This window comes from Gopherus flavomarginatus, chromosome 8 (assembly GCF_025201925.1).
Source record: "Gopherus flavomarginatus isolate rGopFla2 chromosome 8, rGopFla2.mat.asm, whole genome shotgun sequence".
NCBI classification, from domain to species: domain Eukaryota; kingdom Metazoa; phylum Chordata; order Testudines; family Testudinidae; genus Gopherus; species Gopherus flavomarginatus.
This window is the reverse complement of record NC_066624.1, coordinates 27,872,974-28,161,331: the sequence shown is the minus strand read 5'-3', so window position 1 is coordinate 28,161,331 and position 288,358 is coordinate 27,872,974. Positions and strand designations below refer to the sequence as shown.

Here is a 288,358-nt window from a genome sequence, read left to right as displayed (position 1 = left end):
CGAGAACTGAAAAGGTAGCCCGGCTGGGGTTTGGGAGGAGGATAGGAGGGAAGAAAAAAGCCACTAAAAAAATTTCAGAATAATGACAGCCTTTTGGTTGGGCTGTCCACTGGGGTGGAATGGGCGGGTGCACGAAGCCTCCCCCCTTGCGTTCTTAGTCGTCTGGTGGGTGAGGAGGCTAAGGAACATGGTGAGGGCAGTTATACAGGGGCTGCAGCGGCACTCTGTGATCCTGCTGCCGTTCCTGAAGCTCCACCAGATGCTGGATCATGTCCGTTTGATCACGCAGCAGCCCCAGAGTTGCATCCCGACACCTCAGATCTTCCTGCCGCCTCCTCTCATCTCGAGCGTCTCTCCTCTCCTCACGTTTGTCTCTCCTATCCTCACATTGGTCCCGCCTGTCCTGACGGTCACTGGCATCTTTCCTGTACTTTGATACCACATCCTTCCAAGCATTCAGATGAGCTCTTTCATTGCGAGTCACTTCCATGATTTCTGAGAACATTTCGTCTTGCATCTTTTTTTTCTTCTGCCTTATCTGAGATAGCCTTTGGGATGGAGGAGGGAGACTTGAAAAATTTGCAGCTGCAGGAGGGAGGGAAAAAAGGGAGAGAAGTATTTTAAAAGATACATTTTACAGAACAATGGTTATACTCTTTCACGGAGAACAACACTATTCATCTTACATAGCACATGTGATCTCACTACAAGGTCACATTTTGCATCTTAATATTGAGTGCCTGCGGCTTTAGTGTTAGAGATCACAGACGCAGATCCGGGCATCAGAATTCAGCTTGCATGCGGCCATGGTAAGCCATTGTCTTTCGGCTTCTGAAGCCATTGTCTTTCGGCTTCTCCAGCGCCCTCCTTTCCCAAACAGCAAGCAAAGCCCGTTGAGTGCTGCTTCTTTCCTGTTAATGTGCAGCACCAGAACCTCCCCCATCCAATTCTCTGGGATGATCGCTTTACCTCTCCCCCCACTGCGTGGCTGGTATCATGGAAAATTGCTGCTAGCCACCCTCCCCCCCACCGCATGGCTGGTAGCAGGGAAGATCCCAGCTAGCCAAACGCGAAAAAGCTCAGCGCCAATCACCCCCCCCCCCACTGCTTGGCTAAATGCAGGGAAGGATTTCTTTTAAGCCACAGGCAAACAGCCCAACCATCTCTGTCCCCTTAATTAAATTCCTGAATTTCAACCAGGTTACCATGAACAATCTCCCTCTCCTGAGGATAACACAACGAGATAAAGAACGGATGTTGCTTGACCATACGCAGCTAGGCTTTGTCATGCAATGATATCAGATTACTTGCTACATGCATGGCATGGTCAAGTGTCCTACCATGGAGGACGGAATAAGGCTGCCCTGCCCAGAAACCTTCTGCAAAGGCTTTTGGAGTACCTCCAGGAGAGCTTCATGGAGATCTCCCTGGAGGATTTCAGCTCCATCCTCAGACATGTTAACAGACTTTTCCAGTAACTTTACTCGCCGCAAATGCATCCCAAGTCCTCAGGGCAAATTAATCATTAAAAAACTCTTGCTTTTAAACCATGTTTTATATTTACAGAGGTCCCTTCCGTGGCTTCATTGTGTGGGATAGTGGCTTGGGAGGGTTGGGAAGGTAATTCTGTCAGGCTGAGAAAAAGGTTGTACCTGTTGGGGAGAATGGAGTGCTATGTGCTCTCTGCAAGCTCATCCTCCTCTTCTTCCTCCTCATCTTCCTCGTCCACAGAATCCTCAGCCATGGCTGAGATTACCACCCCCACCTCGGAATCCACGGACTGGGGTGGGATACTGGTGGCGGACCCCCCCTAGAATTGCATGCAGCTCAGTGTAGAAGCAGCATGTTTTCGGCCCTGCCCAGGATCTTCCGTTTGCTTCTTTTGTTTTCTAGTAGGCTTGTCTGAGCTCCTTAACTTTCACACGGCACTGTACTGAGTCCCTGGTGTGGCCTCTCTAAATCATGGCCTTGGACATTTTTTCAAATGTTTTTTCATTTCGTCTTTTGGAACGGAGTTCTGTTAGCATGGAATCCTCTCCCCATACAGCGATCAGATCCAGTACCTCCCATGCAGTCCATGCTGGAGCTCTTTTTTGATTCTCAGGAGACTGCATTGTTACCTGTGCTGATGAGCTCTGCGTGGTCACCTGTGCTGGTGAGCTTTCCACGCTGGCCAAACAGGAAATTAAATTCAAAAGTTCGTGGGGCTTTTCCTGTCTATCTGGCCAGTGCATCCGAGTTCAGATGGCTTTCCAGAGCGGTCACAATGGTGCACTGTGGGATACCGCCCGGAGCCAATACCTTCAAATTGCGGCCACACTAACCCTAATCCGACATGGCAATACTGATTTCAGCGCTACTCCCCTCATCGGAGATGTCAAAGTTGTAAAGCAGCCTGAGGGCAGAGGTGTTAAGTTTTTTTAACAAGGGTCTTTGTTAAGAGGAGGCTTCAAGCTGTGAGCCAGCAGACAGCCAGCAAAAAGACACACTTACAAGTAAAGAAAACAAACGTAAGACTAATCCGCCTTGCCTGGCTATTACTTGCAATTTTGAAACATGAAAGACTGATTCAGAAAGATTGAGAAAGCCTGGGTGTACATCTGGTCCCTCTTAGCCCCAAGAGCGAACAACGAACAAAACAAAAACCACAAACAAAGACTTCCCTCCACCAAGATTTGAAAGTATCTTATCCCCCTATTGGTCCTCCAGTCAGGTGTCAGCCAGGTTCACTGAGCTTCTTAACCCTTTACAGGTAAAAGAGACATTAACCCTTAACTATCTGTTTATGACAGGAGAGGAGTACAGAAATCAGTTTTAAGAGCCCTTTATATCGATATAAAGGGCTTCATTGTGTGGATGAGTGCAGGCTTAAATCGGTTTAACGCTGCTAAATTCGGTATAAATGTGTAGTGTAGACCAGGCCTAAGTATTAGAAGGTAGCTCGGTTCCTATGCACCTTCTAGAACTCACTGTCCTTCTGAAAGTGTCAACTAATCTAAACTGTGCCAGTGGATTCTGTGTCAGGGGGACATATCCACTAAGAACTGGACTGAGACCACCAACTCATTTGAAAAAGGCCTCTAACCTTTGTTGAGTGATCACTTTCAGGCACTCCTGACAGGGCCGGCTCCAGGCACCAGCCGACCAAGCACATGCTTGGGGCAACACCTTGAGGCAGAGCGGTGCTTGGGTTTTTGTTTTTGTTTTGGATTCGTTGGGGCAGCGCTGGAGGGTTGTTGTTTTTTGTTTCAGTGGCATGGCGCTCGGGGGCAAGGCTTTGGGTGGCATGGCGCTTGGCGGGGCGGGGGCTGGCGCGGTGCTCTGAGGGGGGCAGGGATTCGGGCAGCGCGGTGCTGGGGAGGCATGGGGGTTTTGGCGGTGAGGCGCTGGGGAGGGGGTTCAGCGGTATGGCGCTCGCGGGGGGCGTACGGCAGAGCAGCACTCTTCTTTTTGGCTTGGGGCGGCAAAAAAGTTAGAGCCGGCCCTGACTCCTGTCCTGGCCTAGGTAGAGGTAGAGGTAGAGGACTCCATATCTCCTCAATAACCCTCGAGTTATCTTGTCCTCCCAATGGGCTTCAGTGTTAATAAAAATCATAGAAAACATTTCATACACAAAATAGGGGAAGAGCGGTATCGGTGGAACTCAGGGTCTGATGTTTCCTTAAGGGAGACTTTATACCACTCTGTTGCCGAATACAATAAAAACAATGCCCTGATATCTCAGACGTGTAGAGGATTGTCATCATGGAAGAAACAGGTCCAGTCTCTCTAGACACTAACATTTTACAAGGGGTAAATGAGGTAAAATGAATACAGATTATGATCCTGACCTGAGAAAAATACCAGCGAAACATTCCAGCTGCCAATATGTTATGTCAGGTAAGACAAAACCTACTGAATTTAAATTAAAAGCCTATGTTAGCAATTACTGATTCATTTGCAAAACGATGATATGGAGTAGGAAAACTTCAGCAAAGTGATAATAATTTCTATCAGCTGAGGCTCTGGCCCTAAACTTTGTGTTTTAAATTTGAGCAGGGAATAACGGAAGTAATATTTTAAGTATGTCTGACGCTATCTTTTTAAAGGGAAGAAGAAAGATTTCTAGTCCCTTATCCTGCCATGATCCTTCAAGTTTTCTGCTTAGCACATAAACCATTTATCAAATTCATGTGGACCTAAATTTTTTAGAATTGTGTTCAGTTGTTTAAATTTCAGGCTTGAGTATCTGAAAGGCCTTTTTTTTTCACTAAATGTATTGCTCAGTGGCAAATACATAAAGCTGATACATTTCAAAACTGATGCTTCTGACTTGAAGTTTAGCAGAGTCATCAGTCATGTCATACATGCCAAGTCTGGCGGAATTTGGCATAGCTGTTTAAATTTTAACAAGGGATAAATTAAATGAACCTTTACCTAAGATGTGCTGCTGAGGACAGAATGCCTAGGGTTAGGATACAGATGCTAATGTATCAAGAACTGTTAAGCTCTCAGCTCCACATTAAAATACCAGTGTCACATAGGATCAGTCCCTACAAATCTGCCAAGAATGGTACAATTTGGATCAAACAATAACATTTTAGTTGGGCTGCACAGATACTGTTTGATTCTGATGTACTTTCCTGGATGAAAAACAAAAGCAGGATCTAGAGATTTTTGTGTTTTGGAAATTAAATACTCAGAACTATTGGCTGTCAAGCTTGAAAATATATTAGATCTGCATCGCTCTACAATTGTCTTAACTTTCTTGGAACTGAGCCCAGCTGCTAGCAGGAGGTAAATAGGACCAAAATTGACAACACTGTGCATTATGGGGCAAAGTGTTGAAAGATGAGTTTTAGATGTAAATAGCTAATGGATTTCTCAGAACTGCCATATTTGATTTGAAGCGTAGAACATATTTGAAGCAGATTCACCAAACTTGCTCTCTAAAAATTCAAAAAGATGTTTTGTTCATTTCAGTTTTTCAGGAACCGGGTGCAGTGTTTGTTGCAAATATGCTTTTAATGTACAGAATTATAATATCTTGAGATTGGTGGGATTCAGTTCAGCTCTTTACATTTCATTGGTGACAACTCATGCCAACTCCTCAATGTTACACAAGTTTAAGTCTCTATTACATTTTCAAAGTACATTCACGTTAGTTTCTCAGCTTTTGCTCTGGAATCCAATATCTATTATGTCAGTCTTAAGAAGTCAATACAAACAAGAAGTCAATATAAAGAAACTGTTGTGGTTCTGGCTAGCTATAAAGATGTTTGGGGTTGGGCTTTTTGGTTTGTTTTTGCTTATTTATTTACAAGCTTGTTTGGATAGTATGCTTCTGTTCCATTTCCCCACCTATCCTTTTCAAAACTATACCCTGGCCTCCTATGCTATTCCTTTACTTATTAGGATTAAGGAGTCCAGAGGCATAATGATGGTTTCAGCCAAGAATCTGAAGTTTGTGAATGTGCAGCTCATATTGTAGTGACTATATGGCAGATTCACAATACAACTGGCTTTAAAATGCTCATTTGGGTATTTATGATGAAGCACAATACAAGCCAAAGTAACATCACCTCATCTAATACAAATTAAAGCCCCTGTTCCACAATGCACTTAAAACACAATCCTAACTTCAACCATGTGAGTAGACCCCGTTTAAGTGAATGGGAATTTTCACATCCTTGAAAAGTTAAATATGTGTTTCAATACCTTGCTAAATCAAGGCCTAACCATATAAACAATGACTGAAATAACATTATTCCTGTGTCTCTATTTTATTATTTAAGCAGATGCACTCCGTCTCTATCTCCCCTTTCTCGGCTATCACAATGGTATTTTTCTATAGGCTATGGATCTGCCTCTATATGCTGGAAGCACAGCAGAGTTTGCCAGCCCTTTCCACCTCCAGTGCAATCCGATTATCTCTTCAGAGGATTTGAGCATAGTTTTGTGTGAGTCCTGATCTGATTTTTTATTTTTGCAATGAAATCATGCAAAAATTGCTTTCTCACTCAGTGTTAACATCAAACCAGGAGAAAGCTGATGGTTTTCAATGAATTTCACTTTGGGATTTGTAGTTTGTGTCTTAAATTCAAATTAAACTTGGGGTGGGTGGTGGTGGTGGTAACATATATGTATTCAATCTAAATACAATAGTCACAAGGCCCCCTTTGAAAAAACACCACTGAATTTCACTCAGCTGAGAGGTCAGTTTTCAAATTCTTTCTCATTCTGTCATAGTAAACTTATCACTGTGTGGTAATAAGCAAGCGGGTCTGAGTTTCTACCTAGTTTTCTTAAACTATATAAATTCATCCTCATTTCCTTAGGAAGGAAGAGAGGAATTTGTATATTATATATACAATATACTGCATTGTGCCAACCTGAAACTGTTTGTGCGCATACAGGATTGATAGGGTCTCATGATTATGATCCGCAACTGAAAAAACATATATGTAATTCATCAAGGCTTCGAATTAAGCAAGGTACTTAAGCACATGCCTTGTTTTAAGCATGTGAGCTATCCTGTTGAAGGCAACAGAACGGTTCATGTACACAATTAAGTATGTTGCTAAATCAGAACCTAAATGTATGACTTATGATTACCCACAGACTGTGTGTCTTTGATGTTCTACTGAAAGAGCACCCGCATGGGGCTTAGGACTGGCAGCAAATATTAGTTAGTTCAGGTAAGTTACAATAGCATTAGTCTATTGAGTTAAAGAAAATAATGCTAAACGGAACCCTCCACCTGTTTACAGGTATACACTGGTCATTCTTCTCTGCCACATGTATATAAAAGAGCTATTTAAAGTTTCAAGAATGTCATATCTGAGCTCTGATTCCATCAATTCTCTTTGGTTCTAGGTTTCCCTTCAGTGGTTGGAACGTAAATTATGGAAACTGAAGGAGAAAGTTGTAAATTTTCAGGCTCTGTCAACTTCAAAATCTCCAGCTGATGGATCCCTGATTTGATACCAATCTGGTTGTCAGTCACTCTTGCAAAATAGTAACACACTAGATTATTAAATGTGTTGGTGCAATTTTACAGGATAGAATGTTTTAAAAGTACAAGTGTGCAAAGGGCTCGTTCAACATTTGGATCCATTCACATTGCAAAGCATCTGCTAAAAGACAGTGGTCATCCACCAAAACTTTCCAGCTTTGCCTTTGATAGCCGAATTACTGCAATATTTACACTATTCTCTGGATATTCCCTACTAAACTATGCCTATTTGGTAATATAGGGCTGTTGGCAAATTTTTAAGGTGACTTCCTCATTCTCTCAGTTCAGTCACTGTTTCTGCTTACTGTCGGTGAGAGCTGAGTACGCTCAGCATTACTGAAAGTCAGGCTGCATTTGTTAGGGCACTGAAAGGTAAATTTGTGGCAAGTGAATAACATTAAGCACCAAAGTTTGAAAAATTTGGGCAAAGGATTAACATTAATTAATTTAACTTAAAATAAATTACAGTAATTGAAAAGCAGTAAACAAAACGTAGTGTAGTGCCAGCCTAAACTGAGTCTCATTTTAATTGATTCAGAAAGTCTGAGTTCATCTGAAGACTACTAACAGCCATTTAGTTTAGACTTCTCTTGTTTTCCCAGGTGAGCTTATTAACTTATTGTTTTCTCACACATTTACTTTTAGTTAACTTAAAGTTTCTATTACCCAGTAACCAGCTTTTGAAAGCAGTAGCCTCCTCTGTGAGTACACAGAGAATATTTTCTTCATTTCAGTTTATTCAAATAATTTAGTTCAATTACTAGTTCATTTAAAATTAAAAAAACAATTGGGAGTTCAAGAAGCAGAAAAATTGTTTTCCTCTTCCAGTTTATCAATTAAACCTAGGTGATAGGATGAGAACTACTAGTTCTAAATTCTTGAAGGCCATGGTGACCAGAACCAATCAGATAATACTTATTTGTTTAATAAATTATTTTAAAATGAAAAACATGTTTTGATGATTTTTTTTAATCATCATCAAGTAAAATGTTAAACTATATAATTGTTAAAATAAATATGTATAATATAAAGTATCCTCCTGGTTAGCAAGAAGTAGTGCCAAATTTAGCATAAAGGCTCTATTTAGTTGCAACTCAACATGTTTTCAATACCTACCAACCAATGAGAATCAACCTTTCTTTAGGAAAATAACTAAAAAAGTGCAAGTGCAAAACTAAAATCAATTATTTAAATCAAGGTTTACTGCTTGCTGATTTAAATGTTGATTAAAATCGGTGGTTTAAGTCAACCTATGCTGACAAAAATGCATTGAAGAGATTCAAGGAGCAAGGTAGGATAAGTGCATTTGAGAGAGAGTGGGAGGTTGCAGGGGGACAATAACATGGCAGAAAGCATGGCATATATAGATTGTTATAGCTGCTGAATGTTGAATAGATTGCACAGTGGAAAGGGGAAAGGTAGGAAAGCCTAAAAAAAGACTAGAATAGCCCACACAAGACAGAATTGAAATGGTGGGATGGAGAAGAAGGAACAGATACAAATGGTATATAGAGAGAAGCGACTTGATTTGGTGGGAGCCTAGGTATGACAAAAGAAGGAAAAAGTTATCAAGATTAACTGTGAGGGTGCATCAGGACTGCAAGTGATTGGTAGGAGAGCACTGTTGTCAACAGCGGTGAAAAGGAGAGAAGATGAGAAGCACAGCTTTTGACATTTCGTCTGAGAAGATATCAGAGAGACTTGAAGTGAGGTGGGCCTGAAGTGAAGGAGAGCAGGAGAGCTAGTTTTGAGAGTCTTCAGTGAAGAGGTGGCATCAGACAACAAGAATGGAGAAGGAGAGAGTAGTGGGAGAAAAGGACTGAGCCTGAGGAACTCCAACAGAGAAGGGAAGAAAGAAGAGGCCATCGTGAAGGGAAAGCCAAGTTGAAAGGCTGGTAACAGAGTTTGGGCTGGAGGAAGAATTTCCCTTGCTTCTCTCCTATAAGTAAATGAGTTGCCCACTCTCCCTTCTCAAAATAGAAATGTGAATTTCAAGAGTATTTTATTAACAATGATGAAGGGGAATCCTCTCTGGCAGTGACAGCAAATAATAAAAAGGTGCACTCAATAGAGGCATCCAGCATCTCTAGTTATGGAAGATACAGTAGTAACTTGGCTTGAAAATATCAAGTAATGAAAATGCCTGTCCTTAATAAGCATTTAGTTTAATTGTCCCCATTATTGACTTTATCAGCAGCAGAAAGAAGAAAGGACTGATCTGTCAAGCAGAGTGGGAATGTCAGGGCGGTAAGAAATGCTGACTGCTGTGCTGCACTGAATGCCTAATGAAATTGCCTGCAAGCACTATTGGGAAGTTCTGCATTTAATCTACAAGGACACTGTCTAGAAATCCTGCAGCCGCCAATATATAGTTATATAGATCCTACATAAACTAATCTGTCTGCAAAGTGGATTAAATAAACCCTGAACATTGACTGGAAAGCTTCTTGAGATACCTCAGGACCATTGCTGTGAGATGGTTGAAAATGAGATATCAATAAACTATCAGAGTTAATTGTTTTGTGTGTAATTTAAAAAAAACTTTATGGGGTCATAATTTTAAGCACAAAATTTTGCCTTTACAAATGACATTGAGCAGTAACCCATTTCTATGTACTGTGGCTCTTATGATTCAAAAACTGCACATTTGGGTATGATATGAAATGATGTAAAAGAAAAAAAAATTAAAAATCACCTGTAAACAAGTGCAAACAACAACAGAACCAAATGTAAACTCATCTCCCATATAGAATATACAAGTAAAAGCTGTTTTTTATAGTGTGGGTGTGTTAGTTTTTGCTGGTCCAGCCAGAACCCATAGTAAGATTAAAGTTTTACACAGGAGTTGTTCTCGAAAACTTTACTCACTGCTAATATTTAAAATTAAAGAATAATAAAAGGGCGGGGGTTTTTGTTTATTTTAAAAATAGCCTGATCAGGTTTTCTCTGCCTGCTCTTACTCAGGCAAAACTCTGCACTGACTTCAATTATCTGTAGATTGTGTTGAGCTCAGTAGGGAGTTTTGGCTCAGTAAAGACTGAAGGTTTGGGTCCATGGAATCCAAAGGCTGTTCTGATCAGAAAAATGACTGTTTGAAAATGGCATCTTCTTGCTAATCAGTTCTGCCTGTGCACTGTGAATCATATATTCTTGCTTTAATGACAAGAATAAGGTTTTTCTGTTATTTACTCATGCAAGACCTTGAGCGCCAACATGACTCTGGGAGAGAGCATTGATGCGTCAGTGGCAGAATTTTAACTAAATAGCAGTTGCAGAACCTTTATTACTGGTGATGGTATCTGAGCCAGAGAGAACACAGAGTCACTTTCATTCAGGTCCCTGGTTGCATTTGCAGGGCTTGCACTTAGAAAAATATATATTTTTATTTATAAGCTAAGAAAATGTAATACAGAGACAGTAAGACAGGACATACAAGGAACTTTGCCTTTTTTTATTTTTTTAACAGATGGCCATTTTTACAGCACTATTTTTCAGAGAATAATCTGACTTAAAGAAGAAAATATTTGGAAAAAATGTGCTACTATTTCACACACAGTTTAAATTTATTAACACTGCAAAACTCTTCTTTTCTACTTAGGTTCTTATTCTAAACCCATCACCATGGGATCTGAACACCTGAATTTCTGACAGAAGATTTGGCATTTTTAAACAAAGGAGTCATGTTGTCACATTGACTTCTGTGGAGAGCAGATATACGTTCCCAAAGCTGTATGCTGCCCTTTCACAGATGGCAAACTTTTTTTCAAAAAACTCACCACTCCTTAGAAGTTATAGAGTTCTCTTTTAGTTGCTTCCTGGAAAGTGGTTACTGGCAGCGGGGAGGAGAATGACAGAGCTTAGCCTCAGCAGTCAATAGATGGATCTGCAGGAAATTCATATAAGATTCCTGTGGCTCCCACTCATTTGCCTCCGCTCAACTGCCTGGCTCACCCTCCATTTCTTCGGCTAGCTGCACTGATCTCATGTACCTGCTCCCCTATAACCTACATGATAGAAACATCAGAGGGGAATCTGGGAATTAACACCTGTATGGATTTTTGAGGGGAGTTTTCCAAGGACAGCGCCAGTTCCCCCAGACTCATGAAGCCTTATACACACAGAGGAGGGATGTCTGAGCTGGAAAAATCTGGAAGCATGCCATATTGGTTCCACTTTCCACTTCCATAAAAGCATGGCAGTCTCACTTCTTGTTCCTATCTGGGCCTCATAACAAGAGTCTCCTATACCTTTTGGGACACTCCAGCAAGATGTCATTCTTGTAATTTGCATCCAATGATTACATTATCTGCTGGTGCTGTTACTCTGTTCCAGTGAGCCTACTCCCTGATATTGCACCCCAAAGGAACTAGCCTGTGGTTATTTTGGGAACACTTACAGGTTAATGAGGGGAAAGGGCATTTAACACCTGCCTATCTCTAGTTTTCATAATCCCATAGGGATACTACCTGCAAGAGTTTCAGTGTAGCAGCCGTGTTAGTCTGTATCTGCAAAAATTTGTTAGTATCTAAGGTGCCACAAGTACTCCTGTTTTTTATCTGCAAGAGATTTCTCAGGCAATTATTTGTTTATGTTTGCAACAGGGTTTCGGCATTCTGTTTCCTTCTTTCACCCAACCACAAAGAAAGGTGCATGTCAAGAAGGAGTTAGGATAAGAACTGTTACAATCTTCCCATTTGGGTCTTTACCTTTTTTCCTATCATGTTAAACTGTGTCCTTGTCTTGTGCCTCAGCAGCAACAGTAACAGTGATTGCAATGCAGCACATTCCTTTGGCAAACAGATCTACAGTCTCCTCTTATGCTTATCATGCCCTTTTGAGGCTGATGTTTAGCTCTTAGGAAACCTCTAACAATTTGACCCTCCCTTCCTCCACCAGATGCTGATAGCATCAGCTTGATTATGCTCCTTGCCCCCAAGTAATCAAAGTGTGAGGCCCAAGGTTATGCCCAAACCCCATTCCCTATGTGCAATGATTCGTACTATCTTTCCCTCCAGTGGGCTGGGCCAGTCAGAAAGCTTAAAATGCTCTCTGTTTGACATACCTCTGATTTATTGGATTTGTAAAGGTGACCTTAAATATTTTAATGGTAATAATTCTTTCAAGGGTTTGAATCAGTAAATGTGCTATGTTCATATTTTGGCCTTATATACTGTAGGCAATTTAATCCGTATAAGTAGTTTCAGTGATATTAACACTGTAGGCAAACTGGTACTAAAGTTTAAATGTCAGAGATAGTTTTCCTATTAGATCTAGTGCAAACAGAGCATTTTTTCTTAGAGTACTGAGGCATAAAATACCAGAGACAATAAAGACAGAGTGCCAATGAATCTGAAATAAACAAGAGGTGAAATTTATAGCATTTTCAAACATGTTCCCTATCCAAGGACTATTGCAGCTGCACAAAACTATAAAATTAAAGATAAGAGAAAAACCTTGCAGCGCTATACAATAAATAAACTGTTATCTCTAGGGTGACCAGATAGCAAGGGTGAAAAATCAGGACAGAGGTGGGGGGTAATAGGTTCCTATATAAGAAAAAGCTCAAATATCAGGACTGTCGCTATAAAATCAAGACATCTGGTCACCCTATAATCTATTGGATTTCTGTGACTTCCCAGAGATTTACTATTTCACCTAGGATTTATTACACTATTGTGCATATTCTGGATATCATTTTATATTTCCTCCATTACCCTAGTCATTATCCAATAGAGGGTCCAAGTTATAATCACTGCCACAGAAATCCTTCCCAGTGCAATAGCCCTCACCTCTTGAAAGAGGTAAAGTTGGAGGATGCTTATATGAGCATGTTAATACTTATCCAAACTCTTTGTATAGATCACAGTAATCTGTGTTCTTGCAACGGGTGGGAGTCTCCAAGGGGCCAGAGATAGGGACTCTGCAATCCTTTATACTGGAGTTTTTTTTCTAACTGAACAAAGTATGTCTTATCTAAACCAAGGCTGGGTTTGGCGCTGTGGGCATTGGAACCTGTGCTGTAAGACATCTGCTAGAAACAGCTCTTCTGAGAGAGAGTGATTTTCATGATGCAATACACTCCAGGCCATTTAGTGCAGGTTTGCAGTGGCCCACAAAGCCTACTGCAGAGCCTGAACAGTAGTAGGGTGAGTTTCAACTCAGTGACAGGAATAGCCCCATAATGCTTAACCTTGAAACCTGCCAGTGTGTGACAGCAGCCATCAAAATGTGCGACAAAATGTGGGACAACCATGTTAGATGCAACGTCACTCCATAAACCACAGACTATAATATTTTTAATCTCTTTGTTAAGATGTCTTCCCCCTTTTAAGCCCAATTAGGCCAGTTGGAGGTGGGGATAGGTTGGGTGGTCCTGCACAATCTGCATGGGAGCTGCAGGAAAATGGTCCCTGCACCAGCTTCTTTTGTGTCACCTTGGGGTTGTTCCTGCCCAGGCTCTTCCAGTTCAGATAATGAAGCTCCCATCCCATGCTATTCATCCAACTAATGTCTCCAGCAAAGTAGCAGTGCCTCATTTGTATGATGATCACACTTAGGGCTTGTCTACATCAGAAAGTTGCAGCGCTGGTGAGGGAGTTACAGCGCTGCAACTTAGGAGGTGTACACATCTGCAGGGCACCACCAGCGCTGCAACTCCCTGTTTGCAGCGCTGGCCGTACTCTCGTTTTGTCTCGGGTGTAGAGGATCCAGCGCTGGTGATCCAGCGCTGGTAATCAAATATAGTCACTTACCAGCGCTTTTCTTGACCTCCGTGGAATAAGCAGGTATCCCAGCATACCTGAGGAAGCCTCTGGTAATCAAGCTGGTCTCCTTCCCCGGCTTGCTCTCGCGTTCCCCGAACCCCGAGCAAGCAGGTCTCCTTCCCTGAGGTTTGCTGGGTGGTTCCGGGAAGGCGAGAGCAAACCGGGGAAGGAGACCAGCTTCGCCGCGGTTTGCTCTCGCGTTCCGCGAACCACCCTGCAAACCGCAGGGAAGGAGACCACCTTGCTCGGGGGTTCGGCGAACGCGAGAGCAAACCGGGGAAGGAGACCAGCTTCGCCGCGGTTTGCTCTCGCGTTCCCCGAACAAGCAGGTCTCCTTCCCTGCGGTTTGCAGGGTGGTTCGGGGAACGCGAGAGCAAACCGCGGCGAAGCTGGTCTCCTTCCCCGGTTTGCTCTCGCGTTCGCCGAACCCCCGAGCAAGCAGGTCTCCTTCCCTGCGGTTTGCAGGGTGGTTCGCGGAACGCGAGAGCAAACCGCGGCGAAGCTGGTCTCCTTCCCCGGTTTGCTCTCGCCTTCCCCAAAACCCCTTGAAGCCGCCCAACAGCGCTGCAGTGTGGCCACATCTAACACCACTTGCAGCGCTGGTTGCTGTAAGTGTGGCCACTCTGCAGCGCTGGCCCTATACAGCTGTACTAATACAGCTGTAACAACCAGCGCTGCAAAATTTTAGATGTAGACATGGCCTTACTTCACCCCATGTCGCCTCAGGCAGATTTTTGTCTTCTCCCACACCTGTCCTTAATTACCCTGGCTACCTTAGCTCAGTGCAGAGGACCTACACATAACTGGTCCTGGACTCAGCAACTTGTTTTCTATGAACCAATACAATCAATCAGTCACAATTTCCCAAACTAATAATACAAGTTCTTGATCTCATGCTTGGTAGTGAAGATGCTGCTTAATGAAGTTTGGGTGCTTAGTGCAAATGCTGCTTCGTAATCAGCCTGTATTGTATGCTGCATATTATGCTCCTTTCTTCAACACTTTGCCAATCACTATTATGCCACTCAACACAATTGTTAATCCCATTTTTACGAAGTGTGCTGAAGCTTGCAAGCTATTTGATTCAGAAAATATATGGGTAATGGCGTAGTAGAGTAAATGGGTTGAGGGGATTGCCTCTAAGGGCTTGAATATTGACAATCTGCAAATCATTTCTTTACATGACAAAAGTGAAGAGAGTGCATGAAATCAAGGTAGGAATAACCACAAAGACTTCATATGTAGGAGATAATGACAACAGGAAAAAAGAAAGAAAATGCAAAATAGGAATACAAATGTATGAATAGTGTTTCTTTCCCTTTGGATTTTGTTCCATCTATCCTACAAATCATGTTTTCCTTCTGAGGCTCTAACAAAACTTGCAGTTATGTCATCATCATTATTACTGAGAATTACCTTACTTATATGCAGCACCTTACATCAAAAAGTGCTTAAAATGTTGTGAACCAGTTTGCACCTAGCTACTCCACGGCTGTTCAAAGGGGAGCAAAGGATGAAAGCCCTTACAATGTGTGCCCCCATGCAGCAGCAAGCTATAATCATCTGGGGCATGAGACATCCCAAAGGGAGATGAGAAAGACAGGTAGAAGATGGAACCATGGTCCCAATCTCTCACTGGGGTGGTGTGGCTTCACAGGCACTGCCTTGTGTTGGGAAAGCTATAAGCCACGAAAGATAGCACAGTCCTCAGATGCACATGTGTTGCACAATGAGTTGAGTGTCCTTGTACATTTGAACAGGGAGGCAAACTCTGATCCTGAGAGATATAGAGGAATCTCTTCAGTTATGTTATACCATTTAAAGCTACCCGGAGAATTTAGGTAGCCAAAAGGCAATTATTTAAAATGGAGTTGAGCACAGATTCTAGGGAATGCTTAATCACATAAATGGACATGGGATTTATGGCCTGATCCTGCTAACATTTCAGTGGAAGTTTTGCCTGAGAAAGAACTGCAGAATCAGGGTCTTAATCTTTGTTAATAACTTCCTTCTTCGTGGATCAATTCAATCATGATTAATAATGACAGTACAGTTTGAATATGGCACTTGTAATATAACTTCTGCTACATAAGAGGCAGCAGCAAAAAATATTGTTTCTCCATGGGTCCCACCTAACTTCAGGGAATAATTTTTTAAATGAAGGAGTATTTTAAAAAAAAAGAAAAATAGATACTTTAGAATATGGTTACACTTTGCAATTATGCGGAGACATTTTTTGATAATTGTAATGACCACAGGTTCATTTACACATTGAAGGTTAACTTCATGATTGAGACTTCATAGTAATACACTGGATTCTAAAATTATTAAGTATTAAGTATGATATTACTTTAATAAATAAATTATTCAGTCATATAGTTAAACTTCTACTTATACGTATTAGTGATAATGAATGATCAAAAACATAATCACAGTATATTACATTGTATTAACAGTGTTATTCATCATTTTAGTATAGTTCAACCTAAAACAGAGAACATTCTTCACAAGATTATATCATTTTAAGACAGGGCACAATTTGAACTTTAGTTGTTTGTCAATGTCTTTCAAAGCTGACACACTATGAAAGCAAAGTACTATATGAACATACAAGTGTTTTTCCAAGTGCCAGAGTAATTGGTGTTATAGAAGAGTCACCACAGAGCACTGGGAAGCGGTAGGGGAACAAAAATCACACTATTTCAGAGAAAACAACAAGGAGTCCTTGTGGCACCTTAGAGACTAACAAATTTATTTGGGCATAAAGTTTCATGGGCTAGAACCCACTTCATCAGATGCATGGAGTGAAAAATACAGGAGCTGGTATAAATACACGAAAAGATGTGAGTTGTCTTACTAAGTATGAGGTCAATCTAATGAGACAATTCAATCAACAGAATACCAAGAGAGGGAAAAAAACTTTTGAAGTGATAATGAGAGTGGCCCATTTCAAACAGTTGACAAGAAGGTGTGAATAACAGTAGGGGGAAATTAGTACTGGAGAAATTAGGTTTAGGTTTTGTAATGACCCAACCACTCCCAGTCTTTATTCAGGCCCAATCTGATGGTGTTCAGTTTGCAAATTAATTCCAGTTCGGCAGTTTCACATTGGAGTCTGTTTTTGAAGTTTTTTTGTTGAAGAATTGCCACTGTTAGATCTGTTATTGAGTGACCAGGGAAATTGAAGTGTTCTCCTATGATTTCTGATGTCAGATTTGTGTCCATTTATTCTTTTGTGTAGAGACCTTCCGGTTTAGCCAATGTACATGGCAGAGGGGCATTGCTAGCACATGATGGCATATATCACATTGGTAGATGTGAAGGTGAATGAGCCTCTGATGATGTGGCTGATATGATTATGTCCTCTGATAGTGTCTCTTTAATAGATATGTGGACAGAGTTGGCACCGGGGTTTGTTGCAGCATTTGGTTCCTGGGTTGGTGTTTTTGTTGTGTGGTATGAGTATTTGCTTCAGGTTGAGCGGCTGTGTGTAAGCAAGGACAGGCCAGTTCCCCAAGGTCTGTGAGAGTGAGGGATCATCTTTCAGGATAGGTTGTAGATCCTTGATGATGCACTGGAGAGGTTTTAGTTGGTGGCTGTAGGTGACAGCTAGTGGCATTCTGTTACCTTCTTTGTTGGGCCTGTCTTGTAGTAGGTGACTTCTGGGTACCCTTCTGGCTCTGTCAATCTGTTTCTTCATTTCACCAAGTGGGTATTGTAGTTTTAAGAATGCTTGATAGAGATCCTGTAGGCGTTTGTCTCTGTCTGAGGGATCGGAGCAAATGCAGTTGTATCTTAGAGCTTGGCTGTAGACAATGGATCATGTGATGTGGTCTGGATGAAAGCTGGAGGCATGTAGGTAAGTATAGCGGTCAGTAGGTTTCCGGTATTGGGTGGTGTTTATGTGACCATCACTTATTAGCACTGTAGTGTCTAGGAAGTGGACCTCTTGTGTGGACTGATCCAGGCTGAGTTTGATGGTGGGGTGGAAATTGTTGAAATCTTGATGGAATTCCTCAAAGGCCTCCTTCCCATGGGTCCAGATAATGAAGATGTCATCAATGTAACACAAGTAGAATAGGGGGGTAAGGGGATGAGAGCTGAGGAAGCGTTCTTCTTAGTCAGCCATAAAAATGTTGGCATACTGTGCGGCCATGCGGGTACCTATAGAAGTCCCACTGACTTGAAGGTATAAATTGTCTCCAAATCTGAAATAGCTGTAAGTGAGAACAAAGTCACAAAGTTCAGCCAACAGGTTTGTCATGATGGTACCAAGGATGCTATTCCTGAGGGCTTGTACAGTAACTCCCCACTTAAAGTCATCCCGGTTAACGTTGTTTCGTTGTTATGTTGCTGATCAATTAGGGAACATGCTCATTTAGAGTTGTGTAATGGTCCCTTCTAACATCATTTGGCAGCTGCCTGCTTTGTCTACTGCTTGCAGGAAGAGCAGCCCATTGCAGCTAGCTGGTGGGGGCTTGGAACCAGGGTGAACCGGCAGCCCCCATATCAGCTCCCCCTAAGTTCCCTGTGCAGCAGCTGCCTGCAGTTGAGCTGTGTCCCTCCCCCAACTGCCATGTGCTGCTCCTGCCCTCTGCCTTGGAGCTGCTCCCCGAGACTCCTGCTTGCTGTGCAGGAGGGAGGGAAGGAAGAGGGGAGCTAATGTCAGGGTGTCCCCCTCCCTCCTGCTCCTGCACCCCTCTTACCCCATCTTCCATAGAGCAGGGGGGACACACGACAGGACTCAGGACGGAGGAAGCTTGCAGCAGCTGGGGTCTCAGCAAGCTGATCTAATTAACAAGGCAGTGTACTTAAAGGAGAAGGCGCATATCTCCCTCCATTCCTGCTGCCTTGTAAAGTGAGAGAGTTAACCCTTGAGGGCTCAGCCAATTGCTAATTCATCATTTAGCAGTAAGGGAAATATCCCACCCTCTGACTCCTCCACCTCAACCAAGCTTCACAATCATCATCACTGTGTACCAGTATTAAATTGTTTGTTTAAAATGTATACTCTGTCTGTGTGTGTGTGTGTGTGTGTGTGTGTGTGTGTGTGTGTGTGTGTGTGTATATATATATATATACATATAGTCTTTTGTCTGGTGAAAAAAATTTCCCTGGAACCTAACCCCCTTATTTACATCAATTCTTATGGGGAAATTGGATTCACTTAACATCGTTTTGCTTAAAGTCACATTTTTCAGGAACATAACTACAACGTTAAGTGAGATGTTACTGTAGTCCATCTTTGTGTGAAATGTTTGTATAGAGAGCTTCTACACCCATGGTGACCAGGATGGTGTTTTCTGGAAGATCACCAAAAGATTGTAGTTTCCTCAGGAAGTCAGTGGTATCTTGAAGATAGCTGGGAGTGCTGGTAGCGTAGGTCCTGAGGAGAGAGTCTACATAGCCAGATAATCCTGCTGTCAGGGTGCCAATGCCTGAGATGACCTCACACTTGGTAAGGCAACCTACATCTTTTCATGTATTTATACCTGTTCCTGTATTTTCCACTCCATGCATCTGATGAAGTGGGTTCAACCCATGAAAGTTTATGTCCAAATAAATTTGTTAGTCTCTAAGGTACCACAAGGACTCCTCATTGTTTTTGCTGATACAGACTAACACGGCCACCACTCTGAAACCTGTCAACTATTTCAGAGGTTGGCTATGTTTCCTGGACCACACTTCCTGAACAGACATCCAAGCACTGATGATCATTAATCAATAAGAGTATACATCACAAAACACACAACAGTAATACTCATAATTTGATCTAATAGGCAGTGTCTATTCAGGGAATGTAGGGTTAAGCAAGTATGGAATCTGCACTATCTCCTCGATATAAGTCAGAGAGCTCTTCCATGAAACCTTTTATGTTCCAAAAATACTTACAGCTGAAGACCACCTGAACCAGCATTTCCTGTAGATACTCCTGGCTGCAGACATGAATCTCATCCACACTCAATCATTCTTTTGTCACTGAGCATGTGAGTGGGCCCTTTGAAGTCAACAGGAAAATGTTAGTGCTTAAAAGTTAGGCATGTGCTTAAGCACCTTGTTAAACTGCAGCCTAGTTTTTCACAAAAATATTCAAATTACCAGTCAATAATTAATGAAAATCAGAAAAAAATAATCAACCAGGCTGTTGTAAGACTTTTTTAACTAGCCAAATTCTGCCCTGTTTCTGTACACATCAGAAGAGTTTACCCATTTAATTAATTTTATATGGGAGTGACACTCTGAAGAACCCATTTAAATTGCATCCCTGCACACGACTTGTAGTTTATAGCAATTTTTAGTGGTAGCATTCTTTAGTGAGGATCACTTGAATACTGGCAGAGTTTGTAGACATAAAACCACCCCCCACACATAGAGAAACTGTAAATAAGATAGCTTTGGGCTTATTTATTGATAGACGATAATATCATATTTAAAACACATACAAAATGGCTTGTGATAATTGCTATTACATATATAGATGATAAACCAATAAATTAAAGTAACAGTGCATGATGAATTCTGATTGACTTTAGGCAATATAAAATAATTGGAGTCTTTATTGCTCATTCCATTTTTATGCAGTACATCCATGCGACAGGGATGGAAAGGTAAATTCATCTTTATGCATCATCATCAAGCAGGGTAAACATGGTCAAACTTAATTGCAATATAATAGATTGTTAAGTGTCTTCCCCATAGAGGTGTGATAGCTCTCATGCAAGTAATTACAACCAAGATGACTATCGCACAAGATATTCTTTAAAGGCTTGAAGTAACTCTTGCATGTATTAAAGAATAAATCTGATTGCAAAAGCTATGCCAGTGAGACAGCTTTCCACAATACCAGCTGCAGTGGAACTGTGTTCAAGAGATGAAGACAAATTATGATGCAGTTTTAATGAAACTTAGCTTGATTCAGTTGGTACTCAGGCAAAACTCCCATTTCACTTTAAAAAAAGGAGGGCGGGGGAATTTTGCCTTTGCAGTCAGTGAAAGCTTTGCCTGAGTAAGAAATACCTGGTCAGGAGCCATCATTCCATTTTTCAAATTGACTTTAGTGCCCCTGTCCTGCATATAAAGCTGTGATTCTTACAGAGAATAATGAAGTTATATTTCCCCATGTAATTCAATAAAAAAAAGGATCTTAGTAAAACAGTAAATTGTTGTTGAATAAAGGACTTCTGAAATTTTGTTTATAAATTATGTAACAAAGTCAAGATGAGCTGTACCCTGACATCTGGTGTTGAACTGTGGTGAGCTGTGGAAAAGAACTTCAGGGGCTGATCTTGTTTTCATAGGCACACCTACCCGACCTAGCATGAGCCCAAATGGTCATTTTGATTGCTGTGGGATCCCCAGTTTCTCTGTCATTGGGGCAGGAAGAATAAAGTGTTGTTACCCTGATTATGTGAATCAAGGACAATGAAAGTGTTTTATGACAAAGGTACTCGCTATCAGCAAGGGACATGGGTTCCACAACCAGTGAACTGAGAGAGGCCAGGGACAGGTATTTGTACCTGATGGTATGGGCCCCTCTTGAGGGCCTGAAATACCAATTGCACCTTCTCCTCCTCTCTCTACTATGGAATATCAGAGCTTTTTTTAATTCTATTAGGAGTCTAGTTACAGGCTGCTGAGCTGAATTCACTTTGGGCCAATGGTGCACCAGCACTGAGGCTCCCCTACTACAAGCTGAAATCACTGAAGAGCTAAAATTACTGAGAACTGAAATCACTGAGTGCTGGGCAGGGGGGGCTGAAGATATGTTGCTGAGCAGCTGGCATAGCAGTTTGCAGGATAACTAGAGTGGCTCGCAGGACAGCTGGCAGAACAGAGCAGTTTGTGGGATGATTAGAGTGGCTTGCAGGACAGCTGGCAGAGCAGAGTGGCTGGCGGAGTGGAGCAGTTCACGGAACAACCGGAGTGGCTCACGGGATGGCTGGAGGAGCGGACCGGCTGGTGGAGTGGCTTGCAGTGAACGCTGCAGCAGAACCCCATGGAGAGGTGGGGCAGTTGGCCTCAGATCACATAAGGTGCCCCTTAACATCACTGCGCTGCTCCCCCTCCCTCCCCGGGTGTAAAATTCTGCAGTTAAACTTTTGAACTCTGGGGCTGCACTGACCAGGGACAGAGAATTTTGGGTTGTTGGACTTTGGTGTGAATTTTGGGTTGCTGGATTCGAGACTTTTGGGGTGTTGGACTTTTGGGACTTTGGGTGATTTTTTTGGGTTGCTGGACTTAAGATCTGAGGGGAAAAGGATACTGTCAAACTTACTTGGGGGTGGAGGGTCTTTTGCTCATGGTCTGTGTTATGAATCCTGTTTGTTGTGTTTCCCCAACATAATGCCACATTGTTTCCCTTCTTTATTAAAAGGATTTTGCTCCACTCAGACTCTGTGCTTGCTTGCAAGAGGGGAATATTGCCTCTTAGAGGTGCCCGGGGGGGTTGTATGTAATTGTCCCAGGTCACTGGGTGGCGGCTTGAGCCGGTTTTGCATTGTGTTATTGAAATGGAAACCCTAGATACTGAACTCGGCCATTGTTGCTGCCAACTCAGACGGGCAGAAGGGTTACTATTATAACACGTTAAAGAGAAATGTAAAAAATACTTTATATATCTATATGTACACTTTGTAATGATGAGGAGTGAGGGGGACAAAAAAAATCCTGACAATGGTATTGGTCCATGGAAATGGTAGAAGTATCAATAATAATGCAGAAAAGGCCAAAATCTTCAATAAATATTTCTGTTCTGTATTTGAGGAAAAAGGAGATGAGATAGTCTCATCATATGTGATGATAACACTCTTTCCATTCCACTACTGTCTCTGGAGGATGTTAAATGGCAGCTACTAAAATCAGACATTTTTTAAATTAGCAGGTACAGAGACCTTGCATCTAAGAGACTTAAAAGAGCTGGCTGACCATTAACATTGATTTTTCAATAAATGTTGGAGAACTAGGAAAGTTCCAGAAGACTGGAAGAATGCTAATGTTATGTCAATTTTTTTTTAAAAAAGGTAAGCCAGATGACCCAGGTAATTATTGGCATTTCAGCCTGACATTGATCCTGGGCAAGATAATGGAGTGGCTGATACAGGTCTTGATTAATAAAGAATTAAAGCAGAGCAATGTAATTAATGCACATCAACACAGGTTTATGGAAAATAGATCTAGTCAAACTAACCTGATTTTTTTATGAGCTTACAAGTTTGATTAATAAAGATAATAGTGTTGATATATACTTAGTTTTTTGTAAGGCTTAGTACAGCACAACATTCTGATTAAAAAACTAGAGTGATATAAAATTAACATGGCACACACTACATGGATTACAACTAACTGGCAGGTCTCAAAATGAAATTGTAAATGGAGAATCATCAACTAGCAGTTATGTTTCCAATGGGGTCCTGCAAGGATTGGTTCTTGGCCTTACACTATTAAACATTTTTATCAATGACCTGGGAGAAAACAAAATCATCACTAATAAAGTTTGCAGATGACACAAAAATAAAGGGGGAGTGGTAAATAATGACGAGGCTAGATCACTGATACACATTGATCTGCATTGCTTGGTAAGCTGGGTGCAAGCAAACAATATGTGTTTTAATGTGGCTAAATGTAAATGTCATACATCTAGGAACAAAGAATGTAGGCCATACTTACAGAATGGGAGACTCCATCCTGGGAAGTGGTGACTCTGAAAAAAATTTGGTGCCAGGGTGAATAATCAGCTGAACACAAGCTCCCGGGGTGATGCTATGGCCAAAGGAGCTAATGTGATCATGGGATGCATAAACAAGGGAATTTCAAGTAGGAGTACAGAGATTATTTTACCTCTGCAGATGGCTCTGGTGCAACTGGAGCTGGAATACCCTGGCTGTTTATGGTGCCCACCATTCAAGAAGGATGTTGATAAATTGGAGAAGGTACAGAGAAGAGCCACTAGAATGATTAAAGGATTAGGAAACATATCTTATATCACAGACTCAAAGAGCTCAATCTATTTAGCTTAATGGGTGACTTGATTACAGTCTAAAAGAATCTATATGAGGAATACATATTTAATAACAAGCTCTTCAATCTAGCAGAGAAAGGTATAACGTGACCAGTGACTGGGAGTTGAAGCTAGACAAATTCAGACTGGAAATAAGGCAAAAAATTTTAAGGATGAGAGTAATTAACCATTGGAACAATTTACCACGGGTCATGTTGGATTCTCCGCCACTGGCAATTTTAAAATCAAGATTGGATGCTTTTCTAAAAGATATCAGCTAAGGATTATTTTGGGGAAGTTTTATGACCTGTGTTGGACAGGCGTTCAGACTATACAATGGTCCATTCTGGCCGTAGAATCTATAAATATCATACAATATTTTCAACTTCAGGTGCTCTTTTTATATTGTTTTGTTATTAGTAGCATCATAAGTGACACTGAATACTTGTATCTGATGGATCTATTCCACCATTACCTCTAGATACATAACTTCAGTTTTTATGTCTAAGTTTATACTTGCAGTAGCCAGACTCACGGCACCCTTCAGTGAAAATGTACTTTTGAAGACAACATACGGGAATTTTTTTCATGAGGACTTTGCTTACTAAAAGAATGTAATGTAACAAACTATGCTTTAATGTTAGCCACACAAAGTAGCACTTAAGGATGGTGGTAACAAATCTGTTTGTGGGAAATTATTGACAATCTGGATAAGAAATGACATTTTATTGAATAATGTATTATCCTTATGTCTGTGTGTAATTTGGATTTAAGTTTTGCAGTGTGCATAATAAAAAATTCAGACCAAACAATAGCTTTTAGTCCTAAGAAGGCTAAGTTAGTTATCAGAGTGGTAGCCATGTTACTCTGTATCAGCAAAAACAACGAGAAGTCCTTGTGGCACCTTAGAGACTAACAAATTAAAATTACTTATGTTTGCTTTTTAACTCCTAGTGTTTTTTAAGTCTACTTTTTAATGGATGTCAGTTCAGGACTCTGACACTGGTATGAATTGGTCAGATGTTTGCATTAGATAACACATCTTTAATGACTGTATAAACCAGGAAGCATAGTTCAATAATTATGCATTAACTATGTCTGCTGGGTGACCCATTGGCTGCAAGTCACTTCACTGCTCTGTTTCTTAGTTTTCACGGCTGTGAAATGGGGATGATGATACTGATTTCCTTTATAAAGTGCTTTGAGATCTACTGATGAAAAGCTCTGTGTCAGAACTAGGTATTGTTATCAACCATAATCATGATGTTAGATTCTCTGTAACTTGAAGTTTTTAATTCATGCTGTGAGGACTTCACTAACTCAGTCAGAGCTTAGGGTTTATTACAGGAGTGGGTGGGCGAGGTTCTATGGCCTGCAATGTGCAGGAGGTCAGACTGGATGACCATAATTGTCCTTAAAGGCTACGAGTCAATAATCCTGAATTACCCGCACACCCTAAACTCCTATTGAGTTCAATGTGCTCCTCATTATATATATTTCCTGACAACTATATTCATTATGAATATCCTAGTTTAACTAAACCATTAACTAGAACAGACTTCACACAGTAATGTAAACTTGCTTCGCATAAGGGTCCTTCTCTTACTAATAGGACTGTTCTGCCAGATAATGGGATACTAGGCTTGGAACATGTGGAGTCTACAGCAGCAAACAACATTAATTATTGACACTATTATACTAATGCTGTATTAGAGATCAAAATGGGTTTACAATGAAAATGATACTCTTGTCCACTCCAGAGCATCCATGAGATCATTTGCCACAACCATGGACAATGGGGCAAGAAGAACATAGATGGACAGGAACCATTGTAAATCTCAATTTTACATTGCCACAAGTGTAGATGGAGGGTGAGAAGCCAGTGGAGCCAGAAGGGAAAGTAATGGAGCTTTCTGCCTCTAATTCTCTATTCATTTATTTATATGCCCTATTTTCTTGCACCATCTAAAACTGATCTTGTTTAAGCATAAAAAGAAGTTAGAGCCCTCCAAGAACAACAAACAAAGACTTCATTCTGCATCTCACTGCTCCATTTTCACTCCTTGATAATGCCTTTTGCAAATGGCATCCCATTTTAAATGCATAAATCTTTCTAATCCCTATGAATGTACAATGATCCCCCCACTGGAAAGGAAATGAAGTAGATCTGAATGGTCCATATGTTGAAGTAGTGTATTCTTATCATTTAAATTATACACTTTCCATCAAATATCTATAAAAGTAGACTTATGACACCCATCTAATGATCTCTTGGCCAGAGGCACAAACATCATTTTAATTTATTTTGGAGGAAAGGTGCTTTCCCTGCAGGGTTTGAATAATCTTACTATGAATTAAACAGACGTCCATTAAAAGAGAGACTTTACTAAATATGACACGTAAACATAGGAAAAGTGGATGAAGAAGGGAAAATTTCAGAAACTATGGTTTTCTAGTTCATCATACAACATGCCACAATTTTAACCAAGGTCTTTTTTTTTTTGATGGAGTTATAATAAAACAGAAGGACACAATAGTAACTTCTTCTACACTTCTCTCATGTCTTAGCTACAATGGAATGAAACCTCTGTAACAGTTCATGGTTTCCCCCTCCTTTGGAACAGTGTGATGGCCTGCAGGGATGCTAACATGTAGACTATTCATCTCTATCCTACAGTAGCAGATGGGATAGCTTTCTCCCAGTCCTGTTGCTGCCTTTTCACAGGCCTCTTAACTACCTCTAAAGCTGAGAAACCCCTGACCACTGTACAAAGATATTAGAGCAAAAGCAATAGGACCAGACAACTTTTCTATTGACTTCTGCCAATGTTATCAGTCAACACAGACAGTAACCAAAGGAGGTGAAAGGGAATGGAATGTTTCCTTTCAGAGAATCTGGACAGGAGAAGGATGACCCGCCAAGCTGCATTACATTGCAGATTAGAGTAAACAAATGAAAGTCAGTGGGTGGTGGGTAGCTTTGGTGCACCAGGGTTCAGGATAGAACTAATACACTTACAGGAAGACATCTTTCAGTGGACATTGCTAAGGCCCTGTCTTCACTGGCAAGTTTCTGTGCAGTAAAGCAGCTTTCTGCACTGCAACTCCCGAGGTGTACACACTGCCAAGTCACTCAGTGCATAGAAAGTGTGCAGTTGCAGCGCTGTAAAAAAACCACCCCAACAAGAGGCGTAAAGCTTTCTGCACCTGGGTTACAGTGCTGCAGTGCCAGTGTAGACACCATGGTGATTACAGCGCTGCGATTGGCTTTCCTATTCTCGCCTCTCTGATCATCGGTTTCAACTCTACTACCCTGCCTTCAGGTGACCAACCATCAGCCCCACCCTGTAAATTCCTTTGGAAATTTGAAAGTCCGCTTCCTTGAAAGTCCTGCTCAGTGATGTGTGCAGCAGTCTCAGTGCATCTTTCCAGGTGGCCATGCCTGTTCCATGCACCAGGCAATCCCCCACTTGGAGCAATGCCAAGCTGCTGGACTTCATTGGCATTTGGAGAGAGGAGGCTGTCCAGTCCTAGCTATGCTCCAGCCATAGGAACTATGCTAACTTTGCCAGCGTAGACATACCCTAAGTGAGAGTAGGATGGCCAGTTAAGTTAAGAATCAACATATAGGGTACTGTTTCTCAGCCAGTAGGTTGTGACCCCCAAGGGTGTAATAAAAACAATCAAGGCCTTGAAAAATTTATTTCATTCTACTGCAATGAAAATCTCACTCCTCAGCTCACCACACAATTGTCCTCTTCATGATCAAGTATTCTCTATCAACAAGACTGTACACAACTGCTCAAAACACACACACCACACTTACACTCACATAAATACACTCTATATCACTTATCATTGGACTATTTTAACTCTTATTTTTATAGTAAATTTATGAGGATCTTGACATTTTTTATACTTTGAATATGAAGTTGCGGACTTGAAAGGTTGAAAAACACTGCTCTAGGGCATTCTTGGTAGTGACATTCCAAAGGGCAAAGTGTTTCTTACAAATCCCAAACCCTGCATCTCCTAAAACTCCCTATGCAGGAAAATCACAAAACAGGCAATATTTCAAGAGCCATCAACTGGTCCAGTGATGCTAATGTTTCCTTCTGTGTTGCTATGGGAGACGGGGGAGGGGAAGAGAGGAGGAATTATGACAGGTCCCCAGAAGACAATGGTGCAGGGACTTTCATTTAAGAGGACTCGTCTTTGTTTTCGGGGTATTTTTCTGGGGAGTTCTCCCAAAGAAGATAGTGTAGGAAAGGTCTTTCAGTCCTCTCCCATTGACTGCTAGAACTACCCAGGGGAAAAGATAGAGGGGCTGGGAGGAAAGGGAAGGAAGAACAAACACTCCTACTCAGGGTTTATACAGTGAGCATAGCCTTTAGAGCAGTGGTTCCCAAACTTGTTCCGCCGCTTGTGCAGGGAAAGCCCCTGGTGGGCAGGGCTGGTTTGTTTACCTGTCGCGTCCGCAGGTTCAGCCGATCGCGGCTCCCACTGGCCATGGTTCGCTGCTCCAGGTCAATGGGAGCTGCTGGAAGCGGCGCGGGCTGAGGGACATACTGGCAGCCGCTTCCAGCAGCACCCATTGGCCTGGAGCAGTGAACCGCGGCCAGTGGGAGCCACGATCGGCCGAACCTGCGTACGTGGCAGGTAAATAAACCGGCCTGACCCGCCAGGGGCTTTCACTGCACAAGCAGCGGAACAAGTTTGGGAACCACTGCTTTAGCGACACATCAGAACCTTTGGATATTTATCTCAACGAAGCCTAGACTCCTGGCTTTTTCATGATCACCCATATCTGACACTCTCTCTGGCTTTTTTGGCAATCTATTGTGCAGCTGAACCCAGCCACAGCAAGGCCAGCATGTTTATGCTGTGCCCAAGCTTTCCTGACAGATAATTAGACTGTAACTTGGATCACAGAGAATTTTAAGAGCCAAATGAAAAGTTCCTTATTTGCAAATGCTCACAGCTGTGAATCCCAGGGCTGATTTGTTAAGGAAGATTTATTGTATTTTTAAGGACAGCAATTTGCCACGCTTGTACAAGGGACACTGTGTAAGTGTCTGCGCCTCATTCTACCTGGCTGTATTGATGTATCAAAGTGGTAAAATCTAGAAATATTTCTAATATATTTATTGTAATTATTTTGGTAAAAACTGATGACACAGATGGTTGAGAGTGGCTTCTACAAATGCTGCAATCAATGCTCACCAGCCGCATTAGTTAGTACTTCCAATATCCATCCAATAGTAATGACACTTGGAATGCAGTATGAACTCTCAGGGCTGAAACAGTCTACACAAATGCCTTTAGCTGCAGAGGATTTCCACAGGAGAATAACAGAATGTGCTTATGCTGAAGACTAATAAAACTTGTACATTCAATCTTCATTTGTGTTTGCATGCAAATGTGCTTCAGTTTTTTGTTTGGAAAAGATTGGTGTAGTAATTTGGAAAGTGCTGGATCTACGACTATTCAGACATTATTGATAGTTCTTAAGTGCTGCTGCTTTTCAAACCATCATGACTCACAGATGCTGGGTGAATAGCACATGCAAGCCAGGCATGTGATTTTTCTCTGTATGTGAGAGAGAGAAGGATGTGGTATACACAAGGTGCAGACATTATTTCTCATTATATGGTTTAAGTGGATTAATTTATTAGGGAACAAATCCTGTGTCCTCCCCCACCATACTCAGCCAGATCAACCCTATGGGCTGGCTATGCTTGGCTGCCTTGGGCAGCTACAATTAAACTGGAGCAGCCCTGAGGGTGTTCTCTGTTGCGCCAGTGGCTAAAGCAGCACCAGGATCAGGGCACCATAAAGATGGCATAAAGACACCTTTACCCCATTGCCCACATCCCCGGGTCCTACACCAAGTACAGTTTAGCTGAACTAAACCCAAAATATTTCTTCTTTGCTTCTGCTATAGCCTTCGGTAGACCTGCACTCTAACTCAATGGAAACATGTGGCCATTCTAGAGCTCCATTGCTCTGTTCCTGTGCCCAACTCTTGTCATGTCCCAGAATTAAGCCAAAAACTGCTTTGAGCATAAGAAGCAGTGAAGACAGATAAGTCTTTTAGGGTCAAGCACTGTGTGTAAGGCCAAGAACCGGCAGCCATGTTTCATCCCACCCCACTGAATGGTAGGTTGTTCTCCAAAATTCCTAAAATCAGTTTGAATCCAGGAATCACTGATGGGGAAAAAAATCACTGTAGATTGTAATGCTTAGTTGATTATAGTTTGGTTGCCCTGACTTCAAAGAGGTTACAATCTGAAGGGCTCAAAAAATAAGACCACTGTTTAAATATCTTTAGTTTTATTAGCCACCTAGATGCTCTGTCTCTGAAGTCCTCTATCCCACTCCATCTTCCATCTGTCAATGGCAGTGTCTCTGTTGAGTTCAGCGTGAGCTGGATTGGGCCCTTTGTGACGATTATGATTCCAGCTGCTTATTCAAGGAAGAGAGAACTTGAATGACTGAAGGAGATCCTTAATGAGACTGAAATTAGTAGTTGTATATTTTAACAGTTTGAATAGTGCTCCTAAGATTGAGTGATATGATAAAAAGCCTGAAGAGTGAAGGAATCAAGAACTCTCAAACTACAGACTGTTTGGCAAGCTCTAGCAGTTACTAGGGAATTTGGGCGGGTCCTACACATCTTTATCTTTTTCAGCATTTTGATGAGCCACAAAAACTCAAATATTCTTTCCTCTCTGACTACACAACCCTATTTGTCACCTAACACCCTACGCTGGAACCCATACAGATATCATTGAACAATTACAACCCACACCCAGTAGGGACCACATCCTGAAAGAATTCTTTCCTGAACCCCCTCTTCTGGCCTTCAAATAACCCCCCAACCTCACCAAGTTCATCATCAGAAGCAAGTTTCCCACAGACCAGGACCAACCAACTCAAAGCAACAACAGACCCAACCATAACAACAGATGCAAAACCTGCAGACATATCTCTATTGCTACAATGATCAATACCCCCCACCACAACACACCTTTCAAGATCCACGGGGCCTACCATGCCTCTCACAACATGTGGTGCACCTCCTGCAGTGCACCAAATGCCCCCATAACAACTATGTGGGTGAAACCAGACAACCACCACACTCTTGAGTGAACTCGCACTATCACCCATGAGTGAACACTTTTCACAAAATGATCACTTCATATCCGAAACTTCTCTGTGATCTTGTACCTTCAAAAGACAAGTCTGGAAGCATAAATTCAGAACTTTGCTAGGCACTAAAATCATGGTCTTAATAAAGACACTAGATCTTTACAACCTACTAATGCCCCCCCACCCATTTTTGTCCTATGACTACAGAGGTGTTAACAGGCCATTTCACCTTGAATGGTCCCTTAGATGTGTGTTATCTACTTATGCTAAACAATCTGTTTCATCTTGTATTTAGCTGTGATACTCTGAGTACCTGTCCCAGACCTGAAAAAAGGCTCCGTGTAGCTCAAAAACTTGTCTCTTTCACCAACAGCGAAAGTCTGGAAAAGGGCCTTTTGGAATTCACGTGAATGACGACTATTAGTGATTTATAACATCAGTGTTTAAAAAGGAAAAAGTTTGTCAATAATGTCTACGGTCAGTAGCAATTAACTGTATCCTTTCAGCCTCTGTAGTCCAATTATTCTGCTGCACAGGAGTAGGGTTCTGTTTCAGATTCAAAGCATTATTATTAATGATAGTTTGAGGTAAATCTCATCAAATTTTATACTGCAAATGGGGACACACAGCCAGTTAAAATAACAGAGCTTGTGTCAGCAAAATTCTCAGTAACAACAGGAAAATTTCCTCTCCCAGAAGCAGAATATCCTGAGCCTTTTTGAACATCCTGAACACGTCTTAGACTCTTTTAATTAATATAAGTGAGGTTTCTGTCTGCCAATGCCAATTCCAGTTTTTATGGCTAGCTTTGTACGCGTTAGAAAGACTAAGTTCATTTTTTCAAAAGCCTTCTTTCTAGCACCTGCAAAATTTGCATCTTCATTCTTGCACTTGCAAAATGGATACAAGTGCAAACTTGGGTATGTGCTGCTCTGACCTGTTAAACTGCAGGTGCAAAAATTCAGACACATATTTTGAAGGGGCAAATTGCACCAACAAAAGGAAGGTCACACTTTTGAAAGTCCTGCCCTAAGTGTATCTGCTTTTTTCATCCTCCCCTCTTATAAAGCCCACTTTCTGCTTCAACAGTGCCTGACTCCCAGGTCAGGTTGAGTAGATGAGCCGTGCAGAAGCACTCAGAGAAGAGGGTTTTTATTGCTGCCACCCCAATTCAGACACACCAGGGATTCTGAAACTGGGGGTCAGGACCCTTCAGGGGTCATGAGGTTAGTGCATGGGGGAGTCATGAGGTTATTGCAGCCTCCACCCCAAACTCCACTTCGCCTCCAGCATTTATAATGGTGTTAAATATATAAAAAAGTGTTTTTAATTTATACGGTGGGGTTGCACTCAGAGACTTGCAATGTGAAAGGGGTCACCAGTACAAAAGTTTGAGAACCACTGAGACTCACAGTACAGGAATATTCAGGAAAACAGGAGGCACTTCTACTCGCTGCCATCAGGTGTATGGGCTTTCAGCTATAGAGAAAAATTGTGAGTTGTTGTCACGAGGGAGCATGAAGCAGTAGATAATGTATGTAGCAACTTCTGTCATGTGCTCCCAGGACAGACCAAGTCAAAACAGAGAGAGGCTTCGTTTACATTACCATTTTATGTTGGTATAACTACATCACACAGTGTGTGGAAAATCCACACTCCCCTGAACAAACATAGTTATACCAACCTAGACCTCCCTTCCCCCCCTTGGTGTCAACAGCATTATGTGGATGGGAAGGCTTCTCCCATTGACATAGCTACCGCCTCTTGGGGAGGTGGAGTACCTTCACAGACAAGAGAAGCTCTTCCGTTGGCATAGGTAACATCTTCACTAACCACTACAGTGGCACCACTGCAGCGCTGTACGTCTAAACAAAGCCTAAGACAAGGTGCATCTTTTCCTCAAAGAAACAACCATGACTTCTTAATCAGTTCGCCCTCCTCCTAGAATAATCCTGCAGAAGTTATCCTGTAGCTCTGATAATCTAATCTCATGACCGCTGACTGTATATGAATTCAGTACTTTTCAGTGATTAAACCAGAGCCAAAGTTTTCTGACTGGATAGGGCCCTGCTTAGGGTTACAAATTGCTTTCCCTCTCAGTTTTGGTCCTCAGGTATCATTCAGAACACCAGCTAAGAAGAATGTAAATAATCTGATCAAAACCTGATAACAAAAGTGGATCTGAATTAGTATATAAGGCACCAGGCGTTGTTTGGGGCTCAGGATGGCAAATTGACAAAAAGACAACCAGTACAACCTGTATAACAGATATTTGAGATTAGAGGTGATATTTACTGTCAGGCCTGTTCTGTGCTAAGGAAAAATATAACAATATACACAGCTCTTAAAATACGAAAATCTGAAGAGGCCAGCTTTCACCATACTGAATGTGCTGGCATGAAAAATGAAAGGGCAAGTGAATGTGAAACCCAAATGTTTAAGGTGTGTTTAAGGGACTAGAAAGGCTTAAGAAATAAATATCTGCTTTACTTTGAACCACTGACCTTCAGGGTAAGAGCTAATCAACCAAAGTCTTAACAAACAAACAGATTCAAACTAAAGTCCTGCTAATGTAGGCAGCCAGTGGGAGGATTTGAATGGCAGGATGATAATAGCAGACTGCTAATAGCAGACTGCTGAGGAGAGTCAGCTCAAAGGACAGCCTGGAGAAGGTGGCAAAAATTAAAAAGTGGAATGAGAGAAAAAAACAAAAGGGCCTGATTCTTATTTACACTAAGGCCCCTTTGTACTGTTCTGACAGGTCTTAAACTGACAATAAATACATTCTTGCTCAATTTAAGGCCACATTACACTGCCTCCAGCAGTAGAAAGAGGCCTTAGTGTAAATGGGAGTTGGACCCAAAATGTACACAAGCAAATAACATTTAAAATAAAATAAAAAAATGTAGCTGAATCTATCGAATACCCTACAGTGGGAGATGATGACAGGCAGCAAGCTAGACACTGTAGTAAGTTAGGCATCAGAAATCTTCCGGTGTTGGGCTGAAATCCCATGATGAAAGCACAAAGGAAAATGAGACAAAGAGCCTGTTTCTGAACTCAGATTGACATCAGTCAGGGATAGAGCCATGGGAGTCAATGGAGTGGCCTAAAGATTTACCAAAGGGCTTCAGTATGTAAAATTAAATGTGCAAATAATCTGGGGCAGAATTGTGTCTTTGTAACCTGCTGAGCAGTTGGGGTCTTTTTGCTTGGTTTTGGTCCAGGGGAGGTTTCCCCTTGTACAGATGGCATGTGCGTGTTTAAGAGGCATCTACCATTTTCATGATGAGAACTTTCAGCTTATAATTTCTGCATATGAGAACAGCTGGGATGTGAGCCATGGCACCAGCAGCTCTGCTCAACATGGCTGAACTCAGCACACAAGCCCAGACCCAAACACCTGCAAATCTTTGGGAAGTTTGGATCCGGATTCAGATCCAGATTGTGTGCCTTGGCTCAGCTCTAATTTCCACGGGGTACCAATGGTTTGCAGAACCAGTTCAGTTTCTCTCTGCCAACATAATTCATTGATAGTTATGAGTGTTCCTCTGAAATGTTTGATAGGTTGTGAAGGAGGAAGCCACTGATGTGCTGACCCAATAACTTGTAAAACTATATTATTCTGCATAACAAAGGAGTTTAATCCCTGCTTTAAATGCAAAACTCAACTCATCCTCAACTCTTGGAAACGTTGATCACAACTCCAAATATACAACAATATCTTAATATTTTGCATTATGCAATCAGCTACTCTGTCTTGTTCTCACAGGAAGGTAGTGAAGCACTGGAAAGGGTTATCTAGGGAGGTGGTAGAATCTCTATCCTTAGAGGTTTTTAAGGTCAGGCTTGACAAAGCCCTGGCTGGGATGATTTAGTTGGGGTTGGTCCTGCTTTGAGCAGGGGGTTGGACAAGGTGACCTTCTGAGGTCTCTTCCAACCCTAATCTTCTATGATTCTATAATTATATGACTACCAACATCATATTTATATTCAGATCATGAACATGAGCTATGCACCTTCCAATACTGTCTCTTGAACTAGTATGAATTGCAACCCTCCTTATGTAAACAATGGCACCTATAGGCCTATTTCGACATATGTACATTTACAAAGTACTTACAACCAAGAAGGCCTCATCTGCTATATTGACTGATTGACTGATGGATTAAAATGTAATATACAGATTTCAAAAGACTGAAGCCAGATCTATTTTTTGAAAAAGGTATGTTCACAATTTCAGCAATTCCAGAAACAAATAAAATGAGCCCTTAATGATTGTGGTCTATTATAAATAACCTGCATGAAAGTAGCTTTTAATATCCGTTGAACTTTTTTTTCTCAAATCAGCTTTAGACCTTCAAGAGGTTTCAAAAGAAGCTTAAAACAATAAACCAGTTTGATTAAATTTTGCTGGGTGTTTGATATAAAACATCAGACATTAAAGGATACAAAACCAGCAACAAGTGCAAATAATTTAAATCAAATTACAGACCCCCTTGAAAATAATGAAATTAAAACCTTTTCTTCATATTGGTATTCATCTGCTCTTCATTGCTGTTTGCAGCAGCCATTTGTTTTTATCTTCTTCACTTTGAAGAACAAACTTTCTCCAAGATAAAAGCTTTTGATTTTAATCAGTAACTGAAATGTCATTCTATCAGGATGCAGATTCTAAAGGCCAATCAGGAAGGAAAACGTCATTGGTCTAAACCAGCATGACAATCATGTAAATATATGGCCTTTGATTATAAAGTTCTGTGATACAACATCAGATATCAGACCACTTTATGCTCCATGATAATGATTCTCACTAACATCCCTCATGTCTTCTAATGCTCCAAGCAAAGAGATGTACTAGAGTTATTGCACACAAGCTCTTACAGCTTCACCTCCACAAATTTGATATTTAGAATCTTTGCGGATGAACCAACTAAATGGATACTTGGTTTCTAATCCAGTGAGCTGTTCAAGAACAGGTTTTCCCCCTAATCAGCCAATTTGGCTGTGATTCATGAAAGCCTCCTTAATAGGATGTAAGCAAGTGCACAGGTGCTGTCTTGAATAGAGATGGACTTCATTTAAGATCATGCTTAGCTGTTTTTCTTTCTTGAATCAGGGCCAGAATCGGGGGTAACTCCAGTACAGTTAAACTGGTGCGAAATCAGAATGTGCCTACTCTATGTAAACATTTAGTATTATTTGTGTATTATTCTATATTATTGATGTAGTTCAGTTGGTGTGCATGTTGCTATACCCTGAAAAATAAGAAGAAATGGTCTCTGTGCAGAAAAGTTCCCACCCACTATTACTTATCTGTTCCCTCCCACTCTGCTATTCTCTCTCTCTCTCTCTCGCTCACTTCATCGCTGTTCTCCTGCTCACTTTACATCACCTCTGTGCTTTTATTTTACTTGTACGGTGCCACAGGACCAACACCCCACATCTGCTGTGTCTCCTTTGAAATCACTGAGCACTTTGGGAAGCACTACTTTATAGTGGGTGGAGTTCCATGAGCTTTAGATGGGAAGGCCTGGTTGGCAACTACTCAAATGCACCTTTAAATAATGGGCCCGCCAAAGCCAGAAAATTGCAGAGCACTGAGAAAATTGTTGAGTAGAATGCAAACTGTGGAATCCACCATTTCATTGCACCTGCAATTTTCTGATGGAAATGCTTATTACTGACAGCCTTTGAGTGAGGGGATGCTTTTAAGAGTGCGAGCTAAACCTGAGACCACCTGTTCTGTTAAACAGCATGTTTCACAAAGAAAAGGTGTATCCAAATCCTTTACCATTAGTGTTCAAAAAGTTAACTCCTAAACTAGGATCAGAAAAAGTCAGCAGCTCTGCTCCGATTGGGATGAGAAGCCCAGCAGTTAGGTGGAAAGAAATATCCCTATTTGGGACAATATGAGAGTTAACTGTTGTGCAAGTTATTCTGATTTTCTTCACACGACACATAAACAAACCAACATTGCACCCCTGATTGCAGGCAATTCTTCATTTCAAACAATGCAGCAGAGTTTAAAAATATCAGGATGGGTTGACTGCCTATTTTAATAAAACCTTTAAAAGATTTTTTCCTGTGCGCTGCTGTTGCTGCTTCTTCATTAAAAGAAGAGGAAAACCGCTTGAGATTGTCCAATGCCTAGCATTCATGAGGAATCTGCATAAACAAATCATTTGCTGGACAAAAAACCAAACTGTCTCTACTCACCATTCCTTAAGTTTGGTGAAATATCCAATCAGTCTCAGTGAGGGGGAGGAGTTCAGGAAGAAGAATTAAAAAAAACAAAACAAAACACACCATACACATTCCTATAATGAAGGGTCTAAAAATGCCCTACTCATTGATGCAAAATTACCGTTATTGTTTATCCTCCTTCTACTTGATACAGCTTTATACAAAACGCACCACGAAAAATACAACCGAACAACCAACACATTAGTTAAGAGACCTTCCATTTTACTTTGACAGTTCACGATAATGGAATTTAATTGTGGAAAAAGCTGAATAATTTTAGCTGAATGTCATTTGGTTCATTCAAACTGGGAATCAGGGACATTTTTAACAAAGGTTTTCAAACTTCTTTTGAAATCAGGAAGCTGCTGTGCACAGATAAGGGGAGAGGTTTGAGGATTCTCTATCAGAAATTTCAAGGTTTTTTCCATCTGCTTTTTCACATTAACTGGTAATTATCCAGAAAGGCACATAATAGTGCAGAAATGACAGAAGCTGACAAAGGTTTTCCTAAGATATGTAAATTGTCAGTGATAGGCAAGGTGCAACAGAAAGGCTTTCTACAGCACAATTATTTATGCCAGTTTCATTTGCTTTTAGGTAGCAATGATGGCATGCTACGCGGCAGCTTCTTATCATGTGCACTGCACATTAGCTTCAGTACCAGGCACTAAGAAAATATGGCAAAAAATGTAGCTTTAAGGTTGGTGGCCTCCTCTGACTTGGGTTTTTTTATTTCTGAGACCTCTCATTTATTTTTAAGAATTCGCAAATTAATTTCTCATACTGCAATAAATAAAAAAATAACTTTATATTGAAAACTCTGTCATATATTTATTACATTTTGCATATGAATATACATTCCTGATAGATGGATTATTTTAGGTATGATGTTTTAAAGGAGCACTCAGCTGTTTGTGCATGATCTTCATTAGCCATTTTCACTGACTGCATATTTTCTGCAAATAGGAGGGTCCCTGAGAGATGCTAGGATGACAAACTATCTACTCCAGTTGAAGAGCAAAGCCACCATTGTAAAATTCTCATCTGCTCTTCTGTATTCTGTTTGTTAAACACATGATGGAACACTTGGGATGAGCTGCTATTTTATCTCCTCTTAAAAATTTAACACACTTAAGGCCAGATTCTGATACCCTTTCCTCATGTTTAGAAGCACCTTTCTCCACAAATATTCTCATTGGTACTCTTTGGTGCAATATAATCAGAATCTAAGCCTCAGTAAGTATGCTAACAATATAAGGCGATGTATAGCTCTCGAGCGGTACTTTGTACATGGGTTATGTAATGCCTCATCTGCCTGTATCAAGCTGAGTAGAGGGGGAGAGCATGAAGGCTGGACAAATACTTCATCCTACCCCCTGCCACCTGCTTTTAAAATGAAGTTTTGAGTTTGTTGGGTTCTCTTGAAATTTATTTATTTATCTGAGTAAAACACAGCAGACAGGCAACATCCTTTCCCTGGTGACCTACAACTAAGCCCTTGCTTTAGGTGGAAAACATACAAATCACATAGCCATTGGGCAATGGTGTGCATGGAGAAATATTCCTTCCTGATCCCTGCAGCAATCAGCTCATACCCAGAAGCATGAGATTCAATTGCCTTTTACTGAGCATTCATTTACAAATATTATTAGAGTTCATAATGTGTGTGACAGATGAGGAGCTATTATGTATTTATCTATGAATACCAGTGTATAATCATAGAATCGGAAGGGACCTTGAGAGATAATATAGTCCAATCCCCTGCATGCATGGCACGACTAAATATTTTCTAGATCAGGGATCGGCAACCTTTGGCACGTGGCCCGTCAGGGTAAGCACCCTGGTGGGCTAGGCCAGTTTGTTTACCTGCGGTGCTTACCCTGGTGGGCCGCATGCCAAAGGTTGCCAATCCCTGATCGAGGCCATCCTTGACAGGTGTTTGTCTAACCTGCTCTTAAAAAATGATATGAATATTGTAAGTGTTCTGGTCAGCGAGGTAAATTTACCATAAAATTATGGTGGTTTATTAATATTTCCCGTATGACTGTATTGATCTAACTTAGCAGGGGGCTGTGGGAAGAGTTAACAGGAAAGCAACACAATAGGATGCCCAGCACACAGTTGAGAGACACTAGGGCTAGCTGTTAGCTTAAAGGATCCTGCCTCCCTTCACTAAAATGGGGAGGCTGGGGATCAAAAGAACACTAAAGAGTTAAAAAGCCTTCTAAGGAGAAGACGAGGGGCACTAGCTGGAGAAGATGTCTAGGGAGACAGGCTAACAGACTCAGAGAGAGGCTCTGAGTAAGAGTCTAAAAGGAGCTACTACTATCAGCGTTCCCATGGAAAATGGCTAAACATCCAGTAAGCTAGACATGTACACGGTCTGTTTTATTGTTTTAAGATCTGTTTTCCTATTAAATGCTTCTGTTCTAAATAAATAATACACTGCTTTGAAGGAGGCTGTCGGGTCACTGATGATCACTGTCAGTGCCTGAGAGAGAATAGAACTGAAGGGATATAAGTCAGACTTGCTGAGATAAATTGGTACGCAGGGCAGTGTAACCTAAGGCCTGGTCTAACAGTAAGAGAATCATGTGATTCCACCCGAGAAACAACTAACTGTTAGAGGAGAGATCAAAGGTGCAGTTCACCTGGTAACTGTGTCATACACTCTAGCCCTGTCTAAAAAAGCAGGATGTCCCTATGCTTGTATCACCTTTTGATTATTAAGTTCCACCTTCCTCTTCTCAAGTTTTACATTCCTTTTCTCTTTCGCTTGCTGCTAAGCTGAGCATCATAGCCCACTAATAAAGTCCTGAGCCATTTATCTTCCTTCTGGTGCTTTCTATGCCACCTCCTATACTTCCTCTGAATTCTCACCCTCGCCCCTTGCAATCCTGGTACAGACTGTGAACATTCTAATTTTCATGACTATGGTTCTTGTGTGGCTAAAACCTTAGGCGACCAGGATGAGGTTAAAGTAAGTGACTGTATATACATCCCTGCAGGCATATCATATCCTGAGCTACAGAGAATTCCCCTCACTCCCGTTGCCTGTTAAAACTAATGACGCTATGCAGCCACATCAAAACCACACACATACTTGTCTATTTTTCTAGCAAAGAGCAATTTCTATCATAAAATAAGTATCTAACCAATTAACAGAGTGAAGTGTGGACACTCACCTACGAAGCAGCAAGACCCAGATATAAGCACAAACTTTCTGCAAAATTCCCTGCAAGCATTCACAGTTGAACATATCAATCTTACAGTAGCAAATCTCCTTCTCAGCACATACTCCTGAGATCTAATTGCTTCAATAGTGACCTGAAGAGACCAACTTTAGGGCTCAAAAAATACATTGTTTTCCATGTCCATTCAGCCCTTCACCTCTAATCAAAAAGGTTAGCCAGATCTTCAGTTAGAGGCAGTTACGATAGTGTTTTCTGTGATATACACAACTATACAGTAAAAAAGGATGAGACCACAAATATGTGTCCAAAAAGCCCCCAAATAGCTATGCGATGATGGCAACTTTTGGTCACTATTGGCATAGGCTGGCTTCAAAAATGCTAAAGTTCTGGAAATACTAAACAAATCAAATTGACCGCATATCAGCGGAAGCAATCTGAGGAGCAAATGGCAGGACTGAACTTGAATGAACCTCTGAATTCCTCGCAGCAAACCCCTACAACAAATACTGGGTTTTTGCGGGAAGAATTGATGTTAAACCTCAGACTAATTTTCTTTTAGTAACCACGTGGTATTTACTTAACTTCTTATATCCTTCTGCATTCAGAGAGATATGTAGCTTGGCATATTATGAACTAACCACTAAAATGTTACCTAATATCCTCAAACTGGTCAACAAGGGCAACTAGACACATGTGCCTTGTTTTGCAAACTAACTGGACCTATTGGCCAGGGACTTTCTCGGTAAAATCTGCCAACCAGAAGACTTCACTGGAACTGTCAAGAAATCCATCATCACTTACCTCTCTCAGCAAAGGCACAAAAGAGTCTAATAGCTCAGCAGTCCCTGGAAAGTCTCTAAAATAACACAGTGCCTTCCCAAGATAGAATTTCAAGGCCAGATTCTCAGCTGATATAAAGTGGCAGAGCTCCTTTGAAGTCAATGGAAATATGCTGGTTTACACCAGCTGAGGATCTGGGTCCACACATGTTATTCTTTAACTAGGCTCCAGGAGCAACAACTAGAGCTGCATAATTACCCTCCCAGCCACAAAATTCAAGGACTGCACATTATGTTTTCAGTAAAAAAGTACGAGCTGATTAAAAATCTTGTTATCATTCTGGAGCCTTTTGAGGCAGTTACTTGGCAGGTCAGTCCAGGAAGAGTGCTCTGGAGCCAGACTCTAACCCATATGCAGTATTTATTCTCTCCCTTTGACTTAGCTGCCACCACCTCTTGGCTGAATAGCACTGGCTATCTTTAAACGCTGTTTGTGATTAACCCTTCCACTGCTGGCAGTGGCAGGCTATTGTAGTACAATGGCTCAAGGAAAAAGGCCAGAGTCATCTTTTTTCAAAGACCTGTTAAAATTCAGGCGATTGCTTAAAACGAAAAAATCCTCGCCATCCTGTGTGAGGGAAATGCGAGATTATCAATGTAACCTGCCAGAAACTAAATAAATAGGTAAATCAGAGAAGGAAGATCAAGAAGATAAAGCAATAATATAATACTTTGTACTTCTCAAGTGCTGTCTATCACTGGAGCTCTAGGCATTTTACAACCAATGAAATCGACCTCGCCACATCACTGTGATGTAGGGAACTTTGACAGGCCACATTTTACATGTGGGGAATTGGCACACAGAGAAGTTACATGACTTGCCCAATGTCAAGCAGCAACTGAGATAGGAATCAAACCCTTGTCTCTCAGCTCCCACTCTGCTCTATAGGCTTTGCATTCTTTGTGAAAGTCCAGTAAGCAGGAAAACAAAAAACGGATGCAGCTGAATGTCAAAGCCCTCTATATTTGCCTTTCACCTACATTCTCTGACTGTTCCGCTTAAAATATCCAAGTGGCACTTATCTTCAGGAGTAAGACAGTAGCAAAAGCACTCAGAGAAAATTATTTCAGCCCATAATAAAGTGAAAGTGCAGAAAAGCCAACTTTGCCCATAACTCTGCCCAAAATGTCAGCTAACCACCGCTTTTAAGACTGCTATTTTTACACAGAGAGCAGCACTTTGGGGGAGCAAGTCTTCTGGCATAATGAAATTCCTCAGCATGACCTCAATGGACACGTGAGTTCAGTTGGACTTGAAGCATCCCTGTTCTGAAATTGGTGCTCTGTGGCTGAGGTTTGCTCAATATGGAAGTCACTGAGAGTCTTTCCACTGACTTCAATGGCTTTGGGACTTGGGTCAGGAACTCACAGTGTATATCACTTCATGTTGTTTTAGGCCCTATCCTGTGTTCGGTCCAAAGGACTTGATGTCCAAAAAAGGGATTTTAAATTTCTTTTGAATGTCTCTTTTTTAAAATAAAACATCAATCACAAAAACAACAAAATATTAATTGTTTAATGGTGTTACAATATTATCACCTGGCACTGAAAACAAGCAGCTAACACATTATACACAATTTAAATTTGCAATGAAATGCAAACATATGCAGATATTTAATTTTGTTGCAAATATCCCCACCCACCCCCATCTGAAATTGTGCAACTGTACAAAATACTGGAACGTTTTTGATGCATTCTGTTTCTATTGTAACCAGGAGGTTGCTGGAACAGAACTATCCCCAGTTCTTCAAACTATTCTATTCCAACCAAATGCGAACGTCAAAAATCAACCTAAAAAATGCTGAAGCAACAAACACATTAGCATTATAGTGAAGATCTGTTTTCTAAATCCTGACCTTGCAATATCCTACAGCAAGTCATCATTTCTTTGTGCACATTCTGGTTTTTGTTGCTGCTGCTGTTCTGTGGCTCTAAACGTTTCATTCAGTTCCAGTGAAACACTGCAGCTGACATTTTGTCATGTAATGGACCCTACTATTTTACAGGGATAAAAACCAGTGAATCAGCGCTGAGGCATCTTCAGCATAATTGGAGGAGGGATTGATTTGACAACTTTTTTAATTTTAGAAAGAAATTATACAGAAGTGGTAAATTAATCTTTTATGACTTAGTAGGCAGAACTGTAAGAAGTTTAAAACATCAAACTCCTAAAAAAGTTTCTGTCCTATAAACCCAGACTATCAAAGTGACTGGGAAATGTAAGTGTTACAGCTTTTGCTAGAAACTCAGTAGGTAAAAGCACTTTTAGAGAGAGAACATTTTCTCTATATATATGGAGAGAAATGAAGTCATAAGAGCTAATATTGCACTTGTATTCTATCTGCTGTAAACCCTGGGCTATAATTGAACACACACACACACACACACATACATGCAGGCAGAACATCAAATGACTGATCACATACAAGTGAAATTCCTTTGCAGAATAGTGTGTGCGTAGTTTAGCATCTAATCAGCATTAGATTTGCTTCTTACCTGCAGCGTGGCAAATGACGTCAAAGACATCTCTGCATCTCTTCTGTTCTGTGCAGTCAAACAAGTTGTCAGCAAGGGAAAAGGAAAAAGAATTTTCAATTACATGGCCCCTTTAGATCTGGCACAATAATATATCAGGCATTTTCCCTGAGTGTTTAGGAAATAAATGTGCAGAATTTTTGTTGACAAAATTGGCAGCTCTGTACTTAAAACACTCATAGCTACCAAAATGTCTGTTTTGTCTCCTAACGGGCTGGATTTTATTTGAATTTGCTTAATGCTCTCAGTTGCTATTTATGTGAAATGTGCTTCGTTTCCCTTCCCCCTCCCCAGCTGATATTTAACATTTTAAATTTATTTTGCAGTCATCTGCCTTTTTGGCCTACATACTTTTTGTAGTCAGACGTTTGTGTAAGATCAGAGACTCTGAAATCTATGCTTGTTTTAATAATGCTACATATATCACATATGGAGAAACATTGAAACAGTAAAGCCCTAAACAGACTAACCTCTAAAATTAATAGAGGAAGTAGTGAGATTACAAATGCACTAACATGAAATTACAATAAATTGGCTAGCAGTTTAGTCCTGCTTTAACTAAGTGAATGAGCACTTTGCCTTCAGTGGCAACAGGATAAAACAGCAATAATTTTACATTCATAGATTTCAACATGCTTTACAAATGGGAGTAAGTATCATTATCCCCATTTTATAGATGGGGAAAGTGATGCACAGAGGGGTTAAGTGACTTTTATCAGGTCACATGGTGAGTCAGTGGCAGAGTCAGGAATGGAATCCAGCCTTGTGCTCTTTCCACAGAAGCCTGCTCACACCTGTATCCAGCCCTCAGCTGAATCATTGACCAGAAATTTCAGTGAGCACATGCTGCACCACTCACTGGCAACAAGAAATCAAGATTTAATGCACTCTCCACTGCTGTGAATCACCAGCCAGCTGTTTCACCCTGCAGTGTTGAAGAGGCAGCCTCAACTGATTATAATTCGTTTGTGTTTTGTACTGGGGTTTCCTGCCATTGCAGATCTTCTGCATTGGACTGAGGGTGACATATTCTTTCCAGCCTGTTCAGATGTATAATTTAAGTGCAGGTCCCACTGGCACCAAAGTAAACATATTTACATCCTGACAATACAGCCACGTGCAAGAAGGGAGCGTCCACCGATGCAAAGGAAGGAAAAATAGCACTGCTAAAATGTGCTTTAACTATGGAAGACATAAGGATATCTTTTGTGATACTGTGAGAAGCTTTACTGTAAAATATTACCTAGCTGGATGTCAGCACAGAGGCAGTAAAACTAGACAGCCGTTTATTTATTATTATTTACATTAGAGTATCAACTAAAGATTCCAACAAGATTGGGCTCTGAGCATGCTAGTCACTATGCAAAGATATACATAGTAAGAGCCCATGCCAAAGAGAACTTGCAATATAAATAGAAAAGATGGACAGAGAGTTGGAGGGGAAACTATTATACCCTTTATCGAAGTGTTGCCAGCTTCCATGTCAAACCAAGGGAAATTATTTGTAATATGTTCTATGCATGATAAAATAACCCATGCTGGCAGCACTTTAATGAATAAAATAAGTGTTTTAGGCTCTTGCCAGCACTCAGGTTTTAAATCTGTTTGGCAGGGCTTTGCTTATTAAGGCTCCCCACAGCTAGGTGGCAGTGGGCAGAGGTTCAGGTAATCTAGCCCAGTGATTCTCAACCAGGGGTACATGTAACTCTTGAGGTACATCAGCTCATCTAGATATTTGCCTAGTTTTACAACAGGCTACATAAAAAGCACTAGTGAAGTCAGTACAAACTAACATTTCATAGAGTCAATGACTTGTTTATGCTGTTCTATATACTGTAACAGCGGTTCTCAAACTGTGGGTGAGTTCATTTTAACAGGGTTGCCAGGGCCAGTGTTGGTGCCCAGGGCAGAAATCTGAAGTTCGAGCCCTGCTGTGTGGGGCTAAAGCCCAAGCCCAAGTTTTTAAGTGAGGTGAAACTTGGGCTACACTAAACAAATCGGACTCCTGTAAGGGGTACAGTAGTCTGGAAAAGTTAAGAGCCACTGATCTAGCCTGGCCTCCGTTAGAGTTTGGAGCTAGGCCTCTTGGGGGTAGTCAGGGTTAATAAGTGATTTTGAATCTACAAGAGGAGAGATGTGCTGGTTGACACTTAAGGGGTTCATCCAGAAAGTCTCACGAAACTTGGAGGCAATGCTGATTATTTTTGTAGCCTCCTTGTTGAAACCTCACCTGACTCTGTGGAGTCCTTACTCCTGTCTGCACCACAGCAGAACACCAGACAGCCTCAGAGACATTTCTCCTTTCTGTCGATACCTGACCATCTCCCTGCATCTTCCTGGTTGCTCCCACTATATTTGTCATGCAGAAGGTCCTGACTAGTGTGGAGTTGTCAGCCACCTCTAAAGAACCATTCCTCTTCTCAGGACCCTGCAAGGAGACCTCCATGGGGCTGGTGGTCCAAGACTAGGAAAGGAGATGGGGAAGGGCCTCCAGGCCTGTGTTCAGGAATTCATATTCTCTCACCCTAAGCAGGGCAAACAAGACTTTTGCATGCCCCCTCCCAAGTGAAAACCCCTTTTAAAGGGAGATTCTAGGAGCATGGCTGGCCAAAAAGGGCCTTGCAGCATACTCCATAAGGTAGCATCAGGGCTCTCAAAAGAAATAAGGCAAGATCACATTACCAAAACAGTCAACTCTCTTTAATGCAGCCAGAGCCCTCACCTAGCTACACTTGCCTTCCCTAGAGCTGGCAATAGGCAGCACTTCCCACCAAAACTCCAGCTAATGGGGGAAAGGAAGCCTATGACAGTGGGTATAAAGGATGGCTTCAATTAGAAATGAGGAGGGCCTAACCTTTTGAACTGGAGAGACACTGTATGAGATGAATAGCAGCAAGAATAAACCAAACTAAAAAGAGTATGAAAATTAGAATTGAGGTAAGAAATTAGATGCTGGGCATGTCAGCAAAGCTGTTTTTGGAGGCTGCTGAGTTTTTAATCAGGCATCCAGACCGTCTCTACACCATATTTCTAGAGTTACTTTTACATTGTATCTGTCATATAGCTGCTTTGTCCAATTTAGGATGAAATATTTCCAGAAACCTTCTGTTTTCTTGAGTTTATTTAGTAAAGTTGTGTTTAACTTGCTGCAAAAATCTATGTCTTTCCAGCCTGAAGAGAATGTTTTAGGCAATCCACTCCTGACTGGTTTAAAGACATAAGTGACTGTCTGCAGTGTGTGCGTCTGTGTTTGGGGGTTACTTGCTGTGTGCTGAGCTTGTGTTTGTCAGTCTGTTTGGTTGTTGTGGTGGTTTGTTTGTTTGAAGGATCGTGTGCTGTAGCTGGCAGTTAGAGGCTGAGCTGCCAAGGAAGGTTTGAAAGCTAGAAGCCTCTAGTAATTGGCTGAGCCTTAACCAGTGAGCGGGGCATTCACTCAGGCCAGGGCTTTATAAAGCTGCGCACAAGTGACCAGGAGCTGCTAATGGGGAGTTTGCAAGGGGAGTAGGAAGGGAGTGGGGGTCCCTTGTCGGTCTCATCTGTGACCTATTGGTCCCCTGAACCTATAAACCAAGCCACATCCAAAACCTTTCTGTTTAAAGCAGAGCAGAGCGGACAGGGAGCTGCAGACAGGAATTTGAGAGAGTTTGACAGAGGGAGGCTTACGATGGTTAGGAGGACCCGCAACACCTGTGGCAGCACTGCTTCTGTCTCCTCCACCTGTGCCTGTAGCCAGACAGAGCACCAAAGCATGGATGCTTTTACTCAGATTCTGGTGTGGGTTTGCAAAGACTGTAACTTGCAATTTCCACTTACTGATATCCAGGCAGGGGGTGGCATCCAATGTGAAAGGTGCCTACTGGTGGAATCTCTCAGGCAGCAGGTGGAAGAGCTACAGGAGGAGGTGGCTAGGATGAGGAACATCCGTATCCATGAGCAATTCCTGGACAGTATCCATGTGGAGACAGCTGACGTAGCTGTCCCAGTTCACAGGACTACTGACACATCAGTGGAGGAGGAGATGGCTCAGGGTGGACACTGGCAGCTGGTTACTTCTGGCAGCAGGCAGTGCTCCACCCCTGCTGCGAACCCTCCTGCTGTGGTAATAGATAACCATTATGCTCTTCTTGATACAGGAGAGAAGGAATCACCCTCAACAGTTGAGGAGGGGAAGCCTCGTACCCCTAAGGCTGGGAGGTCTGCTACCACCACTGATAATAAGAAACGTAGGGTAGTGGTGGTTGGAGACTCTCTGCTGAGGGGGACGGAGACACTCATCTGTCGCCCTGACCGTTCATCCAGGGAGGTATGCTGCCTGCCAGGGGCCCATATCCGAGGTGTTACAGAGGCATTGTCGAGGATTATCCAGCCTTCTGACTACTACCCCATGCTACTCATCCATGTGGGCACAAATGATACTGTGAGGTGTGACACTGAGCAGATCAAGAGTGACTACAGGGCTCTGGGAGTACGGGTTAAGGAGTTTGGAGCGCAGGCGGTATTCTCTTCGATTCTTCCTGTCGAAGGTAGGGGCCCGGGCAGAGACAGATGCATCGTGGAGGTGAATGCCTGGCTGCGAAGATGGTGTCGCCAGGAGGGCTTTGGCTTCCTCGACCATGGGATGCTATTCAAGGAAGGACTGCTAGGCAGAGATGACCTTCACTTTTCAAGGAGGGGAAAGGCCTTATTTGTGCACAGACTGGCTAACCTAGTAAGGAGAGCTTTAAACTAGGTTCGACGGGGACAGGTGAGCAAACTCCACAGGTAAGTGGGGAACAAGACCTGGGAGATGGGTCGGAAACAGGAGGAAGCATGGGCTATAATGGCAGAGAGAAAGGAGGGTCAGGGCAAAGCTGGGAGGCAAGATCAAACTAGTATCTTAGATGCCTATATACAAATGCAAGAAGTATGGGTAATAAGCAAGAAGAACTAGAAGTGCTAATAAATAAATACAACTATGACATTGTTGGCATTACTGAAACTTGGTGGGATAATACACATGACTGGAATGTTGGTGTGGATGGGTATAGTTTGCTCAGGAAGGATAGACAGGGGAAAAAGGGAGGAGGTGTTGCCTTATATATTAAAAATGTACATACTTGGACTGTGGTGGAGATGGACATAGGAGATGGAAGTGTTGAGAGTCTCTGGGTTAGGCTAAAAGGGGTAAAAAACACGGGTGATGTCGTGCTGGGAGTCTACTACAGGCCACCTAATCAGGTGGAAGAGGTGGATGAGGCTTTTTTCAAACAATTAACAAAATCATCCAAAGCCCAAGATTTGGTGGTGATGGGGGACTTCAACTATCCAGATATATGTTGGGAAAATAACACCGCTGGGCACAGACTATCCAATAAGTTCCTGGACTGCATTGCAGACAACTTTTTATTTCAGAAAGTTGAAAAAGCTACTGGGGGGAAGCTGTTCTAGACTTGATTTTAACAAATAGGGAGGAACTCACTGAGAATTTGAAAGTAGAAGGAAGCTTGGGTGAAAGTGATCATGAAATCATAGAGTTTGCAATTCTAAGGAAGGGTAGAAGGGAGTACAGCAAAATAGAGACAATGGATTTCAGGAAGGCGGATTTTGGTAAGCTCAGAGAGCTGATAGGTAAGGTCCCATGGGAATCAAGACTGAGGGGAAAAACAACTGAGGAGAGTTGGCAGTTTTTCAAAGGGACGCTATTAAGGGCCCAAAAGCAAGCTATTCCAATGGTTAGGAAAGATAGAAAATGTGGCAAAAGACCACCTTGGCTTAACCATGAGATCTTGTGTGACCTACAAAATAAAAAGGCGTCATATAAAAAATGGAAACTAGATCAGATTACAGAGGATGAATATAGGCAAATAACACAGGAATGCAGAGGCAAGATTAGAAAGGCAAAGGCACAAAATGAGCTCAAACTAGCTATGGGAATAAAGGGAAACAAGATGACTTTTTATCAATACATTAGAAGCAAGAGGAAGACCAAGGATAGGGTAGACCCACTGCTCAGTGAGGAGGGGGAAACCGTAACGGGAGATTTGGAAATGGCAGAGATGCTTAATGACTTCTTTGTTTTGGTCTTCACTGAGAAGTCTGAAGGAATGTCCAATATAGTGAATGCTTACGGGAAGAGGGTAGGTTTAGAAGATAAAATTAAAAAAGATCAAGTAAAAAATCACTTAGAAAAGTTAGATGCCTGCAAGTCACCAGGGCCTGATGAAATGCATCCTAGAATATTCAAGGAGTTAATAGAGGAGGTATCTGAGCCTCTAGCTATTATCTTTGGGAAATCATGGGAGATGGGGGAGATTCCAGAAGACTGGAAAAGGGCAAATATAGTGCCCATCTATAAAAAGGGAAATAAATACAACCCAGGAAACTACAGACCAGTCAGTTTAACTTCTGTGCCAGGGAAGATAATGGAGCAAGTAATTAAAGAAATCATCTGCAAACACTTGGAAGGTGGTAAGGTGATAGGGAATAGCCAGCATGGATTTGTAAAGAACAAATCTTGTCAAACTAATCTGATAGCATTCTTTGATAGGATAACAAGCCTTGTGGATAAGGGAGAAGCGGTGGATGTGATATACCTAGACTTTAGTAAGGCATTTGATATGGTCTCGCATGATATTCTTATAGATAAACTAGGAAAGTACAATGTAGATGGGGCTACTATAAGGTGGGTGCATAACTGGCTGGATAACCGTACTCAGAGAGTAGTTATTAATGGCTCCCAATCCTGCTGGAAAGGTATAACAAGTGGGGTTCTGCAGGGGTCTGTTTTGGGACCGGCTCTGTTCAATATCTTCATCAACGATTTAGATGTTGGCATAGAAAGTACGCTTATTAAGTTTGCGGACGATACCAAACTGGGAGGGATTGCAACTGCTTTGGAGGACAGGGTCAAAATTCAAAATGATCTGGACAAATTGGAGAAATGGTCTGAGGTAAACAGGATGAAGTTCAATAAAGATAAATGCAAAGTGCTCCACTTAGGAAGGAACTATCATTTTCACACATACAGAATGGGAAGAGACTGTCTAGGAAGGAGTATGGCAGAAAGAGATCTAGGGGTCATAGTGGACCACAAGCTAAATATGAGTCAACAGTGTGATACTGTTGCAAAAAAAGCAAACATGATTCTGGGATGCATTAACAGGTGTGTTGTAAACAAGACACGAGAAGTCATTCTTCCGCTTTACTCTGCGCTGGTTAGGACTCAACTGGAGTATTGTGTCCAGTTCTGGGCACCGCATTTCAAGAAAGATGTGGAGAAATTGGAGAGGGTCCAGAGAAGAGCAACGAGAATGATTAAAGGTCTTGAGAACATGACCTATGAAGGAAGGCTGAAGGAATTGGGTTTGTTTAGTTTGGAAAAGAGAAGACTGAGAGGGGACATGATAGCAGTTTTCAGCTATCTAAAAGGGTGTCATCAGGAGGAGGGAGAAAACTTGTTCACCTTAGCCTCCAATGATAGAACAAGAAGCAATGGGCTTAAACTGCAGCAAGGGAGATTTAGGTTGGACATTAGGAAAAAGTTCCTAACTGTCAGGGTAGTTAAACACTGGAATAGATTACCTAGGGAAGTTGTGGAATCTCCATCTCTGGAGATATTTAAGAGTAGGTTAGACAAATGTCTATTAGGGATGGTCTAGACAGTATTTGGTCCTGCCATGAGGGCAGGGGACTGGACTCGATGACCTCTCGAGGTCCCTTCCAGTCCTAGAGTCTATGAGTCTATGAGCCTTCTCCTCATATGGTCATATTTTATAGCAGCAAGGCCAGCAAGATTTTTTCTAACATTGAAAATTAGTTATAGATGACAAAAAGATTTTGAAATACACAGAATATATGTAATGAAATGAATGGTTTTTTTCCTTTGGTAACAGTTAAAGCTGAGCAACCCCCTGAAAAATGTTGAGACTGTTCCCTGGAATAAAACCTTGAATTAACTTTAGCTGGGTTTGTATTCACTTCCCAGGGACATTCTGATCCAGGTGTTTACTGACAGGAACATTCCTGGGCAGAGCTGGATTAAGACATAGGCACTATTTAGGTCCTTGCCCTGGGCCCTGGCTTCTGGAGTCATGTGGTCACATCAGTGATTTAAGATTTCATATTTCTAAAAAGTTTCTAGCTCTCAATTGTGACGAAAAGCTTGAAAATGTGACTTGAGTGTAACTGATGGAGGAATATCTGCCTGAATCTGCAGACAGCCTAAAACAGTAGCTCTAAGAGGTGTGAATTGCCTCAATAAATGTCAATGAAGTGTTAACGCCTAGACCCACTGCTCTTGGGAACCTCACCAACCCCTTCCCCACAGCAGAAGACTGTGTATATGGCAGGAAGAGAAAAGTCTAGTTGTCTTGATCCACCCATTCACTCCAGCGAGCAGACATACCCTGGCTGCTGAGGTCAGTACTGGGGACTCTCTGCTACCAAATAAGGAGCAGAGAGGACCTCTTCCTAATGCTGCAGCTGCTGTCTCTGTTTCTGTGGTAAGTCTTCTGCCACACCACATATGGGATGAGGCCATGAGGCGAGGCAGGTCAGGTACCATGTAATGATGTGCCTAGAAGACTGAATGTTAAGTGACTATTAGAGAATGTTCACCAGCAGTAAAATTTACCTATCACTGGGGTTAGCCACACTAGAAACCAGATTCTAGAATGTTACTCATTCCCTTAAGGAACAGAAAAAAATAGCTTGTGATCCATGTACATAGTCATAACTAAACAACACATCTTGAATCTGACTGTTAAATAATTGCAACAAACTGTTTGAGAACCATCTACAGATGGAGAATTATTCACCAAAATCATTTAGCAAATAATTGTGAATAATGAGTGCATCCAAGAAAATTGTAAGCTGAAAAGGAGGTGAGGTAAAATTCTTCGGATAAATTATTCACTTCAAATTATTCATTCAGCTCTAGTAATAATGAACTAAAATATAGGCTTCAAGAAGAATATAACTGGGCGTGAGAGATTTTAGGTGACAGTTTGAGAGAAGTGTAAGAAAAACGGTAGCAGAGGTAAAAGTGCCACAGAGGCACTGGAGAATTTGTCTCTGTTTATAACATGTGCCCAGAAGCTGGACAGACTTCCCCTTTTTAGTTCAATAAGTATTCAGAGATTCATAGACTTTAAGGTCAGAAGGGACCATTATGATCATCTAGTCCAGAGGTGGGCAAAATATGGATGTGGCCCGCGGGACCGTCCTGCCCGGCCCTTGAGCTTTCCGCAGAGGAGGCTAGCCTCTGCTGTTCTCCCTCCCCTGCAGCCACACCGCCACGCAGGCAATGCTCTGGGCGGCAGGGTTATGTGCTCCTGTGGAGCAGTGCAGCAATATGTCTAGCTTCGGCTGGGTGGCACGGCTACCAGATATGCTGCTCTGAGCGGCATGGAAGGGAGCCGGGGCTGGGGCTGGGGGGTTGGATAAGGGGCAGAAGGTCCTGGGGGGCAGTCAGGGGACAGGGAGCAGGGGGCAGTTGGATGAGGCAGAGGTTATGGGGGGCGGTCAGGGGACGGGGAAGCTTGTCAGGGGGTGGAGGGATGGATAGGGGTCAGGGGATAGGGAACGGGGTTTTTGATAGGGGTGGGGTCCTGGGGAGCTTGTCAAGGGGTGCGGGTGTGGATAGGGGTCAGAGCAATCAGGGGACAGGGAGCAGGGGGTGGGATAGAGGGTAGGGTCCTGGGGGTGGTTAGGGGCAGGGAATCCCAGGAGGGGACAGTTAGGGGACAAGGAGCGGGGGTGTTCTGGGGACAAGGAGCAGGGGAAGACCAGAACTGCACACAATATTCCAGATGAGGTCTCACCAGTGCCTTGTATAATGGTACTAACACCTCCTTATCTCCTCTGGAAATACCTCTGTTAGACACTGCAGCATTTTTCTCTAGCAGTTGGCTGCCACCCTAATCTCTATTGCATCAACAAAAATTACCTAAAAGTCCAATAGATGTCCTTTAGTTCATAAGTCCTCCTTCAACATGGGAGCGCTTTTATTAACTCTTTATGTCCCACATTCTGTAACTATTCAGAGGCCATGCAGCTTACAGTACTCAGATAAAGTTGCCTTTGTAGCTCCATAACTAAAGTTGTGTTTTGTTTTCCATGTAGCGCAGTGAATAAACTAGCACAGGCAGATGGCTCTATTAAAGGTCAGCAGAACTGGACATGAAGTTTACATCCCTAAATTCATGCAGTTGCTGCTGTCATGGATGGATATCACACAGCAATAGAGTCCTAACTACTTGGATTTGAATAGCAGAAAATCCTGTAAGATGTTCTTTTTTAAATTTTCTTATCCTGAGAGATTTTAACATTCTAGATTAATGTTCCTTTAAAATCTTCAAGCCAGATCTCAGTTCTGTATAAACTGGTGCAATTCCATTGACTGCAATGGAGCTACACTGAAGATTCAGCCCTTTTTATTATTATTAATTGATAACATCCCCAGCCTTTTGAGATGTCATTGATCCTTTCCCAAAGTCAGGCTATGACACTGGTTCTTCATCTATTATATATTTAAAGTTTGACTAAAGATATGGCTTCCTCACTCAGGAAATAACAATGGCCTTCTCTCCATCTCATCAGAGAAATAAATATTCAAAGCTTGTTCACCTACAGAATCTCTTCAATGCCTTAAGTTAATCATGTCCCACAAAGGCTAAATAAAAAACTATCTACAAGATGACCAAGGATCCAATGAGTTGGTAGAACAGAGTGATCGCTTCATGACCACTAGGCCATGCCTTGGCCATAAGTCAACCTGATGGTAAAGATCACCATGGTTCACCAACAGACTATGTCATATGAAGCATATAGCGAGACGACAAGAACACTGTTGATGCACAACTTGCACTGAATCAATATACCAACAACACATAGATGTCTTGCAGGTCTATGCTTCTGGAGTAACAGAAGAAACGACAATCTGCTTCTCTGCCTTCACATCCAACTAATCAACCCAGATTTAACAATGCTCTTGCATATTTTAACTCTCTGTTAAGTGAAATAACATTGACTCCATCCTTGATACCACAGATTTTATTATAACCATCCTATTTTGTTCAGCAATTTTAACAGGAAGCTTATCATTTATTCCTATTGAAACAAGATTGCCGATGTGCCATTTCAGCAAAAAGACATTCAGACTGTAGGACAACATTGTAAGAGAGGGTTTTCAAAAGGGCCAAATTCTTGACCATGAGAAACAGTGGGAGTTTTGCCATTGACTGCAATGGGCCCCAAGACTGCATCCATACTTAGACATAAAAATAACAGTGGCTTGATTTTTATAGGTATGGAGCACCCACAGATCTTTCAGAGGCCAGCAGCACCTGTGAGGGCTCAATAGCTCTGAAAATCAGGTAATTTTATTTAGGTCCTTAAATATGTATTTAGGCCTAACTTTAGGTTCTCAGCTCTGAAAAGTTAGACTATAATATACAGTAGAGGGGAAACATAATTCATATACAAAATTTTGTGCAGCATCTTAATTGTTACCATTGTATATACTCCCAGGCTAGATCCATAATGTTATAAGGATGTTTTACTTTATGCATCACTTTTCTTTATAATAACCCAGGCATTTTGAAGACTAAAATGGTAGATCCACCTGTCTATTAGAAGTCTGTACACAGTTTGTAAGACTGCTGAAACTGACAAAGCATGTAACAAATGAAGAAACTCAGTAAGTGTATATTGTATAAACACCTCTATCATCTTAAACAAAAGAAAAGTAAAATTACTTCTTAGTAGGATAACACTCATCCAGATTTTCTATGTATATTTTAGATGTTCTAGATGCTAAAAGAGGATAAGTGCTGAGTCAAAACATCATGAGTAATTAACGTTAATTAAAACAGATACTGTTTTTAAAACCATGTCCCTGTATCCAGACTCTGATAGATAGTAAAATGTCCTATTCTATTTCCCTCATGCTCTCTCTCTAGGTTACACTGGTCAGAGATTCAGAAATTCAGAACTGTTTGTAAATTACCTGGAATTGCAATGTGGGCTTCAAAATCTCAACAAACAGGATTGCAGGGAATCTTATGATCTAGCAGGTTGTATATTTTATGATATGCCTGAGTACTGCACTAAAAAGCTTTGGGGGATCCCTACCTCCTACAGGAAAAATCACTCACTGGGAAACTGAAAATCTTAAAGGTGGTGGACACTTGTGGAAAGAGTTCCAAATCTGTCTGGTTAAAGAGCTTTGGTACGCAAAGAGGAGAAGAGAGCCAAGTAGGTAAAATGTTCTCAAGTGGCACTGTTTCAGTGAGGTAATCGAAATCTTTCAGATTCTGTGTTAATTGACCTCTACAAATTGCTCCCCCGCAAAAGCCAGGACTAGCAAACTTGAAGCTCTGAATATAAAGAAATGTTTATATTATATTATATTTGTATGTTTCATCCAGATTATTTTGGTTTTTCCTGCAGCCTCTTGCTACACTTTTAGATTGCAGTCATATTAATTTACACTAAACTTGTCTTTAATTAAATGAACTTTCCTTGTTTGTAGCTGGAAAGTACTTATGCATGATCAAAACTCCATTCTAATAATGTTCAGACTCACCACTACTTAATTAACATCACTGTTCAAAATGAAGAATCAAACAGGAGAGTGCAAAGAAATTTAGAGACGAAAGCTCCCCCTGGTGGCAGAACATCTGTGTGCCAGAAACAGCCTTTGTAATGCATGTTATCAGCCATCAATTATAGGTGTAGCCCAAACGACACATACAATTTATACCCTGTGAGTTTTACATGTTATATGAGACACACTCCGAACAGAAATGATATCAAGTATTTTGCACAATTTATGGCAAAAGCAATTATAATTAACATTATATTAAATATTAAGTGAAGATCATAAAATGTTGATTGGTACTGATTAGTTGTATAATCCATAATTAGAAATCACTGCATCCTTCACCAGGTACTGTAGTGCTTTGTTTATGATTTCTGTACTAAATTAAATGAATGATTCAGGTTTTGCTTCTGCATTTAATTTAAGCCACAACTAGATTCAGAAAAGCAGGGCACAAGTCATACAGCTTCTGTGAATGTAAATGCCAACAATCTTACAATAGCTTCTCCATGGGCTAAATTGTGACTTGGACTGTGCTCCCATGTGAGAGAATAAGAGGGAGTAAGAGCTTCTCTTATATAGCTACACAAGCTACCAAAACCTTGGGACTAGGACATAGGAATAAGTGGGGCTACTTGCCTATTTACTCAATCTCCAGAACCAGTGGCTGGCAAAGAGTGAGGAGTGGGTAGGGAATGGGTGGAGAGCCTTGGCTACAGTGCTCTCTCTGGTCACAGTAACTAAGCCAGTGTATGTTGTGTACTGAGTACCAATTTACTGTAGGTATAAACTCAAAGTAAATGCCTACCCACGAGAGCTTTCGATTAATTGCCGTTACCTCACCTGATTAACTCAAAAAAATTAATCGCACTGTTAAACAATAATAGAACACCATTTATTTGAATATTTTGGACGTTTTCTACATTTTCATATATACTGACTTCAATTACAACACAGAATACAAAGTGTATATTAATTTCTGATTACAAATATTTGTACTGTAAAAATGATAAACAAAAGAAATAATAGTTTTCAATTCACCTCATACAAGTACTGTAGTACAATATTTTTGTCGTAAAAGTGCAACTTACAAACATAGGGGTTTTTGTTACATAACTGCACACAAAAACAAAACAATGTAAAACTTAAGCGCCTACAAGTCCACTCAGTCCTATTTCTTCCTCAACCAATTGCTAATACAAACAAGTTAGTTTAAATTTACAGGCAATAATGCTGGTCGCTTCTTATTTACAATGTCACCAGGCATTCACAAGGCACTTTTCTCACCTGCACTGCAAGGTATTTATGTGCCAGGTATGCTAAACATTTGTATGCCCATTCAAGCTTCAGCCACCATTCCAGAGGACATGCTTCCATGTTGATGACTCTTGTTAAAAAAGTAATGCATTAATTAAATTTGTGACTGAACTTCTTGGGGGAAAATTATACATTCCCTGCTCTGTTTTACCCACATGCTGCCATATATTTCATGTTATAACAGCCTTGGATGATGACCCAGCACATATTTATTTTAAGAACACTTTCACTGCAGATTTGACAAAAAGCAAATCATGTACCAATGTGAGATTTCTAAAGATAGCTACAGCACTCAACCCAGGGTTTAAGAATCTGAAGTGCCTTCCAAAATCTGAGAGGGATGAGGTGTGGAGCATGCTTTCAGAAGTCTTTAAAGAGCAACACTCCTATATAGAAACTACAGAACTCAAACCATCAAAAAAGAAAATCAGCCTTCTGCTGGCGGCATCTGACTCAGATGATGAAAAAGAACATGCATCGGTCCGCACTTCTTTGAATCGTTATCAAGCAGAACCCATCATCAACATGGACGCATGTCCTCTGGAATGATGGTTGAAGCATGAAGGGACATATGAAACTTTAGCGCATCTGGCACGGAAATATCTTGTGACGCCAGCTACAATATTGTCATGAGAACACATGTTTTCAGTTTCACGTGACATTGTGAAGAAGAAGTGGGCAGCATTATCTCCTGCAAATGTAAAAGAGCTTGTTTTTCTGAGCGATTGACTGAACAAGAAGTAGGACTGAATGGACTTGTAGGCTGTACGTTTTACATTGTTTTATTTCTGAATGTCATTTTTTTGTATATAATTCTACATTTGTAAGTTCAACTTTCATGATAAAGAGATTGCTCTACAATTCTTGTACTGGGTTAATTGAAAAATACTATTTATTTTGTTTATTACAGTGCAAATACTTATAAACAAAAATAAATATAAGCACTGTACACTTTGTATTTTGTGTTGTAAGTGAAATCAATATATTTGAAAATGTAGAAAACATCCAACATATTTAAATAAATGGTGTTCTATTATTGTTTAACAGTGCAATTAATGGCAATTCATTTTTTTAATCTCTTGACAGCCCTGCTACCCACACATCACACACACACACACTCCAGTTCCAGGGGCAAGAAGGAAGCAGGGGAAGAATTGTGACTCAGGTATATCTCCAATTGTGTCCCACTGCTTCTCTTGGGGTGGCGCAGTTTATGCATCATGCTTTGCTAAGGGCTGTCTTTAAAGTCACAATCTAACCCCATAATGATAATTTGCTAATTATCGGATAACTGGCCCTGATGCCTTTGCAGCAATAACTCTTCCTTAAGCAGATATTTGACTTCCAATAGGATGGAATGTAGAAAACCTGACAGGAATGTCATAATTTAAAAAGGGGAGGGAATGTTTTTTAGTTAAAAAGTCAGTAATGTGCAGTTTGTGCCTTTACTGTTTTTCTGTGAATGTCCCTGGATGTGGTCCTTGTGATTTGCATTGGATGTAGACCCTGGAGTTTCATAGTATGCAGATTCCTGAGCTCTGTTAGGCAGTTGAGAGTTTGCACTGTGTTCTAATTGACAAGCCCGTGAGAGGAGATTGTGAGGAGCCAGGGAAGGTTAAGGGATATGTCTAAGTGGAAGCTAAAGATCAAATGGCACTGTTTGAAAACTGTGAGGATAACCCCAGAGGCCTGGCCAACATTTCCCCTGGTAATGAAAAAGGTTCTAATGTCCAAGTCTGTGTGTAAGCTATTGTTCAGCATATAATGGCTGCGCCATTTGCTTCCACATGCACTGAACTACTTACTTTGAGATACCTGTAAAATGAAAGTTTCTATATAAAACCCAAATCTATTCTGTTCTGACAATCAGGAGCAAGCCAGCTGTGCCCAGTTGAACTCTGCCACTTTCCTTGATAGTTCTCTAAGGTCAGGAATCCCAGAGGGAACTTTGCAAGGTCTGTTTAGAGCCTGCTGGCAAACAGTCACAGAGAAAGGAAAAATACACAGTAACAATTTTTTCTTTTCTGAGGGCATGCTTAGGAGTGATCATACAGAAGAAAGTCCTGTCAGTCTTTCTGCAATTAGAATTCACTGTTGTCTTTTGTACTTACCAGTAGGTTGTACCTAACAGCTCAGAAGAGTTGTTGTTGCAGGTGCTAGACCGGATGCTTAGTTAGTGTTAATTTGGTGTAAGCATGGAAATCTGCTTGTTTACATCAGCTGAGGATCTGGCCTCAAATGCACAATATGTAGTGTTACATATAACCCTGGAAGGTAATATATTTAGTGGTCAAACTGGGGGGAAAGTACTAATGGCATGCTCCAGTTTTAACTTCCCCTTGCAAATGGCAGAGTGAGACAGAACCAGGTTGCTTGTAATAACCCATCAGGTCTCTCTTGCTCGCTCTTTCATGCAGCTTTTACATTTTTGTGTTCAAGTGAGCTCATCTTGATGTCTACATTTAGGGCAAGGTTGTGGCTTTCAAGACCTGCAGACAGAGTACAATCTTTTGGGGGCTGCTTACTGACCAGATTGCTCTCTTCCCCCATCCCTAGTGCATGGTCCTTGCAGGATTGCAAGAGGAGTCTACGTTCCAGAGTGGTAGCCTCGTTAGTCCTTATCAGCAAAAAGAACGAGAAGTGGTTGTGGCACCTTAGAGACTAACAAATTTCTTTGGGCATAAGCTTTCATGGGCTAGAACCCACTTCATCAGATGCATGGAGTGGAAAATACAGGAGCAGGTATAAATACATGAAAGGATGGGGGTTGTCTTACAAAGTGTGAGGTCAGTCTAACGAGACAAATCAATTAACAGCAGGGTACCAAAGAGGGAAAATAAATGTATGTTTAGTTTATGGTCTCTGTCCTCTCCTTAGCCCTCCCACTCCCTTTGTGTGGCTTATTCCATGGGAGGGTAGGAGAGGCAAGTGGTATCTGTTCTCCCCAGCACAGAGACTGCCATCAATGATGTCCTTGTGCAGCCATGCAAAGTGGCAAGCTTCTTGCTTGTCCCTGTGCAGCTGATCAAGGGTGTCTTATGATTTCATTCTGAAGTAACACACAGTTCCAATGGCTGTCCAACAGACTGAAATGAGAGACATGCATTTATCTCACTGAAATGTTTAAGCAATTATTCCACTATAAGCCCAGGGAATAGCACAAATACTGTAAATACTTCTAATAACGGTAAAAACACACCCAGGCAGATTTTTAAAGACATACACACACTGTAAATATTGAGGAAAGGCTGTCATTAAGAGCAAGGCATTCTGAGCATCACCCTTTTTTGTCATTTCCAGCTCCAATGCTTCCATAGGAAATCAGGTTGCCTGAACATGGGCTGCCTATGTAGAAAACTAAAGTACATCCCCCTTCGGCAGCCAACACTCCCAGTGCGTGACTACAGGATTGCATTGTGAGGGTGTCATAAACAGATAGCTAAGGGTTAATGTCTCTTACACCTGGAAAGGAGTAACCTGAAACACCTGACCAGAGGACCAACCAGGAAACAAGACTTTTTCAAATCTGGGTGGAGGGAAGTTTGTGTCTGAGTTCTTTGTTCTTGTCTTCTGCCTGTACTCTCTCAGCTATGAGAGGACTTTTTTCTGCCTCCTGCTTTTCTAATCTTCTGTTTCCCAGTTGTAAGTACAAAAGATAAAATAGTGATTTATAGGGTTTTTATTTTGTATTTACATGTGTGTACTTGCTGGAATGTGTTAAATTGTATTCTTTTGAATAAGGCTGTTTATTCATATTTCTTTTAAGCAATTGACCCTGTATTTGTCACCTTAATACAGAGAGACCATTTTTATGTATTTTTCTTTCTTTTTACATAAAGCTTTCTTTTTAAGACCTGTTGGAGTTTTTCTTTAGTGGGGAACTCCAGGGAATTGAGTCTGTACTCACCAGGGAATTGGTGGGAGGAAGAAGTCAGGGGGAAAATCTGTGTGTGTTAGATTTACTAGCCTGACTTTGCATACCCTCTGGGTGAGGGAGGGAGAGGAGAGATTAGCTCTCTCTCGGTACCTATTTCCAGGACTGGAAATAGGGAGGGTGGAATCCCTCTGTTTAGATTCACGGAGCTTGCTTCTGTATATCTCTCCAGGAACCCAGGGAGGGAACACCTGGAGGGAGGAAGGGAAATGGTTTATTCCCCTTTGTTGTGAGACTCAAGGAATTTGGGTCTTGAGGTCCCCAGGGAAGGTTGTTGGGGGGACCAGAGTGCCCCAAAACACTCTAATTTTTTGGGTGGTGGCAGCTTTACCAGGTCCAAGCTGGTAACTAAGCTTGGAGGTTTTCATGCTAACACCCATATTTTGGACGCTAAGGTCCAAATCTGGGATTATGTTATGACAGAGGGGCATTGTAACTCAGATACAATTGGCCACCTCAGTCAATCCATCCCTGCCCCATCCAGAGGAGGGAACAGAGTACCAGTGAGAGGACTGCTCACAAAGAAACAGAGCAAGGAATACTCTACTGTCAGCAGGCAGCGCTTGTCAGCCCACTCTAGCTCTGAGCTGAAAGCCAGGAAGAAGAGAAACACATTGGCAGAGAGGCCCCAAACAGAGTGGCAGGGGGAGAGAAAGGTGAGAAAGCAACCCCATTATTCCTCAAGGGCGGGCTGTTAAGTATGTACTTAACTTTAATCACATGCTTAAGTCCTACTGAAACTTAATTTGTTACATTTACACCCACTTTCTGTCCCCTTTCCATTGCCAGAGCATCAGGAAGGGCCTTAGTATAAAGAATCAAGCCCTCTGGCTTTATGCAGTCCAAGAACATTTCTTTATTTGCCTGGGGCATATATTATACTGTCAAACTCAGAGGCCTCGGGCCACAGTTAGAACCTGATAGAAGTGGCTACAATTCCACTCAGTGAGCTGCAGTGGCACATTAAAGTTAACAAATGAGGATAGTCCATCATCTGCTGTGAAACTGGAGAACATGCTGGTAACCATATTATTGTTGTCAATGACAGAGAAGCATCCACACTCCAAAATGGCTGCTGTGAATGGGTTTCTACAACCACTTTAAAACACTGAATATTTATAAATAGCTTATTTAAAGGGTTGTTTAGTCTTAAATTGGCACTTTTAAGTAAAAGAGACTTTCAGAAAATGAATCTGAAGCTATTTCTCCATCTATCTTTTCCATTTTAAGTCACTAAAAGTGAATGAAAAGTGCTTCATGCCCTAAAATCCTGAAACTTCTTGTGTCAACTGAAGCCAGCACTTCTAGTCTTGTCTTCAACCCTAGCTGTGGGCATCTCCTGCCTTTGAAATGTTTGTGGCATGGGCTGAGGGCCCCTACAGAGCAAAACCAGTGGCTTTAAATATACCCATGTTCTTGAATCTTACTTACAAAAAAAGCCACTGGCTTCCGTGCTCTGAGAATGGCTACAGCCTGAGTCATGGATACTTCACAAGCAGGGGACCAGAGACTTAAAATGAATCTGAAATTGAAAATGTCCATTGGCTGTGTGCCTTGTGCAGCAGTGGTGATGGATTTGGGTGAGCTGAGGTAAGACCTGTAGACTGAGAAAACTGCTTTTATGGGGAATGAATTAAGTCCCCTCATGGTAACTCTGAGGAGAGGGTGAGAATTTTGGTCCTCTGTTGCCATGTATTTCACCAGCATAAAGTCTGGTAACTCTGGCTTTGGGCCAGTGAAGGGAATTACACTCTGACAAACTCCTGGACAGTGGCAGAGATGATCAATATCTTCATTGTTCTTAGCCTTTCTGAGATAGCTATCTGAGGGGCTATGCCATATATTTTCTTTGACACAGACAGAACTAGGCTTCCTGTCCATTTATCTATCTCATCAGACTACCCAACTGCCAAATGATCCTGCTGAGAAATTAGTAGGAAAAGAAAAAAAGAATGGAAATAGTTATATAATGTCTCCCTTGGAAAAGTAAGTTCCCACCGCATGAAGTGTTCAGAGACAGTTGCAATCTACATATTACATAATTGCTCTAGGATCTGTGCTTCAAAACTCCATAATCCCACTGCACCTAAAAGTACCAAAAGCTAATGAATGGATTTTGTTAGAGGAATTTTTAAACTCCACTGGCCTGCAGTGTTGCCTTTCTATTTTCTCATGCTTTCTTCTCTCTCAAACCTAGCTATTTTTTGATCTCAGAATCATCTGAGCTAAGGCTTTCCCCTCTCCTTCAAATTAAACCTCTGAAAAAGCTTCTTACAAATTCTTAGTGTGTCACTTATTGAACATAAAACCCAGGCTCTGGTTTTCACATCAGAGTTAGACAATAATACCTTAAGACCATTATCTACATGAGTGACTGATACAGGTACTGGTGATCCTAACTCCCAACTGGACAGGATATTCAAAGATGTTATTTGAGCTCTCCAGTGTGTTTGTCCACTCAGATCACCTGTACTGCAGATGATACTGTATTGAATACTGCAAAGCCCGTGGCTGGGTTGCCAGAATATGTGGCAGGACTATTAGAAATGCGTGGGAAGTTAAGTTACTGTAGCTTGCAGTACTCTTCAGATATAAAATAGGGAGATGGTTTGAGGAGGGTGTTCAGTATCTCACATCACAATGCGAAGGGTGAGATGAATGCTGGGGGGCTCAAATCATCCTCACGAGTAAAGGGCAATGCTGCTTGCCCTTCCTTCCCTGCGAGGCCCAGAAGGCATTCAGTGGGGAGAGCAGTGTTAATCTGTTTAGGGTCCATAAGAGTGAAGGACTCAGCCTGGAATTACTGAATCACTGCCGCTCCTTAGTGTCCTGGCCATATCCCATCCAATCAGCACTGGAACAGTAGCCACTGGAGTTAGCAGATAGTGACCCACATCAAGTGACAGGGTTATTAACCTTTGTAACCCTGACCAATGCCAGGTGACTTTGGCTAACAAAGAGCCAATGAAGTCTCTTTCTAGTAATCCTGTTACACAGGAGCCATACTGTGTCCTTGTTGCAAGCACTGCCTATTTTTAAGTACTCTGAGTACCTGGAGCCTGCACAGACCCCAAGAGAGGGAACAATGGGAAGTTTGGCTGATTTGTGCTACCTCAAAATCCCCCCAGTATATTTTCCACCATTGGGAACCCTACCAGAAGCTGCGATAAACCAGTGAATCAAGCCCAATGTCTGCCTGAGGTGAGATGTAGCTTTTAAACTGAGAAAGGATAGCATGAAGACTGCAGGATTGAGACTCCTGGTATTAATTTTATAGATTAATGTTGTCATAAACAGATAGCTAAGGGTTAATGTCTCTTTCACCTGTAAAGGGGTAACACCAGTAACCTGAAACACCTGACCAGAGGACCAATCAGGAAACAAGACTTTTTCAAATCTGGGTGGAGGGAAGTTTTGAGTGTGAGTTCTTTGTCCTTTGTTTTGTGTCTGTGCCCTCTCGGCTCTGAGAGTGATTTTTCTATCTCCTGGCTTTCTAATCTTCTGTTTCCAAGTTGTAAGTACAAGGGTAGTAAGGCAATAAGTTTATATTGTTTTTTTTTTGTATTTACATGTGTGTAGTTGCTGGAATGTTTAAATTGTATTCTTTTTGGATAAGACTGGTTATTCATTTTTTTCTTTTAAGCAAATGACCCTGTATTTGTCGCCTTAATACAGAGAGACCATTTCTATGTCCTTTTCTTTCTTTTTATATAAAGCTTTCTTTTTAAGACCTGTTGGAGTTTTTCTTTAGTGGGGATTCCAGGGAATTGAGTCTGCATCTCACCAGGGAATTGGTGGGAGGAAGAAATCAGGGGAAAATCTCTTTGTGTTAGATTTACTAGCCTGACTTTGCATACCCTCTGGGTGAGGAGGGGGGAAGAGAGATTAGCCCTCTCAGTACTTGTGTTTTCCAGGACTGGAAACAGGGAGGGTGGAGTCCCTCTGTTTAGATTCACGGAGCTTGCTTCTGTATATCTCTCCAGGAACCCAGGGAGGGAACACCTGGAGGGGTGGAGGGGGAAGGGAAATGGTTTATTCCCCTTTGTTGTGAGACTCAAGGAATCTGAGTCTTGGGGTCCCCCAGGGAAGGTTTTGGGGAGACCACAGTGAGCTAGGCACTGTATAAATCCCTGGCTGGTGGCAGCGTTATCAGGTCCAAGCTGGTAACTAAGCTTGGAGGTTTTCATGCTAACACCCATATTTTGGACGTTAAGGTCCAGATCTGGGAAAAAATATTATGACAAATGTATTGCTAATGAAAGTGAGAGATTAGAACTGTTCATTTACTTTTGTCTCTAGGTTTCCTTAACACTTTCTTTGTCATCATCATTTTTTTCTGTAAAAGCTTGAAGCAAATCACTTTGGTGTGAAAGCAAGAGAGTCACATTAGGGAAATTGCTACGAATCGGAAGCATTTACATCAATGCTCTTCAGAAGGTATCTTCTGTCAGGCCATATGGCACAAGAAAAAAGCTCTGAAGCTGAACAAGACTTAAGCCTCCTCCTCGAGAAAACTTTTAAAAGCAAACAAAGTCTACTGTGAGCTGTATCCATTTTAATAGCCAATATATTTATACTTATGTATTTATTTCAGGACATGTTGCAAGAATTGTGCAATATATTTGATTCATTATTGATAGGATTTCAGAAAAAATTATTTGATTCACTAGGTATTGACCTTGATTCTGAAAATGATGTACTTGATTTAATAGCTTATCGAGATTAAGAAATTATCTGATATATTTTAGGCAGTGCGTTTATCCACCTTTATAAGTAATAGGTCTAATTCAGTGGCTGATTTGTCTGATTCGTTAAATTTTCCTATCTTTTATTTGGTGGGAATAAATTCAATTGATGTCTTTATTTCAGTATGAACTGAATCTTATTCACTGTGCATGGCAGTCACTTTAGCGTGTAACGGATAAGATTTCACCAGTAATAAATGTTTCAGAACTTAGAGCATTAATTTCATTGTGTAACATTTCTACAGCATTTCCGATCAGTTCGACGGATGGCTTCTCATACAGAATAATTTTTACACAGAAGAAATTGAAGATTTTTTTTTTAAAAATCAGAAATAGAAAAAACAATTGCACTCTGTGCCTTTAAAAAAATATTTCTGAGGACAGGTAATACATTTTATCTGGGGAATACCCCATCCTATGGAAGGTTCATTAAATCAATGTTTGTTGCATTTGTAATTAAAGCCATGCAGAGAAATATTGGAAGCTGAAAAGAGAAAATGTCATTAACCCTGTTTCTCACACAATTGGCTTTTATTTTATTTTATTTTCATGTCCCCTCCCGCATCTTTTATGCAGCCATCTTTAGTCTAATCAAGGTCAGATAAGATTTTTTTTCTTTTTGCCAATCCCTAAAGCTCAGACAGCTTCCATCAACTCTCCCATAATCAAATGTTTAGTACCAACCTTATGGGTTCATTAGGATGCATTCTTTACTGCTCTGATAATAATTGCTACTACATCATCAGTGCATCGACTGTAAAAACATTTTTTCATATTGTTTTTCCTTTAAAACAGCAAATGTCCATATTCACATCATTCAAACCACGGTTTTCCTTTGGCTTCACTCTATTGTTCATGTTACGATAATGTCAATATTTCTAGCCCCATAAGATACGAGCATCATGTATATTCATTACAGCTCCCAAATTTTGCAGCATCTTGAATATATCTCAAAGGGAAGTAATTCTTTGGACAGGAGCAGAGAATATTTTTGGGGAAAGAGATCGGGAGAAGAAGAGAAGATCCACAGATCATCAACTGCTGATTTAGGAATGGGCATGGACAGGCAATGAGAATTCTGGATTGAGAATTGACAGTAAGACTGTGGCTCAGGAGAAAAAGTGAGAAATAAACTATGGAACAAATAATTTCTCTAAACACTATTTTTCATCAACTCAGATTTTTTTTAATAGAAGGAAAAAAAGTCTGCTTCTCAAATGGCAAGCACTTGAAAGACTAAAAATAGATCACTGGAATAAATAAATTTACCCAGAAGACAGGATTGATGCTCCGCAGGCACCAGGGATTAAATAAATTCACTACGTTCAACGTAGTATTCTAGGTAAGAGTTCTTTGTGCTGTAGCAGGTACTGCTTATTGATTATAAGATTGAGGTGCTGTGCATTCTTGTAAAATGTACTCTAGACAATGTGTCTTAATCTGGGAATAATATACAGCCTGGTGCGGGATGCATGGTGCTAGTTTATATTGACTTTTTTATAGTAGTTTTGTTTGTGCCTTAATTTTCTGAACTGTGTCTGTCCCCTTGTCCACCTGCTACATGGCTGCTTCCCATTGCCTCATCAGCACTTCACGAGGCAGCATTTCCTCTCTGTGACTGACAAGATGTACTTCAAAAGATGTTGATTCAGCAGGACAAGGGGCAGGTTGCCAAATGGGATCAAGTGGGATGCGAGCCATGTAAATCTTAACTAGTTGACTTAGCCTCAATAGACAGATAATACCTCTATTTTCCTTTGAGTTTGATAATGGGAGGGCTGAAGGATTGGCATCGTTCTATCAAAACCATACATATGCGTTCCTGCTGATGTAATAATTAAAGAGATACTGGTTTCTTACTAAATTCTGTTCTATGTGGGTTCTTACATTCCCCTTATCACTGTAGTATATGAACACCAGCATATTAAGGCCTGGGACTACACCCCTGTCACATGTGTTTTGTTCTTTCTCCCATTCTGTCTCCAGGGTAAAATTGTGTCAGAGCATCAGAGCATTTAAAGCCAAAAGGAACCACTAGATCAACACGTTTGACCTCCTTTATATGACAAGTCACCGACGCCACCCAGCACCCGCACATGAAACTTGACAACCAAAAGGAGACCGAAGTATTCCAGCCCACAGGAGATTAGACTATTCCTTTCCACAAGCAGAGATTAGGAGGGGCTGAGGTGCACCCATGCCCTAGGCCCCCGCCATGGCAGCGAAATGATTGAATGAGGTACACCCAGATAATTCTGGCCACTGACCTGCACCGACATGCTGCAGAGCAAGGGGAAAAAATCCCCAAGGGGTGCACAGTGTAGGGTTTTGTTTTGGTAGGTGTTCTCTCTTTTTAAATGTGAATACAGCTCTGTGCTTGTATTAAAGAAGGCTACAATGAAGAAGTGTGCCTTGCATGTAGAGCAGAAGGTGGTGAGGTTTGTGACAGCTTTTCATTCCTGTGGGAGTTGGCTCCACAGTCTTGGGCTGACCCAAGGGGGCTCTGGCACCTGCACAGACAAGCTTTGCCCTTGTGATAATAAGTTCCAATGTGCCTGGTGTGGAGTTGTTGACTATGGGCCTCATTCCCCAGCTTTGGGTGATCCTTTAGATATCCTGGTCCCAGGCTTTGGAGTGTCTTGATGACAAGGACCAAGATCTTGCACGTGACACAGTGTTCTATGGGAAATCAACGGTGAACAGGTCTGATGCACTTGTGGTAGCTGTGTTGCTGAGAAGCACTGCGGTGTTCTGTGTTAGATGGAGTTTCTTGTGGGTTGATGGCTTCATGCCCAGATGTATTGCATCACGGTAGTCCAGCCAGGAGGTGATGAAGGCATAAATACCAGGCCAAGTCATTGTCCTCCAGGATGTGGGGAAGTCTCCTAGCCAACCAGAGATGGTAGCAAGAATTACTTGCCCATGTTGCTCCGTGTGAACTCAGCATCAACGAGGCAGCCAGGAGCACTCCTAAATAGACTGGACTATGCTTCCTTAGTTTCCACTATTATTAGAGGGCATAAGACAACTTCTGATATGCGATTATTAAGAAGTGCAGTACCAACAAATATGCTTCTACATCTTCAACATCCATCTGCAAACTCTTGCAGTTGCCTTTTAATTGCAAACTAGACACACAAGGCACACCTGACTTGGTTCTCATGCTCACTACAAGGTCTGCTGTCACAAGTCACGACATCAGGTGCTGCAGCCTGCATGCCCAGCAGTGCATAATTTGTACAAGTCTTGCAGACTTCTCACTCCACAGTTTATTGAACACTTTTCTTCCTTGCTAGAATAGATTTTATGCAGACTACAACATACAGATACTGACAGAGCCACATTGCTGATGACATTGTCATGTATGGTCACAGTTATGGGGGTAGCGACACCTCTGTCCCCTTTCTGGTCTCACGGAGTGCACGTCCCCTCAGATTGTAAGCCTTTTGCCCTTATCTGTCTTAGGACAGAATCTCTCCAGTCTTCCAGGACCTGAGCATGCTACTTCTTGTCCTGCAGGTCTGAGTGGGATTTAGGCACCTGTGTTTCCTCCCTTCAGGAACCTGTGACCAGTGAGCTTGAGCAAGATCCTCTTTAAAACAAATGACTTTTATTTAAAAGTTTCATTTAGCAGATTTTAAAACAGCAACCAGCCTGACTGCATATATAGTCTCATCTAATCCTATGTTTCACCACCAGCTAAGCAAGACAGGCTTTCCATGTAAGTTATAGGAATAGACCTGAACCGACTTTAATTGTCTTTAACAACAAAATCCTTCTATGTATCTTTGGGTCTCTTGGGCTGGTTTTCCCAATTCAAACTGCTTAACGGAATGGGCTAAAGCTAGTAAGCAGCTGGATCTGGGATTATCTCTCCGTGATTCTTAAATGTCAGCTGTTATACAGCTCTTATAAAGGGCCTCCCCTTGATTTCAACCTTGGATCTGCTATCCAGGCAGACCCCTAGACTAGAGGGAAGTGCACATCCCCTATACAAGGTGCAAAAACAGTATTAGTAGTTATTAAACAGAACCCATCCCCCCCTCCAATTGTCACATGTACCAATAGACATTTCCACTTCACTTTATGCCGGCTGAAAGCATACTCAGCCACCAGCCTGCAACGGTGAACCATGTAGCTAGATCACTGTCTTGACTGGTTTCACATAACTGAGATATGGCTCTATATGCCAAGCAGCAACAAGTGTGGTGGATCACAGCAAATCATGATAGGGATGGAGACACCATTAATGTCAATGTTGTGGTGTGGGAAAAATCCAGAGTTTTTAAGAAATCTAACATTGTGGATTTTGCTTGCACATGCAGGCACTTGCCATGATGGCCACTAGGCTTCCATCACCTTAGGTGTGGGGAAAAAGGGGCCAGGGTCTTTTCTGTTAAGGTATTCCTGGGTTAGATTAGAGAACCCAGACTGGGCACATGAGTTTCCTCTGTAGCCCCTGCACAGACAAAGCCCAGTTATTCAGCAATCTCTGGCACATTTGCTACCTACTTCACATACCACTGTAACATAGCAGATATTGCTATGTGTAACCCACACACCTTCGGGGTGTGGTGCTCTGTCCCATCTAGTGGCACCGAGACCACTTAGAGAGAGATTTATGAGTCTGCTCTACAGCCTTAACTAACAGCCAGCTGGCTTTTAGCTCATGTGGTAGAGGCTCATGCACTGAGGTCCCAGGCAGGGGCAGCTCTATGTTTTTGGCCGCCTCAAGCACGGCAGTCAGGATGCCTTCGGTGGCATGCCTGTGGGCGGTCCGCTGGTCACGCGGATTTGGCAGTGTTTCTGCGGGTGATCTGCTGGTCCCTTGCCTTCGGTGTACCCACCACCAAATTACCACCAAAGCTGCGGGACTGGCGGACCTCCCGCAGGCATGCTGCTGAAGACTGACTGACTGCCGCCCTCACAGTAACAGGCAGGCAGCCCCCCGCAGCTTGCCACCCCAGGCACGCGCTTGCTGCGCTGGTGCCTGGAGCCACCCCTGGTCCCAGGTTCAATCCTACCGACCAGGGTCTGTCAGTGATACAAAAACACTCACCACAGATGCATGTACCATGGGCTTCCCAACCCAAACTAGTGGATCTCCATTGGGTAACTATCTAAGGTTAGTGCCAGTTTGCACATGAGCCAACCATCACTCTCCCACATTCAACAGTATTTTCATCCTTTTGGTTTGCTGCTGCAGTGTTGGGCTCAGCTCTCCAGAGGAGTCTCCTTCCTCATTCTGAAGCTCTAGCCTCTGTTGCTCACTTCAAGTCAGAACAACAACTTGGTCCCATTAGTCTTTACTCCTGATTTAATGTGATGCTTTATTCTCTGACTTCATCCAGAAGCTATACATAGAGCCAGTTACTACAGAGGTTGTGAGGAGGAGGATCAAGCCTTGCAACACATATTATATTAGCTGCTGGTCTCCTGATCTAGGTCCCTGCAGGCACTGCTGACACACACTCAATCAGCTCTCCTGGGCTACCTGAGGAACTTGGAGACTACTTTTTAGAGACGCCAACAGACATTTATCGGTACAATTTTATCATCCATCCATGCCTTCATTTTAAGAAACTGATATGGAGGAAATCGCTGAGATGAGCTGTTATGGGCCTTTGACTCCTGGGTGGCCTCCAAAATCTCCCACAAGATAATGCGTCAAGGAATTGGGGCAGCACTATGAGATAGGTACCCAGAACACAGTGCAAATATAATGGTGCATTACAGTGTTATATGTGAACATTGGAGGGATCTGCACCTGAAACAGAATGACTAGTGTAGATGCAATGCACCTTTGGCACTTGCAATGGGGCAATCCTTTTCTCTAGGAGGGTGGTGAAGTGCTGGAACGGGTTACCTAGGGAGGCTGTGGAATCTCCTTCTTATTGGTTTTTAAGGTCAGGATTGAGGAAGCCCTGGCTGGGATGATTTAGTCGGGGATTGGTCCTGCTTTGAGTAGGGGGTTGGACTAGTTGACCTCCTGAGGTCCCTTCCAACCCAGATATTCTATGATTCTATGAATTCTGCCACTTCAGACATCAATGGTTCAGTTGTCTAGTGTGGACACAGGCCAATGTAGGAAGGAGCTCTGTCTAGTGGTGTGCATGGCAATAACCTTACCTTGGCTATCCAGAGCAGGACCAGAAATATATTTGAACTATATCGCATGCATTCAGCTCTAATACACTGTATGCATGAAAGATGCCACAGACTTCAAGATAGAAGTCCACTGGTGGTCTCTTCAGGAGTGTTCTAATGATTTTTGGGCACCTCACTGGCCATTTCAGTACACTAATACTAGCCCTTTCCTTACACTGATTGACCTTTCATTTCCCCCAAAACAAGCCTCTTAATCGGAACGCTTACAACCTCTCAGATGTAACCTTGCCTCCTGACTATGATCAATAAGGCCTGTATTTGAACACTTAGGACTCATTAATATTTCCTGCAGACTGTTGAGTGACTAGCAAATAAAGCAGGAAATATCCCAGATGTTAGAAAGAAAAAATGGAATTATTCATTGCTTACTAATGTCAAATGCTAATGTGAGAAAAGCATCCTTGAAGAGAACCTTGACTAAAATTCATTAGAGTGATATGAAATCACCAGTTTAATTATGCATTTTTGAAAATGTATTTATTAGGCCTGATTCTGATCCAATTATACCAGTTTTATACAGTCCATTGATTTCACTGGAATTGCACTGGTGCATATCAGATCAGAATCAAATCCATAATCTTGTCACTACACTACTTAAGCTTTTCATCAACCACCTTCAAACCCAACAGATAAAGGAGATTGAGGCACCTATAATTTCCAAACTATGTCGCTGAGCCCATGAGGTTCTCTGAAAATTCCTCTTCAGAAGAAACGATTCCTCAGAAGGACAATTTTGTCCAGACAACTTATCTTGCGCTTAGGCAACACAAGAGCTGAGAAATAAACTAATCTTTTCTGTAGCTCAAAAGAATGACATATTTGGTCAACATATAAGCCAGCCATTAATGATGTATTTTAACATAGGATTTAATGCATTATTTTATTGTGATACTCTAGTGTATATAGCATCTATTGCTGTGGCTTCATGATTCACAATGCCTGCAATACAAAAAGTTTTAAAACTCCAGCTATTGTGACATGAGTCTAAGTCATGTTTTTTCTAAAAGAATGATTGAGTTTTAAACCATTGTTGTTCTAGACTGATCCAGAATGAGTAGGTCTCCAAGGGACGGTTTCTCCCCAAGGCATGAATGCGTGATTAAACTAAATGTATTCCATAAATGCCTTGATGACATTAAACTAAATTTTTTAAAGAACAGATGGAGAAAGTTAATAAATATTTCATTCTATATTATAAAATTCACTTCTCTATTCACAACTTCAGGGATCCTTCATTTCATAGATATCAATAAGTCTGATGGATTTCTTGCTGCATTCTCCTACTTCTGCCCTGGTGTCTCTTATGGGCTCATCATTTCTGCATGCTTGGATGGTTTTATGGGATCAGCAAAAGGCAAGTGACTGTAAATCTTGACCTCTTCTGCTCCCAGATTACATACTTTTATTCTTTGTGGCCATAAGTGTTCAGCTTCACATTGAATAGATAATTAAATGACAAAAATTATCCAAAGAGAGACAATTTATAGTGAGAAATTATCACCTGAAGAACCGGATGGGGCACAAGCATAACTCGAATGGATATAATTAAAAAAACCTTTAAAATTGACAAACAAAACATTTAAATATCTGTGTATTTCTAAATGTCATGAAATATCTATTTGCTGGAGTAGTATAAGAGACATTGTTTATATCCATCCTTATTCAAACAAAGCTCCCATTAATGGGGATCAATGAGAGTTTTACTTAAGCGAGAACTACAAACCAAGTCTGTTGTTCATTATTTTTTACATTGGAATTACAAATGATCATTCTATACATACCATGGATTTTGTAAATGAGTAATTAGAACTTGCTCGTGTGACTTTCATAATATTTTAGGAAGAATAATAATAAATAATTTATACCTCCAACAATTTTCACTGCATTCTGCAATAGATTTACACGACATTATTAATTAACTACATATTGTCAATAGCTTGGCATATAGCTTAAAGATATATGTTTAGTACAAATAATGGCATTCATTGATTCAGCACATCATTTTGTAAGTTTGATTCAAAAGTTATACAAATTGTTAAAACAAGCAAGGGTCTAGCAAAAATGACTTCAAAGCATTGAGATCAAACCCAAAACTCATAGTGACAGCATGAAATCTTGTCATTACTCCAATATTTTTACAAGTCCTCATGTATAGTACAAATAGAAACTAGTTTGCCTTTTGGATCTCAATTGTCTTGTATACAGTGCATTCAAATTAGCATGTTTTACTGTAACTAACCGGCAAATCTTATGCTCTTGAGTAAATCCAGACACATAAATCTTTTATCTGCTTATTTGGGACCATTTCTTATTCTGTGTTCATACAGTGCCTAGCACAATGGGAGCCTGTTCTCAGTTGGTCTCAAGGCACTACTGAAACAAACAAACACTAATAGTAATATTGTTGTGCTCATTCCCATTTCTTTAAATTCTGTCTACTTCTCCGTCCTGGGACTGTGAACTCTTCACAACGACAATATTTCTTGAGTGTTTGGAAAACACCACGCACACAGTGGGTAATACTGTAAATAACTGATAAATGATAGTAATCATATGTTTTATTATGCATGTAACTGGTGGACGGCTGTTCACATATTTAAAGTTAGGCATGTGCATTTATATATGCAGATCTGAGACCTTAAAGGTGCCAAAAAATTCTTGTACCTCCTTACAAATCATTTTCCTGTTGTATTTAAAAGTCATGTAATAGTTGTCCTTTAATGTCAGTGAGAACTTGCTCGCTCAAAAAATCATCCTAATTGGTTTTCAGAAATAGACATCACAGCCAGATTTGATTACATTTAACAAGAAATGAGGGTGCTAGAAATTTCAACATACTATCCCTATCCCTCTGAATATTTATAAATATTGAAGTCCACAACCAGGTTTTAGATATGCCCAGTCTATCATAAAATGAAGAGTATTACATTGATTTTGAAGTGAGAATTGAACCAGAGCTGCAAAATTTGGGTCTGAATCTGAACATTTATGTTTTTACAGATCTACATGTTTGTATCTGGACCTTTGGTCTTTCCCATGATAAGGCCGGGAAAGCTACTTGGATATTTTGGCCCTGGGGTTTTTTGGTTCAGAATCAGCTCTATTTGAAATGACTGGGTTTATATTTCCAGTGTTCCTTAGCATCATTTAACATTGATTAAGCATCTAAGCTACAAAATTTGTCTAGTCCCCCAAACAATTATGTCCTCATTTTCAGGTGATTTCAAAGATCTTCTCAGAGGTTTTTCAGTCACATAGCTTGTTTACTCCACGGCCGGCAGAATGCTTCGGCCTACGAGATAAAAGAGAAGTCCAGAAAGTAAAACCAAGGGAATCCCAGCTGCAGCAAACATAAATGACCATCCATAATACACATTTACAGGGACATCGTCCATGCATTTTTCACTTCTTTCCAGAAGTATGTATTTCTGGAGATCAGCTGCAAACTCCTTCCACATCACAAAGAGAAATATGAGCAGGAAAAATAAGCCTCCTGAAAAGACACAGAGTTTGATTATTTTCAAAGTATGATCAGCATATGAAATCATTAATAAAATTAACAAAATATTGTCTATGAATCTGTACTGGCGATAGGTCAGTGTTTGTTTTTAAAGCTGCTTGTCATTCACTGAACAGAGAATATGAAAAACTGGCATTTGAGCTTTTCAAATCATGCAGCAAGCTTCGTAAAGAGTTTCTTTTCTTTAAAACAGTGCAGAATTTTATATAAGATTATTTATAATTATAACATCCGATTACATTTTATAATAAATATAAATTCCCAAAAAAATTTTTACACTGAATCAATGGAATATTTACATAAAACCACACTCACCATTCAGTTTTGGTCATTCAAGCCACACTTTTTGGCTTCCTTATATTAGAGTCTAGTGCTGGATATTATTTAGAAAATTACCCCTTGGATGGCACTGTGTGGGGTCTCAGCCTACTCTCACAGGATGAAATTCGCCTCTGTGCAGTGCGTCTTTACAAGTGATGCTTAATATGGTCTTCCCATTTTGGTTCACTCATTGACATTGCAAGGTTCCCATTGATTTCAGTGGGAACAGAATCTAAAGCCATGTTAATTTTGAAAAATGGATAAATTTTTCAATATTTGATCCAAATTTGGAAAAATGTGTAACATTTCCATTTTCATCAGAGCCTTTTTTGCCTGGCAAGAGTAGAAGAAACATGAGCCAAGATGAAAACAAAAACTTCTTTTTATCTTCTCGAAAAGAACAAATCAGACATTCCAGACAGAATTGGCTCTGCTTTCCACAAAAAATGCAAAAATTTGGGGATATGAATGTGCTGATGGTGAGAATAATCTTGCTTAACATTGCTCTATAATTACTTCCGTGGTCAGACAGAGAAAACAGAATCCATGATGAATAGACCAAGTGCAGTGGCTGCTGCGAGCTCTGGTGAACTGCCTTTTTTCATCTTGTATGATGTTTTCTTAAGCATTGGAACAAAGTATCAAAAAAAACCCACATGACACTGGGCCTAGAAGATAATATTTCACTATGAAATACAATTTAAGAATGTAGAAAAGTCAAGTAAAGCCCTCTACATAATCTCAGGTAGATTGTTTAATAATAATAATAAATAAGTAATTTACACCACAGCTAGAAATGTCTATGAAGGTAGGAATTCTTGGGAGATGGTACAGTTTTAGGAGAGTATCACCTGTATTCTCAAGCAATACATTGATAAGACTCCCCCCCAGCCACATGCCAGAAATGAACTGAGATTACAGTCAGATCTGAATATTGGGTAAAGGTAGTATTCAGCTTCAGTGCCACATCAGGAGAAGATTTTGAAATTGTGCTCCTATTTGTTGCCACAAAAATCTTGCAAGGTGTTTTTAAAATACTTTGGCTCAAAATGTCAGATGAGACCTAGTGATCTCATTAGCTTTCCACATTCATAAATGGAGAAAACACCACCAGGTCAGGTGTTTCATGAGATTCCAGCTGCATCTGAAACAGAACTGGAGAATAGTTGCCTACCAGATCTGGATCCAACCCAGAATGGGTTCACATCCAGGTATCCTAATCAGAAACTTCCTTCCCCAAATTCAAAAGATGGAGACTTAAGATTCCAAAATATGGCCCATGTAGGTGGATTATTTGAAAAAGAGGAGACCCTTCCCCTATCACAAAACTCTAGTTTAGCCCAGGGCCGTGTCATGCTCCAAAATATCATGGAAACATATTATTTATTATGTTACAATTAGTGCAGTGGTCCCCATTAGACAGTCAACATTATCACACAGAGTTTTGTAAAATACCACAGATTTGAAATAACCTACATCACCTCAAATACTGTTGTATTCTAACAGTAGGTAAGAGATGTCTTTTCAATGGTAAAGCCAATGATAGTTAGCATTTCATAAAGAAATGTAATGAGTCAGATTATGCTTCAGTGCTTTCCTGCATCAAAGCCTAACAGAAGGTCTATATGAAGATATATAGGATTCAAAATAATCTTCAGCTAAGTCACACTGTGTTATATACAAAATGTGTGTGTATGTATGAATGAATGCTAAGTTGTTAGATTTATCTTACTTTTTTTAAAATTGCAGAGCATCTCTCCACTACCTTAGAATTATAACCTATGAACATACTGGGGGAGTGCTATATTTTTCTAACGTTTTAGACTTATAAGGAAAGGCCCTATGCCTACTGGGACTGGCTGTCAAGGAGTTAAATGCTATCTGTTCTAATACCCATATGTTCATTAGAATTTTTGGTAGCACTTTAAATTAAGCATCGCAAATAAGTAATTTACATGGAATATGACAGTTATATGCTTAAAATACCAATTATCTTGCTATAAGGAAATTGCTGTATGTATAAATTAATAGTCACACTTTCTTCACAAAATACAATATATTGATAAGAATGTAATTAAGTCTTTATTGTTAATGTAATTTAAAATTAAATTAATTGAATAGTAACTGAACCTCAGTAAGCATCCTTCTTAAAATCAATTCATATCTTATTAAAATACAATATCTACCTTAATAGCCCTAAATAAAAAAATATATTCCTGTGGGGTGTGGGACAGTGATATGCTAACATCCATATTTAGAGCTAGTTTGTATCTACTCTCTTTTAATATATATATACATATTCTGAAGAAAATTTCATACCTTCACTATAAAGATGAAAGAAAATAACTATCATTGGATGATGACTGGATAACCAACAAAGGAAAGCATGAGAGGCCAGTGAAGAGGAATGACATCCAACATTCAGGTTCCCAGAGTGCTGAATAGGAAAATGTCTTCCTAGTCCTCACTAGAAAAAGCACTAGCTCTTCACACTTCAGGATTCGTTATTAAACAAAGTATTGGAGATGATGGCACCAGAGTAACAATGGAATCTAAATTAAGAACAATTTCATATTCTTGGAACATGACAAAAAAAGAGAGTCAAATTAAGCAATTTCTCTGTCAGAATAACTAGAAATGAGGTGGAGAAGAGTCCCTAGGATTTACACAGTCACAGTAATGAGAAGACAACATGAAGAGGACAAATGGAACAGGGAAACAGAAGAGGAAGTGCAGAGAACTGAAGCTGGAGTTAACAGCCCTGCCTCAGGATGCATCCGAAGGAACAGAAAGGTCACTGGGACATTGAAGTCCTAAGATTTTAACTGCAGAAATCAAAAGGGGATGAATAAAAATTGATCAGACCCTTAGACCCTTGACATTTACGCAAGTGCCTGTAAAACGCTATTTGCCACTTGCATAATAAAGATGAAACGAGAAGCCTGGCTATGTACTGGAGTGAGCAAAAGAGCCATTTGGGGGTCAAGTTAAGGATTGGGGATTGTTTTGCTGCAGTTAGGATTTTCGTTAATACAGTATTTAGAATGTGGGGACAAGATGGCAGAATGCAGTGGTAAGAGATTACTAAACCAGACAAGCTTTCTGCTTACACATGCAGCAGTGTTGCCTCTGCTGCTGTGTGTTGGATTCTGGTAAGTATAAGCGACAGGCATGTCAAATGAGACAGTCCATATACTCCTCTTAATAGCTCTGTGGTTTCTGCTGGCTAGAAAATTAGCAGAGTGATCTCTTTCTTTTTCTCCCTCTGCCTTTATTCATTAGGCTGGTATGGAAAAAATTAACTGTGAAACTCAGTCGCAGCGCTGATGAGGTCAATGGCATCTTCTGGGGAGTGGCTAATTGCAAGAAAATTGAACTTGTGGCATTAAATCTTTCTCCTTCATACCCTGATGACACCAGCTGGGGGCTAACTGCAAGACAACTAACCCCTGACTCTGTGTCTTCCCACTCTAAAGGAATGGTAGCACTTTGTGAGTAAATTGAAGTCTAAATCTGTCTCTTTCTTTTTCTTGTTTTATATGCTTGTGACACCTTTCTAGCAGCTAACTGTAGGGACAGATGAAAGAACTCAATCTCTAACTCTTATTCCTTGGAAACTAAAGAGTTTTCATACCATCTGCTAGTTATAGGAAAACTGAACTTTAACTATCAGTGTCTCATTCACCTTCTAGACTACTAGTTTCTTAAAGAATGTTATGGTAAGAAAATGGACTGCTGACTTTCACCTGTCTTACACAGTACATGCATTATATACAAAATACCTGGTGATTGCTGAATGTGGAGCTCTCGTTTTGGAAAAAAGGAATTAGAATATAAACTACAAAGAATTCCAGCCATAAGATTGGCATAGAGTTCGTCTTTGATTTTGCAATAAGCTAGTATTACAGAACAGATTAATACAAACACACACACAAAACCTCAGACATCCTGCTCACAGTAGAATTACCTTATAACATTGGAATGATTCCTCTCAATTGCAGAGTTGTTATTAGAAATGTTCCACTTTTAAAATAGTCAGCTCGTTTGTGTAAAAATGTAACAGGCTGGAATCACACAACAATATTTGGAACCCTGTATAGTAACATTCTGTTCTGAATGGCTGAGCAAAAAATATAAACGTATTGGATTATTGTGTATTTGTGTGTTTTGTTATGGAGGAGTTGGTACCAACCCCTATATTTAGGTTGCCTAACACTTTCCATTATCAAGTATTCTTGACCTTTTCTTTGAGAAGGTCTCACAGCTCTATTGCCTGCAACAGGTTTTTGCTATTCCCCCAACAATCCCTTCCCTGCCTCTCCTCAACTCAGCACATGGGTAACAGGTCAAGTGTTCTCTTAACCCTACCATTTTGGAGCCTGATCCAAAGGCCACTAGAGTCAATGGAAAGCCTCCCATTGACTTCAGTGGCTTTGTATCAGACCCATACGTTCTTACCATTAAACTTGCTTGCTAAATTATCCATGAGAACTGAAAGAGAATGGGGCACAAATACAGTCAACGTGAATTTATTTCAAAATACAAACTATGTTTTCACAAAATATTTTGCAGTATTCACTCAGCCCTAGTGGTGACACAGTAATTATAATTAAGTACATAATTGTCTGACTACTGAAACAAGTGAAAACTAGCCATTGTTTAGTGTCTTTCTTCCCATAGGATGCCTTTAAGCTATTGACAGCATGTCAGATTCTAGAAAGAAAGATCAGCAAAGAGTCCTTTGGCACCTTATAGACTAACAGACATATTGGAGCATGAGCTTCCGTGGGTGAATACCCACTTCGTCAGATGCATGAGAAAGAAAGATGATATCCTGGTTAGCTGCTTGTGTGGTTGAGTCATTTTTGGAAGCAGGTTGGCAAGGTCAACTGTTAAACTAGGGGTGGGGGGAAGATCTACAAATGAAACTAACAATAAATGTCAAACAGTTTCTGGTTCTATCTTCTGAGTTATCTTTCAGAATAAATCAAGCAAAATGAGCTGGTTCTTCTGAAAGCACTCTCAAGAATACCACCCACAGAGCACAAGATTTGTTATGGTAGCTGGCAGGCTATCAGACTCATCCTCTGAAAGTACAGTGAATAATGAGAGCCATTTCTTGGAAAGCAAACCCAAGGAATCCAATGAGATGATAAAAACTTCACCGTGAAACACTGAATTTCTCCTGCAGGGTAGAGAGACACAATCTGCTGGTGCCAATGGAATCATTTAGAGATGGGGCTTCATCTTCAGAGCCAGTACTGCCCTCAAGGAAAACAACCAACCTTTAGGTTCTCTTTCCTACAGTGTGCGTTTTAAAGTATAGCTTTCAGTTCTATAGGTGATACTGATGGTATAGATTGCATTTTTAATTACCAGTAGTTGTTAGGGGTATCTAGAGTGTGAGACAGTCACCCCTTATGGTCCTGTCAATCTAAATAAATAATAAATGAACATGGTAAAATGTCTGCTTTCCAAGAGAAATTTAGAAACATCTGATTTTTAAAAAAAAAGTGCTTTGCAGTATATTTACATCTATGTTAGATTAGGAGTCTTCCAGGAAAGAATCTCACATTGCTTTACGAGCATTAACTAAGCCTCCTAACATACCTCTGAGGTAGGGAAGTCTTATCAGAGTAAACTGAAGCACACAGAGGTTAAGGATTAAATAATGACTTTCCTTAGAACACAGTGAATCAGTGGCAGAGGCAGGAGTAGAACTGAGGAGTCCTGATTTCTAATCTCAAAATCTAATCACTAGACTACACTCCTCTCTATAAATTACAAATGTTTCCACACTTCTGAGAAGACAGAGCATTTTGTGAAGAAGGTTAATTAAAATTGAGCTTCAGGTCACTAGCAGAAGGCAATGCCAGCTTCCTGTTGTACCATCAGACCAAATCCTGCCATCCAAACGATAGAGAGTCAAGAACCGAGATATTTTCAGAACAGGTTATATTTTATGGAAACAAAGAAAATAACTACTAAGCAATGCGTTCCAAATATTTTAGAGACTTCATTTCAGTACTAATCCAGACATTTGGATGTTTATCAAAAATCATCTGATGAATCTCTTGCTGGAAATGTCACAAGAATGATCACTTTTACAAAGTTGTCCCTTCTTTCAGTTCTCGTTTGCATAAAAAATATAGTGATAAATCGCTTAACAAGAAATCTGCTTACCTAGGCCAGCTCCCAAGGAACTGGTTTAGTCTAATGATAGGTAATAATAACGACTGCTGCTTAAATCAAGACAACAATAGCACAAATTTTATTTAATAGAAATATCTTTGGTTATGTGGTGCACAATCAGGTTTTTTAAGAACTTTGAAATTCTATGCCCTGGTTTTTAATGAGAAAGTTGTCAGCTAAAGATTAAAATAAAACACCAACAGTGAAATGTAGTGAGTTGGTTTTATTCTTCTTTTTTAAGTACAGAATTTTACTTCCTTTAAAATCTTTTCAACTTTTTTTGAAATAGTGGCCTATTTCACAGAGTATTTCCCAAAGACTTCAAATGGTTACTTGCACCCTTCAAATTATGCATGTGCTTAAGTGTTTTAATGAATTAGGGTCTTAAAAAAATTAAGACAATTCCATTGGTTTTCCCTGATCCCACAAAGAGTGTCATATATATAAAGAAAAGTTAACCAAACTTTTGTCTGGTTACAAGGTTTATGATTTTTGGTCAAAGGTTTAAAACAATGATTTGTTTTAGTTAAACAAATTCACCAATCCCAAGAAATCTCCCCAAAATAATCCCACCAATCCCCAAAAGAGAAAGAGAAAAAATGTCTTGTAATTCTAGGTGCTAATAACACTACAGTGGAGTGATTAATAAGGTTACAATGAAGGGTGAATAAATGAATGTTTCTAGTTCATTTTCCTGACTTGATGCTGCTTTATATGATTTTCAGATTTTATTTAAATGCGTCCCTCAAGTTTTATTTCACTGTAGATTTTTATTAATAGTGTATAAATGTTTATTTCTGTCCACTGTTGAGGGCAATATACAACAGTGGTCCAAATTAGGAGATTGCATTGCAGGACTGGAGCCTAGCTAATTACTATGCAAAAATACAATGGCCATAGATTCCACCTAAGCTCAGAGGTCTTTCTCAGTGGATTGCATGACAAAATCAGAGCCTTACACAAGAAGAAAAAAAGTGCATTTCTGAAAAGTAAAGTCTTTTATGGAAAAGCAGTATCTTTCTAAAGCTTCATTGAACAAAATTCATCTTTTAGAGTGGAGGGGAAATACAGTTTCTCCAAAGTCAGTGCTTAAATTTTCATACATAATTTACTAGAGCTCATATCTTTCTACTGTCATTCCTCATGATTAGAGTTCCTACCCTTTTCATACACACACGCACACACACACACATATATCACACACAAAGAGAAACTTGATTTCAGCATTCCAGACTCTAGTATATCCAATTACCATGACTTGGCAGCTTACCAGATGTGATGAGGAATCCACCTCCTACTTTATAGAATCTATCATTGAAAAAGGGCACACCACACACTAACAGGAATCCTCCCGCCAGACTGGCAGCGACAGCTAGTATGATGAATGCAGTCCAGAAACCCCTGTACACTGTACAATGGGAAAGAATAAAGTTATAGGAAAGGAAAGGAAACCCACATAATCAGATCAGTTTTCAGAAGTCTGTGTGAAACTGATGCGTATAAGTCCAGTTTCAGCAACCATAAAAATAATAACCTTGTTGTAATGAATATCAGGATTATGAACAATTTTTAAATATTTTATTAGACTTATTGAGTTGTTCTTGTTGAGAAGAGTTGTATCAGGCATGTTACTAACTCCCTAGTGTCCTCAGATATAAAGCGTATGGCCAGCACTTGTAAAGGTTTAGCTTATTTGTCATGTACTTCATACCATAAATAATGGGCCTAGGATGAATAGCAGAACTCCAATGGGTGTGTCAGGAAGGCCTGGCACAAAAGGGTTTTGATTGCCAGGGTAAAATGTGGCACAAGCTTTTTGGGAGAGCAACAAGCTTGGGGTAGGAAAGAAAGAAATGGAAACTAAACTCAAAGACATAGAATCATCTCCTCTTTTCTCTCCCCATCCCCTCCCTTTACATAGCAATAATTAAAGATGCCAGGTTCATGATCCTGGAGAACTGAGTCATATTTACCCACAGAGCAGGTGAAACACAGAAAGCAGCAGTGCAAACTTTTCAGCGCTCTAGTTTGCCTTTCCTCTTGAGCCAGAAGGATCACAACTAGTGGAGGGGATTCAGATTCTTTGACCCATTGAGTCTTGAATTTCTGCTATAACTTCAAGCAACAGTGCAAGTTAGTGCCAACCGTAGTGTTTTTGTGCAGTGGGCACTTTTCCACTAAGAACAGGCCTGATCACCAACTTATTTCACCGAACACCATCTGATGGGAATAACTTCCAGTGAATACCACAATGCCAGGCTAGATTCAAACAGGTGAAATGGCTCCATAGCCCACCGCCAATCTCTTCAGCCATCCACCCCGCTCATGCTATCATCTTCCACTTTGTGCACTGTGTCTATGGAGCAGCAATTATGACCATTTGACTTAAGCAGGAGAAAATGGGCAATTCTGTCACGATTCACGCATGAAAGAAAAATGATATACAGCAGACACATTTTACTCATTTTAAACCAGTCTGACAAGGAATCCATTTAGTAAAAGAATCTTGAACCTTTAAAGAAATCCCATGATTCACGTATATACCTTAACAACACATCACCCCAAATTCTGCCCTGAGTTACATCCTATTCATTAAGATATGGCCCATAGTCAGTCATTCTTTCCTTGGGCATCCTCCCCTCTATGATATTTTACATATAAACACTTTCTTACTTGAAAGAAAGAAAGCAATACTGTACTCTTAACTACCATTTCCTGTCTGCAGATCTCAAATATTTTAGAGTGAATTAAGTTAGCTTCCCAACACCCTTTTGTGTACATAAGCATTATTACATCCTGATGTTATAGGTGAGGAATAGCGTTGTAAACCTGGATGTGAGTGGTTATATAATTAAGACTAATTCTACAGACAGGGACACAGTAAGGACTGAATGCAAGAACTACACAGGGCTAGCTAACAATCTATGCAGAGAACATCCCCATACCACCACTCTAGTGTTATCACTATGTCTCCTACATAACAACATGATATAACAGGCCCTGGGGTGAGTAACACGTTCCTTTCAGATAGACTGAGGGACAGGGTTACAGGGGAAGATAGTTCTTTGTATAAATTTTTGCTCACACATGGCACTTTAAGTAACTTAACAGCCTTTCAGAAGTCAGTCTCAGAAAAGATTCCTAAGAGGCAGCTGAAGGGTTTGTTTCATAGCAAGGACTGACAGACAGGAACAGATGGCTTGAGGGCCCTTTATTTAGCTCAGAAAAGTTAGTCTGTTTATTAGTAAAATCATTCAGAAACTGATAACTCTGACTGTCTCTTGTAAGAAAAAAAAGAAAAAAAAACACTACTGCTTAACTAACTCTCGATGGTGTTTTTATAGAGTCTACAATGGAGCCTGAAATGTGCTACTCACTTTACTGACAACGGACACATCATATCCATTTTATACTGCCATGTGCTCCCTAGGGCAGAAATCATACACAGCACAGAAAAAAAACAGACAAATTTTTTTAATGAATTCCCCATAAAAAAACGCTATTGCTAAAGGCTAAGGAAAAGGTCAAGATGTTTGTTTGTACAGTACACCTGCCCCAGCTCCCAGGAGGTAAAGCAGAGGGATGTGTACTATTTAAAGAAATCAATTAATTTTAAAAAGACTAGTGGATTAATTATGTCCTATGCCACCAATTAAATTCAAATTCCAAACAGCAGCTAATTCATTGCCGAAATCCAAAAATATATGAGGATGGAAATCCACAGAAAACACTGGGGGAGAATCAATTTGAATGTGTTGATTTAACTGATTTTCTCTATTTTAGTAACTGACTCATTTTGCTTTGCCATTGTAGGTCTTTTAAGAATAGTGTTCAGTGCTTTTTCTTTTAATAAAACCAACCCAACAACACTACAGTTCATTCAGTGTTAAGTCAGACATTATGGGAATCACTCAGTGCTAGACTGGCACACACCAGCACTCAGCCATGCAGGGGAATACGGGTTAATATAACTCTCATTACTCCTTGCTCAGATCATAAATCCAGTTGCACTGGGGAGAGCAGGAGCTACTTGCCCAATGCTCCTTCCTGGGAGGAAGAGGGCAAGGAGGGGTTAGGAGAGCAGAGAGAAGCATGAATACTTTGGTTCCACCACACTTACTTGCTGGCTGGAGTAAGCTGATGAACAAAGCAGGGAAAGGAGGCGTCACAGTTCAGGGCAACTGCACCTATATCCCTCTCCATAGTCCATCAAGGGTACCCACTGTTAGGCTTCCAGCTTCCCCCAGCTGTCAACTCTCTTGGACAGAGCCCCATGTCTCTCTCTCTTCTAACTGGGGGTTTTCCAGGCTGCACAGTTCCTTGCCTGCACTGTGATACTCCCAACATGTCAGACTGCCTAACTAATCCAGCTTCTGTGCTTTGCTCTCTCTCTTCAGAGCTATGAACAGCCTAATTTCTAAGCAAACACATTTATTCTTAAGGTAAAAGCATTACAGAGAAAACATGTTAAAAACAATAAAAATGAATCTTACACTTCTGCCAATCAGCTTAACAAGAGATCACCCCCCATCTCCACAAGGGATCTGGTAGGAGTCACAAAGGGGTTTTCTGTGGTTACAAATTCATAGCAACCTTAGCTCAGAACAAGCACACTTATACATAGATTAATCTTGCCTTTATATAGCTTGGACCTTGGATCTTCATGAACAGGTAAGATGGAGCTTTCAAAAGCTGCTTTTTTGCATAACTGGAGGTGGGGAATTTGCATTCACCTCCCCCTTGAGATTCCCCAGGCAAACCACTTGACCCTTTGTCCAACAGTCCTTTCTTGACTGGCCCATTGTTCAGTATAGTCCTTTGAAGTTCATAACACTTCCCAGGGCTCACACCCTACGTCTCTCCTAGATAGTCAGATATAATCCTGTACTCACAATAACAAATAACCTTTGCATTTAATATGATGGATTCTAGATATACCTAAACTTAATTCAACATGATTTTTCAAGAATATTGCAGGAAATTGCCCCATCTGCCATAAAGGGGGAGAAAACTGCTCTGCATAAAGAGATGATGGGCAGCAAGTGGGGAACAGGCTCTGTCACAATTCAGTTCCCAGGTCTGCTCCTGTACAGTGCAGCTGCCGCTGCCCCTCACTCAGGGTGGATCATAAGGTCATGATCTAGCCCTAAGTCTATATTCAGAGCCTTCATTCTAAGGAGACCAGTGTGACCCAGGTCTATAACAGGTTCCTGTTGGTGAGCAGTTTGCTTCTGGGGTCTCAACAAAACAACAAATTGCTCTTTTGTTGACAGCATTCAGTTGCACCTCTGTCATCATGAGTTTCTAATAAAGCACAACAGACAGTTTCCAGTGACCTTCCAAGTGTGAGTTCCTAGTGTGCTTCCTACCATGATGTAAAAGCAGCAAAGAATCCTGTGGCACCTTATAGACTAACAGAGGTTTTGGAGCATGAGCTTTCGTGGGTGAATACCCACTTCCTCAGATGCATGTCTGCCATGCATCTGAGGAAGTGGGTATTCACCCACGAAAGCTCATGCTCCAAAACCTCTGTTAGTCTATAAGGTGCCACAGGATTCTTTGCTGCTTTTACAGATCCAGACTAACACGGCTACCCTCTGATACTTGCTACCATGATGTGTTAGTTTATCCCTGGTAGAGTTGAGGGATTAATAGCAAGGGAGGTAAGAGTTGAGGGATTAATAGCAAGGGAGGTAAGATCCTATGAAAACACCCTTCACAAAGGAGCGGTAGATCATGATTTTGTCATGTAGTCCAAGTAAGGCTGTTGCATTAGTGGGTGTGTATCCAAGATGCCACAGTTGTACTGGAGAGAAGTAATTTACTAGATACATTAGAAGGGTGTAGGATAGCTGTGCTGGCTGGCATGCATTGAGGGGCTGGAGTCCTGGCACCATTTACTCCCTGCATACCCTCCATATGATTGCTCTGAGAGGGAAGCATCTGGAGCACAGCCCCCTTTGCTTCCTTAAATTGTGGGGCTGCAGCTGTGGCCAGGACTTATATAGCCTCTGAAAAGGGGAGTGTGCCCCCCCTTTCTTTTGTGCCCCCATGCAAGTTTGGTAGAAAACAAGGTCAAGGCCACCGAGGTAATTACAGTACAGATCCACACATCTGAGTACTCTATTGGATCCCTGTGAAAAGAAGAAGTGAACACAGCTGGTTAAGTACCAACCTGCGGTTGCATCATAGGAAGGATGTGGGAAAGGTCCAAGAGCAATGGGCATAGGAAACAGGTAGCCATGCATGCAATACTTGGGATGTGCTTGGCTAGCTGAAAAAGAAATGGAGAATAAATAGTATTTCACTTTTATTATATGCCAAATAACAACCTTTATACTCAGATAAAATGTCCAATCCTGCAAAACCTGCCAAACACTCATTGGCATTAAAGGGGATACGAGTAAAGTATAAGTTGAACATGTTCTAAATGCAAAATGAGATAGATAGGATGCAATAGGATTTGAGAACATTACACAGCCAGTTTTAATTCCCTCAAAAAATTAACTTGAGCCAGACAAAATCATAGGAATATGGATTTGTTCAAATTAGAATAATTCTCTCCATGTCTAGTTTTTTTTCCATTCTGTCTAGAAGTGATTAAAATGTTTGGATACTAGAGCTAGCTACCATATAGCATCTCCAATTTGTGGGAAAGGAAAGCACAATTACAATGGTAGTGTCCCATCAATATTAATACCACTGAGGCTTATCGTGATTAATGGTGATAGAATTAATGTTAAATGAATTAATTAATGATTAGTCACTTATTTTTAAATGTTCCCCAGCTCAGAGGAACAGTTATAATAGGTGGACATTAGTTCATACTAAATTAATTATGGAATACTTATTGAATTATTACATCCACAATAGCAGCAAACTAATTTGCCATGATCAATCCTATTACAATAAATACCTAAAGAAATAATACAGATTTGCTAGTTATCTAATAAAAGTGTTATCAAAAGGATTCCAAGTGATGATTTATTTCATCATTTTACTTCATGTAACATTATATTATATCATGGATTCCTATGTAATGCAATTGGGTAGTAAATCTTCTCAGGACATTTTTTTGACAGAAACACTTTCTGTAAGAAAACTTTCAATCAGCTCTAGCAAATACTAATTTTATAATGGAGACAACCATATCCTAAAATACACAGTAATTTGCAAAGAGTAGGAATCACCTGAAATGTTGATCATCATGTAGTAAATTAACCGTCGTTTCCTGACAGAGCTGCACTGTTAACTTTATGTTCATATGGTAAATTTGCTATGACTTGATCGCATTTTGTGGTGACCCCACTACATGTAGTTTAGAGAGAGACTTAACCACTTTAGGAAACATCAGGCACAAATGAACACTGAATAACTCAACTATCTGAGAGTTGGTTGTCTGTTTTGTTGACTCTTCTCAGCCTTTGAATGCCCAAAAGTTTCATTTTCTCTGATGTTATTCCATAAAGTTCCATACCCCACCCTAATGCAGTACTCCTGAAAGTGATACTGCTGACTCAGAAACAGTGATAGGCAGATCTTGGTGACATTCAGTCCTTAATTTGTAAAGAAAGAGGTTCCAGGACTGAAAATGGCTTCCAGCACACAGCATGACCTCTCACACACTGTACATAGCAGGTCGCACCTTGCACAACTGACAGAAGAAGTGCTAGGGCTGTGCCCGGCAAGAAAAAAGGCCATCCAGGAGTCAAACCCTCATAACTGCTCATCTCAGCCATTTCCTGGGGCTGAGCTCCAGCACAAATTAAGGTCTGGTGACATCGCTGCCTGAGGACTTGCCCTCCTAGGAGAGATGGCACAGAAAATGGTGGCTGTGTGAATGACAGTTAACTGTATGACTGGGAGACCTTTCGAAGCCTAGGTTTATACAGTCCTTCAAAGCTTTACAAAAACTGAGTGAATTCTTTTTAGTGTTTATCTACGGTTTTGGTAGACTGCGACACTGAAGCCCTCTAATTATCTACAGAGCAGATATAACTGGGGCATCAGCAGTACAAGTACTGCCACACCAGTGAACCCAACCACCTCTAGGAAGAAAAGACAGCTCAGTCTTCATGTTCCATTCAGTGTTTAGCTTGTCTACTGTCAACAAAGGGTGTTAGTTAGTGTCAACTGTGTTGGCAGTTATTTTATACGTGAACACCTGTCTTACTGAGAGCACCAAATTCACTGCACATGGACCACCTAACAGCTATCAGATGAGCTGGATTCCAGCTGGCAAATCTGAGGTTTGCAAGATTAGACTTCTTCATTCTGCTTAAAGTTGTTTTCCAACTAATTAGCATACTTTCAATTCCAAGAAAGATGGATTTTGCTATAATCTGTGTTTACTTATAGTGGGTGCGCTGATTCTCATAGTTTCCATGAAAAAAGGGAAATAGACAATGCTGTAAAATAAGTGTCTTGATTGCATTTACACACAAATTTATATGGGTCTGAGCCTACCTGGTGCTTAGCATCTCCTGCATTGGCTGGAGTGTCCCACAAATTGTAGTCAATGAGAACTGAGGGCACTGGACACCTCATAGGATAAAGACATTAATAGAAAAGTAAAGATAAAAGGGCAGAAAGCCACAGGGTTCTAGTCTAGCAAGCCCCTCTGGTGACTACATGAATAGGGGTATGAGCAATACGGGTATGAGTGGGAGCTCTGTTCCTGTTGGAGAAGATTTTATTTAAAAAGGGAGAAAATGGGTGAGTTTCTATGCTCCTAGAAGACTGTAAAAGACCATCTGAGACCAAAAATTTCAGAGTTAAATGGAGCACAGATAAAGTGTCCTGATCAGGGGGAATTTGGGGATAGCTTTGGGTTTTGTCCTATTTTAAAATGGCCACGCAGATCCTGTGGAAAATAAATTAAAAGTAAAGACAGCTTGCTTCTCAGTTGGGAGAGACCTGCCTCACTGACTTGCAGTCCAGATTGTATTTTTATAGCTCAATTATAATCTGGTAGAATTAGAGCTTTATAATAAAAGGGCTGACACAGCCCTAATCACAGCAACATGGACAGTATAGTAAACTATCACTGAATCAGATCCAGACCCTTAAAATATTTCTAAACAAAGCTAGAAAATGTATCAGTAACACTCACTGAACCAGAAGTTCCATATGGTCTCCTCATAATCCTCGCCATAGAACCAGCATCTCCAAAAGAAACCTTCGTGGTGAAAAGTGAGGATCTCTTTTCTGACCTCTCTCAAAACCACATCCTGCAAGAGAATGAAGCACAAGCCTATGAAACTGTATTAACTACAAATAATATGGAATTCATCTTGACTATTAGCTTAGTTACAAGACTGGCAAGTCACTTTTTGAGGGAGGGAGTTAGGGTGACCAGACAGCAAATGTGAAAAATTGGGACGGAGGGTGGAGGGTAATAGACGCCTATATAAGAAAAAGACCCAAAAATCAGGACTGTCCCTATAAAATAGGGACATCTGTTCACCCTAGAGGGAATGGTTTGGGATGGAGGGGGTTACATTGTCAAAATTACAAACGAGATTAACATTTTAGCATGTTGAATTAGAATCCATTAATACAGACCTCCTTGGATATACAGAGCGCCATTGACTTCAGGCCTTTATCTGCGGCTTTCCTAACTTTCTGGTAAGTAAAACATTTCTTCAGATCATGAGAAAGAAGGATATTCTTTGTCCTGTGCAGATCCCATCTTGCAGTCTTTATGCATCAAAATTACTACCATCTCTAAACCGCTCATTAACTCCTTCTACTGGATGATCGAAAAAGGCCTCCCCCTCTCTCTGGTCAAATCAGTGGGAGCTGTGCTTAGTTTATCTCAGACAGAAGTTACTCTTTGTCTATATCAGTCTCCTCATGAGTTCAGCTATGACTGCTGACACACACTTATCTTGATTAATTTGCATCAATTTCTCATTTATTGTAACTCGCATGAAAGTTCTGCAAAAATGATACACAAGTCATGTCAGGAGGGCTGTACTGTCTAAGCTGTGAGTTAACTTGTTAGGAAAATAATTACAGCTGTAATTAGAAATGCTTGTCTTTATCCAGTACAGTTTGGTGGAGCATCAACATTACTGCTATAAAGCTTGATCCTATGAAGGGCAGAACACCTCCTGGAAAATATTGCGTTAAATGGGATTTGAGGCACTCAGCATCTCTCAAGTTTAGCCCCCCCTTATTTCAAAGGAGAGAAAGGTACTTGGGGTCCAGCAGAGAGACATCACAAAAGCTTTCCAAGCCCTGGAGTCCTTACATATCAAATACCAATACGTAGGTCCTATTGGGTTGACCAGAGACACACTCCCTTGGCTCATCTGGAAGAGCTGCTTCTTTCAGGATCAGGTATGAGCCTTGACTGCAATGATGTGCAAGAGGGTGACTCTACTGACTTGTTAAATCAACGCTAGTTTTGATGACTGGTTGATAGCTAAGATACAATCAAGACGCTCAATGGACATAAGTAGAGCCTGCCAGTTTAAAAAGGGATAGAGGGTGTGTTTATGGGGGCGAATAGCATGGAGCATAGAGTAGGGAGCAATAATTAAAGTATAAAACCATTGATTAAAATAAAAAATGATAACCTCAGAAACAATAATGAATGCTGCTTCGACAGGCACGTTCGGGATCCCTCGGCCAGTTTCCTATGCCAAACAAACAGTGGGCCTAATCACATATCTTGAATGTTTGGGATGTCTATTTTATTTAAGACAGTGCAACACTTCTAGCCCGGAATCTTTTTCACATTAGTGATAACAGAGTCATTTTAAAATATTCTTAAACCTCTCATGTTGATGTTTCATTTCTAAGCGAAACAAAATGGAGCTGGACTTTTATGCCTGAGAAACTTTTGCTCTCTGCCCTCTTCAGCTTTATTATGCTGTTTTATACAATGATGACTTCTTTTGGGATGTCTGCTTTCTATATGAAGAGTCATTTGGAAATATGGCTGATGCAGCCAAAAACCTACACTTTATTAGGAAACCCTGGAACTGAAGACACTTATTGTTGACACCATAAAGTTTTCCAATTGTGAATCATTCAACAGAAAAACCAAACATAATTGGTTTGTACATTAAAGAAATTCTGCCTAACAGAGGGATATTTCTGAAAAATGTTAATAATACTACACACATTGATCAGCATGAAAATTTAAGAAGAATTTAAAAAATCAGAGAGCTGATCCAGCTGTTATTTCATAGCATTTATTGAACAGTTTCACCATAAGCAAATTCAGCTAAAATCAGGGTTTCTAAAGAGCCATATTAGAAGTTAGCAATAAAATATAATTTTATTATATGAAGCTCGGTATAATACAGTTTCTCTTTAGTGGCTAATGCTAGTATCAGCAAACAAATGTATTACATTTTCACATTTCAACTTTCTGCTCCATAGCTATCAGAATACAGAAGCGTTTCCTGTAATGGCTTCCTATGCATAATTTGCTTGAAGTCTTTAACAATTATACACTTTATTGAGATGCAGATTGTGACTTTATAGATAAGGCTGAGTTGAGTTTTTATACATCGAATGTGTATACAATAAGCACATATTACCATTGGCTTAAAACAACCAGCACCAACACTTAGAGCATTCATGTTGGTTTTAAAACATTTCTATAGCAAGTTACATCTCTACCCCATTATAATGCCACCCTATATAACACAAATTTGGATATAATGCCGTAAAGCAGCACTCCGGGGGTGCAGGGCTGCACATTCTGGCAGATCAAATCAAGTTCGATACAACACGGTTTCACCTATAATGTGGTAAGATTTTTTGGCTCCTGAGGACGGCATTATATTGAGGTAGAGGTGTATTTTAAAAGTGTATTTTTTAACTTGCAGAATATCACAAGATTTCTAGTTTTTACCTCTGGAGTGTGAAGAGTTTTATTTTCAGGTTCAAAGATTCCACAGGTCTCTGTTGCTAGGAGCCAATAATCTGTCCCAAAAGCTATGAGAAACAGTAGAACACCAATGCCACCAAGAATTCCTGCTATAAAGGCTGGTATTCCAGCCTTCATGGTGGAACAACAATAGGTAGTAAGCTTGAAACTCAGAAAAGAAGGAAAGTACTGATGTCCAACCTTTGAAAGGGAGACAGAGAGGAGGGGTATGCAGAGAGGCTGCTATTTTTGGACATAGATTAACATCATTTCATGACTGGTTTGAGTTTCATGACTGATTTGAGTTGCAGTGGCAAAAGGACTAATAAAAGCAAATGAGCTGGCACAACTAAACAGCTGTTGTATTAAAGGAACATTATAGCTATCTATAGAGCTAAGGTATGAAGATTTCCAAACAAACATATGGGAGTTCATTTTACAAAAGCAATGCGGAGCGCTTATCATGAAAAACAGTTATTGGACTGGTGTCAAGCAGCTTCTATGGATTGATTACGTAAAATTGTCCAAGTAATACCTACTGCGTGAACAGGTTATTTTTATATTTCCTCTGTGTCTGTGTGGCAGAGAGGCTGTGAACTGCACAGTCAAAGCTGAAAGTTTCATAGCCACTTCTAAAGCACATCTTTAGCTGCACTGCCACAACTGTGGTATGAAGGTGGCACGTCCACCATCCCCGAACTATTCCTTTCTTCCTTCTGCTCTCACCTTCCCATTAAAATAAAACACAAGTCTTGGTTTCAAATGAAAAAAAGCAGAGATTCAAGAAGCAATATTTAAAATTTGGCTAATATCTCTTTTAAAGTCTCTGTGTTTAAGAGGCGATGCTGCTTGTACAGTACTACCTCTTGTTGCAAGCATAGTTAATCATGCCATGTTAAGTCAAATCATAAATAGACATTTAAATCAGGTGCAAATGGACAGCTAGTAACACTGAGCCATCCCTTTAGGTGATCTTGAAAAGACATTCTCTTCTCTACTTTCCTCGCATAAAGGAGTACAACTATGGTGTTAATTTGTCCCACCAACATCTAACTGGACCAGAAGGGAAATGTCCCCTCAGAAATGGGGAAATCCTTAATGAATAGAGAGTTCATTCTCATTTGGATGCTAATGTCTTTTGTCTTCTTCTGAAGCATCTGTTATAGATTACTGCCAGGGACAGGATGCCAGACTAGGAGAATATTTCAGGATGGCAATTTCAGTATTCCTGTGACGTGCCAACAGTGCTGGTACAGGTACAGAAATTCATGTTACTGAGAAAAATGCAAGCTATCATATCTTTCGAGTATATCAACACTAGTTCACAGTCTTCTGCCTGATGCTCAGTAGTAGAACAAACTCCCATCTTCATACAGAAGAAAGCAATTTCTTTATACTTAAAATAATTTGTGCTGTCAGATTAATTTGTGAATCTGTTTATTTAGTCATTAAAATTAAGTGCTAAAGGAGAACCTGAACTCACAGTAAGAATCTGGGGATTTCTTAGGCCTGGTCTACACTACGCGTTTATACCGATTTTAGCAGCGTTAAACCGATTTAACGCTGCACCCATCCACACAACGAGGCCCTTTATATCGATATAAAGGGCTCTTTAAATGGGTTTCTGTATTCCTCCCCGACGAGAGGAGTAGCGCTGAAATCGGTATTACCATATCGGATTAGGGTTAGTGTGGCCGCAAATCGACGGTATTGGCCTCCGGGCGGTATCCCACAGTGCACCACTGTGACCGCTCTGGAAAGCAATCTGAACTCAGATGCACTGACCAGGTAGACAGGAAAGGCCCCGCGAACTTTTGAATTTCATTTCCTGTTTGCCCAGAGTGGAGCTCTGATCAGCATGGGTGGCGATGCAGTCCCAAATCCAAAAAGAGCTCCAGCATGGATCGTAAGGGAGATACTGGATCTGATCGCTGTATGGGGAGACAAATCTGTTCTATCAGAGCTTACAGAAGATGAAATGTCAAAGCATTTGAAAAAAAATCTCCAGGCTATGATGCAGATTCCACAGCACAGTGCTGTGTGACAAGCGTAACGGAAAGCCAAAGAATCAAATGGACACTCATGGAGGAAGGGAGGGAAGACTGAGGACTCCAGCTATCCCACAATCCCCGCAGTCTCCAAAAAGCATTTTCATTCTTGGCTGAGCTCCCAATGCCTGTAGGGTCAAACACGTTGTCCGGGATGGTTCAGGGTATATCTCGTCAATTTACTCCTCCTCCCCTCCCCATGAAAGAAGAGGGGAAAAAAATCGTTTTTGACTTTTTTCAATGTCACCCTATGTCTACTGCATGCTGCTGGTAGACATGGTGCTGGGGCAATGAACAGCAGCATCCTCTCCCTTCTCTTCCCCAGTGGCAGACGGTACAGTGTAGTAGGACTGGTAACCGTCCTTGTCATCAGCCCGTGAGTGCTCCTGGCTGGCCTCAGGTGAGGTCAGCCGGGAGCGCCTGGGTAAAGGTAGGAATGACTTCCAGTCATTCCCAGTAGATGGTACAAAATGGCTGGTAACCATCCTCATCATAGCAACTGGGGGCTGAACTCCATCAGCCCCCCCCTTTCATGTCTAAAGAAAAGATTCTGTACTGCCTGGATTATCATAGCAGTGGGATGCTGCGCTCCTCTCCCCTCCACCGTTTAATGTCCTGCCTGGACTATCATAGCAGCTGGAAGTTGCCTCCCCCTCATTTTATCTCACTAAAAAGTCAGTGTTGCTTATTTCTGAATTCTTTATTACTTCATCACACAAATGGGGGGACCCTGCAATGGTAGCCCAGAAAGGTTGGGGGAGAAGGGAAGCAAGGGTGTAGTTGTTGCACGGACACCCCCTAGAATGGCATGCAGCTCATCATTTCTGTGGGATCTGACACGGAGCGGCTGTGCTCTCTGGTTCTCTGATACACTGGTTCTCTAGTACACTTGCCCCAGATTCTAGGCAGGACTGACTCTATTTTTAGATACAACATAAAGGAGGGAATGACCTGGGGGGTCATTCCCATTTTTGTCTTTGCGCCCCCGGCCAACCTCAGCGAAGGCCAGCCAGGAGCACCCATGACAGCAGCAGAAGCAGACGGTACAGAGCGACTGATAACCGTCATCTCATCGCCAATTTACAATGGCACAGCAGACGGTACAGAACGACTGGTAATCGTCTCTGCTACCTTGCAAAGGCAAATGAATGCTGCTGTGTAGTGCTGCAGTATCGCCTCCGTCAGCGGCATCCAGTACACATATGGTGACAGCGACAAAAGGCAAAATAGGCTCCATGGTTGCCATGCTATGGCGTCTGCCAGGGCAATCCAGGGAAAAAGGAAGTGAAATGATTGTCTGCCGTTGCTTTCATGGAGGAAGGAATGAGTGATGACATTTACCCAGAATCACCCGCAACACTGTTTTTGCACCATCATGCATTGGGATCTCAACCCAGAATTCCAATGGGCGGGGGCGACTGCGGGAACTATGGGATAGCTAAGGGATAGCTACCCACAGTACAACACTCCAGAAATTGACGCTAGCCTCGGTACATGGACGCACATCACTGAATTATTGTGCTTTGTGTGGCCACAGGCATTCGACTTTATACAATCTGTTTTACAAAACCACTTTATGTAAAATCAGAATAATCCTGTAGTGCAGATGTACCCTTAGTAAATACGTTCTTTTTTACTAGATTTAGCCATCCAATGAGGTATATGGGCAAGTGAGGCCATCTATTCTCTCTTGTTTTAGGAACATGGTAACTTTGAAATGACAATGATAGGTTGTGTCATCTGCATGGTTATTCCTTAAATATTTCATGCAGGAGTAGCTCTTATATCCCATATTGGATATCAGGTTCCCGGATGTAAAATGTCAAGAGCGGTGTCTCATTATAATTATTTATGTCCACATGTGCACTAGGCCCATTATAGAAACCAAAAGCAAGATAGGACCTTGCTCAGAAGAGCCCATGTTCTAGCTAAAGACATGGCAGGCTACAAACATAATAGGAAAGTAGGGCAGGGTTACAGGAATGAGATAATACAGACATTAGAATAGCCATGTACTCCACATCCCCATCATTAATTCTCCCCAGGCTAGTCTGTGGAAGCAATGCTACAGAAATAAGATTTTAGGAAGAGTATGAAAGAGACAAACAGGTATTGGAAGAATGTTTCACAGCAGGGGGTGGGGGGAGGGCTGGAAAGGGCATGGAGATGTGCAAGAAGGACACAGGAGTGGTGTTGAGGCTGGCATTGTTGGCGGAGCAGAATGGGTAGGTTAGCAATGTGGCCTGAGCTATAGGCTGGAGCTGACTGATGGTTGTGAACATTAGTTTTATATCTTGTCAAGTCTCTAAAATGGTTGAACATCTTTTGATAGTGGTATGATGATGTGAGAGTCGCTAACATAAGAGACAGCAAGATGTGATCAGCAAGTGCAGAGAAGCAGCATTAGATGTCCCCAAATGCATGACAATATTTTGCAACTAGATAAAGCCTTAAGTCATCCCTTCTACCACACAGTTCTGGACATTGGGGGTGAGAGGAAGATGAGCCTAAGTTACATACAGAAAGTCTGGAAAAGTTGCTTCAGGAGAAGTGAGACATGTCTCAGACCATTGCACTGGGTGGCTGTCCCCTGCTTTTTCACAGCACCACCCTCTCAATATGCCAGTCAAAGGGGAAAAGAGTCAGGGACCCACCACCCTACATGATCCCTCCTAAACCAACAGAATTGACATTGCAGTTTGCTGCAGAAGTTAAAATCAGCTATGTGCCTTGCATGCCCTATGAGGTCACATGAACCACTGCCATTAGGGGAATCAGTAGTAGCATGGCAGAGAGTTAGCTGTTCTGACAGTGCTGGAGAGGAGGATTCTGGAACGGCACAAAAAATATTCCCACATGATCTGTTTTTTTACACCCATTTTGCTCAGTGATTCTGTTTGCACATTTGGTGGCCCTGTTTTCAAAAGCCATATCTGTTCAGTGTAATTTCTCTCCCTCAGCACATTCATCCATGGATAGCAATGCTTGTGGGCCACTTACATCATATTCACTAAAGATTATTAGTCTCATATAGTCCTAGAATCAGTCAGGTGAGACACCAACAGGATTGGGACCCACACACCAGGCACTCTCAATCCCAGCAAATGCATAATATCAGAGCTTTTTGGACCCACCCTAAATAGCTTTTCCACAGAGTTTAAACTAAGGCTTTTGTTCTGCCTTGAGATGCATTTAGGACATTCCCATTCATTTCAACAAGAACTACATGCATGTATCTGAATACAGGGCTGGATTCAGCTTATGAGAAAAAGCTATCTTCAGCCTAGTTTTAGATCTCTGATCAAACCAAGCAAAATTCCTACAGCTAAATTCTCAACTGAGAGCTCAGTAAGGCTCTGGGCAGCCAAAGCATGAGTCTGCTTTGAAGAAGAAAGAATGTAGAGAAATGAGTGGAGTGGAATAGAGCTGATATCTTCCTTTCTTTTCAGACCCAAAATGAACCTATCCCAACTACCAGCAAACCAACTCCCTGCTGCTCACCTGCTCCTTATAAAGGGCTGGGAGGGATCATTTAATTCATAACAGCTGGCCCGCGCTGCTACTCTTGCAATTCTGCACCTAAGCAACACAGCTGTAGCCTTTCCTTTACTATAAACCCTGTTCCTGCCAATTCCTAGTCATCCATCATACACATGCACACTTTTACATAGTTGTGAATCTCAGTAATAGATACTCATCTTAGAATCACCTGATTAGTTTGTACGCAACAATTATTGCAACTAGATTACCTCTTTAGATTGAATAGAAAATGGTTAATTAAATACAAAATGGCAAGTATCCATCAATTAATCCTCAATAATGTAATTTAAATCAGTTTCCATTTAACTAACATGTAATACTGGTTAAACCTGTCTTAAATGACAAGGAAAATCAGTTCCCCTCTGTACTGGTGACTTATATCTTAAAGTTGAACATAACTGGAGTTGGAAACCTTGGGGATGTTTTAAAATGCTCAGTTAAGACAGGGGTTTGCATTGCAGATGTGAGATCCTTTTGACAGAAATTCACTGGATCTTATTAAATAATTATCTAAGATCCTTAAGTTAAAGCACAATATCGGCATTTGTTCCTTTTTTTAAAAAAGGTGTTAATGCATTTTTTCCATAGTGCTCTGTATGCTTTCTAATCAGCTGCATGTGGCTTTGAATTTTTTATATTAATGCTAATATATAGTTGCAATCTTCTTTCTTCTATTTGGAAAGTTTCCTGATTGAAACTCAATCTCTTTGGCAGGAAAACTGTGTGTATTTGAGGCAAAGTATTGTAAGCACCCAGTCCTTGCTCTAGCTAGACTGTTAATGCATACAGCAAAATATTTTCCAAATTCTTAACGACAGAATATGAATTATGTTTAGAATGTCAGAATGTCTCTCAATTTAATTAGCTTCCCTTTCTCCTCAGTATGCACCATACATGCACTCTTCAGCATTAGAATCTGGAAAAAATCCTGAACCTGACAGACAACAAAACTGTGTGCTAGGCCTCAGACCCTCATTTACACCTAGCATTCATCTTAATAGAAAAGATAGTCTTGTGTTTTCAAAATATGACCCATCATTCATGCTTAGGACTTTAATTTAATTGTTTTCATTTATCCATGGGATAATTAGAAATACTGTATTAGAACAGGGGCACATCAAGCATTCATATACATAAAGGGTAGGATTTTCAAATGTGCAAAAGTGAGGAGACTGATATAGACAAAGAGTAACTTCTGTCTGAGATAAACTAAGCACAGCTCCCACTGATTTGACCAGAGAGAGGGGGAGGCCTTTTTCGATCATCCAATAGAAGGAGTTAATGAGCGGTTTAGAGATGGTAGTAATTTTGATGCATAAAGACTGCAAGATGGGTTCTGCACAGGATAAAAAATATCCTTCTTTCTCAGTGATCTGAAGAAATGTTTCACTTATCAGAAAGTTAGGAAAGCTGCAGATAAAGGCCTGAAGTCAATGGCATTCTGTATATCCAAGGAGGTCTGTATTAATGGAGTCCAATTCAACATGCTAAAATGTTACTCTTGTTTGTAATTTTGTGATTAACTTCTGTTCCTAACTCACTTAGGCATATCTGAAACCCCCATCTCTCTATCTATATAAATTTACTCATAATTAGCTACGATAATTTTGGTGTTTGAATTCATTTTCCTCCCTTATATTAAAGCAGGGATCAGCAACCTTTGGCATGCAGCCCATCAGGGAAATCCCCTGATGGGCTGAGATGGTTTTGTTTACCTGCAGCCTTCACAGGTTCAGCCAATCGCAGTTCCCCCAGCTGCGGTTCGCTATTCCAGGACAATGGGGGCTGCAGGAAGCTGCGTGCCAAAGGTTGCCAATCCTGTATTAAAGGGATTGTCTCCTTATTGGTAAGTGCTCTGCAGAGCTGATAGAAGAAGTTAAAGTTGTAATGAGGGCTGTCAAGCAATTTAAAAAATGAACCACAATTAACCGCACTGTTAAACAATAATAGAACACCCTTTATTTAAACATTTTGGATGTTTTCTACATTTTCAAATATATTGATTTCACTTACAACACAGAATATAAAGTGTACAGTGCTCACTTTATATTTATTTTTCAATGCAAATATTTGCACTGTAATAAACAAAAGAAATACTGTTCTTCAATTGACCTAATACAAGCATTGTAGTGTAATCTCTACATTTGTATGTTCAACTTTCATGATAAAAGTATTATGTACAAAAAAACTACATTCAAAAATAAAACAATGTAAAACGTAGAGCCTACAAGTCCACTCAGTCCTACTTCTTGTTCAGCCAATCGCTCAGACAAATAAGTTTGTTTACATTTGTAGGAGATAATGCTGCCTGCTTCTTGTTCACAATGTCATAATGAAAGTGAGAACAGGTGTTCTCATGACACTGTTGTAGCCGGCGTCGCAAGTTATTTACATGCCAGATGCACTAAAGATTCATATGTCCCTTCATGCTTCAACCACCATCCCAGGAGACTTGAGTCCATGCTGATGATGGGTTCTGACTGACAACACTCTAAAGCAGTGCGGACCAATGCATGTTCATTTTCAGCGTCTGAGTCAGATGCCACCAGCAGAAGGTTGATTTTCTTTTTTGGTGGTTTGGGTTCTGTAGTTTCCGCATCAAAGTGTTGCTCTTTTAAGACTTCTGAAAGTATGCTCCACACCTCATTCCTCTCAGATTTTGGAAGGCACTTCAGATTCTCAAATCTTAGGTTGAGTGCTGTAGCTATCTTTAAAAATCTCACATTGGTACCTTCTTTGCATTTGTCAAATCTGCAGTGAAAGTGTTCTTAAAATGAACAACAGGTGCTGGGTCATCATCCAAGACTGCAATAACATGAAATGCAGGAAGAATGTGGGTAAAACAGAGCCGTAGACATATAATTCTTCCCCAAGGAGTTCAATCACAAATTTAATTAACACGTTATTTTTTCAATGAGCAGCATCAGCATGGAAGCATGTCCTCTGGAATGGTGGCCAAAGTATGAAGGGACATAAGAATGTTTAAAATATCTGGCATGTAAATACCTTGCAATGCTGGCTACAAAAGTCCCATGCGAATGCCTGTTCTCACTTTCTGGTGGCATTGTAAATAAGAAGTGGGCAGCATTATCTCCCACAAGTGTAAACAAACTTGTTTGTCTTAGCAATTGGCTGAAGAAGAAATAGGACTGAGTGGACTTGTAGGCTCTAAAGTTTTACATTGTTTTGTTTTTGAATGCAGTTATGTAACAAAAAAAAATCTACATTCATAAATTGAACTTTCTCAATAAAGAGATTGCATTACCGTACTTGTATGAGGTGAATTGAAAAATATTATTTCTTTTGTTTATCATTTTTACAGTGCAAATATTTGTAATCTAATATAATATTATAAAGTGAGCAGTGTACACTTTGTATTCTGGTTTGTAATTGAAATCAATATATTTGAAAATGTAGAAAAACATCAAAAATATTTAATAAATTTCAATTGGTATTCTATTGTTTAACAATGCGATTAAAACTGCGATTCATCTCGATAAATTTTTGTAGTTATTCATGTGAGTTAACTGCGATTAATTGACCACCCTAGTTGTAATATTATGCATCCTTGTAATAATCATGCTGTCTCCAACGAACAAGAGGCCAATAAAAAAAAAGAAGCCACTTTTCAGAGACATCTTTATGAATTATGAAATTTGTGCCCAATTCCTAGACGCATTAGTGTGAAAAAGATGTATAGCCATACTTTTAAAAGCAACCACTGCCATTGTGTGCTTCTGTGTTTTGAGTGTCACATAAGGTGTCTTGTCCACCTAAGAAGGGAGGCACCCAATATCAGTGGCCACTTTTGAATATTTTGACCTTAACATTTAGAAGACTGCTCTACACTTTCTGTGTAAGCCAAAGAGAAATAACTCTATGAACTGCTTAGGGAATCAAACTGTTACAATTTATTTCAACAAAACCATGCAATATTCAATGATACAGTGAATCAATGTTTTAAACACTTTTTAAAGGACTAAAATTCTGCAAAGAATTAATTAGCCATGCACTGAAGCCCAAGCATTTAACAGTTTTCCAGTCAATTGTGGGATTTCAAGACCACCAACACTGGATACGGGCAAAGATTACCAAGTGTATTCTAGGCTGGAATTTATATTGGTCATCAGGCTAGGGCCACTGAGCAACTGGAAAATACTTCATGGAAGCTTTGGCTGAGCTATTATAGTTTGGTTAAAGAAGCTTAAAAAATATTCCATACTTTCTGGAAGGTTAAATTTGGGGCCGAGTGAATCACTGGGAAAATATGCACTGTATAAAATATTGTCTTTTCTGCAGATCACACAAAATGTTAATATGACAGAGATCTATTTTACAACCCCACTCCTGCAAAAGTTTCTAGTCCTCGTGGTTGTGGGAAAAGCTTCAAAATGTGACCCCAGTGCACTCTATAGGCTCAAAAGTAGAAGGCAAACAGAACATCAAATCTATTATTTTTACATATTCTAATGATTTTAAAGCCAGTCTCGTTATTTTTGGTGCATCTGACTCATAATTTTTCAACATTTGGGGCTGGCAAATACTGGAGAAATAATAAGGTTCATTTGCTCCTTTAAAGACACAATACCAGCAGCTGGCCACATTAACTGGCATTAACAATTACTTTAATTCAAAACACAGCATTGGGTTAGTTTAGATTAAAATAAAACAAGTTTATTAACAGAAGGACATAGGATAAGTGATGCCAAGTAAAGGAAATAAAGGCAGAGATCATCAAAAGCAAATAAAAATGAAAACACACATCTAAAATTCTAAAACTTAATCTAGCAAGGTGCAGTCTTAGTTAAGATGGTTTTTCTCACCATTTATTCTTTTTCCAGCATGCCTGACCATCTCTCTGTCAGTACCTTCCACAGAACTACAAGGTACTGGTTTTCCTTGTCTTCTCAGGAGAAAGACAAAGATGGAGTCTCTCTCTGGACCTTATATTCCCAAAGAATTGTCTTTGTTCTCAAAAGTCAGGAAGGCCCCTGGGGGGTTCCATCGCCTGTCTCTCTCTGGGGTGCAGGAGCCATATTAATTCTCTGTCTCTCGAGTACAGATGCAAGACACCTCCAATGGTTTTTTGATAGCTTTGTTTACAGCTAATATGTAAATTAAGGTAAATCCACATCCCTCTGTCTGTTTATCACCTTTACCTAGGATATTCTTAAATAGATAAGTAATTCATTACTTCTCATATAAGGTTAACACATGCATTTTACATTATATTAATGACAAGCATGCTATTAGTTTTCAAATGATACCTTACAAGGCATATTTTCTACAGACATCATTACAGTAGTGTGTAGGTGTGAATACAGGAGTGCTTAGATTCACACCCTCAAACATCTGGTACTTGCTACTTTTGGAAGACAAGCTATTGGGCTAAACAGACTATTAGTCTCAATCAGTGTGGCCATTCTGATGTTCTTAACCAACCCAAAACAAAGTATTTTATTTACATATTCCTGATGGCAAATTAAATTTTGGGAGCAAAATTGATTGTCTTCTATGGAAAATTCAAATTTTGTAAAAATTGAATTTTCTGTCAGGAAATCATTCCGACAGAAAATTCCTGACTAGTTCTATTAACTACATATTACAGTTTTGCAAAGAAATCCAAAACTGGTGAAAAATCACCCCATTTGATAGGCTTTTTGTCCAATAATACTACCACAGATAATTTATTTGACAAGACATGGAAATCATAATTTAAAAGAAAACAATCATTCTTTATTTTTTTATCCAGTACCCAAAAATGTGCTAAGTACCTCACAAGACATAAAGATGATACGGTCACCACTACAGATACCAATCAATCAGCCAAAGGGTTCCAAAAGTTTCCATTCTTCGGTTCCAACATTTTTTGGCTCAAACACCGAATTCTCTGCTTTTCTGCTCTCCAGATAAAGAACTGGAAAATGTCCACCTTGGTAAATCTTTATATAATTATACATACAATGTAAAATGTAAACAGTAATTTAAACAATGCAAAAATTAAACTATTGGTAAATAATAAGGCAGAACTCACTACTTATTAAAATTCAATCACTAATGAATCAAAACAGAGATACCAGTTGTAAATGAACATGCCTCTTTCAAAATGTTAGCTTTCTGATTCTTCTCATCTCACGTACACATATACATGATTATTAATGTCAATAAACAAAGCAGTGTAGTTGTACCCATGTCAGTCCCAGGATATTAGAGAGACAAGGTGGGCAAGGGACTATCTTTTACTGAACCAACTTCTGTTGGTGAGAGAGACAAGCTTTGGAGGCACACAGAGATCTTCTTCAGGTCATCAAAACAGAATTCAAGGTGGAACAGTTTGTTTAGCATAAGTAGTTAGCACATATAAGGGACCATTCAAGGTAGAGTGGACCGTTAACACTCCATACAACAATCTGTAACCCACTAACCCCCTCTTTTTCTCCTGTGACTGCATACTCCAGCTATATAGACACACATCATATATATAAAATAAAATATAATGCAGATCCTAATTAAATTAAAGCTAAACTGTCAGATTCTTATTTGCATTAAGACCATTTTATACAGATTGGGTAGTGTAAAAAAGGGGCCTTAAAAAGGAAGTAAATTAAGTCTATTTATGTCTGCTTTCAAGCCTTTTTCACTGCCAGATCACTGTGAAAGGGCCTTAGTGTAATGAGAAACAGGCCCCAAATCTTTGAAAAATAATTATAATCAGTAAGGTGTGATTAACTAAAAAATGAATTATGCATCTGGTTTAGCGGTACAGTTTTTCCCAGTGGAATATTACTGTATGTAGAGGATAAAGACTGTGAAAGTCCAATTGTGCCATGTAGAAGAGGACTGAGGTCTTTGGTACATTCTTTATATTTTTTTCACAAAGGATCTATTTATTTACTTGTGTTTTGTTAAACTCCCCATACCTTCTATTATGCAGATTAATAGGCAGAGAAGGAAAAGGATTGATGTTAGTGATGGGTGAATCTAATACATTTGGAGATTTGGTTTGATTTGGCAAAGCAAAACTCAAAGGTTTGGATGCATATCTGGAGTATCTAAGAATTGCCCAAAATATTGAGGTTTCCCACTTCCTCTATATTCACACCCTGCCCCTTAAACTTTCCCCTTAACCTCTGCCTGTGCTATGAGGAGGATATCCCCCTTCCTTCCTTGACTGAAGCACTTTTTAGCAGAGCCTCTGAGGACTTTTCTCTTCCAAAAATATTTTAAGAGCCTCCTCACTCAGGCTTTCTTTATTCCTAGGCCCCAAGAGCAGCAGCAGGAGGGAAATCTTCTGAGGAAGGCTTTGCCGCCTTTTCTCCAGCAGAAACAGTGCTAGCCTAGTTCCATCTATGTAAGTGATTGTGTGCTGGTATTCTCCTGTTACTGATGCGGGATTTGGAGCTTCCCAGGTGCTATGAATCATTCCCGGGAAACCTGAGACTGTTACCATGAGGTTACCAGGACCAAAAAGGAAGAGGTGGGAGACTTCTCTCAGGGGAATAGTCCAGGTTTGCTTCATGGCATGGACAAACACTTGGATTAGTTCTCATTTCACCTTGAGCAGGTTTTTGAGTCTGTTCTCAGCAGATGTGCAGTGGCTGTGGGCAAGAGAACCTCAGTCCAGCAAACTTCTTTCGCTCTCTATTGCTCCTTTGTGTATATTTCTCTGCAACAAATTTTGTATTAAAAATTATCAGAAGCAAATATCACCAGGTTTTTCTGCAGGAAATATTACATTTGATACAGTAAAGTCCCCCCCCTTGCCCCAAATACATTAGAAAAACAGTAAGAATAACTCATTTCAACACTGCTGTGTTAGATTCCCCTTAATAGTTTTATGTTTGTGAGACATGCCAGTCCAGTAAGACATAGCACCTGACCTTCAGGACACAGCTAGTTTTCAAACGTTCCAGGACTGATTTCCTTATTCCTGAACCAGTCATTACCGATGAGTGAGAAGTGCAATCACATATCGCACCACTAATAGTGATTCCACTGCCTCGCTTGCCAGCTTGTCCCACTGCCTAATGAAACTCTCCCTATAGTTATAAAGTTTTTCTTAACATTTAATCTAAATCTTCCCTGCTGCTCATTGTGTCCCCACTGACTCCAGAGAATAATTGATCCTTATTCTTTTTTTAAATATCCATTTTTGTACTTGCACTTACAGCATTTTTCCCTCTGCCTTTTTCAGACTAAACATGCTAATTTCTCTTAAGCTTCCCTCTGACTTTTATCCTTCACTGCTGCTGCTCTCCTCTGAATTCTCTGCTGTTTCTTTATGTCTCTTTAAAAATGGGGTGTCCAGCAACGAAATCAATGTTCTAACAGAGATCTAACTGACATAGAGCAGGTTGCTTCCCCTATATGTAATATACTTATTATTACAGCCCACTGTACACATAGTCTTATTTACAACAGCATCACATTGCTGACTCCTTTCTAAACTAAGGTGAACAGATTTTCTTCTACACAGCCAGGGAACAGAGGCCAGAAGCATGTACTCTTACATTTCTGCATGTGACCCTTTTCCGGTTTCTTCTTCATTAACCAGTTCAGTGCTGCCAGGCTGTAGAGGGGAGCTGAAGGTCATAGACTTTGATCGGTTGCATTTCATACCTGGTACTTTTTCTGCATCCCCTACTGTGAGAGGAGGAAAATACAGACTCTGCTGAGAATTTTTTCCATTTGTCAGTCAATGGTAATGAAGAAATATTTAAAGCTAGTTTAAATTATTACCTGTACACTGGGCTGAACTATCCAGTTACAATGATTATCTTTTAGCTACAAAAACAATTAGCAGGCAAGCAGCACTGTTTTGATAGAAGGAAAAATACAACCTTAAAGCTGCTTTGAATTTTGAAATATGTTATTTAACCAGGAATCAAATACTGTAATTCTTTTGTCAGTCCCCACTGGTAACCACTGAATACTTAGTCAGAGTGTTGTAAGACCCGTCATTCATGCCAATGAGCAATTTTTAATAACATTTTAAAGAAACAGATGTTCTCTACAAATCTTATGGCAGAAGAACCTCCAAAACAAGCCATGTTAATATAGGCATTTAGATGTACAACTAATGGACTGGATGGATTACATTCTCTTCCAGGTCTGTCAGCAATTGCATGACAGAGTTTCTCAAATATTGCCACCTACTGTGCATATACTTGACTCAATGACAGAGATGGGAACAGAACCTAGGAATTCTAGCTCCCACCTCTCTGCTCTGATCACTAGACCACATCCACGTTTTTTCTGGGGAACAACAACGATGCTTGGGTAACTAAAATAAACTACAAGTTAAAATGCCTACAGGATATAATGAGTGCACATTTTGATGAATACATTATGGACTCGCAAATGTCACACAACTGACTGCATTCCTTTCAGCCTCAATTGCAACATTCCAGAACACAGTGCTAATATGTCTGGTTACACCATATCATCAGCTTGTTTTAGTAAACTAAGTTGCTTCAAAATTTTAAATGAAGGGGGAGAAAAACAGTAGGATAAAGCCAGGTGCCTCTGGTCTTTCTATGTTTGCGTTCTAAACTAGCTCATCAAGACATGGACTGTCTTAGTATTAGTAACTTGTAAAGAGCACATTGTTGGCACTTAGCAAAATTAAACAACAATACATGAAAGCACTTAAGCAGCTACTTAACTTTAAGTTTATATTTAAGTCCCACTGATTTCAATAGGACTTGTGCTTAAAATCAAGCACAAATATGAGTGCTTTGCTGAATAGGTAGGGTGATCAGATGTCCCGATTTTATAGGGACAGTCCCAATATTTGGGGCTTTGTCTTATATAGGTGCCTATTACCCTCCATGCCTTGTCCCGATTTTTCACACTTGCTGTCTGGTCACCCTATAAATAGGGATGGTTTCCTGATTCAAGACCATAACTAATAAGGATTTTTTTTAAAAAAAAATTCTTATGAAGGGAGAAGGTTGCTGTAATGACACAGTTAGCTGTGCCATTGCCAGGAAGTGTTAACTCGAGTTTTTGTGTTAGTAAAAGTGTTCCCAAAGGAGCTGTAATTTAGTTATCATATTAGGCTCTTTTTTCAGGGTAATGGATCAATTAACTTGGGTGACACTGATAAGGCTATCTTTGAAACTGGGCATTTCCTGTACTCATTATAAATGCATTATTAACATTGTACAGAAGGCAGATTAGGTCATAGAGGTGACACAATAAGTCACAGAGGTAGGGGAATAGGACTGTTTTTAAAATATTTCATAGAACCAAATTTCATAGCATTCCAGGTGGAGAGGACCACACAGAAAACATGCTGAAAGTAAATCTACATGCAGACAAGTCCAAGTTCATAAGAATGACAGGTTTCTTACCTGAATATTTTCTTTCTTTCTATTAGCAGTGTCTCTCTCAGTTCATTACTAATGGGTTAATTTCTCTACCTATGGAATTTGGAGGTGATCTAATGTTGCTGGAGAGTCCATGACTAAGTTCTGGCCACTAAAAGAGTCTTTCCACAGCTGTAGGAACACTGCAGCAACCAATTATTAGCCCTAAGATAAATTGATATAAGGTATGAAACTAACCTTAAAGACAATATAAGTCTAAGTCTCCCGTTAGAGAAAAATGTCAGTGTCTGTACTGGTCTTTATAGGCTACCGGTGTGGATTGAATTTGGAGAGAAGCTGCTAACAAAGAAAATTATCAGATAAGAAATTTCTCATTCTGTTGCACAGTTTCTCTCCTCATTCATCACTAATGGGGAATAGTGAGCACTGAGTCACAGTGGGGCGGTGGGGAAAGGATAAGCAGAGATAAATTATTATAACAAAATAGTAGGCAGGAATATAAGTTTTCCCCCATATAAAGCAAGAGTTTTATAAACTAAAGAATTATGTGGGAACCAACCCAGTAGCACCTTCTTACCAACGGATGCCGCTGCAGAGAAACAGAAACTTGCTTTGCAAATCTTCCTTAGATGAGGCTCATACACATTCCCCATAGTGACTCTACAGACTGCTGTGAATAATTTCCCAGGTGCCTAACATGCCAACTGGTGTAGGATTTTTACATCGTGCCTGCAGCAACATTGAGGCTCTAAAGCTTTGGCATTTTGGATTGAATGAAATGAATAGAGTACAACTGGGGTATGTATGATATATCTTCAGAGCTCTAGGAATTCCCATTTATGGCACAACCTTCCAAGGGTTAGAACCATATTATGAGAGAACTATTTCCCAGGAATTGTGGAAAGAGGATCTGATCTTGAACAACAGAAAGGTTTCTGAAGCTATAAGAATAACTTTTTCCTCATGACAAAGACAGAGTGCTTCTTGTAATGAGACAGGAACTAATTCCAAAAGTTGCCTTTTTGGAGGTAACGGTGATGAGAAAGGCCAGCCACAGACTTGTCTAATCTGTCACTCTGATTAAACCTGGCATTTGATACCCAAATAGAGAATCCAATGTGCCTGTCTACAAAATGTCACTGTGGCTAGTACTCACATTTATAAGGTGCATAGACGTAGGACTCCAACCAAGCCTCCTGGAGAAACTCTAATGTGAATGAGATCATCAGAACTTTGGGATTATTATTACAATTATATTGCAATATCACCTAGAGGCCCCATTGGGCTGGGTACTGCATAAACAAAATGCAATCTGTGCCCCCAAACAGCTTTCTGTGTCCCTTCACACCAGAAATGTAAGTTTGAGCAGATCCATGAATGAAATATCCTGATTTGAGTTTTGTTTGGGTACCAAACTATATCAGAGGTTAATAGAGAATTCATACTGAACTACAGATCTCTTCCGAGGTCCAGGTTGTTAACTGTAGGTGTTCCCAGTTTGAGTGAAGGAGTCCCTGCTTCAGGAAGTCTGGTATTTTCTGCAGGTACAATGTGAGGACTGTGGCTATCTAGCAAGTCCAAAATGTCTTCTAGGCTAGTGGAGGACAAGAAGGACTTAAACTCTCTCCTTTCCATTTTTCTGCATCTTTTATGAGAACTGTCCTTTTATGAAAGTTTCCTCCCTGTCTTTAGACTCTTCCTGAAAGCTCAGAAGCTCCTCATTGGGCTTTTCAATGTTGGAGTTGGAGCTCTTCAGAGAAGGCTGGGGACCTGACAAGCCAGTCTAGCTCTGAGCCCCATGCCCTGGCAGTGTGAGAGTTGGCTGGCTGGGAACTGGCAGGGCATAATTCACCTTCTGAAGATCCCATATTTGCTTCCTTGTGTAGGGAACACCACTTAGAATTAAGCCAGCTGTTTGCAGGACAACTCTTCCATGCCTGAGTTGGAGCAGAGAACTCAGACAGGAAGGTGCTGCAGCAGTAAATTCAGTTGGCTGAAGCCATCATGCTGCTCTTTACCTGATCCATGAGGGGAGGAAGAGGAGGAGGAAGAAGATTATTAGTCAGACCTGCACAAAAACAATTACAAATTGAGGTTTTAAAACAAAATGTTTGGGAGAAACTGAGCCAGCAATTGGTTCTATCATCAGAGGCAGAAAACCTGGTGGCCTGGGCTTCAGGGCAGAGCTTAGTCCTGGAGCCTCCAACGATAGCCCTGGGCTGTCTCTGACATCCACAGATCCATAGATGAGGGTATTGACCCATCAGTAATGAATGAGGGGGAAAGCCGTGTAACAGAATACAAGCATACTAGCGAGGTAATAGTCTACCATTCTTTGGTTATGAAAAGGACATTTAGTACACAATGCTGATGAGGATAAAAAGGCAAGAAAATTGAATAAAATGATAATAATGGGTGACTTCAGCGGCCCTCATATCACTGGTTAAATGTCACAGAAGGACACATCTTCTGTTTTACTTAGCATGTTCATTCATTGACATTTAAGTGCCTAGGTACTGATCTGAGAATCCCTGCACAAGGACTGGGAGTCTCATTTTGATGCCCACATTCAAAACTTGGGTTCCCAGTAACTTTCCAAATCCAAGTCTTCATGTTATTCTCCTACAGATTCGCAAAAGAGGCTTTTGTTCACCTACTGTTCTTCACTCGGGCCAGGGCACATTCTCACTCCTTGCCTCTAGACTTCTGTTTCACAATGGAGGGGACAATACAAACAGCAGTAGGTACAACCTGAACACTTAGCTGTGAGTGAATACATGGTGTCCCACCCTTTCATATCCGCCCTAGCTGTGGACATCAGAAGCAGTGTTGCCCCATCTTTATTCTCAAACCCTTCTCCTGTAACTCTGAGACAGTGGAAAGCTAGATATCTAGTGTCGGTGTACTTTAGCGGTAGTGCACATGTTAAGGGTGCATATTTTATTTTCCAATCTCTACACAGTAGGACTATTTTACTATACATATTTACTAAATATTTTTACAATATTTACAGCCCCAAATTCTGTTTGTGTATGCTACAGACTATGACCAAAAAAGTGGACATGTTCCTAATTTACCTGTGAAAAACCCAGATTGGCATATACAAATTGGATAGGTGATTGACTGACAGCCTCATTTCTATGCACTAATAACTGACTGTGTTTGTGTAAAATAGCTGCCCACCCACTTTATTAACTGAAATCAGTTCCTCAGAGGAAAGAGAGTGTGCAAAAATGAAAATTTTGCCGCCAGTGCTCCAGTGAATCCCAACAACCCAACTAATGAATAACTGATGTAACACAATGTATTTTTCTTGAATATATCATAGGGGAAAACATCAGCATGGTCACTCTATGATTTCCCACTTACCAGTTAAGGACCGCTGCAGTTTAGGCTTCGTGTCAGGTCCATGATGTGCAGAATAGGAGTCATCCTTCTGTGATTATGAAAGAAAGTAGGTTAAGACTTTTATGGAGATAGCCTGTAAGTCTATAAATGACTCTCATATTTCATACTCAAGCCATTCATGATCCCCATGCACTCTGTTTCCATTTGTTTTAATTTTGCCAAGAGAATACAAGAAAAACAAAAAGAAATGTTTCTAAAAATAGATTAAATACCCAGCATAGATTTCTGGGAGGAAAAGTTTACCGACACTTATTTGTTTCATGTTGATGAAAGCGGTCTGAACTCTCAGGGAGTGATTTAGCAGATACGATTTGAAAGCAGCAGATCTGGAGCGATGAGGACCCAGCCAAGTGACTGAGCAGAAACTTGGCAAGGCCACATACATTTATTCCCTGGCTTTATGCCAAGTAGCCAGTGGAAAGCTTGCTAGGTAGCAAGCTCATGCTAATGAGTGCTCTCTCCTTTTGCTTCAGCACTAATCTGCACTGCTCAGGAATTTCTATTACCACAGTGCAGCTAGAATTCTTTGGTATTGTTTTAACAGGAAATAAGTCCTTTACAGAGCCATGATTTGTCTTGTAGGTCCAGAAACCCATGCTGCCAAATCACTTCTGGCCACCTCCCAGACTAATGTTCTGTTTTGTTTTCTTTCTTTTTTCCCTTTAACCAGGGGACCTGATGCCCTCAATCCATTGTTTGCAGTTTTGTTGACTATTTTAGTAACAATGGCTTCCAGGGTTGAACAGCAGTGGCCTAGCTCCCTGGAAAGCCATCCCCAAGGGCATCCAAGGACTCTCAGAGCGTATTCCATGCAGTCCCTGTGACACAATTACTAAAGGAAATATGTAATTTATGGCCACGGCTTACAGGCAGCTCCAAATGAGCCATTTAAAGGGGAGAGGGGACTATATGTGTGTAGTGTGTTGGCAAAAGAACAGAGGGAAGAACTAGTACAAATTTCCAGGGCTACAGGGGCAAGTGTTTTCTGGGTACTGAATAATAATTAGGTGTACTAAGGCTCTGAAACCACAACACCTATGAGATTTTGGGTTGGATCATATCCCAGATGTACAGTACAAAGAAACCCAAAACATGCACAGTAATATATAGCATGCATTGTGATAAATATCTACAGCAAATGGTAATAGGAAACCTTATCCCTGAATGGTAGCCCTCTTCAATGATTCTTTCCCCTGAGAGGGGCGGGGGGGGGGAAACTAAGACCTGAAATTGAACTCTTTTGAGCCCTCGTCCAGACTACCCCGCCGTATCGGCGGGTTAAAATCGATTGCTCGGGGATCGATATATCGCTTCTAATCTAGACGCGATATATCGATCCCCGAGGGCACTTATATCGATTCCGGAACTCCATCAACCCCAACGGAGTTCAGGAATCGACACGGAGAGCTGCAGACATCGATCCCGCACCGTCTGGACGGGTGAGTAATTCGATCTTAGATATTCGACTTCAGCTACGTTATTCACGTAGCTGAAGTTGCGTATCTAAGATCGATTTTCCCCCCCTAGTCTGGACGAGCCCTAAGAAGAAGGATGGTCTTGGGGTTAAGCCTCTGAACTAGCCCTCAGGAAATCTGGGTTAAATTCTTAGCTCTGCCACAGATGTCCTATGTAACCTCGGGTAAATCAGTTAATCTCTCTGTGCCTCAGTTCCTCACCTGTGAAAATGGGGTAGTTACATTTCCTTTCTTCATCTGACTGGCCTATTTAGACTGTAAGCTCTCCAGGGAAGGGACTCTTATGTATATGTCTATAATATAAGTAGAGGACCAGCTCAATGGGGCCTGGCTCATTAGCTGTTACTGTAGAACTACTTGAATTAAAAAGCAGAGCTGGTAAAAACTTTTTGCATGAAAAGTGTTTTGCAGGGGGAAAAAATGACCTTTTCAAAAAATATGTCAATATTACTGACATTTTACATGAAAATTTCCATGATATTTTAAATCAAAATGTTTCTGGAGAAATTTTTAATGAAATCTATACAGACATTTTCGTTTACTGAAATCCACATTTTGTTATTGAAAACTGGGATTTTGGTCAATGAAAATTTTTGAAAATTATTTCAAATACTATTGTCATAAAAATATTACAAAAAAACCAGAAAATGGAATTTTGAACCCCGTGAAATAGACATCTTAGCAAATTTTCATTATATCAGTCACCTGTTTTTATCCAGTTCTAATGAGTAATAACTTTTAAATGCATCTGCCTTTTATTTTTTCCTGAAAAAGGTGCTAAGTGGTTGAAGAATCAGGCCTCTAAGTTGTTAAAAGCATTGAGATAGGATTCAAAGTTAATTATCCCCAGTTGGATTCCTCTGCTACATAAGGCACCATTTTTCTACTAGTCTATAAATGGAAGACGACATGCAAATTCCACCAGCACTGGATGTGTTAGCGTGATCCCTTGTACCTTGCTCCTGCTTCCTTCTTAATTCTTCAGATTCTTGCTATCAGTCAGAGGGTATACACAAAGCAAGTTTGTTTCAGCTTTCGTTTATTTCAGGTTTGGTCGGTGAGTATAATTGTAATAGTTCCATCTTGTGGTAAAATGCAGAATAGAATACTGCCTGGAACAAGAGTACATACTTTTCTCTGGTATAATGGTCTATATCTGTCTCAGATAAAATCCTGAGGGTCAAATTCTTCCCTGGAATCCACATAAAGCAGAGTATGTGCCCCTTATTTACACTTTAGTGCTCAAAAGTTCCTAGTTAGAGTTCTGTGGGGTCTTCAGTAATGAATCCTTTCTGCAGGAATATGGACTGTGTGTATCAACTTGGCATAAAACTCTATGCCTAAATGACGTAATATGAAAATATTTGGCTTTTTAAATCTATTTTATCAATAAATTTTTAATTTAATCCAACAAAAAAATCTGCATTTGTATGCAATCAACTGCTATAATTTGTCACTCCATATCATTCCGAGTTATACACTGAGACTCTTTTAGAACACGTATGAGACATATTCCTAGAATTTTCAGACATTAATCAGATTTCTTTCATTTCTGTTTGCTGTAAAAATGACATCAGAAAACTACCAAGAAAAGGTCCTGATTGTGCAAACACCTAGATAAGTAGTCCCGCTGACTGCAAAGGATTTCTCTAGTGTGTGAAGTTACTCAAATGTGTGTTTCTAGGATCAGGGTCTAAGTATTTACATTTGTAGCACCAAAACATGGTGACATGACAGTCACTTTAAGCATAAAATTAACATTTTGTTAACTTTAACTTTGTTAAATACCAGTTCACTTTCAGACAGTTTCATATTACAATTAACATAATGTAAAGATACATGTTGCAGTGCTACAGGCTACACTGAAGTGTGCTAACTATGTTCCCTGTCCAGTAATAAACTGTACCCACATAAATCCCATTGCAGGATCAGTGCCTCCATTGACTGTGTGGAGTACCTATTTCCTTCACAAGTTTGCAAAGTGAGCATGAATACAGCACAAGCTATTTTGCTGACTCTACCCATCGCTTACTCACCAGATACAACACAAATGGTCTGGCTTTTGCTCCCTGTTCTAAAGGACATAAGAGTTCAGTCACCTTAAAGGCCCAACAGAATTATTTAAGGACAGAATCTTCCCATGTTTAATATCATGTGCACTGCAATATCTAACAGGCACAATAGAGGATGTCTATGATGGTGTGAAAGGGTTAATCCCTGAATGTCCTTACTTAAAAAATGCAATCTTGCTCACAACATTAGCATTAGTTTAATGTAGCTCTTTTTAAATTTAATTATACCAAATGTTCTACAAGAACATGCCATGTTGTCTTCTATCTATTTTGAATTATAAGTATCAATCAGCATGTAAATGATCAAATTAAATCTTTTCAGTTGTTTGCGTCTACAGCTGAAACACCTTTCTGTGAATGAAGGACTGGAAGTAGAGGCATTTGTTACGTTACTTGATATCTTGATTGGCTCTTCAGTGACTGGATTTTCAACAAAGAAATCTGAGGGGAATAAAGCTCATGGTGGCTTAGAGCTTCCTATGTTGTACGGGAAATCACTAGCTAAATAAACATTAATCATTTAAATACTATACTTTTCTCCTCTCTTATGTAATTTTATTCTTATACACATTAAGAGCCACAGTTTGCCCTTGGACATTTTACAGCAATTCTGCAAAGCATTTAAGCATGTGCTTAAGTCTCACTGAGCACACAGTAAAGTGGTTTATTCAGAAAATATGGACTGCTGAATTGGGGATTTGAAAGCTAAATATTTTGGGCCTGATCTTGCTCACTTGCTTGAAGTCAATATAAGTAATGGATGCCATCAAGTAGTCACAGGTGTTTGAATCATGCACAGTAATTAATAGTCAAAGTGAAATAGTTTGTCAGTTTCTTTGTTAATTCAGAACATGATGGGTCATTAAGTTATGCCAACAGTAAATCTGGCCCGAAAGTGGGCCTCTTAGAAATTAGGTGTATTATAATGTCAGAGGGGTAGCTGTGTTAGTCTGGATCTTTGCTGCTTTTATAGGTATACTATAGTTCTTTTGATTTGCTCTTGTTTCTTGAAGACTTCTCAAAACTGTAACTAGTTTAAAAAATAATGTCAAAGTTGTGATATAAAAGCCTTACAAAAATAGCTCTGTCTTTCTGGAAAAGTTGTAAAAAAATATATATATATTTACAATATATCTGGATTGATGACAACTTTGAACACTGAAGTGCTGCCTCAAGTTTCTGCCTGTTATGAAATTCTGCCAGAACTCCTCCCCGCATGAAACACAGGCCCTTATAACAGAAAAGCCAAGTGTCAATTCATTAAAACTGCTAAGTAAATAACTGCCCTAACACTGATAGAATATCTGATAACTGTGAGCTGAACTGTGTTGTATGAAGGACTACTGCTCATTTATTTGCCAGGGATCTGAATTTTTCAGGTAACCCTAAGAGTTTCGTATTCTCTAATATTCAGATGAAGGTTAATAGACAATTTTATTCAAAGGTACCAGAATCTCTTTTCTTTAAAATAACAACTGTCTGGAGTTTGGTGATAACATGTATATGCATTAGTATGAGACTCCTCACCACTGAATAGACAAGAGAGTGAAAAGGAATCATGCATCATGCCTCTTTACAATTAAAAGATTTCCCAGCCCTCCATACCTCCTTTCTAGAGTGACCAGAGTCACTTCTGTTCATATGGATTCGAAGGCTCCTGTGTCTGAGAATCAGGATCTCCTTTGCCTGCTCTGCTGTCCCACTCTCTCCAGGAAGCGTATGCCTGTTATATGCTGGCACCTGTTCACATAAATCATAAATTATACAGATCCAGCTCCCACTGAAGTCAATCGGAGTTTTTCTATTTAATGGGTTTTGGATTAGCCCTATATGCAGCATCACAAAAATAAATTTCCCAGGTGTCAAGTTTTATGGGCAAATTCTGCTCTCACTTCCCCTGGTGTAGACCTGGAGTATTTCCATTGGCTACACTGGACATACTCCAGCTTCAGACTGGTAGCAATAACCAGACCTTGATTCTTTTGCGCCCACTTTTTAAAGAGTTTCCCCAAAAGTCTTATCTTGTTGCCTCTCTCAGCACAGCAGCAAGACAAAAGGTGGTAGCTCTGTGCCAAGATGCCCATATTAGCCACATTCCTAATGATTTGGCATTTCATGCCTAAGCCAAGAAAGCAAAGGTTTTAGTTGCATCTAAGAGATAAGACTCCACATACCACCATATAAACAGTGCTTAGTATAGTATAGTATAGTATAGTATAGTATAGTATAGTATAGTATAGTATAGTATAGTATAGTATAGTATAGTATGTTGCAACTGTTCTGCAAACAACAGGATTTCCTATACACCCAATGGTAAATGTTTCATGGCAAAACTGTTGAATGGCTTTAAAACATTTTTTCCTTTAATTATTACTATAGGGTCACACATCTGCTGCTGCTATTGGCCAAGCTCTTTGCACTCATCAGGGGCTCCCTGCATCACTCCAGTTCCCTCTCCCCCAACAACAATGTGTATCATCCTCCCATCCCCTTCTCTTTCAGGGACTCCCTGAATCTCGCCACCTTCTCCCTCCATTGCCGTCTTCCCTAACCAGGGGTTCTGTGTGGCCCCCTATTTTCCCCTCCCCCTATGCTAGGAGCTCTGTGTGCTCGTCCATTGCCCCCTTTGCCATATGCCAAGGGCTATGTGTCCCCCATGCCCTCCTTCCCCCATACCACAGTCTCCTGACAGAGTTCTGCATGCACACGCAATCTCTCTTCCCCCCACAACCATTCTCTCTCTCTCTTTCAGGGTGTCAACATTTTACAATTGTATGGGGAGGATGGACAGAGCTAAAGTTACCACGTTACATACAGACAGAGGAATGCCAACAAGTTGAGTGTCAGTCTTCACTTTGCTTAGCCAACTATTTGCTCTACATAGAGGGAGATGTCCAGGAGCACATCTAAATAATCCCAATATCTGTGCATGCTGCTCAGAATTAGACTAATATTATTTTACAATTCATGTAACTTCTATACTGTAGCTTGAGTGGAAAAACCTTACTGTTCTCCTTATTTTGTATAGGTTCCTTGCCAATATTTTCTGTATATTATCCAGCACATCTGGATTCAGAGAGTCCGATTCTTTGGCGATTACGGCAGATCTGTGGCTGTCTCTGCAAAGAAAACACCTGGGTTCTTCATCAATGCATAGTGCGTGAGATCAATTGCAAAGGCACTTAATGAAGCTGAAGTTACAATAAGCAGCTTGTTTGCTGAGTAGATAGACTAATACAAGGAGATTGGATTGTGAACAGCAAGAACCACGGAAGAACAGAAATGTCAGGGGGAGATGGGATTAGAGTCTTGTTACTTTAATTTTTTACATAATTGCCCAATCTTGCCATTATTTTCTCCATAATTTTTGAATGATTTTTAAGTTTGCCACCAAATGCGTGTAAGTGTTGACTGTTCAGGTATAGCCTCAACACAACTTGCTGGGAGTTACACACATACTGCTGCCAGGAGCAGAGACTGACAGCTTAGCTCCTCTGGCACTGCAGTGGGGTTTTTCACCAAAAGCATTTTCTTTTATTTTCTTTACATCTGTCTGGGCTACACCAGCTCTTCTCATGGAGCAGCCAGCAAGGAGGGGCGAAGGGGTCAGGGAACTCTGCCAGGTTTCCAAGTAACTGTTCCATCCAGGGGGGCTGGGCTGGGCTGTGCGGGTGCAGACTCCCAACCCCACAGATCCTGAGAATCCACTGGGAAGGGAAGGTTAATCCTCGTCCAATGGATGCAGAGGCATCTGCATGGAAACATGGTCAACCTGGTCCCCTTATCCTCTGCCCACTAGCTGCACTGCTTAGTCTCTGTGCAGCTGCTGCAGCTGCAAAAGGTTGAGATGCAGGCAATGCTGCTTTAAGATTTGATCAGAGGTGAAAGTAAGTGAGTACGGGCTGGTATGGAGGACCAGTAAGAAAAGGAGACTGCCTGAGGGAGGGAGAGCCTGCCCCCTGCATAAGAATAGTTAAAACTCAGATGAGCAGTTCAGCCCTTGGGGGTTAGGAGCGATTTCTGGCACCCTTGTTAATTTCACTCACAGTAGCTCGGGGGAGTGGGGAAGGTGTGTTTGACCATGACAGGGGCAGTCCTTGTCTGCGCCCGGAATGAGGGGATCTTGTCTCCAATACTAATATACACAACAAATACAACCATTTGGCTGCACAGCTTAAATCCAGAGCTAATAAAAGCCGGTGGAAGGGGAAAACTCACTGTCACACTGGTTTCTCATCTCCTCCCTCCCCCTCTTCCAGCCAGGCTGCAGACAAGGCTCTGCATTCCCCTGCCCCCCCCCCTGCAGGGGTTCTCCTCTAGGCTCTAGCTTGCAGTAGGGACACTGGCTGAGATGCCTGCTGCTGCTGCCTGCATAAGAAAGGTTTAAACTCAGCTGTTCCCTGCGCAGTTCAGCCCCCAGGGTTAGAAGCCATTTCTGGCATCCTTGTTAATTTCACTCCCAGTTGTTGGTGGGGAGGGGAGGAAGGTGCAGGGACAGTTCTTTTCTGCTCCCGAGATGAGGGGATCTCCTATACACAAAAAACACAATCAAAATCAGGAACCATTTCCAAGTTCAAATCTATCCCATTCCCTCCTCAGCAGAGGATCATGGGTGTGATGTCCATAGTGCTTGCCAATCCTCTTTGAAATGTTACTGAACCACACAGGGAACAGCTGAGTTTAAACTGTTCTTATGCAGGAGGCAGCCTTCTCCCTCCCTTAGCCAGTCTCCCTGCTGCAAGCTAGAGGGAAGCCCCTGCAGCTGCTGCTCAGTGCCAGGCAGGGAGAAGCATGGAGCCTAGTGTCCGCAGCCTGGCTGGAGGAGGAGAGAAGACACGGAGAAAAATATGACAGTGAGTTTTCACTTTTTCAAGCTTATTCCAATAGTAAAGTTTTATTACAGACAGTACTGGTAGTAGTAATAAGGCCTTAGGAACCCTAATCCTAGGTGGGAAGCCCTACCCATAGGAACCCTAACCCTAGCTCAAAGTGCCCTATCCTTAGGAACCCTAACCCTAGCTCCAAGTGCCCTACCCATAGGAGCCCTAACCCTAGCTCCAAGTGCCCTACCCATAGGAGCCCTAACCCTAGCTCCAAGTGCTCTACCCATAGGAACTCTAACCCTAGGACGGCGTGCCCTACCCATAGGAACTCTAACCCTAGGGCAGGAAGCTCTATCCATGGGAACCCTAACCCTAGCTCCAAGTGCCCTACCCACAGGAACCCTAACCCTAGCTCCAAGTGCCCTACCCACAGGAACCCTAACTCTAGCTCCAAGTGCCCTACCGTTAGGCAGGGCTGGCTTTAGGCCTATTCCACCAATTCTGCCGAATCGGGCCCCGTGCCTAAGAGGGCCCCGCGCCCAATGAGAATCCCTTCCCTGGCTAGAGATGCCTTTTTAATTTTTACTCACCTGGCGGCGCTTTGGGTCTTCAGCAGCACTTCAGTGGCGGGTCCTTCGCTTACTCTGGGTTTTCGGCGACACTTCGGCAGCGGGTCCTTCAGTGCCGCTGAAGACTTGGAGCGAGTGAAGGACCCACCGCTGAAGTGCCTCCAAAGACTCAGAGCACCGCCCGGTGAATACAAGCCCCAGGTGTTTTTTTACACGTGTTTTTTTTTTAAGTCATCCCTGACAGGGCCCCTTCGAAACTGTTTGAATTGGGCCCTGCACTTCCTAAAGCTGGCCCTGGTAATAGTAGCTTTATTTTCTCTATCTATGTCATGCAATAGGAGGGATCCATGAAGTATGTAGGAGAGGTGGGTCGCTTGCGATTGGACCATATGGGTAAGAAATGTAAATTACTTTCACCTCTACCCAAACCCCAGGGCTCTCAGCCACCTCTGCCGCTGGTAGCTCTGGGGATGATTTAAAGGGCCCAGCTCCTAGCTTCAGCTGAATCTCTGAGCTCTTTAAATCCTGATTTAAAAGCCCTGGGATTTAAAGGCCCCATTTCTTCTGATAGAGGCCACGCCTCTTCCGGTTGAGGCCCCTCCCCCTCTGCAGGACTCTGGAGTACCAGCAAGTCCTTAAGTTACTTTCACCCCTGAATTTGATATGTGTGAGGGTTCCTTGCCCACATCCCATTCCATTCAATTAAGATTTTAAAGGGGTCTGGTATAAAGTTATTATACAACCATTACGTGCCAGGGGATTGGCTAGCACTCTAATCTTTTAAGGGCCCAGTCACACAGCTTGGACAAACCAAACATGGATTGACTGAACCTGGTTCAAATGGTTAAACAAGAAAACATCAACAAAATTCAACAATTTTAAAAAATATTTCTTTTAGTCATTTATATTTTACCTAATGCCACAAACATGCTAATGTCTGCGTTACAAGCAGGGACACAGTGAGCCTGCAGTCAGGATTCCCAAGCAGGGAATCAACCTCCCATCAGCTTTTCTGAAGTACTTTGTGTCATTACACCAGGCTAGGAAAACACTTACAGCAAAGATGAATGGGACGGCTCATGAATAAACTGCCCTGCTTCTACTAACTCAATGGCATGTTTTCTCTCTAGCTTTTCGTAGAGCAGCACAATACTTGATTTTGGCTGGTCATACTCCCGGAGTAAGAACTTCTGAAGATACTTGCTGTTGAAATATTCCAGTCTGTTCAGGAACAAAAGACAAACAAACACTGCTGTACTGATATTGTAATGCTCATGACTTGAAGAAAACAAAAATAAAACACTGCTGTGCTGAACCGGTAATGCTCTTTCTTTGAACAAAATTGCACTGTCTCATTCTTTCCTCCCCAGGACCCAGAACTGGTTCTGGCAGATTGGCTGTTGTTCCTTTAGATGTCTGCTTTTCAGCAAGTTTAGACGTTGTTCCTTTAGACGTCTTGCTTTGTGGGTGTGCAAAGAAAACAGGGTTGTGTTCTATATTAATTCTATAATGTGGCACATGAAGCAAGTTAGAGCTTCTCAGAATGCAATTTGTAATGCAATAAAATGCCTCCAAAGGGCCAAAATGACCACGAACTCCATTACCTTTGCTTATTACATTAGATCAAACAGAAGCGACTGGGATCAAACCAGCAACTTTCAGAATCCCATTTCAAAGCAGATCCCAGCTCAGTGGTTGAAGGAGATTTAGTTCACTTCACATACCAGTACAGATACTCAAGTTTGGCCATTGTTTGGCCCCATGTGTCTCTCTCTAGCCAGCAATTTAACTAGGGGTTTGTCTACATCACAAAGTTGCAGCGCTGGTGAGGGGGTTACAGCGCTGCAACTTAGGAGGTGTACACATCTGCAGGGCACCACCAGCGCTGCAACTCCCTGTTTGCAGCGCTGGCCGTACTCCCGTTTTGTCTCGGGTGTAGAGGATCCAGCGCTGGTGATCCAGCGCTGGTAATCAAGTGTAGACACTTACCAGCGCTTTTCTTGACCTCCGTGGAATAAGCAGGTATCCCAGCATACCTGAGGAAGCCTCTGGTAATCAAGCTGGTCTCCTTCCCCGGTTTGCTCTCGCGTTCCCCGAACCCCGAGCAAGCAGGTCTCCTTCTCTGCGGTTTGCAGGGTGGTTCGGGGAACGCGAGAGCAAACCGCGGGCAAGCTGGTCTCCTTCCATGGTTTGCTCTCGCGTTCCCCGAACCCCCCTTGAAGCCGCCCAACAGCGCTGCAGTGTGGCCACATCTAACACCACTTGCAGCGCTGGTTGCTGTAAGTGTGGCCACTCTGCAGCACTGGCCCTATACAGCTGTACTAATACAGCTGTAACAACCAGCGCTGCAAAATTGTAGATGTAGACATACCCTAGGTGCTACACTCAGAAGGATCCAGTCCTCAGTTGCTTAGTAGACAGTGTTTTCAACACCATCTAGTGGTCATTCCAAAAACAGTCATTCTTCAGAAAAGAAGTATCTGTCAGATTACACATACAAGAATCCTTACCATGAAATCAGGTGTGCATGTTTGTAGAGCAAATAGTAAAAGATGGTAGATTATTATCAGTGTACTTTAAGGGTCTTTTTCTTTACAAAAACAAAATTGACATGAAAATACAATCTACCTCATATCTAATGAAAATTTGGCGTTTTGTTATGAAAATCTCAGTGGATGGTCCATTTTTTTTCAGTACCTCAATGTAACACAACAGTCTTCAATCACTGTTTCAACCAGCATTGATCTTATGTTATTTACAAGAAAAACAAGGAAAACTACATTTTCAGATTCATAGCCCTTCACTGATCTAAACACAGGGATGACACAGCAGAAGCACGGGCAGGATAGAGGAGAGCTGGACAAGTGAAAGGAAGGAGGAGTAAATATAATTAAACCTTAAGTGTAAAGAACAGCTGTAGGTTCAAACAAATGTACAGATTCCTAATACGAAGTGATAAAAGATAAGCGATAACAAATAACAAACAGTGCTAAAAATTAGGGCTGTCGATTAATGGCAGTTAACTCACATGATTAACTCAAAACAATAAATCACGATCCATTGCATTGTTAAACAACAGAATATCAATTGAAATTTATTCAATATTTTTGGATGTTTTTCTATATTTTCAAATATATTGATTTCTATTACAACACAGAGTACAAAGTATACAGTGCTCACTTTATATTATTATTTTTATTGCAAATATTTGCACTGTAAAATGATAAACAAAAAATAGTATTTTTCAATTCAACTAATACAAGTACTGTTGTGAAAGTGCAATTTACAAATGTAGAATTTTTTTTGTTACATAACTGCACTCAAAAACAAAACAATGTAAACTTTAGAGCCTACAAGTCCACTCAGTCCTATATCTTGTTCAGCCAATTCCTAAAACAAACAATTTGTTTACATTTATGGGAGATACTGCTGCCTGCTTCTTATTTACAATGTCACCTGAAAGTGAGAATAAGTATTTGCATGGCACTTTTTTAGCCAGTGTTGCAAGGTATTTACGTGCCAGATATACTAAACATTTGTATGCCCCTTCATGCTTCGGCCACCATTCCAGAAGACATGCTTCCATGCTGATGATGCTTGTTAAAAAAATAATGCATTAAATAAATTTGTGACTGAACTCCTTGAGGGGAGAACTGTATGTCTCCAGTTCTATTTTATCTGCATTCTGCCATATATGTCATGCTATAGCAGTGTCAGATGATGACCCAGTACATGTTTGTTTTAAGAACACTTTCACAGCAGATTTGACAAAACACAAAGAAGGTACCCTAGGTTTAAGAATCTGAAGTGCCTTCAAAAATCTGAGAGAGATGAGGTGTGGAGGAAACTTCAGAAATCTTAAAAGAGTAACACTCTGAAGCAGAAATTACAGAACCTGAACCACCAAAAAAGAAAATCAACTTTCTTCTGGTGGCATCTCACTCAGATGATGAAAATGAACATGTGTCAGTCCATTCTTTTTTGGATCGCTATCTTGCAGAACACATCATCAGCAAGGATGCGTGTCCTCTGGAATGGTGGTTGAAGCATGAAGGGTCATCTGAATCTTTAGCGCATCTGGCACTTAAATACCTTTAGACGCCGCTTACAACAGTGCCATGCACATGCCTGTTCTCAATTTCAGGTGACACTGTAAATGAGAAGCGGGCAGCATTATCTCCTGCAAACTGTAACCAAACTCATTTATCTGAGCAATTGGCTGAAGTAGGACTGAGTGGTCTTGTAGGAGCTAAAGTTTTTTTATTTTTGAATGCAGTTTTTTTTGTACATAATTCTACATTTGTAAGTTCAACTTTCATGATTAAGAGATTGCACTACAGTACCTGTACTGGATGAATTGAAAAATACTATTTCTTTTGTTTTTTACAGTACAAATATTTGTAATAAAAAATAAATATAAAGTGAGCATTGTACACTCTGTATCCTGTGTTGTAACTGAAATCAATATATTTGAAAATGTAGAAAATAATCCAAAAATGTTTAAATAAATTGTATTCTATTATTAACAAGGCAATTAATCATGCAATTAATCGAGATTTATTTTTTTAAAAGTGCGATTAATCAAGATTAATTTTTTAATCGCTTAACAGCCCTACTAATAATACCACTGTATTTGTACCTACTCATTAAAATACATATATTTACATTTTATCACCTCACTAGCGGTGATAAAACAGTATAGTAGTGACTCTGCTATGGTTAATTCTTTCATATTGCACTTGGGTACGTCAAATACTGGATCACCAAAAGTGGATAGGGCATCCCATCTTTTCTGTCTTTATCTTCAGTTTTTATTTTTAAAGGAAATGCGTGTTCCATTAAAACCAAAACTAAAACTCTTTAAAGGATGAAAAATAAGCTACAGTCTGTGTCCCCCCATTCCCAGTAATCCATAAAATAGCAAAAAAAGTGGCCAGGAAATACTCATATATACAAAGCTAAAATAAAGCAGAAAAAAAATAATACGAATAGCCAAACCAAGAGATACTGAACACACTGGAAAGACATCAATATTCTAAGGTTTAGCTATTTCTAGGGAGATAAACCCTGGTTCAGGAAGGTCTTTTAGTCTTTACTTTTGGTGCACACTAGTCCCTCTTTGTTATTTGGACCATTAAAACCAAAGTAAATGAGCAATATGATTTTTTGTGACTTGTCCCACCAGGATATGAAAGAGCCCAAATGGTGACGGCCCTTTGGTAGTGTCCATGCTATATCAAACCAGCACACCCTATCAGGAAGGCCTGGTTCCCTGAAAAGGAAGGTCTATAGCTCCTGCCATGCAAACTGTTACACATGTGCTTAATGTTACACATGTGAGTAACCCCTTCAATGTATGTGTGTGTTTGCAGGACCAGAGCTCTAACCAGCACAACACAGGAATGTGCCAACAGACCAATCCTTGAAGCAACCAGTGTTATGTAGGGTGTTGACATGACACCTTGGACCTTCATTTACAACATCTCCATGTTTTTGTTTTGACTGAGGGGAAAGGTTTTGGGAAGAGAAGAAAGGAGTCCTCTGTCAGTGAAGTACCACCATAAATGACATCCAAATGGGGGGAAGACAGAAAGAGGAACATGGACAGTCTGTTCTGATTTGGTGCCCAGACAACCTGGTCTCACCTTTTGAGCTTAAGGAAAGAAAAGAAAAGCTGTCCCTCTTTGTTTGTGGTTGTCATCTGCTTTATGACACACAGATGAATGAAGCTCAGCTATCCCCAGTGGAACCCTATGGAAACAGAAACCAGACTCTTTTTTTCAAACATGTACACAGTAGTATTTCTGGCAAATCCTTACTTGTCTTTCCAGTAATATTGTCCCCAGTGTCCAGATATATCTTCTATGCCAGCGAGCAAATGATCCAAGAACTAAACAGAAGAGAGGATTATGCAATACACCTGTGTATTATTGCATATATGATGAACTCTGTTGGATAACATCAAAAGCCAGCAGACAAAATGCAGGACATTTTCAGGTAGGTGCAGTAAACAAGAACAGGATCTGTCTGCATAATTCCCCATTCAATCATCCATGCTTATTCCTTGGTTCTAAAATGCAATGAGGCTTCTTTCTTTCAGGGGTATAATCATGGAGGGACATGGATTTGTTTTTTATGAAACATGCAGGTTGGCCAATGCCTTGCATGCCCTGCATAATGTGACTTGACAAAAACTGGAAGCTCATACTGAATGTTTGGAGAGCAATGTGTTTCATGAGAAAGATATATTTGGTGGATAGCTGCTGATTACATAGGGCTGGAGCTTCTCCTGGAATAATAAATACCCCCATGCTACTAAATAAAATCATCTTAAACACAAGCAGCTTATTTCCATGTTAAAAATTCTGAACAGGGAAATTTTCAACCTTAAAAAGTCTCTTGAATTTCTCAAATTGCCTCCCCAGATGTTGTTACCAGAACAACCAGCAGCAGATTCTGCTATGCCACTGTTCATTATCCCCATCATACAATTATTCCTGTGCAGCTTCAACCAGCTCTAATTAGAGAAATCTCCTTTTGCACACAGAGATATACTAAGCTTTCAGCAAGTAGGTGTTAATCATGTGACAGTGCTCACTAAACCAGCCTCCTCCATTCTTTGACTTCCCCTGAGGCTACACACAGCAATCTAACATGGCTTCAGATGTGCTAGACTGCACCTAACTGGGCCTTCTCAGGGCAGGTCTGCACTACGGGGCTAAGTAGAGCTAAGTTATGCAATTCCAGCTACATGACTAACATAGCTCAATGGTGAATAAACCTGCAGCCTGTGAGCCGCATGCGGCCCATTGGGGTAATCCAATTGCGGACCATGAGACATTTTGCTGATGTTGACCACCCGCAGGTACCGCCCCCCCACAGCTCCCAGTGGCTGCGGTTCTCTGTTCCCAGCCAATGAGAGCTGCGGGAAGCGGCAGCCCATAAGTCCCTGGGGACCGCGGCTTACCACTGCTCCCATTGACCAGGAATGGCGAATCACAGCCACTGGGAGCTGCAGGGGGCCGTGCCTGCGGACAGTCAACATTAGCAAAATGTCTTGCGGCCTGCAATTAGATTACCCTGATGGGCTGCATGCAGCCTGCAGGTTGTCCACCACTGACATAGCTGGAGAAACTCTCCCGTTGATTTACCTTATATTTTCTCGTTCAGGTGGAGTACCAGAGTTGACGGGAGAGCGATCGGCAGTCAATTCAGCAGGTCTTCACTAGACCTGCTAAATCAACCACCGGTGGATCAATCGCCATGCTTCAATCCCCTGGTAATTCTAGACATACCCTGTCACATTAAACTAACTCGAGTGAGCTAACACAACTGAAAAGCACATTTTTTTTGCCCATCAAACCAGAACCTTTAAAAGGTGGTTTGAGAGGGGGAGTCCATGACATTTGATGCCACAGAAGTTTTCCTTCTCATTTCTCTCCTATTACATTTAGATAGGTCTTCATTTTTCCTTTAGCTAGTGGTAATAAATGCTACTGAGACAATACTTGGTCTCCCAGGCTGAGTTTAGTTTGAGCCCCCACCCCTGGCTTTTTGGATAAGTAAGTGAAAGAGGTGAATCATATACCCAGGGCCGGCTCCAGGCCCCAGCGCGCCAAGCGCGTGCTTGGGGCGGCATGCCACGGGGGGCGCTCCGCCAGTTGCCGGGAGGGCGGCCGGCAGCTCCGGTGGGCCTCCCGCAGGCGTGCCTGCGGAGGGTCCACTGGTCCCACGGCTCCGGTGGAGCATCCGCAGGCACACCTGCGAGAGGTCCACCGGAGCCGCGGGACCACCGGACCCTCCGCAGGCACACCTGCGGGAGGTCCACTGGAGCCGCGGGACCAGCGAGCGGCAGAGCGCTCCCCGCGGCATGCCGCCGTGCGTGGGGCGGCAAAATGGCTAGAGCCAGCCCTGCATATACCCTTTAAATCTTAAGGGATGTCTACAAATACTACATCTCTGTCCCGTCTTTACACTTTCTGCCTTCAAATCAGCAAAGATCAGAAGCCAGAATCACTGACAGGAAGGTATTAATTATTAATTATTATTATTTGTACAGCACCAGCAGGATAGTGCTGACAGGCAACTGATTCCCAGTGTAGGGTGGCTACCAGACATTCTGTACATTGGCTGGAAAGGTGTTGGGAGGGGAGGAGCGGCCAGACTGTCAAGAGGGAGAGGCAGTTCTTACTCAAAGTGTGCTGACCTGTAAGGAGTTAGAACTAGGGGGAGCTGGCAGCTAGGAAACAGCAAGAAATAGGGATTGGTGGGGCAGGAAAAGTGGAGCTAGGGGAGAACATGCTACAGAATGAAGGATGAACAACCCGCAGGGGAAGCCCTAAGTGAAAAAGGTGAACAATGGGAAGATGCCGGGGCAGCCAGGCCAAGCCAGCAAGGCAGGAGTAGGGAGCTCTCCGTTTGTGACTGCATCACCATCGCTGATGGGGTGAAGTTCACACTAAGCCACTGTCACAGAGAGTCACTGATCCACCAAGGCAGCAGATCAGCACATCTATTCATATTTATGGATATCCATTTTCATTCTTGCCTAGGCAAAAGTTTAGATGTCTAAGGACTGCAGAATTAGGCCCACTCGTTGTAACACTAACACTGCAAATATTTAGTTTTAAAAAATCCTAAATTGTGTCTTTCTGTCAAAATGGTAAAAAGGGATCCCAGACGGAGCATTACAATTATCCTCTCTGAAGAAATCAATTAAAGGAAGAAAGCTTCCTCTGGGTTCCTGAGTGCCTGCTTTCTAGCTACCTGTATTGTTACCATGTCTACTTAATTAGTACATAGCTGTTTTCAGCTCACATTACCCAATAAACACATCTTAAGAGATGATTTACCATTCATGCTCTCACAAAAGAAGGAAGTGGTTCCTGTTTGCTATAGGAAAAGCCTCTTCAGCCTATTGAACTGTTCCATTAACCTTAGACAAAGCCCCATAATACATACTAATTGGGAGAATGCCAAGCCTGTTTCCTACAAGTGCTTTCAGAGCAAACACCTGTGTTTTCATTTTATTTGCTGTTGTTGTCAAAAAGAGAAAAGAATTATTCCTTAGCAATTAGTGCTCAGGTAAAAATGATTTGCCTTCAAAAAATTCTATTCATAACTAATACTTCACCTTTGACAAAACGCTTCAAGGACACTGCCTAGTAAAAAATCCCACTGCTACGATACTAACACTTTGGCTGACCAGAGAAAAAACAAAGCCTCTCCAGTTTGTTTCATGGGCAAGTTTGGATTTTCTGTACTTTCACTAGCTGTTTTCCTTGCATACCAGATCCCCTATTTATTTGATTTGTATTTGTAATACCATCAGTATTGGCAGTGAGATTCAGAAACAAGGGTATTACCTGAAATTACTACTAACTCAAGTTTTTAAACTGACTAGATTCTAAATGATGTTTAAACATCCTATTTGCTGGGATATGTAAGACACACTGCGCTAGATTCTGGCCCACACTGCAATCTCTCTGGCTGCTGCAGTGGTACAAAGGTATGCTAAACTATGCTAAACGGGCAGCTGAGGAGTCCCCTGGCAAGCTGGAATCCTCTGTCTGCGTAGCTGGTGTAGCCAGCTCTACATCACCCCTACCTGGTCCCTTAGCATAAGGGCATATCAGAGGTGGAAGGGAACTTGTCCAAGCAATGCTGCATTCCAGCAATCCCCAGCTGGCATAACAACCCCATGGGAACTTAGACCAGCCCTAAGACTGGGCCAAGTGTAAAGCCACCATAGTCTCTCCACAATTCCCTACAGCTGTTCTGGGCTGCAATTTGTCATAGCTGAGGATGTAGCCCATTTTGTCCTAGAGGAATAGATAAAGGAACTGGCCTGGGAGTGTAAACATATGGGGTCTACTGAGGACTCTGTCACTGATCTGCTGCATGACTATGGGCTAGTCACTTAGCCTCACTGTGCCTGCTTCTCTCTTGTATAGCTGTCTAAAGGTGACCTCAGGTAGTGAATGTTTGTAATTGCAGTGCTTTCACCTCTCCCCTTCTAGAAACTGTTAATATTACACCAAATCAGCTCTACCAATGCTGAAACACACTAAATTAAGTTTTCTAATTACATGAAGGCTTATAGAAATGGCTGATTGTAGAATATTAGGGTTGGAAGGGCATCTAGTCTAACCCCCTGCTCAAAGCAGGACCAATGCCCAACTATTTTGTTTTGCCCCAGATCCCTAAATGGTCTCCTCAAGGATTGACCTCACAACCTTGGGTTTAGCAGGCCAATGCTCCAACCACTGAGCTATCCCTTCCCTCACCCTAATATTTAACCTCAAGTAGGAAGTGAGCCAAGTCCACCAAATTAAATTAGTTTAGAACTCTGTACCACTGTGTTAGGGAAACAATGTATGTTTGATTTTTTGAGTGTGATAATCCCTTGCAATTTGAAGCCACAAATTAACATCCAATTAAATTTACCACTTCCTTGGGGCCCAGTCTTGCTCTGGGGCTCACATGACAACTCTTTGCAGGCTACTTGTGCATACAAGCAGGGTAGCAAATAGTGTGGTAGCTGTTCTGAATAAACCAGGTGAAGGGATTTCTCAGCCACTGCCCACTCTATGTTTGCAAAGCCTGCAACGTGGGCATTTCCAATGTATATGTTTGTGTGTGTTCTATCTGTGCTTATGTGGGCTAAAGCCAACTTACATAGACATGGAAAACTACTACACAGCAGCCCTTCTTTGTGTCAGGAGCATCTTCATCCCAACTATAGGATCAATTGCTCTTACTTCTGTAGCATGAATCAAATTAGAGTGTTTTCAGTGACTTCAGTGGGCTTTGGAGCAGGCTGCTGCTGAGGGACCGAAGCTGAGAGATGTAATTGCCATCAGGGCCAGCTCCAGGCCACAGTGCACCAAGCGTGTGCTTGGGGTGGCATGCAGCGGGGGGCGCTCTGCCGGTTTCCGGGAGGGTGGCAGGCGGCTCCGGTGGACCTCCCGCAGGCGTGCCTGTGGAGGGTCCGCTGGTCCCGCGGCTCCGGTGGAGCATCCGCAGGCATGCGGAGCCACGGGAGCCGGCAAGCTGCAGAGGGCCCCCCGCGGCATGCCGCCGTGCTTGGGGCAGCGAAATTGCTAGAGCCGGCCCTGATTGCCATGTATATGAATATATCCAAATACATGACCACTGGACTTGCTATCGTGTCCCAGCCAGCCCCTGCAACTCAGAGCTCTGCCCACGTTTGGGGCTGTGTTTTCCTTTGGTGTCAGCTCTTTTCTTTTGGAGGGTGTCCTTCTAGCATTTGGTGATTATTAGTGGCCAGCCAGAACCCCCACAGAAACACAAAAACAGAACTACAGCTAAACCTATATGCTAACTTCTTACCACTAGGTCCAGAGCTGGGGCTAGTGCCTGGTACACAGGGCACCAATGCTGGATCATTCCCCCAACTAGGAAAGCCCATCCCCCCCGTTGCCTCCTTGATCCTTCCAGATAGGCAGAAAGGACAGGGTTAGGTTAGACTATAAACTCTTTGGGGCAGATACAGCACCTAGCACAATGGCATCCTGATCAGGTGCTTGTGTGCTACTGCAATAAGAATAGCAGAGCTTACTACCTTCGTATGACCCTGAGCCTGAAAAGGAATCTGCATTCAGAAATCCCCACTGAACTGATAGGACTCTGCAAGGACTCAAGGGTCTTCACAGGCAAATTGCTTGGCAGGATCAGGCCTATTAGCAAAGCAAATTGAAATGCTGTAATCACAACCACCCTTTGGCTAGGCACAAATTGCTGAGCCACTTACCCGGATGTGAATCTGTTCCCCCACTGTGGGCGCACTTTCTCTTTTCTTCTTCACATCTAATAAGTCAACGAGAGGACGGATGGTCATTCCCTGCACATAATGACAGACACACAAATAAGGGTCTCTTAACAACACAGCAACTTTTCAAAGGACCAGCATGTTTTCTAGTTAAATATCTTTTAGCCTGTGCTGAAAATTTGCTGTTGAACAGCATCACCAACGTCAACAGAAAATTAGCATAGCAAACCACTTCCTGCTGCTAAATCCTGACTTGTTTCCAGTGAGAAGAGTTCTTTGGGCCAGTCTCTCTCCTCAGCGTTTTTGCTCTTTTCAATATGTGAAGCCATTGTCTGTGAAAAACTCTGTACCTGTTTGCAACCGAAAAACTTTATTTACCAACAGACAAGCTATGTTAATGATCCCAGTCCTCTCACACATTCATAGATTTTAAGGCTAAAGGGACTTGCATTACCTCTTGTATTATACAGAGTAATAATTTCTATCCCAGTAATTTCTGCCTCAAGTCTACGAAAATTGCACAATTGATTGATTTTTTCAGTTTGGTGGCCAAGAAGAAGAAAAAATCTAGGGGCGGAGAACATTTGGAGTATAATTGAAACTGAATTTTTTATTTTTTTCTCACCTAAGGATTTTTTTTAAAAAACATCTCAGGATAAAAAATATTGTTCACTCCAAAAATATTTTTGTTCATTCTACTGTGTTACATTTTCAGGTGGGTTTTTTTCCCCCTTTGCAAAAAAAATAAAACAAATCTTGTTAAATTTAGAAAGAAAATGTCATTTCCAAATGAAAAGTCAAAGCATGATATTTCAAAAATGTCAAAACAGCTCATTATGATTTAAAAAAAAACAACACGTTTTTTCATTTTTCTTTCAGCCAAAACTATTTGCCAAATTCAACCTGAATCCATTAAACAGTTTTGGTCACCCTGAAGCTTCCTGTTTTGGTGAATAAAGTATTCCAGTGACAAATTTCACCCAGCTATAAAGCCTATAACTCCTGCTTGAGAGCTAGCATGTCTTGTAAAAGAGGTCTAGTTGAAATGTAAACATGTTAACTGATGACAGTTCTGAGCACCTTGCAAGAGTCTTACTGTCAGCATCTGTGATTTATCTATGACTAACTGGTGAGGGATGGGGAAAAAAGTTTTAAAAAATCTTTCCATGGAACTCATGAATGAGAAACTCTGAAGTTCTGCTGTGATCAGGGGTGGCTCTAGACATTTCGCCACCCCAAGTATGGCGGCATGCCACAGGGGGCGCTCTGCCTGTCGCTGGTCCCACTGCTCCGGTGGACCTCCCACAGGCATGCCTGCGGAGGGTCCGCTGGTCCCACAGGACCAGCGGACCCTCCGCAGGCATGCCGGTGAAGGCACCCTGCCTGCCGCCCTCCCGGCGCCCCCCCTGCGGCATGGCGCCCTGGAGCTGCCCCTGGCTGTGATTACAATCCATTATATCTCTTACGTTTGCCACTTTAAGAAATTACTTTCCTATGCTATGCCTGCAGCAAAAATGATACAGTAGCTGATGCTCATGACTCTCTTGAATGTCACAAGAGTTGGCACGGAGGACAGCTTTAATTGCAAGAACAATTAATGTGTCATTTTAACCACTAATGTCAATACAGAATTCATCAACATTCAGTGTAAATAATATAAATCTTACAAATTTAGAAATAACACATATTGCAAATTAAGCAGCGCCTATGTAATTTGGCCTCTTGTCTTTTGCTGGATAATCAGCTGGGTTTGTTTTCATTTTAAACTGACAGTACTGAGTTCTGTGACCACAACTCCCAACTTCTCACATACACAGAAAGAGATTTCTATGGCTCTGATCCTGAGTGTTGTTTTATATGAGCAGGCCCCTGTGCTTGTGCAGAGCCCCATTAACTTCAACAGAGTTCTGGTGGAGGGATGGGGCTGGGGTAGACTCCTGCAGCCACATGGATAAACTTGCTGGATCGTGGCCTTAGTACGGATTGATGGCTGTATATAACCTGTGTGAAATGTATTACTGGTGTCAATCCAGTTGCTAATGGATAAGTGTCCACATCACACAAAAAACCCCAAACCCTTCACAATTTAACAGTTCCTTCTTAGCAATTTCACCATGGAGGTCATAGTCTGAATAGGCAGAGAGAGTGAACTATAAATGGAGAACATGGCATTTAGTTTTTAAGGACACTGAGAGAAAAAAACAATGAAATTCCTTTGTGGCATTCAAGACAAACCAAAGGCTTTTTTGAGGACTTTATGGTGCAAGTGGCATACATCAGGCCAGCCTGGGAGCACTGAGCATCTGTCAATTGCCCCCAAAATTTCACAAAATTACTGATCACTCCTGCTGTGTAAATTCAGGAATGATGAAGATACTTTTGCCATAGGTTCAGATAGACCAAAATAGACATTGTGACTGGGTTATATACTGCATGAATATAGCCATGCATGGCCACACCTAACTGCTTACAGATCATGTTTTAGGTCTAGTAAAGGCATTGCCAAATAATCAACTGGGGCCTTCCAAGAGAAAGAAGCAATTTGTGTTCCCTCAAGATTTCTTGCACATCCCTTTAGCCCTCTGCACCAGCATCAAGGCTAACTACACTATGCCCTGAAGTTTTTACTCAGTCTTTACTCACACAAAAGCTCTGCTTGAGGTCAGGATTTGCAGCATTGTTAATACAAGCTGCTGATGAACATCAATAAAGAAAAAGCTTTAAAAACTACAGCGACTTGAATGTTATTTTTTTTAATCATTTATTTCTTCCCCCTTCCATCCAAGGTGAAATGCATTATGAAGAATGCTGGGACACTGAAGTAATCATTCCAGGCCCAGCTCTGCATCCACAGATGTAACTGGAAACACTCCCGTTGACTTCATAAGGTGTGGGATCAATTTACACTCGGTGGTTTTTTAAAGGTTTTCTTTAATATCTGATCTATCATTTTTATATTTTTTTTTACATTGAGGCATGTCGAGATTGTTGTTTCTTTAACCAAGCTTTAATTTTCTGATTCTTTTAACTGTCTCTGCTACATGATGCCACAGGTACCCGGAATTTGAATCAAGCTAGTCTTCATGAATACTAAGTGTCTGCTGAATGACTCAAGGTCAAAGGGTCATTCTATTGACACATACCCACAGGGGAGTCCCACCCTTTCGCATGGAGATGACATCACCATTTGAGCTCTGAGATTACACAAAAGCCCTTCCACCATCCTGAGAATTATTTTACGAAGCTTCTGCAAAATGAAACTGCTGCCTTAGAGCAACCTTTGTTAGGGACTCATAGTCTCTCTGCAGGAGCGGTCCTGCCAAGTGACCGGATCTTTTCAATTTCTGACCCACATTTGCATCTTAAAACCTGTCAACCTGAACCCAACTCCCCTTTTCCCACCCCTGGCCTCCACTCACTCCATTCAGTCTGCCAGATAGGATTGAAAATTATGCTCCACAATAGAGATCCAGCTGCCTGTCCGACTCAGGTCCAGGCCCAGTCACACTGGCATATCAAGATCATTACTGGTTTTGCCCAATTGATCTTTTCAAATATGAGGAGGCATGGAAGCTTTGCTGTGTGGGGTCAATTGTAAAACATACCAGTGTGAATCTTCACTTCTTATGCAGCCTGAGCATGAGCAGTGTGCTGGAGAGTTCAGCAGGGTCCATGTGGAAGAAATTCTCTCCCACCGGGTGTGGATCAGCAGTGAAGCCACTCTGCACCTCTAAATGTGGCTTCAGAAGCCTCGACAGCTGCTTTAAATCTTCTATAGGGTGGGGAGTGGGTGGAGGGAGGAGGGCAGGCATTGGATTGGTGAATCTGTATGGAGCTTGTGCACACAGGTGCAAGAAGCCCCCATGGAGCTGTACTAAATGGTGCCACCTCTTTCACTGACCTCCTGAATCTTGCCCCATATAGATACATGCAGAAAAACTGTCCTAGGATCTATTGTGCTGCTTTGCTCATCCAACTCTGCCAAGAGAATGGGGGAAGGTGCAAAGATAAGGCTATGTTCATTCCAGGAAGCAAGAGTATCAGCATCATGTGCTTCCCACAAGCAGTTATGCAGAAAAAAAGGCCCTGAACCTAACCCTGTACTTTTAAAAACAGGACAGTTTAGGGAGTTCCTTGACCAGATAATCCCAAATTTGCACCACAAACTCACCTTAGGCCCTGACCTGACATACCAGTTTTCAAGATGAACTAACTGTGCAAGTGCATTTTAGGGAATTATGAAATCTGGGCTTTAATCAGGAACCATGCTGCAACTATAGAGTCACTGCTGCTGCAACTTGATGACAACCCAGGGTGCAGGGCAGCAGAGAATTGGGGCCAAAATCTTTAGCAAACTAAAAGTGTCTAGGAATATTTTAACCACTAGATGGCACTTGAATGCCAAGATATATTCTCAATGCGCATTTTTCCTTAAAGGGAAGCACACAAGTTATAAATGGACCCCACAATCAAAGTAGGTCTTAATAACCTTCAGTATTAGCATACACTAAAATGATGGGAAATCTTTGACCTTTATTTACATATAAGAAAGGGGAATTAGGAATCATTTTAAACTAAAAGTGGGACATTGTAAACAAGGGAGAACAACATATAGTGAAACAGAAACATATAAGCAAGAAATTTCATATAGATAGAATTCAGGGAGGTAGCCGTGTTAGTCTGTATCTGCTAAAACATCGAGAAGTCCTTGTGAAACTAATAAATTTTTTAGTCTCTAAGGTGTCACAAGGACTCATTATTTTTGCATATAGATAGAAGAATTTTGAAACTAACTTTTTAAAAAAGATTGCCATTAGAATCCCAATGTCAAATTAGATCATTTCACAGAATAGGTGCTGGAACTTGGGATGTGGGGAGTGCTGCCACACCCCCTGGATTGAAGTGGTTTTCATTACATACAGGCTTTACAGTTTGATTCAATGGCTCTCAGCACCCCCACTATACAAATTTTTCCAGCACCCCTGTTTAACAGAAGGGCCATTTAATTACTCTTAAAATTCAAGGGACCTGATCCCCATTCTCTTGTAGTCTATAACGAAAGCTCCATTGATTTAAATTGGTAGAGCACTGCCTGGATACAAAATTTGTATCCACATCCAATCCACAATCCGCAAACATGGTCCGTGGATATCCACATCCACATCATAAAGGGGATATCCACAGATCTGCAGAGCTCTAGATATAAAATTTGGATCTGCACCAATCCGCGATCCACAAACCTGGTCCACGAATGCAGATATTCACAGATATAAACACTAGACAATATGCCAATTTAAAGCTATCACAAGGGCAGGGCCTTCTTTCAATGAAACATCATAAAGTGCTAACACTTGCCTTTAGTATGTATGTGAAGCTATCTCTGACATAAATACTAACACTAAGATTTTCCAGTGACTAGTGATTTTGATTGCCCCAGTTGTCGTGCGCATCATAAAGAGACCTGCCCTTCAGAAGGTACTGAGCCTCTCAAAATCGGTACCACACACTCAAAATCAGGCCCCTTTAAGTTGTCTCATGCCCAAAACTGAGATATTCAAAATCACTAGTTACTTTAAAAATCTTGCCCTTAGTGTTAAGTGGGTTTAGAATGCTTCCATTTCTTTGCTCTCTCCCCTGGTGTAGTGAGAATTGACCTTGTCTGGAGCAGTGTTTAACTGAAGTTCCATCTTACTACAAAATCCAAATATGCCTGTCACAGGACAGCATTGGCCTTTTAAGAGGGAAAAGGCTGGTGCACCTGTGATGGTCAGCTGATGCTCAGAGGGCTTAGGAGAGGGCAGCTGGACCCTAGAGCAGGGGAATCTGGATGAGTCAGGGCAGAAAGAGCAGATGTGGGGCTTTCCCTGCCTCAGAGAATGAATGCAGAGAGCAGAAAGCTCTGCAGGCAGTCCATGAGAATAGGGAAACAGGCCACTAGCTGGGTGGCCTGGGGAATGGGAGAAGGAGCCGCTGGAGCAAGAAGGAGCAGTGGGGAGTGCCACTGTGGCCTCTGTCCTGTACAACAAGCAGGGAACTGGGAAAAGCCCAGGAGGAACGTGAGGCTTTTACTAAGCCCAGGTTGGATGGGCAGTATCTGTGTTACTGCTTCATTTGAGCTTTTGAATTCTAGTGGGTGACTCCAGGGGGGCAAGCATGAGAGTCCTCCAGCCTAAAGCACAACTGAGACTCACAAAGAGCCTCAGGTCATCAGAGACAATGAAGCCAGAACCTTTTGAGTTATGGCATTGATGTTAATTTTGTGATATGATATTAATAAATTAACCCATCTCATAGTCCAGAGTGTGTTGGAGAAGTATTCTTGAGGAGCCCTGTGAAGGGGAAACTGAGGTAAAAGCTCCTGCAGGGTCATCCCATGCCAGGAGGGGGTGCTCAGAGATGACAGCCCTGTGACAATACCCAACATAACACCTGTTTTTCTCCTTAATCGGGTATCAAATCCTAGAGTGCATTTTACTTTGGTGCTCATTCTGTTCCTGGTAAAATACCTAAGGGCTTTGCTTTAAAGGGATATCTACATTAGCTTTTTCCTACTAACCTTTTCACCTTTATTACCCCTAGTAGAACTACACCAGTGCAAAGATGGGGTTTGTCAACATGGAAAAGACTCACGTAGACAAGACCTAACAGTGTTACTCAGCAACTGTTGTCAACCACACAAATATAAGACACATTCTCCCAACTCCTGCCTCATTCAGTAAGAATTCTAACCTATGTACACCAGATACAAGGAAAGGTGTGATAGTTTTATGTTCAATTCTTTTGTCCAATTAGAGTCCACACTAAATCTAAAGAGTGTCAGCATCAGCCATGTATCTGAAACAAAAACACTGTCACACACTATGTAATAACTGGACTGATGTAGGCATTCTACCATATTGATAGTATTCTTACCTGTACAAACACAGTGAAGAGAATAAGTACAGTCGTGGCTGCAATGAAGAGCTTCTTTCTAGGGAAGTCAGGGAGCAAGAAAACCAGAGAGAAACAGATGGCACCTCTAAGACCCCCATATGCTATAATAAACTGATCCTTGCTGGTAACAGTGTTCACATGTAATCTGTTCACGAAGAAAGTCAATACAAGAACCCCTATTAAAGTAGGAAAGAAGATGGAAAATTAGCAAGCAAGAAGAGAACTTACACAGCATTAAAATAAGTGGCTATTACACTGTGAACAAATTACACACCAGCAGGAATAGAGCAGGGAAGAATTTGGTAATATATTACACTCCTTCACTGGCCAGATCCACTGGGTTTCTATCTGTCTGGTACTAGCCCCAGAAAAGCTAAGAATCCAGACCCAGTTACATCTGACTTGGAAGAGACAGGAAATAGTGTTGAATGGCCACAGTTTGGTAGGTCTCGTAAGACCTGTAAGATGTTAGACTGATCTTTTGGTAATATCCCATGTTGGATACCATCAACCTTGTGTGTCCTCAAGATCTAGTCTTGAAACTGGGGCTCCTTTTAGAACAAGAATGAGGTTTGACCCAGAGTTTTAGTTTATGTACATAGCCATCACTGAGGTGTTCCTAAAATACACCAGTTAGGTTAGTGAATAAGTGCTAAGTATTAACTGAGTAATAAACAAACATATTATAATACAATACAGTGTATTAACATATTTGTTTTGATGGCAGTTAAAAAAATATTTTAAAATTCACTCTTTGTTTCATATTAACAGTAATGCACAGGTCCAAGAATTCATATTCATTAGTATATTAATATGGGAAGTGACCCTGGGAATTGACTTAAACAATAGTTGATTCATTCTAATTGGTAATTAATGATTGGATTTTCTGGGTGATACATACTCTCTCAAGGGCAAACTGGCAATTTGGTTTATTTTAATAATTTAGTTACAGGTTACCTTTTGAACTGCATTTGGTTTTAAGCAACTGCCAGGGTATACAAAATATTTTATGTTTTGTAATTGCATTAAACTTGTGTATTTGGCAGTCTCTAATTCATAGACAGTAATACTGTGTGAACTTTAAGTTAATGAAAGGTGCCACAGCAATTAATGCAATTGATAATCATTTGCAATTAAACAGAAGCAAAAAGTTGCAGTAGGTCACATTGTGGGTCTATTAATCTGACAATATCCCTGTTACAGAAACTGAGAAAGAAACATGTACGTGGCTCTAAACTTCTAGGGCTTGATTCTGACCTCTTTAACATCTGTGTAAATCAGGCCTTACTCCATTTACACCAATGGAACCTGTAGAGATGAGATCAGAATCAGGCCCTTAAACTCTGAAACAGTGACTATAATTAAGCAATAACAACAGGGACCCTGGACATTTCATTTCTTGAAGATTAATCTTTAAGATTAATGGCTAATTTGAGAATTGATGACATAAGAGGGTCATGAATTTCTCCCCTGCCCCCTCACATCACTACAGCTTTTTATTTTTTAATGTTTTAAAGACATCATCCACCTCATTTGTTGGGAAATAAACTTTAAAAACAACATTATACAAACACTTCCCCACACACTTCCGATAACTTGGAATAACCAATTTCTATCATACAGAGGAACAATTTGGAGAAGACAAGAAATCTTGGAATATTCAGTAACAGAAAACATGATTAATGGGAACTGTGGCAATGATGTATTCCCAGATCCAGGAGCACCCGGGAAATAAGGCCAAGAGGAGCAGATGATAAAAACTCCAGTTTTCATTTTCAACGTTCTATCTAACTGACAATAACACTTTTAGGGCTTGTCTACATCAGAAAGTTGCAGCGCTGGTGAGGGAGTTACAGCGCTGCAACTTAGGAGGTGTACACATCTGCAGGGCACCACCAGCGCTGCAACTCCCTGTTTGCAGCTCTGGCCGTACTCCTGTTTTGTCTCGGGTGTAGAGGATCCAGCGCTGGTGATCCAGCGCTGGTAATCAAGTATAGACACTTACCAGCGCTTTTCTTGACCTCCGTGGAATAAGCATGTATCCCAGCATACCTGAGGAAGCCTCTGGTAATCAAGCTGGTCTCCTTCCCCGGCTTGCTCTCGCGTTCCCCGAACCCAGAGCAAGCAGGTCTTCTTCCCTGCGGTTTGCAGGGTGGTTCGGGGAACGCGAGAGCAAACCGCGGCGAAGCTGGTCTCCTTCCCCGTCTTGCTCTCGCGTTCCCCGAACCCCGAGCAAGCAGGTCTTCTTCCCTGCGGTTTGCAGGGTGGTTCGGGGAACGCGAGAGCAAACCGCGGCGAAGCTGGTCTCCTTCTCCGGTTTGCTCTCGCGTTCCCCGAACCCCGAGCAAGCAGGTCTTCTTCCCTGCGGTTTGCTGGGTGGTTCGGGGAACGCGAGAGCAAACCGCGGCGAAGCTGGTCTCCTTCCCCGGTTTGCTCTCGCGTTCCCCGAACCCCGAGCAAGCAGGTCTCCTTCCCTGCGGTTTGCAGGGTGGTTCGGGGAACGCGAGAGCAAACCGCGGCGAAGCTGGTCTCCTTTCCCGGTTTGCTCTCGCGTTCCCCGAAAGCCCTTGAAGCCGCCCAACAGCGCTGCAGTGTGGCCACATCTAACACCACTTGCAGCGCTGGTTGCTGTAAGTGTGGCCACTCTGCAGCGCTGGCCCTATACAGCTGTACTAATACAGCTGTAACAACCAGCGCTGCAAAATTTTAGATGTAGACATGGCCTTAGTTTGAAAAAATACTACATAGAAATGTATTTCACAACTAGACCAGAGCCAAACACAGCCAGTAATTCACACTCAAATTAATTTCAAGTGCCATCTTTAAGTAGGAGTGGTTAGTAATGAATACATTTTCCATCCATATAGTCATATGGTTAAAGACGTAGAATATCATTAACTACTTGGGCCAAAATATTTCTCCTTTTGGAGAAGCACCATAAAAAACAGATAGCAGAAAATTTCTAACTTGTTTAAAGAATGGCAAAATATTGGTGCCCTGGGAGCTGCTGTCACCCACATAGTTGCTTCATTTTTCTGCACTTTTCAGACCTCCTCCAACTTATGCCAGTGTGACTCCACTCAGCTGCATTCCTGATTTAATGCAGCATAAGTGAGAGAATCAGAGTGGCTCCACTAGTGGGATGAGGTCCTGGAATCTGGTTGAATTGGCCCAGCTGCTCCAATAACATCAAAAACTTCTCACCACAAAGACCTTTTCACAATAGCTTTATTCTCAGGTTTAGGGTCCTCAGGTTGCAAGAAAAAACAGCAACAAAGGTTCTTACAGAAAAGAAAAGAAGCATGAGTAGTGGTAAGTGGCAGGAGGGGCTCGCCATTCTGAGTACAAACCCACCAGGCCCCCATGGATACGTACTCGGGGGTGCTAGCCCGAGCCCCTGCCCGAGTTACCATGACTACACTACTATTTTTAGTATGCTAGCTTGATGAGAGCTAGTGTAAGTTATGTCTCCTTCAGCTCCAAGCACAGCCATACCCTAAATATTGTAAATAGGTGAGCCAGAGACCAAAATGTTGAATGAAATTCAGCCCTGTATGAATGTAGGCCTAGCATCCTTTGAAATCAATGGGAATTACACCTAATTATTCCAGGGCTGATTTTGATGTCATCTTTTCTTTGCTTTTTCTGTTTACAATATTAAACCCTTTCCGGTAATGTGATAAGTAAATAGAGAATTTGAAGTTTACTGCCTATTCTTGGAACACCAGAACAGTTTGTTAGGTGCTTTAATGATTGTTACTGACATTGTTTGTTACCCTCCTGCCATTAAATATTTTCAAACAAGGAGAACCCAAATAATTCAGAATGCTTTTTTCATTTCATTGAAAACAAACATTTTAAACAAAGGAAACCATTTTTTTCTCATAGTAAAACACTCGAGGGTGTGCATAATTAACCAATAAATGTGCTTCCAGGCACATTTATGGCACTTAGTCATTAACAGCAAATCTAGTCATGTGTTAATAGCCAATAAAGCACATCCTGCCATGTCTTGTTGTTAATCACTGAGAATCCAATTTAAGTAATTTGTTTGATGAGCCTATTTAACTTCAGGTCAAGTTTTAACCACAAAGGTATTTCTGGTTGCTTTAGTGGTTTGTAAACAGACACCCTATGAAGCAGCTTTCACAATTCTAGGTGCCATCTTTCTTCTCAAAAATATACTATGCTTATGACAACTTTGTACATTAATTTAAGATTAAGTTATAAAAGGCATCCCTAGAAGAGAAAAGAGACAGTACGGTAGCTATGGGCTCCAGGGTTAAATCCCAGTATCAAGAGGCCTGATTCTCCACTCCATTGTGGAGTCCTTTCCACCTGTGCAAAGTGGTTATCAGATACCCCTCCTCGACTTTGCACAGGTGTCAGTGACTTCCTGTGGTGCAGGGCAGTGGAGAATCATGCTCCCTGAATGTCAAATCAGTGCAAGTTACACTTTTTTACTACTTTCACCCATTTTCCTGACCATTTACAAACACTGGAAAATGTCTTTCTGGGTTGCACTGCTTACATGTGGTCTGATTTTTGTCTGGTTATTGTAAAAGTCAGCAAATATCTAGGGCACGCCTTTTTTCAGGATTTTATATGATAATTTTCAACTCCAAGTGTGTTAGGAAAGGATTTTGGGCCTACCCCTACCCTCTCATTTAGAACTTAGTCTTGGTCTCACCACCCATGAGTGACTCTGTATTCTCAGGTGTGTGTTTATAAGCTAGTGACAGGGAGAGCAAGTTAGCCCTGGATCTTGTTTAACTTGCCCATTTAAATGGCTAACCTTTCCCTAGCATGCCTGAGTTATAACCGTCATGCCTCGATAAGAAAAAAGGTGTGTTGTTTCTCTGACAAACTGTCTGTCTGAATTGAAGTGGTTGCAAAAGGTGCCTGACTGACAAACCCACAGATGGAAGTCCTCTTATTAGCTACAGCTTAGGAAATGCCTGGGCAGCAGCAGTGTAAACTTCCTCACTTTAAGGCTTTAAGCCACATTTACATCATTAGAATTCTGGGCTGGTGAGTACCCAGCATTATTTAGGTGTCTGAAGGAGCTGCTCTAAGTTACAGGCAGCCAGAGCTGCTCAGAATTGCTGTAGCATGGTGCACCCCAACATACTGGGACTAGCAAGGGACCCTGTGTTTCCCATAACTGCACGGGGGGAATTCTCCTATTGCTGGCCAAGCGGCTTTTACGGAGCAAAGAGTGGCCATAGTGAGAGGGAAAATCCCTGTGTTCCCACACATTGTGCCCAGGTAGGTAAAGAAAAAAGAACAAAGACGTAGAACAATAGGGCACAATACTAGGCTATATGTTAAGTTTCTATATTTGCATATTATTTGTTTATATATCGTCTCCAAACTCTGGGCTAGGAGCATGTGTTGTGTGCCTTTATGGCAAGGAAGAATCCCTAAAAAAGTAATGTTGGGAGTATCCTAGGGTTGCTGAGTAAAGGAGAGGTCTAGCCCTCTGCTTTAAAAATATAAGATGAGAGAAAAAGTAATCATGGGGCTTCCATATCACCATCAAGGGAAGTGTTCATCCACTATTTGTTATTCACAGACTCTTATTCTGAACACTGCTGTGCTCAGCTCTGAAGCCTAAATTAATCTCCACTTTTGCTCTGTTTCCAGGATACCATTTGCCCACTAACATTTCCCAGCTGTTCCTACAGGAGAATTTACAGCTGCTGAGGTCTTGGTTCATATCATTTCCCTCCCGTGCTGCAGAGAGTGTGGATTATCCTCTCCAAAAAATATCTTGATGTAACTGCAGCTCCCTTGTTTGCTTATGTTCTTAGATATGTTAACTCAAAACTTTACCAAACCCCAGGCTTCTCACATTTTTGCTGCCCACCTCCATTTCAAAGCCCCAGTAATCTTCTATACCAGCTCTGTGGAAGACATTCTTCCACAGGGAAGCAGAATGACCCAGGAGTTCCAGGACAGAGAGATCCTGTGTGCCAGCTGTGACGTCTCTTTATGGGATACAGCTTGCTCCTCCTGCATAGGTAGCCAGTTCTGCTGGACAGTGCACAGACGGATACAGTTATGGATCTCCATCCTCCCTATCCTCTTTGGGACATAGAGCAAGTCCCAGGGCAGTAGGAGGGTGCAGTCCCTGTGCTACTGTGAGTGCAGGAACTGGAATTCTTGTTACCAAACAAGCAAGTGATGGGCTTCTCACATGCTCTCTGCCCACTGTACCCACGTAAGGGCCAGGCAGAATCTGGCCTGGGTTTAAGTACAGTTACTGCTGTCATTTTAAAATACTTCCATCCCACATCTACTGTAAGAGATGACTACACATTGTGTATAAGGACTCTGAATTGATCGCCCAGCTGTATAGATGTGCATGGGGAGCCACATTTCACTACAAAACACAGGCCTCTGCTTCTCCAGCTAATAATACAGCTCATTAGCTCAGCCAGCAGAGAGAACTGGTTACACATAACATCCAGTCCATCACCTTCCCAGCTAAGGGAAATGATTCACATGCAACCAAGCCAATATATGACTTATTTCTTCCAGTTAAGACAGCATTTGCCCTTGAATACACTCTAGAGGAGCTGAGTTATCAGGAGTTTAGGGTGACCAGATGGCCTGATTTCATAGGGACAGCCCCTATTTTTGGTTTTTTTCTTACAGAGGTTCCTATTACCCCCCCACACACATACACACCCCTGTCCCGATTTTTCACACTTGCTATCTGGTCACCCTAAGTCCAAGCCAATCCTGCAACCATGTTAAGAAGAGACAACGATTCATGCTCAAAACGATCAGCTCCAAAAACAAGATCCCCCCTATTAGCTCAAGAAGCAGTTTATCTTATCCAGTACAGCAACAAAGGGAGTCAATCACATTTTCCATTGAAGGATGTGATAAAGTGAACTGGAAACACGATAGAAATACAAAGGGAAGTACTAAATGAACCAGCAGTTAGAATTAAAGGTTATGTTCTGAATGTTAGGCAACCAGTACTTTTCAAAGAGTCACTCCCCTCCTACACTTAAATGAGATACATAATAAACTCCAAGACTGTACATTTCATTGCCGCAAAGAAAAACCATTTTTTTCACCATACCTAGTGCTCTCCAAATAAGACAGAAAATGACGGTAAAGCAAATATAAGACCAACTCCATTCATGGTTGTCTCCAATGGTAGAGACCCCAAGAAAGATGAAGATAAGGGTATCACTAACACTGCTCCACATCTTCATAAAGTATTTGATTGTAGTGTGAGATTTTAGAGAGATATTTGCCTCCACATAACGTTTCATGCCCATGGCACAAGCAATAATACTGAGGAAAGAAAATAAAGCAATTACATATGGTACATAGGTTGGTTGGAGGAACATGCTAGATAGGCAAAAATTATATCATAGCCTTTCCAAGACAACGTAAGACTTAGTTTAGGGTCAGATTCTGGTACGCTGACTCACTAAGTAGTACCTTACTCCCCAAGTAATTCTATTAAAAATCAATGAGACTACTTGTGCAGAGAGAGACTACTCTGTGTGAGTAAGGGTATTTGGATCTGGCCCTTAATAAATAAATGCTAAAGTATTACATTTATTGTAGGGAGGTAGCGACACCTATAGTTAATGTTGCCAACTCTTTCCATTATAAGACCCTGTTTTCAGTTCCTTATAAGTTTGCCAAACTTTAACCATTTGGGCTGAAATTTTCAATCCTGGGTGTTTGCCTCAGGCTGATGTTTTCTGGAAAATTTCAGCAAAAAAGTTTCAGCTGTTTCTCAGAATGAGGTTAGGGGAAAAAATACATTTGTTTGCTTATGTTAAAATATTCTTATACACATTTCATTGAGAAGATCTAGCACCTCCTCCATGTGCCACCTTATTTCTAGCATTTCCTAACTTTTGAGTGTTTTACTTTGCAACTTTGTAACATTCTTTTAATGTAGCTTTATATATCATTATTAATATATTGCATGTATCCACTTCCTGTCATCTGTTTGCCATCAGCAGTGCAACACTGACAGATTATAATCAAGATTTAATCTCAATTTTTGGAATCAAAGACTCATAAATATTAGAAATGCAAAAGGCTTGTTAGATAATAACCAAGTTCATCTCCCTGTCATAGCAGGACTGTTCCCTATACACAATACAAATTGCTCCCTGCAGTACACACTGTTATTTGTATTACCATGATGCCCTAGTGTCCCAGTTATGGATCATGCCCCACTGTTCTAGGTTCTGTAGAAGCACATAACAACGAGACAGTCCGTGCCCTGAAGAGTTTGCAGCCCAAGTGCAAGACCAGAGACAGTGGGTGAATGCAGCAAACTGGCAGTACAGAACATAAAGAAATCATGAGACAATACTGAAGAGACAAGAATTACAGAAAAGGAATAGGAGCAAATTCCATCATAAGTTATACCAGTGTAAATCTGAAGTAATTCAGCTCATTCAATGGAGTTTACACCACTATGAGGCCAGAATCTGGCCCATAAAATTTTGATCTCTTAAAAGTATAATAGTGAACTCATTTAAAAAAAAAATCTTGAGAGCTTTCCCAGTGTTTTTCTGTATATCATGTCTTTTTATAACTCCACTCCCGTGCCACCCCATGTGCCCACAGATCAGTATGGCACATAGGAAAATGCTGACGAGCTGAGCATTTATTGCCCTTTCACAGCTTCCATACATTGAGGGTTGCACTGAGAAGTAGCCTGCGATGAGGAGAACGTCACGCACAAAGACGTTTGCCCAGATTCCGCACTGCTCTCTCATGCTTTGGGAAGCCTATCTGGAGAATTCTGGCCCTAAAACCATCATAATCAGCCACAGGAAGATCATCCCAGTATGGAGGGACCTTCAGAATACAGAGACCTGAGGTAGCAGCTCCTGCGCTGCTGGCATGAGGGATGTGAAGAGGGCTTCTTCAAATCTGGCTGATCTGTGGCTGCTGTATCAGACTCTTGGGGCCACGGGCAGCCAGCATAGCATACGAGTAGCCTGCAAGCTGCTCTAACTAACACTAGGGACTGACCCAAGATGAGGGAAGCACATTGTACATTCCTATCCGCATCCTGAGCTGCTATGTTCTTTAGCCACAGCTGAGGAGCTGACCCCTTAAATCAGCTGAAGGACTACAGAGAGCTCAACTGATATCAAAGAAATCTTACTGAACATTCACTAGGCTGGGCGATGAACACAGAGCAGGCCTTCAACCGGACCACTGTGCTTCTGAGGAAATTAGAGAGTATCACTACAGCAGTAACATTTTACCTCTTGGTGTATTGTACATACAAGGTCATTTTAGAAGTGTGAAGCACCAATTAAAACTTTTATCCTTTAACTGTTCATGGATAATTGGTTATTTAAACTACAGGATACATGTGGTTAGCCTAATTCATCAGCTTTTCAAATCAGCATAATTTCAGCCTAGCAATCTCAGAAGGTCAAAGCAATTGAAATCAAAGAGTCAAAGCACTGGGGGGAGGGGCATATGTTACTTTGACTGAAACACATTGTACTAAAGGACCGATTTAACTCCTGAAGGCAAGGGAAATATCAGTTTCTGAATTCTGGTCACCACTGCTATTTTGACAACAACTCTCTGAAGCAAAGGGCCTCGTTTTCTTCTAATCTACATCCGTGTACACCAGGAGTAACTCCCCTGAAGCTCATTACACTGAGATAAATTGGTGTGATCTCCACAGGATCTAGCCTATTGACTTTAAATTTTACTTTACTGGTGACTGCCACTCCATAGTTTTCCAAAGAGCCATAGGCTACTGCTGGTCCATTCTATTCATAGTTCATGCTCTCAGCTGGTGGTTATGCAGCATATAATACAGGGACCACAGAATGACAAAATTTATGTGTGGAAAGAGGTATACACTGACTGGGTGTTTGGGTCTTATTGGCAAAGTCACAACTGTGTGCCAGCTCCCAGTGAAAATACAGTGCAGCTATGGGCATGAAAAAGAGAGAGAATGAGAATGTTTCTGTCCAACTTTCTCCTCCCTCCCTTTGATTTTAATCTCATCATTTTAAAGTCTTATTTTACCTATAGTTTCCATCCTTTCTTATTTCATATGTGAGTCCCAGGAAATTGACAAAAAAAACCCACTACTTTTTTGCCTCCACTTCTAAACTGCAACTCTCTGCAGTGAAATGAGATAGGGAGAGGAGCTCATCCGTCCTTTCTGTGTTCACTGCCAAAACATTGAGCAAAGCACATCCTAGTGCACAGTGGGACTAGAGAGGGCCTCAGGAATAAATGTGATCATTTTCTGTTGGAAACTGTCAATTTTTCTAAGTAGGGGAAATATGTGGCCACTGGGAAGCCTGGATGTGAAGATTCTGTACTGAGTATTAATAACATGGGAAGGGAGCACTATCTGTAAGGGCAGCAAATAGCGTGTTTCAACAACTGAACAGAAGGATGACAACAGCAGCAATGGCCAAGGTTTCTATGAGATGAGATCTCACCTGACTATTTTTCTGCAACTCATGGAAAACCAATGAGCCTGATTCTCCTCTCACCAGCCTCCTCTGTCCTCTTCTACTAGTAAAACACCATTAATTTCAACACAGTTATTCCTGGTTTGTACTGCTGTTAGCAAGAGCAAAATGTGGCTCCTCTTCTTGTGATCTTCCCCCCTCTACTGGCTAAGCAGCAGGTAATTAACAAACTCTTATTGACCCAGCTGTGCAGATATTTACAGAGGAAAACAATGAAGTTAACTATAACAGTGATGTTCATTTCAAAGCACAAAATAAAAATACTGTTAGTATGGAGAAAATATTTTCAGCATATTAAGCTGGTATCAAAAACAAGAGAACAATACAAAAAAATTTAAAAGGCTTAGAAAACACAAATGAGCCATAAGAGTCTTTGTACTTATATTTAAATCTTAAAATATACCACTATCTGTAATCTCATTTTCTTATGATAAGGAATTAGCTGTCCACGCAATCATTTTGATCCAGAACCAATGCATTATTAAAAAGAAAAGAAAATAGGTTCTATAATGGGTACAGTACACTGTGACAGAAGGAAACACCATTAAGTTTGAATGCCTTCTCCTTTCATGCTGATTATGCAGCACATTTATTTCACTATTCAGTCACATGATACTATAACAGATCCTTAGTTTACATTTTCCCATGAATTATAATTGTTTTCAACAATACTGAAACATTGCTTTGTATGGGCCATTCTAGGAAACAAAAGTCTGCAAAGTATAGAAGATTCCTATTTATATACAACATAGTATCATTGGTTTCAAAATAGATCATCCAGATACTGTTGTATTTGACTGGATGTTTAATTGTTCATTTTCTTCTCATCATCAGTATTATCAATATTGGAGTTGTCTATAAGACAAATATCACTGGAGTCTAGGTGCATTTTACAGTCATTAGGGAAATACTAAATATCTTTACTTTTGCGATTGTCAGCACTAGATGAGTCAGTTTCCTGAGTCAGGGTCAGAGCTAGCAGATTGCAACCACTGCCAGGGAGATGGACTGGATGACCTCCTGAGTCTTTTCCATCTATTCTGTCTTTGATTCTAAAGTAAGATCTCTTTCTCCATTAGAAATATTGGATCCAGTTTTGCAGGGCTAAATCATTTCTTCTTCAGGCACAATTCTCATTGATGTTAGTGGGAGTTTTGGTGTCTGATTCAAGATTAAAGGATTTAGCCCACAGTTAATCATGTTCTTAAAGGCTAAAGTCAACTTCTTCAAATTAAAAACTAGTATCTCTCAATTACTGTATAAGGCTGTACTTAAAGAACCTTGATAGCTCCAGTTAGCTTCCCTGGAGACTTGTAGGGGAGTTTTGTAAAGGAAAGTGTCTCCATTCCTGAGATGAGTCAGTCTCTTGAATTCTTGGTTAGACTGATGCTGAAAAGAACGTTCAGAAATGATTTTGCAACATTTAAACAAAAATAATTTTCGAGTTTTAAAAATCTTTATTAAAGGATCCACATATTTTAACTGTAGATCAGACATCAATATTTTGCATTTATCTTCTTGGCTATCAACCTCCAATATTTTCAGAAACAAAATGTAGATATAGATAGTTCAACAAATACCATATTCCTCTTGAATAGCCTTGTGACCTTTCAGTGCTGCCACTTCCCCATGCACTTTCAGTTATGGAAAAGATAATTTCTTTCTGTATGGTCAAATGTACGGCCTTCTCTACTTCTAAAGAAGGCATCTTCAGTGCTCCCTGCACTGGGCTGATCAACTGCAAGTTGAACAACATGCATTTATTTATCCCTCGGTTTTCTACCGACAGTCAGTAATCCTATGACTCCAGGTGCTGGAACTTTACAAAAACGACTGAATATCAAGAGACTTGTGATGAAATCACAAGAGTTGGGAATCTCCAAACATCCTGCATGGGTTGACCCCTGAGACTGCATGGAGTCCCAGTGGCTGCAGGGCTTCACATTGGCACAGTGGTCTGATCATATGGAGCCCACTGAGGGATCAGGGCCAAAGTCAGGAATGCAACATAGGATGACAGTCAAGGGAAGCAGCAGAAGCACCAGTGAAGGAGGTACATCAACTCAGCTAGATATTTGCCTAGTTTTACAACAGACTACATAAAAAGCACTAGCAAAGTCAGTACAAACTAAAATTTCATAGATAATAATTTGTTTATACTGCTCTGTATACTACACACTGAAGTGTAAGTACAGTATTCATATTCCAATTGAGTTATTTTGTACCTATACGGTATAAATTAGAAAGTAAGCAATTTTTCAGTAATAGTGTGCTGTGACACTTTAGTATTTTTATGTCTGATTGTGTAAGTTTTTAGGTGAGGTGAAACTTGGGGGTACACAAGACAAATCAGACTCTTGAAGGGAGTACAGTAGTCTGGAAAGATTGAGAGCCACGAGTCTACACGAACCACTTAATGTGCAGTAAGACATTGCATGTAACAAATCACATCCCCATAGAACGCATCACCGCACCAGCTAGACAAATTACACACTCATTCTAGTCCATACACACTGCGCTACAAGCCAGATTTTGCTCTCAGTTACGCCACCAAAATCAGGTATAATTCCACTGAGGTTAGTGGAGTTATTCTGAATTTACATTTAACTGAAAGAAAAATCCAGCCCCTGACCATGCATGATAGCATCAAGGTCACTGGGTGTGTGCCTGTCTATCTGTCTACCTACAATCAAAGAGTCATTACGCACATTGCCACTTCATCATCTAAGTGTAGGGGGAAACTGGTGATCGTGGATAGCATTGTCTGCTAGCTATTGATGATGCTGTTCTGTGACACTCACCCTCTGTGAAAGTATACCTGTGAATTGAGTTGATCTAGAAAAACTAAGCTAAAATACAAGGAGCCAGTTCTTGCCCTGGCCTGAGCAGGGGCATGCTGCGGGGAGAAGATGGTGGTGGGACCTGAGCTGATCACCTTACAACAGTATGGCAGGATACTGAACACTCAACAGAGTGCTACAGGACTGGCTACTGTGCATTGAAGTGCTACAGCCCCAAGGGCTGCTGGTCAGGGATGCATCTAGGTCTTGGCCAGATACCACATATGCTGGAGAAGGTGTGCAATATTGTCCTTTTTTTAAAGAAGAAGCAGTGTGCAACCTACCACAAAGTCATCCCAGTCACCATGAGCAATCCTGCCTGCCCAATCATACCATCAGAAAGTAAAGGCAGGATATAGACCTAAATAAGCTAATCAGTAAGGATGGGCAAATCACTGGAGATAAAATTAGAATGGACTCAAGTCTTGCCCAAAACCCAGATCAAACCCAATTTTTCTGATGTTCAAAGAATCCAATCAACCACTTAGTGCACCTCTTCACATCCTGGTATTGACTGGAACTCAAAAGACTGCTAGAAAGCCTGTTCTGGCCCAGCCAAAATCACAAAGCACACGAAGTCTCAGACATACTGACCATGCAGTTTTTCCAGACCAAAGACACTAAACCAAGCTTGAATAAGTATCCAAACATTTGGATGCCTCACTGAACTGATGAACCATTTGAAGTTTGTCCATCTCTAATAATCAGGACTATTTATGATTTCCAGTTTTAAAATACACAAGCTGGCTCTAATCTCTACACCCTGAAATGTATTGTTTAACTGAAGTCCTTTAGCATTTCAAATAATTTAAAATTAGGTGTCATCTGTTCTGTGAAACACTGCTAAGGCCATTTCTTTCTTTTTTAAATCCTCAAAATATGTGAGCGTATTTGAAGAACGCATATCACCATTTATGTGGAATTGTATAATGCATGTGATATGGTTATGTCCCAGTACTATTTCAAAGGCTTTTACATTTTTTTGTTTCACTTAGTACATAAATGTTTATCATACATCTCAGACTAAGCAACGCTGATGTAATCCTGACTGATTCTTTTCTGAATATAGCCAAAAGCATTAATTGCAAGAATAAGAAAACCCATGTATATACTTACGCCACAATACCAGAGAGGTGAAACATTTCTGCAGTAAGATAGGATAGGTAACTGTACAGGAAGACAAAGAGGGGCTCAATTACACGGATATTCTTGGTAAATCGTGTGGTAAAGGCAGCAATCATCCCGAATAAAAGGCCTACCAAGACCCCTCCTATTCCAACCACAAAAAATTTCCCAATTCCTGCAAACACATCCACAGTTTTGATTGTTGACATTTCGCAAAAGGATCTAAACAGCTTGTACAGTACCTAGAAGAAAAATAAAAGGAAAAAGAGAGAGAAAAACAAACATTAGCTAGAGATGACCACAGGCAACAGACACACCATTAAATGTCTGACACACTTCTGCCAATGTGGTGAAATGCTTCCCTAGAGTTGTGACAATGACACTGTGTTCTTTTTACCAATTGGTTTTGCCTCATAAGTACATCATCTACCCTATGGCCCTGCAAGGATTTCCGAGAAAAGATAAAACATCCTAAGCCTTGGCTCTTGGGGATTCAGTGGATGTGGGAGGCCCTACCAGGAGCTTGGTCAGGTGTAAAGGCATACAGTTTCCTGACGGGCTGCCCTAAATCTCCCGAGGAACAACAGGCTTTCTCCATGGCCTATCACATGGGAGACAAACCCCACCATCCCCATAGAATGATATAGGAGAGGTGCTCTGGAAGGAGATCTGCATGGAGATTTTCTCCCTCTAAGACTCCACTGGAGATTTGTTATATGAAAGAAACTAGCAATAAGAATTTGCCTGTGGGATAGAACATCTGAATGTAATGGTTCCACTTAGACTATGAAATTCACCCCTCATTCATGTAAATGAACGGGGGGAGAGGTGAACTCCTACCTTTGCTGCCTCTCCATGAAGGATTATAAATCCAAACACACTGATATTGTGTATCTATAATCAAAATTTTTAAATACATACTATTTCTCACTATCTTCCTTCTACTCACGTGCCAGTGCAGTTAAAATCCTAAATATTAACAGTAACTCCATCAAGTCAAATTTTAGTTGTACATCAGACTGTTGATGCAGCCAATGATACCAGCAGTTTTATATCAATCTCTGAAAGCAATAAGTGCACTATCATGAGTGGTGAATCTGGTGCATCACCTTTCTGGCATGCAGATAGGACCTGACCCAATGCCTGCTTAAGTCAAGGCAAATTATTCCATTGACATCAATGGGCTTTCCAACAGACCCTGAATATTCCTGAAGTGGGGAGCTTGCAGAGATGTTGGACCTAAATATCTTCCTGCAAGTATTGGCTGTTGATTAAAACGGACAATTTCATGCTAAACTATTTCTATAACCAAATTTGATGTAGAAGTATTGGGGGTTACAGGTCCTGATTTTTTATTCTCCCTTTTATTTACAAGGAAATTAAATTGTTGAGAAATAGACCTTAAATTAGTGTTTTCCTGTCTAGAATTCTTCAGTATAAAAGAGTACCCTATGCAGCATAAAAGACACTGCTATTATGAAAGGCAGTGCCTGACTCCAGCTGCAGAATCTTATTTTGAACCCACCTGATGAAAATTGGCATTACTGAGTCAGCATATTAGATCCAATCCTGTATTTCTCAATGCTCAAACGTCACAAGAAACAAAGGAGTGAGCACATTAGATAACAATAGAGACACTTTATCTGATAAGCTTTATTTATTACTATAATGTATTGAGTGCTGATAGTCTGCTCAGCATTGTACAAATGTGAGGATGTTTCCCACCTCAGGGATCTCACCATTCAAGGGCTAAATTGTGCAGTCTTTACCCACCCTGGTGAACACTGAAGTCAGTGGGACTGCTCTTGTGTAAAAGCTCACCACTGCAGACATTTTCACTGTTATGTGGACTCTACGACCTTGATCCACAGCCTTTTGGCATCATGGAAAGTCCCCCATTGAAGTCAGTGGGCTCTGGATCAGGCCCTAAATGAGTTCGGAATGGGATTCTGCAGTTTATATTAATTTTTATATTAAATAAGAAATTTTTTAAATCAGGGACCAGGCTTGGATTTTGCTCCTCTGAAGATGGGACACAAAGGAAAGTCACTCTTGTTATTTTAAATGAAGTAACTATTAAGAGGATTGGGGTTTATTTCATAGTAGAAAGACGAAGAAGGTACAATAGTAACAGATTGTCCTCTCAAAACATGTCTCCTGCTATTATGACAATGCAGTAAGTGTCAATAAAAACATTTTAAATAAATAACAATTTTAGGCCTGATCCTGCAGGATGCTGAGCTGGCTCCAAAGAACACTTTATAGACTCTCAGGTTTTAAGGCCAGAGGCACCATTATGATAATTTAGTCTGACCTCCTGCATGACTCATCCCTGACAGCAGCTGATTTCAATGGAAGATGAGGCAGCTCAGCCCCAGAGTCATACTTTCTTGTAGCCAATAATAGTAGCAACAAGATATTTTTGTTTTACTTTTTAATTATAGTTTGTTCACCGGAAAGGTTCCCCTCCCTCTCCCAGCCGCCTCCTTCTCCCCCCCCACCCCCATTTTGCCAGTCTAATTCTAATATTGATTTTTCTGAAACAAAACCTGTTAGGCTTCTCTGCAAATTTACTTTTTCTCTTCATATCTTAGTGTCTTCATGTGTACATATTGACTCTAGGGGAATGTTACTGAGAAAAGACTGTAGATACTACACAGTTGTATATGTGCAATTCCACCGTAAAAAAAACTTACACTACTGTAATCACCACTGCTTGCAGCTCCACGACATCCCTGTAAGGCAGGGAAGTACTGTTGTTCCCATTATACAGCTGGGGAACTAAGGAACAGGGAGACACCAAGGGACTTGCCCACGGTCATACAGGAAGTCTTTGGCAGGACAGGGAATTGAATGTGAGTCTCCTGAGTGCCAGGCCAGCACTAGCCACAGGATCATCGTTCCTCTGTATACTAAATACCAACATACGGGACAGTACTTACCACTGAAACCGCATCATTTAGGAGTGATTCTCCAAAAACCAAAATGTGAAGCTTTTCATTGACATGTATCTCTTCAAACACAGATAACACGGCTACAGGATCCACTGCAGCAATCAGACTGCCAAACCAGAGATTATGGAGCAACGATATATCCTGCAGGTGAAAGGATTTCACTTGGCATATCCCATACAGTGAGAAGCCAATCCCAAACACATTCCATATCGTTCCCACTACAGCATACAGAAGAATAGTCCCAATGTTCTCAAAAAATGGACGGCTGGGCATGAAGTACCCCGCATCAAGGACTATAGGTGGCAGTAAATAGAGGAAAAAGATATCACTGTCCATGACGGGTGGGGACTTGTCATTTAAGCCATAGATGATTCCTCCCATGATGAGCCCCACAAATATCAATAAGCAGCTTTCAGGCACAACTGACGGTAGTTTGTTAAACAGATGAAATGCTGGTGAACAGTAAAGAGATGACATCATTATCCAGAATCAGCATAATATGTTGACATCATCATTTCATCACACTTTTTTATAATACAAAAGAGGAATTTCTCCACATTGTCATTTTTAGCATAGAGCATTGTGGGGTGTGAATTGATGCTGTTTATCATAAATAATAATTTTCCAACTTAATACCAGTAGGATTCTTTAGGTGAGCATAAAGTGAATTTAAAAAATGTAAATGTTGATAAAATGAAAAGTTAATAAATAAATAGCATCCTATAGCACCTTTCATCCAGGAAGATCCCAAAGCGCTTTACAGTTTTATATACTCTGTTGAAACACAGCCACACCTAGGGTGAAACACAGCCATTTTGCTACACCACATCAGTAGACAACATTTGTTTAAAGAGAAGCTGAAGAATAGCATATAGGATTCAAAATATGAGGGACAATTTAGATAGATGGAGTATAGTTACCTATGTTGGAATTTGGCTAGCACGCCTCTAATTTTGCCAAAAGTGCCAGGAGATTTTTAATAACTACACTTGGCATATTCCTCAATTCATCACAACAAATGGTTAAAAGCTATATATTTTAGACAACAGTACAGTAGGCCCTGAAAATAATCTACCTAAGATAAGTTTACATGAAGGAATTCAGGATAACAGATGGCATAGGGTCTAAATAGCATACTCTCCAGCACTACAAAAGTGGAGAGCAACAGTTCTTTTTTGTTAAAAATTGTGTTCCATGTTTCCCACGAATGTTCTTTGTCAGAGAAGGCCTTTTTATTAATTATACAGGAGGCCATTTTAATATTCACTAATCATTAGCTCTTTAAACAGTTAGAATACAATGTTGTAAAAAGTGAGCTCAGCACCTCTGGACAACTAGTACATCCAGCTGCTTTGCACAGATCTAGACTTTAAAGAGAAATTCATACAACATAAGTCATGAAAAGACATAAACTGAAATAAACCAAACTGAAATGGAAAAATTAGAAAAAAATCATATTAATTATTGTTTGTTTGTATTACCAGAACTGGGCCCCTAGGGTACTAGGTGCTATACAGACTTCAAACAAAAGACTATCTCTGCTCCAAAGACCTTACAAGGTAAATAAGCATCAGATATTTCATATTTTTGAATAACTAAATTAAGGTTAAGGGGCTTCTACAGTACTAATGGAGTTCATAGCCTGTATTTATCATTTCTCTTCTTATACCATATTACTCTTAGGCCCAAATTATTCATTGTGATGGGCCTGATCCAACCCGCTCCTCATTCTTAACTCCCATTGACATGAGTAGAGACCTTTGTGCAGAAAAGTTGTGAAAGCAGGCACACAGTTCAGGATTATTATTCACATTTGTAATTTGTCACTCCAGTTATATAATTACACAATTACTCCCATTATCCTTTCTGGACTCTCCTCTCCCCTGGATACACATGTGGAGTTCTTAAGTTTTGCATGTATAAACTTACACATGGCTTTTGAAATGTCACTGTCCTTTGCAGCTGCAGTATTACAAGCTGACAAGCAATTGTGTGGGTTTTTTTTCTATTTGCAAATATGGCAATTTAATGTACAGTATTCTATTGAAACCCAGCCCCAGAAAGCTGGGAAGCAGGGCCGGGTTCACACATAGGGAAAGTCTCACACTCAGCTGCAAGATGCTTATCGTTTGCTTACAAGAAAGCCTCACAAACTCTGTGTGTCTGTGTGTATCTCTGTGTTTGTATGGGGGAAAGGAAGAGATAAAGAAACAATGAGCCCAGAGGGCTATCTAGTTTGATAACCTGTCTACAAGCAGCCGTACCTGATGCTGCAGAGGTGAAATGCAGTCAGTTTGAGCAGCACAGTACCATAAAGGGAAGTTGTTCTCTTCTATCTAGCCCAAGATTTAAAAATATTATTGATAACTCACTTCCCACCTGAGCTTCCCCAGGTTAGGAGAAGCTGGCTGGGAAGTGCATGTGTTGCCTGTCTTTCCCAGCCTAGGGCAATTCAGTCAGGCAGTGGGCAGGATGGGCACTCAGAGACTTTAGAAACTTCATAGACTGATTTAGGGGTTGGGAGGGTTTTAGGCAAGGACTTTCCACCCTAGCTGGGGTTTGGCGAACAGATGCCCAATGCAAGGAAGTTTTCAGAGTATCCCTCCCACGTCTGAGCTCTGCCCTTCTCCTCTTCCTCCCGCTGCAGCCCAGAAGAAACATGGCTTCTTACCTATTTTGGCCAGAGAAGCTAGCATGATCCAGAGTGTTATTTCAAAGGGGACCTGCACATGCTGATAATCCAGGGAGAAGAAGACTGTGTGCACAGAGGATTCATTATCCTGGGCTTTCTGGGACCCCCAGCTGGGATTCTCTGGGCCACTGTCCTCGAGGGGCAGCAGCAGTGATGGTCCCTGGAGTGCACTGACCACAGGAGCACCCAGCAGCAAAGAAAGGCAGGGCCCCAGCATCCATCCTGCTGCAGCCTCCCATCCCAGCCTCTGCCTCTCCATGTGCCCTGGGAGCCGTCCACCCTGGAAAGTTGATGGCTGGCTGCTTCCCAGCTCCTGGCTGCTGCTGATGCTGATGCTGATGCTGATGCTGCGGCTGCTCTGACCCTGAGTGGCTGGGCAGGGCTCCTGCCTAACAGGCCCTGCAGAATGCAGCCTGCCCTACTTGCGTGGGTGGGTGTGAAAGCAGGAGCCACTGAGCATCCTTGCGAATCCCAACCCACAGAGAGCCGGGGAGCAGTGCCAGGTTTGCACACAGGAAATGTCTGCACTCAGCCACAAGGTGCTTAGTGTTTGCTTACAGGAAAGCCTCACAAACCCTTAATGTGTGTGTGTGTGATTCTGTGTGTATATGGGGGAAGGGTAGAGATAAAAGCAGGATCCTTTCCGCTTTGGGCCTCAGCCACCCAAATTTCATTGCCTAAATGGAGAACAAGTGTAACTGCTCCTTCTGCACCTCCAAGCCCTAGCAGGGGCAGCTCCAGACATTTTGCCGCCCCAAGTATGGAGGGTCCGCTGGTCCCGCGGCTTCGGCGACGCCTGCGGGAGGTCTACCGAAGCCATGGGACCAGCAGACCCTCCGCAGGCATGCCTGTGGGAGGTCCACCAAAGCCGCAGAACCAGTGGACCCTCCGCATGCAAGCCATCGAAGGCACTCTGCCTGTTGCCCTAGCGGTGACCAGCAGAGCGCCCCCCGTGGCTTGCCGCCCCAGGCACGTGCTTGGAGCGCTGGTGCCTGAGCCACCCCTGAGCCCCAGACCCAGAGGCAACAGTAAAACCTGGATCCTCCAGCACTGCTGGAGGTGCCTGGTTTCGGGCCCCAGCCCCCCAATTCTAGTGCTTACACAGAGAACTAGTATAGATGATAACTTTGCTTCCCTTTGGTAAACCAAATGCAAATCAGAGTATCCACCAAATATAACTACAACCAGCTAATACAATCATTTAACAAAGCATGCAACTGGACAGTCTAGGATGGAGGGCATCTCAATAATAAATTCCAGCAATAGCTGGTCGTCTTCTCCTGCGGTCAGAAGCAGAAGAGAGAGCTATTTCTGTGTTTACTTTTCATGCTAGGCACTCAGCTACCACAGGGAGCGGGGTGGGGAGGGGAATATAAAATGGAGAGAGAGAGAGATGTCATTAACTACCATCTCTGAACTGCAGGGGGTTTTGATTTTTTACTTGGGCATTTCTTCTCAGAACAGTTCCTTCCACTGCAGTGGCCGGTGTGGCCGTTGGGAAGGTTCAGGGATAGGTATCCACTGACTTTAGGGGCTACGCTCGCACTCATTTTGGGAAGCAGGGTATTTGTTTGATACATTAATAAAATGGAGGGCAAAACGCAGAAGGCCAAATTCCTCCATGATTTAGTTTCACTAGAAGCAGTGATGTTTCACGAGGGATGAATTTAGCCCATACAGCACAAGCAATTAAAATATGAGGGCCCCAGGCTGCTGCTGGACTAATCGATGACCCATTTTTGGATTCAGATGCCCAAAGGACACCAAACCTGAGCTGCTAATGACATATTGGTGATCCATTTTTTCTGTAATGCGGGGCTAAATGGGAGACCAAAATCACATACGTATGTACTCTTGTTTGTCAATAGCACACCCTGTCCCAGTGTCTGATATTATTTTGTAGGTCATAAAAATAAACAGGAACCTTGGGAAACAGTGGTACATTCTGAAAATCTCACTCTCCCCCATCCCCATTTAACATTGTTTATCTGCTTTTATACTGTGCCTTTAACAGAAATGTCTACCTGGACTAGAAAAAATGCTGTCTTGACTTCTGGGCACACTGAGATTTCAAGAGTTTTGGCAAAAAAATTCTCCTTTTGTGTGGAAAAAAATGACAGGAGAGAATCCTGGGGGAAGGAAATCCTACAGGGTTCCCTTTATGCATTTCTCCATAATCATTCCTTGGGGTAGGGAACAAGGCCCCTCACAGTTTGGAACAAATGGGGGTTAAGCATATGTGCACTGTTCCTTTAAATATTAAACAGGAAGTTTGGTGGCAAGGGGCTGAAGTGATCTGGGCAGAAACTTTACAGTGAAACTAATAAAGAGGCAGAAGAGTCTTGAGAACATGCTAATAAATTTCCTTGTTCAGTGTCAGAAAAAAGTGACTCTGTGATCACTTACCAGAGTGTTCTGCCTCCAGAATCCACAGATTCTGGGATAACTCTAGGAGTAGGGTGACCATATTTCCCAAAGTAAAAATGCGATACCATGTGGGGTGGCTTGAGCCACCTGCTGTTGCCACTCGCCTGAGCCCCGGGCCTCTCAGGGCTGGGGCTGAGCCCTGTGCAGCCTGAGGCTGGGGCTGACTGCCCAAATCCCATGCTGCCCAGGGCTAACAGTCTGAGCCCTGCCACCCAGCCTTGTGTTGCCATTCGATCCCCCCCCCAAAAAAAAATGTTCCTCTGCACCCCCTGGGGGTCTGCACTCTAATTTTGGGGGGAAATTGGGCATTTGTTCCATATGCTCTTGCTAGCTGATCATCAGTTGTCAAGAGCAAATTGGATAAATCCCCATTTTTGCCAAAAAATGTCAGGACGTCCTGGACAGGGCTTAAAAAGGGGACTGTCCCAGCCAAAACTGGTATGGTTGCCCTACCTAGGAGACCAGGACCATCTGCACCAGCTAGGAGTTCTCTCTCTGGTTCCTAGACATCTTCCACTGGACCTCTTCTCACAAAGTTAGGTTCTTCCCCAGGGAAGAGGCCATGGAAAAGTTAATGTCCCAGAATGCATGAAGTTTTGAGTAGATTCCCTGCAGATCTGGAAAGGATGAGGTCCATCTCTCTGACATTCTGCCCACTTTCTCCCCATGTGCAAGAACCATCCCCTCTATAAGGTCTGAGAAAAAGGAAATGGTGCTGCAGAGATGGATGATTGCCCCTCCTGGTCACTCCTCTTTGGGCAGGGATGGGTCCCTGTCTGCATGGGTATCTCAGGGGATGATTGAGACCTTCATTGTTTTCAAAAAAAATAATAACAAAAAAATCAAATGTGCATCTCTTGATTTCTGTGCTAGGGAGATAACAGAGGCACTCAGAGTTCCCCCTTAATTATCACATTAACTCAGGTCAGGGTGTTTGCAGTCGCTTTTGATTGGGGTTCCCTCTCAAATACAGCACTTGCCATTACAAACTCAAAGTTTGGTGCCCAAGTGCCCATGGTACCCAAAAGGGGCTTGAGCCCCTGAGACTCTACTGGAGTTTGATATCACTATGGTAGTGCAAAACTTCCCTAAGCTAGCCAGTGGAAGTTTCCCTCTGCATAGGGAATCCCCGGGTGGCTCAAAGACACCATACTCACTATTACCTCGATCCCTATCCTGGCTGTGAGTGCTGGTGGCATGGCTGAGAGTAAGGGGATAGAGCTTGTAAGTGGACTGCTGCAGGCTATTTGACACTCAGTGCAACTTAGTCTTGCTCTAAGTTGTACTTGGGGACTGGCCTAGCACTCACCAGCCTTAGGATCATGGAAGCACAAAGGTTGTCAAAAGCCCCCTTTGCATCCCTTCACTCCTTCCTCCTGAGCTGTGCTGAGTGCTCCTGTAGCACAGCCCAGAATCCTGGGAGCATCTTCTTAGAGTCAGGAGATCCTGCAATACAGCAATAACTGCAGAGACAGCCAAGGGCCCAAGGGAGCTAAGAGTCAGGGCAGACACAGACCTCCACATGTAGAGCCATTACTTTGGCACATCCCCCAAGGGAAGCACACGATAGATCTCGGCTGATCCGTGGCTGCAGGGCGCCAAAATTCTGCCATTTGCGACAGGGCAACACCTTCTCCCTCTGGCAGATCAATATGGGGAAAAGCCCTTGAGGGAAACACCATAGAGTTTTCATCTCTCCGGGCCCCTCTTGACTTGAGGGTTTTTCTATGGCAACCATAACAATGGCAAAGCGTAATCAACACAGTTCCATTTTTCACCAAAGATCTCTAGGTTTACAAAGATTAATTCTCACAACAGACCAGCATAATTATTAATTCTACTCCTTTTACAGAAGAGTAAACTGAGGCACAGATGATAAGATGAAACACCCAAAGCGACCCAGTAAGTCAGTGGCAGAGCTAGGAACAGAACAAGCAGACTTGACCTCAGGTGATGCTTCTCCTTATGAGGTAATCTCTACCTAGGAGAAGATTCTGGTTATGAAATTTGGGTTTGGAAGACTTGCTCTGTTTTTGGTGACCCAGGTAATTAAAGCTTTGTGACACAAAAGGATCAGTTTGTTTTTTGCTACTTCTGGGGAAATGCAAGAGTCATTTTTTCCAGTTCATTTTCACCCATGTTCATCCTAAGCAAAACCAGAAAGGTTTGCATCACAGCAGAGGGCAGAGCTCAATACTGCTTGCTGCAAAATGTTTTACCAGACAAATCAATGCCCATTTAATCAATTGCAACAAACAAAAATAGCAGTTAGAAGAGGGAAGGTGTGGAGGGAATAGAAGAGGGAAATAATGTTAAAATTTGCTTCATGTGGCTACTTAAAAATAAAAAAAAATTTAGGACAAATGCTTAAAACCAGAAGGTTGAGTTGTGTGCAAAAATTGCAAGTGCGATTTCATGACAACTCATACATGCAGCATTACCTAAACTGCACAAAAAAACTGCCTGTCTGAATAACACAAAGTGTACGGTGGGAAATAATCATATCTGAGAAAAGAATGTGAAACATTTTTTGCCAATATCTGTTGGAGTTTTGAATGAATTTGCTTCACTTGCATTCTCAGACTTCTGTGATCATGGCCCTGATCCTGCAACGAATTCCAAGCAGGTGGAGCCCTGTGCCCACATGAAGTCCCAACTCCAGTAACTGCAGCCTTGGGGCTTCTGTGTGCAATTAGGCCCTGATCCTGCAAAGACTGACACATGCACTCAACTTTTCCTGTTGATATCCTCAGCCTAATCACTGATTTACTTTGCCAGTGTATCTAGAGACATAATGAAAGGGTCTTCATAATGTCTAATTTTGGGTGCGATCTTAGTGGTCCTTTGAACTTGTTTTAGCATTTCATTAAGATGATGTATTTTTATTTTTGAACGGCTCTATTCTGAAGTTTGACACAAATCAGTCTACTAATTCCCTCAAGAATTTAACTATTCAGTCATCACCTTTTATTGTGGATTCATTTATCTGTAAAGTCAAAGTCAAATTTTTTTCTAAAGCCTGCAGTATGTAGATATTTATTCCCCTTGTTTTAATGGGTATTGAACCATATTGAACCACTTTTTAATGGGAGTACCATTTGGTCATATGTTTATTGATGTGCTTTTACTTTTTCTGATGTCATATTCTTTCCCCATATTCATAGGGTTCTAGGGCCAGATTCAATTCCCTTACTCATGGGCCTGTGCTCTTGCTCCACAGGCAGCCCCACTGAAATGAAATGGCATTACTAGAAGAGTAAAGTATTATTTAATATGAGAAAGATTATCAGAATCTGGGCTCATGTGATTAAATTATTGAATTAAGTTAATCATTTTAACAGGTCCTATATGATACTCCTTAACGTCATTAGTGCCAACTTCTTGTTCCATACTTTTACAGTAAAGAAAAGAATTGGGGGGTGGGGATTTTATCCCTTCTGGCTCTTAGTTCTGCTGTTCTGGCATTGATAGGTTCAGTATTAGGCACAGCTGTGCGTATAATTCATAACTTCTAATCTTCGCTATGTATAGGACACATCATGTAATGAACCCCAAATAATCTATGCTACACTATAATTTACATCAGCTACGGAAATTCATGCATCATATAATTCTGAGCTAAGCAGATACATTATACATGGAAATGATTCATCAATAATGTGCTTACCTATGCTCCCAAAAGGTCTTTCCAAGGCATTCAGACCCTGATCCAGCAAAGCACTTAAGCATGTGCTTAATTTTAAGCACATGAGCAGGGCCACTGAAATCAATGGAATTACTCACATGCTTATAGTTCAGCACATGCTTGTGTGCTTTTTTGGATCCAGGCCTTATTGCTCAAATGGAGAAACGCTACCCTCCATTGAGGTAGTTATGTTTACAGTAGCTGACAGAAGTCAAATATATGGCTTCTGTTTTCACTTAAATTGGTTCGTTCTGTTATGCTGGGCCCAGAATGCATTTGTAACTGGGAAATGCTCCATCTGTCTCTCAAGCCAGAAGTGCTAAAATAAAGCAGCAAAACAAAAGCTCCTTATGCTTTGCCTGTGTTTTGCGAACAGGTGTGTTTTGCAAAAATAAAGTCACTGTAACATATCAACCTCCACAGTGTTGATTTTTAAACATGATTTTTACTTATTAACAACAGCATAAAAATATAGGAGACAACATAAGCCCATGCAATCCCCAACTATAGAGCTCTGAATAAAAGATTTTGTTTTAACACCATTGTGTTGCTGCTTTATAAAATATTATTTTTTTAAAATCCTTTCCCAAGTGAAAGATGTTATCTTGTGTGTGCCTTGCTGGCTTTTGAAACCAGGCACCATTGTGCCCAAACTTGTATTGAATGCACACATGCTGCATCCATCTCCAAAGTGAATCCCATTCAGGCCATTCTAAGACTTATACCATCCCTGCTGGCTGGTGATCTCTGATGAGGACACTACAGTCCCAGCCCCGGCCATCCCCAGCCTCCAAGAATGAAATGTCCTGTTGCCTCCCAGCCTATAGAAGCCCTCAATGCTGTCCTTCTGGTCAATGCCCTGTGAATGCAGAGAAGCCATGTCCACATTGCAGCTGAGCTAAATTAATTTGTCTGCTGCTGATCTCATATGCTCCCTGTGGATCTCGTGGGAGGATAAACCTGTACATGTTCATTAATCCACAGTGACTTCATTTGACAACCCACATGTACAAAGAATTTGGACTAATGCAAAATTACACTGAGCAAACTACAGACATGTTAACAAGAAATGAGCAAAGAAAAAATAAATCAAGAGGAGACATACATGATCTATATCCCAAGATTCTCTGACAATCTGAAAGGGGTGCAGATTTTATACTCTGCTCTGTGCAGACTTTAGGGACCATTTCTACATATATTAACAACATGAGAATTATACCTGTTGTTAACAGCTGATTTTACTTTTCAGGAATTTGGAGAGCCAAGTATTACAGAGAGATCTGAAATGTAATGAATTACTTGCTTCTAAACCTTCTCCCTGCCTAGTATCCTGTGCTTTTCCGAATACATCTGACTTAGATGCTGAAAATGAACATGTATTGGTCTGCTCTGCTTTGGATTGTTATTGAGCAGAACCTGTCATCAGCATGGAAGCATATCTTCTGGAATGGTGGTTGAAGCATGAAGAGACATATGAATCTTTAGTGCATCTGGCATATAAATATTTTGCAATGCTGGCTACAACACTGCCATGCGAACGCCTGTTTTACTTTCAAGTGACATTGTAAACATTACGTGGGCAACATTATCTCCTGCAAATTGTAACCAAACTTGTTTGTCTGAGTGATTGGCTGAAGTAGGATTGAGTGGACTTGTGGGTTCTAAAGTTTTACATTGTTTAAATTTTTGAATGCAGTTATTTTTTGTACATAATTCTACATTTGTAAGTTCAACTTTCATTATAAAGAGATTGCACTACAGTACTTGTATTAGGTGAATTGAAATATAATATTTGTTTTTTACAGTGCAAATATTTGTAATAAAAAATAAATATAAAGTGACCCCTGTATACTTTGTTTTATGTGTTGTAATTGAAATTAATATATTTGAAAATGTAGAAAGCATCCAAAAATATTTACATAAATGGTATTCTATTATTAACAGTGTGATTAATCACAATTAATTTTTTAATCGCTTGATAGCCCTAATATTTACATAACACACATAGTCTCTTCCCCTCCCAGCTAGCTGTCAGGGAAGCATTCATTCAGACCGTGCTTACATAGGAAAGAACTCAGGGTTTGTTTACACCGGAAAGTTATATCGGGATAAGCTAAGGTGTGAATTTAAACTGGTATGTTATACCGATATAACTTCCATGTGGATACTCATATTCCAGTATCAGAATGGCTTTTTTTTAGCTTATGACGCTTAGGAAGGGGTTTAAGCTAAAATAAAAAAGCTCCCTTATACCTGAATAAACCATAACTATACTGTTATAACCAGTAGAACTTTACCAGAGAAAGAAGATGGCACAAAAAGGAGAAACAGAGGTTTTTGAGTATCAGAGGAGTAGCCGTGTTAGTCTGGATCTGTAAAAGCAGCAAAGAGTCCTGTGGCAGCTTATAGACTAACAGACGTATTGGAGCATGAGCTTTCGTGGGTGAATACCCACTTCGTCGGATGCATGTGTGGTTTTTGAATCACAATTGCCCAACATCTAGGTCTGGTCTACACTATAGGCTTATATCAGTATAACAGCATTGCTCAGGGGTGTGGAAAATCCATACCCCTGAGCTACACAGTTACACTCACCTAACCCCTGCTGTAGACAGTGCTATGTCAGTGAGAGAGTGTCTCTCAGGGCGGTGGATTAACTACACTGACTGGAGAAGCTCTCTCCCATCGGCATAGAGTGTCTCCATTAAAGCATTACAGCAGGTGCAGCCGTGAGGATGCAGCGTTGTAAGTGTAGACCTGCCCTGAGTGTATTATTTACCCCTTTGCAATTGAGTGCAAAGTAGGTGTAAAACTCTCTCATTCTACTCCGGTAGCATTTTACGCCCACTCTGCAACTGCTGTGAATAACTACACAAAGTGCAGCACAATAGTGACTTGGGCCTAGAGAAATCAAGATGATGGTTTGGCAGGCTCAGAAAAGGAGATGTAGAAAGAAACACAGAATGAGTGAGTGGTCATTCAGAAAGCCAGAGGCACCTCGCCCCCTTAGCTTACTACCTTAGGGACTACTATTAACACCGTAACTTTGCCCATGATCAAGCTCTTGCCTGAGGGAAGCTAACCCCATCACAGTAACAATTATATGGCACCTGAAACATGGTCACGGCTCTCTCCCCTTCCGTCAGGGAGGAGACCATGACCCCTCGCTACAATGCCTCTGGAGCGACTTAGTTCAGGGGGTAAATAGCCAACAGTTAGAAGGCCCAAGCCTGCAGTCCAGGCCAGGCAGCAACTGGGTCTGTGAGCCCCGGCCCTCAACCACAGTGGGGCAGCCAACAATGAAGGGCTCTGGCCTGCAGTCAGGCTGAGAAACAATGAGTCTATAGGCCAGGGGTCAGCAACCTTTCAGAAGTGGTGTGCTAAGTCTTCATTTATTCACTCTAATTTAAGGTTTTGTGTGCCGGTAATGCATTTTAACATTTTTAGAAGGTCTCTTTCTATAAGTCTATAATATATAACTAAACTATTGTTTTATGTAAAGTAAATAAGGTTTTCAAAATGTTTAAGACGCTTCATTTAAAATTAAATTAAAATGCAGAACCCCCCAGACCAGTGGCCAGGACCTGGGCAGTGTGAGTCCCACTGAAAATCAACTCGCGTGCCGCCTTCGGCACAGGTGCCGTAGGTTGCCTACCCCTGCTATAGGCCCAGGGCCTTCAATCAGGACAGGGCAGCAAATAGTTAATGGCTCTGGCCTGCAGTCAGACAGAGCAACACAGCAGTTTAGGGGGATGAGCTTTCTGGCAAGGCAGACGGCAAAACCATCTGATATGGACCACAAACCAATGCAGGCCTCTTGGGGAGGCTGCCACCCCCAGGGGCAGGGAGGTAGGCGGATGCAGGCTCACCTGATTCCACTGCATCCCAGCCCAGGGCCCTAACAGCAGCAGAGTGGTCCGCCATTGGATCAGCAGGGAATCCGGCCACAACACGCTGGGCAGCTTGCAGTCAGTAATACAGCCAAACCCTATTCAACTTCCCTGGGCTCCTTCCTACACTCCCAGTCATGGGGTACCTGCATTCCGGGGTCATTGTTCGTCTTGCTGGGGTAAACGGCTAGTGGCAGCCCAACAGCTCCTCGCTGTCCTCGGTGCCGGCAGCTCCAGCAGTCCCTCCAGGTCTCCGGCACTGTAGTGGCCTCCATCGGATCTGAGCTCCAGCAACAGAGGGGAGACATCCTGCTCCTCTGGCAATTCTGCCCCAACTGAGCTGGAGAGCCTGACTTTTATATTTCCAGTACCTGTCCCACCCCTCTGCTTCCGGCAGGGTGGTCATGGGTGTCCCGACTCTTTTCACCAGAGGGCAATCGCGGCTCTCTTCCGCTCCATCAGGGAGGGAGACCACACCCCCTCATTACACACCTTTTACCTGAGGTTTTCAAAGCGCACCTCCAGCACTACTAAGTCTCTCCACACCACTGAGAGGCAGGTAATTTTAGATCCATTGTATAGGAGGCTCTAAACTGAGGTGCAAAGAGGTTAAATAAAAAAACTGTCCAGGGTTGCAGAGTGTCATTTGCAAATCTGGCAATGAAAAGCAGAAATGCTAGATTCCATTCCTCTGCTCTAACCACTAGACAATAATAGCACAGGATATTAGGTAATCATGCTGTTGCACAAAATAAAAAAGTTTTCAAAGTGGGATTTCAAGGTTCTTTGCAGAGAAAGTCAAAGATTGCATTAGCCCAGCTTGCATTAGTAGCAGCTTTACATAATGAGTGAACTTCCACATTCCAGAGGAAACACTGGTAAATCCCCTAATGCAAAACAGAACAATCAGAAAGAATTGCCATACTTCTGTAACCAGTGTTAGGACCTCACCGTCCATCCTCTGAGAACAGTGAACTACCGCATCTTCTGAGCACTCACACTCAAACTAGTTTAATTGTTAGTAATTTTTCAGGGATCAATATAATAATTTATAAAGCAGATACAATAGGCTAAAAACAAAGCATTGAATGAATACCAGTCAAGGAATTCCAATTGCATACAGCAACTTCAAGCTTACAAAATCTATTCAGAACTTGTAACATTATGGAAACAATAGGACCTGAAGCTCTTGTAGAAAACACTGATACAAAAGTATGGAAGCTCATTGTAGCTTAATTAGCAATTCATAATGATTCATGTGAAGTTAAGATCCTCAGCTTCAATGAGCACAAGTTTACTTTCATATCAGAATTATTATTTTCATAGGACTCAAATTGATTTCCTGTTGGTAATTCACAGATGCTCAGTCCATGATATGGAGTCTAACTGTTAGTCGCAGCTTCGCCCCTTCCAAATTACTGGGAAAGGCACACATACCAAAGTTGGATTTTAATATATTGTTTATTAGGTGGCCATCTTGGTCTGGGATAAAAACATGGTGACCTCCAGGTTCTTGTTCCCCTACACAGAGCAAAAGACGAGAAAGTAGAAAGAGCAGGAATCTGTTGTTGCTAAGCAACTGGTTCCTATAAAGGCAGATGAGGGGAGAGACCAGGGGATCTTGAGTCTTTGGGGGCTCAGGTGTCCAACACTCTCCCTCTGTGGTGTGGTACATCCTTTTCCACTGGTTACTGGCCTGCAGTAGCCACTCACTAAACAGAACTGTTGTTTTGGGGTTTGTTTCTTATTTTCTTTTGGGAAGCAGACCTGCATGTGCGGACTCGGTCTGATTAGTTAGTTCAGACTTACACCCATAAATGACACAGCGAGGGGTCTGAGATAGGGTTACATACCTGTCTTCTACACTTGTGATGCACTGTTGGTGTCCATCGCTGACCTTGCCAATCCAGATTCTGCAGCCTCTCCATCAACAGCACCTGAAGAAGGTAGAAGAACACCTTTGCCTTAGCAAGTGTGTGTGCATGTGTTTCTATTCCAAATCTCCAGAGTCTTTAATCCATCCCCCTCCCCTTCCTTCCCTCTCATTTACTAAATAAAGTGTGGTTGTGAGTTTACATCCATGTGGTGGTTTCTTTTGTTCCAGCTCTGATAGATGGGCTTAAGGGAGGACCCAATGGGAGGTATACTGTAAGGCTCCCTGAAGTCTTCTAGTCAGATAGGCCCCTAAAAATCCTTACACAACAATAAAAGAAAATAAAAGTTAACAATCATACTGTTTGACTAATGATCTCTTTGTGGCTAAGCTGCACAGCAATATCTAACAGAACATGAGCCAGCTTCTGCTGACTTACCCATTGTTCCCCCATGGAATTGCACAGGGTGTCGGTCAGAATTGAGAGCAATATGTTTTGTTTTACATAACTGGGAGGCATTTGGGAGAGGTGCTCTTTTTCTCTTTCCCCCCAGAAGGAGAGATACAGAGAGCAGCTCTGACTTCCCATAGCTCTGTCCTGATCCCGATCAATGCATTGGCCAGCTAATAATAATATTCATCCATGGAAATTCTCCAGGCCTCTGTATTACATTTGCAAATACAAGTACTGAAAACACAGCTTAACTACAATTTTTCTCTAGTTTAGAAAAAATTCAGGATGCCTAAATGTTACTCTCAAGTTTTTACCTTGTGTCAGGGTCCCTCCCCCCACTCTGAACTCTGGGGTACAGATGTGGAGACCCACACGAAAGACCTCCTAAGCTTATATTTTACCAGCTTAGGCTGAAACTTTCCCAAGGCACAAATTCCTTTTCTTGTCCTTGGAGAGTATTGCTGCTACCACCAAGTGATTTACATACAAATGCAGGGAAGGGTCACTTGGAATCCCTGTCCCCACCAATATATCCCTCCCAGCCCTTTCACTCCCTTTCCTGGGGAGGCTTGAGAATAATATACCAACCAATTGGTTAGCAATGTGAGCACAGACCAGACCTTTTGTCTTCAGGACACTGAAAATCAATCAGGTTCTTAAAAGAAGAACTTTATTATAAAGAAAAAGTAAAAGAATCACACCTGCAAAATCAGGATGAAAGGTAACTTTATAGGGCAATAAAAAGATTTTAAACACAGAGGATTCCCCTCTAGGGTCAGCTTCACAGTTACAAAAACAGGAATAAAACTACCTTTGTAGCATAGGAAAATTCACAAGCTAAAATAAAAGATAACCTAATGCATTTCCTTGCTTACTTACAATTCCTGTGGTTTTAGATCTATTTCCAGGTATATTTTCAGGAGATGTTGTACCTGCTAGGTCTCTCCCTCCATCCAGAAAGGGAACAACAAAGAGACAGCACAAACAAATCCTCCTCTCCCCCTTTCCCCCACATATTTGAAAGTATCTTTTTTCCTCATTGGTCCTTCTGGTCAGGTGCCAACTAGGTTATTTGAGCTTTTTGATCCCTTACAGGAAAAGTGAATCAGTACAGCTCCTAAGGAGGGATTTTATGCTACCTTTCTCTCTATATTTATGACACCTTGTATAGGTGGGTAACTTTTATTGTAGGGATCCTGCACTCCCAGGGGAATGGAATGGATGGTGTAATTATTTGATGTTGTAAAACACTTTGAAATGCTTAACTGAAAGGTGCTACAGAAAAATATTTAATAATTATTATTTTATTCTAATATGACAACAGTGTAATTAGAAAAGTTAATTTGGAACAGAAATAAATAATTCTGCTCCTTCAACTTGCTTCTATTATCAGTTTCCTGTTCCTCAAAATTGCTCTCTTGTATTGATTTCATTTCAAATTCCTTTCCTGTTATGTCTTCAGTGTTGATCATTCACATGATTTCCTCATTATCCAGACACCAAAGCTAAGCTGAAAAGGGCATCTCAGTACACAAGAGTCATGCTTTCCATTAAGCATTATATGTCATGCATTTCCTTCATGAAAGTGTACAAATAAATAAGATTCACACAAAATTACAGAGAGGTTTCCATTTAGGTGTTAATAATGATAAAGGCAGACTGTAAGAAGAACACTGCACCCAAGCTCAAACTAGCTACAGGAATAAAGGGAAACAAGAAGACTTTTTATCAATATATTAGAAGCAAGAGGAAGACCAAGGACAGGGTAAGATCACTTCTCAGTGAGGGGGGAGAAACAGTAACAGGAAAACTTGGAAATGGCAGAGATGCTCAATGACTTCTTTGTTTCGGTCTTCACCGAGAAGTCTGAAGGAACGCCAAACATAGTGAATGCTAATGGGAAGAGGTAGGTTTGGAAGATAAAATAAAAAAAGAAGAAGTTAAAAATCACTTAGAAAAGTTAGATGCCTGCAAGTCACCAGGGCCTGATGAAATGCATCCTAGAATACTCAAGGAGCTAATAGAGGATGTATCTGAGCCTCTAGCTATTACCTTTGGAAAATCATGGGAGACAGGAGAGATCCCAGAAGACTGGAAAAGGGCAGATATAGTGCCCAGCTATGAAAAGGGAAATCAAAACAACCCAGGAAACTACAGACCAGTTAGTTTAATTTCTGTGCCAGGGAAGATAATGGAGCGAGTAACTAAGGAAATCATCTGCAAACACTTGGAAGGTGGTAAGGTGATAGGGAATAGCCAGCATGGATTTGTAAAGAACAAGTCGTGTCAAACCAATCTGATAGCTTTCTTTGATAGGATAAGGAGTCTCGTGGATAAGGGAGAAGCGGTGGATGTGATATACCTAGACTTTAGCAAGGCATTTGATACCGTCTCGCATGCTATTCTTATCAATAAACTAGGCAAATACAACTTAGATGGGGCTACTATAAGGTGAGTGCATAACTGGCTGGATAACTGTACTCAGAGAGTAGTTATTAATGGTTCACAATCCTGCTGGAAAGGTATAACAAGTGGGGCTCCGCAGGGGTCTGTTTTGGGACCGGATCTGTTCAATATCTTCATCAACGACTTAGATATTGGCATAGAAAGTACACCTATTAAGTTTGCAGATGATACCAAACTGGGAGGGATTGCAACTGCTTTGGAGGATAGGGTCATAATTCAAAATGATCTGGACAAATTGGAGAAATGGTCTGAGGTAAACAGGATGAAGTTTAATAAAGACAAATGCAAAGTGCTCCACTTAGGAAGGAACAATCAATTTCACACATACAGAATGGGAAGAGACTGTCTAGGAAAGAGTATGGCAGAAAGGGATCTAGGGGTTATAGTGGACCACAAGCTTAATATGAGTCTACAGTGTGATGCTATTGCAAAAAAAGCAAACATGATTCTGGGATGCATTAACAGGTGTGTTGTGAACAAGACACAAGAAGTCATTCTTCCGCTCTACTCTGCGGTGGTTTGGCCTCCACTGGAATATTGTGTCCAGTTCTGGGTACCGCATTTCAAGAAAGATGTGGAGAAATTGGAGAGGGTCCAGAGAAGAGCAATAAGAATGATTAAAGGTCTAGAGAACATGACCTATGAAGGATGGCTGAAAGAATTGGGTTTGTTTAGTTTGGAAAAGAGAAGACTGAGAGGGGACATGATAGCAGTTTTCAAGTATCTAAAAGGGTGTTATAAGGAGGAGGGAGAAAACTTGTTCATCTTAGCTCTAAGGATAGAGCAAGAAGCAATGGGCTTAAACTGCAGCAAGGGAGCTTTAGGTTGGACATTAGGAAAAAGTTCCTAACTGTCAGGGTAGTTAAACACTGGAATAAATTGCCTAGGGAGGTTGTGGAATGTCCATCTCTAGAGATATTTAAGAGTAGGTTAGATAAATGTCTATCAGGGATGGTCTAGGCAGTATTTGGTCCTGCCATGAGGGCAAGGGACTGGATTCGATGACCTCTCGAGGTCCCTTCCAGCCCTACAATCTATGAAGTCTTCTGTGTCGATGGAGTTATGATAGAAAGTCTATCCCATACTCAAGGCAGGATTGGCCTCTAATGCAATATCTAGTGTTTTGTCTAGTCTAATCATGTGTCTAAAGTAAAGCTCTTTGTGTCTAAAGTAAATCTAGGCAAATGAATTATATATGTCAGACTAGATCAGTGGTTTTCAACCTTTTTTCATTTGCACACCCCTAAAAAATTTTCAATGGATCTGTGGCCCTTTAGAAATCTTAGACATAGTCTGCAGATCCCCAGGGGTCTGCTGAGCATGGGTTGAATACCACTGTTCTATGGTAATGCCAACCTTTCACGGAGCCCCTAGACATAGTCTGCGTACCCCTAGGGATCCATGGATCACAGGTTGAAAACCACTGGACTAGATGATCATAATAGTCCTTTCCTACTGTCCTTAAAATCTATGGATCCTGGAAAAAATGCAAAGACATTATCCTCAGGTAACGTATTGAATATAAATACTCAAATATATTATTTTTCAAAAATTATCTGCTGAATATTTTCCTCCTGGCTTTAATCTCAAAAGATGGGGCTCCCACCACATTCCTTGAAAACTCCATTCCACGGGTCCTCGTCCGTTTTGGAACAAGAGCAGCCACTATGGGCCTGATTTTTAAGGTTATGTAGGTGCTGAAAGCTGCAGATAGGTACTGCGTGAGATTTCCTAAAGTGCCTTAGCACCTAACATCCTCCAGGGTTCAAGTCACATTGTCCTAGAAGTGTTTCTGGATGGGCTTTGGCATGAGGACTGGAAGTCAAAGTGGGAAAATTCTCTCCTGCATTTCTCATTGGGTTTCAGATTTTCTGACCTGTGCATAATTGCCATTCAGGAAATACTATGCTTTCCCCTACTAAAAATATTTTTCTGTGAGGATGCACTTCCTAAGCATGGAGGTAAGTTTTCAGTTGAAAATTTGGATTAAATGTAGTTTAACGCATACTGGGGAAAAAACAGTATAGATAATCCTTTGCCACATGTCAAAATGCATAGAATCAAAGTGAAACATATGACGGGTTAGATCGCAGAAACTCCCTTGGGAGCTGCCACCTGATGCCCCTGCTTTCCTGCCCTGGCATCTTAGTGCCCTGCCTGCTTTGAGCCAGACTCGCTAGCCTGCTGCAAACCCAGACCCCATGTCTGAACCACATCCCCTAACAGCTGTAGGCTTGACTGAAAGCAGCTAACAGAAGTGTTCTTGTCTTTAACACTCAGATGCCCAACTCCCAATGGGGTCTAAACCCAAATAAATCTGTTCTACCCTTTATAAAGTGTATACAGAGTATACTCATAAATTGTTTGCCCTCTATAACACTGATAGAGAGATATGCACAGTTGTTTGCCTCCCCTCACCCAGGTATTAATACATACTCTGAGTTAATTAATAAGTAAAAAGTGATTTTTATTAAATACAGAAAGTAGGATTTAAGTGATTCCAAATAGTAACAGATAGACCAAAGAGAATTACCAAGTAATATAAAATCAAACATGCAAATCTAAGTCTAATCGATATAGTAGACCATAACCTTTACAGAGATATGTTATATGGCACAGGTAGCATAAAACATATTCCAGTTATGTCATATTCCCATAAAGCATTATGGGGTACAGCATCACAGAACATACACTCCATAGTCATAAGAAGTAAGAATATGCATTTATACAGCCCCTTGCTTACATGACTAAAATATGCACTGTGAAAAGAGGCAAAATAGATTAGCAGAAAAAAATATTTTCTCCTTGAGTATAGTAACTCTCAGATTAGCTACTCTTCTTCTACCTGATTCCTTGAATAATTATCAGAGTAAGCATATGCAGATTTCTCAGTCTGTTACAGCTCAATGCATTTAGTGGATGCTTCTGCTTCCATTAATATCAGTGTTAAAATTCCCATCGACTTCAGTGAGCAGGAGCAGGACCACAGAGCTTTATTTATCCTTTAAGGTGGATTTCTCCATAGGTTTCTCCTTTTGCATTTCTGAGGGCCAAATTCTGATTTTATTTACGCTTGAAGTCAATGAACTTGTTCTGAATTTATAAGGATGTAAAAAATCAGAATCTGGCTCCCAGTCTTCATATTCCCAGTGTCCCTGACCTAGAACTGTATCCAATTAATTTATTTTAAGTCCTTGGTTTGAACTATAACTATACAGGTAAAAGACTAGTTGGCCACACAAATGGCATGGGACAGCCCTTCACCATCAGTAAACATATTCTTTGCACCTGTACCTAATAATTTCCCAGAATACATCTGGACTCTGCAAGAATTTAATTATACCTCTTACTATTCATGTTGAGAAAGTGATTGTGAGGGTATGTGAATTTAGGGACAACGTGGAGGAAGAGCAATGTTAGAATGATATGATAGCAATGTACAGGAAGAGCAATATCCTCTTTTGTTAGGTGCTCTGCCATCGACTCTGGAACTCCAAAGTGGCGAGAGGTGAAAGCGGAGTTGATGGGGGAGAGGCAGCAGTCGACTCGCCGCTGTCCGCACAGCCAGGTAAATCGACCTAAGATACGCCGACTTCAGCTACGCTATTTGTGTAGCTGAAGTTGCATATCTTAGGTCGACTCCCCCACCTCCAAGTGTAAACCTAGTCTCAGTCACTTACCATATTGCTGTGACTTTACTGTTCTCTTATATGTAAACATCTACCCTCCTTCAGGGCCCCATAACACCAGCTGTTATCGGGGCCTTGCGTGTTAAGATGGCCTAGTGGTTAGCACACCTACTACCCTCTCCCAGAGGATCGCTCTTACAGTGCTGGCTCACTTCTACTAGAGGTACAGTGAGCAGTACAGGTGGTTCAAGTCCCTCCTTTAGTAAGGGCAGTGGTAGGGGAGCCTGAGCCCACCCACTCCACTAGGCTCTGACCCAGGGCCCTAAGAGGTTCAACAGTGCCTGGCCCCCAAAGGTGCCCTCTGAGTTACCTCCCCTGGGTCACTTCTTGCTGCTGCTTTCCTCTCTCAGCAGTCAGTCCCAGATACAGTGAAAAGAAAAGGAAAAGGTAACCAAACCATTACCCCAAAAGGACTCAGCATACAGTCACACTCCCTATGGGAGGCTTCTCCAGCACCCTTCTCAGGAGCGTTCAGGATAGGTCTGTCCTGTTCCTCAGCCTCCCCCTTCTGAACGGGGTTGCTCCCTTTTCAACCTCTTCTCCAGTTCGAGCATGGTCTGCAGGGATGGAGGGGTGGGGCTACCTGGGCCCAGTACTGTCCTTTAACCTCTTTCAGCCCAGTGTGGGGTTTGGATACCCCATTACACCACATTGATGAGTTCAGCTGAGATTCAGTATTACCAGCAAGACTAATATCTATCTATCTATCTATCTATAGTCACAGTTTCAGGCTAAGTGCACAAGTCTTCCTTTTATATGGTCTCTGAAGGGCACTCACATAAGATTTCTGGTTCCCAGATGTCACCTCTCTTGGGCAGAGACCCAGATCTGCCTCCTTTCTGAGTAGGTTTTAAGGCTGCACATCTCCCAGCCTTACACTGTGATATCCCAAGCAAGCCAGTCTGCCAAAAGGCCAGGCCTGTGCTGTGCTTTCTCTCTGAGGTTATTGCCATAGTCACAAATTACCACACAGCTCTTTCTAAGTAAGCCCATTTATTCTTAAGGCAAAAGTATTATAGAGAAAACATAAAAAAACAGAAGTTCCTATATGCATGCAAGCAGCTTACCAGAGGTCACCCATCAATCTTATGGGGCCCTAATAGGCCAAAGTCTTTCTGCAAGGGTTGTGACCTCCACTTAGACAGAAGGTCCTGTCTGTTTTCTGGATCAGAAAGAAGCTGCTGAGTCAATTTGAATGAAGCCTTTTTATGCCAAAGCCCTTTCTTTGTCTGTTGGTCTCTGAAAAACCCAGTTTGAGCAAGTATATGCAAGACTATCTGGGGGTGGTACTTGTCTGGAGGTGTTTAAAACCTAAGTGATTCACCTTGAGCATCCCATACTGTTTTTGATTCCTGAAGGAGTTGTGATAACCCTCCCCCATGGAACAGAACACAACCATACATACAATCCCTGGCCCACTGTAATACATAAACTACATACAATATGTTCCCCAAAAAATACTGCATGCGGTTTTAATATCTGTCACACACGTCTACCCCCATGGCAATCACATCTTTAATTGCTATGTAGACAAACCTGAGACAGAAAGTATAGTATTAAGGTGAGGAACATGAACAATGGGACTGAGATTTTCAAGATACCTAAAGGAAACCGGTGCCCAACTCTCACTGGAATTCAGTGGAAGTTGAGTATCTAACTCCCTTAGGTTTCTGACTGGGATATCAAAACCAGGATGTACTTTGAAAGAAGAAATGGCTCAGGATGAGGCAGGGTATAAGAACTAGAATGTTTTTATTCAGCTTGACTTTATCACATATCTAAATGATATGGAAGATGGAATTCTCACCAAGGGGATAGCATTTGTTGAGTGAGAAGGATAGCCAATATACAGAAGGGAATTTAAGAATGACTTGGTTATTCAGGGTGCATAGACAAATCAGTAATCGATTTTCATTTAAAAGAGAAGGAATCTTAATGACAGGCAAGGTTCTGCGGAAAAAATAATATTTGATCATGTGATTAAAGACTGTATTGTAAAGTTTATGCACAGGCAACCTTAAATCTGCCATTTCTTAACTTTTTAATGCTTAACTTTGCAACCTTAATATTCTTTAACTGTCATATTTTGTGTGTAATTTTCTAGGTTTAGAAAAACAAACTGAAAAAAATCTACCATGTAGAACTGTACTGATGCTCACACATTTCATCAGCAAGTTTAGAACCTTTGGATCCACCACACAGACCTCTGTCACTTGAGGTAGTGGAGTAACTGATATCAGTAGGTTGCCATTCTGTGCATGGGCCAACCACTAGAGGAAAATGAAGCACCAACTTGCCAGTTGGTTTCACAACTGTTTGTTGACAATGGATGAACATTGAGGCCCAGGAATACTGGGTTTTATTACAAATAATATTTATTTATATTTATTACCATATATAGGTTCTAGGGGTAGGTGCTCTACTGGTTACAGATCCTCTACCCCATACCCTCAATGCCTGACCTCTTCTGCCCCTGGCATGTCCTTCCTCTCCATGTCCAAATCCCAGTCTCAGTCTACAACCCCCTCAGTGCCTTGACACAATTCTCCAACTCCTTGTCTCAGATACCCTACCTTCTACTTCCTCATCCCAGTCTCCCCCTGTGGCACTGTGTACCTCAAAGCTGTATGCCGGAAACCCCTTATTCACCCATCATATAATTATATTTCATACAAAGCATGCCATGTAAGATATCAAATGAAAAGTCATGATCTGCTGAAACCCATTGTTCTGTCAAAATATATACATCATTAGTGTGTAGGAAGTTATGAGATTTTGTTGTATGGTTGTTACTGAAATATGTTGTAGTTTGAGCGTCTCCACTGCTAGTTCTCCAGTGACAATAAAGAAAGTAACTCACTCCCAGGAAGGTGTTAAATGATCATTAATCAGCAGGGGAATTGTAATCAAGGGATTTACAATGCTGTAAAAGAGTTGTGCAAGCATCACACAATGGGGGATTGCTCAACCCTGTGACTCAGCAGAGCACACCTCCAGTGGAGGGCAACAAAAACGATTAGGGGGCTGGAGCACATGACTTATGAGGAGAGGCTGAGGGAACTGGGCTAATTTAGTCTGCAGAAGAGAAGAATGAGGGCAGAGTTGATAGCTGCTTTCAACTACCTAAAGGGGGTTCCAAAGAGGCTGGATCTAGACTGTTCTCAGTGGTGGCAGATGACAGAACATGGAGGAATGGTCTCAAGTTGCAGTGGGGGAGGTTTGGGTTGGATATTAGGAAAAACTTTTTCATTAGGAGGGTGGTGAAGCACTGGAATGGGTTACCTAGGGAGGTGGTGGAATCTCCTTCCTTAGAGGTTTTTAAGGTCAGGCTTGACAAAGCCCTGGCTGGGATGATTTAGTTGGGGATTGGTCCTTCTTTGAGCAGGGGGTTGGACTAGATGACCTCCTGAGGTCCCTAGCAACCCTAATATTCTATGATTCTATGTCTGGGCTAGTGTTTTCCAGGCACATGGACTGAGGATATAAAATAAGGGACAGCGGCATCAGGTTTTTACCTTTCTCCTCCCCCCCTACACTGGAGGGAACAAGAAGACTGGAAAACAGAGACTTGAACTGAGGAGACGGTCCCAGGCTTAAAGGGGAAGCCCGTGTAATAGGAACTGTGACTACCTGAAACATCCAGTGGGGTGAGAAAAACTGCTTGGCCCAAATACTGTCTAGACTAATAAAGTTTAAGATTTAGACTGCATGCTTACCTTTTTATTTTCTTTGGTAACTATCTCTGACCTTTTATACCTACCACTTATAACCACTTAAAATCTATCTTTCTGTAGTTAATAAATCTATTATATATTTAACCTAAAACAGTATGTTTTGGTTGAAGTGCTTGGGAAATCTCTGCTCAGTTTACAAAGACTAGCATGTGTCCTCTCCACATAGAGGGAGAGGCAGACTGGGTAATGAACTCATACTGGCTAGGCTTCTGGGGTACAGGGCTGGGGAGATTTACTGGTACCTTTCTCCATATGATTCATGAGTGGCTCAGGGAGCATCCATGTAATTTAGCTGGGTGTGGGGCTCCACATGAGTGATAACAGCACCTGGAGGGGTTTGCTGTTTGTCACTAGCAAAAGATTGAAAGAAACAGCCCAGGGTGGAGAGTTAAGAGGGCAGAGCAGTACCCCAGTTCCAGGTTGTACCCCGGGGATCCCGTCACATCCCCTTGGCAGTCTCCCCCATCCTGGCTCCTCAGCATTCGTATTCCAGTCAAGCAGTTTCCTCCTTCTCCTCCCCACTGCCTGGGCACCAGCAGCAGAAGCAGTGAGAGCATAAGAGAAAGAATCTCCCTGCACTCAGATCCTGTGCCCAGTGCCACAGCAGGGAAAATCCTGCTCAGCCCCCACAACCTTCAGAAGGAGCATCCTCAGTTTAGACAGAATCTTCAGAGAATTTAGCTGCCAAACTGGAAAGTTATTTCCGAGCATGTGCAAATTGAGATTTTCAGAAGCTCATACCTTGACCAAATTTCATCAGATTTTCATGGGGACAGCAGAAGGTCATCCCTAACATCAGAGCAATCTCTCTACCAAAGGTCATCTTCTCGTTCCAATGTTTGGGGCATGCATAGATCTTCTCAATTAAAAGGATATAAGAATTTTTTTTAACATGGGCAAAAGAATGTATTTTTCCCTAGCCTCATTCTGAGAAATGCCTAAATTGTTATTGCAGAAGTTTTCTAGAAGTCAGCTGGAAACATACACCTAGCATGCCAAATTTAAGCCCCAATGGGTAAAGTTTTGCAATATTAGAAGAAATTGAAAACAGGTTTTTATAATGGAAGTTGTCAGACATCCTTAACTGTAAGTGTTGCTATGGGCACAATCTAGAATGGCCCAATGCTGCAAGATATCATGCACCTTCATAAGGTGCTGACCACCATGAGATTCAGCTGAAGTTAATGGGAATCAGGGCTGTTTATCACTTGAGAGGAGGAACTCAGGCAACCAGGCCGAAACACTTTAAAAATATATATTTTACAAATTCTTGGTGGAATACTTTATCTGCCCTGCTCACCCCTGTTTTTTTCCCCAAATAAATTATCTTTCCTGATGTGTTTTCACATTTAGGGAGAGATACTCAGCTGGTGTAAATCACTAAAGCTCTGTTGATGTCAGTAGAGCTGGACTAATATGTCTGTTGCCCTTAGACCTCCCCTGAACAGTGCATTTAGAAATGTGGATTGTACAAGAAATGCTATTGTTCTCCTTTAGGAATATACACATGATCTCAACATGCAGGAAGCTACATATAATCCTTGTGCATCTAGAGGGATATAGATATCTTCATCTTAGATTTACATTTTACCTTTAAAAATATACCTAATTAATTGTACACTTGCCAAGCTTTTTCTGTACATATACATTGAATGAGAAACAAACAATAAAACGTAGAAGATAGATGGTAGAGTATGCAATAGTTATGTACAGAAAGGTTCAATTAATAGAAATGCACATCTCCAGATAGCCACTGTAGTTCTACTATCAGACTGTATTTGTATTTATTTAAGATGACCTAGAGGAGAAAGATGATCTTGTGGTTAAAGCACAGTACTAGAAGCCTGGAGACCAGCATCCTATTCCTGGCTGAAGCTACAGACTTCCTGTATGACCATGGGCAAGTCCCCTTCAGGGGAAATTTCAAAGTGCTTCCATTGGAAGCTCTGCATTGTGTTTGCCAGCAAGTTGTGGGTACTCAGAAAGGGAATTGTCAAAGCAGATTGTGATGTGTTCTTACCAAATATTCTCTCAGAACTTAGTGTCCAAGATGTCTAGACACTCAGGTGCCAGCTGGAGACCAGATCACATTCAAAACCCCACTGCTATATGCTGCTATCCTCCAGGCACTGCTGTTTTCCCAGTTTCTAAGGTCCTTTTTACACTAGAAAAGAATACCCATTAAGTCTGAGAAAAGGTTCTGATCAAAGAATGGGTGAAAGGTACTATTTATGGGGTGTTTGATCATTAGAAACATAGATAGCTGGGTTTGCAATGACTGGGAGAACAGCATGGTGACTTACCTGCTTTGTGCAAAGGTTGCAGGTCTCTCAAGACGTCTAGATAGACTTATGTGTAGTGCTTGGGAGCATCTGGTGGTTGTGGTACATGTAGGTACCAATCACACAGGGAAAGATCGGAGAGAGGCTCTGGAGGGAAAATGTCAGTTGCCAGGTAAGAGATTGAAGTCCAGGACCTCCATGGTAGCATTTTCTGAAATGCTTCCAGTTCCACGTGCAGGGCCAGTTAGACAGGCAGAACTGCAGGGTCTCAATGCGTGGATGAGACAATGATGTAGGGAGGAGGGGGTTAGATTTAGTAGAAACCGGGGAAATTTTTGGGAAAAGGGGAGCCTATACAGCAGAGGTGGCCAACCTGTGGCTCTGGAGCCACCTGTGGTTCTTCAGAAGTTGATATGCGGCTCCTTGTATTGGCACCAACCCTGGGGCTGGAGCTACAGGCGCCAACTTTCCAATGTGCCGTGGATGCTCACTGCTCAACCCCTGGCTCTGCCACGGGCCTTGCCCTCATGTCACCTCTTCCCCTCCCCTCCATGAGTTTGCCGTGCCCTCAATTCCTCCCCACCCCCCAAGTCTCCTGCACACCAAGAAACAGCTGATCGGGAGGGAGAAGGAGGCACTGATAGAGGGCTGCAGACATCTTACTGTGGCTCTTTTGGCAATGTACATTGATAAATTCTGGCTCCTTCTCAGGCTCAGGTTGGCCACCCCTGCTATACAGGAAGGATGGGCTCCACCTAAACCAAAATGGAACCAGATTGCTGGCACTTAAAATAAAAAAGGTCAAAGAGCAGTTTTTAAACTAATGGCTGGGGGAAAGCTGATAGGTGCAGAGGAGCACGGTGGATTGGACAGAGGCATCCTTTAGGGGAGGATTTATTCATGGAGATTCTCTACGTCCTAGTAAAGAGGAGAGAATGGAAGATGATAAAATACAGATAGGATCTGATGAGAAACAGTCAAACGAAAAAGAATGGCATTCAATTACATCATGTAATGGCAGAATGCTAAAAAGTGACATTTTTAAAGTGCTTGTATACAAATGCTAGAAGTCTAAATAATAAAATGGGTGAACTAGAGTGCCTTGTATTAAATGAGGATATTGATATAATAGGCATCACAGAAACTTGGTGGAATGAGGATAATCAATGGGACACAGTAATACCAGGGTAAAAATATATAGGAAGGACAGAACAGGTCGTGCTGGTGGGGGAGTGGCACTATATGTGAAAGAAAGCTTAGAATCAAATGAAGTAAAAGTCTTAAATGAACCAAACTGTACCACAGAATCTCTATGGATAGTAATTCCATGATCTAATAATAAGAATATAGCATTAGGGATATATTACCAATCACCTAACCAGAGGAGCCCAACACAGTAGCATTTAATTTCAGAAAGGGGGATTACACAAAAATGAGGAAGTTAGTTAAACAGAAATTAAAAGGTACAGTGCCAAAAGTGAAATCCCTGCAAGCTGCATGGAAACTTTTTAAAGATACCATAATAGAAGCTCAACTTAAACGCATACTCCAAATTAAAAAAAAAAAAGTAAGAGAACCAAAAAAGTGCCACTGTGCTAAACAACAAAATAAAAGAAGCAGTGAGAGGCAAAAAGGCATCCTTTAAAAAAGTGGAAATTAAATCATATTGAGGAAAATAGAAAGGAGCATAAACTCTGGCAAATGAAGTGTAAAAATATAATTAGGAAGGCCAAAAAAAAAAAATTTGAAGAACAGTTAGCCAAAGACTCAAAAAGTAACAGTAAAATTTTTTTAAGCATATCAGAAGCAGGAAACCTGCTAAACAACTACTGGGGCCACTGGACAATTGAGATGCTAAAGGAGCAATCAAGAATGATAAGGCCATTGCGGAGAAACTAAATTAATTCTTTGCATTGGTCTTCGCAGCTGAGGATGTGAGGGAAATTCCCAAACCTGAGCCATTCTTTTTAGGTGACAATCTGAGCAATTGTCATAGATTGAGGTTTGGTTTTGGAACAAATTGATAAACTTAACGGTAATAAGTCACCAGGACCAGATAGAATTCACCCAAGACTTCTGAAGGAACGCAAATGTGAAATTGCAGAACTACTAACTGTAGTTTGCAACTTATCATTTAAATCAGCTTCTGTACCAAATGACTGGAGGATAGCTAATGTGAGGCCAATTTTTAAAAAGGGCTCCAGAGGTGATCCTGGCAATTACAAGCCAGTAAGCCTGACTTCAGTATCAGGCAAACTAATTGAAACTATAGTAAAGAACAAAATTGTCAGACACATAGATGAACCTAATTTGTTGGGGAAGAGTCAATATGGTATTTGCAAAAAGAACAGGAGTACTTGCGGCACCTTAGAGACTAACAAATTTATTTGAGCATAAGCTTTCACAAATAAATTTGTTAGTCTTTAAGGTGCCACAAGTACTCCTGTTCTTTTTGCAGATACAGACTAACACGGATGCTACTCTGAAACTGGCCAACATGATATCTGTAAAGGGAAATCATGCCTCACCAATCTACTAGAATTATTTGAGGGAGTCAACAAGCATGTGGACAAGGGGATACAGTGTACTTTGATATTCAGAAAGCCTTTGACAAGGTCCCTCACCAAAGGCTCTTAAGCAAAGTAAGCTATCATGGGATAAGAGGGAAGATCCTTTCATAGATTGGTAACTGGTTAAAAGATAGGAAACAAAGGGTAGGAATAAATGGTCAGTTTTCAGAATGGAGAGCCGTAAATAGTGGTGTCTCCCGGGGGTCTGTACTGGGACCGGTCCTATTCAATATATTCATAAATGATCTGGAAAAAGGGGTAAACAGTGAGGTGACAAAATTTGCAAATGATGCAAAACTGCTCAGGATAATTAAGTCCCAGGCAGACTTTGAAGAGTTACAGAAGGATCTCACCAAATTAATAGGCAGTAGTTTTTCACACAATGCACAGTCAACCTCTGGAACTCCTTGCCAGAGGATGTTGTGAAGGCCAAGACTATACCAGGGTTCTTAAAGAACTAGATAAGTTAATGGAGGATAGGTCCATCAATGGCTATTAGCCAGGGTGGGCAGGGAGCGCGTCCCTAGCCTGTGTATGCCAGAAGCAGGGAATGAGTGATAGGGGATGGATCACTTGATGATTACCTGTTCTGTTCATTCCCTCTGGGGCACCTGGCCGTCTGTTACAGCTATCCCCCTATTCCATTTTGTTTCTTACAGCTGTCCCCATACTCCATTTTGTTTTTGTTCTCCTCCTGTGGCGGCCCTTCCCTGGCTGATAAGTTGTTTACCAGGGTCACTGCCCTTCTCAAAGGGATGGCCACTTGTGCTGCGTGCTAAATGGGACCACTGCCCTGTTCAAAGGGTTAGTCCTGTTATCACCTCATTGAACCTGGGCTTGGTGTAGGGCAGGCAATGTCCAGAGCTGCAAGACCTATTGTGTTTTTAAGATCCTAGGCATGAGTCATAGGCCTCATGTGCTTTTGAGTCACCTATTGCACAGGACTCTGCCCAGACATGTTTCTGTGCTCACCTGCAGTTTTTCCCTGTGACAGAGGGAGCCTATCAGGATTACTGGCGGGAGACTGCCTAAGTTTGCCTTTAAAAACAGACATTTTTGAAACAAACATCAGAAAGGTTCCTGCATTGCTGCCTGGTCTGATCAGCCAGGGGTTCGGGGGGGTTCCTTCTCCGCTCTCGTTTTATTTTTTGAGCATACTCCCTTTTTTTGAACCCCCCCCCCACGAAGAACGAATTGCTGCCTGAGAGATCTCCTGATTATCGAGACCATACCGAGCCCTCCTTGCTTCTTCTGATGTTGCTACTGCTTCTGCCTTTGCTGCTGCCTTGGGGACTGGTAAGAATCCCTCTGTGAAACTTTCCCTACTTTTATTTTATTACTTTAGCTGCTGGCTCTGTTTCCCTAGCACACAGACTCCAGCTAAACCTTGGTCTGTAACTTAAAACCTCTCTTAAACTCCGTGGCGCTTTGCCGCTAAAAATAAGTTTGTGCCCCTGCTAAGCTCTGCTCCTGTGGGTTTTGCCTCAGGGCTCTCTGCTTTCAGCTGTATCCACTGCTGTAGCAACCATCCCTTGGCTTCCTTGGGAGCTGGATCCTGAGCACATACCACTCTGCCCTCTGTAACTTCCCCATAGCATAAGGTGCACCATAGGTTTTGTTTTTTTTTAGTTTAATAAGTCATAGTTTGTTAAGATTGTAGAGCTTGTAAGTTCACCTGCCTTGTTATAGTTTACTGTTTTGTTGCTCCGTATAGTTGCTTGTTATAGTTTTGCTTATAATTGTGATATTTGTTGTTTTGCCTAGTCGTTGGTTAAGATAGATAAGGTTTTTGCTGCTTAAATTCGTCTTCCTGCTGTCCCGATCTCTCCCTGAACTTTCCCGTGTCTGTTTTTCCCCCGGTCCAATCTCCCCCTCTGTGTGCTTCTCTGTGTCTCCCTCTTATAACCCTTTGCTGCTCTCCCCCCGCCCGCGTCTGCATCACCCTCTGAACTTCCCAAACCCCTTGCTGCTTCTCCCCCTGTGAAACTTCCCAAACCCTTTGCTGCTTTTCCCCCCACATCTGCACTGTTTCCGAACTTCCCAACTCCTTGCTGCTTCCCTCCCCCGTGTCTGCATCACCCTCCGAACTTCCCAAACCCCTTGCTGCTTCTCCCCCTGTGAAACTTCCCAAACCCTTTGCCGCTTTTTTCCCTTTGTTTTTGGTGTCCGCTTGTTGCTTAAACCTCTCTCTAGCCCTTCTCTACACTTCTCCACTGCCCCTCCCCTACCGAAGATCACCATCACACTGCTCCATTGTCCTTACCCTGCAGGGCTTCAGAGTCTCTCGCTGCTTCCAGCCGCAGTCTCCTCTCATCAGTTGCCACTAATAATTCACTCCCCTCCCCCCTCCTGTTCCTTGACCCAGCCTTTAGGTACACTCTTGCAGATTATCTGCTATCCTAGCCTCACAAATTAAGTCATTGATTTTCTTTTATATCGTTACATTGCATAATTTCACTTATCACCCATATTGTATTATTGCACTGTGATTCACATTTTACTTGTAATTATAACACCCCATTGGTTGCTTCCACTTTTCTGATATACTTTGTATTTGCACTGATACCATTGTGTTACATTGTATATAAGGCCACTAACCACTTAATACATTCTATCTAAGATTGTTGACCATTTTATGTAGAAGCTACCATTTTATTTTGCATTTCTTTTTGATACGCTTATTGACTGTACTGTATCCCATTGTGCTGAATCCCACTTACTGTACCCCACTGTTAGAACTCCCTACACTGTTCAATAAGAACCCCCTCATCATTGTCTATTGTAAACACCCTATACACCCCATCCCATCGTATTTCATTGTTAAATTCCCACCACTTCCTTTTTCCTTTAATAAAGAAATTAATTGGCACCCCACCTGTGTGGTAATTGCTCCCCAAGATCCCATATACCTGCAGGCAGGGACACTGGCATTGGCCACTGTTGGAAGACAGGATACCGGGCTACATGGACCTTTGATCTGACCCAGTATGGCCATTCTTATATTCTTATTTAGATATCTTCATTTCCCCAAATTGATTTTGCTGTGCAAGAAACTGATTAACTTCCCTTCCAGGAAATAAGAAAACAGAACCCAGCTGCAATTCTGTCAAGATCAGAAGCTTATTTTAGTTATAAATAAAAAAGAGGTAGGTGGGACATTTGAAAAAAGCAACAATAGTACACAAGGAATTATTTACTTGGGAAAGCTGCTAGGTTAATACTTTGCTAGCTTAATCATGCAGTTTTTACAGATTTTTTTTCACCATCATATCAGATTTAATGGGATATTTCTTAAAAGAAGATTCTGTCATACCATTTAGCAATAAGGCCATTATTTAGTTTTGTAATAAGGCAATAAATTGCTCAATGTGATTGACTAAGAGATGTCTCAAGCCTTTCATATCATATTTTAAGTGAGAGCTCAGATCTACTTCAATCTATAAAAGTGAGAGCTCAGATCTACTTCAGCCTATAAACATTTGGGTCATATTTTCAAAAACAGCCTCTACAATGGCACCTGCTGTTTTGTGCCTGCAATTTTAAGTGCAATCACTTACAAACACAAATAATAAAATGCAAACACCTGAACACCTGAATTGAGCAGACTGTCAGGCATCTAGGTTCTATTACTTCTCCAGGAAGTCGACTATGGAATTTAGCATTGCTATTAATCACATGTGGAAGGACCTCAGATACTACAGTAATGGGTGACAGTATAAAACAGATCAGTAGATTATTTTTTACATTCAGAAAATTGTGGGGGCAATTCATTAGGCTTGGATGAACACTTGTGAAAATTTGTCCCTAGGCTGTAGAGCTTCATTTTTTAAAAAATTAAATCAGTATAATTAAGAAATTAAAAAAGAAAAAACCTAAGTTGAATAAACTGAGTGACAGAAAGATGAGTGGGCCCAATCTTCAGCTGATGTAAATTAGCATAGCTCCTTTGACTTCAAGTCCAATGACTTGGGTGTTACGATCTCACCCACAAATTTTAATATCTTCAGTGAAAAAAAGTGTTCCACAACATCCTCAGATGTAAAATGAAACCACAAAAGAGCAGCAAAATAAAACCAGTTCAGCAATATAAAAATCCATAAAAACAGCCATTTTAGAAAAGAATCCACTCTTCAAATGGCCAGGCTAAACTACACATAATGTTAACCTGGCCTTTCTCCTAAGATTCTCAAACACGAGACCTCCAAACTGAGCATGGAGGAAATTGCAACTCTAATTGTTTTGAATAATCTCACCATACACATAGTTAATTTAATAATATGGCTGTTTTTATATTTTTATAAGCCTAACACTTTATTCTCACCTGCTCCAGTTTCACCTGATCAAACACTAGTTCCTAAACACAAAAAATTGAGTGAATTGTAGCTTTTCTTTCTTTCTTTCTTCACAAACGCTTTATAAATCAATCCCATAACATGGGAATCTATGAAATTAACAAATAATAGCTCTGAAGTATCTGCACAGTTCCTGATGTATTCAGTGTTTGAGGTTTGAAATTTGATCTCAAAGTGAGTAGTTTGAATATACATATTGGATGTCAAATACATTTATTTTCAGCTGAATACAAGCATTAGATATCAAATACATGCATTCAGCTGAATCATCCAGACTAGTTTTGATGATTTGAAGAGACTCCGTGAAATGAAATCTTTATAAATACATCAGAGCATAGCCACTGACTCCGTGGGTGCTCCGGGGCTGGAACACCCACAGAGTAAAATTAGCGGGTGCTCTGCACCCACAGGCAGCCAAGTTCCCCCCACCCTCTCCACTTTCTGCTTCCTAACAGCAGTGTTTTCAACTTTCCAGGAGGGGGGGAGTGGGAACGCAGCACACTCAGGGGAGGAGGCAGAGAAGAGATGGAGCAAGGGCGGGGACTTGGGGGATGGGGGTGGAATGAGGGCAGGGACTTTGGGGAAGGGGTGGAATGGGGGCGGGATGAGGGTGGTGCGGGGGCGGAAAGAGGCGGGCCTGGAGCAGGGAGGGGTCGAGCACTCACCGGGAAAAGGGGAAGTCGGCGCCTATGCATCAGAGGGGGTGGGGGAGAGGGCTTCTTTAAATTAAGGGCCAGTGCTGGCATATGAACAAATTGATATAAACTGGCCATCAATAAGTTTAGGCTTGAAGTTAGATGAAGGTTTCTAACTATCAGGCGAGTGAGGTTTTGGGACACCCTTCCAAGGGGAGTAGTGGAGGCAAAAAACCTCACTTGTTTCAAGACTGAGCTTGATAAAGTTTATGGAATGAATGGTATGATGAGGTTGCCATATGGCCCATCCATGACTGCTATTAGCAAATATGTCTGACAGCCAGAGATGGGGCACTAGAGGGCCCTGAGTTACTACAGAAAATTCTTTCCCAGGTCTCTGGCTGGTGGATCTTACTCAGAGTCTAACTGATCACCATTTTTGGAGGAAGGAATTTCCCCATAGGTCAGGCTGGCAGAGACCCTGGGGATTTTCACCATTGTCTGCAGTATGGGACACAGGTCACTTGCTGGTTTGAACTAGGGTAAATGGTGGAGTTTCTTTAACTTGAAGTCTTTAAATCAAGATTTGAGAACTTTAGTAACTCAGTCAGAATCATAGAATATCAGGTTTGGAAGGGACCTCAGGAGGTCATCTAGTCCAACCCCCTGCTCAAAGCAGGACCAATCCCCAGACAGATTTTTGCTCCAGATCCCTAAATGGCCCCCTCAAAAATTGAATTCACAACCCTGAGTTTAGCAGGCTAATGCTCAAACCACCGAGCTATCCCTCCCCGCAAAGTTGAAGGCATACTCTAGGAGTGGGTGGGTGATGTTCTGTGGCCTGTGATATGCAGGAGGTCAGACTAGATGATCCCTTCTGGCCTTAAAATCTATGAAATATTCATGTTTTCTGTCCCACTATTTGACCAGCTGTATAGGTAGCAGATTATTTGAAACCATGTCCTATAAGAGAAAGCTGGTGCATCATCCTCCAATTGTACCATCTAGAACTGGGCAAATACTGACTGAACCAATTTTTAAAAAAATAAAATTCTTTTGGGTTGATTCAAAATGGAATTTTTTTAGGTTTCTCAGCAAAACAAACATTTAGTTTCACTTTGGGATTTTTAGCCCCTTTTTAAAAGTCTTTTACAAAATTGGCAATTTTCAAAACAAAAACTTATTTTGGAATGAAAAGTCAAAATGCTTCATTCCAGAAACGCCAAAATGAAATGGTTAGACTTTTTCAAAAAATCTTTTTTTTCAACCAAAGCGATTTGCTGAATACAATATGAATTTGCAAATAATTTTGGTGCACCCAAAACTACACTTTTCAGCTAGCTAATTCCATCTCTAGTACTATCATGCCATGCTGTGCTGTGAACCAGTTTTAAAAAGGGATACTTAAGAAGATACGGCTCTCATTCTGCTCCACTGAAACTCAAATACACTATTTCTGCAAGTTACCTGATTCCTACAGGCCAAGGGATTGACAATCTCAAATTATAGCCCAGTCCTGAAGCCTGAACTAATGTGAATAGTACCAATGAAGATAACTCACTCGAGTAAGCGACTGGACCCTTTATGAATTCAAGTGTCTCCCATCTGATATTGTTCTTTCAAGCCTGCTGATATTTTTATTGTGACTTGCAACAAAATCACGAATGACTTTTTTAAAATAAAGAAGGATGCTAGGTAAGAAACACTTTGCTCTTTGCAAAGTACCAATCAGATGGAAAATATCTTGATTTATAAACACAAAGATATTAGCATTTGACAAATTATTACTTAAACATCACAAAATCCCTCACATTCCCTTTGAGGATTGACAGATTTAGAATCTGTGTGCTACGCTGTTTAGCAGATGTTTCAGAAGAAAAAAATACTTTTACATCGACTACTACATATTAAATTTCACTGAGAAGCACTGATTCATAAAACAATGTCCCATACCTGGGTGTTGTTTGACGTCAGTAACTCTGAGTAAAATGATTTAGCTACCAGTACAACATGCATTCTGAAAGTTTATCATTAGGCAGAAAGGTTAAATAAAAAAGCCACATTTTCTGCTAGCATTTACACTGCTAAATCCACCGAGTTCAGGATTGGAGGCACAGAATTGCAGGTGCCTCAAATTACCTAATTGGTTTTGGTGTGAGTCAGAGTAGTAGCTTACCCATTGAGAGAAAATTTGCTTGTACAATTGAGATATCAAACTTCAGTTCATTCATCACAGTATAATATCAACATAATGATAATTTACAACAAAAGACATTTCCAGCAGGGAGGAAATGATGGCTGCAGGCAAAGTGAACAAATTTTCCTAATGAAATCTGCATGTAACATTTAGGGCAGGGGGTTCTCAAACGGGGTCAGGGGGTCAGGATCTCTCAGGAGATCAAGAGGTTATTACATGGGTGGGTCACGAGCTGTCAGCCTCCACTCCAAACCCCCCTTTGCCTCTGATATTTATAATGGTGTTAAATATATAAAAAAGTGTTTTTAATTTATGGGGGGGTCGCACTCAGAGGCTTGCTGTGTGAAAGGGGTCATCAGTACAAAGTTTTGAGAACTACTGATTTAGGGTAATAGCAACAAAACTTGCAATATCTTTGCCTTTCAGTAACATTGCAGCCCACTCTTAACTTGCTGAGGTCATAAGGGTGTATTTTGCAGAAAAACACAACAAGGAGTCCTATTTTTAAAATGCAAATGGTAGGCAGAAATAACCATTTTATATATTCTGGGAATCCGAGTGGATTTTGTTGTATAATATATGGAAACTTTTATTTAAGTAAATGACATTTTAAATGAATAGAAATATCACCTTTACAGTAATTGAAATACTTTTAGAATTTTATAAACTTGACCTGTTATTTAAATTTTTAGAAGCTGATGTATCTGTAGTTTTCCATTGTAATGTACTCTACCTGTGTAATCCAAAACATGTATTAACCTCATATAAATGCACTTATCATCCTTCTATAGAGTACTGTCATTGATTTTCCTCTCTGATAAACATTTTTATATACATTTGAAATACATAAGATGCTATGCAGAATAAAAAAAATTGTTAAACAGGATTTTCAAAACAGAAAGCCCTTTTCGCAGACATAATGGGTGAAATCTGCAATAGCAACCTCTAAATTTAAATGCACAATATTATGAGTTCAAATTTATGGCCTGATCCAAAGAGCACTAGAATCAATATGAGTCTAACCATCAACTTCATTGGGTTCTGGATTAATTTCTTAGGGCAAAATCTTACAACATTAATGCATGTGACTAACTTTGATTGCATAAGTACTAGTCCTATGTATAATTACTCACATAGTAGGTGTTGGCGGGGCTGGACTCTTAGAAGCTGATCTTAGGCCACTTTGAAAATTTGGCTCAATAGGATTTTGTAAAAAAATTTCATTTGGATTACATTCAACCACACAAAGACACATGATCTTTATCTTAGTCCGGTAACAAGCAATGAAGTGGCATCACAGACAAAGTGTGGTTTAAATGTCAAAATTTATTTTAAAAAGTCAGTAGTGTCTAATTTTGGTACATTTCACAAACTAATTCTGAAAGAGAAGAGACCGCAGCTGAATAATAGGCTGTAACCCAGGGGTTCTCAAACTGAGGGTCACTACCCCTCAGGGGGTCCCGAGGTTATTACATGGGGGAGTTGCGAGCTGTCATCCTCCACATCAAACCCTGCTTTGCCTCCAGCATTTATAATGGTGTTAAATATATAAAAAACTGTTTTTAATTTATAAGGAGGGTCACACTCAGAGGCTTGTGTGTGAAAGGGGTCATCAGTACAAAAGTTTGAGAACCACTGCTGTAACCAACCAGTTCAGTCATGATGTAAACTGTACCCGGGAGCTCTTTCTCTTGCTTGGCAAGTTTGAGAACTGTAAATTTGGAGTGCTAAATTCAGAGCTGTTTCCACTGGCAGCATTGCGGAAACTCAACAGAGCTAAAGAATGTAAAAACACTTCTCTAGCTTTACATGTTTCTATAGTCTGTTCTTGAGAGATCTGAAGGTTTATCTGTTTTAGGTTATTCATGATCAAACTGGAAGTCAGGAGGTTTGTTACAGAACCACACCTGGTCAGGTTCTCTTCAAAAAACTGTTTATAGAGCTCTTCCACTTTTGTATCCATGTAGTTATTCAGCACAGAATTCGAAAGAGGCTGCTTGTGGAGTGTCATACTCCTTTCTCCACCTTCATCACCATTCAAGGACTTTGTAGTTGTTTTTTCAAGAGGCTCATTTTGAGGGGAATGACCCAATAGAATATCTCCTGACAGTAAAACCGGGCCATCAACAAGTTCATCACTTATGTGGTCCATAATGCAACCTGAATCCCGCATATAGCCTCCTACATGGTCTCCTCCAATATGTAAGTCAGGATAGTTTTGATAAATACTGTGGCATGACCAGGATCTATACAAATCCACCTGGTTTTCATGACTTTGTTCTCTTCCTGGTATATGTAAAGATGCAGATATTGTTCCTTTAACATGTGCATTATGTTCTTTTGCAGGTAGCAATTCTTTAGATTTCCACAGAAGTTCTTTATTATTTTCCATTTTGCTACCTTTTGCAATGATCTCATTCTGCTTCTCAGATTCTGAAGCAAAATCTTTAATTGCTGGTGTATCTATAAGGTGATCTTTCCAGGTTTCCCTTTCATCTTTTCTGTTTATGTGACATTTGTGGGGTTTATCTATGTCCTGTTTTCTTTCTTTGTATATGATTCCAGTTAGGATGCCTTCTGCCAACATGTTGATCAGTGCTAGAGACTCACTAACCTGCAGTGTTCACGTTATTCCTACAAATACAAAGAAGCCATGTAAGGTAAGTGTAACAGTAAGGGCTATTTTATCCTTAATTGATAAAAAGGTTTTTAAAAAATGTATGCTTCATATAGACTGCAATATGTGGAGCATTTTTTATTTTAATAAACAGTAACTTAATTGCTTTTTCACCAGTTTCATTTTTATAGCCAGATAAAGTCATCAGGTCAATAAAAATCATCCTGAGTCTTGGATCTTTCTTCTGAATTCTGACAATTGTGCTACATTATGCATATGACTTGTTCTCAGAAGAATTTAATCAATGAAGTCTTTTTCATTTGGTGACTGTGCCAGATCCTCAGCTGATGTAAAATCAACATGGTGCTACCGAAAGAAACAGTGCAACAACTGATTTCACCAGCTGAAGTTCTGACTGATGATAATCCTCTACACACTTTTTTTTTTAGTAAACTAAGGGGCTAATCATGCAAGGTGTTGAGCTCTACTGTGAAATCCTGAGAGGCCGCAATTTCCACTGCCTTCAGCGTGAGCTGAGGATGTCCATCACTTCCCAAGAATGCTCAGCCCCTTGCAGGACTGAGCCCTAATTGCAGCAATATCTTGCTTATTTACATAAAAATGTTAGGTATATTGCCGAACTATTAGCCGAAATTTAAGCAGATACTGTAATGAGCTCTTGTATTGCTAGGAGTCCATAATTTTACTAAATTCACTGCATTCATTCACTAGTACATTATGAAATAGTATCATGAATAATTAAAAAACAAACTACACATCAATAGTTAGCTACTACATTTTGTGATTCCTTGGCTTTGCCTTTTAATTGTATTTGCTCACACAGGGCTTGATCCTGCACCCTTTGGAGTCAGTGGTAAAACTCCAATTGACTTAGATGGAGCAAGCCTTTAGGACTCAATCCATCTCTCATTGAAATAAATAGGAGTCTTTCCATTGACTTCAGTGGGAGCTGGCTGTGACTCACTCTCATTGAGGACCACATTGTGGCTGACCCTTATGTGGGAGAATGAAGCAGAACACCACCAAAAGTCTCCTCTTCACTTTGAATGCCTTTGCAATGATGTCCCAGCACGGGGGGACTGCTCCTGTTGTGCATCTCTGGAGCACTCAGGAAATGTCTACACAGCCTCACAGCCCAGAACTGACAGACTTGGGCAAGCAGGGCTCACATCAGCACTTTAAAAACATTTAAATCCATTTAAATAAGGGGATAGTTGTTTAATATAAAGTGACACCTCTGTAGAGCAGGTGTGATACCAGAATCAACCCTTAAAATAACTCTTTCCAAAGCAGAATTGATTTTAAGTACTCCACATATTAATAAGCACACTCTAATTCAAATGTCATAAGAATGACACCAGTGCTCAGAAAAAGCACAATACACAGATCCTTCAGCAATTAAAATAATTTAACCATTTTACTTTATTTTTAATACCTCTCACACAAGCAAAGATGCAGGATACAAATTTTAAAAGTACCTATGTGCCATTTTCAAAAGAGACACAGGCACTTATAAGCCTAAATCTCATTGAAAGTCAATGGGACTTAGGCAACTAGATGCCTGACTCACTTCTGAAAATGGGAGTTAAGCCCAGATGTGCAAAGGTATTTAGGTGCCTAACTCTTATTGAAATTAATCGGAGTTATGTGCCTAAATAGTTTTGAGGAGCTGGGCCTTAGTTACTTGTGAAAAGTTTGCCTCTAATGCTTGGTTCAAAGTGTTAGAGCAAGACGTCAAAAATATGGGAACCTTAGCAAGCATACTTTAAAAATAAATACATAAAGTTATTTTAAGCAAAATAAGTGGGACTCTAAATTCTGTAACAAAAGATAAGCTGAGACAAACTAAAGAAAACCAGACTTACCCTTTCAGAATCAGTATAAGATGTGGATAGTCACATAACCTAACATTCCATGACTACAACTGCAGCAACCTTAGAATAAATTCTCTTTATTCACTTCAAACAGTGTGAGCAATAACTGGAGCACACACAATTTTGTTCCTCTTTATGTACAATTTTTAAAACAGAAGTGCCATCACCAGTGGAAAAATGTGTGGTCTGTAAACAAGCAGTGACACCAAATCCAAAAGAGGATGTAAAAAATGAGTCTGGATGGGACTGATTCTGGTGTAATGTTCACAACTAGCATGACTGTTTTTTAATTTTGCAATATGTCAACTAAAAATAACTAAGATTACTAAAAGATTAGTGTGTCTAATAGATTTCCGTTCAATACCTTTGGCCATGCTCGTAGTACATTTCAAAATGCAGGGACGCAATCAAGCTTTCTATTGCTCATTTCCATCTACAAACAACTGAATTTAGTTATTAAATTAGATGTCTCTCTGATTTGCAGAGGCAAGTGTTTGTAGGTACAAGTTTCTTCATTTGCATATAGAGAACATGCATATGTGAGGGTAAAAGTATAAAGATTGTTTTTTAAAATGTAATGCTCAGAACAGAGACAGTAGATCACGCTGCTGTGTCCCTCGTAGCCAGAGTGCACACAGCTGGCAGTTTGCAGTGACCTAGTCCTATCAACTGTAACCTGGGCACCACTGACTACTTCAGCTGTGACATGATCTGGGATCATCACAATAATCAAACAACGCATAGTTACAGCTTCTCCAGACCCTAAAGGCCAACCATGGATGACTGGAAGCCAAGGCACTGTGGATAACATGCCATCTTTAGAAAAAAATCAGTGATAAGCTTTCAAAACTCATGATTGGTTTGCTTAGGTTTTCTCTGCAAGGAAAAAGGTTAGAAACTTATTTTGTTTTTAAATTAAAATTAACTCTTACCTTCTCATTTTTCTTTCCTCCAAGTCAGGAGTGGGGGATAATTGTGAGCTTCATGGGCTAGCAACGACAGCTCAAATTAAAGGCTGAATTTTAAAACTAGCCTCCAAATTTTCAGACCAATTCTGTACTCTGATGAATTACCATGACATATTATAGCATTTAGACATCTAAATATCTGATCTGTACTACAACCATATAGTTAAATGTTTAAATACTATCATTTCTGTGGGATGCCTTGCAGATTGGGTTGAAGGCTGTTTAAAAATGTGTCTTGTCTATCAGACTTCAAGAGCCACACACCAACAAACTTACACCAATTTACACTAGCTGAGGATTCTGGTCCCAAAGAAATATCTAACAAAGGATAAGATTGTTCATCATTTTTTCTTTCACTATTGCTGATGTTTCTCTGAGATGCACCCTTCCCTTTTTACTCATTACTTTGTACCACTTGGTAGAAGCTTTTTGTCATAGGATGTGTCCCTTTAAGAGGGAACAGGACCAATCCCCTGGAACTAGGTAGCTGCTTCTCAGTGCGGTGCTGATCCAGCCCATTTGAGTACACCTGGACTAACTCAATTGGAGCTATTAGTCTCAGCTGGGAAAGGGCTAAGAACACAGTATATAAAGAGGAAGCTGCAACAAGAGAGGGTCCGTTTACAGGACCCATCTGAGGTTAAAAAGGCAGAGCTGACAGGAGCAGAGGCTCAGGCACAGGGAGCTGCAGCTGAAAAGGGTTGCCAGAATCTCCTGGAGGAGACAAAAATTCAGGCAGGGTGGTTTATAATTGTTTGAGACTAGGGCTTAACCTCAGGATGGTAAGGACTGGGTAAGCCCTTCATTAGTCAGGGGACACTGGGAAGGGGGAGAATCTGATGTTCTAGCACCAAGAATGAGAGCAGCATGAGGCTTAGGAAGAATCTGGACAGATGCTGATGAGAAGTTATGTGAGATCGATTTAAATTGAACCTGTAGGACTTTATATTAAGACGTGCAGTGGGGACAGACTGGAATATTCTAAGCCAATAACAGAGCCCCAACAAGGTTTTCCCATTGAAAGAGGGTTTTTTTTGGAGTGATTTGAGAGACCTTCAAGGGTGAATATTTGTCGTGTGGGGGCAGCAAGAGGCACTGACCCCTTACATTGTTTCTTTGTTATTTTAATAATTGTACCTTCTTTAAGAAAAATAAAAATCCTATGATAATAGGCAGCCTAAGCTGTGCATGTGGATTTACAATGAAGAGCAGTAAAGCTGAGAACTTTCAGAAGTTGGCCTGCACTTGCTGATGGCAAGAGCATATTGCTTCAAGGATAGATTTTTCAGAGGTGCTGAGATCTTGCAGTTCCTAGTGACTTCAGTTCAAGCAGAGATTATTCAGCATTACTGAAGGTCAGTCCCTCATGACTCTGTTCATATGAAAAGGTATCAGGCAGATCAAATGGACAATCAAATAATCATAATAGCTTGCATATTAAGTGGGTTAAAATATACTAACTAGAATATTCTATGCAGAATTAATGTTTTAAAAAAATCCGTGTTTTTTCTTTACATTCTAAAGAAGCCAATAGTGAAGTTCCAAGATCCTAATTATTAAACTCTCGCCCCATCTCCTAAAGAATAAAATTAAGGACACAGTTAAATATATATGGATATTTGTCTGATCCCTTGACAGATCCACTATCACTAAAGATACATTGCATATGTTTTCTCTTTTTCACATAAGGACTTGGTGAACTAATTTCTTAAAATACAGGGGTTCTTCTAAGGATATAAGGGCCTAAATAGGTTAGATGCTTTTGAAAATCCCACTAGGCACTTTTCTGCTTCTTCAAACGCCTAAATATCTTTGACAATCTTTTCCCAAGTCCCTACAATCTACTCAGACTACAAATTCTTTTGGTTAAGAAAGTTTCTTTTTGCTCTACATTTGCACAGGGTCTAGCAAAATGGAGTCTTGCTTCATGACTGGGGCGCCAATGTGCTACCATAATACAATTAATATATTCTAATAGTAAGAATGTCAATTTATGAAACTTACCCAATGAATAGTCCCATTGGGAATATTTGTTGAGTCTAGTACTAAAATTGAATGTGAGTAAAGTTATCAGAATCTGGCCCACAGTAAAAACTCCCAGCTACCTCTGAGATATCTGCCCCAAAGAAGCCTGCAGGATTATGTTGTAATATATTATACGTAGACAAGGCAATCAGTATTGTTTTCTACCATTTTATATTGCTAACTTTTTCAGTAGATAAAATGAAAATATAAAATCAGGGGATTAATTTACAATTCTCCATTAGGTTTGATTCAGCAGGGGCAGAGATTGTAATTTGCTGTATGAAACTGAATAGCCAAGTGTTAAATTGATAACTTCAAATTTTCTTGGAAATGCCGTTCCTATTGTGGAAAATAGAAGGCTTCTTCTTCCTGCAGCATTTCCATTTGTAACTGGATTATTGGACACATGAAGCTAATTTATCGTTTCAGACAAGTGCCCTATCATGGAATGGACTGTGCAGTATGTTGTGTATCTTAAAGTACACAAAAGATTCATTTGGCATAATCAGGATAGCAAACTCTCCAAAACTAAAATTTAATAAACTCATGGGTGCCTCAGTTCCTCACATTTTTTTCCATTGACATACATTACAGGGAGTCTCCAGATATAGAAAAATGAGACAGCAAATTGGGAAATGTCTATCCTTCACTATCTTAGTTACTTCCCTTTTCTTTAAATTAAAAAAGTGCTGTTTTACAAGAACACAGTGGTACTTTCTTTAGTTGCAGAACTAAGATTATATTGTGAGATCTGTTTAATCGGGTGTAACGCCGACAGACACCGGTTGTCGGTGGATGGGACTGAACCAGGGACCTCTGGAGCTTAGTGCATGAGCCTCTACCGCATGAACTAAAAACCAGCTGGCTGTTAGCAGATTCATGTAACTAAACTAAACTAACTCTTTTTTTTTCTCTCTCTCTCTCCCTCTCTCTCATATGTTGGTGCCACTAAATGGGACAGAACACCATACCCAGAAGGTGTGTGGGTTACACAGGTAAGTGCAAAAAAAACTAACAAAAGATAATCCTTCTAATGAGCTAGTACAGAGCAAAATATAAAATGCCACTAGTCCCAAGTATAGAACAAACAAGAGCTCATGAACTGCAGAAGTCAAATGTGGTTTTGGTTTTCAAATCAGTCAGTGACCAGCTGATATGACTGACAAGTCATGTGGATTTCCAAGTGGGAAAGCAGTTTGTTAACATTGTACAACACTCTCAAGCACTAGTTAATAGATACACAGGCACTGAAAGAGTTTTTGGTTGGTTCCCTTGTCAAGTTTCCTTCTCTTTGGCAGATAATAAGAATTTAATTGTCTTGCAAGTACTAAATACCAGAGTACTACCCATACGCTGATGGAGGGAAAATATACAAATGAAACACAAATGATGTGTAATACGTGGGACATTGTGAATGTGATGCCCTATTTTTACATTTCAGTAACAACCACCAATTTACTGATTCCTCAGTAGTAAAGTACTACTGACAATGTATCCTGACTATGAATTAAAATAAACTAGAAGCAAGCACCTAAGCTCTTCTAGGAAAGGACGATGTCTTTTTGTGTATTTGATAAGGCAACTAGCAAACTTTGAGGTGATACAAAATAATAATGCACTTGTATGCAAACATTTATTGGAATGAAATTAGAGATAGCTAAACCAAACACACTCCAGCTCTCCTCTTGTGCAAAGTGAAGTTGGTTATGTGAGAAACTGGCCTATGCTGTGGATTTTTAACACAGATGGGATTATGCATTACAAATATTAAAATCCAAATTAATCCAGGCTCCAAAAATCAGAGCATGTAAACTATATTGTAACTACAATAACTCATAGGCCCTTATCATGAAAAAGTGCTTTGGGAGGAAATGATCTTCAAAAAAGCACATCTAAGGTAAAGAATTCTCCAACATATGTTCCAGAATCCTAGCATCCTTGTATCTGTCCACTACCAGCTACTGCTGGATATAGGGGGAGAAAAAGACAGTCCAGTTTTGACTATGTGAATCTGCATTTACATGACCCAAATAATCAACCATGTTCCTTTGTCAGTGACTTGTCCATTTCCTCTTTCTAAATTCCTCTGAAGAGTTTCACTACCTGTCATGTGCACTGCTTGCATGTGGATTTGAAGGTGTTCTGTGTTGAACCTCCACCGCTTGGCCCCCAGCTAGCAGAAATGCATACGTTCTGCTGTATTATTTATTCTCTTATACACCTATACTGTGTTCTAAGTGAATATAAGAAACAGATTTAATACAGCGCTGAGTCCAACTGAGCTCATAAAAATAATCTAATATTTAAAGGTTATTTGAAATAACTGTTTCCTCCACTACATCATCGTGAGTGAAATTCTCTTTCTACACAACAGATTCAGTGCTGATAATAATTAAGCATTTCTCCATCTTCATTAATATGCCTCAACCCTGACCTGGAGGAATCAACTCTGAGAGCAGATGGGTAGTTCAAATTCCATACAACTCACTCCAGGGCTCCTCTACTGAGACTACTAAATTAGTGTCAATTGCACTACTGTTGTTTATAAATTAGAGCCATGCAATTCAGGGATAACACAGAGACAACCAGATTAAGTAAAATAATAATTTGGAGGATAACAATTAAACTTTCTATTAAAGTGTGCCAAGGAGTCAGCAGCACAAAGAGGGAGGAAGAAGATCTTTCCACCGGAATGCGTCAGCCTCCACAAAGACCCAATATTTAAACTAACAAAATGTAGTAAAGGAGACACCAAAGGTAGCTGAGAAGGTGAATGCAGATTACAAGTGGAAGTGTAAACAGTGATAAAGTCACATAAATGTGTTAGTGTAGGTCTTTGAATTACAAGTCTAAAATGCTAAGCAGAATTTATAAGGAAACAGATATCTGAAGATATCTGACCATAGAAACTCAGGTAAGAAAAATGCAAACACAGAATGAAGCCTTCCATCTGGTCCCATGCCAAGATGATGAACAGGTAAAAACAGGCATATCTTATGACCTTCCTCTGTTGAGACTCGTTCACTTCACCCATTGTTTATTGTCATCTCCTGCAGTATCATGACTTTTTCAGATTGTAAACTACTTGAGGCAGAGACCTCCCATTTTTATTTTCTTGTAAAGTGCCATGCACACCTATGGTATTGCCTTAAAAATAAATTATAATTAGTAGCAGCTCAGGATGAGATTTAACATAATCTTTTCCAAAAAATCAAAATATATCTCAGCTCAGACTAATCTTTTATATACACACGAATATGAAATAGAAATTGATTACACTGATTTATTCAAACTTAGTTGGTGTAGGTCTATCTGTCTCTTTAACCCATGCCAGCAACACTGTCTTTTTTGCAACCCTAATCTCTTTCAATTCCTCAAATACATCTCAGTTCCTGACCTATGTGTTCCAATTTCTCAGTGAGGCCTTTTCTGTTTACCTGTTTATTGTGAAAATATGTTATTAACAAACACACACATTTCTATAAAAATCACTAAGGGCCTGATCCTTTCCCCTAATGAAACAAGATTGAGCCTTAAATCATACCAGGCTTGTGGCTTGACATGCCTCTGCATGAAAAGCAGAAAGGTGCAAGAAGCCTTTCTTTTGCCAGGCTGGAACAATCAGAATCTTTGTGTTTATTATGGGCCCCGGAAAGGGAGTTCCCTCTGCATAGTCTTGGGTCCAGAGGGTGCTAGGCGGAAGGGAGGTGTCTCTCTCACACCCCAGCTGCAATATCTTCTTGGTGCTGCTCATGCCTGTTTATGACACCTGTGGCTTCAGTTTCTTTGGCCCCTGGGCTGGCTCCTCACTGGAATTTCTCTCTTTATTTCTCAAGCCCACCGGACTATGGAGAGAAGACTACCATATGGGACCTAGTGCCCCAATGTAGTGATCTGTCAACACCCCAGTGCTCTTCACACAACCCAGCTGAGCTGGCCACATGCAGAATAGGAGCTTGCCCTACAGCCTGTTGAAGGACTGTGCTTTGGTGAAACTTCTTCTACACTCCTGGAGGCATCACATCTAGCTGAGGCACAACTGTTTCAGGATTTCCACTGGAGGCTATATGCCTCTGCACTACCCCCCCATGGAGCTGTGTTTTAAAAGAACAACTGAGTCCATTACTTCTACAAGGATAGTAATATGACTACTACAAACAACTATCACTTTCATAAAATAAATCTATGCAGATACCCCCTCCTGCTCCAGTAGTGTAAACATAACTACATTTTCCTCCTGAGATTTTTAGCTGTGCTACAGTCATGTCTCTCTTACACCACCTACTGACTGTATTGTTTCAACTCCCACAATTGTTCATTACCTTTGGGGCCTAGTTGCATTTTTCATAGATAAAAATGACAAATTTCTTTAGTGCTTACTCTTATACTTCTTCAAAACCCACTTGTCTCTTCCCTTTTTATAAGCTGTAGCAAATCAGAAAGATATAGCAGGCACAAATTAATTTGGATTTCAACGGTAGTACCATTTTGAATTATAATAGCTCTCTTCCATTTGCATCTCAAAGCACATTACCAAATTAAGTTTCACAATACTCCTTGTGAGGCAGGCATTGTTACTCCATTTCAGAGATGGGGGGAAAGTCACACAAATTGCCCAAAGTCAAAGATGAAGCAATTACAAGCCACTGGCATTATGTCAGCAGATATTTTGCTCTGAAGTCCACAGGGCACAGCTGGGAAAGGAACCCAGATCTCTTTAGTGCCTAACCTCTTTTGCTGGTGTGACATTCCCATATGTCTTACAAACAAACAAACAAAAAAAAACAAACACACACAAATAGGGTCTCACAAATCCCCAGGCTGGTTTTGCTGGGACACCGAGAGTTTGTGGGATGTCACAGATCTTCAGGCTCAATGTTGTACCTGTGAGACATGGGCCCAGATAAGGGCTGCTGAAATCTGAGCCCCAAGAGGAGCCCCACTCTGGCTCAGTAGCCCTGTGAATTGTAGGGTCACATCTCGGGCTGCCCTCTTCTTGCCTGGGAATGGGGACATGAGCAGTGGGGGGCTGAAGGGGTTCAGCTCCTCCCTGGGGCCCTGGTGTGCACAGCAGGACTTGAGGGGGGCGCCACACCTGCTGGTGGGGCACAACAATGCCAGGGCTAGAAATGGGGGCAGCCCTTTCCTTCCTTGAAGCTCGCAATTCTCAGGAGCACGAGCCCAATAGCCATGGAGGCGTGGCTGGGTCGGGCAGGGAAGGCAGCTGCTGGCAGCCCAGAAGACACCGGACAGCGCTACGGGCCGCTGGCTCGGAGGTGGGCCCTCCCCAAACCAGGGCGCTGCAAGGGGAGGTGAGTTGCTGCCGCTTTACGCTGGCGGGCGGTAACAGCGGCTCCTCCCCCCTTCGGCCCAACCAGGCCTAGCAGAGCAGAGCAGAGCTCTCTCTTGTGCGCGCGCGCGCCCAGAATTCCACCGCGATCCTACCACTAGCCCGCAGACTTGAGCAGCAGGCCAGGAGACGGGGGCGGGGCTGTCTTTCACTGACAGCCAGGCGTGGCCAATCAGAAGCAAGAGATGAGCCTGGCCCTCCCGAGCCGGTAGCCGTTCGTTGCCTTAGCAACGGCGTCTGGCGGCCGGCGTGTGAGTGAGGAGGGGCCGGGCGGGGAGGGAGCGCCTTGGCCCGCTCACCATGGGCACCATTAGGGTCTATTACACCAGCGTCACCGGATCCAGGCAGGTGAGCGGGGCAAGCTCCCCCCCCCCCCCGCCGCATCTTTCTCCAGCTCCCAGGGGCCCAGCGCCACCCGCTCGGGGCTTCAGCCCCCGCCCCCAGCACCCTGGGGCTCAGCGCTACCCCCACGGGTCTTCAGCGTCCTTCCCCAACACCCTGGGGCCCAGCACCACCCCCTTGGGGCCCGCAACCCTCCCCTAACACCCTGGGGCCCAGCCCTTCCCCCCCAGTACCACAGGGACCTGAGTTCCACCCACAGGGGGCTACACCTCCACCACCAAGAAAGGTCCCAGTTCCACACACGAGGCCGCACCTCCACCCACCTACCAGCACCAAGAAAGGTCCCAGTTCCACACACGAGGCTGCACCTCCACTCACCTACCAGCACCAAGAAAGGTCCCAGTTCCACACATGAGAGGCTGCACCTCCACCCACCTACCAGCACCAAGAAAGGTCCCAGTCCCACACATGAGAGGCTGCACCTCCTCCCACCTACCACAACCAAGAAAGGTCCCAGTTCCACACGAGAGGCTGCACCTCCACCCACCTACCAGCACCAAGAAAGGTCCCAGTTCCACACGAGAGGCTGCACCTCCACCCACCTACCAGCACCAAGAAAGGGCCCAGTTCCACACACGAGAGGCTGCACCTCCACCCACCTACCAGCACCAAGAAAGGTCCCAGTTCCACACATGAGAGGCTGCACCTCCACCCACCTACCAGCACCAAGAAAGGTCCCAGTTCCACACACGAGGCCGCACCTCCACCCACCTACCAGCACCAAGAAAGGTCCCAGTTCCACACATGAGAGGCTGCACCTCCACCCACCTACCAGCACCAAGAAAGGTCCCAGTTCCACACGAGAGGCTGCACGTCCACCCACCTACCACAACCAAGAAAGGTCCCAGTTCCACACGAGAGGCTGCACCTCCTCCCACCTACCAGCACCAAGAAAGGTCCCAGTTCCACACACGAGGCTGCATCTCCTCCCACCTACCAGCACCAAGAAAGGTCCCAGTTCCACACGAGAGGCTGCACCTCCACCCACCTACCAGCACCAAGAAAGGTCCCAGTTCCACACGAGAGGCTGCACGTCCACCCACCTACCAGCACCAAGAAAGGTCCCAGTTCCACACGAGAGGCTGCACCTCCTCCCACCTACCAGCACCAAGAAAGGTCCCAGTTCCACACGAGAGGCTGCATGTCCACCCACCTACCACAACCAAGAAAGGTCCCAGTTCCACACACGAGGCCGCACCTCCACCCACCTACCAGCACCAAGAAAGGTCCCAGTTCCACACATGAGAGGCTGCACCTCCACCCACCTACCAGCACCAAGAAAGGTCCCAGTTCCACACATGAGAGGCTGCACCTCCACCCACCTACCAGCACCAAGAAAGGTCCCAGTTCCACACACGAGGCCGCACCTCCACCCACCTACCAGCACCAAGAAAGGTCCCAGTTCCACACGAGAGGCTGCACCTCCACTCACCTACCAGCACCAAGACGTACTTTGCCATTCACCCACCAGAACCAAGAGGGGCCTCCTTCCAATTTCCATCACTGCTAGCCTCAAGCGTGGCTCCAGCACCCACATAGGGCAGCTCCACCCTAACTCCCCACCCGCACATGGTGAGCAGTGAAATAGGGTCCTCCCACCTACAAAGGCTGCACCCCACCACACACCTACCATGAAGAGATGGGATCTCTGACGCCCATCAGGTTCTTAAATGATTCTTGAAACCTGAAAATATTCAACTAATTTTGTTAAAAATATTTGGATAGAAATCTTTGGCAGGTGGGAGCATGCGTGCCAAGGTCCAGTCTGAATAAAACAACTTAAAAGGGAAAATCTGAGCAATATATACTGCACATGAGTGTTGGTGTCACTGGGCAGGCGCCCTAGGTAACTCGGGAGGGTGGAAGACCACGAGTGTCGATGAAACCCCCCTGCTCTAGGCCAAGTGAACCAAAGCTCCTCCATATTAAACTTCGTATAACAAAATGTGCTAACAGCTGCAAAAAAATGTAGGGTCAGCAACTAGTTCTCTATTGTAGTAAACTAAGGCTAGGCTGAACCTAGCTCAAGGTCGCTTTTAGATACAGCATACATGTCTGTAACAGAAGGGGGCAGGGGGAGGAAGGGGGAGACAATAGATTGAGTGAGAAGAAACGCTGCAGCTGGATGGAGGAGGGAGGGGGAGTAGGGGATAAGCTAGTCAGCAAGAAAAAGTTTTGTAGTACACAACTGGGGTATATAAGGGAAAACCGGCTTGTTTCAGTGTGCTTGATCTGAGGCATTAGTCTCCTTGCACCGCTTTGAGATCTCAGATAAACTTGGTTGCTTCTCCACTCTGGTGTGTTTATTGGCACAGAGCACACCGGGCAACAGACCCCGCTGTTGCCCCCTCAGGCACTCTGTGCCGGCAACATGAGCTTTCCTAACTTATTTTTGATTAGCTATTTAGGTAGACTATTTTAGTGTGAGGGGGTTATTAAAAAAAAAAACAATTAGGGCTGTTAACAGGAATAATAGTCCTTTTTTAAAATTTGTCTTTTTCATCTAGGTGAAGCAGAAACAGGCAGAAGTTACTCGAATTTTGGACATTAACAAAACAAAGTACGAGTTAATAGATGTATCCATCAGTGAACATCTGCTTCAAGAGATGAGGGCAAAGGCTGGTAATCCTACTGCAGTACCTCCTCAGATATTCAATGGTGATGACTACTGTGGAGTAAGAAAAAAAAAATCTAGATTTTGTTTTTAAACAATAAGGTATACAATAAGTATGTTTGTGGAGAATGTTGCATGCCTTGAATGAATTTTGCATGCTAACTCACTTCAGCTATCAGATCAATACAATAACAGTATTTTAAAAAGACAAACTTTTTATGACCATACGTTTTAGAGACTGAATACTGCCTCATCCAGCCAGCACGGTGAAGGGCAGCACAGATACTACTGAGAAAAACTTGTTCACAAGGAGTTCTGGAGGAGTTGTTAGCAATGTCATTTTTCAGCAGACCAAATCCCTTAAGCCATAGTGCATGCCTGAGAATATTAATTGGGCTTCTTTCTGGCCAGTTACATCACATACAAGGTTGCTTGTGCTAGCTTTGGGTCTGGTCTACAGTTGGATTAGGCACCAGTGTGGCTGCACTGATGCAAAACACTAGTGTAAATGATTTCTGCAAATACATTTTACCAAGTTATAGACAGGGTAAGTTTCCGCAGTGCAAGTCTCACTAGAGGTTCGTATCAGTGAATCTATATCAATGACTAAATTCCAGTGTAGACAAGGCCTTCGTGGCTCTCTGCATGCTTTTTCCTTCTTGTACAATCAGAAACAAGAGTAAGCCACAGAAGCTGAATTCCACCATTATTTAGGTGGGTGAAACTCCAACTCTGTTCATCAGGAGTTACACAATTGTAACAGAGGAAAGACTTGGCCTGAAGTATTTAGCGATACCGCTGTATGAAAGATGTTATACAAAACAAATTGTAGTATGTTTTTTCTGTGGTAGGCTTTTAACATGGACATGGCCCTGTTAATTGTCAGTCCTAAAGTTACATTCCCTTCGTTATCTTGTAATTTGTTGGGAATAAGGAGATGGCTAGTATTTTCTGACCATGGATTTGGCATTAGGTATTTGTGTGTGCACTAAATGCAGATAGTCACATTTTTTAAAATCTTCATATCACAATTATGAATTGGAATATGTTAGAATGTTGTTTGTGCAAGACAAAAACAATGTTGCCAGAGGGTAGTGCGTGCAGGTGTTACTGCTGGGGAAGTGCACATACATATCAGGTTTTATGAAAACAGAATTGGGATTTAATGCCATTAGCACATAGGTTTGCATTTCTTTTAGGACTTTGAGATGTTATATGAAGCAACTGAAAATGAAGAAGTTCGGAAGTTTCTGAAGATGGCAGCAATAGACAAGCCTGCAAGAGAGGAAATTGCTGTCTAATGGGTGTATCCAGATCTGAACTCCAGCAATGCTTCAGGAACCAAATCTACTAAATATATTTATTTATTGTTTTGTTCATTATTCAGGGTAAATAAATCTTATGTATTTTTGTGTTTTAATATTAAAGTACAGCAGATTCATGTCCTCTTTGATAGACTACACATTGTACCATTCAAAAGCAGTTTTTCAACCCAACTAGAAGATAGATGTCCTAAAGGCTTCTAAACCTCTTTTGTTCTGAAAGCCAACTTACATTTTCCATGTTTCTTAGAGGTCTTTTATTAAACAAAGTAGTTCATACATATCTTCTTTAGGCCTCTGGCATGAGGCAAGCTTTTTCTCTAATACATCATACCTAGAAAGATTATATTGTTATATTCATTGAGCAGTTTTATTTATGTGGGACATTCAATAAAAGGCAATGAGTATAGTAATTATTAATCATTTTTGGTTTAACTGTAATTCTTTTCTATTGATCGTACTACCTCATATCATCTTTCTTTCACTGTGGGACAATACTGCATCCTACTGTTACGACACATAGAATTACTTTCATATTCTATATATTCCCTTTCCTGGAAAACATTAGTCTCACTAGTTGAAGCTGTTCCACTGTGGATAGATGATGAGTGATTGGAGCAGGGGTCTCCTACCTCCCATGTATGTGCCGTAATCACTAGACCACAAAGTCATTCTCTCCTCCCACACTTGCTGTCTGGTCCAGTGACTATTTAAGTATATATAAAGTATCAGAGGGGTAGCTGTGTTAGTCTGAATCTGTAAAAGCAGCAAAGAATCCTGTGGCACCTTATAGACTAACAGACGTTTTGGAGCATGAGCTTTCGTGGGTGAATACCCACTTCCTCAGCTGCATGTAGTGGAAATTTCCAGGGGCAGGTATATATATATATATGCAGGCATATATATATGCAGGCAAGCTAGAGATAATGAGGTAGTTCAATCAGGGAGGATGAGGCCCTGTTCTAGCAGTTGAGGTGTGAAAACCAAGGGAGGAGAAACTGGTTTTGTAATTGGCAAGCCATTCACAGTCTTTGTTTAATCCTGAGCTGATGGTGTCAAATTTGCAGATGAACTGAAGCTCAGCAGTTTCTCTTTGAAGTCTGGTCCTGAAGTTTTTTTGCTGCAGGATGGCCACCTTAAGGTCTGCTATAGTGCGGCCAGGGAGGTTGAAGTGTTCTCCTACAGGTTTTTGTATATTGCCATTCCTAATATCTGATTTGTGTCCATTTATCCTTTTTCATACCGACTGTCCAGTTTGGCCGATGTACATAGCAGAGGGGCATTGCTGGCATATGATAGCGTATATTACATTGGTGGAGGTGCAGGTGAATGAACCGGTGATGGTGTGGCTGATCTGGTTAGGTCCTGTGATGGTGTCACTGGTGTAGATATGTGGGCAGAGTTGGCATCGAGGTTTGTTGCATGGATTGGTTCCTGAGCTAGAGTTACTATGCTGCAGTGTGCAGTTGCTGGTGAGAATATGTTTCAGGTTGGCAGGCTGCCTGTGGGCAAGGACTGGCATGCCACCCAAGGCCTGTGAAAGTGTGGGATCATTGTCCAGGATGGGTTGTAGATCCCTGATGATGCGTTGGAGAGGTTTTAGCTGGGGACTGTATGTGATGGCCAGTGGAGTCCTGTTGGTTTCTTTCTTGGGTTTGTCTTGCAGTAGGAGGCTTCTGGGTAGACGTCTGGCTCTGTTGATCTGTTTCCTTATTTCCTTGTGCGGGTATTGTAGTTTTGAGAATGCTTGGTGGAGATTTTATAGGTGCTGGTCTCTGTCTGAGGGGTTAGAGCAGATGCGGTTGTACCTCAGTGCTTGGCTGTAGATAATGGATCGTGTGATGTGCCCGGGATGGAAGCTGGAGGCATGAAGGTAGGCATAGCGGTCACATATAAAATAAGTGATGGTCACATTACCACCACCCTATACCGAAAACCTACGGACCACTATGCCTACCTTCATGCCTCCAGCTTCCATCCCGGGCACATCACACGATCCATTGTCTACAGCCAAGCACTGAGGTACAACTGCATCTGCTCTAACCCCTCAGACAGAGACCAACACCTACAAAATCTCCACCAAGCATTCTCAAAACTACAATACCCGCACGAGGAAATAAGAAAACAGATCAACAGAGTCAGACGTGTACCTAGAAGCCTCCTACTGCAAGACAAACCCAAGAAAGAAACCAACAGGACTCCACTGGCCATCACATACAGTCCCCAGCTAAAACCTCTCCAACGCATCATCAGGGATCTACAACCCATCCAGGACAATGATTCCACACTTTCACAGGCCTTGGGTGGCAGGCTAGGCCTTGCCCACAGGCAGCCTGCCAACCTGAAACATATTCTCATCAGCAACTGCACACTGCAGCATAGTAACTCTAGCTCAGGAACCAATCCATGCAACAAACCTCGATGCCAACTCTGCCCACATATCTACACCAGCGACACCATCATAGGACCTAACCAGATCAGCCACACCATCACCGGTTCATTCACCTGCACCTCCACCAATGTAATATACGCCATCATATGCCAGCAATGCCCCTCTGCTATGTACATCGGCCAGACTGGACAGTCACTATGAAAAAGGATAAATGGACACAAATCAGATATTAGGAATGGTAATATACAAAAACCTGTAGGAGAACACTCCAACCTCCCTGGCCACACTATAGCAGACCTTAAGGTGGCCATCCTGCAGCAAAAAAACTTCAGGACCAGACTTCAAAGAGAAACTGCTGAGCTTCAGTTCATCTGCAAATTTGACACCATCAGCTCAGGATTAAACAAAGACTGTGAATGGCTTGCCAATTACAAAACCAGTTTCTCCTCCCTTGGTTTTCACACCTCAACTGCTAGAACAGGGCCTCATCCTCCCTGATTGAACTACCTCCCCTGGAAATTTCCACTACATGCATCTGAGGAAGTGGGTATTCACCCACAAAAGCTCATGCTCCAAAACATCTGTTAGTCTATAAGGTGCCACAGGATTCTTTGCCACTTTTAAGTATATATCCACAGTGGAACAGTCATTGGACCACAGAGAGAGAGAGAGAGAGAGAGAGAGAGAGAGAGAGAGAATGACTCTGTAGTCCCGTGAGTTTAAGTGCCTGCTGGGTTCGTCAGGAGTTTTGTGGATCACAGCAGAATCAAACCTGTGACTATCTCAAATTTGAAAGGGGTGTGGGCATGAGGCCATAATGCAGAGCCAGCTGTAGTGGAACTAAGTTTAACAGGCATGGTGTTGAATCCTTACAAAGAGCCTTTCCATTAAGTGTTTTAGTTAAAGAGGTGTTAAAGGGGCTTTAAATAAATCTGAATAAAAATCACTTCCCCTCTCAATTAATCAGATTTAATTTCTTTGGTATTTATGTCAAACCATAGTTGTCCATTCATCCACAGAGTGTCAGGGTACTAATGCTGAAACAAACAAAAATGAATGTGTCTCTCTATATATATTTATCTTAAGCCCAAAAAAAGGGCGAAACCTACTTTTTCCTCTCTTTCCAGGTCTCCCCTTAAATTAGGGAACAGCATTATGAATTATAAGGAAAAGCTAGCATAAGCAAATCATGCCAAACCAACCTAATTTCCTTCTTTGTCAGAGGTATTATCCCACTGGATGGGGGTGGGGAGAAAGCTTTTGATGCAATCCCACGACATTCTCAAACAAACTAGGGAAATGTGGTCTAGATTAAATTACTATAAGGTGGGTGCACAGCTGGTTGAAAGACCATACTCAGAGAGTAGTTATCAGTGGTTTGCTGTCAAACTGGGAGGACCTATCTACTGTGACCTCATGTGGGTCAGTCCTAGGTCCAGCACAGTTCAATATTTTCATTAATGTCTTGGATAGTAAAGTGGAAAGTATACTTATAAAATCTGTGGATGACACCAAGCAGGGAAGAGGTTGCAAGCACTTTGGACGAGAGAACTAATCCAATTTGTCAAGGACATTTTGGAAAATTGATCTGAAATCAAGAAGATGGAAATCAGTAAAGACAAGTGAAGCACTGTGCACTTAGGGAAGGAAAAATCAAATGCATAACTACAAAACTGAGAATAATTGACTAGGTGATAGTACTGCTGAAAAGGATCTGGGAGCTATAGTGGATCACCAACTGAGTCAATATGATGCAGTTGCAGAAAAGGCTAACAGGTGTATCCACAAAAACAACAGGGAGTTCAGTGGCACTTTAAAGACTAACATTTATTTGGGCATACGCTTTCATGGGTAAAAAACCCACTTCCTCAGATGCATGGAGAGAAAGTTACAGAAGCAGGCAGCATTATATTGTATAACAACAGTGTGGATACAGGCTGCTTCCACTGGAATGCTACTAGTCCTCCAATGCTTTCCCACAAATGACAAGTTCTCCCACATTTCACTGGGAAAGTATTCATAGACCAGCTCAGTTTACTGAAAGATTCTGGGATATTCCCCCAGAAGTCTTAGTGCCACACCCGAGGGACTGCAGTACCAGTCTGGACACAGCAGCTAAACTATTATTTTGCAGTGACCACTTTCACTCAAAGTAGACTAACCTGAGAGAAGTAACTTGAGTGTAGATAACTCAAGTTATCTCTGCAGTGAAACCATAGCCACAAAATTCATAACCCCTAATAAATTGCTAGCGAGAACTCCTCTATGTCCAAGTTAAACATGGATTAAATTAGCAATACATACAGCAGAGGCATTCCAGTTCCCAGTATATTTCCAAATAACGAGTAATGAGTACATGACACTGAAATGCTTCAACAACAAAATATACAGGATAAGATAAGATGGAAAGAATATGGAAAAAATTAAAAAAATGAACAAAACTGTGTATAGTAAAAATTTATTATTACAGTGCACACCACTGTAACCTGAAACAGCAAGTAAAGTAAACATTAAATGCAGACATGCAGTTTTTATTGCAGATTTTTGGAATTCATTTTTTTATTGAAGAGCTTTGCATTTCTGAGTAACAATATTCTTTGCTTTTAAGACTAAATTTTTAAAACAGTAAACAAAACATGAAATGAATATGTGTTATACAAGTGAAACATATAAGGCAAAAGCAAATGGGATTCCTTGTGATGAGAGACCACAAAAGACACTGTTCCTAAATGACATTATGGACCACTTATTAAAATACCAAATAATGTCAAGTGAGAGTGGAAGATGCAACAGAACCAAGACACTATTCAGAGACATGACAGTAACTGTGATAACTGCTCCCAGTTCTGCTTTATTCTGTTTTAGAAACAAGAAAAAAGTTCATCCTATAAATAGGTAAGTAAATATGCCCTTTCCTCATTCAAAAACATTCTTTAAAAACCTAAACACACACACATACAAATAATAGTTCAACTGAAAAAACATATGAATATAGTTTGGAATTCTGGTGACAATGCACAGTACAATTTATGGTTGGAAATTCAGTTTTAGTGCTTCTATAGCATCTAGTAGGAAGATTGCTAGCTGGTTTAATAACTGAACACGCAAAGCACATAGACCCTCTGAGAACTATCATTTGGCTACTGAATCAACCAGCCATACCAGATATTAGAACTGCAGTGAGTTAGGACTCAATCCTGGAAATCCTCACTTCTATTAGCGCTCTTTTATCAGTCAGGGTTACTCACATAAGTAAGGATTGAAGGACCAGGCCCTTAATATGTTGTTTCTTAATCTGCTGAAGGAGGATTATTTTACCAGGGAACTTCATTCTGAAGCTGCATCTATATAGCCTGATCTTGTCAGATTCAAACTCAAAACTGCCATTGAACTCAACATGACTTTCACAGGTATAAAGACAGCAGGACTGGGCCCCAAGACAAATTTTATCATCATACAGAGCTGATATAAAATATAGAACCTCTAAATAAAGGTGAATGTTAGATTTCTGCCCCACCTACTTAGTATCACTGCAGCAATCGCCACATTACAAAAATGAACTATGTTTTAGTTTAATGTAATATCAAACATGTGACCCACTGTCCCTTCTGCAACCAGTATGAACATGTCCCACTCTATTATAGACAGGTTCAACCAAGTTCAATATCCACTGTAGCAAAGAAGGCTAGGTTGTCTAACAAGCTTTACTACAAAAGGCGCTGAACCTGGTTGACCTATCCACACACTCTAGATCAGTGGCGCTCAACCTTTCCAGACTACTGTCTCCCTTTCAGGAGTCTGATTTGTCTTGCGTACCCCCCAAGTTTCACCTCACTTAAAAACTACTTGCTTACAAAATCAGACATAAAAATACAGAAGTGTAACAGCACACTATTACTGAAACATTGCTGACTCTCATTTTTACCATATAATTAATAAATCAATTGGAATATAAATATTGTGCTTATATTTAAATATACAGAGCAGTATAAACAAGTCACTGTATGAAATTTTAGTTTGTACTGACTTTGCTAGTGCTTTTTATATAGCCTGTTGTAAAACCTAGCAAATATCTAGATGAGCTGATGTACCCCCCTGGAAAATCTGTGTACCTCGCGGGGTACACGTACCCCTGGTTGAGAACCATTGATCTAGATCAATTAGGTTCAACGTTAGTTTGGGGAGGGAGTGTAGATGTGGGGTAGAAACTGTATTTGACATACATTTTCTAACAATGATCATTTAAGTGGTGTGGATACATTGATGAGACTAATAATCTTAATTCCAGCAACAGGGCATGAAACTATTGATATGAATTAATAGTAATGGGGGGGGGAGATATTCACTACATTAATTTTGTGGCTGCTACATATACTGAAATTTTAAAGCAAGTCTTTTGGTAGAATATACTCAGATTTGCTTTGCAAGCTAACCGAATAGGATCCTTTCCAACACTGAAAATACCAAGCCAAAAACGCCTAACAAAAATCAAACTAATATAATGAGAAAACATTCTAAAACAATTTTATTGGAATGATACATCAATAATTAGTAAGAAAGAAAGAGCCTGATGCCTCATCACCTTACTTCTATATAGAAAAAAAGGGCAGGAAGAAATGAACAAGTTCTTAAGATGCAACATCCATAACTAACATAAAAACATAGTAACGTGAACCACAGAACCAATGTGTTGAAAACACCACACAGGTATATTCTCACCTCTGTCACTCCTAAACACATGCATGAAATCTACATTAATACTAATGAGAGTTCTACATGTAGGCCAAAACAAGAACAGACCACTTAGGTATTTTTCAGTTTGTGTTCATGCTTTGTGTCCCAGACACCAGAAGAAATAAGCCAGTTCTTGTCTTCACACTGCTTCCTCAGGAATGCAGATGCAATTTGAGTGTTACCATCTGGCAAAGAGGAGGGCCTGGAAGGGGGAACTGACATTGCTTTCTTAAAACTTGGCAACTTTCTCAAAGATCAGAAATAGAGATGACCTTGTTCCAGAATGTTTTGTGTCACTGAGCTGACAAAATTTGGCAATAATTTTCAGTTATAGCTTCTTCAAATAATGGATGCAATTCTCAAAAAGTAATGCCACATTTTGTTTACACAGGAAACACAGTGAATCAGCAGGAGTATAGCAAGCTGTGTGTCAAATTCCATTTTCTTCACAAAACTCCTTTCAATATTCTTATTCATTTCCTCAAACTCGTCTAGTGATAGAAGAGATACTTTCTTATATAGAAAGACTAAATCATGCTGAATCATGAAAGGCAGATACTTGATTTAAAACAACAAAAATAAAAACTCCAACAATAGTCTTCTCCCCTCCCCAGCAATTAATAGTAAGCCTTCTAGAGAGAAAGCACAAAACATGCTATGGGTTGGTTCATCCTGAAGATTAGGCAACATTTAACTGTCCTTCTTTCATATACACAGGGACAAGGGTCAGGCATCTGCAAGCAGAAACTACAAAATATCTATTCCCAGGCTCAAAATTAGAAAAACATGGACTAAATGCTAATGTAACTAGCCAGGTTCCAAACAGCATTACAGGTGGAGTCCTGCTCATGCTAAAATCTATGGGAATTTTGCCATTGACTTGTGTGGGAGCCAGACTGCTCTCACAACTGTGCAAGGAAAAACATTTCTCTGCTACTTATTTAGGTGTTGATGAACACACTTCTGGCACCTGGGGAAATGCAGAGCCCAAAAGAAATATGTTGGCAATAGGAAAATATTTAATTATTCTGTTGTAGAGTATAATTAAGTCTTTACTTCTATCCTATCACTAATTTTGGATCTTAGAATTATAAATGTCTCAGGAAGCATTTTAACGCACTGCATAACTTTTATTGCATCAATATAAGTAACTGCATGGCCATGATATGCTACAGTTTGCAAGCGGCATAAAACCTCTATAAGTCTTTTGCTGATTTTACCACCTTATTCTATGTTGTTATAAAGCAGATGAAAATAAAATTTGTGTGCTGTGCTTGTAGAATGCCCCTGCAACTACAGTAAAGGCTACATATCACTGTTTATGGTGTCAATGCATTCTGGAAGGAAGAGTGGTTTATACTGAGCAAGATATTTAAAAATCACACATGTAAATTTTAAAACTACTCCTTACCACTTCAAGTGCACCTATAATTAGGATTTTAAATCAGTCTTCATGATTTTCCAGGGGATGGCTATAATATGCAGGCTATGTGAATTCCCCTTTGCCAAATATCTGATGTATACCTAAGGCATGGAATGGGTTAATATTGCACTTGGTGAATTCACGTATACAGAATGCTGTTCTTTAATTGGATTCACTAATTCCATGGCAATACAAATCAACTTTTAAAACTTGAAAGAAACCCCCCACACTCAATTACAATATTTTTTACAACTCAAACTTTTACTTTTAGTTCCCCATATGAAAAACTACTATATGCAACTAGTAACGACTAGAACGTGCAACCAAATGCCTAAAACTATAAACAATGTGACCTTGTAGAATATTACATTAAAGGCTTTAGCTCTTACACATGTAAGGAAATGCCATTTCTGGCCATTTTGGCTTATTTGTGATACTGCCTAGGAATTAGTCCATACTGTATTTCACTGAAGTGCACTAAATCTAGCACACAGACACGTAATCAAGTCATGGTTAGAGAGCTACGTGGTGAACGTGCCAATGGAAATGTTATCCACTGCTCAATCTCTTTTTTGTGGAAAAGGCCCACATTGGTCGCTTAAATGAGAAATATATGGCAATGCTTTTTTTTTTTTTTTTAAGATCTGTACAATGTGTTACAATTTTAAATCTTCATTCTACAAAATAACAAGTGTCATAATTTCCATAAGCGATTACAATGGTTACTACGCTACACAACACTTCGAATTTCATTTTAAGCCACAATTTAAAAAGACATTGAGAAATTACTGTATTTTTGTATTGTTCAATAACATTTGAGGCAATTCAGGCACTAGAGTTATTTGATAAGGTTTTATGTTGTTGCTTGTTTTCTACTATGTTTAAATAGCTGGATCTCTAGGTGTAAGTTTATCTGCATAATTAGTACTAAAATAGGTTTTCTTTAAGTTTACAAAAATGGACGCAATTGCCCAGACATAGTTTAAACCACTTTAAATCAACCATTTCTAATTGATTCAGTTACCTATGATTCTAACTTTGCAATAGTGTCTTCCATGCTCTCTACCCTAATGTTCCCATACTCACCGTGTTCAAATTTATATTCATGTACCGTGGATGCTGCAAGCACCAATCAAAATGTTAGAAATTAAATCTATTTTTCTTGAAGCAGAGACAATTTTCTGTTTTATAAAAAGCTGTGGAAGTTCCCTTTACAGAACATTTAAGGCAGTTGAGATTCATGCTTGCTGCTTCGCCAGTGCTTCAGCTTCCTGAAATAATAAAATAAGGATTAATAAGTACTTTATCAAAGGTAGCAATCTGTATATATTTGTTACAAGTGGACATCTGTACTACATGATAAAAAAATTACAATGATATATAGCCAAAAAAGCAAGTTGCCCTGAGCCTTCAAGTCAAATGAAGATCTCCCATTTACTTCTCTGGGGCAAGGTCCTGCCATTCATTGATAAGGGCCCACTCCCCTAAAGTGCTAAGTATCCTCATTTCCACTGAATTCAAATCCTTCCACTGAATTCAAATGGGAGTTGCAGGTGTAATCAAAGAATGCATGTTCTCTCCACTAGCTGCTAAGTTTTCCAGACCATGACAGGTCATGTTTGCTATCCAAACAGTGTGTTAAAAGTAAAAGATCAGATTTAATATTCTCTTTTATTATTCATATTATGCTACAAAAAATGATTAAAACATTGTTAAAGCCTAGAGGATGACAGACTTTTTGAAGCATGACTGCTAGGTAAGATGGGGGGAGGGGGGAACTTTGTATAAAAAAGCATGAAGCAATTTCACTATGGAAATATAAAACAGGTTCTTGGAGAGATTTAATTTACTGTCTAAATTAATATTATGATGCAGTGAGAAGTGGCTAATTAACTTTGTCATAACAGAAACAATGTAACAGACATGTCAACTAAGCTCTAGAATTGCTTAGTAATGAGAATTTTCAGAAGAAACTGTTCAAAAAAATACCCCAGACCTTCTGGTCTTCAGTTTTCAGAAGGAAAGAGAATAGACTGACAAAATGGAGGGAATGCAAAAGGAGACTTACTCTTCTCAAAGTCACTTTTGCTATTGTCCTCTTTATTTCTTAACAAAAATTAAGATTAAAATCTAATTAAATTTAATGCCAATTAGATCCACTGTAAGTTTCTTCACACTAAGGGCGATTTCCAAGAGCTCAGCACTCAGCATCTTCCACTGTGGTACTTATGGCCAGATTTTCAAAAAGAGATCATCACACAATGTGCTGAGCTTTTTTTAAAATCTGGCCATTTATTTTGGTGCTTAAATGGGAGCTGTCATAAACAGATAAATAAGAGTTAATAGAACAGAAGTACTTCATATCTCTTTTGCCTGTAAAGGGTTAACAAGATCAGTGAGCCTGGCTGTCACCTGACCACAGGACTAATCAGGGGACAGGATACTTTCAAACCTTGAGGGAGGGAAGTTTTTGTGTGCGCTGTTAGATTTTGGTTGTTGTTCATTCTGGGGGCTCGGAGGGCCCAGACGTGCAACCAGGTTTCTCTCCAATCTCTCTGATACAGTCTCTTATATGTCCAGAATAGTGAGTACTAGGTAGATAAGGCAAGTTAGGCTTATGTTTGTTTTCTTTATTTGCAAATGTGTATTTGGCTGGAAGGATTTTTATTTGTACTTGTATACTTAGGCTGGAAGGGTATTCCCAGTGTCTATAGCTGAAAGACCCTGTAACATATTCCATCTTAAATTTACAAAGATAATTTTTTACTGTTCTTTCTTTCTTTAATTAAAAGCTTTTCTTGTTTAAGAACCTGATTTTTTTTTTTATTCTGGTGAGACCCCAGGGGACTGGGTCTGGATCCACCAGCGAATTGGTGGGGAGAAAGGAGGGAAGGGGGAGAGAAAGGTTAATTTTCTGTGTTAGGATTACTTTCTCTCTCAGGGAGAGTCTGGGAGGGGAAGAGAGAAGGAGGGGGGAAGATGAATTTTCCTCTCTGTTTTAAGGTTCAAGGAGTCTGAATCACAGTGATCTTCCAGGGTAACCCAGGGAGGGGAAGTCTGGGAGAGGTAACGGTGAGGGAAAGGGTTTACTTTCCTTGTGTTAAGATCCAGAGGGACTAGGTCTTGGGGATCCCCGGGCAAGGTTTTGGCGGGGAACGACCGGAGTGTACCAGGCACTGGAATTCCTGGTTGGTGGCAGCGCTACAAGTACTAAGTTGGTAATTGAGCTTAGAGGAATTCATGCTGGCACCCCATCTTTTGGACGCTAAGGTTCAGAGTAGGAATTATACCATGACAGGAGCAGAGCTCTTTTGAAACTCTGGCACTACATTATGAGCGTGAACAGTTCTGTCTGGTTTACAAATAAACAATAGAAGTAAATCAATACTCAGAAAAGGGAAATCTATGCAAAATGTTTACAAAATTCCTCATGTGAAGGAGAAGAGAAGAGGCACAGTGAATGATGTCAGCCAAAGGGGAGTATGTGCCCTGCATATTTCCATTACCTTAGAATTGGTGGGTGATTCTGGGTTGTTGGGGGTTTTTTTTTTGGCCATTTGCCTGTGTATCATATCTTACTCCCTTTAAATTCAAGTGTGAGGGAACAGCATGTAGCTCTGCACCACTGATTCAGGTCTCCTATACTCCCTGTAATCTGTACTCTGCTCTGATGGCAGAGCATCAATCACCTGGTGGTATGGGAGGCATCCACACAACGTTTATTCAATAGGGAAGTGGCAGAGAAGGAGGGTGGGAAAGGAGCAGAGAGGAAAGAAGGGCAACAGGGCAGGGGAGGAAAAAGACGCCCCATGTTTTCCAGAGAATAGCAGTATCTCCCAGGGCAGCATGGAATAGATGAAAGGTGTTGTGCTTCTTGTCAGTTTCTAGCAGCACCCTCTGGCCAGATGTCAGCCCGCTATGCCAGAGGGAAAGGCACCACAGTCCAGCCCTTTGGGAGCAGGGAGTTCAGAACCCCCCTCCCATCACAAAGTGCACTCCATAGAAAACCTATGGCCCTATTTCTCTCAAACGTCAATCAGCTTCTCTTCTCTCTCAGACTCAGTCCTGCAAGATATTTAGGAAGGGCTCAGCTCTTCAGAGGATTGGGCCCCTTGCTACTCTCCCTTTTCAAAACCTTCCTTAAAGCTAATTTCTCCCACGATGCCTTTCACTGAGCACACTGTCAGCCCTTAACAAACAATGAGTCATAAGCTTTAACTCCTCAAGTCATGCATACATGCAAGAGACCAGCATCCCTTGAAGCCTGGACAATCAATGTATCAAGCTGTCTATGTTTACTTTATTCCAGTGTTATGTATAGGATCATGTATTTCCCCCTTAAGTGTGCAGAGCATTGAACAAACCACTGATGCTCAATAAATAGCTATTTGTATCTCTCATAATGTTGTACAGGCTTGGCTCCTAATGCTCTTCACTTTACATAACACCTTTGTACAGCTGTCAAAAAAATTCTCTGAACCTCTCACAGAACACAGAGGGCGTGCTGTCAAAACTCATCTCTCCCAGATGTGTGGTATGCAGCTGCTCTGATACCTCATTCCATTTTACATAACACTGTTCAAAGGGATTATGTAAATAGCTATTTTATAATGTAGCCAGGCATGGTCCCTCCAGCTGCAAGGATGTTTTCCTTATCTGCCATACACTGATATCCAAACATTTTAAGGTAAATTTCTCATTTTAAGTAACAGCCAATCAGTATGATCTGGAAGCACACTTGCCAGAAGTTAGGCTGATAGCAAAAGTAATAGCAACTCTGTGGGTACAAGTCACACAGTATAGGGTTATCTCCCATTTATTAAATGGTCCCCTAAAACTTAAGAAGGCAATATAGGGATTAAATAAATAATGCTACTGCACCTGTTTCTCTCTTTTTTACAATGATCTTTTCCTTCCAGTCACCCTTAATCAGGCTGACAAATGGCCGCACCCACCAGGAGAGTGTGTTTTCCTTCACTGTAGTTACTAAGTGTTGGCCAAAGAATTAATCAAGGTGGTTATGTCAGCTGTGATGTTTCTACATGGGACATCAGCGACAGCCCCTTACAGGATCCAGCCCTCTAAGTGTCCACCAGTCCCACTGAACCTCATTGACTTCAGTGGGAGGGGAGCATGCTCAGCCCCTTCCAGGATCAGGCTCAGATTGAGCAATCTGCTTCTATTGCTAGATACACAATTCACTGATTTCAGTGGGGCTGCATGGTTGGAACAGAACAGAATCTGGCCCAGTGTGTTTTTGTCTTTTGGTCTGACTGAACTCCTTTGGGGGAACATCGAGTGCGGAGCCCAAGCAGGCAGGCTGTGTGCGGAGAGAATTCTGAGCACATGGTGTGTATGTGGGTGTGTAGGAATTCTCTTGCCATAGCTGTGGGGCTGCTCCACAGCTCCTACTGCAGCAGCTCCTGCTCTGCCAGGTCTGGCCTGCTCTCAAAAGCTCTGTGAATGACATCGCTCACAGAGCCGATGTCTTTGCTCTATAAATCGGGCCCTCCTATGTGGTAGAAATGCACTGGTTCCACTGCACGCAGGGACCTCCAGTGCCTGGAGGGCTGGGGCTAGGATTTGCCCCCCGAGATTTTTTTGCATGAGCAATAAGTGATTGCAGGTATGAGTGATTGGGGCTAGTTTTTGTGCATTTGTCCAATCTGCACAGATTCTGTTCAATATTCTGCAGATGCTCCCAAAACCTGACATGGGTGCATTTAAAATATTCCTAAGGAATTTAAATAAGTATTGCATTGTGCACAACTGGCCTTTTGACCCCATTAAACATTAATATAGGCATGGACCACTGTCTTTTGTTACTCTGGAACTTTGTAGATCTGACACAAAGAACGAATGGGCCATATTCATCACTAGTGTAACTCCACTGATATCAATGGAGTTACCTCAGAGATTAATCTGACCCCCCCACAGAATTTTGAGCCTCAACCTGACCTGCAACTGCACCTGTTAATACTAACTGCTCACAGACTATCTTAGCTCAGGTGTCTGGATGAAATGTATGCAGAATGGAGCGTTTCAAGTCGCCTCCTAATTCTTAAATAAATAAAGGTTATCTATGTGAACCAAAGGGCTGGTACTAAAAACCTTAACAGAGACTCAGGGATCCTAATGACCTCCAGTAAAATGCATAAAGCATTCATGTCCTATCACATCAAAATCAAGGGAGGAATTCATTTTGGTGGATCTCTATTTTAGCAACCCACTTTATAAATGCTAAAGAAAAAGACACAGCTTCAGGTAATGGAGGATGTGGAAGAAAAGAACATTCTAAGGGTATGGCTACACTTGAAATTTCGGCAGCGCTTTGAAGTGTGAGTGTAGTCAGAGCACCAGCGCTGCGAGAGAGCTCTCCCAGCGCTGCATGTAAACCACGTCCTCTACGGGTGTAGCTTGCAGTGCTGGGAGCCGTGCTCCCAGCGCTGCGGCACTGATTACACTGAGGCTTTACAGCGCTGTATCTTGCAGTGCTCAGGGGGGTGTTTTTTCACACCCCTGAGCGCGAAAGTTGCAGCGCTGTAAAGTGCCAGTGTAGCCAAGGCCTAAGACTGATCTATCTATGGCAAATGGGTTGCAAAAAACCTGAGCAGCATAATCAAGACATGTTCCGTTGCAAAATCTTAGTGGCTCGTTTATTTGAATTTCTTTTTGTAATTTTTTTTTTTTTTTTTTTGCCTCTCTTTCAATTTCTTTTTCCCAGGATTTCTAGTGAAATTTACTAGAATGGAAGTTCCTCTGAGCAGGGATTGTGTACAGAAGACACTGTCCAAAGTCAATAGACATCAAATACTAATGCAGGGCCTGATCTAGCTCCTATTTCAGTCAACAGGGGCTTTGCCATTAACTTAAATGGAATCAGGATTGGGGCCACTGTGAAGTTATAAAACTAATGTCAACGATTACAGTAACAAGTCTGCACAATGAATCATCCTGGTCTAAAGGTTGTGTGTGTGCGTGAGAGTGAGAGAAGATAAGCTTCTTGGTAAATGCTGCATCCTCCAAACACATGGAGCAGTAACGCCCATGCTCAAAGCAAAAAAAGACTTTAGAAAGTGAATGTCAGATCCACTGGAATACATACACACAGCAACCACAACACATTAACAGACAAAACATGACATTACCTATTGCGATTGGACAAGGACAAAAGAGCTATGAACAGGCTTGCTGCTTCGCAAGCAACCCCTTGTGACCTGCAGGTCGCTACACACATATCCACCTCAGTGTCCCCTCAATGACTCACAAAAGAAGTCTCTCTGTTCAGAAATACCCCTCTTTAGGGTCTGGTTTCATGGGCATGACATTCAACATAAACACACACAAAAAGTCTAACCATAGCCTTAAACTGAGTACAGCGGGTCCTCTCTTAGGTACTGTCTCAAAACTCCCCAAGTGTCTCAGGAACTTTCCTGCTTTGGCAAGCCACTCCCAGTCCTTCATTGCTGGGACAACTTCCCATACTTCTCTGGAGTCTGCTCTCCCTAGCCCTCTGACTTCCAGGCCAAAACTTTTCCCCACTAGCAAAGGGCCTCCTGCAAGAGCTTCTGGCTCACTGCATTTCCTCTGCCATAGCTTCCTTCAGTTCTGCCTCGTCAAATACTCCCCACTTGCTGCAGCTTCCTGCTGCACTTTACAAGGGAATCATCTCATCCCTTCTGAAGTATGCCTATTTAGTAACTAGTGGGGCTGTCAAGTGATTAAAAAAATTAATGGTGATTAATTGTGCAAATAAAAAAATCTCAATTAACTGTGCGACTAATCATGCTGTTATACAATAATAGAATACCATTTAATTAAATATTTTTGAATGTTTTCTACATTTTCAAATATATGGATTTCAATTACAACACAGAATACAAAACGTACAGTGCTTACTTTATATTTATTTTTATTACAAATATTTGAAAAGTAAAAATACTAAAATAGTATTTTTCAATTCCCCCATTACAAGTACTGTAGTCAAATCTCTATCATGAAAGTTGAACTTAAAAATGTAGAATTAGGTACAAAAAAATACATTCAAAAATAAAACAATGTAAAATGTAAAGCCTACAAGTTCACTCAGTCCTACTTCTTGTTCAGCCAATCACTCAGACAAACAAGTTTGTTTACATTTAAGGAGATACTCCAGCCCCTTTCTTGTTTACAATGTCACCTGAAAGTGAGAACAGACGTTTGCATAGCACTGTCATAGCCGGCATCACAAGGTATTTACATGCCAGATGCGCTAAAGATTCAGATGTCCCTTCAGGCTTCAACCACCATTCCAGAGGACACACATCCATGCTATAACAGGTTCTGCTTGATAACGATTCAAAACAATGCGGACCAATGCATGTTCATTTTCATCATCTGAGTCAGATGCCACCAGCAGAAGATTAATTTTCTTTTTTGGTGGTTCAGGTTCTGTGGTTTCCTCATCAGAATGTTGCTCTTTTAAAACATCTAAAAGCATGCTCTACACCTCGTCCCTCTCAGATTTTGGAAGGCACTTCAGATTCTTAAACCTTGGGTCAAGTGCTGTATCTATCATTAGAAGTCTCACATTGGTACCTTCTTTGCGTTTTGTCAAATCTGCAGTGGAAGTGTTCTTAAAACAAACATGTTTTGTTTGTCATCATCCGAGACTGCTCTAACATGAAATATATGGCAGAATGTGAGTAAAACAGAGCCGGGGTGTAGTGGGGTGGTCACCCCGCTCATGCCCTGTAGGGGTTAAAGCAGCCTTGGAGAGGGCTGTGGTGGAAAAGCTAGGCTGATTGGGAAAACAGCCACAGCTGTAGCCAGTGCAATCAGGGTCCAGCTGGCCCTTATAAGAGGGCAGTGGGTCAGAAAAAGACACTCTCTCTCTAGCTTCAGAGAGAGAAGGACCTGGCTACCTGGGAAGCTGAGAAGGGTATCTAGAGTGGAGTAGTGATGGGGAAGAGCAAAGGGAGCTGGGGAGCTCCAGCCTAGCAAAGCCCCAGGCTGCAGGCCGCGTTAAGGGCCCACAAAGGTACTGGGGCTGCAGAGGGGCAGCCCAGATTTAGGCAGAGGCCGCTGGTCCAATCCCCCTTCCCGATGATGAGTGGTTTATAGACTTCAGTCTGCCCCAGGGAGTGAGGGCTAGATGATGACTGGCCACTGAGGCATGATGGGGGTCGGAGGTTCCCCGGGATGAGGAGACAAATTGAGGGTTACTGCTGGACCCTGACACAGAGGGACACCAGGGTCCGGGAGGGCCATGGGGCCAGCAGCAGGCGGGACACCGGCCTACAGAGGGCACTCCAGGCTGGGAAGAGCTAATTCCCTAGATGACCAGCAGGAGGCGCCGCACCGGTGAGTCATCATCTCGCCACAAGGGGACATAGAATCTCCCCCAAAGAGTTTAGCCACAAATGTAATTAAAAAAAATTTTTTTTAACGAGCATCATCAGCATGGAAGCATGTCCTCTGGAATGGTGGCCAAAGCATGAATGGGCATATGAACATTTAGCATATCTGGCATGTAAATGCCTTGCAATGCTAGCTACAAAAGTCCCATGCAAATGCCTGTTCTCACTTATTGGTGACACTGTAAATACGAAGAGGGAAGCATTGTTTGTCTTGGCCATTGGCTGAATGAGAAGTAGGACTGAGCGGACTTGTAGGATCTAAAAGTTTTACATTGTTTTGTTTTTGAATGCAGTTATATAACAAAAAAGAATCTACATTTGTAAGGTGCACTTTCACGATAAAAGAGAAGGCACTACAGTATTTGTATGAGGTGAATTGAAAAATACTATTTCTTTTGTTTATCAGTTCTACAGTGCAAATATTTGTAATAAAAATATAAAGTGAGCACTGTACATTTTATATTCTGTGCTGCAACTGAAGTCTATATATTTGAAAATGTAAAAAAAATCCCAAAATATTTAATAAATTTCAATTGTGATTCTATTGTTTAACAGCGCGATTAAACTGTGATTAATCATGATTAATTTTTTAAATTGCGATTAATTTCTTTGAGTTAATCGCGTGAGTTAACTGTGATTAATCGACAGCCCTAGTAACTACGATTTGCTGCCCCCTCCCCACACCAACCCCCTGGGGCCTCTAGCCTATAAACAGGATCAGCCACCCTGTTACAAGAGTGTAAATAGAAGTTGTATACATTAGTCTGAAACAATACAGAATACCACCTACCTTTGAACCAGGAGGAGCAGTCAAGCCTAAAAAAGCATACACTGCATTATTCTCTCTAGCTTCGAAGAAAGCTTCATAATCCTTCATGGAAGGGGGGCGGGAGAGAGAGAGAGAGAGAGAGAAAGATTATAAGCCATCCAAAAATAAAGGATTAGTTCGCTATAGTTTACCCAAGTCCAAACTGAGCAAACAAACTTTTCAGGACTTGTGTGGCCTAAAGCACAATTCAGAGGGTCACTTCATATTTCTAGCATTAATTCTGGTATCCGTAAATTTAAAATTTAGTACTTGAGAAAGGTGCCAGGATGGCAACAGGTAAACCACAAGCAGTGACAGCTTCACCAGTATGCCTCAACCTTGACTGGAAAGCACCACATTCATGGCAATTCAGTCCTTGGTCTCTGCTGTTACTGCTGATAATTGCGCCAGATGAAGGCAGCAAATGCTGGGGCATGGACGCCTCTCCACAAGGACAGAGCTGAGCCCCCCAACTTGTTTCATCAGGGGAGATGTCAAAGTGTTGCTGCTAATCAGAGACGGCTTCAAACCTATTATCTGAATATGAAAAGCTACACTTCTTCGTATTACTAATCCTCAAGTCACAGCCTTGCCATTACAGTGGCATGGTTTTCAATGCTTTTGTGTATGTGAACGCACAAAAGCAAGTGGTTCTCCTCACTCTAAGGCCAACATCTGCCTTTACACATTGCTTTGAGGTAAGCCCAGTTAATGCACTAACCCAGTAAACACTAGATGTCTCTGCCTCATAATGTTTGGTGCTCAATTAAAGTTACAGAACTGCAGCACTAACATACACACCCACTTCTCGGGAGGAAAGGGGAGCTGGAGAATGACGGAGAAACCACCACCACCACACACACCCTGCTTTCTGTGTATTTTCTAACACACAGAATGCACGTCTGCCCTGAGCACAGAGACTCTATCCACACTTATCGGACCCATGAGCAAAGAGCTACACAGTGAAACTGGTTTTGACAAACACAGTTGTGAAACACTGGCTAATCACGCTTAGGAGGCTTGCATAAGCCACCCGTCATTTTGAATACCAAAACATCTCTAGCTCTGATTTCCAAAGTCACATTACAGACCTAATGCAGGATTTTTTCCTACCCTTTCTCCCCCTTTTCACTGAAGCTGTAAAACTGATTCTCTGCGTCTGATGGGGATGCTTTTGATGCAAGAATCCTACCAAGCCATCTAGCTGTGGAATGCCAGTAATATGGAGAATGCTGAGTTGTGGGTTGAAGTTAGTGAGGGAGCTGCCATTGAGGGCAGGCTGCTTCACATGCCCCTCCATGAACAGGCGCAAGCACGAGAAATGAGCTGAATCAAAATGCTGTAGACTGGAATCTGCAGGGGAATGCTGTGGGCAGGAGCAATATCCCGGTAGGCACTGTGGCAGTTGGGAAGAGAGTGCGAAACAAGGAACTGCCAGTTTGTGTGAACTGGAGATTGCAGACGTTCGACTGTTGTTAAATTTGAACGTGTAACTTTCAGGTTTTAGTTTTTTAAATAACATGTACAGATTTGTTAAATCCTCCTTGAAGCCCTTAGGCTGATACATGCTGGAGTTGTTTGATAAGTATTTTGACTGTCCTGCTTCTGCGTGGTCCAGCAACTTGATTCCTAGCACAACTACTAGGAAAGCAACCCGTTCAGCTACAGAAGAGGGTGACCCTTGCATGGCAAGTTATTGATGCATACAGTTTATAACTGCAGTTTATAAGTGTGAGCAACAAGGCTGATGTCGTGGTGGGAGTCTGCTACAGGCCACCAGACCAGGGGGATGAGGTGGACAAGGCTTTCTTCCAGCAACTAACAGAAGTTACTAGATCACCGGCCCTGGTTCTCATGGGAGACTTCAATCACCCTGATATCTGCTGGGAGAGCAATACAGCGGTGCACAGACAATCCAGGAAGTTTTTGGAAAGTGTAGGAGACAATTTCCTGGTGCAAGTGCTGAAGGAACCAACTAGGGGCAGAGCTTTTCTTGACCTGCTGTTTACAAACCGGGAAGAATTGGTAGGGGAAGCAAAAGTGGATGAGAACCTGGGAGGCGGTGTCCATGAGATAGTCGAGTTCAGGATCCTGACGCAAGGAAGAGAGGAGAGCAGCAGAATACGGACCCTGGACTTCAGAAAAGCAGACTTTGACTCCCTCAGGGAACTGATGGGCAGGATCCCCTGGGAAAATAACATGAGGGGGAAAGGAGTCCAGGATAGCTGGCTGTATTTTAAAGAATCCTTATTGAGGTTGCAGGAACAAACCATCCTGATCTGTAGTAAGAATAATAAATATGGCAGACAACCAGCTTGGCTAAACAGTGAAATCCTTGCTGATCTTAAACACAAAAAAGAAGCTTACAAGAAGTGGAAGACTGGACAAATGACAGGGAGGAGTATAAAAGTATTGCTCAGGCATGCAGGAGTGAAATCAGGAAGGCCAAATCATACTTGGAGTTGCAGCTAGCAAGGGATGTTAAGAGTAACAAGAAGGGTTTCTTCAGGTTATGTAAGCAACAAGAAAGTCAAGGAAACTGTGGGCCCCTTACTGAATGAGGGAGGCAACCTAGTGACAGAGGATGTGGAAAAAGCTAATTTTTTTTAATGCTTTTTTTTTTTTTTGCCTCTGTCTTCACGAACAATATCAGCTCCCAGACTACTACACTGGGCAGCACAGCATGGGAGGAGGTGACCAGCCCTCTCTGGAGAAAAAAGTGGTTCAGGACTATTTAGAAAAGCTGGAGGAGCACAAGTCCATGGGGCCGGATGCACTGCATCCAAGGGTGCTAAAGGAGTTAGCGGATGTGATTGCAGAGCCATTGGCCATTACCTTTGAAAACTCATGGTGATCTGCGGAGGTCCCACATGATTGGAAAAAGGCTAACATAGTGCCCATCTTTTAAAAAGGGAAGGAGGAGAATCCGGGTAACTACAGGCCAGTCAGCCTCACCTCAGTCCCTGGAAAAATCATGGAGCAGGTTCTCAAGGAATCAATTCTGAAGCAGAGGAGAGGAAAGTGATCAGGAACAGCCAGCATAGATTTACCAAGAGCAGGTCATGCCTGACTAACCTAACTGCCTTCTATGATGAGATAACGGCTCCGTGGATGAGGGAAAGCAGTGGATGTGTTATTCCTTGACATTAGCAAAGCTTTTGATACGGTCTCCCACAGTATTCTTGCCAGCAAGTTAAAAAAGTATGGGCTGGATGGAAATCTGGCTAGATCATCGGGCTCAACAGGTAGTGATCAATGGCTCCATGTCTAGCTGGCAGCTAGTATCAAGCGCAGTGTCCCAAAGGTTGGTCCTGGGGCTGGTTTTGTCCAGTATCTTCATTAATGATCTGAAGGATCTCGTGGACTGCACCCTCAGCCAGTTTGCAAATGACAAATGGTAGATACGCTGGAGGGTAGGGATAGCATACAGAGGGATCTAGACAAATTAGATGATTGGGCCAAAAGAAATCTGATTAGGTTCAACAAGAACAAGTGCAGAGTCCTGCACTTAGGATGGAAGAATCCCATGCACTGCTACAGACTAGGGACTGAATGGCTAGGCAGCAGTTCTGAAGAAAAGAACCTAAAGGATACAGTGGACGAGAAACTGGATATAAGTTGACAGTGTGCCCTTGTTGCCAAGAAGGCTAATGGCATTTTGGGCTGTATAAGTAGGAGCATTGCCAGCAGACTGAGGGACATGATCGTTCCCCTCTATTCGCCATTGGTGAGGCCTCACCTGGAGCATTGTGTCCAGTTTTGGGCCCCACACTACGAGGAGGATGTGGAAAAATTGGAAAGAGTCCAGCAGAGGACAACAAAAATGATTAGGGGGCTGGAACACATGACTTATGAGGAGAGGCTGAGGGAGCTGGGATTGTTTAGTCTGCAGAAGAGAAGAATGAGGGAGGATTTGATAGTTGCTTTCAACTACCTAAAGGAGGTTCCAAAGAGGATGGCTCTAGACTGTTCTCAGTGGTATCAGATGACAGAAGAGTGATGGTCTCAAGTTGCAGTGGGGGAGGTTAAGGTTGGACATTAGGAAAAAAACTTTCACTAGGAGGGTGGTAAAGCACTGGAATGGGTTACCTAGGGAGGTGGTGGAATCTCCTTCCTTAGAGGTTTTTAAGGTCAGGCTTGACAAAACCCTGGCTGGGATGATTTAGTTGGGGATTGGTCCTGCTTTGAGCAGGGGGTTGGACTAGATGACCTCCTGAGGTCCCTTCCAGCCCTGATAGTCTATGATTCTACGATTCTCTCTGCTGTGCATGCTGCACGTGTACACGCAGAACATGCATTCCCAGGTAAAACAAGCAGATACCAATTCATGTTTACAGTGGAACTGATAAGAAGGTGGGGGTCCATGTATAATTTAAGTTTCTGCAAGCTGAATTCCTGTGATTTGGATCCAGCTTTCAAGTAACTGCCAAGTAGATTCATCACTCATGAGAATTTTTGCAGCAACAGAGTGCTGCTCTCTTGGCATTCCTCCTCCAGCTGATGATTCTTTACACATAAAAAGAAACGACATCTATTTTAGCCTGTTAGGATCTGAACAAGTAGCTTAATCTCCCATTAACGTCAATGGAAGCTGGGGATCTCATCATCTGGTAGGATCAGAACCTATGGGAACCATACTCTAGACCAGTGTTTCCCAAACTGCGTTCCGCACGATGTGAATAGGTGTTCCGTGAAAGAATTGTAATTAAAAATACGGTCTTTAATTTTTTTTAAATTTTAAATTTGGCATATTTGAAGCGCACTTTACAACTCTTTTTGAATGACTATAATTTAACAAAAAACCTCTTTTTCCAGCTATTGATAGATCTCGTATTGAATAGCATGGCGTAAAGAGAACATGGCACACAAGCATGTTGACGTCTACCCCTTTCGGGCACATATCAGTTAGTGACGTTGTACCCCTTCCACTCGAGGCTGTGCGAACTGCAGCGGTATGCACACACCATTCTCTTTACACCATGGTGAACATAACATATTCACTCAACAGGTTCAAACTTGTGGGTCTTCACTGTGTGTGCGATAAGCACAACTAAACTAGCTTCGCCGAAACAATATAAATATTCGTGACAAAGAAAATTTGACAAAAATCAGTATTTCTAAATATTGTTACTAAACTTAATCACCATGGATTTGTGGCTAAAACAAGGAACTTTGAAACAAAAAGCAAGTTCTTCTGTTAGTCCAGCTGTGGCCGAAATAAATGAGCAAAATATTGTGACACCTCAAAGTGAGGATGAGCAATCGCAGTCTTTTGTTACCGAAAGATCTGTTAGTACTAGTGAGTTATCCAAGGTGAAAGAATTTCCACCGAAGTATATCAAAAAACAAGCAGCAGCAGGTGTTAAAAGACCGAAACGAAAGTATGATGCAAGTTATGTGTCTTTCGGTTTTACGTGTGTTGGAAATAAAGATGTTCTTGATACGCAGTGCGTCGTGTGCAATACTAGCAAAACAGTTCATTGGCTCCTGCTAAACTTCGAAGGCATTTGGAAACCAAGCATGCTGAATACTAAGACAAAGACGTAAGTTTTTTCAAGAGGCAGCATGACTCACTTGGAAATTGTAAACTTTTGATGATTAAAATTGCTAAAACAGACAATGAAAGTGCAACAGAGGCATCTTATCGAGTAAGTTACCGTATAGCACTTGCTGGAGAAGCTCACGCTATTGGAGAAATGCCTATCAAGCCTTGCGCGAAAGATATTGTAACGTGCATGTTGAGCGAGCAGTCTGGTAAAAAAAATTGATGCTGTACAGTTGTCAAATAATACTGTTGCACGCCATATTAAAGATCTTGCCGATGACATAGAAAAACCTAGTTTGCAGACTGAAAATTTGCCATGAGTATTCATTGCAGCTAGATGAGTCCACTGACGTTTCAGGACTTGCTGTGCTACTAGTATTTGTCTGATATAGATTTAATAATATTATTGAAGAGGGCCTGCTCTTATGTGAATCTCTACAAAGCAACACAACTGAAGAAGAAATATTCAACTGCATCAACAATTTTATCAGAAAGCATGAAATTAGTTGGGGAAAATGTATTGATGTATGTACTGATGGTGCTTGGGTAATGATCGGGAAGATGAAGGGAGCTGTAATGCAAATCATAAGTGTGGCACCAGAAAGCACTAAGAGCTATTGTGTTCTGCACAGACTAGCATCTGCAGTTAAAAAAAATACCAGCATATCTGAAAATTGTGCTTGATGAAGCAGTACAAATTATCAATTTTGTCAAATCTCGACCATTTCAATCCAGGTATTTAAAATTTTGTGCGAGGAAATGGGTAGTCAGCACAAAGCACTTCTTTTACATATGGAAGTGAGGTGGCTATCCAGAGGAACAGTGCTTGTGAGGCTTTTTGAGCTTCGTAGTGAACTACTGGTATTCTTTACTTCAGATAATTCAGGATGAAAATTTAATGGCTCTCTGACAAATTCCTCATGGCTAATGAGACTTGCATATCTTGCAGATATTTTTGCAAAATTAAAAAAATTAATCTGTTGCTGCAAGGAAAGAATGTGATTATTTTTACTACAATGGATAAAATTTTGTTGTTAAAAAAGAAACTGCAATTCTGGGCATCTTCTGTAGAACAGAATAACTTCAACTGCTTCCCTACAGTACATGAATTTCTGACAAATAAATTCTACAGTCCATGAAGAAGTTTCCAGCACCATTTTACAGCACTTGCGTGACTTGCAGGCCTCTTTATTAGAATATTTTCCTACAACTACTGATGATAATGCTTGGGTTGGAAATCCATTTGTAATTACAGCCAAACCAGTCAGCTTTACTGCGCATGATTATGGAAGCCTAATAGACTTAATTTCTGACTCTGATTTGAAACAAAAGTTTAAGGACCTTCTGCTGAATAATTTTTGGAGCAGCCTATAGAAGAGTACCCTAATGTGGCTAAACATGCAGTTCAAGTGCTCCTTCCTTTTGCTACAACTTATTTGTGTGAGATGGGATTTTCGTATTATACTGCAACAAAAACCAAATATAGAAATACACTTGATGCTGCGCCTGACATGAGGATTCAACTGTCCAGCATTACTCCTAATATTAAGCGAATTTGTGACAGAAAAACGCAGAAACACCAATCCCATTAAATCCAAATTTATATTTCTGTTTATAAAAATTGATTTTCCTAGTAAAAATCTAATTTGTTTGGTTTTAGTGTGTGTATGTATATACACAGGTTTTTTTTTAAGTAGAACAGTTTAATTTTGACTCTTGCACTTGATTTTTGTACTACTTTATACATGCTTTCCAGTTAGAAATTGTTAGTTCAAATAATTTTAATTTTTAATTTTTGCTTTGTTTTATAAAATAAAATATATTTGAGCCCAAATAAGGCAATTTTTTATTTGAAAACCAATCGACTACAAAATAGTATTATAAGTGTTCCATAATAGGCTAAAAAGTGTTCCGTGGCCAAAAAAGTTTGGGAAATGCTGCTCTAGACCAATAGATTAGAGTACCAAAAATCTCCTGTATGATGGGTAGTAAAATCTGCCTCTCTGCCACTTGATCCATTAAATCATTTAGATAAGAGAAATGCAGCAGATCTCATTTATCTGGACTTCAGTAAAGCTTCCCATTGCATTATGAAACTTGAGAGCCTCAAGTGTCCGGGTGCCCTTCCATATATCAAACAGTGTACAACTTCAGTGTAGCACACAGCCCTGTCGGTTTGGGCACTCTTAGCCAGAGAGTCCCTCTAATGTAGTATTTCCATTGCCTGCCACAGAAGTGATGAAAGAGGAAAAAACTCATGTTGTGATATCCCTGAGGTTTTAGGATCCAGGCCACTGGTTATTCAGATGGACTAGCAATTAAAGGTTAAGGAAGAGAGATGGCCGAGGGCTTTTATTTCATTCTAGCCTGGAGGGGAATCTCCTCCTATTCTCTTGGAGATAGGTTTTGTTTTTTACTTCCTGTTTTTCTAGAGTAATCCATGTAGTTGCCAGTAATGCCTACTCCCTTGTTGTTTCAGGCTCACTCTTGCTCTCTTCAAGCTACATATATCACACTTTTCTTCAGTCCTTCTCTCCAACGTTCTGGCAGCTAAAGACCAAACTGGACTCAGCATGCCTGTGCTCCTGTGGCAGATCCAAAGCTCAACTATGGGCAACTTACCAGAAGAGAGAGAACAGAAAGCTCAGCTGGTCATTTGCAGAGGACGCTGACAGACTCAGTGTCCTGAAAAAACCTCTGCTCAGTACCCAACTGTGACACTGCACTCCATAAGGCTTTATGGAAATATGCTTATGAATGTATGTATGACATAACGGGAATATGCTTTATGCTACATATGCCATGTAACATATCTGTGTAAAGGTTATGATCTACTGAACCTATTCATCCTACATTGGCCTGCTAAACCCAGGGTTGTGAGTTCAATCCTTGAGGGGGACATTTAGCGACCTGGGGTAAAAATCTGTCTGGGAATTGGTTCTGATTTGAGCAGGGGGTTGGACTATGACCTCCTGAGGTCCCTTCCAACCCTGATATTCTATGATTCTATTTCAATGCATGTCATTTTTGGTTCGAAGTGATGAATATTGGCTGTGTACCTGCTTGATTTCTAAGTAGCCTTAGTAAAGCATTTGGTCAGCTTCTTAAGAAAGGAATGTGCAAGTTAAGTGCCCAATCAAGAAGCATTTAATGAACAATGGATCTTGGAAGGCTCCAATCCACATAAGAAGTCTACTTAGACTCATAGACTCATAGATTCTAGGGTCAGAAGGGACCAATGTGATCATCTAGTCCGACCCCCTGCACAAAGCAGGCCACAGAACCCTACCCATCCACTTCTATAACAAACCCCTATCCTATGTCTGAACCATGGCTGCTACCTGTAAGTTCTGAGTCATGCATGGACATGTGACTTACCCATGTGACTCCAAAACTCCATCTTGGAGCTGGACATTGCATAGGAGAGAGAAGGGCGTATCCACCCACAGGAGAAAGTCTATTTAAACCCCTGGGAGACCCCTGCATTTTGTCTTCAGCTCCACCCCCAAGGATACCTTAAAGAAACTAGAACAAAGGACAGTAACTACAGGGGATGTGAGTGATTGCTGGACCCAGACTAAAAGGAGATTAGTCTGTAAAAGGAAGCTTACTGGAACACCACTGAGGGTGAGGTTTTATCTGTATTCAGTTTTCTTACTGTATTTGGGTATGGCTACACTCGAAACTTCGGAGCGCTGCCGCGGCAGCGCTTTGAAGTGTGAGTGTGGTCCCTGCGCTGCACGTACTCCACCTCCTCATGGGGATTAGCTTGCAGAGCTGGGAGCCGCGCTCCCAGCACTGTGGCACTGTTTACACTGGCGCTGTACAGCGCTGTATCTTGCAGCGCTCGGGGGGGTGTTTTTTTTCACACCCCTGAGCGAGAAAGTTGCAGCGCTGTAAAGCGCCAGTGTAGCCAAGGCCTTCGGCTCAGACTTGTGTGTTTTATTTTGCTTGGTAATTCACTTTATTCTGTCTGTTACTACTTGGAACCACTTAAGTCCTACTTTCTATATTTAATAAAATCATTTTCTCTTATTAATTAACCCAGAGTATGTATTAATACCGGGGGTGGGGGGAACAGCTGTGCATACCTTTCTATCAGTGTTATAGAGGACGAACAATTTATGAGTTTACCCTGTAAAAGCTTTATACAGGGTAAAATGGATTTATTTGGGGTTTGGACCCTATTGGGAGTTGGGCAGCTGAGTGTTAAAGACAGGAACACTTCTTAAGCTGTTTTCAATTAAGCCTACAGCTGTTAGGGGAAGTGGTTCAGACTTGGGTCTGGATTTGCAGCAGGCTAGCGAGTCTGGCTCAAACCAGGCAGGGCTCTGGAGTCTCAAGCTGTCAAGGCACGAAAGCAGGAGCAGAAGTAGTCTTCGCACATCAGTTGGAAGGGCCAAGAGGGTTTCTGTGATCCAACCCATCACACCAACAAATTACAACAAAATACAATATAAGCAAATGCCACCAAACCAGGGAGAAGCAAAGAACAGTCTATTATCAAACTACTCTATAATTCTGTGCGAATCTTAATTACTGTATATGGAACTCTGATTCTATGGTGATGGGTGCCCTAGAAAAACGTATGATAGAGAAGCATCCCCTGTCATTACAGTTGCAGTTTTCTTCATTCCCTGTGCTAAACCACTGTGTAACATTGTCATGCTTCATTTGACAGCTACAGCTCTGCAATGTAAAGGTAGCTGCATTTAATTGGTAAAGGACATCTGTGAAGTAACTCTGCAGGTATACACATGGGCTCTGGAGTGCTGTAGAAAAGCAGGTGACACTGTATATAATTGAATGCTGTTATGAATGTTATAGGAGAGCTCTACAAAAAATATTTCAGGGGGTAGCCGTGTTAGTCTGTATCAGCAAAAACAAGGAGTCCTATTCAAGGGACACCATCATAGGACCTAACCACATCAGCCACACCATCAGGGGCTCATTCACCTGCACATCTACCAATGTGATATATGCCATCATGTGCCAGCAATGCCACTCTGCCATAAACGTTGGCCAAACTGGACAATCTCTATGCAAAAGAATAAATAGACACAAATCAGACATCAAGAAATGTAACATTCAAAAAACCAGTAGGAAAACACTTCAATCTCCCTGGACGCTCAATAACAGACTTAAAAGTGGCCATTCTTCAACAATAAAAACCTTCAAAAACAGACTTCAACGAGAAACTGCAGAACTGGAACCAATTTGCAAATTTGACACCATTAAATTAAGCCTGAATAAATACTGGGAGTGGCTGGGTCACTACAGAAAGTAATTTTTCTTCTGTTGATACTCACACCTTCTTGTCAACTGTTGGGGATAGGCCACATCCACCCCGATTGAACTGGCCTCATTAGCACTGACCCCCCACTTGGTAAGGCAACTCCCATCTTTTCATGTGCTGTATATTTATACCTGCCTATTTATTTTTCACTCCATGCATCTGATGAAGTGGGTTATAGCCCATGAAAGGTTATGCCCAAATATATTTGTTAGTCTGTAAGGGTATGTCTACACTATGAAATTAGGTCGATTTTATAGAAGAAGATTTTTAGAAATCGATTTTGTACAATTGATTGCGTGTCCACACTAAACACACTAAGCTGGTGGAGTGAGTCCTCACTACTATGGCTAGCATCGACTTACGGAGCGGATCACTGTGGGTAGCTCTCTCATAGTTCCCGCAGTCTCCGCCACCCACTGGAATTCTGGGTTAAGCTCCCAATGCCTGATGGGGCAAAAACACTGTTGCAGGGGGTTTTGGGTACATGTCAGTCGCCCCTCCCTCTCTGAAAGCAACAACAGAATCGTTTTGTGCCTTTTTTCCTGGGTTACCCGTGCAGATGCCGTACCTCAGCAAGCATGAGCAAGTGCAGAATGTGCCTTTGGACGTTTAAAAGCTCGCTGGTGCTGTTGGTCAGATCTCAGCACAACTAACATTCCCATTGTTATTGCTGCCTGCTGTGTGCTCCATAATATCAGTGAGAGTAAGGGGGAGACTTTTATGGCAGGGTGGGAGATTGTGGGAAATCGCCTGGTGTCCGATTTTGAGCAGCCAGATACAGGGCGAATAGAAGAGCACAGCAAGGCATGTTGTGCATCAGAGTGGCTTTGAAAACCAGTTTCATGACTGGCCAGGCTTCGGTGTGACAGTTGTGTGCATTTCTCCTTGATGCAAACCTGCCACCATTGTTGATTTTAACTCCCTGTAAGCCAACAACCCTCCCCGCTTCGAAATAAAGTCACTATTGTTTTGAAACCATGCATTCTTTCTTAATTAAAAAAAACAAACAAACCAGACAACGGACATGGTAGCCCGGGTGGGGTGGGGGGGGAGGAGGAGGGAAGGACAAGGCCACATTGCTTATTATAGCCACACTAAAAATCAAAAACTGTTTGAATGACAGCCTTCTATTGCTTGGGTCATCCTCTGGAGTGGAGCGGCTGAGTGCCCGGAGCCTTCCCCTCCCCACAACGTTCTTGGACGTCTGGGTGAGGAGGCTATGGAACACAGAGAGGAGGGTAGGCGATTATACAATGGATGCAGTTGAGGTCTGTGCTCTTGTTGGCTCTCCTGCAGCTCCAACAGACGCATCATCATGTCCGTTTGCTCCCCCATTAGCCTCAGCATCACGTTCTGCCTCTGCTCTTTGCGCTCATTTAATCCTTTCCTGGCCTCTGCCACTGAATGCCTCCATGCATTAAGCTGTGCCATATCAGTGCGGGAGGACTGCATGAACTGGGAAAACATGTCATCGCGAGTGCGTTTTTTTTCGCCTTCTAATCTGCGATAACCTCAGGGACAGAGATGACAGGGGGAGTATAGAAATATTCTACGCTCTATGATTCTGCGGGGACTGCACGGTCACCTGTGCTGCTGAGTTTGCCATGCTGACCAAACAGGAAATGAAATTCAAAAGTTCCTGGGGCTTTTCCTGTGTACTTGGCTAGTGCATCAGAGTTCAAGGTGCTGTCCAGAGCGGTCATAATGGAGCGCTCTGAGACAGCTCCCGGAGGCCATTACTGTCCATTTGCATCCACACTACCCCAAATTCGACCAAGCAAGGTTGATTTTAGCACTACTACCCTCGCCAGGGAGGAGTACAGAAGTTAATTTTAAGAGCCCTTTAGGTCAATGGAACGGGGTTGCTTGTGTAGACGCATTCATTATAAAATCGACCTAACGCGCTAAATTCAACCTAACCCAGTAGTGTAGACCAGGGCTTATGTGCCACTAGGACTTCTCATTGTTTCTACAAAAGAGTTATCCATATACATGTCAATAGTTAGTTAACAGATACATGCACCTCTTCATTACTAGCTCTTTCTCAACCATCAGTCCCTCAGTTATTAATCATTTCATACAGCATAGTGCAGAAAGATTTTCATGTTCTGTTGACGGCCATATGGCATATAGTTTAACATGCAAGCCGAGTTAGTATACTGAAGATTTAGGTTCAAATTTTGACTTAGGTACAAGGAAATTCCCTTTCTCTTCATAGACAAAAAGCCACCTCCCACAGTCACCACACAATTGATAGCCTATGCCTTCTCTGTTGCATCTGGCATATGCCATCGTCAGAACAATACTGTAGTTGGCAAAAGGATAAAGTCTGGGAAAGTTAGAAAGAGGAGGCCCAGGAGAAGCTTACAATGGTTTCTTACCCCAAGATATCGGCTATCATTGAAGATTCGAGGGGGCAATGGGTTTCCACTCACTGGTCGGTTCTCTTCCGGGACATTCTCTCTCATCCATTTCCGGTTCTCTTCATTGGCTGCAATATCTTTTTCTTCAAATTCAATCTTATTGGCTTCCAAGAAGCCTAACACATCTTGCTGCTGTTTTTTGATCTACAATAAAAGATGTGCGAAGGGAGAGAAGGAAATAAACCAGTCAGTGATCAAATAGAAGCTCAAAGGCAGAGCAATATATCTGTGCAAGTCCAAGGGTACAGGTCACTCAGCACTGTTATAAATTCTCTCACTAGGCCTGGTTACTGCCTTTAAGAGAAATAGCCCATTGTACATCTCTCACTCCCCTTTAACATTCTTTTTGGTGTACATTAGTACAAAGTGCCACAATGACAACCCAGGAGACCAGATCCTGCAAAGAAAAGGTAAAATGTGGGTAACTGCTACTCAAACATTCCCCAGTGCCCAGCATGGTGCTGCAAGCCCTGTAGCAGAGGGACTACTTCTAGTTGGGGCAGAGCAGTTTAGTCTCTATGTCCACTGAATCTGCAATTCCTCTGATGAAGCTGCCTATTAGTGTTCCAGATGTGATGGTAACTTGTGAATTGTGGACACCTGCCCTCTAGGAAATACACTGTGACTTCTCTCCTCTCACCAAACCATTTCACATACAGCACTGAATGGCCATCAGATTCCTCCCCACCCCCCACTGAGCCCCAATCACCTTCACCTGGATCCCCTGCAGAATCCTATTGCCCCTGAACCCGGAACCCCACAACGAACTCCTGTGCATTTAAATCTACCACTGAGCCATCCACACCCAGACTGCCCCACACAGAAACCTCTCACCCCACACTAAGTCCCTCCACACTTGGATCCTGCTGAGCTGAGTCTGCCCACCCACACCTGGCGCAGAGGGGCTGTCATAACATTTTTTCCCAGATCTGGACCTTAGCGTCCAAAATATGGGTGTTAGCATGAAAACCTCCAAGCTTAGTTACCAGCTTGGACCTGGTAATCGCTGCCACTAGCTAGGGATTATACAGTGCCTAGCTCACTGTGGTCTCCCCAAAACCTTCCCTGGGGGACCCCCAGACTCAGATGCCTTGAGTCTTACAACAAAGGGAAATAACCCCCTCCCCTTGTTTCCTTGTTACTTCCTCCCAGGCTCCCCTCCCTGGACGACCCTAGGAGATTCCCCGCTTCCAGTCCTGGAAACACAAAGTACCGAGAGATCTAATCTCTCTTCCCCCTCACCCAGAGGGTATGCAAAGTCAGGCTTAGTAAATCTAACACAAAGAGATTTTCCCCCTGACTTCTTCCTCCCACCAATTCCCTGGTGAGCTGCAGACTCAATTCCCTGGAGTCCCCACTAAAGAAAAACTCCAACAGGTCTTAAAAAGAAAGCTTTATATAAAAAGAATGAAAAAAGGACATAAAAGGATCTCTGTATTAAGGTGACAATATACAGGGTCAATTGCTTAAAGGAAAAAAATGAATAAACAGCTTTATCCAAAAATAATACAATTTAACACATTCCAGCAACTACACACATGTAAATATAAAAAAACAATATGAACCTATTGTCTTACTATCCTTGTACTTACAACTTGGAAACAGAAGATTAGAAAGCCTGGAGATTCCTGTGGTCACTCTCAGAGACGAGAGGGCACAGACCCAAGACGAAGAACAAAGAACTCACACCCAAAACTTCCCTCCACCCAGATTTGAAAAAGTCTTGTTTCCTGATTGGTCCTCGGGTCAGGTGTTTGGTTCCCTGTGTTAACCCTTAGCTATCTGTTTATGACAGAGGCAGGGCCCCCAGGTGTTTCTGGGGTAGGCCCAGCCCTTGCACTGTGTCAGGGTTGGGTGCAGCCTTCCTGCTGAGTTCCTGTACCAGGGATGTGAGGGAGTTAGGGTGATCCCCCACCTCAATGCAGCCAGTGGCCTGTGCTCCCCACTGCCATGCTGGAGCCACATTTATTGATATATAAAATAAGAAGAATTTTAAAATATTGTGCACATAATTTTTATTTTTTTGGTGCAGAATTCCCTCAGGAGTAAATGGTGCATGTGTGCAGCCCACTGCTATATCTGTAGGCACAGGTATGTCACACCCATTCTTCAAAAGCAGGTAGCATTTGAATTTCGCCTTAATTCCCTTGAAAATAAGCGGAGCCCTACAAAATTGTAACTTATCATTTTTAACACTCCAGGGATTACAGACAGGAATCAGAATAGTCCCCCAGAGAAATCAAATATTGTCCAAAGAAGAATTGAATCCAAATGCTATATATTTGCACTGTATTCAACACACGTGTGTTTGAGTCAACATGGATTACTGGAATATAAATCAAACAAGGCCCTCAAAGGGCCACAAGCTCAGAAAATTCAAAACCCATTTTTCTTCTGTACTTCAAAAGTTGGAGGCTCAAGGTATATGCCACACCATCACATAATGCAGAGTGATTTAACAATCATTGCCTATAGTGAAGAGTTGCTTCCCAGCAAGCCTGATTAAGCCCCTTGCCTGCTACACCAAGAGTTGAGTCTCTTTCAAAGAAATTACTCAGTTTGGCTCCCCATATGATTTACAAGACATACTTTAAAAGGCATTGTACATGTACACATGTGAGTATTCTAAACACAAATAGATAACCAAAATATTCCCTCTGGCTCTTGAGCTAGAAGAGATTCTTACTGTAAAAGATGTATGCACCAATATACCAGGGCATATTTTTAAATTAGGAGGTTACACTGAGAATGACTTTTTCATTTCACATTTTAGTCAATTATATCTGTTCAAAGACAAAAGGAGGTCAGTGGTCTTGTGGAGGCCATACTATATGTCTAATGATTATCCAGGTAGTTTATTAACTACAGTTAAGTTTGCTGGAGGAAGTAATTCATGGTGCAAACCTCTGACTTAAAATAAATAGACCCATGGGAATCACAGGTTCAAGTTCCAGAAGGATTGACTCAGTCTTTCATCCTTCTGAAACAGATAAATTGAGGGCCATAAAGCTTACTATGTGTGGGTATTTCAGCTAAGACCCTACAGCACAGAGATCCTGTTTGCTCAGCGGTTACAGTGAACACCTCTTGGCAATTTCCATAAGTTGAGGCTTGCTCAATTGCTTTTGGCCTAAAACCTCTCCTCCCACCACTTCTGTGCAGTGTGATGACTGGCTGCTGTCTCTCCACTCCAGAGTTGGCCAAGTTTCAGCAGTGCTGTACACATGTCACTTGGGAAGGGCTTTGTGACACACATTAGAATGAGCAGTGCTACACATCAGATACTCGATGAAATCCTGGCCTTAGGGAAAATCAGTGGAAGTTTTCCATGGACTTCAGTGAAGCCAGGATTTTACCCACTATGTTTATCATCGTTGTTCAAGTATTCTACAATAGTCCTTATTCCCAGGAAATATACTTCTGATATTACATCCGCACCAGCAATGGGAGCATGTCCATGTATGTGGTGAGGGAGGAGGGTTACAAACTTCCACTACTTTTCACAATTATTTTTTCCGTCTGTTTGTTGTGATTTACTCAGAGTTGGGCTTTTCATCCCCACCTTCATTTCCAGGGAAAACTTTAAAGGAAGTGTTTGGAGCGAACAAGATCCATTCACATCCAATCCAGTGTCTCCTCTATGCTCTCACATGACACCAAGTGGAAACAGGGATCTCTACTCCAAAAGATTTTGATGGCTTCACATGAAAGTTGGCTTTGATTTTTGTCATTCATGAAATATTCATTTCCTGATAGACGTCTTCTGTTTACACTCTGGTTTGCTTCTTTATGACTATACCAGGATGAAAGAAATTTTTTGCAAGGACAGGTATGGTTTACAATGAAAAAGCAGGATTTAACAGTAAATTTGCTTTCTTCATACTGCCTCCTTCCCAGTGAAAGCAGCTGAAGTCCTGACTTTAGCCTAATTAGTGCATCCTGACAAAAGCTGAACGCCATATAGATGTTGAATTACTTCTAATTCAGGTCAGATACCAGACTCCCCAAGCAGCCTTCCCTTATATGGACAAGTAAAAACACACAAACCCTCAAACAAGCAGATATGAGGTCAGTGGACAGGCATATGAGCTCCAAATATGGTAGCTGAGCTCCCCGGCTTGCAATAGGACATTTAAAAAGAAACCAACAGCCACAAACCCTAGCTGACTGTAAGAGCTCAGATCAGAACATAATGCCTATTAGACCATTTACTTTAGAGCAGGGTTTGTATATTTTATAGTTTGCTTTGGGGAGTAAAAGTTTGACCCTTTAAGCACACAGGGTTGAGTTTCTGAGGTATTTAAAGGGAAAATAGCTACCACTGAAATATATAGAAGTCTAGCCATCAGAATATAACACCTCAAAAGATGCCATTGAACTCTATTGTGTAAACTCATATCTAGACAATTCTAAAGCATCTATTGACTCAGATTTTAATAGTTCCTTTGTAGCCATTAAAATTCATAGTAGGTCAGTCCATAATATGGTGCAATTCTATGTTTAGCTAGGTATCACTTAAAAATCCCAACAGTTCATTTATAACATCAAAGAGCTTAGTATTAGGGCACCCACTGCTGTAGTCTTGAAGAAAGCAATAATGTTCCCCTGACTTCATCAGGAGAGTGGCTTGCCTGGAGACTGCAAGATCCAAAGCAGTAATTATGGCTCAGAATATTGAGTCAGTGGAGTAGTTCACAGACAGGATTAAAATCCAGATGCGAAGACTAATTATGAGAACATTACTGTGCATTAGCTGAAAAATCACTGCTAAAAAAAATAAATAAAATGAACAGGTTAATACCAACTGGCGGAAGTAGTTCACATTATAGGCTAAGAACAAAAGCATATTTCAACAGGCTCACATCTGCCTCTAGAAGATAATGGAAGGGGGGAAAGGGAGGCAGAGAGGAGGTTCTTCTCAGCCAAGTTATAAAGGCCTAAACAAAAAAAAACGGGTTTTAAGTGATGCACTTTCCCCGTAAATGTTCTAAAGCAGGGGTGGGCAAGAGCCACATCTGGGTATGAAAATTGTATGGCGGGCCATGAATGCTCACAAAATTCGTGGTTGGGGTGTAGGAAGGGGTGAGGGCTCTGGCTGGGGGTGCAGGCTCTGGCGTGGAGCTGGGGATGAGGGGGGGTTGGGGGTGTAGGAGGGTGCTCCGGGCTGGGATCGAGGGGTTCGGAGGGTGGGAGGGGAATCAGGGCTAGGGCAGGGGGGTGGGGCAAAGGAGGGGGTCACGGGTGCAGGCTCCCAGCAGCACCTACCTCAAGCAGCGGCAATGTCCCCTCTCCGGCTCCTACATGGAGGCGTGGCCAGGAAGCTCTGCGTGCTGTCCCATCTGCAGGTGCCGCCTCTACAGCTCCCATTGGCTGTGTTTCCCAGCCCATGGGAGCTGCAGGGGTAGAGCTTGGGGCAGGGGCAGCATGCAGAGCCCCCTGGGTGCCCTACACATAGGAGCCGGAGGTGGGATATGCCGCTGCTTCCAGGAGCCATGTGGAGCAGAGCAAGCCCCCAACCCTGCTCCCGGCTGGAGCACCGGAGCAGGGCAAGCCGCCCAACCCTGCTCCCCAGCAGGAGCTCGAGGGCCACCTTCAAACGTCTGGAGGGCCGGATGTGGCACCCGGGCCATAGTTTGGCCACCTCTGTTCTAAAGAGAATCTTGACAAACGCCAACCATGAAAAGGAGAGTGGTCTTTATAACTGTGGGCTAAGAAGAGTACCTAATGCATTGTACTGGCCTTGGTGGAACATCAGGGTATTTGCTTACTTTAACAAAAACAAAACAAAAAAAACCCATGAATTCTCCATATGCTTAGCCATTAACAGCTTACAAAAACTGATCAAAATAATTTCCAGTAGCCTCAGTTCCTTCATCATCAACAAAAACAAATATAAACAGACCCTAATTGGAGAACTTTAAAATCCTTCCGTAAAAATTAACAAAGCCACCACCTTACCCTCTTACCAATCGCCTGCTAAAACCTACCTCTGCCATAAACGACAGCAAATCTCTACCATCTGGAGGCTTTTAAGATTGTGACAGACCGCTACCTCTAGTTTATGCAATCGTGCCCATCTGTACGGTTACCTCATCATCCCAAAGCCCTGCTTTGCCGGTTTACCCCCCAGTAGTATCTTGTCACAATCCTAGAGTGTGAGCTCTCTGGCACCCGGACTCTTTTCTACAGTGCCTAGCATAATGGGGTCTTGATCCCTGCCTGGGGCCATCAAGGATACGAATATAAATCATAAAATGTCCTCCAATAAAATGTTCCCCTAAGTACCATTCTTTATATTAGGTATCCAAAACTCTTCACTAGATCTGTAAATCATACAGACAGCACAATCATGCAGAGGTGCTAAATGCCTACAGCTCCCACCGACTTCAAAGTTCAGCTATGAATCACCCATTGAAGTCAATAGGAGTTGTAGGTGCCCAGCACCCTGTAGAACCTGTTTCCAATATTTGAGGGGAAGATTTTATTCATATTATGTGTCTGTGAGATACATCTGTTTGCTTCCCCGTCTATTGTCTCAGTGTTTCCTTGTGCTCCCATGTCTGTCTGTATCCACCTGTTGTCTCTCATCTTATACTTAGATTGCAAACTCTTTGGGGCAGGGACTCTCTCTTTATTCTGTGTTTGTACAGCACCTAGCACAACAGAGTCTTGGTCCATGGCTGAGGCTCACATGTGTTACTGCAGTACAAAAACAACACCACTCTTATTTCTTTTGCCTTACCTATGAAGGTTAAAAAATTGCCTGCTGCTGGAAGAGGGAAAAGTGTCTATTAGGCTAGGTCAGGTATGGTGGAGAAGGCAGTCAGAGAGTAAGTCTCAGCACTGCTGTTAGTCACCCCTCTTGAGATGGGAAGCAGTTCTAGTTCCAAGGCAGCTGACCATAAGAGTTCCCCTTAAACAAAAACAAGTCACTGGCGCTGGAGTAGTTGGTGATTTGCCACTGTGGAGTATTGGGGTGTAATCTAAGCTGTCAGGACCCAACTCATTTTACTCTGTCTGATCAGAACAGTCAACACCTTTTTCTCAGTTCCTAAAACAAACATTTCAACTGCAGTGACAGGATGTTTGCACAACTGTATGAATGCCAGAATTACTCCTGATCGAGATCATCTCAATGGCTGGGTATAGTTTTGCAAAGCTGCCAACTTTCATTATTTTATCATATCATTTATGTGCTTTTTAAAAGAAAGATTCTCTTGATTTCAGACGCTCAAATACTACAGCAATGTAATTACCTAGCTATACCAATATACCACTGCAGCAATCTCACTAAGTTTTCACTTATTCTCAAGGGCCACAGTCTCCTTTTGTTTTCAGTAGGCAAAAAAACAGGTTTCCTTCAATAAAGATGACAGTCCTAATATCCACATGTGGACCACGCAGAGGACAAAAGCCTGAGACGCTGGGAAAATACACTCTGAAAATCAGCTCTTTTTCCAGGTGTCTCCAGTTGGACATGAAAAAAACTGAGGCACACAAAATCACCTGTCACTTTTGAAATTGTTGGGCTTAGTATAGTCAATGGCTGTCATGTTTTAAATCGTGTGAGATGTCATGGTTAAGCACATTCTGCTAATATCATTTTAAACACAATTGTCCTTGTCTAAAACGAGTGTGAAGACATCTTTACACTTTCCTAGCCCAGAGGATACATGGGAATGGGGGTGGAAAGGTAGAGACAGCAGAGACTGAAGAGAGAGACTAAAGCGATGGGGTGGTCGTGAAAATATGGAGTGTAGGAGTGAGGCTGAGAAGAGAAATGTGGGGCAGGAGCACAGAGACTGAGGAGCATACAGGGGAATGTGAAGACAGTGAATGTAAGAGAAATATAAGGTGGGAGGGAGATTATGGGACAGTCATGAGGGGAAGCGGAACCTGGCATTGGAGTAAAGGAGATAAAAGGTGGGGGCTGAGTGAATGCTGCATGCAAGCTGGACACAGAAAATTGATGGGGAGAGGAAAAATGACAGTAACTGAAGTCCCCATCTGAAGTAGCCATGAGGAAGGCCTGCATTTGTGTATGCTCCATCAAGGATTAATAGTCAATTTAAATGATCACAAAGTGGGGGCAGTGGTCTTTGCTTAAACAATCAGTCACTGGGCAGAACAGAAAGAAATGTCATTTATTATGCCTTTTTAATCTCCATTTTTAAACCAGACTCACAGTTTATGACTGCTGACAATACTGCTCTCACAAAAGCCATGTTTTTTCCTTAGTATTTCCTATCTAGGCGATTTTACTTTTCTTCCCATTAAAATGTGAAGTTGCCTGATCTAAAAAACACCACTGCATCTGCTTTTCAGTGTACCATTCATTCTGCAAAATATCTAGAATTACAAAACTTAGAGGAAATCATACACTTGTTGCTCATGTCCTAAAACAGCGTTGAAAGGAATAATTTAACTACATTAATTTATTTCCTTGTTTGACTTTATCTTTCATTCTAATGAAGGAAATACCCTTACATTAGGTCTTATGCTAAGCAAACTACTGTTATTGTGAAACTGGAACCTCTGGAAAGCAAAATCTGCATTAAAAACATTACAAGCGAGGGTCCCACCAATTCTTCATTCCTAGTCCATTCAGCCACTCGCTCAAGTTAATGGGAGTTTTGGGAGCACAAGGACCCTTTGTTACTGTGTTCCAGGATGATGTTTACAATAGCCTGTTCTCTAATTCACTTTAAAAAAAATAAAAATAAAAAAAAAGATTTTATACTTCTCCCAGAGCATTTTTTATGATTTGGTAATCTACTATAATCTCATTCCTGTGCTAGACACACACATACACATACACACACACACCCCAAAATTAAGATATACACATTAAAAACTAGCTAAGAGATCTTAAGCTTTTAACATCACACATGCATAGACAAACATTATGTTTGAGAGTTATTCACTATGAAAATACCAGCCTCTCATTTGATTACTAGCAAGATCCTAAACTAATGATTCTCAGTTTTACTCTGCAACAGCTGATTTCACTGAAGCAAGTAAACCTAGATTTCAGCAGGCAAAAAGCCTGACAAGACCATCTTGTAAATGGATTTATTCGCAATTTAAGTCTACACCTATATTTGATCAGTTATTTGTCAAGTGAAGCAAGTATTGCAGTTCATTGGAGAGAAGCACCTCTGTTTGAAAGAGCTGGGCAAAGCGGCAGACTTGAAAGAGTTGGAACAAAGCACTGTCGTGCTGCTTCCACAAAAAAAAGTTCCCTTCGTCTGTGATAAATCCATGTATTAAGGGTACATATGCTAGTAGAGAGGAGAGATGACGACCTTGGGGGATAGCTACAATCTGACACTGTTTAGGACTGCTCAGTTCTGGTCCCCTTTACCCCACTGCAGATGCTGTCAAAGCCACAGGAAAAGCCTAACTATGAAGGAGCACAGGCCCAGAATAGCAAAGGAATGACTGCAGAATATTTCTATTCAGCAAATGGGAAAATGATGGATTCCAATTCCACAACCAGTTTTGTTCCCTGGAAGGAACAGGGGGCCATTCCTAACAGTATTTTGCTGCAAGAAAAGGTTTATTTTCTATTTGTTAATTATTCATTTATTGAAGTGAGCTTGAGAGAGATTCCTGTTCTATCTAGTAGGACTTTGACACATCCAGGGAGTACAATGAAAAAAAAAAAAAAACAAACAGTCTATTTTGTACCTTTGTATAAGGATTCCATTTTTTCAAGTCTCCCTATTTCTCTGTTTATAAACCAATTCACAGCATACACTGTAAATCAATTCATGAACCAATGGAACCTTGAGTAATTTTATGGATTGACTGATGCCACTGAACTCATGTTAGGATAACTCAACGAGACTGCTTATGTCCATAAAGTTCCTCTCATGCATAAGTATCTGTAGGATTGGAGCCCTAGTTATATCAAGTATTGGAGGTAGCTGTGTTAGTCTGCATCCACAAAAACAACAAGGAGTCCGGTGGCACCTGAAAGGCTAACAGATTTATTTGGGCATAAGCTTTCATGGGTAATAAACCCACTTGAAGAAGTGGGTTTTTTACCCACAAAAGTTTATGCCCAAATAAATCTGTTAGTCTTTCAGGTGACACCGGACTCCCTGTTGTTTTTGGTTATATAAGGTACAGTTAGCATACAGTATTTTATTCCATTAGTTAAGGGTGATGTATCCCGATCTCTATGAATGGAAGTGACTCAAGGCAATATTTGTAACTATTGATAAAATTAGCTCACCTTGTATGAGGATTTAAAATAATTTGATTAGAAAAAGGTTACATACATATAAAATTAAACACTAAAAATTAACCTTCCACTTCTGTGCCACCTTGGCACTTTGTCAACATACACCAGATGAGGATCTGTAGAGCCCTGCATTGATACAAAATTTGTATCCGCATCCAAACCACGATCCACAAAAATGATCCACGGATTTGCAGGGCTTTAGATATAAAATTTGGATCTACATACATCCACAAGCCGCAAAAATGGTCCACAAATATACAGCAGATAGCCGTGGATTTGCAGGGCTCTAAGAATCTGGCCTAGAATGTCTCGTGATTAACTCCATTTTCTTCTACCCAATACATTTGACAGCATCCTACATTTTATTACTTTTCTGCCAGCATCATGAAAGGATATAGAACTGGATACACTGCTCTGAATTCACACAATTCCCCAGCTGATTTCAGGACCACAGGGACTTGAATAGGCTTCTAAAATTGCAGATCCCATGCACTCCAAAACCTTAAAAAGATTCATTCATAACTAATGCAAGACCGTCTAATATAATACATTTGATTGTAATTTCATCATCACTGATAACTTGGAATATCTCACTCATTCAGCTTTTTCAGTGTCATATTTTAAATGAATGATGCCTCCTGTAGGATTTGATAATATTTTAGAACATTTTTTTTGATAAAAAGGTTTTAAATAGGATGAGATCTGATTTATATAGGAAGTCAAAAAAAAAAAAGGTCCTCAGATGAAGTTAACATTTATACAAAATTCAGTAGCTCCCAACAACTGTTGATCCTTTAAATTTTTATATAAGGGCTGTCAAGCAATTAATTGCACTGTTAAACAATAATAAAATACCATTTATTTAAATATTTTTGGATTTTTCTACGTTTTCCAATATATTGATTTCAATGACAACTGAATACAAAGTATACAGTGCTCATTTTTTATTACAAATATTTGCATTGTAAAAAACAAAAGAAATAGTATTTCAATTCACCTAATACAAGTACTATAGTGCAATCTCTTTATCATGAAATTGAACTTACAAATGTAGAATTATGTAGAAAAAATTGCATTCAAAAATAAAACAATGTAAAATTTTAGAGCCTGCAAGTCCACTCAGTCCTACTTCTTTTTCAGCCAATCGCTCAGACAAACAAGTTTGTTTACATTTGCAGGAGATAATGCTGCCTGCTTCTCCTTTAGAGTGCCACCTGAAAGTGAGAACAGGCGTTCTCATGGCACTGTTGTGGCTGACATTGCAAGATATTTACCTGCCTGATGTACTAAAGATTCATATGTCCCTTCATGCTTCAGCCACCATTCCAGGATACATGCATACATGCAGACGACGAGTGCTGCTCGATAACAATCCAAAGCAGTGTGGACAACAAGAACATGTGCTGGGTCATCATCAGAGACTACTATATCATGAAATATATGGCAGAATGTGGGCAAAACAGAGCAGGGGACATTCAATTCTCCTCGAAGGAGTTCAGTCACAAACGTAATTAACGCATTGTTTTTTTTAACAAGCAACATCAGCATGGAAGCATGTCTTCTGGAACGGTGGCCGAAGCATGAAGGGGCATATGAATGTTTAGCATATCTGGAATGTAAATACCTTGCAATGCTCGCTACAAAAGTCCCATGCAAATGCCTGTTCTCACTTTCTGGTGACATTGTAAATAAGAAGAGGGCAGCATTATCTCCTGTAAATGTAAACAAGCTTGTTTGTCTTAGCAATTGACTGAATAAGAAGCAGGACTGAGTGTGGATTTGTAGACTCGGAAGTTTTAAATTGTTTTGCTTTTGAGTGTAGTTATGTAACAAAAAAATGTACATTTGCAAGTTCCACTTTCATGACAAAGATTGCACTACAGTATTGTATGAGGTGAATTGAAAACTATTTATTTTATCATTTTTACTGTGCAAATATTTGTGATAAATATACACTGATTTCAGTCACAAAACAGAAGACAATATCTATGAAAATGTAGAAAAACATCCAAAATATTTAATAAATTTCAATCCGTATTCTATTAACAGTGCTATTAAAACTGCAATTACTCACGATTAAAAAAATTAGAGTTAATCACAAAAGTTAACTGCAATTAATTGACAGCTCTAATAAATATATAAAATAAGTGAACCCTTTTATTTCAACATATAAGAATGGAAAATTACAGCAAGAAAAGATCTTCAAGTAAATCCTCAGTACCACAGTACTGCCCTTTCAATCACTGCAACTGAGGTGATAATACTGAAAAACGCTGTTCCCTGAAAAGGAAAATTATGACACACAGAATACTGTACCAGTACCAAGACAAATTAATCTGCCACACGGAATCCTGCCAGACTGAGGTTTTAACTGTGTGTTGTGCATTAGATTAACATTCCAAAGAACACTACAAATGTACTTACTGATCCAAGTCAATAATACACACTACAAACTGTCCAGCTGAGAACAACTGCTGTGCTTCAGTCTTACTTCAATGGTTAAACAAAGGCAGCACTATGTAGTCCAAGAAGTTAGGCAGCATGACAATAACCAATAAAGCCAAATATTCTTATTTAAAAAGTTCATACTGATTTTCTAGAGTCACTGGTGATAATTTGTCAGATTTAGCTTCCCATGTTGCACAGTGAATGCTGCTCTAACTAGTTAACAACATGAATGTTCAAACCCATATTTTGACAGGGGAAAAAAATCTGCTTTTTGTGCTTTGCATCCTGCTTCTGATACATTAGTGTCCTCCTGCTCCCATCATGTAGGTTGCTAAAGCAGAAGCTAACATTTGCAAATCAGTTGCTGAAAAGGTAAATAGAAGTTTATAATTTTGTCTCCAAGTACAACACAAGTGTGAAAGTTCAGAAGCATGGCAACTGAGTTAAGCAATTAAAGGTCATGGATTCCTAGAGGCCCCCTCAAGTCTGTCCTCCACCAGTGATAACATAACTCTGAGACTCTCTTCTGAGAAGGAATATTTGTAAGCAGAATCCATTCCTTGGCTGCATTAGAATTTTCTCCAATGTATTGCTATAATATTCAAGGAAAAGACAGTTACCTGTTTCTGTAACTGGTGTTCTTCGAGATATGTTGCTCATGTCCATTCAACTCAGGTGTGCGTGCTAGCCACATGCACCAGTGCCAGAAGTTTTTCCCTCAACAGTATCTGTAGGGGACTGGCTCCGGCCCCCCTGGAGTGGCGTGCATATGCCACGGCATACAGGGCGCCGCCAGCCCCCCGCATCCTCAGTTCCTTCTTGTCGGAAACTCTGACAGTGGGAAGGAGAGTGAGTCATTGAATGGACATGAGCAACACATCTTGAAGAACACCAGTTACGGAAACAGGTAACTGTTTTCTCTTCTTCCCATCATGTAGGGCAAAGCTACCCTGGCTGGGGCTACAGGGAAGAGAACATCGCTCCCCTGTGAGCAGACGGAGTTGAGTGGTGGCTCTGTTCTGATCAGTACCCATCACTCCTCCTGGAGTTGGATCTGGATGACCTCGACATGCGCCTGGATCAAGGTCTCGGCGCCCACCAGCGCTCGGCGGCTCCGCGATGGCCCCAGGCTGGCAATCTATGCCTCGTGCTTAACAGGTGGTACTGGGATGTGGAGCGGGACTGGGAACCAGAACAGGCTTGATGTCAAGAAGATGCACCCACACATGGCGATACCATCCTGGGGGTCGGCAATGGTCCAGAGAACAGTACCATCGGTTCGTTGACCTGTCCCTGGAGTGGTACTAGGGCCACAGAAATTCCAGGCGCTGACTCTGAAACTCCTGCTGTGTGGTGCATGCCTCCAGAGGTCTGCGCTCAGTCACTAGCGAGCCGCACCTCAGGCCTCTCTGGCCTTGTCCAAGGTCCAGATGGAGCTGTGAAGCTTTTGCCTATCCTAGTCAGAAGCATGTCTGCTGCAAGAGGGTGATGGTTAGTGGGACTTCCCCCGCGACCAGAAGCATTGCCGTAGAGGTGGAGACTGTGGTGGTCCAAACACAGGTTTACTCCATAACTGGGACTCCTCAGGGGCCGGAATAGGCAGCAAAGGGAGGGATATCATCTCTTGCGCCACTTGCAGGGCCTTCGGCGTGGACGGTACCTGGAGCTGACGAGGACCTCTGTTGCTATCCAGGATAGCCAATGGGGAGTAGGCTGGGCTATACTGCTTGACTTGAGCCGAGGCCTGAGATCCTGAAAGGGGTAAAAAGGTGCCCAAGACAGGGCCTTGGTCCACCCCAGACTTGTCCTTCCCCTTGCGGAAAGCTGGAAACCTTCCTCACCCCATTTTCCTGGGCTTCTTGGCTGGAGCCTTGGAAAGGGACTGGTGCCAGCTCGCAGATGGTACCAGCAGGACACTGCGCACCGAGGTCAAGGTGCTCAGCACCAAATCGGAGGGCTGCTCCAGCATGTAAGGCCAGACTCCATAATGAGCACTTTCAAGTGAATGTCACACTCCTTCATCCTGGGCTTGAAGGACTTGCAAATTCTGCCCTTATCAGTAAAGTGACCTTTGCCCAGGCATGGTAAGCAACTGTTATGTGGATTGCTAATGAGCCTTTTACAGTGATCACAGGGCTTAAAGCCTGGGGACTGGGGGCATGCCCCATCCCGAGGCAAAGTCCTGTTTGGGACCTACTAAGTCTCTAAATAACAGATAAGGAAACAAACCAGAAGGACATTATATACCAGGGGTAGGCAACCTGCGGCACGCGAACTGATTTTCAATGGCACTCACACTGCCCGGGTCCTAGCCACCGGTCCAGGGGGCTCTGCATTTTAATTTAATTTTAAATGAAGCTTCTTAAACATTTTAAAAACCTTATATACTTACATACAACAATAGTTTAGTTATATATTATAGACTTCTAGAAAGAGACCTCCTAAAAACATTAAAATGTATTACTGGCACGCGAAACCTTAAATCTGAGTGAATAAATAAAGACTCGGCACACCACTTCTGAAAGGTTGCTGACCCCTGCTATATACAAGAGGTAAATGAGTTTGAATGAACAAGAAACAGCACTAGCTGAAGCAGCAACAGTTCCATGCACCGTCACTGGCAGCAAGAAGGTACAGAGGATTGGGGGGTCGGGGCCGCGCAGGAGGGCCCTATATGCCATGGTATGTACAAGCCACTCTAGGGGGCGCTAGAGCCAGTCCCCTACGGATATTGCTGAGGAAAAAAACTTCCAGCACAGTGCACGTGGCAAGCACACACACCTATGTTAAATGGACATGAGAAATCACTCGAAGAACCAGCTTTTATATACATCTATGCCAGATACCATGAAATATTTACAATGTAGTTCTCAAACAAAAGGACCACAATTTTGCAGATGCTGTCCACTCATAACTTCCATGAATGAAAGTGGTGCAGCAGCCCTCATTAGCCCCCAAGGAGGAGCTCGGAACTTTGCAGGACTGGCCCCAACAGGTCTATCCCATTATTCTATAAATCTCAGTATTCTATTTCACTGTCTGATAGAACATGCTGCTATTTTTAGAACTGGACAATCATCATTACAGAACTTTAACTACTTCTTTGGGATGGCTATTTTAAGACAACTATTACACATACCAGTGCTACTCTTATCTCCTCTAATGCTTGATTTCACTGCCATAAGGTACAACCTTCTGGGCAACCACAGCCATGTCAACACGAAAGAAAGCATCTGAACTAAACCAGGTGTTGAGGATTTGAAAAGCTCATCTCAGCAGAGCTGCAGAAGGTGCATACATTTGTTCTTATTTTTGCATGATAGTCAGTGTTCAGATGGATACCATATGCACCCATTTTCTCCCTCCATGGCTCTTCTGGAAGTCTGTGGCACATTGACAAATATCCTGCATACCTGCTACAGCAATGAAATCTTGTTGAAACGGTCCTCTGCTAGCAAAGAAGCTGCTTTCAAATGCTTTTTTTTCCCTCCCCTGGATCATGAATTTTCAATGTTGATCGTGCCATCGTGATCTGGGCAATTGTCAGTTCCATGCTGCATAACTGCCATGCGCTTTGTTTGGGATTTAAGCTGGAAGCAAAAGAGGTGCTCCAGCCTATGACTGTGCAGCAAACCAGCTCCTTACTAGGATGCAACACCGAAAACACAATACACCATTGGCTCTCCTAGCACCAATGCAATAACTTGGACATAATCTAAAAAGCTTCCAATGGGTCAAGATCCACCTGTATCTAATTTAGTCTACTTATCCCTGAAAGCTTTCATGTTTCCTTCTGTCCCCTGCCCGTAGCATTTTCCTGTCCAATTCATTTCTGATTATGTTCAGCTGTATTTACTGCTGCTTCCTTTGACAGTCCAGTAATTAATGCACAGAATCTCACTGTCTAGCCTCTTTTAGCTGCAATTTGTGCCCATTACCTCCTTAAAGCTAAGGAAACAGGCTCTCTCACACATAATGCACATACCACATATTTTAAAAAGTTATAGCCGCTGTTACAGTCTCAAACTCAAATTTTAAACATATGTAATTTGATCAGTACTTACAGTGCTCCTAAAGTACAAAAGCAGAACTTTAATTGTGGAATTGTGGCAACACCTGCATAATTAAGGTTGAGCTCATTTTTAATGTATTTTAAATCTACTGAATATGAAGGCATCTTCCTTCAGGTTCTGTACACAACTAAGGCTTGAGCCAAATTCTGTCCTTAAACACATGCACAAAACCCACCCTAAGTCAATGGGAGATGTAGAAGTCCAACTGAGAGAAGCATTTGTCCTTTGATATAAGTCTTTCAAAAGGCTATTGCAGAGGTTCGGGGCTTTTAACATACAGAGAGGCATTTTTTCAATAAACAGAGCTTCAGATAGTTCAACAAAGCTGTTTACTAAATTCCTGGTGTTGCTCTGATACACAACATGACAATAATGCATCATCACAACACAGCAGCAAGTTCTTTCTCAATTCAAGCCAGTTTCGGAAGACTTTTGTTTGTCTGTATTTTGTTTACGCCCTCTCTTGCAGCTCTGCTCCCAGCTGCAGAGAAAAAGAGGGGATTGTTCCTTTCTAACCTGCTGAAGTTCCTGTTTACTCCTTTCCCCATCCCTTTGCCTGCCCCTCTTATGTGAGCACTGAGGCAACTCCCACACACTACACTCTCTCAATATTCCCTAGGCTGCCAATTCACAAGAACAGTGTTCTGTCTGCTTTGCGCAACATTCAGATTCACTGAACAGTGTGCCAGTCAGGTGCACAAACCCATGAAAGCAACACATATGGCCATCCAGACTAGATGCAGTCTGCATGCTGTAAGTTGTGCATGACAACTCTCTTCAGTGAGAATTTCTTCAAATACGCTCTTGTTTCTTTGCTGAAAAAATATGCAGACTAAAAAATTAACAAGTGCCTGCCAAAAACTGAGAAGGCAACAGAAGCCAAGGATGTAGAAGCAGAATTCTACAGCATGCGCTTATAATGTAACATTCTGGATGGATCTGGTTCTCCTTCTATGCTTTACACAGCAAAACAGTAGTAATATTTATTCATTGCATTTTCTAATTACTAAATGCTCCTCTCTGTAGCAGCTCGAAGTGCCATAACATTAACTAAAAGATCACAAACATAAAATAATATTTATTTTATTTCAGTGTTTTATTACCAAAACCAGCAAAAGCTTGCTATCATTACACACACATTTTTCCAAGAGCCCAGCGTACCAAAAAAAATGGCTTCCCTGCATTCAGGCTGAGGGTCCATAAGTTATATGGTCAGACTACTTTGTAGGAAAGAACTGAATTGCTTAACAGCCTGAGGCCCAACAAAGAGATTAATTTGGGTGGTAGTCTGGATAAACACTCAAGAGGCTCAATTCTCTATTCATTATATTCAAGCTATTCTTGGCTCCAATGCTTTTAAACACTGTGTCCAACATTAATAAACTAAAAACAATGAGCCCTTCATAATAAGATTGTCCATTATAACGAACAAATTGTTTAACGTTCAAATATGATTTATTTCTAGGCCAAGGGGGCGGAAAAAGTAGCTGCCCTGTTTAGTCCATCAATCACAGACCAAAATACCACATATTTTCTGATGACCTAATGAAAGGTAAAATAAGAAGAGGTAGCTGGTTTTCTTAAGGGAGGCAAATATGTCAGCTGAGACTCCCAGATGACAAGTTTCAAGCTTCATGCACATTCAACACACAGAATCGAGTCTCCAAGGTTAGCTGAGAGTCAAACAGCTTTAGAAGCTGAAACAGACATTGCAGAAAGATTTATATGATAGGTGTATGTGGCCTGGACAAGGGAGTCCTGCCTCAAAAAATGAAATGAAATTGAACTGGAGAGGAATGGCATCAGCAATGAAGATCCCTGTGGGGCTTCTGAGGTATACCTTCAGGATTGTTAATTAAGGGCTCAATCCTGCAAGGAGCTGAGCACCATTGCAGACAATGGGCATTGAGGATGCTCCACACTTCACAAGACTGCTCAAAACCTTGCAGGGTCAAATCCTTATTGACAGAAAGCCTGCATTAAGCCCCACTGCTAATCTGATTTTTAAATGGAATTAAATCTACAGGCTCTAGGTTGGCAAACATCAGATATTAATCACTAAAATGCAACAACAAGTAATCTCAGAACTGCCATATGTTTGAATAAGAACAAATATTCCCAGAGGTGTGGTTTAGGCAGTGAATGCATTGACAGTAAATAATCTGGATTTTTAAACACTGATGTTCCTGATACATCAATATTCCAGTGCACTTTATTGCACTGGTTGATGGACAGTGCACACGGGGACCCATAAGTCACAGCTCTAACATATATTCCTTCCATGTATCAAGAGAGAAACTTTTTGTCATGCAGATAAAGACAGCAGTGCCTGATGGGACTGTTATAGTTTAAGGTCCAGACATCAAAAAATTATTTTCAGGGATCTAAATGCAGAACTTTAAATAAATATTTTGGGTTAATGATGTAGAAATTTGGTCTCAGGATGGTAGTTCACCCAGTTGTGCTATGTATTTTACGACACACAATACATCAGGTCCCTCAGTGATCTCATACCCATGCAATAGTGAGAAGTTAAAACCCTACTAGAAGCCATAACAAAGACTTAAATCCACAAAAGGTATGTTAACATTAGAATTACTGCTACAGATTACAGTAAATACACTGCTACCCTGCTATACCGTGACCCTGTAACACTGGTTTGCATACAGTACAGTAGCAGCTGGGCTCCAGTGGCGCTTTAAAGGATCCAGGGCTGCACTTGGGCCCTGCCGCTGCTACCCCTGGGCTGCGGCAGCAGGACTCGCTGGCTATTTAAAGGGTCCGGGCTCCCCACAGAAGCCGGAGGCCAGGGCTCTTTAAAATCACCGCCAGAGCCCTGCCGCTGCTACCCCGGGGCTGCAGCAGCAGGGCTTGCCGGCAATTTCAAGGGCCCTGGACTCCCTGCAGCCCTGGATCCTTTAAAGCGCCGCTGGAGCCCAGCTGCTACTGCGCTATATGCGAACCCGTGTTATAGGATCGTGTTATAGCGGGGTATTTACTGTTATCTGTAGCAGTAATTCTAATGCAGGGAGCCCCGGGCCCTTTAAATCACCGCTGGAAACCTGCCACCGCTACCCCGATATAATGGCATTTCACCTACAATGCAGTAGGGATTTTTCATTCTCCACGACCGCGTTATATCGGGGTAGAGGTGTGTACACTACACACACACACACACACACACTTTTTATAGCAAACGTAGTGGTCTAAACATGTTTGAGGGCAAAAACAAGAAATGCAACGAAACATTTAAAATCACATACATATTGGGCCTTCCGTCCTGATGGATCTGTGCATGTCAGATATTTTATTATACACCTTTCACGCTAACACAAGGGTGGGCAAAGTACGGCCCAGCCCGCATCTAGCCCTCCAGACATTTCAATCCGGCCCTCGAGCTCCCACTAGGGAGCAGGGCTGGGGGCTTGCCCCACTTCGCGTGGCTTCCAGAAGGAGTGGCATGTCTCTCCTCCAGCTCCTACGTGTTCTGCATGCTGCTCCCGCAGCTCCCATTGGCCAGGAATTGTGACCAACAGGAACTATAGGAGCAACACCTGCAGAAAGGGCAGCACGCAAAGCCGCCTGGCCGTGCCTCTGTGTAGGAGCCAAAGAAGAGACATGCCGCTGCTTCTTGGAGCCGCTTGAGGTAGGTGCCGCCCAGAGCTTGCACCTGACTCCCTCCTGCACCCCAACCCCCTGAGCCAACCCTACCCTGATCCCTCTCCCACCCTCCAAACCCCTCGGTCTCAGCCCGGAGCACCCTCTTGCACCCCCAACTCTCATCCCCAGCCCTACCCCAGTGCCCTCACTCCCCCACACACACCCCAACCCCCTGCCCCAGCCCAGAGCCCCATCTCACCCTGAACTCCTCATTTCTGGCCAGAGCCCATACACCCAGCCGAAGCCCTCACCCCCTCCCGCACTCCAACCCCCAATTTTGTGAGCATTCATGACCTGCTATACCATTTCCATACCCAGATGTGGCCCTCAGGCCAAAAAGTTTGCCCGTCCCTCCACTAGCAGCATAATTTAAACATATGTGACCTTTTAAAGGTTGAATTGGCAGTGGGGTAGGTGGAAGGTCATGGATGTTACTAAGACTGTTATAAATTTCAGTCCCCAGTATTCTCCTTAAAAGTCTAATGATATCTTCTTCGGTTCGTATCACATTATCAAGGATTGAAGTGACTTTACACTTATTTTGTGGGAGGGGAGGCTGAAGGTCAGTCAGAAAGTTGTCAGGACAATGTAAAACAATTCACAAAAGTTTTACAGACATTAACAAGCAAAAATTGGAGTAAATACAAAAAATAGCTTCCAGACTATCTCCATCTTTCCCTTGGGTTATGTAGCCAATTCTTTCTAAACATGTAACTTCTCCTTTCCCTAGCCAGAGAGAATGATTTAAGAACTAATTCATGCAGAGAAAACAAATGTGTCACTTGCGCTAATTAAGTAGGTTATAACTTCACGGGATTCAAGTATCATCTTGTGAAATGAGATTGGCAGCATTAGACCTTCTTTCAACATCTCCCATTTTGTGACTCCTGCAAACAACCTAAGGGAGACCATTGTTTGATTAGTCTGAACTTTATACTCTAATAGAGCCTATTGCCTCTTAGTACCAATCACAGATGATTATTTGAGAAGCCGGGGTGTTTCCAAACTGCAAATATCAACATGAAGTAATGAAATCTAAATACTCCTGTGATAAGAGTGCAAGAGGGCCAACCCCAGCATTAGTTTCCTCTCCCCTTGCACAGGTGACCAAAAGAAAGATTATAAACTAAGGGTACGTCTACATTATGAAATTAGGTCAATTTTTTAGAAGCCAATTTTTTAGAATTCAATTTTATACATTGCTTATGTCCACGCTAAGCACATTAAGTCGGCAGAGTGCATCCTCACTACCACAGCTAGCATCGACTTACAGAGTGGTGCACTGTGGGTAGCTATCCCACAGTTTCCGCAGTCTCCGTTGCCCACTGGAATTCTGGGTTAAGCTCCCAATGCCCAATTGGGCAAAAACTTTGTGGTGGGTGGTTTTCGATACATGTCGTCAGGTCCCCCTCTCTACCTCCCTCCTTTCATGAAAGCAACAGCAAACAATCGTTTCACACTTTTTTTCCCAGGGTCCCATCCGCCGGACCCACTCAGCCCCTTGCCTGCCTGGTTGATCTAAAAGCACCGAACGGGAGTGACTCCAGGTCATTCTCTTCTTTAAGTTTCGTCTCAAGAAGATTCAGTCGTGCCTGGAATATCATATGAGCTGGAGGCTTCTGCCTCAGGCTGCTCTCCCAGCCGGCAGCATCGCGTGGTCGCACCTACCCCAGCCTGCCCTTTGCTCCCATGGCTCATGAAGCCTGGACAGTAGTAAGGAGCAGTTCAGCCTGTGGAATGACAAATCCAGAATGAAGGATTGCACTCTATGGGCCACGTTAAGATTATTTCAGAGTCCTAGATCGCATTTAGTCACTATAAAAGGCTTCATGAAAATTTTTCCCCGCCTTTAACAAAAGTGTTAATATATCAGAGCAGCTGAAAGGGTAAGGAACCCGGGACTATAACTTAAGAGTTTCCATATTATGTAATTCATAATTGATCTAATTCGAAGTAAAACTTCACAACACGGTCTGTTCTAAGATTAAAAATGCAGGAGGGGAGTCAGAAAAAGGAACAGTGACCTATTTCGAACTGGGGACGTTTCACGTGTTAGGTGAACGTGATAACTACTACACTATGGGGTTTCTCTTTTTTTGCCACAGACTGTGCCAAATGCACAGGAATGTTTTCTCTAGCTACAGAAGCTACCTAATGCAATGTCTATATCTATGGCCTTCCTGCTCACAAAGCGGTCATGACCCCACCCAAGGCTGACATAGCAAAGAATGCATGTGACACAGCGACCTGGCTCAGGCAGAATCACTAGCAAAGCATACTTTTGCCGTTAAGCAAACACAGCAATTCTTTCCCAGCCTCTGCCACTGAATGCCTCCATGCATTACCCTGTGTCCTATCAGCGCAGGAGGACTGCATGAGCTCAGAAAACATGTCATTGCGAGTGTGGTTTTTTTTTTGCCTTCTAATCTGTGATAACCTCAGGGACGGAGATGATAGGGGGAGCGTAGAAACATTCTTGGAGGACTGCATGGTCACCTGTGCTGCTGAATTCACCAAACTGGCCAAACAGCAAATGAAATTCAAAAGTTCCTGGGGCTTTTCCTGTGTACCTGGCTAGTGCATCTGAGTTCAAAGTGCTGTCCAGAGCGGTTATAATGGAGCACTCTGGGATAGCTCCTGGAGGCCAATATTGTCGAATTGTGTCCACGCTACCCCAAATTCAACCCAGTGATGTCGATTTCAGGGCTAATCCCCTTGTCGGGGAGGAGTACAGAAATCGATTTTAAGAGCCCTTTACATTGACAAAAATGGCTTCGTCATGTGGACAGGTGCAAGGTTAAATCGATCTAACGCTGCTAAATTCGACCTAAACTTGTAGTGCAGACCAGGGCCAAATGTTTGGCAGACAGAGAGAAGTAAGACTGTCTGTGGAACGGTCCACAGGTTTTGAGGGCGTTGTCTGTAACTGGGTTTTTGTTTTGCTTGTGTTCAAGGGATAGTGTTCACCTTAAAAACAATGCACACTTCAGTCTGAATATATTTACCTTCTACTACAAGTAACCCCTAAAATTCCTAAAACTGACAGATAAGAGTTACTTTCTTCTTCCACTTTTTATTTGGTGCATTTGACAGCACTTTGTACAGCCAGTGTCACTCTTCCTCCGCTACATGCAGTCACCTCTCCCACTTGTGTTCTTTTCCTCACACAGCCTGTGACTGAGCTCTGTGGGGCGGGGTGGAGGGGGGAGGGAATACTGAAATGAGCCCTTTGTATTTCAATTACTGAAAAGGTTTCTATTCCTATTAGTTTTTATAAAAATATACATACATTTTACTAACCAAAGTTCCGGGCCTAAAACTCTGACAACGTTGGTTAAGACCAGAACCCAAACAAATACTGTCAGATTGCCAAACCATGCCTTCCAGCGTCTCTCTTCTGCCTTCTGACAGAACAGAGCAACACCCAAACTTATCATGGTCAAACACAAATTATTTCCTTGCAGTTTGAAAGAGCCTGTCCCCTTTCACAAATCAGCTATGTGGCATTTGACTTTTACAAGCCTCAAAACTGCCTTTGTCTGGTCCAAAACTAACACAGAAGAAACCTCTCCATTGTCAGACTATCGACTATTATCTTCGTTATCCATTAACGCACACAGCCAATAGAAGAATATGAACCCAATCACACCCACACTTACAGCTGTTCTTGTGTCACACACACATAGACCTACTTCCATTTTGGCTAGGTACGTTTTATTTTACTTATTTTTAAAGCACTTCTTGTCATAGCATCTAAGTACTAGATCACATTAAATTAAGAACAAATCATGCCAGCTTCCCCGCAAGTAGCATCAAACTAACTTAACTGCTGTGAGTCAGAATATATGAAGCCAGCAGAATGCCAGGAACACCACATACATTTAACCAAATACATACACACTACATTATGCTTTGAGGACTGCCATGCTCTCAAGGCTGCCAGACTGTGGCAGACTGCCAAGGAGAACAAGCTGGCAAGTCAGGGGCCCACAGCGGAAATAGCTTTGCCACAAGCCAGAAGAGCTCAATTCCAGGTACTGACTGCAAACACCCTAGCCAGTCTTAACTGCCAGTACAGGATGTAAGGCAAGCAAAAAAGGCAGGGATTCCAGGAGTAGCCCCTTAATTGAATTCACGGGAGCCCTTTAGCCAGACGTATAGGAAACCTGGTGCAACAACCTCCTCTGAATTTTCACTCTTCATCATTTGGTTCTTAGATTTTGTTGTTTCTTGCTCTAGCTTAAAACCTGGATCAGTGAATTGCACCACACTTTTCAACTCTAAGCCTTTGTACTGCATTTCAGATTTTATCATGGTCAAATTTTTCTGATTATTATTCTGTGGGAGGTCCATGGCCGGGTGGAATAAATGCTGATGGTCAGGAAGTTCAGAGTTCTAAGACTGGATCTCATTTACTGACTCAGTATCTGGCCCAGGTAAAAGACCCCCTTTCATGCCTCAGTTTCTCCTCCTCTTATCTTCTGAAATAAGCATAATAATTAACTAGGGATTGCAAGGCTTAAGTAGTGAATGTTTGTTATATGGGAGAGGCAATGCAGTCTAATGGAGTGAACACAGGGCAAGCAGTTCCTGAGCTCCCAACCCACCTCTATTACCCACAGGTTTCCTGTGATTTAGAACAAGTCACTTAGAACTATATTCACAGAGACTCTTCGGTGCAGCAATGCACCTAAGAGTTTTTAGGCACCCAGCTACCTAGTGAATTTACAATCCTGAATTAGGCACCCAGGTTCCCTATACAGTGCCTGAAGAGAGTCAGGCGCCTAAGAATGGGGTTCACAAAAGCCAGCACATTAGATGAGGGGGTGCTTAAGCTAGCCAATAGCAGATGCTGAGCAGATCCTAAGGCTCTCCCCTGCCCTCCGGGACTTAGGCATCTAAATCCAGGCTGGAGGGAGGTGCATCTCTCTGCTGCGGACTCACAGCTGGCAACCCTCTCCTGTAGCTAGGTGCCTAAGTTGCTTCTTGCAAGAATGACAGCGGTCCATGCCTAACTAAAAGGTCGAGGGGGAAGGAGTTTGTGTAGAGTTAGGCATGCTCTGAGAAGAGCAAACTGGACTGGGCCCTGCAGATGAGACCAGCGGGCCCATGCCTAGTTTCACCTGGTGTGACAATCACTCTGGGGATTATCAGGTGTGAGATAGGTGCCCATGCCCCTAGACCAAGGCAGCAATGCTCATGTTCAGGGGCAGACACTTAGGTGCTGTGGGATTTTAGCCACCTCCCGGAGCCAAGATTCTTTTGGGACACGACAAAAATTAAGGTTTAGATATTCAAAAGTTCTCAGCACCCAGCAGCTCCTACTGACAGCAATGAGAGTGACTTAGGTGCTGTGCACTAGCGAAAACACAGCCACTTTATTTACATGCCTAAGCGGAAATTAAGCTTCTGAAAACCTGGACCAGATTGTGGCTGTCGAGCACTTTTCAAAAATCATATTTTCAGTGAGTCTAATTCTGAAAGCCAAGATTCTCTCTCTTTCCATACATTTACATTCTGCAAGGGTCTCCAAGAAGGCTCTTAGATTGAATCTGAGCTTATGAAAAATTGGTAACAGCTGAAATCTGGGAGCAGGTTAACTGCCATAATGTTGGAGACATAGTAAAAACATAGGCGTAGGTCAAATTCACTCCCTTCTGAAATTCCAGTTATCCCAGACTGCACAGCGAAGGCTATCGCTTCCTTGAGAAGCAGCTGCAGCAGTCAACCTTAAATCAGGAGTCTCCATAAACAGAGGGACAGTAGAAGGCTAAAGTTTAGATTTATTTATTGGAAACAGCTGCAAAGAATGTGGTATTTGCCAGGATTTGTGACTTTGCAGTGGTGATGATGAGCTTTGTGTTCAGGGGGACAGAGCAGAAAGAAAGGGATTGGGATGTTTGTTTTGGGGGGACGTGATGAAAGAATAACTTTGCTATGGTTAACAATGGAGTTAAAAAAAATGAAGCCAAGTTTCTTACAAACCACAAGTGCTAAGTAAGAAAAAGGATATTTTTAGAGCAAGTAAACGGAGAGAATGAATGTTCCAGTAAGACTGAAAGATCTGCAGTTTATAAAACTAATTTTTGCTTTACTGAACATATCTGTATGTAACTCATCTTTAAAATTAAATCTCTTTTAAGGAAAAGTGTAATATAACCTACAGGAACCTAATGTAAATCAAACTGTTGCTGTTCCGTTACTTTCCATCTTTAACGCAGTCATATTTTATAGGATTTAAAACAATGTCTTCAGTACTGAAAAGTCACCAATGTGAGCCTGTATTAGCCATTTTTCTCTATAAATATCCAGAAGAGAAAGTTACTTTTTATTTTTTTTAAATGGAGATACAGGACTAGCTCAATGTAAAGAGTAAATGGTTTGAAAAGATAACCAAGAAAATAATACAAAAGTCATTCTAGACAAAATCAATATTGTTGAAACTTCAAGTCCACTATAGCGAACCGCACGCTTTCAAAAATCCTTGATTTTTCTTTTTTAAATTTTCTTGTGTGTTCTGGATTTTTAATCTATAGGATAGCTTCAGCTCTTTTTTTTATAACCACGAGGGCTAGAAAAACTTATTTTTTTAAAAAATGAAAAAAAATAAGATTCTTATGACATAGCATGAATTGAGGCACTGGGGCTTTAAGAAAAACACCAACTAGCATTAAGACTTGTGAGAGCGGGCAACACTACAAGTTTTAGAACAATTACTTTCTATAGCCACAGTCATGTGGCCAAATCCTGCTTACTCTAGTCATACAGGGCCAAACTCTCTGAGGTTCTTATTCTGTTTGAAGTACTTGGCCCACAAGCAGTTCCCCTGAAGTCACTATTTGCATGAATAAGACAAGCAGCATTTGGCCTGTACAGCAGAGTCATCCTCACCAACAATCCAAGAGTAGTGGTCTCTCATCCATTTCCATCATCATTTCCTCTCTGCCTTTATTCATGCCAACTTTAGCATAACAGCTAACTTCTACCCTGTCCCAAATAACACGCCATTATTGGTGTCCCATGATGACTCAAACTGCTGACAAGATCAAGGACAGTACTGCAATCTGAGGGTCACTTCTGAAGATCCCATCTCTTCCGTATTTTTAGATCATGCTCTTCACCATTTGAATACTTGATTTTATTTTATTACTTATATTTTTCTCGCACTCCCCCACAGTTTAAAAATGATTATGTACTTCATGTGCATTAGCTAAGCCACGGAAGTGAGTTCTGCATTTTTCTCTGAAAGAACTATGGCCCACAGCCACTCTTATTCACTGTAGAAGTGAGTTCTACAGTCGTGAGTCAACAGCCAAGAAAGCCCAGTCCCCCATGCTCACAAGTCTCATCCTGCTGGTTTGACTCTACTAGTAGCATCAAGTATTGGCTGTTCTAGTTTCCTTGCTACTAATTATGGTGACAAAACATCATTTTCTTTGAGATATATTTGGGCATCCTGTGCTCAATACAATCTCTTCTCCATTTACGTGCCAGAAGAAACATACACCGCAATGGCTTTATGAAGTTTGTTTGATCTTCACACAGCACGCACACACACAAACCTCAGTCCTGTGTGTGTAACACATGGGCATCTGCCTGCTAAGTCCTGAGCAACCTACCAAGATGAAAGGAAGCAGAAATATAAGAAAAAACGAATCAAGTTCAACGGTTGTATATGATTTATGCCCCCAGACTACTTGCATATCTGTCATATAGGGCAGAAAGGTGATTCCAGAATATAATCAGGACTTTCAATACACATTAACAAGAAGTGATTCACCACTCTCAGAGTAGCTTGTTCACCATATTTATTTCTAGTCACTTATATTGCCTCTATTTCCTATCTGGAAAAATCTGTGTTATTCTTTCTGAAGGAACAAGTTACTATGAGCTTTGCTGCCATTCAAGTCAGCTGAGAAAGTATGGATTTTCCCCCTACATTTACTCTGTTCCTCTAAATACATTTGCAGCTGTGGTCACATTGTCAGATGCTCTGGCCTACAATATGTATGTAGCAATGATATAGAATAGATCAATGACATGACGAAGTCCTGAATACCACTATGAAATTTCAGCCTCATGGAGTCAATGGCAAAATTCCCATTGACTTCAGTGGGGCTGGGAGCTCATCCCAGGAATTCAAGGCAGCCTGGAAACCAAACGCATAAAAATGTGTTATTAGGTGAAAATTATTGTTATTTTTCCTTGAGGCTGCTTTTTGTGTGTTTCTATGAGGCTTCTGCCAATTTATTTTGACTTATGTTTAAGGCAATGGATGTTTTCAATAAACCTATTATAGTGTCTAGGTCTGATGTCTGAATGTCATATACACACATATCCCTCCACCTCATTGCCATCCAAGATCAAAGCAGACACAAGTTTGAACTTTCAGTTTTGTAGGTAGACAGCTAGATCCCAGTAATCTAGCAGCACTATCACCAATGTTAGATATGGAGGATGCAGTCCTTGGGTCTAGATCAGCTGTACTCTGTGCAGGACCCCAAGTGCTGGAGCAAACGCAAAAGTATGCCTCCTTTGCACAGTCCCAATCCTGGAGTCAGCCTGGAACCACTTTGTAACCTGGTTCAATGTGGAGACGCCTGAGGTTTCTACAAGTCTTGCTGGCTGGTGGTAGCCTCTAAGAGGCCATTACATCAGAGAATGGCAAATTGCAGTAGAGCTCCAGTACTTTCCCTTTTCCCCCAGCAAAACTGTGTATGCTGGATGTTGTGAGAAGGATAGCACAGGGCAGAGAAGAGTCCCCCGGGGCCCGAGGGCCACATCTGGGTGGGGAAATTGGATGCAGGGCCACGAATGTAGGTCTGGGGTTGGGGTGTCATGGGGGGGGGGGTGCGGTGTACAGGAAGGGGCTCAGGGAAGGGGGCTGGGGTGCAGGGAGGTGGCTCAGGGTAGGAGGGGTGCAGGAAGGGTTTGGGGTGCAGGCTCTGGCCCAATTTACCTAGAGCAGCTCTGTGACGGCAGCAATGTGCAGCGGGCCTAACACGGGCTCCCTGCCTGCCTTGGCCCCGTGCCTTTCCCGGAAGCGGCCTGCATCATGTCTCTGCAGGGGGTGGGGATGGGGACAGAGAGCTCCACGCACTGCCCTAGCCTGCGGGTACCTCCCCCCGAAGCACCCAATGGCCACGGTTCCCTGCTCCCGGCCAATGGGAGCTGCGGGGGGTGGTGCCTGCAGGCGAGGGCAACGCGCAGAGCCCTCTGTCCCCCCGTCCCCGGGGGCCGCAGGGACATGGTGCCGGACGCTTCTGGGAGTGGCACAGGGCCCGTGGTGCCACTAGGGTAGCAGTCCTGGATCCAAAGTCCTGATGGGCAGAATCCAGCCCGCAGGTCTTAGTTTGCCCACCCCAGGCATAGGGCCTGCTAATTCTATGCCATCTAGGGATCGCACCATATTGCAGAAACCCTCAGCTGGACACTAGACCTGCTGTCTTGCCCCTTAGGGCCATAACTGAAGCCAGGATCCTGGCCCCTAAGGGTTAGTACTATACTATAACTGTAGAACAAAAGCTCTAAAGATCAATCTGCTTTTGGATTAGGTAGATCAAAACAATTTCTTCTGAGATTTAAGATCTTATCTGCCACCAAAAGTTCTGCCACCAAAAGTTCTGAGGATCTATTTGGGGGAGTCTATCAGTTCCTATTATATAAGTAACTTCCATGTATTATTGAAAAAATTGAACCGTCACCCTTAGTTTTGCTCTCAGCTCCAGTACAGAGCTGCTGCTGTTGGGATGGAAACCAGGAGGAGAGATTACTATTAACTTTGTTATTTTCTATTGCTGATTCATAAAATACAGTAAATACAGTCAATGGTGCCTCCCACTCTCCACCTCCACCCCATTTTCCTCCTCTGCTGCTTCTCAAAGCAATGGGTGGGGTTTGCAAAAGAAAAGAAAATAAGATCTGCAACATTACAGCAGCGCTAGTGAATCTGGGGGACAAAAAGCAAAGAGATTATGTTTGATTGATTACCGGAAAATTTAATCATCTGCTGAAAATAGGATAAAAAGCAAAAAAGCATTTTTGACTCCATATGTTCTACAAAATCTAACTTCCAGCTAGAATTCTCCCAGAAAAAAGACAGTTCCACAGAGCTGATTAGAATTTCAGGAAAGTTTAACAGGCGTCAAGAAAATGTTTAATGTTATACACGTTATAAATATTCTGGGGAATTAGTGTCTTTCCTGTTTCTTCTCAGGCCAGTATGTTAGTTATGAACTATTTTAACTTGGATCACCATCACAATTTTATTAATGCAACTAGCTACTTCACGTTAAGTCCATTTAAACCAAATACTTCTGATGGCCTTTTAAAAGTACCATCACACCCATTTCTTACAAAGTAGAGTGTTTCTTGTAGAATGACCTCTGAATTATGATATCAAGAGTAATTAATTCCAGCCCTATTTTCTGCATTCCTAATTCTTCCCACTATGGGAGAGCATGCTCAAACAACTTTCCGGAAAACTTCGCTGCTGAGAACATTTCTACTATGATTCTAAGCACAGCAATAAGCCACATTCATAGTAACCCTGGTAGAAAACTGCTGTGTTTAAGTTTCATGTTTAAGTATTGCCTAAAAATACTCTTGTGGAAGTAAAACACGACTTTTCCTCCATTAAGTTTTCTAGTGGTTTAAACCATCATTCCTTCTACCTGTAATTTACTTATTACATATTAAAATAGAAGCTGTTTAAGTTCTCCAGGTTGTCAAGTAAACTATAAATTTTGTTGCCAAGCCATTTTTTTGAACATTCCTAAACCAAAAAGTATCCACCAAGTTTCAGCCTTAGTTAATTTTTACTATCACATAAAGCCATGATAAAAACTGTGTTTCTAATGGTAATGCTGACAGACCTTTAAATGTTTCAGCACTCAAGACACAATTCAAACATACACCCCTATTCAGGACAGCACTTAAGCATGCACTGAAGTCCCACTTAAGTCCATGAGACCAAGCATGCTCTGAAGTGGAGGTCCTACTTAAGACCCTTTGTGAATTAGGGCTAAGGTGCAAGCGGTGTACCCAAGACTTCTTGATATAACCACAACTCCTTTTTGTTTTACTCTTCATTGTTGGTATTACTCTTCATTGTTGGTATACCAGTTTGCTTTCTCTTTGAAGGCTATGAACAATACAACTGCCAGCAATTATAAGGTAATTATATACATGTATTCTTAAGGTGAAAGAAAGCATTACAGAGAAAACATATTAAAAACAATAAAAAAGAACCTACACAAACTAATAAGTTTACCAGAGATACCCCCTAACTCCAGCAGTCAGTCTTTCAAACTCCACAAAGAGGTTTTTCTGTGGTTACAAGTTCCTAACAGCCTTAGCCCAAAACAAGCAAATCCATGCACAGTCTAGTCTTTCTTTTATATTGCTTGGGCCTTTGATCTTCAGACTCCTGGAACAGGTAATCAGAAGACAATGGTCCCGTACTGAGGACATAGTTTCAAAAGGCTGGATTTTTCCAAAACCAGAGCGCAGGGAGAAATTTACATTCACCTTCCTCCAGAGAGCCCCCAAGCAAATCGCTTGACACCGTTTGTTCCAAAAGTCCATTTTTGCATGGCACATTGTTCGGTACAGTCCTTTGAAGTCCATAACATTTCCCATGGTAATAGCCTATTTAGAACAGAGCCATGAGAGGACTTTCCCTCTTATACCATAGCTACTTAGTTTCCTTAAGACCCTTTTGTGAGGTACCTAGTCAAAGGCTTTCTGAAAATCCAAGTACACCAGGGGTTCTCAAACTGGGGGTCGGGACCCTTCAGAGGGGCATGAGGTTATTACATGGGGGAGCCACGAGCTGTCAGCCTCCATCCCAAACTCCTCTTTGCCTCCATCATTTATAATGGTGTTAAATATATTTTAAAAAGTGTTTTTAATTTATTGAGGGGGGTCACACTCCGCAATAGTCTTATCTGCCCTGAATGCTCCTTTAATACCGTTGTCATCTGGAGTCAATCCTGCCTGTCAGGTTTCTTGCTTCTGATGTACTTACAAATACTTTACTGTTAGTTTTTGCATCTTTAAGTTGCTTCTCAAATTCTTTCCTGGCCTGCCTTATTATATTTTACATTTTACTAGACAGAGTTTGTGCATCTTTCTATATTTGAAATTAGCATCTACTCCAAAATTTTAAAAGATACCTTTGTGCCTCTAACGACCTATTTACTCTGCTGTTTAACCATGGTGGCATTCATTTGGTCCTTTAATGTATAACCCAAATAAAAAAAGGCAGTCAAAGTCTAAGCCTCTATTCTGGTGTTTTTAAGTAGTCCTCATACTGCTTGCAGGCCCTTCTGCCTTGGGCCTGCTCTTTTTAATTTCAATCTAACTAGTGTCCTCATTCTTGTGTAGCTCCCCCCTTTCATATTAAATGTTACTGTGGTGGGATTTTTTAGTATCTTCCCCATTGCAAGGATGCTACATTTAATTACATTATGGTCACTATTATCGAGTGGTTCAGCTATAAATTCCTCTTGGACCAATCCCGTGCTCCACTTAGGACTAAATCAAGAATTCTCTCTCCCCTGGTGGGTTCCAAAACTAGCTCCATGAATCAGGCATTTATGGTGTCTAGAGATGTTATCTCAGTATCATGCCTTGAGATGATATTTACCCAGTCAGCATGAAGATAGAGAAATGCAATAATAATGAGTGATTTCAACTAAGGGCCCTTAGCATTTCACAATTACAGTCACCATCCTGGTCAGGTGTTCAGTAGCATACTTGTACTGCTATACCCCTTTATACAGTGCCTAATCCCCAACAGCACACCCTACTATGTCATTCCTATATATCAAGGGTGGCCAAACTGACTTGCAAGCCACAGGTGACTCTTTTACAATTAAAGTGCGGCTTACGGGGCTCCCCACAACCCCTTCCATTTTCCACCTACCAGACTGGGGAGGGGAGGGCTCAAGACCTTTGCCTTGCAGTGGGGTGATGGGGGAGGAGCTTCTGCCCAACAAGAGGGTGGGGGGTCTCAGGGATTCCTCATACACTGTATATTTTGCATAGTCCTCTGAAAATGATTTCCATCTAGCTTGACAGCACCGCAAACCAAACTACACTGGCCAGCAATTACAAGGAAAGGTTAATTTAGTTTAGTCTCCTTGCCTTTTGACTTCAATTATCAGACTGCAGAAGTCACTAAGAACCCTTGTATATATGCAGTTATACCAGCACAACTGTACTTTAGCTGCATGGGGGAGGGGGGGAGAAAAGAGAGAGAGAGAGAGAGAGAGAGGAATACGCCATACCAGCAAAAACACAGGTTTGCTTGTATAAACTGCGTCCACACTAGGAGCACTTTGCCAGTCGGCAAAACCTTCCAAGTGTTGATCAGGCCTAAGTATGTTGACCATTTTTGTGAAGTCCATTATGATCTGGACTGAGACAGACTATCTTTAAAAGAGACAATCAAAACAGTGTCAGGTGTCCACATCTTTTAGTCACTACCAGCTTCAGGAAGACTTGAACCAATAACCACCCATCCCTAAGCTCAAAAAGTTTTGTGCATTTGTTTTTAAACTTTGTTGTTTGCGAATGATCATAGAACAAGTTTCAGTGTGTAGGATTCAAAATTCAGTGTTTCCATAATAGTACAGTAATAAACTCAAACCACTACAGCAGCAGCCAGACATATTTCCAGCATCATAATTAATCACTTGGCATAGCAGAAATAAAGTAACTGAATCAGAACAGTGACAGGATCAACTGTCTCTAGCTTTAGGAATAAACATTGTGGCTTGCCTGAACATTCCAGTAGCTGGAGGCTGCCTGTGAAAATGTGCTATTCCACTGAAATTCTTTCAAAAGAGTATTTGGGAGTGAGTGGTGGAAAGTCAGATTAAAAGTCATGTAGCAAACTCCTAAATCGCAAAGGAAATAATGCCTTATTGTCAGTGACCAGCAACAGCAAACACAGGACACAGTCAAGCACAGGCTGCTCCTCCTGTTTAGAACAAGACCTGGGGTGGGGGTGGTCTGAAAATGTTTCTTTAATTATTAATCAAGCATTCCGTACTCCAGAGTGGTGAGTGAGGTGACTTCTGCTTAGAAGGGGACCTGCCTGCAGGCATAGTTTACCCACTTATAAACAACTGGGCTTGTCCTGAGGGATAAGCCTGGAATGTGGCAGAAAAGGGGAAAGGAGTATTCCATTTCATGGCCAGAATAAAAACACAATCCAACTGTCTGATCCCTTTCTCTCTCCTCAAGTCTCATACAGAGTTTATTATAACGCTTAAAAGGACTTAGAAGCACCACTATGATTACATTACAGGAATTTCAACAATGCAAAACTGCTGCTGGACTAAGCAGCAGATATTTGGATTTCCTAGGGAGGCTGAGAAAAGAAAAGGGCAAAATATTGCTAAGTGTGTATAATTTTATCTCTTTGAGGAACAAGTAAAAAAATCCACTAACCCTTTAGAGTCTCTCTCCAGAAACAAAACAAAAAATACATATCTTTTAGATTGAAAGAATTTAGTTTTAGGAAGTAACAGCACTTTCAGAAAACAAAAGGTATCAACCTCACCCATGACCTTTTTTCAGGTATAAAACAGGAGATGTGCTGCCACTGGCCTCGGGCTTGTGAGGAAAGGTCCAGTGAGGAAGCAAACACAGATGGATGGCTGGGAGGGTAGAGAGAGAAACTGGAAAGTAGGTATTTACCCATATAAGACCTCAACTTTCCCAACTCTGCCTCTCAGGGAAGGTAACATACATTTGCACATTCATCATAGCCACCATTCAGGTTTCACCCTCTTTATCATGTTTCCAGATGAGCAGCTTTAAGTAGCTGTTAAAGGGTGACCAGATGTCCCAATTTTATAGGGACGGTCCTGATTTTGGGATATTTTTCTTATATAGGCTCCTATTACCCCCCACCCTCATCCCCATTTTTCACACTTGCTGTCTGGTCACCCTAAGCTGTTAGTACGTATTAAAATATCCAGAGCACTTTCAGCCACAGCTTCATCTCTCTCTCTCTTACACACACACACAAACACGGAAGCCACATGTGCAACTGTGTTTCCTCTTTCACTGACGCATTTGGACCGCAAGTCTTCGGATCTCTCTGAAGAGGAAAAACCCCAGAGCAAGCAACCAGAGAGAAAAGAACTCAGGCATCAGAGACACAGGGCCACCTCTGCAGCAGAAGTTGGGCACACACATAGACCAAACCCTTGTCCCATTGAAGCCAACTGGAGTTTTGCTGTGGGTTTCTCATGATTTGGCCCCCCCGTCTCAAAATAGAACCGTCTCCTTCTCCACCCAGCCACAAGTGTAACCCTCTTCTCCCTCCGCAGACCGCAGACACGTGTAACCCTCTCCTCTCCGCTTCCCGCAGCCAGATGTGTAACCCTCTCCTCTTCCCCCCAGCCTGCATAGGTGATGGGGGTGCTGCCGCCAATCCCCCAGCTCGAAGTTGTTTCCATCACATACAGGCTTTACAGTTTGGTTCAATGGCTCTCGCCTCCCCCCCACCACACACATTTTTTCAACACCCCTATACAGATGTGTAACCACCCCACCCCCACTCAGATGTGCAACCCTCTCCTCGCCTCCCCCCGCCTGCAGATAGATGTACAATCCGGGCTCAACCCACAGGCACTACCACCACCAGCTGAAAACGTCCCCAAACTGCCCGCAGTGCCCCAACTCGCCGCCCCTGCAGAGAGGAGCGAAGAGGGATTTTGCTGGAGGAACATTTGCAACTTCGCCCCGGCTCCCCTGCCTCGCCCCGAGGCCGGGGACAGCGAGGGGCACCGGGGGCGAGGCGCGGGCTGCTCCTTACCGCCGTGGAGCCGGAGGAGGAGGCGATGTAGACGCGGATGACCATCCTGAGCGGAGCGGAGCGGCTGGGACACGGGCGCCTCGTGCTGGGTATGCGCTGGCGAAGCAGCCGGAGCTGGGACAGTGAGCGCAGTCAGCCCGAGAGGGAGTGGCCGCTCGGCCCCGCCCACCCGGGTAGTGTCAGAAACTGAGCCCTGTCCGAATGTGCCGCCTAGGGTGTACTGGGCATGCTCACACCACTGGGCATGCTCAGTAACATCTGCTGAAGCCGCTGCCTTCACTCTGCCCTTCCTTGGAATCAGATTCTGCTGCTTTAGAGGGGTTCAAAGGTGGCAAATCGCATGGGGGATGGACAGGGTCTGAGCGGGGGCGGAAATTTACTGTCGGGGGGGGTCAAATAGCTGAAGGCAGAGGCAGCTGAGGGGCAACATCAGGGATGGGGGTAGGAGCTGGGGTAAGCCCAGGGGCACAGGGAGGGGGTAACAGTTACCCCTGTACTGAGATGAGCCACCTGCCATGTTTGCAAAAAAAGAGGTGGTGGGGGCAGAAGGGCTTTTTTTATTTCCATTCTCCCAGGACTGGGTTCTTAAAGGCATCCCACTGCCTAGGCATGGCAGCTCCTCTCTATCTGTTATAACGTGCTGAGGGGCTATAGGAGACTTGAGATATTTTATATATTCCCCCTCAAGAACTATGTGTCACACATTCTGGGTATTTAAAAGAATCACTTATGAGATTATACATCTACACAAAGTCTCATAACAGTTCACAAATTTGCCTTATCAGCTGCTGTGAGTCCCTGAGTTGCGCTCCTTTCTTTAAATGTAATCCATTTAAACACTGTTTTGCTCCTTTTAAAATGTTACTTTTATTACTCTTTCCGCTTCATCATTTGCCTTTGTTATCGTTGTGCAGATGCATGTCATTGTGCCATTTAATTTTATTTTAATAACAAACATCAAATATTTATAAGTAAATAGTTGCTAGTAGTTTTAGCAATGACGTGTTTCTAGTATAGCACTTGCTATGTTTTTTACTGTGATTTTTAATTTGGAATTTTTAATTCTAACTTTTTCTTCTTATTTTTATACTACAAGTTTATTCTGTTGGCTCATGTGACTTCCAGTCTGACTGATTTCCTAGCCTGGTATCAAAACTTCGTTTGCATTTGATCCACCAATGGGGATTGCCTTTTGCAACTGTTATTTTGCCTCTCAATCCAGCCCTTAGTGCTTTTTCACATGTCATTGATTGTGCGTAGAACTTGATTCTCAAATATTCAATAAGGGCAGTGTACTATCTCATATTACATCCTTCTCAAGGGCAAAAATCTTCTGTAATTTTTGCTGAACATAAGAATAGCCAAAGTGGGTCAGACCAATGGTCCATCTAGCCCAGTATCCCATCTTCTGACACTGGCTAGTGCCAGGTGCTTCAGAGGGAATGAACAGAACAGGCAATCTTCAAGTGATCCATTCCCTGTTATCCACTCCCAGCATCTGGCAGTCAGAGGTTTAGGAACATCCAGAGGAAGAGTTGCATCCCTGATCATTTTGGCTAATAGCCACTGATGGACCTATCCTCCATGAACATATCTAATTCTTTTTTGAACTCGGTTATTGTTTTGGCCTTCACAACATAATGAACACACATCTACAATCCCAAGATTGACAACCACAAGAGTTCCAAAATCATGAATTATACACCCTCAAGTCATGAAATTTAAAAAAAAAAAAGAAAAAAATGATATTAGGTTCTTCTTATGTGCCTGTTTGTTCCTAAGCCTTTAGAGTGCAGTAGGCCCAGGTCCACAAAAGCAGGAGCCTAAACACCTGTATGAATCTTGGCCTATTCTCATACTTTTCCTGTTACCACTCCGACACATTTCATATACCTTAAACCATATCTACGCTTCAAACTTATATTAATTCAAGTTACATCATCATAGAATCACCACAGTTAGTATGTCATGTGCACATACCTACTAGACTCCTTGTGTCAGTGCTGAGCGTACTCACCAGAAATGCTTGTATCGATCCACAATGTGGTGCACCATGGAAAGATATCCCACAGTGCAACTCGCCACCCTCCACCATACTGTATTATTGCTGGGGTTAAAATGGGTCGCACAGGGATCAACTTCACATAGTGCAGTGTTCACTCTCCCCTAATTTTATATGTATCCCATAAGTAAAATTATACATAATTTTTGCACCTTTTTTCCTAAATCTCACAAACCCGTATGGTCCTTCTCACTGTCTGCCATCTCTGACAGAAGCATGGAGTCTGCATGGCTCTGCACTACTGTCATGACTAGCATTGCAAGTCCGGGGTACACAATCCTGCTGTATTTGCAGAGCTGCAAGAATAGAAATGGGGGCATGACAGAAGTAAAAGTAAGCCGGCAAAAGCCAGTACAGCGTACCGGCCCAGCTTCCCCAGGCAGCAATTTAAAGGGCCTGGGGCTATCAGCAGCGGCTGGAGCCTCGGGCCCTTTCAATTGCCACTAGAACCCCGCTGCCGGAGCCCCCGGGTAGCAGAGGTGGCCAGGATCCCGGGACTCCGGCAGTGATTTAAAGGGCCCACTGCAGTAGTGGCAGCTGAGAGCCTCTGGCCCTTTAAATCACCGCTGGAGCCCTCAACCTCTCCTGCTACCCCAAGGTTCTGGCAGCAGGGCTCAGGCGGCGATTTAAAGGGCCTGGGGCTCTGCTGTGGTAGTGGTGGCCAGAGTCCAGGGCCCTTTAAACGGCCCCCGAGTCCCTAGGCTCCCAGCCGCCTCTGCTGCCGGTAGCTCTGGCACTGATTTAAAGGTCCCGGGGCTCCCAGCTGCCACTACTGCAGCCGGAGCCCGGGGCCCTTTAAATCTCTATTTAAAGGGCCCAGGGCTCTAAAGGCCCCATCCCTTCTGGTGAGGACACACCTCTTCCAGTTGAGGCCATGCCCCCTGCTCCGGACTCCAGTGTACCCGTAAGTCCTTTAAGTTACTTTCACCCCTGGGGCATGATGATTCCGTGCAGAACAGATTGCTGTGGGACATAGCAACAACCAATTCAAAATTGTTGGTGGCATTCACGGAGCAGCAGCAGATGGTGGAGTACCAGTTCTGGGCCAAAGAAACAACCTCCAACTGGTGGGATTGCATTGTAATGCAGGTTTTATAGCAAAATGTGTTGGTAGTGGGCTTTTAGCACTATACCAGTCAACTCACTGGCTCTCACTGGCCAGGCAGTGTGGCACTCAGTGCTCCAGAGCCTGGAAGAGAGAAGGAGATTTTCAGAGTGTGTAAATGGTGAAAAGGTGCAGAGAATTCTCGACTAGCACTTTGAGATATGTGGAGAGATGGGTGGCTGAGGTGTGCCTCTTCCCTGACCTCTGCACCTTTCAGCACAGAATCGTACAGGAAACAATCCTCCAAGCCCATTAAGGGTTACCCATTCAAATGCCGCACCTAAGTAACAAATAAGGAAAAGAAAAGCCATGGTGGTATATTTTCCTGCAGCTTGTCTCATGCAGGGCCGGCTCCAGCGTTTTTGCCACCCCAAGTGACGAAAAAAAAAAAGGTGCGATCGGCAGCACTTCTACGGCAGCTCTACCGCCGCCATTAATTCGGCAGCAGGTCCTTCCCTCCAAGAGGGACTGAGGGACCCGCTGCCAAATTTCCGCCAAGGAGCCGGACGTGCCAACCCTTTCCGTTGGCCGCCCCAAGCACCTGCTTGCTGCGCTGGTGCCTGGAGCTGGCCCAGGTCTCATGGAAGGGTGATGTCTAGTTGCTAGTAGGATCAGTGATGAACCTAGGAGGATTCCTGAAGCCCTCTCCATTCTGTAAACAGAAACTGGTGTAAAAATCAGTCCTGGGTTTGCTAACACCTCCTGGCTACTTAGACCTCGATGACCTCTCGAGGTCCCTTCCAGTCCTAGAGTCTATGAGTCTATGAGCATGTTCCAGAAACTGTGGAAAGGAACTGACATACACTAAGGAAAAGCATGGCATCAGGCAATAGCACTAATTCCAGGCAATCAGCCCTGCCAACTAGGAGTAATAACCAGGCACACTTTGCATGCAGAGAACATGTCTTAAAAAAAAATCTAAAGCCTTCGTTGCAGACACAAATTACCCCCACTAATTAACAATGCAGCAGCCACAAAATAGGACAAATCCCCAGTGCCCAAGCCCTACTTGTAAACAAAAATAAAAAAAGAACAAAACCTACAGACATATTTTCTAAATTGAGACCACATCCTTTTTTAAAATATGGCATGAATCTTGAAACCTAACCACTACAATTCCTAGCTTTTGATGCACAGGAGCAGATTTTTTAAAATGCATCATGATGCAAGTGTGAGTAACAAAAATGAAAACCGAACGCCAAGTGGATTCATTTTTAAGTATATATGCTTGTTTAAATAGGTCTTTCTTCTTTACAGCCACTCCTACTTCATCATCCTTAAGTAAAGTCAGGACTTCTTACATTGTAATCATTTCACAATGCCCAGTAACACAGCACAATCAACATTGAATTATAAATTAATTACAGTGGTCAGCTGAAAGAAGAGCTGTGAGAGGAAGAAACCGATTTTGCAAGATACTAGTTCTTTGTGGGAAGGGCTGAGTACTCTCAGCTCCAAACTGAAGCCAATAGGAGTTAGGAGGCTGCCCCCACCCCTTTGATGCTCAGCACCTTGCAGGAATGGGCTCTTACTCAGGCACATATATCTTCAACAACAAGAAGAGGGAGAGTGTGTATTGCTTTTGTATATGGTCACTGCATTACACTGGTTTTGTATACAGTTGTTGCAATGCATTACATCAATTTTGCAGTCAGTAATTTTCTGTTTCCCCTTTGCTGTTGTTGAAGATGTTTGCTAACACAGTGCTATTCAAAGGGGGCTCCCGGCTCTAAACAACTTACAATAAAGCACAGGTGTAAAGAGAGGAAAATAAAATACAGAACAGATGCACAGCAGGGCTCATCTCTGCATCAGAAATGTTTCATGAACAGATGGGTCTCCAGAACTTTTTAAGAAAGGAGACTGGGAAAGGTGAATGAGGTGGCTCTTTCAACCATATGACATAGCATAAAAGAAGGCACAAATTCAGGAATGGGTGAGGGAGATAAAGGGCTTTCTACTCCTATTTCCATTTCAGTTAATGGTAAAAACTCCCATTGATTTCTATGGAGCAGGATCAGACCCCAAAAGACTCAAAGAGAGCATAAGGAGTGGGCTGGGGTGTCCAGTAATAGACGAGAACAGAGATGTAGTGGTGCAGATCCTACAAGCTGGGTACATAGAGAAGGCTTATCTGATACTGACTGAGAGTATCCCAGAGCAGAGATTTGAGGAATAGCAATGGCGACTGAGAGATGAAGGAAGAGCGGTAGGGCAGAAAGATTGAAAGCTGGTCTTGGCAGTAGCATTGAGATTAGGATGGAGGAGAAAGAACTGGGGAGTCCAGGCAGGAAGAAGTTACAGTAGTTTCGAGGAGAGAGAACCAAAGAACGGATGAGGATTTCAGCAGGAGGGATGGAAAAGCAAGTGGGGGTTTTACAGATGTTGCAAATGAAGAAGCAACAGGATTTACACCTTGTAAGTGCTTTCTTTTAAAACGTACTCCAGTGTGACAGTTTCTTTTTAAATTAACAGATGTTGCTCCTAGTCAAAAATATACTTGCTACTCGCATATTTCATAAAGAGTTAAAAGGCCCCCATCCTTAAGCTATTCTCTGTTATATGAATGTAGTTTATACATAATTAAATATCAATAGAACACACATCAGTGCCACTAACAATCACCCTCTGGAAAAATACATCAAGCCAATTAAAGAAGTTCTTTATAAACAGTTTTAAAACAATAGAATATCAATCTATACAATTTCCCAGCAAAGGAATTCATTCTCTTTCTTCATAGCTGTTCCTAGGGCCTCCCACCCAACAGCTGCTGTGTACAGAGTTAATGGCAATCACTTAATCCCAGTGTTCAAGGAAACACATATCACAGGTTCTCTACCTGTTCTTTTACATTGTTTCTAAGGGCTGTGTGCTTATTAATTATTAATTATTGTTGTTATTATTAAGCCAGTAGTTTATATAATGCCATCCAATACCATGGTGCTTTACCAGGACTCTGCAGAAACTGTAATTATTAATTTATTATTGTTGTTATTAATTGATAATTATTATAATAATAATTATTAGTATTATTATTATTACATGAATACTCAAAGCCCCAATCCAAGTCATGGTCCCATTGTGAAGGGATCCGTACAAACACATCAGAAGAAACGCTCCCTGAAAAATGTATTTCTCAATCTCCTGGAATCAAAACTAATCATTTTATAGAGGGTAGAAACATCACCAGTTGTTTCTGTTAAACTTCTAAATTCCTCGAACCAGATCTCTTGGCTAAAAGAGTTTACAGGCTGGACGGGCTGTACCTGTATCATTTGTTATCACCTCGAATAGGAGATTTTGGTTTATGGAATTTAAAAATCTAGCCACCTTCAAATGGGCAAGACCCTCATCCAGTCAGAGGTGCAGAGCCCCAAATAAATCAGCTGGGACCTTTGAGTGTAAATGCTACATAAACTTTGGGGCAGTCTCAAAAGATTCAGAAAATCATTGTGAATAACTCCAAAATTGAGCACATAACCTTATACACAATACCTTGCACTAGATCTTACTGTTGATAAATGATCTCTTTGTTCTCCAACACCTTCAGTTGGCACCTTGCAGGGGAGGGGCCAAAGCCATCAGTTGCCAGGAGATAGTGTATCAGCCATTCTCTCTGCAGACAGCATCATACCTGCCCTTTAGGGCTCTGCAACAATCACACAGCCTTATCTCACCACCTAGATACTTAAGAAATGCATAGGGGAAAATGAGGCACCCACACAGTATTCAGAGAAAACATTAAGAACATTCCCACTTTGTCACACTGGAGGAGGGGCAGCTCAGTGCAGAGAGAGACTAAGAGAATGGGCTAGAACCAGGGAGAAGGTAGATACCCGCTCTTTGTGGGCAGGGGTGTAGGGGGGATCCTGTTTACCTTCTCCCCAGCCCTGCTACATTTGAAGTTTACCCCAGGCCCCTCCCTTGCTCCAGGGACCAACCCTAGCTCCCGCCCCACTGTGCTTT

The 288,358-nt window shown here is 41.7% G+C and overlaps 4 protein-coding genes and 2 long non-coding RNA genes across 14 annotated transcripts; 1 reads left to right on the top strand and 5 right to left on the bottom strand.

Annotated features, from left to right (window-relative positions):
• Window positions 1–73,331: 73,331 nt before the first annotated feature.
• On the bottom strand, window positions 73,332–94,604 carry LOC127056810 (transmembrane protein 182-like). Its single transcript, XM_050965111.1, has 5 exons — window positions 94,371–94,604; window positions 91,611–91,728; window positions 88,674–88,772; window positions 83,769–83,906; window positions 73,332–75,958 (listed from the first exon to the last, which is right to left on the bottom strand). The coding sequence occupies exons 1-5, from the start codon at window positions 94,521–94,523 to the stop codon at window positions 75,729–75,731; spliced, it is 738 nt and encodes a 245-aa protein (XP_050821068.1). The 5' UTR covers window positions 94,524–94,604; the 3' UTR covers window positions 73,332–75,728.
• Window positions 94,605–104,625: 10,021 nt separating this feature from the next.
• On the bottom strand, window positions 104,626–171,796 carry LOC127056783 (sodium/hydrogen exchanger 2-like). The gene is made up of 13 exons (XM_050965059.1): window positions 171,643–171,796; window positions 158,791–158,943; window positions 155,840–156,090; window positions 148,472–148,689; window positions 141,355–141,551; window positions 134,425–134,514; window positions 128,471–128,541; window positions 123,708–123,872; window positions 120,267–120,378; window positions 118,865–118,999; window positions 113,674–113,740; window positions 108,484–108,616; window positions 104,626–107,639 (listed from the first exon to the last, which is right to left on the bottom strand). The coding sequence occupies exons 1-13, from the start codon at window positions 171,769–171,771 to the stop codon at window positions 107,615–107,617; spliced, it is 1,746 nt and encodes a 581-aa protein (XP_050821016.1). The 5' UTR covers window positions 171,772–171,796; the 3' UTR covers window positions 104,626–107,614.
• LOC127056807 (TLR adapter interacting with SLC15A4 on the lysosome-like) lies at window positions 126,839–208,666 on the bottom strand. Of its 4 annotated transcripts, none has more exons than XM_050965107.1 (2): window positions 197,398–201,175; window positions 126,839–126,849 (listed from the first exon to the last, which is right to left on the bottom strand). In XM_050965107.1, the coding sequence occupies exon 1, from the start codon at window positions 198,333–198,335 to the stop codon at window positions 197,406–197,408; it is 930 nt and encodes a 309-aa protein (XP_050821064.1). In that variant the 5' UTR covers window positions 198,336–201,175; the 3' UTR covers window positions 126,839–126,849; window positions 197,398–197,405. The 4 variants fall into 4 exon arrangements, with proteins under 4 accessions (XP_050821064.1, XP_050821062.1, XP_050821063.1 ...); XM_050965105.1 differs by lacking the exon at window positions 126,839–126,849 and adding an exon at window positions 207,788–208,666 and having other exon boundaries at window positions 197,057–198,382; XM_050965106.1 differs by lacking the exon at window positions 126,839–126,849 and adding an exon at window positions 201,193–202,724 and having other exon boundaries at window positions 197,057–198,382.
• Window positions 208,667–209,165: 499 nt separating this feature from the next.
• On the top strand, window positions 209,166–210,312 carry LOC127056819 (uncharacterized). 6 transcript variants are annotated; one of them, XR_007775923.1, is made up of 4 exons: window positions 209,223–209,286; window positions 209,342–209,398; window positions 209,456–209,791; window positions 210,232–210,312. It is a non-coding gene; the product is annotated as an uncharacterized LOC127056819 (long non-coding RNA). The 6 variants fall into 6 exon arrangements; XR_007775924.1 differs by having other exon boundaries at window positions 209,456–209,734; window positions 210,177–210,264; XR_007775919.1 differs by having other exon boundaries at window positions 210,177–210,251.
• On the bottom strand, window positions 209,217–210,294 carry LOC127056821 (uncharacterized). Its single transcript, XR_007775926.1, has 3 exons — window positions 210,204–210,294; window positions 209,371–209,427; window positions 209,217–209,313 (listed from the first exon to the last, which is right to left on the bottom strand). It is a non-coding gene; the product is annotated as an uncharacterized LOC127056821 (long non-coding RNA).
• Window positions 210,313–217,775: 7,463 nt separating the features above from the next.
• SH3BGRL (SH3 domain binding glutamate rich protein like) lies at window positions 217,776–281,359 on the bottom strand. Its single transcript, XM_050965116.1, has 4 exons — window positions 281,226–281,359; window positions 244,919–245,104; window positions 231,679–231,759; window positions 217,776–222,761 (listed from the first exon to the last, which is right to left on the bottom strand). The coding sequence occupies exons 1-4, from the start codon at window positions 281,268–281,270 to the stop codon at window positions 222,729–222,731; spliced, it is 345 nt and encodes a 114-aa protein (XP_050821073.1). The 5' UTR covers window positions 281,271–281,359; the 3' UTR covers window positions 217,776–222,728.
• Window positions 281,360–288,358: the final 6,999 nt, after the last annotated feature.

Excerpts from the sequence above, each read along its gene's own strand:
- SH3BGRL (XM_050965116.1), bottom strand. The coding sequence starts at position 281,270 with ATGGTCATCCGCGTCTACATCGCCTCCTCCTCCGGCTCCACGGCG. Across the intron at positions 245,105-281,225 it reads CCTCCTCCGGCTCCACGGCG|ATCAAAAAACAGCAGCAAGA; the intron begins GTAAGGAGCAGC and ends CTTTTATTGTAG. Across the intron at positions 222,762-231,678 it reads CTGCTCCTCCTGGTTCAAAG|GAAGCTGAAGCACTGGCGAA; the intron begins GTAGGTGGTATT and ends TTATTATTTCAG.
- LOC127056810 (XM_050965111.1), bottom strand. The coding sequence starts at position 94,523 with ATGAAGGCTGGAATACCAGCCTTTATAGCAGGAATTCTTGGTGGCATT. Across the intron at positions 83,907-88,673 it reads TTCCTATGATGCAACCGCAG|TGTACAGGGGTTTCTGGACT; the intron begins GTTGGTACTTAA and ends CCCATTGTACAG. Across the intron at positions 75,959-83,768 it reads TGGATTCCTCATCACATCTG|GAGGCTTATTTTTCCTGCTC; the intron begins GTAAGCTGCCAA and ends GTGTCTTTTCAG.
- LOC127056783 (XM_050965059.1), bottom strand. The coding sequence starts at position 171,771 with ATGGAGGCCACTACAGTGCCGGAGACCTGGAGGGACTGCTGGAGCTGC. Across the intron at positions 158,944-171,642 it reads ACAATGACCCCGGAATGCAG|GATATATCGTTGCTCCATAA; the intron begins GTACCCCATGAC and ends TTTCACCTGCAG. Across the intron at positions 120,379-123,707 it reads CCGTCCCATTCATCTTTGCT|AGACAGCCACAGATCTGCCG; the intron begins GTAAGTGTTTTC and ends TTTTCTTTGCAG.
- LOC127056807 (XM_050965105.1), bottom strand. The coding sequence starts at position 198,335 with ATGTTGGCAGAAGGCATCCTAACTGGAATCATATACAAAGAAAGAAAA.